Source organism: Microcaecilia unicolor, chromosome 11 (assembly GCF_901765095.1).
Source record: "Microcaecilia unicolor chromosome 11, aMicUni1.1, whole genome shotgun sequence".
Lineage (NCBI taxonomy): Eukaryota > Metazoa > Chordata > Amphibia > Gymnophiona > Siphonopidae > Microcaecilia > Microcaecilia unicolor.
The window spans coordinates 34589770-34792273 of NC_044041.1; the positions used below are offsets into that span (position 1 = coordinate 34589770).

At 45.1% G+C, this 202504-nt stretch overlaps 3 protein-coding genes across 3 annotated transcripts; 2 read left to right on the plus strand and 1 right to left on the minus strand.

Moving 5' to 3' along the window:
- The first annotated feature begins 4254 nt into the window (after nt 1–4254).
- On the plus strand, nt 4255–21608 carry MYL2 (myosin light chain 2). The gene is made up of 7 exons (XM_030219489.1): nt 4255–4325; nt 5531–5620; nt 14207–14282; nt 19230–19334; nt 19424–19502; nt 19604–19652; nt 21235–21608. The coding sequence occupies exons 1-7, from the start codon at nt 4323–4325 to the stop codon at nt 21334–21336; spliced, it is 504 nt and encodes a 167-aa protein (XP_030075349.1). The 5' UTR covers nt 4255–4322; the 3' UTR covers nt 21337–21608.
- A 1545-nt stretch (nt 21609–23153) lies between these two features.
- Nucleotides 23154–79874, minus strand: CCDC63 (coiled-coil domain containing 63). Its single transcript, XM_030219488.1, has 10 exons — nt 79717–79874; nt 66065–66254; nt 61624–61743; nt 59558–59739; nt 56257–56444; nt 51242–51459; nt 47215–47289; nt 37077–37269; nt 30203–30409; nt 23154–23681 (listed from the first exon to the last, which is right to left on the minus strand). The coding sequence occupies exons 1-10, from the start codon at nt 79872–79874 to the stop codon at nt 23545–23547; spliced, it is 1668 nt and encodes a 555-aa protein (XP_030075348.1). The 3' UTR covers nt 23154–23544.
- A 20713-nt stretch (nt 79875–100587) lies between these two features.
- PPP1CC (protein phosphatase 1 catalytic subunit gamma) lies at nt 100588–168543 on the plus strand. The gene is made up of 7 exons (XM_030218587.1): nt 100588–100890; nt 132252–132383; nt 133759–133989; nt 143078–143182; nt 153735–153958; nt 166406–166540; nt 167827–168543. The coding sequence occupies exons 1-7, from the start codon at nt 100836–100838 to the stop codon at nt 167914–167916; spliced, it is 972 nt and encodes a 323-aa protein (XP_030074447.1). The 5' UTR covers nt 100588–100835; the 3' UTR covers nt 167917–168543.
- Nucleotides 168544–202504: the final 33961 nt, after the last annotated feature.

The window sequence follows — 202504 nt, forward strand, 5'->3', positions numbered from 1 at the left end:
AATTCTGGCAGGAGTAATATCAAGGAACCCCCAGAAGCTGAAGCCTAACTATCCAGCGGAGAGGGGCATTAATTATAAAACACATTTAGAATCATTGTTTCCTTTCTATGGTGTAAGGTTTTGAAATAATCTTCCGTTTCAGATCAGAATGTTGCCATCTTACTATCTTTTTCGCAAAGCTTTAAAAAATATTTGTTCTCCCGGAAATAACTTTGGTTGAGTAAAGTTAGTTTCATCATTAAAATTATGAACTATGGTATCTTCTCTCGACTGAAGAGGATGTCTTGGTGTTATCCACTTAGAAGTCTGAAATAAGTGAAATATAAGCCTATATATAGTATAGTATAATATGTTAATAAAAACAATCAAAACAGTTTATAAATAAAAAGAGCAACCCTTTCCACCTTCTAAAACCACAACCCTAAAATACAGATAAAAACAAATATATTAAAAAAAAAACCATTCAACAACCTCAGGGTCTCTCTACAGCGAAACACTACAGGTAAAAAGCGAGGGGGGGGGGGGTCAATATTCAGCTGACAGCGGTGAACATTTTCCTGACTGCTGCTGGTGTTATTCCTGGATATTCAATGCTATGTCCGGGCTTCGGCATTGAATATCCAGTTTGTGCGGCACCAGGTGGGCCTGGGTGAGCACAGGCCCACCCAATCTTGGCTCAGGCTTACCCAGCTGCAGCGCCACACTGCTCTCTTCCCCCCTCTTCTCCGCGGCGTCCCGGCAGCTGCACTCGGGTCTCTGAGCCCCTTCCTTCCCTGGTGTCGGTACAGGCATCCTTGGCACCTGCAGCGATTGATTCTCACTGCTTGTGCCGGCACCGCAGGCTTCCATCTGCCGCACTCTGCCAGACAGGAAACAGGCAATGACGTCAGCAAGAGTGGGACATGGCAGATGAAAGCCTGCAGAGCCGCGCAAGCAGCGAGAATGAATCGCTGCAGGTGCAGAGGATCATTTATCGTTTATTTATTTACTAGACCGTCACTTATTACAAAAGTAAATCAGAACGGTTTACAATATAATAGAACAATAAAATCAATATTAAAATAATATAAAAGCACACTTTTGAAATCCATATCTGATAGAAAAGCACAGCAAAACCAAAGAGTCAATTAGGAACATTCATACAAATTACTCAGATTGTAATAACTATCATAAAACATAATAAAAACAAAGATGCCTGTACCGACGTTGGGGAGGGACAGAGTTCAGAGACAGGAGCGCAGATGCTGAGACGACACAGAGGAGAGGGAGGAGAAGTGGAGTAGGTGAAAAAAATCTCTTATGTTCTTAAAAAATATCTCCGGGAAGATATTTGTGGTGTGTGGTTGGGGGGGGGGGGGCATATGCGCATGGAAGGACCCATCCAATTTACCTGTGGACCCATCCAAAATACCAAGTCTGGCTATGGCTCTGTTCAGAACTTAACCGGCCATGAGTTTTGTGCCATCCCACTTATGCGGTTACCCTAGCCGGTTAAGTGCTAAATATCGGCACTTAACTGGCCAATTGCCAAGTCCTCCTCCAAAATGCCCCCAAAATACTTGGCTTTCAGTTAGGTGCTAACCAGTAGCGTAGCTATGTGGGGCCAGGGGGAGCCTGGGCCCCTGTAGATTTGGCCCTGGACCCCCCTGCCGACGACCCTCTCGACCCCCCCTCCCGCCGCCAACCCTCCCTCGCCATCGCCGTGGGCTACCTTTGCTGGCGGGGAACCCCAATCCCCACTAACCGAGGAGGTCCTCTTCTTCCTGCGAAGGCTTCGTTCTGTTTCTACGTCCTGCACGTTGTAGGTGCAGGACGTCAGACTCACAGAAACAGAACGAAGCCTTGCAGATCATCCAGGCTTCGTTCTGTGCCCCCTCACCTCTGGCTCTGGGCCCCCTTCCCGCCAAAGTCTGGCTACACCCCTGGTGCTAACTGCTCATTTTCAGCACCAATAGTGAAGTGCCGCTGAAAATGAGCAGATAGCCCCAAACAAGCGATTTAACCAGTCAGCAGCTGTTTCTGGCCAGTTAAATCGCTTTGAATATTGACCAGCAGGTTTTTAGGAAAACCTCTGGAATGTTTCATCAATTATAATTTTGAAAGAGGTTTATTCCACATTAGGGCTAAATCTGAAAAAGTCCACCAGGGCTGGCTCAAGGGACCGTGGCATCCTGAGACAACTTTTGGTTTGGCGCCCTTCCAATGGCACAACCTCCCCCAGGCCATCCTCCCCCTCCCTCCCGGCCTACCTTTAAAGGCAGTTCCCCCTCTTGAATACTGACAGCGTTTCACCTAATGCTATCTGCATCAGCACTTCTGCTGCACCCCTGTGGAAACAGGAAGTTATGTCAAAGGAGGGGCCAGGGCACAGCAGAAGGAAGATGCCGAGGAGATGATGCAGGTAGTGTTAGGTGAAACGCTGCCTGTGTTTGGGAGGGGAAAACTGCTTTTAAAGGTAGATGGGAGAAGGTGGCTTGAGACAGAAAGAGGAAGGGGCTTACCGGCTCTTCTTTATTCCCTGCACACAATGCTTCCAGGTAAACTCCGGGCCTGCATAACCTATAGAGCCAGTGACATCACAGACTCAGGTGTTTGGCGCCCTTTATCTCCAGCGCCCTGAGCCAGAGCCTCACGTGGTCCATAGGTTAAACCAGCCTTGCTGTCCACCGAACACATCTAAATATCTTAAGTGTAGGAAAAGCTTGCCTTTTACCGCACCTTAAGGAAAGTCCCTTTTGAGTAAAGGTGAACCAAGAGGTCTTTGCAGGATTAGTATAAGGGAATTAGGTGCCCTCGTTGAATCTTCAACCTTGCAGCCCTCCCCCCCCCCCCCATTAACCTTTGCCCTCACCTCCCACAACAAGCATAATCACCCCGATACCACCCCTCCCAGAATAAACCGAGTAAGTGGACTATTTGAAATCTCTGACTCCTGTCGGTTTCCTGCGTTTGTGTGGTTGCCAGGACCTATCGCTTTGCTTCGACTACAGCTGCTCTTTGATATCCCCCAGATTGAGCTGCTGCTCTAGGCGACTGCCTAGTCTTGTCTAGTGGTCGGGCTGGCCTTGGATCTCTGGGCCTCTATCCTGCTTCACTGTAGGAAGATTACGAGAAAAATTACACTGGCTCCCACTTGAGGAACGCGTCACGTTCAAAATATGCTCACTAGTTCACAAAATTATCCATGGAGACGCACCAGCTTACATGTCTGACCTGATAGACCTGCCACCTAGGAACGCCAAAAGATCATCCCGCACATTCCTTGATCTGCACTTCCCCAGCTGCAAAGGAATGAAATACAAACTAATGCACGCGTCAAACTTCACCTACCTGAGCACACAGTTATGGAACGCACTGCCGCGCAGCTTGAAATCGATCCACGAAAGAACGAACTTCCGCTCATTTCTGAAGACCCATCTCTTTAATAAAGTGTACCACAAAGATCAACCAATGTGAATATGCACAACTCGCCCATCTATATTCAGAATTGTCTCTTAATATCTGCTTGTATACTAATACTTTGTATTATCATCATGCTGACCAAGATCCTGCAATACTAAATGTTTATTTACTAACATTCTTCCACCACTCATGATGTATTGTAAGCCACTTTGAGCCTGCAAAGAGGTGGGATAAGGTGGGATACAAATGCAACAAATAAAATAAAATAAATAAAAAAATGTGAAAATATGGAAAAAATAAGTTTTTCACTAGTGAGGATCCTTGGGCTTCTGTGATTCAAACTGGCAGCCTCCTGACCTAAAGGCAGCGAGAATGCCACTGACCAGACTTTGGGGAAGTGAAACTTATCATCGTTTCTCCTTCAGAAGCCAACAAGTCTTTGAATAATGAAATTTAATCCCTTGCCCCTATAGACATAATGTTGCTAATCTTCACGCGCTCAGTGGTTATATTGTGAAGCTGAAGAAATCCTGTGTTCTCCCGGTATCGGTTGCGTCCCGAACTGACAATGGCAGGTGGCCCGTCGCCTTCTGAGTAGGACCACAGGTTGTGCAAAGAGACTCGCAGGAACATCTTCAATGCAGAAGCTGCTCTGACACATGGCGTGTCTTTAACCTTCCACATTACTTTGTCTCGCATGTCACCACAGAGTGACAAGTTGTTATTCAAGACAAGAGACAAGAGAATAGGGGGATGGTCTAGGTGGTGGTGAACTCACCTAGCACTGCCAAAAGTGGTCATGAGTTTATTTATACACTTGCTTGGTGAAGTATTTATTGTCTGGGTACACAGGGACCCTGAGCACATTGGCTGAGACTCCTCTTGCAGCAACATCTAGATTCTACCAAGTTAGCTCCACAATGGTGAGTAATGTGTGAAAAGGATAAGAAACTAAGATGTCAACTAGTTTTTCTTATATGTGTAGGTTGAATGGTATATTTTACATCATAAATAGCACAAAAAAAACCTCAGCAAACAATGGTGATATGCCAGGAGATAACTGCATTATCACTAAAGATTTCACGAGTGCATTCAGATTTTTGAATGCATTTAACACGAGGAGCAGAGTTCGAAAGTCATTGCATACTAAAAAGATGGCCTGAGATTTGCCATCCCGCAATGCAGCTTTAGGGAAGGCATCCTCAGGAATCAGAAAATAATGCACCTCGATTGCATTTTCAACTCTGTGTGCATTACTTTCCCTGAGAAGTGCTCGTGAAAAAGCAAATGTGAAGTTTAATAGTAAAAGTGGAAATCTGTGCGTAGTGCATGGGTAAAAAAGGACCTGTGGATTATGTCTCAGTGTGAACCGTTTGAAATTATCCCCATAAAACCTTAAGTGGAGCAGAGATGAGAGGAGGGGGCAGAGGTGAGGGGAGATGTTCTCTGTTCATGCAGAGCTATCTGCATGTTGACAGCTGCTACACAAATTGTGAAAGCTGTCTTGTCACAGTGCTGGTGAGATGCTTGGTGAAGAGACAAGGCAGTCGAGCACTTGATTTATTCTGCCTTGTGAAAATATAAGGGGTCCCTTTACTAAAGTGTGCTGAACAATGGCCTGCGGTAGTGCAGACACGTGTTTTGGGCGCGCGCATAATTATTTTTCAGCGCACCTACAAAAAATGCCTTTTTTTTGCCAAAAACGGACGTGGGCAAAATCAAAATTGCCACGCGTCCATTTTGGGTCCAAGACCTTACTGTCAGCTATTGACCTAGCGGTAAAGAATCCAGGTGGTAATGACCTACGCTCGCCAAATGCCACTTGGCACGTGTCCGTTACATGCACCCGAAATTAAAAATAATTTTTCAGATGCGCATATCAGACACACGGCAAAAATGAAATTAGCGCAAGAGCCACGCAGTAGTCGGGCGGCAACTCTATTTTGGCATGCATTGGGTGGCGTAGACGCTTACGCAGCTTAGTAAAAGGGCCCCTAAGACTTGTGTTCTGGTGATAACTCCCTTGAACCTGGGCCAAGATTAGTAACAGGTGTTTGGCAGGTACCATAGTAAAGATTGTTCTCCCTCCTTTAAGAAACTGATAACTTTCTGCTTCGATTATATCAAGGCACCCAAGAAGGCCAAGAAGAGAGTAGAGGGAGCTAACTCCAACGTGTTTTCCATGTTTGAGCAGACGCAAATCCAGGAATTCAAGGAAGTAAGTTGACACAATTACTATAGAGGGTCACAGGGGAAAATAGTGAGACACTTTTGAAAGAACTACTGGATCAGTATCTATGAACTGCTTGTAACATTTGTTTGTTTATTTATTTATTTATCGGATTGTATTAACTGCCTTTATGAAGAGATTCACTGAACTTACCATGAACAAGTTCTGTCCTTGGGTCAGAAACAGGTCAGGTTTCCAATGCATCCCTAATGAATATATGTGAAATAGATTTTTCATGTATATTAGGGATACCCTCAATGGTGGGAAATACAGTGGACGTAGCAGGCATGCAAGTCCCTGCGTATTCATTACAGATATCCTGAAGACCTCATCTGTACCCAGCCCTCAAAGGACTGAACATGTGCAGCAGTGGTGTAGACACAGGTGGGCCTGGGTGGGCTGGGACCCATCCGCTTAGGGCTCAGGCCCACCCAACAGCAGCACATATTTAGTGCTAGCTAGTGGGGATCCCAAGCTTTGCCAGCTGACGACCTCCCCCTGATGGTGCTGAAAACTCTGCTTTCCACTTCAGCAGTCTAAGCTTCCTAAGCTGCTGATACTGGCTTTATCGAATTCGGCGGGGGGGGGGGGGGAGAAGAACACTTGGTGCCCACCCACTTCTTGACAAGGTCCACCCAAAATCTGCTGCCTGGCTACGCCCCTGATGTGCAGATTTCACTGCTTCCAAAGGAAGGGGATTTTTTTTTCCCCTTGAACAATGAGTGATAGTTTACAATGTCTGCCACAGAATATTATGGGCTACAACCCGGTAAATATGGGTGCCGCAGGAAAAAGTACCAGGTCATAAACAGCAACCAATGCACAAAGGGGATCATATGCAAATGAGATGCAAGGATCCCCTTTCATGCATCGATCGCTGTTTGCGACTGGAAGCTGTCAAATCAATTAACAGCTTCCACCAAATCCCTGGTGGTCCAGTGGACTGCCTCCCAAACCCCCTCCCCCCAGCTCCCCCCTAGAACCAAAAAACTCTGGTGATCCAGTAGGCTGCCTCCTGACCCACCCCCGACACCCGATGCCCTCGCAACAAATCTCTAGTGGTCTAGTGACCCCCTCCCCTCCTCCCTCCCCCTTCTGTCTGTGTCTTGAAAATGATGGAGGCAGAAGGACAGGAGCAACACTTCCAACTCTCCTGTCTCTAGGCCCATCCTGCGCAAAATGGCAGCGCCCAGCCCTGTCTGATGCATTCAAGGTATGAATGGGGGGGGAGGGAGGAGGAGAGAGGAGGGGTCATTAGACCACCAGGATGATTCTTGCTTGGGGGGGATCGGGAGGGGGTTTGGGGGGGGTTCATAGTCCACTGGACCACCAGGGATTTGTTGTGAGAGGGTGTAGGCAGGTCAGGTCGAGGAGTTGGGAGGTGATTCACTGGACCACCAGGGTTTTTCGGTTCTGGTGGGAGTGGGGGGGGGGGGGTCAGGGTGCAGTCCACTGGGCCACCAGGGATTTTCTTGTTCTGGTGGGGGGTTGGGAGGCAATCCACTGGACCACCAAGAATTTTGTGGAAACTGTCAAATGCATTTGACAGCTTCCAGTTGCAGACAGTGATCGATGCACAAAAGGGTATCCATGCATGTGATTCCCTTTGTGCATTGGTTGCCGTTTGTGACCCAGTAATTTTTTCAGCAGCACCAATATTTACCAGGTGCCGCTGGGCATTGGCCCCTCAAAATGCTCATTTTAATACTAATGAGCTCCTTGTAATGCATTTGCATAGAGTTTTCAGTAGCTGCTAACGGGCACGTGTTAGAGCCAGGGAAGACCCTTTTGTGCATTACTGGCTAAATAACGTTTGTTTTAGACTGGCTACAACCAGTCTAAAGCAGACATTAAAAGCACGGTAAACTTTGGTGCATCAGGCCCTAAGGGAGGAAGTTATGAATGTGGACAACCGTTAAGATGGGTTATTTCACTGTTAATTCTGGTTATTAGTAACTAGGTCTCATTGTATAACATAGGACTTGTGTTAAAATAGAATGAGCTAGTGGTAAAATAACATGTTTTAACCAGTAGCGTAGCTACGTGGGGCCTGGGCCCCCGTAGATTTGGCCCTGGACCCCCCCTGCTGACGACCCTCTCGACCCCCCTCCAGCCGTCGCCGTCACCTGCCTTTGCTGGCGGGGGACCCCAACCCCTGCCAGCCGAGATCCTCTTCTTTCCGCAAAAGGCTTCCTTCTGTTTCTGACATCCTGCAGCTGATCTGCCAGGCTTTGTTCTGTGAGTCTGACGTCCTGCACGTACAACGTGCAGGACGTCAGAAACAGAAGGAAGCCTTTTGCGGAAAGAAGAGGACCTCGGCTGGCGGGGGTTGGGGTCCCCCGCCAGCAAAGGTAGGCGACAGCGGGTTGGCGGCGGAAGGGGGCGAGAGGGTCGGTGGCAATGGCGGGGGGGGGGGGGGGGGTGGCAATACAGTCACAAAAAAGAGGGAAATCAGCATACAAAAACAACCAGACAAACACAAAAAGCAAACACTGGGCCTTCAGGATTGGGAAAAATGTAATCTTTATTACAATGAAGACCCGACACGGGCCGTGTTTCGGCATACAAATGCCTGCATCAGGGGTGAAAAAACTCCTATAGGTCAGCTTATGGACTAGTAAGCAAGGATGTGAAAAGAACAATCAGGAAATATTCCCCGTTGTTGAAACAACTCGTATATGGTCAGAAAAACACCTTCAAAGTCGTAAATCGCCGACGTCCTCTCCATCCTGCTCCTGCTGTTACATGCATTGCTGAAGTCCTGCATGTACAACGTGCAGGACGTCAGCAATGCATGCAACAGGAGCAGGAGCAGGTTGGAGAGGACATCAGCTGGCGGGGAATGGGGTCCCCCGCCAGCAAAAGTGAAGGTAGGCGGCGGCGGGGGAGGGTTCGCAGCAGGAGGGGGGGCGGCAAAGACGTGGGGGGGGCGGCAATAGCGGCGGGGGGGGGGCGGTGCCGGGGGGAGGGCTAAAATGTGCCCCCTCCCCTCAGGCTCTGGACCCCCCTCCCATGGAAGTCTGGCTACGCCCTTGCTTATAGGTCTGGTGAGCAGTGGTGTAGGGGGTTGCCTACATCGTCACCTTCAAAGACTGTCCCCACTTATGCACATAGAGGCAATTCTATAACTTGTTAGATGAGGAAAGAGAGAGAGAGAACAAGGAGAACAAAGGCAAGTGCAGAAGGAAGAAGGGACGAGGGAAGTGAGTGGGTGAGAAAGCCAGCACGATTAGAGAGAGGGAGCGAACAAACTGCAGGAGGAAGGGATGGGAGATGAAGCAAGGAGAGGAAAAGGGAGAGAAATCAAATACGTTTGAAGACCTTCTGTGATACCTCTGTGCATTTTTGTGTCCTGTTTATTACAAAGGAAGCAAAGAATCCAGGGTTCAAATCCTGCATCTTCTACCGACACTTGTTACCTCCACATGACCCACCATCGTCTTGGGTACAAAGGCTTAGCTTGTAAGTCCGCTCGACTGTTCCAGCCTGTAACTTACTATGGGCTCAGATTTAGAAAGGCAGGTAATCAAATCTAAAATCCAAATGAAAAGATACAACTAGTTCAGAATACAGTGGCACAGCTGACAGTGGGAGCAGCTGAGTGGAATTCCAACTCATTTGCCTGATTTCCAAAGTATTTGGCAAGTCAGCCGCATAGTCATGAATCGGTTCAGCTGTTACACTCTTCCCGATCAGCCATCTTGAATCTGCTCTCAAAATCTGTGATTCATCCTTTCTCTACAAGGGCCAAAGCATTCAGTTATACCAGCCCAAGTCTTTGGATTCAAACAGCGTCAGAGTTATGGAAAGAGCAACTATTTTTTAGAAAGAAGCTTAGAACTTGATATTTTTCCTGTGGTTTTTTTCTTTTGGGGGGGGGAGGGGAAGGTAAAAAGGCCGAGAGAGAATATGGGAGTGCAGACAGTTTCTAAGTCTAGGACTAGGGGGCATGCGATGAAACTACAGTGTAGTAAATTTAAAACAAATAGGAGAAAATTGTTCTTCACTCAACGCATAATTAAACTCTGGAATTCGTTGCCGGAGAACGTAGTGAAGGCGGTTAGCTTGGCAGAGTTTAAAAAGGGGTTGGACGGTTTCCTAAAGGACAAGTCCATAGACCGCTACTAAATGGACTTGGGAAAAATCCACAATTTCGAGAATAACATGTATAAAATGTTTGTAAGTTTGGGTAACTTGCCAGGTGCCCTTGACCTGGATTGGCCGCTGTCAGGGACAGGATGCTGGGCTTGATGGACCCTTGGTCTTTTCCCAGTGTGGCATTACTTATGTAAGTCTCTGGTGGGACCCCACTTAGGGCCTCTTTTATCAATCCAAGCCAGCAGCTCCAGTGCATTAATGTCGACAAAGCCCAGTTATTTTGAACGAGCTCCATCAGCATTGCAGCACGGGAATCACTAGCGCGGCTTGATAAAAAAGGTCCTTAGGGTACTGTGTACAATTCTGGAGATCACACCGTAAAAAGTGTTCTTTGTCATAAAGTGTAGGGGGACAGACTTAAAGACCTTTGGAAGAAAGGTGGGAGAGGGAGATATGATAAACACATTATGGCAAAGGAGGCGAGTTGAGGGGGCATAGGATGAAGATGGAAGGGATGGGACAGGAGTAATCTAAGGCAATATTTCTCGATGGAAAGGGAGAAGGATGCGCGGAATGGCCTCCTAGTGGAGATGGTGGAAATGAAGACTATATCCGAATTTAAGAATGGGACACGTACGTAAGACCTCCAAGGGACAGGAAAGGATAGTAGATGGTATGGATGGGCAGACTAGCTAGGCCATATGGTCTATATCTGGCATCAGTGGGTGGTGACCCTCCTTCTTGCCCAGGGTAGCGATCACTTTGTCCGGGACAGTCCTGGCTCTCACACTGAAGTTTTATTGTCAAAGTGGCAGAATATAAAGTTTAATAAGTCAAATCATAGTAACATACATAGAGGGGCATAACCGAACAGAAACGCCTATCTCCATGGGCGTTTATCTCCGAGAACGGGTCCGTGAAGGGGCGGACCGAATCGTATTTTTGAAAAAACATGGACGTTTATCTTTTTTTGAGCTGGGCGTTTTTGTTTTTCAGCGATAATGGAAACCGAAAACGCCCAGCTCAAAAACGAATAACTCCAAGACATTTATTCGTGGGAGGGGCCAGGATTCGTACTGCACCGGTCCACCTCACATGCCAGGACACCAACCGGGCACCCTAGGGGGCACTTTTACAAAAAAAAAAAAAAGGTAAAACAGCTCCCAGGTGCATAGCACCCTTCCCTTGGGTGTTGAGCCCCCAAAATCCCCCTCAAAACCCACTGCCCACAAGTCTACACCATTACTATAGCCCTAAGGGGTGAAGGGGGGCACCTACACGTGGGTACAGTGGGTTTGGGGGGCGGTTTGGAGGGCTCCCATTTACCAGCACAAGTGTAACAGGTGGGGGGGGGGGGGATGAGCCTGGGTCCACCTGCCTGAAGTCCACTGCTCCAGTGACCTGCATACTGCTGCCAGGGAGGTGGGTTTGACATTTGAGGGTGAAAATAAAAAGTTGTGAAACGGCTTATTTTGTGGTGGGAGGGGGTTCGTGACCACTGGGGGAGTCAGGGGAGGTCATCCCCGATTCCCTCCAGTGGTCATCTGGTCATTTAGGGCACTTTTTGGGGCCTTATTCGTGGAAAAACAGGGTCCAGGAAAAGTGCCCTAAATTCTCGCTAAAAACGCATATTTGTTTTCCATTATCGGCGAAAGGCGCCCATCTCTGATCGGCAGATAACCACGCCCCAGTTCCGCCTTCACCACACCTCCGACACACCCCCATCAACGTTGTCCGCATCCGCGACGGAGTGCAGTTGAAAATGTCCAAATTCGGCTTTTGATTATACCGCTTTATTCGTTTTTGGGAGATAAACGTCTATCTCCCGATTTGGGTCACAATATAGGCGTTTTTCTCGTTCGATTATAAGCAGGATAGTAACATAGTAGATGACGGCAGAAAAAGACCTGCCCGGTCCATCCAGTCTGCTTAACAAGATAACTCATATTTGCTACTTTTTGTGTATACCCTACTTTGATTTGTACCTATGCTCTTCAGGGCACAGACCGTATAAGTCTGCCCAGCACTATCCCCGCCTCCCAACCACCAGCCCCTCCTCCCAACCACCAGCTCTGGCACAGACCGTATAAGTCTGCCCAGCACTATCCTCACCTCCCAACCACCAGCCCTGCCTCCCAACCACCGGCTTCTTGCTTTTCAAAGCTGCTCCTCCTGCCACCAGTGCCTCTCCTTCCCACATGATTCAGACAAGCGGTTATTTGAATTGTGCATGAAGGAGCAGGTTAAAGAATCATTGAGGTACTGGGTCTGCTTTTCTATCTACCAGGCTTGTTCTAGCACGGCTGAGCTGAAATGCAGGGGTTAGAGGCCATGTGACATGCGAGATCAGCAGACAGGATACAGAAGGTGATAGATACCTTTGATACCTGGCATAACATAACTGGCAAAACCAAAACCAGAAGAGAATTGAAATGAGTGGAACAGACACAAAGCACGGTGGGAAGCATGGATGGGGACAATGAGTACAAGAAATAGGGAAGGAGGCTTGGGTGCTCAGCATATAGAAATTTAGAGGGCTGAAGAGGGAAGAATACAAACCAGTGAGAGAAAGTGGTGACATGACTGGACTACAGTACAGGGCCGCCGAGAGACTGGGCCAGGCCCGGGACGAGGCCGCCCCCGGGCCCCCCACCCCCACCCGAGGTCGCCGGGCCCTCTCTGCACTGACCTTAAGCGCCTCACCTTCGAAAGCGCAGCAACAAGCAGCGGCAGACCACCCTCGCGGAAGTTACGTCAGGCAAGGGCGGGACACGGAAGGAAGGAGTGGTCTGCTGCTGCTTGCTGCGCTTTCGAAGGTGAGGCGCTTAAGTTCAATGCCAGGGAGTGACGGAGGGCAGGCGGGCTGGACTGCGGCAGCGGCGCCGGGCCCCCCCTGGAGGCCCGGGGAATTTTGTCCCCCCTGTCCCCCCCTCTCGGCGGCCCTGCTACAGTACACTGTGTGGAGTAGCCACTGGTACAACCTTAATGGAGGTGAAGCTATAGCCCATTGTGTGATTTTCTTTTTGGTAGGCAACATGTGCCAGTCTTTATTTGCATTGGGTTACCAGTATGATTGTGATAACTAAACTTATAGCAGTGGTGAAACTAGATGCCTAATTTCAGGTGGGCCTGAGCTGAAGGTGGGTGGGAACGAAATTCCCCCCCCCCCAGCTCCCGTTCTCTGCCCCTCAAAATATAAATACCTGAGCTGGCAGAGATCCCAAGCCCTGCCAGCTGAAGACCTCTTCTCCCTTCAGCAGCCAGAGCTCTTCCACATGGCAGTCAGTGGCAATATTCCTGGGCCTGCCACCTCAGCAGGCCGCAGATGCTCAGTGTTTATCCATGTGCAGAACTGAGTGTGTGTGGGGGAGCTGTGTTGGTATCAGCATCGCTTTAGGACATGCTGCCGACTGCTGCTTGGAAGAGCTCTGGCTGCCGAAGGGGGAAGAGGTCTTCAACTGGCAGGGCTTGGGGATACCAGCCATCCGAAACAAAAGTGCCACAATTTTGGGTGGGCCCTGAATCCAAATTAGGTGGGCCCTAGCCCACCCAGGCCCACTCTCTTAAAAAAAAATTTTTTTTTACTGATTATCAATTCACTAAAGAATTTATTTTATAATTCTTTTAATTGCCCATAGGGCGTTTTATGAGAGAATCCCCACTTATTTGAGTACTCTTGCAATTCCCTATACTCCTACAAGAAATGTTGAGGTCTCTTCAGGATTTTAGAATGGTCCTTCCTCATGCAACAAGTGCACATTGGGAATCCACCCGTACCAGTGCATTTGCATGGTTAGCCCTTTCATTGTGGAATAACTTACCTAAATCTTTCCGGGCTGAAATGTCTTTTTAAAAAGTTTAAAATTCTATTAAAAACTCATTTTTTCACTCTGGAATTGAAAATCTATTAGTACCTTTGGGAAACACATTGTAGTAATATATTTTTATGTTATATTTCATGTTGTATTTTATTTTATGATTATGATTTGGGTTTTTTCCTCTCTTTTTTGGAATGCATGAGATAGGTCTATCCTTTTTTATGGAGTTCTTTCCTTAATTGATTTTATATTTGTTTGTAAAACGCTCTAATCCACAAAGACTGAGCGGTATATTAAATTTTATTAAACTGTAACTGTATGCTACTGATTTATAGACTCTCTTAGATCTCAGAAAACTGCATTTTTTAAAGTTAAACTGTACCATTTTTCTCAGAAGAAACTCCCCCCAAATTTGTTCTCTCACTGAGTTTATACTATTTTTTTCACAGAAATAGTTTAGAGGATACAAGGGAAGGGGAGAGCAAGAAGACAGAACATAGGACAGAGCTTAAGGGAAACCTGATACGAGAGCGAGTGGGGGAAGAGCATCTTTTTATCAGATTTGCAAAGGGCTCTTATGCCACTGCAGCTCAATTTGAAAAACTACATTGAATCCTTAAATTACATGAGGCTCATTTGTCTTACTCATATCATACAGGCATTCACCATCATGGATCAGAACAGAGATGGGTTTATTGACAAGGAAGATCTGAGGGATACTTTTGCAGCACTTGGTAGGTCTTTCTGCTTAGAAAACAGTTATCGCTTTTAAGCAGAATGTTGTGCTAGAAAATCCAATATTGCTTTTTATTATCTGGAACATCTAATGAGACCTTTTATGGCTCCATTTCATATTGCACACTAGGACTGTCATAAACCCCCTGAATGAGGTGAATCAGGGTTCCTAGAAACAGTGACGATGATGGTAGCTAAGGGACCTGGAGTCTGTCTAATCCACCCATTGTCCTAAGAGGCAGAATAGCTCCTCCTGGCAGGTCTCCTAACCTGAAGGTCATGTTCAAAGCTGGCTGGTGGTTGATAGCCATTACCTCTGGGGAAAAAATGCCTAAAGTTTTATTCTTTTGTTTTGAAATGCTATAGGCCCCATTCGAGCTCTGGTTTTTCTTTCACTTCTTTGTAGCTAAGGATCCTTCATGCTTTCCACAGGCTTTCTTGACAGCTTGGATTGGCAGACTGCCCAATATCAGCAAAAGACCTCTGTATATTTCCTTTGCCTTTTCATATGCTAATCAATGAGCTAAGACTGGAAATTCATCTAAGTGTTTTGCTTTGGATGGGGTGTCTAATGATTATAGCCTTGTTTTGAAATTTGTGGTACTCTGGGAACTTCAAGACCTATATATGGATTGGTTCTTGCAGAAGCAGAGAGATTTGCTTTGATCCCTACTAGCTGAGTCTTGAAATGAATGTTCCATGTTATGGACAAGAACCCTGGGGAACCAGCATGAAAACAGAAGGGCTGCATATGCTTCTCTATTAATTTGCAAGTCTGTGACTGGATTTTCCTAGTCAGGGCTCTGAGTACTCATGACCCATATAGGTGAGTTATACTCACGGGTCTTGTATAACGCCCACTCTAAATTTAGATCCATATTTTTCTGGTGGAAAGTCAGGATCACAGCCCTCAAAATACTTCAGAATGGGAGTTAACCAAAGCAGACAAGACTGGACCAGTCTGTCTCTGGTGACCTCATGGAACCATATTTTCTTCCTCAGCTGCACTGAAGGGTCTACAGTCCATGAAATAAGGTGCAGAGATTCTGCTTTAACGTAGATCTTATTGTCACAGTTTGATAAAATACCATCCTTGGGACAACATCTGTATTATAGCAGGACTAAGGATTGCAATCCTAATTTTAAAAAGCATTTAACCTGTTTTTGCTACATGAAGTTTGGGAGACCTACTCCTTGACTGTTCCTGGAGTGATTCAGCTGCATGTTTACCTGCAGCCCTATAAAGGGTGGAATTCAATTAATGGTGGCCAAAGTTAGACGCTGGAATGATCCACTCTAAACTAGTATTTTATAAAGGGTGCCGTACGTTGAATGCCATATATAGAATTCTAGCTTAGGGGACCTTTTACTAATGCAGCGTGTGCCAAATCGACACTACCGCCGGGGTAAGAAGGGCACCCGGTGGTAATTTCAAAGTGGCAGTCCAAAATAGAAATAAAAAAAGTGAGGAAAAACCAAGTGAGGATACCAAAAAAACACTTTATTGTATTAAAAAACGACCCGACACGGCCGTGTTTCGGCCCTAAGGTCTGCCTCAGGGGTCTTGAACAATCTCGGATGATCTAGTGTATGAACATGTGTATATGAGTCCAAAATAGAAACTGGCATTGTTCCCTCTAACCGAGCAGGTGTCCTCCAATTCAAGGAGGTTAGATTGAGACCAAGAGACAGTGCGAGGCTATCTAGCCCATTATATGGGTTGAGCCAGTAGGCGGAGTCAAAAGTACACCCAAAAGAAATAATGGACTGACTATGCATGGTCCATCTGTTCCAGTTGGATAGGCAGTGCCTTAAAAGGTTGAGGACAAAAGATTTTTTTTGTACTTATTTGACAACTTTTTAATTTATTTGAAAGCGTCCCATATGTAGATATAAATATCATGAAATCAAAACTAAATATCACTAAAACAGTTTCGAAAATTATTGTAGCTGGTGGAAACAGCACTAATAAAGGCTTTATTTTGTGCTCATTTTCCTACACTATTCTATACAATACAGTAATACCTGGCCAAATTTCAGTGAGGATATCCTGTTTACAGATGGCTTCATCTTAACTGTTGTTGTAATCTGCCTTGGGAAGCCTGGTGTTATAAAGATTGGAAGTAAAATTAAACTCTCTTTTCATTGGGGCACATGGAATCACATCTTCACCTAATCTCTTTTGTACAAATTGATTATTCTGTTTTGAGCATGTTTCAGGGACATTTGGTTTTCATAAGTCAAAATAATAAAAATAAATATTTTCTTTCATGCAGATCTCTCATTTGTTTAAATATAACTAAATGGGCTATAAACCCCTAATGCAGTCCATTAGTTTTCTTATATTTTGTCCTTGTGATGACTTATACTGTGCCCAAACTTGAAATACAGTGAGATAGAATAATAGAATTCAGTAGCATCCAAAACTTATGAATTAACATTATAGTTGTGTTCGCATTTGGGTAATAACTGAGAAAACGCTATTGAAAACTAACTTGAAGAAGAAATAAATATATATCACAGATCTGGAAAATGTTGGCATATTTAGACAGACTCTGGACTTCTGCATGAAGGTAGCTCTGCCCTCATTATTTAATATCTTTCTTCTAAATAGTAGTAATAAACAATATTAAGTGCATTTTTATAATATACCACTGCATTCCACAAAACAAAAGGAGCAAGTTCCCATATTCCATCTTTCTCTTTTGGGGCCATGTTTACTAAGCTGCGCTGTAGGCGCACTAACTTTTTAGTTTGCGCTAACAATAGAGACACCCGTTATATTCCCATGGGTGTCTCTAGCATTAGCGCGTGCTAATTTTTAGCACATGCTAAAAAATTTGTGCGCCTATAGCACGGCTTAGTAAACAGGACCTTTGATCTAGGCATAGGAAAAAAAAAGATTTTAAATGCTCCCAGGTTTCAACCTAATTCATGTTTAATGTGGGACATAACTGCCATAAATAAATAAATAGAAACTCTGAATGTTGAGCACCTGATGTCTGTTTTAGTGGCCCTTTACCAGGAGCAAAAAAATCTCTACATGAATATAACACATGCTAGAGAGTTCCTTTTAATCAGCCCCTCCAAATGACACACTGATTAATTATGATTTGTAACAAATTACTATTCTACCTATGAAAAGTTATTCCGTTATTATACTTCCTCTGGGTACATCCGTATGCTGCACAAGCTGACATGTTTGAAAATATAAGTGAGATTAAATAAAAATGCTACCAACAATAAAGAACGACAACGTGGATGCGGCAGCTCATAGGTTTGTACTACTACTACTACTACTTAGCATTTCTATATGCTTTGCTCTGAGTATATGCAAAACGACGGCTGCACGAGGAAGGGGAAACACAGACTAACCTAAGTGGCTTCAACTTTTTGACATCATACCGACTCCGGTTCTCAGTCAAACCTCCTTGCTCCAATTGCACTGCTGTCAGTGTGTGTGTGGGGGGATGCTTCAATATGGTATTTTCAATCCAGTGGCGTAGCTACTGGGGGCCTGGGCCTTCCAAATTGGATCCGGGGCCCCTGGTTTGGCTGGCGGGGGTCCCCAACCCCCACCAGCTGAAGCCTTTCTCCAGCGCTGTTCTCTGCGCATTGCCTGCCCTGCTTCCTGTCACGTCACATGCATGCTCGGTTTCAGTGAAACTGAGCAAAGTCGCGAATGCTCAGTTTCTCTGAAACCGAGCATGCATGTGACGTGAGAGGAAGCAGGGCAGGCAATGCGCAGAGAAGAGCGCTGGAGAAAGACTTCAACTGGTGGGGGTTGGGGACCTCCGCCAGCAGCCAAGGTATGTGGGGTTGCAGCAGGGCAGGGGTTGTGGCAGAGAAGCAGGCCAAACTGTGCCCCCCTCCCCCCACTTTGGACTCCAGACCCCCCCCCAAACGTTGAGGTCTGGCTGTGCCCCTGTTTCAATCATTACGGTCGAGCAGGTTCCCTGAAGTCCTGCAGAGTGAAACAGCACCCTCCACTGGCAGGTCTGTAGGTGGAGGACTCCTGCTCAGCTTAGAGGGAACAGAGGAAACGAGCTGGTCAATATTCAGCAGTGGTAGTCATTGAAGTTTTTGAATTGCTGGCTGTGGCATATAAAAAAATACATATAATCAGCGCTACATATGCCAGTCTTTGGTGCCAAATATTCATATTCAGCACTGATGGTTGGCCACTATCCATATAGCAGTGATATTCCGCCACTATACAGATAGCAGTCAATATTCAGCCAGCAGTGATCAGTGTTTTTAAAAATGCTAATCGGCTAAATTAGCCCAGGATATTCAGTGTCAGGTCATGTTAGGGCACCAGCATTGAATATGTCATGGCTACTGATTCTTATGCGAGTCCAGGCTGAATAGCGACCGAGACCCACACAAGAGGATATGAGGTCCCCACCTTAACATGACCTAATCCCCCACTCAACCCCCCACCACAAGACTCAATCCTCCCTCCTGACCCAACTATAACAGCACCCCCCCTCCCCCATCACAACCTGATCCCCCTCCAACGAGAGATGCTCCGTCTTCACATCCCAGTCAGCCCCTGATCATCCCTGGTGGTCCAATGGAGTGATCAGGGCAGGATCAAATCCCACTCGACCTGTTGCAAAATGGCTACCATAACCTCTAGTGGTAGTCTCATGGTATGTGCTAATTTCTCAGAAGAAAAAGTGCAAAATTTTCAAACAGCAACTACTGTATTAAAACCATCAATATAGCTGATGTTTGAAAATTCCACCCACCCCCCTCCCCTCAAAAAAATTTTAATTTGGACTTTACTCATGACATATTTACTACAAGTTGCTTCCCTGCTTGGCCATTTTACATGCCTGTCCATCGTATCCTCAGCATGTTAAGCAACTGGGAAAGTGCAGGATGACATCGTTGAAGAATCCTGATTTATTCATGATTCTTCTTTTGCTTTTGTGGCTTAGGACGTTTGAATGTGAAGAATGAAGAACTGGACGAAATGCTGAAGGAAGCTCCTGGACCAATTAATTTTACTGTATTCCTTACCATGTTTGGAGAGAAACTCAAGGGTATGAGAGAGAGAAAATAAATAGTTCCCCACAGTATGACCTTAGTAACCTTCACAACTTACCACTAACAGTCTTGTTTCATGTTTCAGGGGCCGATCCCGAGGAGACAATTTTGAATGCATTTAAAGTGTTTGACCCTGAAGGCAAGGGAGTTCTGAAATGTGATTAGTAAGTACAAACCATTTACGGATGACTTGCGTTTTATAGAACTGATCTTTCTTTCCTGCTCTCAAAGTCTTTTATTTTATTCTATTATTATTGCTTTTCAGTGTTCGAGAAGTGCTAATGACCCAGGCTGAAAGGTTTTCAAAGGAAGAGGTATGATGTCTTTTTTTTTTACATTTGGGGTTTCCAGCTCTTGAAATGATAGAGAGGGAATCAAAGAAATCAAATGCCCCTCTGCAATTGGCCAAATTACTGAAAGATCATTCTTCTTTTTCCAAAAAAAACCCCCCAAAAAACTCCAAACAGCTCAAAACACAGCAGCCAGGTTCACATACAAAATCTCTCGCTTTGAAAGTGTCTCCCCTTTATTAATCAAATTACACTGGCTTTCCATCAAAGCGAGAATCTCCTTCAAATTATATACCTTTATCTTTCAAATGCTGAATGTTACGGCTCCAGACTATGTGGTACCATTAATAAACCTCAAAGAAACACTAAATATGAGGCAAGAACTATCTGAGACTACACCTCCCAAATTGCAAAAATTAATCTACAGAACTGTCCACTCTGCAGACTTCACTGACCTAGGAACCAAATGGTGGAAACTCCTTACCACCCAAAATAAGAAATATACTAGATTCTGCAAAATCCTCAAATTCTTCCTATTCAAACAAACCCTCACAAAGCACAACCATATTTTTTATTTGTTTTTATTACGTTTGTACCCTGCGCTTTCCCACTCATGGCAAGCTCAATGCAGCTTACATGGGGCAATGGAGGGTTAAGTGACTTGCCCAGAGTCACAAGGAGCTGCCTGTGCCTGAAGTGGGAATCCAACTCAGCTCCTCAGGACCAAAGTCCACCACCCTAACCACTAGGCCACTCCTCCACTGTTGCTACTATTTGAGATTCTACATGGATCACCAATGTGGCCACGCAGGCTTCTACATGGAATGTTGCTAGTGGAATAGCAACATTCCATGTAGAATCTCCAATAGTATCTATTTTATTTTTGGTTCAGTTGTACCCTGCGCTTTCCCACTCATGGCAGGCTCAATGCGGCTTACATGGGGCAATGGAGGGTTAAGTGACTTGCCCAGAGTCACAAGGAGCTGCCTGGGCCTGAAGTGGGAATCCAACTCAGCTCCTCAGGACCAAAGTTCACCACCCTAACCACTAGGCCACTCCTCCACTCAAACAGTTAATTATTACCTGAATTGGTTATTGCTCTATTTACCATGAACCTTCTCTTTGCTTCATGTACAATTTCTCATTCATAATAGATTTTCTAAATGTTAATCTTCCATAGTTATCCCAGTATGTTTATGATACTGTATTGTAAAATTGGATTCTTACAACAAATTACTTTCTTATGCATTATCCTTTGTTACGTATCCAGTACTGTTTATTGTAAGCCACATTGAACTCAAACTTTGTTTGGGATAATGTGGGATATACATGTCCAAAAATAGCAGCTACATAGCATTTAAATTCCAGTAAGCACTGAAAAGAAAAAAAACAAAACAATGAGGGTGTATCTGAGGCAGCCCAAAATAGAAGTCTTCAGAGAACTGCGGTCTATACACCCTCGCATCTGTCTTTTTTCGGCTAATCCCGTATGGATTATAGGGGTGCCCAGCAGTCCAGAGCATTTCTTTGTCTTTTTTAGATGGCTTGTTCTGAATAATGATTACTCTGCTCTAATGCTTTCTTTCTGATTCTCTGTATGATGCAGGTTGACCAGATGTTTGCAGCTTTCCCCCCAGATGTTACTGGGCATCTGAATTACAAGAACCTTGCCCATATTATCACTCACGGGGAAGAGAAAGAGGAGTAAACGTTGTCATTTTCTCAGCTGCTTTCACCCACATCCTTTTCTTTCACTTCCTGCTCCTTCCCACTTGCTTGTCATTTTAGCTCTGTGGCTGTTTCTCCAGCACTAATGTTCTAATTGCTGGCAGTTCTTTCTGGGAATCCCACACAGTTCTGTTATCTACCAAAGGTACATGTTAGAAAGTACCTCAGATTTTTATGTAAATTGCTGTTCACTTTGCAAGAGGAACGCCCACATTTGTATGTACCATGTATAATATAAATTTTATATCGCTATCTGCTAGGTGTCATTTTTTTTCTCTGTTCCTGGGGCATAAGTCACAAAATAGCAATGATAGACCCCCCCCTCATGCTATCAATCTATGGTTATTCTTTATAATCAAGGTTAAAAACTAATCTATATAAAGAGGACCATTTTAAAATAGCCCACATAATTACACAGCAGTGCCGTAGCGAGGGTGGCTGCCACCCGGGGCAGTTCGCCGCTGTGCACCCTCCCCCCCCCCCGGAGTGCATTCTTACCAGTCGCGTAGGAAAGGGTGGCGGGCGAGAGGACCGGTCCGCCCCGAGTGCACGTCGCTGGGAGCTGCGTCGGCTCCGCTGGTTCCCTGCTCTCTCTGCCCCGGAACAGGAAGTAACCTGTTCCGGGGCAGAGGGAGCAGGGAACCAGCGGAGCCGACACCCCCCTAGCAGCGTGCACCCGGGGCGGACCGCCTCTTCCGCCCCCCCCTTCCTACGCCACTGTTACACAGTACACGGTCGTGTTTAGTGCAAGTCTTTGAAAATTAAAGCCATATACATTATGGGGCCCTTCTTCCAAAATGTGTTTAAAAATGGGCTTAGTGCATTTAGGGGCCCTTTTACAGAATGCGGGCGCCAGCAGTAGTTCCAGCCTTGGCGTATACCATTTGCTGCACTAGAGAAGATAGCTATTTTCCAGCATGGCGCTGACATGGTAGTGTAGGTGTGGGTTTTGGGCAAGCAAAGATCCATTTTTCAGCCCGCCTGCAAAAATGCCTTTTTAAAATTTTTGTCGAAAATGGACGGGCAGCAAAATAAAAATTGCCGTGCGTCCATTTTGGGTCTGAGACCTCACCGCCAGCCATTGACTTAGCAGTAAGGTCTCTCGCGTTAACTGTGCGGTAATCACCTACGCGTGTCAAGTCGGAGTTACTGCATGGGCCATGCGGTAGCCGGGCAGTAACTCCGAATTGGCGCATATTGGTTGTGCGTAGTCGCCTACACGGCTTAGTAAAAGGGCTCCTAACTGAATACGATCTTGGACATTAGACCAATTGTCCATTACACAAACTGTCATTAGCCCAATTATACCTATCCCGTCCAAACTTGGCCGGGTTAGCTATGAGAGTCCTGGCACTGACTATTGCTGGCACCTACGTAACTGCTAGCTCCTCCCCAACGCCACACCCTGTACTGCGCCTGACCTGCCCACATTTTTTGGGCCAGTCAGAGCCAATATTCAGCAGTTAAGTATCGCTGAATATCGGCGGTCCCCAGGCGATTGAAGCGGGAAGGAGCCTCTCACTTTAAATATCAGCCGGCCAATTCCTATGTGCTTAATCCCAGAGAAGCAGAGAACATAAGAATAGCCATACTAGGTCAGACCAATGGTCCATCTAGCCCAGTATCCTGTTGTCCAAACAGTGGCCAAAGCCAGGTCACAAGTACCTGGCCGAAACCCAAATTGTGGCAACACTCCATACTACAAATCCCAGGGCAAGCAGTTGCTTCCTATGTCTGTCTCAATAGCAGACTATGGACTTTTCCTCCAGGAATTTGGCCCAAACTTTTTAAAACCCAGATACACTAACCGCTGTTACCACCTCCTCTGGCAAAGAGTTGCAGAGCCTAACTATTCGTTGAGTGAAGACAGCTGCTGTGGCTATGGAGCACCCAGGTCTGGTACTGTCTGAGGGTAAGTCTCAGAAGATATTTCCCTCCAGTTTTCTTCACTGGCAATTGTACGTGTGTTGCTCAGGCAGAGGAAGGAGGATAAATTGTAGAAATGACAAAGAGGCTACAATTCTGGTGTTACAGTCCCAAGACACACTGCTATTACCCAAAAAGCCATCGATGCAGATGCAGTCCTTTTTACAGTTCTTTTCTAAAGAGATGTTGATCAACCAATCCAAAACCAGAGAACAATGCCAAACTGCAATTATAAATAACCAATTTATTTGTGGCATGCATTCTATGCAGTGATTGCTCTTTTCTTATCTCTCATACTTTTTGGAGAATCTTCAGTCATGGCCCTTGAGAGCATTTCCTTACTGTGGAGGTCATGAAGAACCTTCTGCCTCAATTCACTGAAACCCATAGGGTAAGAATCTGTTGACAACAGAATAAGAAGACAGTGACTTCTAGGCTATTTAAATGATGTTACCTCCAATGAATATTTATTTAGATTTAACTCTCACTAGATCAAGGTAAGATACATTGAGGCACCCAACACACACACACCAAAAAAGGCCTATTGCTGATATGCTAAAGCCATCTGCACACGCTAATCATGCAGTATTTTTTTTTGGTGGGGGGGGAACGTGTCAAGGCCCAGAATGTGTATGGATATCCCATTCAGCTAGTACACACTGACATTAGGAAGTGCTAACTGAATAATGCAGACAGTGCAGGGGCCCTTATAGGAGGTGGTAAGCGTTCCCGCATTATTTTTAATGACCAACCGCTAATGCTAATATTAGTACACGGCCTAAAGAAATATAATAGAAAAAGGTCAGTTTTATGGCCACACTAGAAATGGGCTTAGCGTGCAGGAAAGATCTACTTAAGGGTATGTTAAGGCCATTTCTTAGCGCAACTTAGTAAAAGGCCCTCTAAGTGTGTATCGGAGGCAATGAAGGGTTAAGGGGCCCTTTTACCAAGACACGCAGGCGCCTACGTGTGTACAACACAAGTCAACTTAGAACTACCGCCCGGCTACCAGTAAAAGGGCCCCTAAGTGACTTGCACAAGGAGCAGCAGCAGGATTTAAGCCAGGCTTCCCTGGTTGTCAGCTCAGTTCTCTAACCACTAGGCTACTCCTCCACTCCAATGGATATCCAATGGTCTTGCCTTCTTCTTTAAAATGCCATTGTAATGCAGGTTCTTCAGGCAGGGCCACCAAGAGACTAGGCCGGGCCCGGGGCAAGGGCGCCCCGCCTCCGCCTCCTCGCCGCTGCCACCCCCTGCCGCTGCAGTCCCTGGTCTCACCTGCCTGCCTCCACGGCTCCGGATCCCGTGCATTCGAAGCAGCAGTCGCAGATCTCCTCTCTTCTGGCCTTCCCTCCCTGTGTCCTGCCCTCGCGGAAACCGGAAGTTACATCAGACAAGGGCGGGACACAGGGAGGGAAGGCCAGAAGACAGGAGATCTGCGACTGCTACTTCAAATGCACGAGACCCGGAGCCGTGGAGGCAGGCAGGTGAGACCGGGGACTGCAGCGCTGGCGGCTTGACCCCGGTGCCGGGCCCCCCCCCCCCTCTCAGCGGCCCTGTCTTCAGGTGCAAGGTCTATCTGGACTTACCAGTGTGTGATATGTTCTGGAACTCTGTAGTCAAAGGTGGAGTCTATATGTGCGACCCCCCCCCCTGAAAATGCCCAAAAAGGGCGGGAGGAAGAATTTTCAATGGTCACTGTGAGGAAATCAGAGTACAGCCCAGCCCTAGTGGGCAGGAAAAGAAGTTAATAAAAGACACTGTTTGGAGAAAATTCTGGTCTTTGGCACCCCACCCCCGCCGAGACCCATAGCACCGATGGGTAAGTCTTGAGAACCAAAGCAGGAGAAGCTTGCAGTGTGTGGTGATTGGAAGCCTCTGCTACATGGCAGCGGGGTGCCTGCAGGGCGTTCCCGAACTTGGAACAAGAAGGTGTGCTTGGGGGACTATACACCCCAGGTAGGAGAAGGGGGAGCAGGCATGCCTCAATTCTGGCAGGACTTTCATTGCATATGTGAATGACCCAGGAATGGGACAGAAAGCAATTGAAGAGATTATGCAGAGATTACTGAGGACTGACAGAGGATCAACACAGTAGTTACCATGTGCTGCCTGATACCCAAATTGCAAATAAAAGAGATTGATGAGTATTTTGTTCTGATTGCAAATAGAGGAAATTTAAGATAGAACTGAACTGTGTGTTTGAAAGCCCTTTCATGTGAATATTATGTTTTGAACTGTGCTGACCATCTGAAGGAAAACCACCCTGAATTGTACAAACCAAGTTGACAAATTTATGAACCGTTTTCTCCAGGCTAGGACTCTTTAGCCTGGAGAAAAGGCGGCTGAGGGGTGATATGATAGAGGTTTACAAAATAATGAGTGGGGTAGAGCGGACAGATGTGAAGCGTTTGTTTACACTTTCTAACAATAATAGAACCAGGGGACACAAGATGAAATTAGAATGTGGTAGGTTAGAACAAATCGGAGAAAGTTTTTCTTTACTCAGCGCGTAGTTAGACTCTGGAACTCATTGCCGGAGAAGGAAGTGACGGCAGCTGGCCTTGCTGAGTTCAAAGGGGGTCTGGACAGATTCCTAAAGGAAAAGTCCATTGATCGTTATTAAATTTTGGGGGTTTTTTGCCAATTTCTTGGGGCCTGGATTGGCCGCTGTCGGAGACAAAGTGCTGGGCTTGATGGACCTTTGGTCTTATCCCAGTGTGGCGGTGCTTATGTACTCTTAATAAAGCAAGTTGAAGTTTTTTGCAACTGAGACTGCTGGGGAGGGGGGAGGAGTTAAGTGAAAGTGCCCAGAGAAAGAGTTATCTCAGCCTACTGGATTTATTCTGGCCCCAGCCTTCACCCAGCTCAAGTGATCCAGCAAGTGGGAGCTGTGTGTGAATGCAGAAGTATTCTGTTTTGTGACCCCGGTCCCAGGTGAGGTGGAGCTGAACTGGACGTGTTCCCAGAGGAGTGTCCTAGTGGTTAGAGCACCGTTCTTGAAATCCATGAGGTGGCCGGTTCAAATCCCACTGCTGCTCCTTGTGATCTTGGGCAAGTCACTTAACCCTCCATTGCCTCAGGTACAAACTTAGATTGTGAGCCCTCCCTGGGACAGAGAAATATCCAGTGTACCTGAATGTAACTCACTTTGAGCTACTACTGGAAAAGGTGTGAGCAAAATCTAAATAAATAAATATATGGAATGTTGCTGCTATTGAAGATTCTACATGGAATGTTGCCACTTTTTGAGATTCTGGAATGTTGCTACTATTTGAGATTCTAGATGGAATGTTGCTAGTGGAGTAGTGGCCTAGTTAGAGCATTAGTCTTGCAATCCAGAGGTGGCTGGTTCAAATCCCACTGCTGCTCCTTGTGATCTTGGACAAGTCACTTAACCCTCCATTGCCTCAGGTACAAACTTAGATTGTGAGCCCTCCTGGGACAGAGAAATATCCAGAGTACCTGAATGTAACTCACCTTGAGCTACCGTGTTTCCCCAAAAATAAGACACTGTCTTATATTAATTTTTGCCCCCCAAAATGCACTAGGGGCTGTCATATTTTTCAGGGAAACATCAGGGTTGGATCGGGGTTGGCCCGCCCGCCCTCTGTCGCTCCCGGAAGTAACCTTAAACGCCTCCTTTCTCCTTCGCAGCAAGCAGCAGCAGGGCAGGCCACTCCTTCCTTCCGTGTCCCGCCCTCGCCTGACGTAACATCCGCGAGGGCGTGGCATGGAAAGAAGGAGAGGTCTGCCCTGCTGCTGCTTGCTGCGAAGGTGAAAGGAGGCGTTTAAGGTTAATTCCGGGAGCGACGGAGGGTGGGCCCGGCAACCTCGGGTGGGGGGGGGGGGGCGGCCCGGGGGCGGCCTTGTCTGGCTCTCGGCAGCCCTGCTTTCAAACAAAAATTTGCTAGGTCTTACTTTCGGGGGAGGCCTTATATCTACCAATTCAGGAAAACCTCTACTAGGTCTTATTTTCGGGGGATGTCTTACTTTCGGGGAAACAGGGTACTACTGAAAAAAGGTGTGAGCAAAATCTAAATAAATACATAAGGTTCAATCCCAATGAGAGGAATCTTCCTAAAAATACGTAAGTTCTCACTCAGTCACAGGAGAGGACTGAAACTGAGAGGCAGAATTTTTGGCTGTTCTTCTTTCTAAGGAAAATGGACAGGAAGTCAGAGAACCAGACAAGGGTCCTCTTGTCCTGTGATACAGAAAAAGTGCAAAGCTGGATTTGCTGAAGAAATTGTAAGTACATAAGTATTGCCATACTGGGACAGACCAAAGGTCCATCATGCCCAGCATCCTGTTTCCAACAGTGGCCAATCCAGGTCACAAATTCCTGGCAAGATCCCCCCCAAAAGTATATTCCATAGAGGTTATCCATCCCATCCCAGAGAATTGGAACATTGGTCCAGGAGCCGTAGAGTTGCAGACATTGGAGTCGGCTCCGAGGGTGCCAGTGGGTGCTAGGGACCCCCAGTACTGTCGTTTGTATTGTGTTTGGCACCCTTGATCATTTTGTAATGGTGCTACGATTACAGGAATTACAGGGTGAGTTTTTTTAAAAGAAACTGAGGTTCCCATACAGTATTTGCCCTTAAAGAAGTCTTTGGAAGCAAGGCAGGCTGACAGGGCTGTAGAAGCTCTAAGGGAGGAAGTTACACCATAGGCCAACTTTGTCGGGTTATTTTAATACAAGTCAGGTTATTTTAGCACAGGGTCCCATTTTATGTCAAAAGAGATCCTGTGCTAAAATAACCCTATTTAAGAGCACTGTTCCTTCTGAGCAGAAGTCCTCCATCTACAGTGCTGCCAGTAGAGGGTGCTGTTCCATTATCACATTTTCAATAGTGAAGGACAGGTAAGCTCTTCAGAACTCCAGGGAACCTGCCTGTCCCTAAAGATTAAAAACACAATATTGAAGCACCACCCCCTACTGGTAGCAATGCAGTTGGAGGACCCCCCACTCAACTTAGAGGGAACAGTGCTTTTTTGTTTTTTTTAATGAAACATTTTTCAAAAATAGCATAAAACAGCACTTACAAGAAATCATTAGCCCACATTTTGGGAAGCAGAGAAGATACAGGAAATATCAAAGGAAACATAAGTGGTGCCATACTGGGACATACCAAAGGTCCATCAAGCCCAGTATCCTGTTTCCAACAGTAGTCAATCCAAGTAACAAGTACCTGGCAACATCCCAGAACAGTAAAACAGATTTTATGCTGCTTATCCTGGAAATAAGCAGTGGATTTTCCCAAGTCCATCTTAAGAATGGCTTATGGCCTTTTCATTTAGGAAGATATCCGAACCTTTTTAAAACCCCGTTAAACTAACTGCTTTTACCATATTCTCTGGCAACGAATTCCAGAGTTTAATTACACGTTGAGTGAAGAAATATTTTCTCCAATTTGTTTTAAATTTACTACTTTGTAGCTTCATTGCGTGCCCCCTAGTCCTAGTATTTTTTGGAACAGTGCTTATCAGTAGCCCACATTGATAACTTCCCCCCTAAATGCTGAATTTTTTGAAAGACATTTTGAGAACTTGAAAATCCAGACTTTGACTGTAATTGCTGGGAGAGGATTTTGTCATGTATAACCATTTCCAAGACTGTAAACTTTTCAAGTATCGGAGTGGCACTCTTAAAGTGATTGATCCCTTTGGATCTAGGGGCAGGTTGCCCTTTGCCTCAACTGCAATAACCTCCTAAAACTGCACTAAATTTGCTGACTCCTTAAGTGCTGGAAGGTGTATCCTGTCCTCATAGAGAAGACCCTGAAATGGGGGTTAAACTGGGAAGGCTTTTCCTGGTTCTAGGCTCAGCCTACCTAGGCCTCAGCCTCACATTAGATGCTCTAGTAGTCACATTGAATCACTCATTAATATAATGCAGCACACCTCTTGTTGTCCTAGGGGAAATTCTCCTCTCCACTGCTGCATAAACTGATGGCAGTATAAGGTAAATGTAAGCGTGATAATGTCAGCATTTTATTCCTAAAGATATCCTAAGCTAGTATATTAGAGCATTGCATTCTATTAAGTTAGGGCCAGATATTCAAAGGGAAATATATGGAAAACTGCTGATATCCAGTGAGACTATATGGATAGTGCAGCTGAATATCCTTACAGACCATCTTGGCAATATACAGACAGTGCGGGGTGGTCCATAGGTGGAGTAGTGAACTGTCCAGATATTGGTGATATTCAGCAGTCATGGCTTTATTTTTTTTTTATTTTTTGTTACATTTGTACCCCGCACGTTTTCCCACTCATGGCAGGCTCAATGTGGCAGGCAATTGAGGGTTAAGTGACTTGCCCAGAGTCACAAGGAGCTGCCTGTGCGGGGAATCGAACTCAGTTCCTCAGGACCAAAGTCCACCACCCTAACCACTAGGCCACTCCTCCATACAGCTTATGTGGTTAGCTTATGTGTTAGCTGTATGGTATGGATAGTGGGCTCATTCTCACTGTTATCCAGACAATGCAGGGGGGTCCATAGGTGGGGTAGTGAGCTATTTGGATACTGCTGATATTCAGCAATCATTCCTTTATGCAGTTAACAGTATGGATATTGAACTCACTATTATCCTGATAGCACTGGCTCTGACCTCACTGGATGGATATTCAGTTCCAGCTGCAATCCAGATACCAGTACTGAATATCCATGTTTTATTGATCCAACACAATCGTCATTTTTAATACAGTAGATGACAGCAGATAAGGGCCAAAAGGCCCATCCAGTCTGCCCTTCCTCAGCAACCACGGTGTGGGGCCATTCTCACAGCATGAGCCTTGATATTTATGTGTTCATACCACAGAATTAGCCCCAAGAGAGGGGCACAAAGGCAACAGTTGGCTCTGGACACTACACTCCCTTAAGTGGCTCTGATTCCCACATTACTTCCCTTTACCTGGGTCATCTGTAGCCGGCTCAGAGTCACTTTCCTCTGGCAGGATTGGTGATGTTATTTTGATTGGTGGCACTACAGTAGCAACCTCTGAGCCACCCAAGAAGGGGTTGACTGATATGATGGGAATTGGATCCTGTCCTTTCAGGCTCTTAAGACGCAGGAAGGTTTCAATCTGAAGTAAGTCACTGGTCTTCTGCTCTATGGCACCTAGGTAAAAGAGACTGTAATACTGAATTGTCTGCCTTGAAAGATGAGATTAACAAATGTATTTATTTAGTTTGATTTTATTATCTGTCTTCCCAGAATGAATCCTACTCAAGATGGATTACAATAAGAACATGACTCAGGGAAGACATTGTCCCTGTGGGCTATCATTGTGTTATTTTACCACTAACTTGTGCTGTTTTAACACAGGGCCCATTTTATACAAAGAGACCTAGTTACTAATAACTGGGGTTAACAATAAAATACTGTAACACAGTGGTTCCCAAACCTGGTCCTGGAGGCACCCCAGCCAGTCAGGTTTTCAGGATATCCATCTCCCATCTCCGGAAAAGATTTTTTTGCGGATTAATACGTTCAAATACTTGAAAGGTATTAATCCGCAAAAAAATCTTTTCCGGAGTTGGGAAGGCGGTAGAACGAGAGGACATGAAATGAGATTGAAGGGGGGCAGACTCAAAAAAGATGTCAGGAAGTATTTTTTCACGGAGAGGGTGGTGGATGCTTGGAATGCCCTCCCGCGGGAGGTGGTGGAGATGAAAACGGTAACGGAATTCAAACATGCGTGGGATATGCATAAAGGAATCCTGTGCAGCAGGAATGGATCCTCAGAAGCTTAGCTGAAATTGGGTGGCGGAGCAGGTGGGGGGAAGAGGGGTTGGTGGTTGGGAGGCTAGGATAGGGGAGGGCAGACTTATACGGTCTGTACCAGAGCCGGTGATGGGAGACGGGACTAGTGGTTGGGAGGCAGGAAATACTGCTGGGCAGACTTATACGGTCTGTGCCCTGAAAAAGACAGGTACAAATTCAAGATATGAGTTTATCTTGGGCAGACTAGATGGACTATGCAGGTCTTTTTCTGCCGTCATCTACTATGTTACTATGTTACTATGAGAGAGATTTGCATGCACTGCCTCCACTGCATGCAAATCTCTCTCACAAATATTCATTGTGGATATTCTGAAAACTAGACTGGTTGGGGTGCCATCAGGACCAGGTCTGAGAACCACTGCTATAACACGTCTTAACTGTTACCCATGTTGACTTCTCCTTTCAATTCCTTTCAACATACCAGACCATATAATAGCACAATGAAAGCATAAAACAGTCTAGCAAAACCTTGTCAGTTCATCAAAATACCATACAATCATAGCTGAATATAATCAACTCTCAACCTTCAAAATAGTAAAAAGAATAGGTTACCCCTTTAATACCCACAATCTTATAATGAATGTCCAATGCCCTACAGGGCTCATCAAAGTGTGATTTCAGATGATATCAAAATCCCTTAAGATCATTATGCAATCTACTGTAATTCCATGAGGAAGGTGAATTAGGGAATCTTACAATAAAGAACATTCATGAGTCTGCACCCGTTTCTTTTCCCTTACTAATGAAACACAAAGCAAACCCTCATTTCTTGATCATAATAACTGATTTAGGATATATCATACTAATTTCTTTATTTAATACTAGTAAAAAAGCCCCGTTTCTGATGCAAATGAAACAGGGGCTAGCAAGGTTTTCTTCTGTGTGCATGTGGGAGTGTGTGTGTCCCTGCCCTCTGCCCTCTCTCCCTTCCCCTCTGCTCTCTGTCCCCTCCCCCCTCGGAGTTGAGTCCTTCAGTGTTAAGTTTCCTGCTCTGATGTGTTTGTGTTACAGGGATAGTGAGGGCTTCTGCCCTCTCTCCCCTCCCCCTCTGAGTCCTTCACTGTTACAGAGAGAGCGATTTGATTTTGTGCTTTGCTGTGTTTTTCTTCACTGTTTGTGTTACAGAGAGAGCGAGGGCGGGGGCAGACACTCATGGGGAAACCGGATATCTCTCCCCCTTCACACTTCCGGCTGGAGGCTTCATTTAGAACGTTGGTGGTGCCTTTTATATATAGAGATAGTTATAGTCCATCTATCTATTACCACCCAAGTAAGGATTCATCCACACAATTGAAGTAAATAGATTACACAGCACTGAAATAAATACACAGTTCTCCCTCAAACAGAAGGACCTTGGTCATGAAAGGTTTGATGGGCTCTTACAAAAGACTTAAAATGGATGTAAGCAGGAGTCAGCAACCAATGCAACTGACACTACCGAGCAGTGGCGTAAATTCTACCTAAATAATTAACTCAAATATATTCAACAACCTCCTTGGGAGCTGCAAAAATAAACCAGTACATTAATAAAATTGCAGCATACAACTAAGGCAGAGTTGATGTAGCTTCTCTTTACACAATGAACCTCTCACTTTCATTTTCACAATTCTAGGGAGCAGCCAGTTCTCAAAATGAGAGCTTTTCCTGGAACTAAAGACATATACATCTCCTGTAGACAGGAATTGAATTATCCACCAAAATTATTGCTGACAGCCCGTCTACATTTCCCCAAACAATTTTGGCATAGCTGGAAAAAATCCCAGGTACCAATTTTGGCCTGGCTCTAAATTTCACGGGGGTGCTTATATCTTACTAGTTTTCCTGGCCATCACCAATCCAACAAGATTGAGAGGGAAGATATCAAACTGAGGCCAAGATGCACTAAAGTCATCGTTAGAGCCGTTCCGTACCGAATTCCATAGCGAATCGGTAGGGAACAGCTATGCATCAAGGAAAGGGAATGCAAATGAGCTACTCGTTGTAGCTCACTTGCATTCTCTATTCCTTCTTAAAACAGTCGGAGAATTAGCCGGTGAAGCATGCGCAGAGCAGCAAAGCGTTATGCTAGCTGCTCTGCGCATGCCAAATATGCCTCCCTGTGCCGCCCGAAGACGCCGCGCCGTTCCCCCCCCCCCCCCCCCCCCGGCCGCAATAATAAAAACAAAAGTGCAGTTGAGGCCGGCCATCGAAAAAAGCCGTCCGTTTTCGCCGTCATTCACCTCCTCAATAATAAAAACGTCCTTTTTGTCCGTGCTTCACTCAGCTGAGAGACCTGGAAGTCTCTGAGCCAATCACAGCGCGTTTAGAGCTAAACGCGCTGTGTGATTGGCTCAGAGACTTCCAGGTCTCTCAGCTGAGTGAAGCAAGGACAAAAAGGACGTTTTTATTATTTGGGTGTTGTGAGCACTCTGGAGGGCTGGTGCGAGGGAAAGGGGATAGTGGGTCTTTCAGCCGGCATCATCCCCGTTCATTCAGCCCAGCTAGGAGAACAGGGCGCCTTCTAGGGATCAAACTGCCAGGGAAAGCTGTAATGCAGGAGAAAAACTACACTTCCCAGAAGCCAGTGCAGGGTCAGCTGAACTCTCAGGAGGGGGAGGTTGGAAGGACTGATTGGGAGATGAGGTCTGATCCTGGAGATGGGGAACAGCTGGTGGAGCTTGGGGAGGAGGAGATGGAGTGGAATAAAGAGGAGGTAGAAGGAGAAGGTAAGGAGGAGTGCATGGAGGTTGGAGGGTTTGCTCAAACTTCCTCAGGAAAGGTAAAGGCTTTGGTGGTGGGAGTGTGGCCCAAGCTGTGCATACTTGGAGAGGATAAAATAATCCAGTGGGGAAGCCACTGGTGGAAGAAACTAACCCATAAACTATCTAAGGGTAGAAGATAGTGCTGATGAGGGGAGGCTACAATTGGGAGCAAGACAAAGGTTTGCTGGGTGTGATATTCTGAGTTAAGATTGGACTGTGTTAATAAGATGAATGTGGGAAAAACTGAACTGACTCTTGCATTCTTGATGAAGAAACTGCTTGAAGATTAAAGCTGTATTAAAAGATGCTGAGAGAATAAAGACCTGGGGTTTTCAAGAACTATAAGACTGCTGGAGTTTTGTGTGTCCCAATCGTGAGCTGATCCTGGGCGCAGGTCAGCTGGGCAGCAGTGAAACTAGGACAAGCAGTGCAGCAAGGCGGTGGTTGCAGCTCGTACCGGGGAAAAGCTAGCCGAGCTAAGCAGGGTCGACCCCGGCTCTCACCTGGAAGGGTGACCTGGTTACAGTGTGAATAATGGCCAAAATGGAAGGCTATTTTTGTGATGGACGCTTTCAACAGCACTCTCCAATATCAGCTGATTGAAAAACGGCCAAAATGGAAGGCTTTTTTGAAGCGGAGCAATTTTTTGTTGTTGTTGTTACTTTTATAGCAGTTTTTCAATCCAGCGCAGCCCCAACAAGAGGTAAGACCTCTCGTTAGATTTTCCGGCGTTTTCCACCGTTAAGGCAATCGGAAAAGGATAGTGCATCTCATGACAATAGGGTTTCTGCACAATTTGCTCATCTGCATTCCGTTAGCTGCTACCGTCGTCGGAAAAAAGTAGTGCATGCCAGGGTTTACTACTTGCTCGTTAAGGGCTCGTTAAGGGCTTGTTAAGTTTGGTGCATCTGGCCCTGAGTTAGGGCACTGAGTCAGGTTATTTTTCATTTAACATGTGTTAAAGGGTTCTAATACTGGGTGCAGTGCCCTAACGCAGTGTTAAATAAGTTATCCCATGGTACATAGTAATGAGATGCAAAACATGCATGCGAATAACATGACCCCTAGCAGTAGTAACACAAAATTACTGCTAGGGGCACCATATTGGCAGAAGGCGTCAGCAAGGGCAGGAACAAATGGGTATCACTCCTGGCTGGGGACCTGTTAGATCACCAGGTACATGTTGGGATCTTCTGATCGAGGGGACTTCAGTTCGAGGGGGGGGGGGGGGGTTGATGTGGATTGGTGGGTTGAGGGCTTTTCTGATTGGGGGATTTATTTATCTCCAAATCTAGGTGGCTTACAACAACGCATACAAATTAAAACAATATAACAAACACATAAATTCTAGAGAGGAAATGACGTCACCGCTGCAAGATGGCCGCTTGTGCTAAAGAATAAAAATCGGATAAATCCAGGTAAATGTTTGATTCCTCCCCAAATTACTTCTAAAAGATTCCTGAAAGCATGGCGACATGGAAAGCGCTTGCAAAATTTAAATACAACACTGACAAGCAGAGAACAGGATCAAATGCAGAGCGGAAGGCGGTGACATGAGGCGCGAAAATGGCGGCCGAAAACTCAGATACAGATCCGTACCCCGAGGAGCACTTTGATAGCGAAACTGAACTCACCAGGAAGGACGTCGCTCACTGGTTTAAAGATTTGAAGGCTGATATGGTGCTACCATAACAGGTCTCTGTAAGCCACATTGAGCCTGCAAAGAGGTGGGAAAATGTGGGATACAAATGCAATAAATAATAATAATAATAACTAGTGAACACTAAAAAGGATATCCAGTCGGTGGTGGCGGAACTCCATGAAGAGGTGAGAGAAATAGGAAATAGAGTGGTGGAAACGGAGGAGAAGATGGCAGCCATCGTGGAAGATATACAAGGCATGCAAGAAGCTCTAAAGAGGGAGAAACAGAAAATAGAAGACCTAGAAAATAGATCAAGGAGATGCAACCTGCGTTTTAAGGGCGTGCCAGAAGAAGACCAGTATAAAGATAGCGCCAAAGTGGTACAAGAACTCTGCTAATTTATCCAGAATTCAGGAGAAAGCTCTCAAGAAGAGCAAGGGTCAGGCCACATTGTTCTGGACAGAGCTCATAAAAGCCTGGGCCCCCAGAAAGGGGCAGTGCCCAGGGATATTATCGCATGTGTTCATGACTACACCATAAAGGAGGCAGTGTGGAAAAAGGCCAGGCCCATGGGTGATATTAATTGGAAAAAACTGTAAGATCAGGGTTTTCCAGGATCTGGCCCAGATGACTTTACAAAGGCGGAGAGATTTCAGGGAGGTCACGGCCTACCTGCAAAAAGCGAGCTTGAGATACAGATGGCTTTACCCATTTGGATTACAATTGTCAGTGGGAACCCAGTCGCGGAAGATTTATACTATAACAGGAGCCTGGAAGGTACTCTTAGAACTTAGATGTACAGATTTGCCTGCAGAGAGGGTGGCAACCCAAAGCCGGAACCCAGGTTTCCCCACCAAAGCACAAAAGGGCTGGAAAAAAGGTGCAGAGGGGGAGGAAGCGTGCCCCTCCACCGACTGACCCCCGTCCCGAGCTAGGAGAAACAACTTGACTTTTATGGAGACATTGCATAATCTGACGCATTACTGCCGAACTTTTAAGGGAGAGATGGTAAATGATGGTAAAGTCTGTGAAAAGTGTGGAGAGTGAATGAATGTGGGTTGAAAGGTAAGGGGGGTAAACCGGTTTATGGTGTATGCATGTGGATCTCTGGCACTGGCACACTTCCTCAGGGAGCTAACTGGCTGGAGAAGGTGTAGGTCGGTTGTTGAGAGAATTGTGGGGGAGGGGGGAAGGGAGGGGAGGGAGGGAAGGGTGGGTTCTTGGAATGTAAATGGTCTAAATAACCCGGAAGCATTATATTTCAGGAACTGAGACGCCTGAAATGGGACGTTGTTTTGCTTCATGAAACCCATATTTTGAAGAGAGACACATCATTGCTTAACCACAAAAGTTTTGGGGACTATTACCTATTAGCGGACCCCAGGGGAGGCAAGATGGGGGGGGGGTATTTGACAAGGGGTATCCTTTGACAAAGAAAGCGTATATACAGAAGCACAGGGGAGATGCATTGCGATAAAAGGGAAGCTATAAGGTTAACAAGTTACGATTATCAATTTGTACCCCCAAACTTCCTCTGAGCCCCTGAGTTAATTTGGATATTTAGCCATGTATCTTAGGGCTCCTTATTATATAACAACTGAACTACAATGATACCTACTGAAATAGTGCATCAAATTGTGGTCTGTGATGCCCTCACTTGTTCCGAGCAACAGCTTAATTCTTGAGGCATCACACTGTATGACTGAGAATATGGTGTCGATACCGCTTGATAAGTGGTCCATAATCTTGCTGACCTCCTTGTACGACTTCTCAGAAAGTTCAGTTTCTTCAATGGTCTTCTGCAGTTTCTCCTAGTAACAAATAACATTAGTTCCCACATTAAGGGCCCTGTTTACTAAGCAGCGTTATAGCCGCGTTAATGTTTTTAACGCGCGTTAACCATGTACATGCATTAACCTGGGAATGGTATTTAGGGGGGATGGGAGGTGTTCAAATGAAAGAAAAATAGGGGAAGGGATAAAATAAACAAGCAAACCTTGGCAGAGAAATCATTATTATTATTAAACTAGTACAAAAGGCCCGTTTCTGACACAAATGAAACGGGCGCTAGCAAGGTTTTCCTCGGAGTGTGTATGTTTGAGAGAGTGTGTGTGAGAGTGACTGTGTGAGAGAGAGAGCATGAATGTGCGAGTGTGTGTGTGTGACAGAGAGAGAGTGAGACTGGGTGCGAGTGTGTCTGTGAGAGAGAGAGAGTGTGTGTGTGAGAATGAGAGTGTGTGCCAGGGGCCCCCCTCCCAGTTCCAGGGTCAGGCCCCCCCCCTCCCTCCCTCCGAGTTCCAGGGTCATGCCCTCCCTCCGAGTTTCAGGGTCCCTCCCTCTCTTCCTTTGAGTTTCAGGGCCCCTCTCTCCGAGTTTCAGGGTCCCTCCCTCCCTCCGAGTTTCAGGGTCCCTCCCTCCCAGTTCCAGGATCGTCGTCCCTCCCTTCCTCCATCCCTCCCTCCATCCTACCCCTGTCCAGGCGGTGTCATTGGGGAACATGGAGCCTGGGCTGCTGTAGCCACGCAGTTCGCACCTCCGGCACACGCAGGCTGGGCTGTCTTGCTATTTTCTTTGGTGCTCCGCGTCACAGCTGGCCTCACACTGGCTCGGCCCCGACTTGTCCGGATTCGCCACTCCTGTCATCGCGGCTTCTCCCCTCTTCCCTCTGCTAGCCAATCTGGTGTCTCCTTTCCCTCGTCTCCTCCCTGATGCATCCGAATTTGCCACTCCTGTCTTCGCAGCTCCTCCCCTCTTCCCTCTGCTAGCCAATCCCTCGTCTCCTCCATAATGGCTACAGTGACATCAGCCTGGGCTACGGAGCCTAGCAGACCAACTCCGAAGAAGCCACGGACACAGGCAGCAAGACGCATAGAACGTTGGAGGTGAGGATTACTACATAGGATATGGCACATAACACACAAAGCACAGTTCGGTCTTTGCAGGGAACAACAAATACATAAACAACCTGCAATTAAAAACTGTACAGTATCCCTATAGGTGCCTACATGGTTAGTGCACACACTAAGTGTAGGCGCACTGAAAACACTAACGCACCTTAGTAAATAGGGTCCTAAGAGAGAAAGGCAGAGGAGGAGGGTGCTGTTACTGTAATGACCCCTGACACAGAAGGAGCAATGCTGAGGGTCTTAGTGGAGAATTCCCTCCAGTTCTGCTTACTAGTAACAAGTGTCACCTGGGCATGGTATTGGGGGGGGGGGGGGATGGGAGGTGTTCAAATGAAAGAAAAATAGACCCGTTTACTCAGTGCTCTAGCACAATAAGCTCTGTTCATTATATTGGTTCTGGGACCATCATTTAGCTCTGTATCAGTAGGTCGCTACATCACTAAAAGAATTGTATTACGTTCAATTGGTTTGTAATGCGATGTGGAAGATGTGTTCTGTATCAGGTTTTGTGCATTATTATTCAATAAAGACTTCATAAAAAAATTTTTTTTAAATGAAAGAAAAATAGGGGAAGGGATAAAATAAACAAGCAAACCTTGGTAGAGAAATCATTATTATTATTAAATATGGCACATAACACAAAGCTCAGCTCGGTCCTTGTAGGAACAACAAATACATAAACAAATACATAAAAACTGAACAATAATATAAATGTATAATAAAATAAATAAATAAATATACAATGATGCAACCTGCAAATAAAACAGAAACCAAATCCCAAACTCCAACACATCCCTCCTCTAAAAAAATATCAACCAAAAATGCATTAGACCAAAGCAAACAAGATAACAGGAAAGCCAAACTAAGCAAGCATGTGTTCAACAGAATTACTATCAAAGCCTTCTTTTGACGATCCATCAAGGCATGCACAAAAAAAGACCAATGCTATAAGCAGTAAGCATCCATGTTTGCAATGGTGATTTTTATTGTTAGCAAGATGTATGTTATCCTGCTTAAGTGTGAACAGTCCAGAAGAATCCGCCTAAGCGGAGAACTCAAACGACCCACGGAAAAACACAAAAGTGTGAAAAAAAAAGAGTGGGAGGTTGACCACGGCTACCAAAGACTGCAGAGATAAACACTTGTAATCAAACGTTTATTGATAAAAAGACTCAACACAAACGTTGTGTTTCGGCCGCTAGGCCTGTGTCTTGTATGCAAGGATGCTGAGCCCTTAGGTCCCGTAAGGCCCCGAGGGACCTTAAGGAACAGCTGAGCAACCCCAAATCTTCACCCGCGGCGACCGCCGTTCACCAAGGGTTGAGCCCCCAGCTGCAGGCGGTCAATGGGACTTCAGGAACCGCGGGATGTCAAGCTGACCCGGACAGGGACCAGGAGAGCAGAGGGCAGATGAAGGAAGAGAACATCCAATAACGGGCAAAGTTCAGGGCAGGCAGCAGACAACGAAGTCAAGATCCGGCAAGAGGTCGAGGCAGGCAGCGAGCAGGGAAAACCAGGAACAGGCCAAAGGTCAAAACCAGAAGAACGCAAAAAAACACAGGAACCACAGGAAAACAGGCCTCGGGAACAGAACCGGAAGCAAAGTTCTACCTCAGTCTCTTCCTTTAAGTACTGCACAGCGTCAGCCGCCCCGCCCCCGCAGGTATAGCCAACCAACCCGAGCCTGGCCATTGACAGAGCCCTTCTGATTGGCTCTGTCTGCCCAATCCCGCACCTCAGAGGCGGAGCTCCAAACCCCTGCGCCCGGGAGAGCCGAGGACGCCGGCCAACGTGCCCGGGCACCACCTCCTTCCCCAGCGCAACCACTGCCCCCACCACCGGAGACCGAGAGACCGGCGGCCGCAATCGCCAGCCTCTGGCCTCGGCCCCGGGCCGAGCGGCCATCACCGCGGCGGGCCTTGGCTCCCCGCCGCGGCCCCCGAATCGCCGCCCCTCGCCGCGGTGGACACCGGCTCCCGCCCCCCGCAGCGGAGGCGCCGGAGGGAGCAGCGGACGCGAAAGCCTGCATCAGGAGTCTACTTGCTTTTTTGTCTGCATCCAAGGAACTCCCTGTAATCAGGCAAAGCAGAATGCATGGGGGAATGCTTTGCCTGATTACAGGGAGTTCCTTGGATGTAGACAAAAAAGCAAGCAGATTCCTGATGCAGGCCTAGCGGCCGAAACACAACGTTTGTGTCGAGTCTTTTTATCAATAAACGTTTGATTACAAGTGTTTATCTCTCCAGTCTTTGGTAGCCGTGGTCAACCTCCAACTCTTTTTCTTCACACTGATGTGTGAACAGTAGCAGGTCACGTCCACTGATATAGCTGATTTGAGAATATATTTGTAGGTTGTGCTTTCAGGAAGGTGGTCTATGGACTGGAAAAGTCATCCATCCTACAAAATCTGTCCGGTAACGGGACACTATGTCTGGATTTTTACTTTAACAAATCAAGCTTTACGTGTGTTTTGTTGTTTAAATAAAAAGAAAGCTCAGTAGTAACTTAATACTACCATCATTCTTTGTGAGTCTATCTATTACTTATTTATTTGTAACATTTGTATCCCACATTTTCCCACCCACTAGCAGGCTCAATGTGGCATACATATTATCGTAAAGGCGATCGCCAAGTCTGGTGGGGGTAGACAAATACGATTTGAAGTAAGGGTCAGGTAAGGGGAGGGTATTAAGGTACAATAAGGGTCAAAGATAGTAAGGAACATATAATGTCCAATACAATCTAAGGTTTTGTTCTGTTGCAGAGTTGAGGCATTTAAGTTGGGTCGATTGAGTAGGCCTTGCAGAACAGGTAGGTCTTTAATGATCTCCTGAAGTTTAGATGGTTATAGATCGTTTTCATAGTCTTTGGTAATGCATTCCACATTTGTGTGCCTAAATAAGAGAAATTGGATGCATAAGTTGATTTATATCTGAGTCCTATGCAGCTTGGATAATGGAGGTTCAAATAAGTACGTGATGCTCTGGTCCTGTTACATACCGCCTACATATAAATAAAAACTGAAGCATGCTGGCTATGCTTTTTTTGTTTTTATGAGTAAAGCAAACTGTTTGATTATAAGATTTTACTTAGATAGACAATCTTTTCTGTACGGGATAAATTTTCAGAAGGATCGCCAGCTAACTAGAAAGTTAGCTAACTAAAGTGTCCTTCTGCTGAACGGCATTAAGACCTAATGTATGCTTAACATGGGAAAAACAGGAGGTAAATATGTAGGAGATGAAGTGCATTATTTTTTTGCAGGTGCCGTGTACTAATGGGAACATTAACACATGAGCTGCAAAAAAAAAGCTGACTTGTATGCTGTGGAAAATTTGGGCTTAGTGCAGTCTTCCACTAGGCCCAGATTTCAATGCACCTTAGTAAAAGTGCCCTGAAACCTTGTAGTGAACATATCACTCTGCTCAGTATCTAAAGGGTCCTTTTACTAAGCTGTGGTAAAAGGGGATCTGCGCTAGGATCAGAGCGTGTTTTTGACGCACTCTGAGGCCCCTTTTTACTGCAGCGGGTAAAAGGCTGTCTTTTTCTGAGGACAAGAAATGGCCATGCGGTAAGTGAACCATTTGCAGCTTTGCTGCTTCAGAGAGCATTCTCCGAAAAATAGTTGGTGGAAGGTTTGGGTTCCCAGATCAAGATTAAGGCTCTGTTTATGTTTATTGAGTGTATTGACGGTGTTTTATGTGCTTTGATTATGTTTGTTTTATTGTACTCTGCCCAGATTTTTGGATGGTCGGATTATAAATTTTTGTAAATAAATAAATAACGCTGCCCACAATCAGCTGAGGGGGAGGAATATGTAGAAGCTGGTAAGGATAAAGCTGAACTGCTTAACAGTTATTTCTGCTCTGTGTTCACGGATGAAAGGCCGGGGGTAGAATCGCTGATGGGGGTGGATGTATAGTAGACTGGGACCGATTTTCAGAAGACTGTGTTCGGGAGGAGCTGGCTAAACTAAAAGTAGACAAAGCAATGGGGCCTGGTGAGATACATCCGAGGGTACTCAGGAAACTCAGAGATGATCTGGTGGCACGCTGTCTGACCTCTTCAATGCTTCCTTAGAGTCTAGGGTGGTCCTGGAGGACTAGAAAAGGGCAGATGTGGTCCCTCTGCACAAAAGCAAAAGTAAGGAAGAGGATAGGAATTACAAACCTGTCAGTCTGACCTTGGTGTTGAGTAAACCAATGGAAACGCTTCTAAAGCAGAGGATTGTGAGGTTTCTTGAATCGAATGGACTGCGGGACCCGAGGCACCATGGCTTCAGTAGAGGCAGGTCATGTCAGATGAATCTGATTGATTTCTTTGACTGGGAGACCCAACAGTCGGACATGGGAGGGGTGCTAGATGTGGTGTACTTGGATTTTAGCAAAGCCTTTGACACGGTCCTGCACAGGCAACTGATAAATAAACTGAGTGACCTCAGTATGGGACCTAAAGTTTAAAACTGGTTCAGTGAAAGGAGACGGAGGGTGGTGGTAAATGGAGCTTGCTCTGAGGAAAGGGCTGTTATCAGTGGTGTACCGTAGGGGTTGGTCCTCGGGCTGACTCTTTTTAACATCTTCGTGAGTGATATTGCAGAAGGGCTATCTGGTAAGGTTTGTCTCTTTGCAGATGATACCAAACTCTGTTTGGTGTTAGGGTGGTCACCCCAGAGGGTGTGAATGGTATGAAGACGGATCTAGTGAAGCTTGAAGAATGGTCCGATGATTGGCAACCAAGATTTAATGCTAGGAAATGCAGGGTCATACACGGGGTACAAGAATCCAAGGGAACAGTACATTATAGGGGGTGAAGTGCTTCTGTGTACGAAAGAAGAGCGGGACTTGGGGGTGATTGTGTCTGATGACTTTAAGGCGGCCAGACAGGTAGAAAAGGCGATGGCCAAAGCCAGAAAGATGCTTGGGTGCATAAGGAGAGGGATGACCAGCAGGAAAAAAAGAAGTGATAGTGCCCTTGTATAAGTTTCTGGTAAGGCCCCATTTAGAGTACTGCGTGCAATTCTGGAGACCACACCTATGGAAAGATATAAACAGGATGGAGTCAGTCCAGAGGGCAGCTACAAAATTAGTAAGCAGTCTCTCTCACAAAACATATAGGGACAGGCTTAGGAACCTCAACATGTACATGCTGGAAGCGAGGCGAGAGAGAGAGACATTTAAATACCTCAGTGGCGTCAATATACAGGAGATGAGCCTTTTTCAAATGAAGGAAAACTCTGGAATGAGGGGGCATACGATGAAGTTAAAAGGAAATAGACTTAGGAGGAATCTAAGAAAATACTCTTTCACCGAAAGGGTGGTGGATGCATGGACTGGCCTCCCAGTCCCAATAATACTACCGACTCCACTACTCTTAATCTCTGCCTTAACAATGTCTCTTCCTGGCTCTATGAACATCATCTGTGTCCATTCATTTTCCCAACCCATACTGCTCTATACCTACTTCACCAATCATTAATGGTCTTTCCATCCCATATTCTCACACTACTCAAATATTAGGAGTCATCTTCGACTCTAAACTCACCTTCAAACCACATATTGATAAAGTAATTCAAACCTCTTTCTTTGCTCTCTACCATATTCGCTCAGTTAAACCCTACCTTCCGTTATCATATATCCGTTTTATCTCTTTTGGTCATCCCTCACTTGGACTACTGGAACTCTCTCTTTATTGGTCTTCCCCTCTCCTCTCTCAAGTGGAGGAGTGGCCTAGTGGTTAGGGTGGTGGACTTTGGTCCTGAGGAACTGAGTTTGATTCCCACTTCAGGCACAGGCAGCTCCTTGTGACTCTGGGCAAGTCACTTAACCCTCCATTGCCCCATGTAAGCTGCATTGAGCCTGCCATGAGTGGGAAAGCGCGGGGTACAAATGTAACAAAAATAAAACAGATACTATTGGAGATTTTACATGGAATGTTGCTATTCCACTATGTAGAAAGCTGCGCAGGCTTCCGCTTCTGTGAGTCTGACGTCCTGTACAGGGCCGTGCCGATGCGGTAAGCGAGGTAAGCGCCGCAGGGGGGCGCCCACCTCTGGAGGGCGCCGCCGCGGTGCTTACCCTCGCCCCGCTGAGGACTTTAAATCTTTTGGCACCAGAGAGGGGGGTGCCGCCGCTCCCGCTGCTCTTCATCCTGGCACCCCCCCCTCCCGCACCAGCCCTTTAAATTTATTTGCCGAGCGAGCGCAGCACCTCGTGTGGAAGTAAAAGAAGCAGATCCGATCATCTCATTGGGCCTTCCCTCACTGTCCCGCCCTCCTCTGACGCAACTTCCTATTTCCTCTAGGGCGGGACAGTGAAGGAAGGCCCAATGAGATGATCAGATTCGCTTCTTTTACTTGCACACGAGGTGCTGCGCTCGCTATCACGTCGGCAATTTCTTTTTAAAGACCGGGTGGCAGGGAGAAGACGAGGCAGGGTGAGGGTGGGGGACAGATGGGGTGCCCGTGAAGGTGGGGGAGGACTCGGATAGCAGAAGGGACTGGGTGGGAGACAGATGGGGTGAGGGGGACTCGGATGGGCAGAAGGGACTGGGTGGGAGCCAGATGGGGTGAGGGGGACTCGGATGAGCAGAAGGGACTGGGTGGGAGACAGATGGGGTGAGAGTGGGGGGCACTTGGATAGCAGAAGGGACTGGGTGGGAGCCAGATGGGGTGAGGGGGACTCGGATGGGCAGAAGGGACTGGGTGGGAGACAGATGGGGTGAGGGTGGGGGGTACTTGGATAGCAGAAGGGACTGGGTGGGAGACAGATGGGGTGAGGGGGACTCGGATGGGCAGAAGGGACTGGGTGGGAGACAGATGGGAGAAGGGGCATGGAGCTGGAACTGGGGTCTGAAAAGTGAGCAGGAGGGAGAATGGGGTCATTCCTGGGGCAGGGGTGGATGGGAGAATCAATGGATCTGGAACTAAGGGCAGCCGCAGGTGGGAACTGGGAGCCGAAAAGAGGGGGCAGTGAGAGAGGGGGGATAGATCCTGGATGGAATGGGGAGTGAGAGGGAGGGCAGACCCTGAATGGATGGGAGGGCAGAGAGGCATGGATGGGAGGGCAGGGCCCAGGGAAAGGACAAATTGCTGGAAGGGGAGGGGAGAGAGGATTGCTGGCTATGGATGGAGGAGGGAAGGGCAGAGAGGGACAAGGATGGACATGGGGGCCCAGGGAGAGGACAAATTGCTGGAAATGGAGGGGAGGGGAGAGAGGAGGATTGCTGGCTATGGATGGAGGAGGGAAGGGCAGAGAGGGACAAGGATGGACATGGGGGCCCAGGGAGAGGACAAATTGCTGGAAATGGTGGGGAGGGGAGAGAGGAGGATTGCTGGCTATGGATGGAGGAGGGAAGGGCAGAGAGGGACAAGGATGGACATGGGGGCCCAGGGAGAGGACAAATTGCTGGAAATGGAGGGGAGGGGAGAGAGGAGGATTGCTAGCTATGGATGGAGGAGGGAAGGGCAGAGAGGGACAAGAATGGACATGGATGGGAGGGCAGGACCCAGGGAGAGAGGAGAAATTGCTGGAAATGGATATAGAGTAAGAAATGAAGAAGAAAGGAGAAAAGTAAAGAAATAAATGGAAAGGAAGCCCTGGAAATGGAGTTAAGAGGACAGATAGCAGCAGAATCAGATACTGGACCAGCATGATTGAAAAAAGAAAGTCACCAGACAACAAAGGTAGAAAAAAATTATTTTATTTTCATTTTAGCGTTTGGAATATGTCCACTTTGAGAATTTACATCTGCTATCTTATTTTGCAATGTTAGCAATTTGTTTCTAAGAATATTGCTGATAATTCCTTTCAGTGTGGCAAGTGGTGAGCGATCATTTTTATGGGGGGGGGGGGTGATCATTTTCACGGGGGGGGCGCCAACTGATAGTCTGCAGGGGGGCGCCAGAGACCCTAGGCACGGCCCTGGTCCTGTACGTACGTGCAGGACGTCAGACTCGCAGAAGCCTGCGCGGCCACATTGGTGATCTCCAAGGGCCGACTTCTACATGGAATGTTGCTAGTGGAATAACAACATTCCATGTAGAATCTCAAATAGTAGCAACAGTGGAGGAGTCGCCTAGTGGTTAGGGTGGTGGACTTTGGTCCTGGGGAACTGTGGAACTGAGTTCAATTCCCACTTCAGGCACAGGCAGCTCCTTGTGACTCTGAGCAAGTCACGTAACCCTCCATTGCCCCATGTAAGCCGCATCAAGCCTGCCATGAGTGGGAAAGTGCGGGGTACAAATGTAACAACAAAAAAAAGTGCCTACTGCTAATACAATCAACCGCAGTCAAATTACTCCATAATACTCATACATTCAATCATGTTACACACCATTACTTCAACAAGAACACTGGTTGCCCATTTCAGCCAGAATCCACTGTAAACTGTTCTCCATGGTTATTAAATGTCTCCTACCCCATGCACCTGACTTTATTTATAATCTGATTCCATACACTCCTACTCATTCCCTCCCTGCATCATTTATTGCAACTTCCCTCTCCCTCTAGCATCCGACTTGATATCACTCATGAAACTGTATTCTCATATGCTGCTCTTAAACTGTGGAACACTCTACCGAGTAGTATTAAATCACAACCCACACTCTCCTCCTTCAAAAAGTCACTCAAAACCTGGTTTTTACTCATGCTTTCCCTGCATAAAATTTTTTTCTCTCCTCCTCTCTGAATTTTTATTGTTAACCACTTTGACGCTTCTTTTGCAATTAGCAGCATATCAAATGCCTGTAAATAACTGTGTAAAGGCTAGACATGTTTCAAGCAGCCCTTTTATTCTGAATAAATGGCTTCTCAGCATTGCTCTCCCAAGACTGTTTCCTAAACATTTTCTCACCTCCAGTTCCCGGAGATTTTGATGTCTTTCCCCACTACTGATACGCTGCTGGGATTTCAGGTTAGCAATTTCATCCTGGAAAAGCAAACCAAACGTACAAAAATGAAGATAAGGTGTAATATTCTTTGAAGTAATTCTAATACTGTATATTACAGAACGTTTATATAACACATCAGCTCTTATGAGTATCCTTGTGGTCCCAGGAAGATTAACTCTTTTGGCAGTAAATACTTAACGCTTTCTTTAACATCAGTCACTTCATGCGGATTGACCAACCTATCTCGCTAATCATCTCATTTAGTCCCTTACTCTCCTGCTTGAAGGCTCTGCTGTTCATAGGCCTCTCTGCTGTTTGTCTCTCCTCCCTCTAAGATCCATTTGGATGGTAAATGAAGTTCTACATTTGCCAACTTGGTTCCCTCCCTTCGGAATTTTCTCCTGATATAGTCGTTATTTTAGAAGTGCTATTCGCATTTTGAACATACCTCAACCAGCATTTAGATGTCCACAGCGCATGGATATCCAAATGCTGATTTTGCAATGCCCACCAAACCTGCAGAATGTCCATACGGCAAAGGGACTTGTTCTGGGCATGTTCTGAGCAAGACTAGGGAGTGGCTGATACTTGGACGTTCATGTCCCGGCCATTCCCTAATTCAAAGGAGAAGGAACATCTATGTCCATAAACATAGACGTTTGTAATTAGACCTGCTTTCTGGAACATGCAGGTCATGGAAAGATGATTGGATTGAGCACTGGAGGGAATCAGGGGGTCATTCCCATAATTCCCACCTGATTGTCATCCTCCCCGAAAATGAAACAAGTTAAAAACAATAGAGCCATGTCTCATCTCTGGGAATGATTGGCATTCATAGTAACAAAATGGCTGGTATGAACATTCATATCTTGGCATCATTTTAGAACATGATCATTCAAATGCTGCTGTCCAAGTTCTGATTTAGCTAAATTCATAGCCTGGACGTTCTGTTTATTCTGGACCAACTCAGCATTATTGGCGATGCACTGACTTAGATGTTCCAATCACCTTGCTTATATCTTCATCAAGAGTACTCTTATAAACAATTTTTAAGAGGTTTCAAATTTGTTTGTTTTTTTATATGGCCTTCAAAAAGGCAGACTAGCACTTGCTGGTACACTGGGATTTTTGGTCTTTTGTTAACTCCTGATTGTTATGTTATATTGGCTACCTTGTGCTTTACATTTTTAATTGTATATCACCTTGATGGTTTTTATGCCCGTGGCCAATTAAGCAAATACCTAGAAATAAATAACTGAGTAGTATTCTGATTTCAGCTACAATTTTCCTATTATGAGAACCACGGAGGATTCAAAATTTGGGAGTGATAATAGACTCTTTGAATTTAAAATGGAATGTACAGAAAGTGATTAAAGATGTTTTCTGGAAATTATGTGTACTGAGATTTTAAACTTTTCCTAAACAAGACAATTTTAGAAAAGTATTTCAGAGTATTGTTACCCCCATTTTGACTACTGTAATGGTCTAATGATTGGTTTAAAAAAGCCTTGCCAGTTGCACAAAATGCGGTTGCAAGGTGTTGGTAGGAAAATCTAGATTCAAACACATTACTCCAGTTTTAAGAGAGTTACATTGGTTACCAATTGCACAAAGAATTAAATTTAAAGTTTTATATCTGATGTTCAAGGTTTTGCATAAACAAGTGCTCCTTGTGTATTGACATTGAAATTACATCTGTACCAGCTTAAACGATCATTAAGATCTGGTGAACAGTGCTTGTTTGAAGTAACAGAGTAACATAGTAGCATAGTAGATGACGGCAGAAAAAGACCTGCACGGTCCATCCAGTCTGCCCAAGAAGATAAATTCCTATGTGCTACTTTTTTATTTGTACTGTCCTCTTCAGGGCACAGACCGTATAAGTCTGGCCAGCCCTATCCCCGCCACCAACCCCACCTCCCACCACCAGCTCTGGCACAGACTGTATAAGTCTGCCCAGCACTATCCCTGCCTCCCAACTACCAGTCCCGCCAACTACCAGTCCCGCCGCCCAACCACCAGCCCCGGCACAGACCATATAAGTCTGCCCAGCACTAGTCCCGCCTCCCAACCACCACGATTAAATTGGAGGAATCACACGATTAAATTGGAGGAATATAGATTTAGAATATTCTATATTGTGGGTCCAATATTGTGGAATAAAATCCCACAATGAATTAGAGAAACTAAAGCTTTGACAGATTTTAAGAGAGAACTTAAAACATTACTATTTGTTGAAGCGTATGGGTGATTCTAGCTTGTTTCATATGAGAAATAGCCGCACGAGATGTATTATTTGTAGCAATGTTTGAATAGTAGATATCAGAAAGTTGCTTGTGTCTGTGTATATTTATGTACAGTACATAATTTGTATAATGTGATTTTTTATGCACGTAAAACTGTGATCTGCCTAGAACAGTAGATAGTGTGGAATATAATTTTTTTTATAAATAAATAAAATTATTCTTCAGTTTTTGCATATGATGCCTACTTAGATCTACCTGATGCCTATTTGAAGACTATTCTATAAAGTAGGTGCCTACTTTTCTTTATAGAAAACTAGTAAAAAAAGGCCCGTTTCTGATACAAATGAAACGGGCGCTAGCAAGATTTTCCTCAGAGTGTGTATGTTTGAGAGAGTGTGTGTGAGAGAGAGTGAATGTGCGAGTGTGTGTGTGTGTGTGACAGAGAGAGAGTGAGACTGGGTGCGAGTGTGTCTGTGAGAGAGAGATTGTGTGTGAGCATGAGAGTGTGTGCCAGGGCCCCCCCTTCCTCCCAGTTCCAGGGTCCCCCCTCCCTCCCGTCCTCTGAGTTCCAGGGTCTTCCCCCCCTCCCTCCCTCCCTCCCTCCGAGTTCCAGAGTCATCCCCTCCCTCCCTCCCTCCATGCCTCCGAGTTCCAGGGTCGTCCCCTCCCTGCCGCCCTCCGAGTTTCAGGGTCCCCTCCCTCCCCTGCATTATGCTCTCTCCCCTGCATTCATCCATATGCAGGCAACGTCTTCTGTGCCCTGCCCCCTCCATCCATCCATGTGCAGCATCTCTCCCTTCCACCTCCCTCCGAGTTCCAGGCCCCCCTCCCTCCCCCCTCCGAGTTCCAGTGTCCCCCTCCCTCCCTCCCATTTCCAGGGTCCCCCCTCCCTCTGTCCCTCCCTCCCAGTTCCAGGGTCCCATGGAACTGGGAGGGGGGGGCAGAGAACGTTGGAGGAGTGACGTCAGCATGTGGTTACAATCCCAGTGACACACATTGGAATGTTGGAGGAGCAAATTATTATATTACACTAGAACACATGGCCAAAAACACATGTACATTTAACCACAACCACTTACATCAGTCCTATAGCTGGCGTAAAATGTCTGCCCTAGATGTTAGCCAGAATGGGCTGGATTTGATATAAGGTGCAGTGAGTAGTGCATGTTAACTTATGCGTATGGCCAATTTATGTGTGCGCTACTCAATTGAGTAAAGAGCCAATCAGTGATGATAATTGACCAACAACAACCAATTATTATCACTAATTGGCAATAATTGGAATTTACAAGTGCTTCTTTTCAGGCGTATTCTAAAAAAAGGTACGTGTAAATTCCAACATGCGTAGCTAAAAAGAGGGCACGGCCATGGAAGGAGTGTAGGCGTGTTGGAGGCATCAATCAAATTTGCATGTGTTGTTATAGAATGTACGGGAATGCATGTACATTTAGTCACGGGTATTTACGCCAGGTTTTTTGGTGGTGTAAATGGCCACGCCTAAATATACACGCATTTCCCGGGCCTATAGAATAACGCTCCCCGCATTATGTCGATACACCTACATTTAGATGTCTTATATAGAATCCAGCCAAATGTGCGTAACACCAGCCCTGTCCATAATTTTCACTATTACTCACTGAGGACTTGAGGGATGAGAGGAGAAGGTGGGATTTCAACACAAGCTTCTTGTCTTCCTTCTTGTGTTTTTCTACATATGTGGCTGAACGCCAAACCCAATACCTACCTCGGTTTTATGAATTTCCGCCTGGAGTCTCTCAATTTCACTATTTACTTCATTCACATAGTTGAAACTGGCAAAGTTCTTCTCTTCATTTTCGTTGAACTGATCTATGAGGGATTCAACATCTTCGTGGCCACTCAGTCTGACTAAGCGCTCATAAGCTGCTTGGTAACTCTCAAAGGTTTCTTCTTTAGGCTTTTTTGCCTTTATCTTGGCGCTAGCTGAAAACATGGACATTGAGATGTATTTCATTTAACAGCTGCTTGTGTAACAAAGAAGGCAATCTTCAAAGACACCATCAAACGTAAATCAATATATACACACATATATGCATGTGAATATACATCAATACATGCTTATTTCTGGAGGTAGGGTTATGGCAGACAGTGTATCTAGTACAAAAAAACAGAAGAAACCAGTCTTCGCAAGGAAATCAACAAGAAACAAAGCAGCAAAGATGACCAACAAAAGCAAAAAACAAAAAATATAAAAATAAAAATAAAAAATATATATATATAAAATGTCAAAATTTAAAATTAATCATAAATATGTATTTAAAAGATGAATCCATCAAAATGGAAAAATTACATAAAAAAGACGATACTTTGGATGTAAAAATGAAGAATCAACTTTATTAGCTAAGTTTTTTATATATTTTATTTTTATTTTTATATTTTTTGTTTTTTGCTTTTGTTGGTCATCTTTGCTGGACAGTGTATCTATACTTATGCTTATGGATTTCCAAAAGTACTTTTTACCCAACATACAAATAGCAGTGCAGATCTGCGAGCGTACTTTTCCTGAGGCAATTTTCAAAAGGTAAAAATATCCACACTGTATAGGACACACTTTTTGAAAGTTGCCTCCATAATGAGATTGCATCACCTTTTATGGTTTCTTCTGCGATATATATATATATTTTTAAAGGTGAAACTTAGCATTTACTATGGTAAAAAAGGCAAGTGTATCCCTTTCTTAAGGGATAAAACAGCTTCCTAGTGCTCCATTAAAACAGCAGGGTCTCTTCCTTATGAAAAAAAATGCACATTTCAAAAGCTGTTCAGTGGCATTTAATTAGTGGAGCAGGGATCCGAGGACTCACTAGCCAAAGTCTTGATTCCTAATTAATTTACTGGCAATCACTTTCTTTGTACAATGAGATCTTTCCGGTCGATATCCAAAACGATTTAAGCCGCCTATCTTTATGCGGTGTCACTTAGACTAATATTGCACTTAACCACATAACAGATAATCAGTCGCATAAACCCAAATATTCAATGCCAGTGCCTGGAATTGAATATCCAGGGATAACATCTGTTGTAGCTAAAAAAAAAAAAAACATTCACTGCCGTCAGCTGAATATCTACCCCATATTAGATACCGAAGCACCTGGGCTGTGCATAGCTGGCAAAGGGTCCTTGGTTCAATCCCCCAGTTGGATCTTCCATTCCCTAGATTGGCTAGGGCTGGATAAACAGTGGAGGTAGTGTTCACAGGCTCCAGAAGGAGGGCATTAGGGGCACTGCTTGAGGATGATCCCTAGTGTTTGGCTTGAAGGCCCATGATTGCAGCATTTCAAAGGAAGGCCTGGTGCATGGCCTTGGCCTGATGACTATCTCCATAACAGTGAGAGAAGATCCACCAGCAAGCGGAAAACTCAAGCACCCCACGGTAAAAACAATAATGTATAAAGAGTGGGAGTAGGACCAAGGATACCAGAAACTGGAAGATGTTCTTAAATAAAAACTTTATTAAAGGTTTGAATTACCAATTGTGCGTGCAGCGCTTCTGACGGACTTTTTCAAATAGTCTTTCTAAAGACTACTACGCTATTTCTGAAGAATCAACCTCATTAGCATTTAGTAATTCTCCGTGCAAGAGACTTCTGTAAAATCTTCAGAGGATTTCCATCGTCATTGTCCTGCAGCACTCTGCATAGTAGACTCCTGATGCAGGCCTGACGGCCGAAACACGACGTGTCGAGTCTTCAAACCTTTAATAAAGTTTTTATTTAAGAACATCTTCCAGTTTCTGGTATCCTTGGTCCTATCTCCATAACAGCCCAGTTAGGAAGCCAATGTAATAACTAATGGACTTTCCCATGAGTTAGTGGTCTCTTCACACACAATTTGGCCAATAATGAGTCCACAGCCGTCAGTGATTACAGAGGCGCTGACCATAATGGGCAGAAAATGACTATAAGTACATAAGTATTGCCATACTGGGGCACACCGAAGGTCTGTCAAGCCCAGCACCCTGTTTCCAACGGTGGCCAATCCAGGTTACAAGTACCTGGCAAGATCCCAAAACAGTACAATACATTTTATGCTGCTTATTCTAGAAATAAGAAGTGGATTTTCCCCAAGTCCATTTTAATAATGGTTTATGAACTTTTCTTTTAGGAAGCTATCCAAACCTTTTCCAGACCCAGTTAAGCTAACTGCTTTTACTACATTCTCTGGCAACGAGTTTCAGAGTTTAATTACACGTTGAGTGAAGAAATACTTTCTCTGATTCGTTTTAAATTTACTACTTTGTAGCTTCATTGCGTGCCCCCTAGTCCTAGTTTTTTTGGAAAGAGTAAACAAGTAATTCATATCTACCCATTCCACTCCACTCATTATTTTATAGACCTCTATCATACCTCCCCTCAGCCGTCTTTTCTTCAAGCTAAAGAGTTCTAGCCGCTTTAGCTTTTCCTTATAGGGAAGTTGTCCCATCCCCTTTATCATTTTCGTTGCCCTTCTCTGTACATTTTCTAATTCCACCATACTACTACTACTACTACTACTTAGCATTTCTATAGCGCTGCCAGGGTTACGCAGCGCTGTACAAGTTTAGACAAGGGGAAGGACAGTCCCTGCTCATACCTTTTTTGAGATGCGGTGACCAGAACTGCACACAGTATTCAATGTGCACATATTCAATGCTGTGCCTAATCCATTCACTGGCCTAGAGTTTATCTGGATGCCAGCTGATATCCAGACAGGTGCCCAGATAACAGCCCAAATAAAAGTAAGACAGCATGTAGTAGCATGAGCAAGGGCAGGCCTGGAGCTTTGAATAACACAGCCACAGAAAAGTTTAAAAGTGAAAAAAAAAAACCCAACAATTTATTTGCGTGGGATAAGCATAAAGGAATCCTGTGCCGAAGGAATGGATCCTCAGGAGCTTAGTCAAGATCGGGAGGCGGGGCTGGTGGTTGGGAGGCGGGGATAGTGCTGGGCAGACTTATACGGTCTGTGCCAGAGCCAGTGGTGGGCAGCGGGACTGGTGGTTGGGAGGCAGGGATAGTGCTGGACAGACTTGTACGGTCTGTGCCAGAGCCGGTGGTTGGGAGGCAGGGCTGGTGGTTGGGAGGTGAGGATAGTGCTGGGCAGACTTATACGGTCTGTGCCAGAGCCGGTGGTTGGGAGGAGAGGCTGGTGGTTGGGAGGCGGGGATAGTGCTGGCCAGACTTATACGGTCTGTGCCCTAAAGAGCACAGGTACAAATCAAAGTAGGGTATACACAAAAAGCAGCAAATATGAGTTATCTTGTTGGGCAGACTGGATGGACCGTGCAGGTCTTTTTCTGCCGTCATCTACTATGTTACTATGTTGAGAACAGAAAAATGGGTGTCCTGTTTCTCTCACAGGTCAGGAGGAAATAAACACACCAAAAAGCAGTTCTTTTGTTCAACATGTTCTCTGCAGTGGCCAGCTCCTGCAGGGCCACAGCGTGCGCTGATTTGTCTTTCAAAAGGCAACACAAACAGCTTGCTTCTGGCCTGGAATTCCAGAGTTACAGTTCTGTCTTTCCAAAAGGCAGCACAATTGGCCAGGTTTGGCCTTCAGTTTAGTCACCATTTTGATAGGGTTCCAAGCTAAATTTGGCCTACCTAAGTAGAGCTTCTGCAGGACTTCTCTTCCTTCTCTGGGCCTCCCTGACCGATCTATGCTGAGAGTTTTTATCCTGCCTTGACATGCCCTCCCTTGCTAAGTCATCTCTTCCTTGCTCTGTAGCTCTGGGACTGTGAAGGAGTACTGTTATGGGGGATCTGTACTGTCTTGGTTTGAGTCCTATCTGACTAATAGGACTATGCAGGTGAGGGTGGGACGTGAGTTATGTACTGTGAGGAAAGTGACTTCTGGAGTGCCCCAAGGCTCAGCTCTGTCTGGGATACTATTCAATGTGTATTTGGCACCAGTATGTCGAGTGCTGAAAGAGTTGGGATTGGTGTACTGCATTTATGCGGATGACATGCAATTTTTTCTCCCACTGAGCCGGTGCCTGTGGTGGTTACTCGGCTGCAACAAACAACAGAGAACTTGCAGGGGCGTAGCCACGGGTGGGCCTGAATGGGCCCAGGCCCACTCACTTTTGCTACAGGCCCGCCCCGCCCGCGACAGCCCCCTGCACTGACCTGAAGCGCGTTCTCCCTCCAATCCAGCACCGGCGATCATAGCCAGCCTTCTACCACGTCCAGCAGGAAGTTGCAGAGTAGGCGGGACGCGCCTGAGAAGAAGCTCCGAAGACGCGCGCTGGACGTGGTAGAAGGCTGGCTATGATCGCCGGTGCTGGATTGGAGGGAGAACGCGCTTCAGGTCAGTGCAGGGGGCTGTCGCGGGCGGGGCGGTCGCGGGTGGACACAAAATGTGGTGGCGGCAGCGGCGGGCGGCGGGCGGACGGTGGAGAGGAAAGAGGTCTGTGCCCACCCAGTCCACCTCCAGGCCCACCCAAAAATTCATCGCTGGCTACGCTACTGCGGAGAAGATACATCAATGGATGTTTCAAAATTATTTATCTTTAAATATGTCTAAAACAGATATTTTGTTGGTGACAACTGACTCCACAATTTGGGAATATTGTTTCATACTACGGTGTCGTATTTTCTATGGAACATATAACACTATTGACTATAAACTTGTAAGAGATCAATCACACTACCCTTAAGAAAATAGACAACTCTAATTGCCTTAAAGAAAATTTGTACTTTATGTAGCGTTTTCTATGGAAGACATCTTTGTGTTTTATACCTTCTTGCTTTTTTTTCACTTCCTCTCTCTCAATATCCGATCTGTCAAAGGATTTGGCTTGCATGAAGAGTTTCTGCTTGTTCTCGTGCTCAAAGATGCGGATCAGCTCCCTAATCTCCATGTTGTAATGCAGAAGCTCCTTCGACCGCCTTTCTTTCATGGCGAAAATCCTTGCCTGTATCTCTGCTCTAGACATGGACAGGCAGCGTCAGTGTTCCGAAATCTTTGTCACACCACCACCCAAAGTTCAACTCGTGAGCAAGAAGGCAAACATTTTCACCTCTTATTTATTGATTGATTTGGATTTTGTTCACACCTTTTCAGTAGTAGCTCAAGGTAAGTTACATTCAGGGACACTTGGTAGTTCTCTGTCCCTGGAGGGCTCACACTCTTAATTTTATACCTGAGGCAATGGACTGGTCCAAGATCACAAGCAGCCAACAGTGGGATTTTATCTTCACAAGATAAACGTAAATGCTATTTGATGCATGATTATGCTTAATGCATCACAATGAATGCTAGTAATGAAGAAAAGACTAAGTCAGGGGCAGATTGACCATTCGGGCAACTGGGCAGTGCCTGAGGGCCCAGAGGCTGTGCACGGATGTCCAGCGCACCACTGGTGATCTAGTGGCCTCAGCGAGGGGGAACATGTTCTTTCCTGCCTGGCCCGCTGGGCTGCGGCTATTCCCCCTCACCCGGCACCACCGTATTTTAAAAATGGCAGCCGACCGAGACGCCCTGCAGAACTACCGCAGGAAGTCTCCGCCACCAGCAGGCCGGGCAGGAAAGAACATGCCCCCCTGCAGAGGCCACCAGACTGCCAGGACCCCTCAGATAGGACCAGGGCAGCAAGTGCATTGGCTATGGCAGTAGGGGGGGAGGGTCAGGCAGCAGCCGGACAGGGGACCCAGACCACCCTCGGTCCGCCCCTGGATTAAGTCTTAAGATAACATAATATATAAATAAAAATAAGAAAACAGAAGTTTTTTTGGACTCATGATATACATAAAGTAACCACGCAGTGGATGTGACAGTTTTATCATATAGTGTTGTCTGAGATCCTTTTTTTTTTTTAACCTATAATTAAAACTTTTCCTTTATTAATGTTGGAAACAGGATTAAATTGTAGATTGGAAGTTCTTATATCATTAGAGTTTGACACTATTGCATATAGAAGAACATGAAAAATTAAAGCCATTTAAGTGTGAACATGTATGTGGTAACATGAGCAAAGTTGGGCCTGGAGCCAGGACAAACTGGAGCCACACATGAGGTGCACGTAAAAAGGAAGTACAATGTATTATAAGTATCAGGTAGAGATTGTGTCTAATCACAGGCAGGGGAGAGAAAATAAACAGAAAAATGTTCTTTAGACATATCCAGGTTAGTGGCATAGATACGGGTAGGCTTGGGTGGGCACAGGCTCACCAAATCTTGCCTCAGGCCCACCCAGTCTAGTGGCCCCCAAAGCACCTCATTGGTGGTGCCTCACGCCTCTCTCTCTGCCCTCGTGGCAGCTGCCCGTCTCTCTCTAAATTCCCCACCCCAACCCCATCTACCTTTGAGCTATCACCGGCAGCGATTCCTGTATTCAACCTGCGCCAGCTTTGCAGACTTCCCTCTACCATGTCCCACCCTCAATGACATAATTTCCTATTTCTTCACTGGCATGAACGTGGTAGAGGGAAGCCTGCAGGGCTGGCGCAGGCTGCTTACAGGAGTCGCTGCTGGCGACGGCTTGGAGGTAGATCAGGGAGGGAGAGAGGAGCAGATGCCGGCAGGCGGAGGGGGGAAGGAAAGAGAGGAATTGATGCCAGGGGGGGGAAGAGAGGAATGGAGGCCAGCTGGCGGGGGGGGGGGGGGAAGAGGAGCAGATGCTGAGCAGGGGGGGAGAAGAGAAGCATGACGATCGCAGGGGCAGAGGGAAAGTTTAACAAAAAAACTGTATGTATGGACAGGGGTGGGGATGGGAAGGGCCCATCCGGGTTAACTTGGGGCCTACCCAAAATAACAGGTCTGGCTACGCTCCAGGTTTTCCAGTGCCTGCTCCTGCAGGGACACAGGGTACATTACTGTCTCTCAACATGGCAGTATACTTTGCTCTTCTCTGGGCCTGGTTCTCCAGAGTTACCAATATAGTCTCTAGCAGTTACTTGGGTCAAAAGCCTAAGTGACAAGGTTCCAAACTAAACTTGGACTACCTGACTGTAGCAGCTGCAGTTCACATGTAGGTGGTGGAGGCAAATACAGTTGGGTGTCACTGCTTCTCTCTGGGCCTCCTTAACTTAGTTGTGCCCCGGGGCTTTTATACTTCCTGGACCTTGCTCTCCTGGCTCCTCCCCTCCCATGTCACTCCCCCCTTGGGGGGACTATGGGTTTTAAGGTGGCTCTGACACTGTAAGGGAGTATCCTTAAAGGGAAGTGGCAGCATCCTTTGGAGGGGCATAATCGAACACGAAGGGGCGGGCAAACCCGTATTATCGAAACAAGATGGGCGTCCATCTTTCATTTCAATAATACGGCGTGGACACCCAAGATGGTCGACCTAAATGTTGAAATGGTCGACCTTAGAGATAGTCGTCCCCGGTTTTCGGCCATAATGGAAACCGAGGACGCCCATCTCAAAAACGACCAAATCCAAGCCCTTTGGTCGTGGGAGGAGCCAGCATTCGTAGTGCACTGGCCCAACTGACAGGACACCAACCGGGCACCCTAGGGGGCACTGCAGTGGACTTCACAAATTGCTCCCAGGTGCATAGCTGCTACTACTATAAATCACTTCTATAGCGCTACCAGTCGTACGCAGCGCTTTACAATTGATCATGAAGAAGACAGTCCCTGCCCAAAAGAGCTTACAATCTAAATCAGGACAAACAGACAGGACCAAAAAGGATAAGGGAAGGACAGACAGGACACATAAGGATAAGATAAAAGTTACAAGTCAGGAGTTGAAAGCAGCATCAAACAGGTAGGCCTTTAGCCCGGATTTGAAGGCAGCCAGGGATGGAGCTAGATGTAATGGCTCAGGAAGCCTATTCCAGGCATATACATTTATACAATGGGGGAAGGTTATGATATTGAAGGCTAGGATGGACTGTTCAACTTGAAGGAGGGGGAGGGAGTTGAGGGGTTCTTGGGGCATTGGGGTTATTGTCTTGTTTCCATTATGTGATGGATTGTGATATCAGAATGATGGCTGCATGGTAGAAAACTAATAACAAATAAATTTAAAAAAGACAAACAAAAAAAAAAATCTAACATATGTGCACATTTACTTTGTTATTATGTTAAAACATACCGTTCATCTTGGGCTTCCAGTGACTCGTTGACAACCTTGTTCATTAAAACCTTCTGTTGAGATAGTTCTTTAATAAATTTCTGATAAAAGCTATTAAATATTCCTCTTTCAAAGCGTAGATTACTGATTTCTTCTCTAAGTTTGGCATTCTTGTACATGGTTTTGTCAAAATTTGTTGTTGCCTGTGAAAGTGTTTGACAACACAAAAAGATTCAACCGTGCTACTGACACAGGGTGTGTACGCAACACATGCACCTTGAATTAATATGACACTGACCAGTTCCTAACCCAGTCAGTCACTTTAAGGCCCATACTGAGGGCCCAATACAATCAGTTGTATGCATTGCATGGCACACTTAGGCGTACCCACTTACACCAGCCATTGACATGTCATGACTTGGTGCACCTAACGTTTGACACACCAAAGTGGCTTTGTGCTAGTATTCTCTAATGGCTTAGGTACACCCAAAAGCCGTTACAGAATTGGCACTGTTTGCCCCATTGTGACGCCAACAATTTATAGAATTGCCCCATATGTTTTTGTACTTAAGATAATGGAAGGCTAAGTGACTTGTCCAAAATCACAAGGAGCGGAATTTGAACTGGGCTTCCCTGGTTCTCAGCCCACTGCTTGAACCATTAGGCTACTTCTTCACTCCACCAGGGGTGGACGGACAGGGATCTGGGCCCCTGGGCAATAAGGGTCATAGGTAGGGTTACCATATGTCCGGTTTTACCCGGACATGTCCTCTTTTTGAGAGTCTTGTGAGGCCGCTTCAACTCTCGGCGGCGATACATGACAGGGGCGGGGTGGGTGTGACGGGGTGGGGCGGGTGTGGCCGGGGCAGGGCATGTGACCTCTTTTTAAGGGGACCAAATATGGTAACCCTAGTCATAGGCCCCACCCATTCAGTCCCACATCTCTCCCTCGCTCCCTCCATTCCCCTGGATCCAACATCTATCCTCTTTCCTCTCCAGATACAAAATCTTTCTTCCCCCCCCCAACAATGCAGCATCTCTCCCTCCTGTTCTTTCTCCCTCCCCCATGTGCACCATCTTCCTCCCCCTGGGTGCACCATCTTTGTCCCTTCCCTCTACAGCTCCACTATCTCTGCCCCCTCCCCCACAACTAGGTCCAACATCTCTGCCTCCCTTCCTCCCTTCCATAGGTCCAACATCTCCCTCTCTCCTCATTTGAGGTACAACACAGAGCAAGAGAAAGAAAAGGGGAGTGCCAGACATGGGGACGGAGGGGAGAGAGACGTCAGTCATGTGGGGAGGAGGTACTGGGCCCTCTCAACTCTGGGCCCTCGGGCACTGCCCGGTTGCCCGATGGTCAGTCCGCCACTGCATTCCACTCTTTATATTAAAAATCGGTGGCCAGTGGACATATACATTTGCCAGTCCCTAGTATAGTAATGTACAGCACTTACCGTGAGGCTGTCCCTCATAGATACTTTTACCCATAGTCTTTGCACCAGTTTTCAAATGGGGAAAGATACCTGCAGCCCTCCGTACTTGCTTTTTCTACAGCTACTTTTCCCAGGAAAACAATGCACACAGCTATGAAAATACAAAGCTTTGTGTGTTTTTGCCTCTCCTAACCTATCCCCAGCCCCATTCCCAGGAGGAGCAGCTCCGAACAATGCAGATAAAAATATGAGTACTATGGAACACCATACCTACTTTTAGCAATGTGGAGGGTAGGCAATTTTCAAAAAGCCCTTGTATCAGACAATTTTTTAAATGGCTTTGAAATTTACCCTGCCCATGCCCTGAAACTGTAGTTTATGACCTGGATTTCAGGGTAAGCAGAATTTGTGTGTGTGGTGGGGGAGGGTGTTGTTGCTGTTGTTTTTGTTGTTTGTTTTTTGGTTTCTTTTTGCTCCATATATGCAAATGTTCCTCAGGAATATTCTTGGCAGACATCTTTAAAGTCAGACTTTGCTGGGAGCGTAAGGACTAAGGCCAAGCGCCTCTGTCTCAAAATGAAGAGGGTGCTTACATTTCTACAGGAATCCAGCAGGTTTCATGTTAACTGGAGAATATTGTGACCTGATACTTACCAGATTTAACCGATTCTCCAGCATCTGAATCCACTTTTGAAATTTTTTGTTTTGCTGGAGACTTCTTATCTTTGTTAGTATAGATTTTTCTTGATAAATTTTTTCATTCATCTCTTTGATCTGAAAAAAAAAGTTTTAATTCTACTATTATTTCATGAAACGAGCAAACTAGTCCTGTTTTTAGCAGCTCTGTATCTGAAGACATTTTTTCTTCTGAAAGTTCTACATGTAAGCAAAACCAGATTAAAATTATATTGGGCCCTGGGCAGTTTATATGCATAATTTATTATGCCACGTGGGGGCCCTTTTACTAAGCTGCATAAGCGTCTATGTGCAGCCAACGCATGTCAAAATGGAGTTACCGCCCGGCTACCACGTGGCTCTTGTGGTAATTTCATTTTTGGTGCACATCCGATACGCGCATCCTAAAAATAATTTTTTTTTTTGGACGCGCGTATTGGACACGCGCCAAGTGGCACTTGATGCGCATAGGTCATTACTGCCCAGTTACCGTGTGATACTTTACCACTAGGTCAACGGCTGGCAGTAAGGTCTCAGACCCAAAATGAACGCGCAGCAGTTTTCATTTTGTCACACGTCCATTTTCGGCAAAAATGTTTAAAAAGGCAATTTTTTTACAGGTGCGCTGAAAAATGATTCTAACCACACCGAAAACACTCGTCTACACTACTGCAGGCCATTTTCAGCGTGCCTTTGTAAAGGGCCCCATAGTGGTGACGCTGACAGTGTGACATCATAAATTATGAGTGCATCCTATCCTGCACAAGATGGCAATGCTGGATGCCAGTATCAGGAGCAAGACAATGCATCAATGCCCTGCCCGTCCTCATACCCACGGGTTGCAGATAATCACCAGGGGGATATTCTGACTGGCATTAAGTTCTGGCTACAGGCAGATGGTTGAGGTTTTCTTACACAACAATGGTAAAAACCAGGAGCAGATTAATGAACACCCTATAGAGTCCTCTAAACTTTTGGGGTCCAAGGCATATTCCTAGTTAACTTGTATGCTAGAAACAGGAATGAAGTTATGCAAGTTTCTCCCTGTTACTTTGTATTTATTGTCTTTATTGATTTATTGATCATCTCGAACATACCTAAACCTCCACTATCCGAACTGCAAAAAAATTAAATACAAAACAACCTATGCGTCCAGCTTCTCCTATACAAGCACACAACTATGGAACGCACTGCCTAAAGCTGTGAAGACAACCTACCACCACCTAAACTTTAGGGAATCACTGAAGACTTACCTGTTCAAAAAGGCATACCCCGCCGACCCAACTTAAATGCCTGAACCCTGCAACACATCACAACCAAAGCTTGTACCGAACATTAAATAATCCCTCCTCTCCTTGATTCTGATTGTAACTGAAACATATGTTCTTTACTCAACCATATTATCACCTGTATTTGCTTCTTTACCAAACTGGCAAATGCCTCTACGGTACTATGTAAGCCACATTGAGCCTGCAAATAGGTGGGAAAATGTGGGATACAAATGCAACAAATAAATAAATTATACCAGTTATTTTACACAGAGAGGTCCTAGATAGAAAAATCTTGGCAGCTCATTCATTTATCCATCTTGCCTTTTTTGGTACTTCTAGCTGGAAATAAGAGCTGAAACTCAGTAAATGCATAAATAGTCTTAAATTGCCTTTGTTTGGTATTTGACTAAAAGATTGGATTTGACCATGTTATGTTTAAATCTTTTTATTGAAGTATTATATAAAACATCGATACACAATGTTCAACGATTAACCTTCCTAATACAACAGACAACTATCCATCCGTCCACATATATCAAAACATTTTCTTCTTTTTCTCCCCAAACAACCCCCCCTCCCCCACCCTCTCCTCCTTTTAATTGTAAACCTTTTGTTATCGGAATCCCCAAAACTCACTTTTAACATTATATTTATCAATCCGTTCCAATACACACGTAACTGCCCCTTCCCTCTGAAAACTCCAGTATCTTCCACTGTTATTGAACATGCTGCATACCCTCCATCTACCCCAGAAAGGACATAGAACTCCATCAGTGAATCAAAATACAGTGTTTCCACAAAACTTTTGCTCCCTCCCCCTGTTCCCCCCACTCCTTAACCAACCCTTATCTTGAGATACTGAACAGCAATTCCCCACGCCCCCTCCCCACCCTCCCTTCCCCAGCCATCTTACAAATGTCTCGAGTGTGAGCATCTTAACCTCCTTCACCTCTTATGGACTTTACCCCAGGAGTTTTACAAATTGTTAATAATGAAACTCCTACCTCTTGGGCTCATTATTTGTAAATAAGGGTCCCAAATTGTCAAAAACTGTTTCTTGCGTCTTAAAGTGCCTTTCGCATCTCGAGCTTCCCATGCCATCAATTGGTGTATCTGATTCCTCCAATGCCCCAAAGCTGGAGTCTCCGACCCCACCCAGTATTGTAAAATAGATTTGACCATGTTAAATCAGTTTCTGGAATTAAAACTGTGGCTGATCAGTGCATTCTGTGCAGGTAAACTAGTAAAGTTACAATTACCCGGAAAAGTGTAGCGCATAAATTGGACACATGACGGCCAGAGTATATCAAGGGTGCTCAGCGTACTTTGCCACTGTAAATATTATAATGGGTTTATGCAGAGCCCATTCACTGACCGGCAGATAAAAGACTCAGTCTGTCATGAGGGACTCTTGAACCTATTTTAGCTGAGCTAAATAAAATACCATCCTCAACTGAGTTACCAAATTTTAGAAATCCATTTAAGAAGATGCTGGGGACAGTGGGAGAATTCATGTTTTTTTAATAAATCTACCTAGTCCTATATGTTGTTTTTTTAAATGCTTCTTCCCAGGCTTTCCATGCTCCTGTTCTCCCCTTCAGCCTTCTTTCTCCCTCACCCAAAATCAAAGCTGCTCAAATGCCAGTGTTTATTACATATGCCCAAAACATACTTAAACAATCCAATTAAGTAGACCTTAACTTATAGTGTGGGGAGTGTTTCAAAATCAGTATTATCAGTCTCCCAGACACATAATTATTCAAATAACTTTCTCAACCTTTATCCTCATAACATATCTACTGATGATAGACATATAAGCATTACAATTTCTTGTCCGGGGATCTTCAGATATTTCAAACAGTGGCGTAGCCAAGGGTGGGCTTGGGTGGGCCCAGGCCCACCCACTTTGGGTTCAGGCCCACCCAGTAGCAGCATACCTATGATGTGACTGGCAGGGATCCCCAAGCCCCACCAGCCGAAAACTCCCAACAAGTGTCCCTCCTGCATACCTTGTAAGTACCAGATCTTCGCCTGCAGTGAGCAGTGACATACATGCTGCTCGCACCGGCCCCACACCTTTCCCTCTGATGTATTTCTGCCTAGGTGGAAACAGGAAGTTGCATCAGAGGGAAGGGTGTGGGGCCAACATGAGCAGTGTGCATTAGTTGCTGCTCACTGCTGGTGAAAATATGCTATTTAAAATGTATACAGGAGAGGGGGAGGTTTGAGAGACCATGTGGCATGCAGGCGAGAGAAGGAGAGACCAAATCACCTGTGGGACGGGGCGAGGTTCTACTGCCCACCCATCTTGGGCCCAGGCCCACCCAAAATTGGTTGTCTGGCTACGCCCCTGATTTCAAAAGTTTCCACCATATGGGGACCTCGCCATTTTTCTGAGACACGGAAGTGAACACAGAAATGCAAGCCTCTTCCCTGCCGAAGTATAACGAAACCTGGCCATGTTGGCAGAGGTTTGAGCTGGAAGAAAAATCGCTGCTGCTACATACTTTAAGCTAAGCCAAGCTAAGTAATATCTTTTGAAAAATTAATTGAATACAAATGTCTTTTAAAATTTAAAGAAAAAAGAATAAAAGTGTTTCACGGGTTGATCAATGAGGATGTAAAGAACACCATTTACAGTTTGGGGCGAGGAAACTTTTGAAATATCTGAAGATCCCCGCACAAGAAATTGTAACGCTTATATGTCTATCATCAGTAGATATGTTATGAGGATAAAGTTTGAGAAAGTTATTTGAATAATTATGTGTCTGGGAGACTGATAATACTGATTTCAAAACATACTTAAGTCACAACTCTTCAGAGACCTCAGTCTTGCATATTGTTTGGGGGGTTTTTTTCTCCACAGGAGAATTGCTAAAGCAGCACAAAAGAGAAAAGAGGTAGAACTGCAATTATAGGGTTAAAAGTGGATAATTATTCAGTGCAGTTCCCTTAAGCTGGTCTCACTGCTGCAGTGAATCATGGCAAAGGTTGGTTACCACAGTACCAGCCTCTGCAGTTGTTGCCAAAACTTGAAACATAGGGTTGGCCACTGTGAACAATTACTAATTACGATGACTAAGAGCAGGCCAAGAAACCTGAAGGACTTCAGGAGATAGTATGAAAGGTTCTGCTCAAAATCTGCATACCTCATAATCAAGTTTGCTGATCAAGGCTCTCTCCTGCCTGATGAGAGAATCACACTCATCTTTGGTCTGTAGAAGGATTTTGAGATCTATAACATTGTTCTGGTCTAGATGAACATTTTGAGGGCAATTCAAAATATTGATGTTTAGGGTTATTTCATCATGCTCATGTTGCAAGAGAGACAGCTCCTCCCTGTAAAAAAAAATATATAAAATAAAATAAAAATCATGCTGAAAAACCAGAATAGAAATGGTTTTAGCTTTGACACATACTTTGGGGCAGGATCAGGACTGGGTTTAAGATTTCAGCATCCACAGGTAGGACAGAAAGGTGAGAGCAGAGATCATCTCTTGGAGATTGGATGGCTAGGCCTCCCCCCACCCCCCATGACTGGAAAGCAGACATGGGGGTGTTGAGCCAGAGAGCCATGATGGCAGTACCTCTTTGAAGTGACATCAGTAGACAGCACTAGAGTAAGTGGCAGAAGGCTCCTTTTTGACCTGGGTACTTAGTTTATTTATTTATTTAACGTATTTATTCATTCTTACATCATACAATTATCCAAAAGCAAGTTTTGGTTCAATGTGGCTTACAACTAATAGGACAAGTTACAGTGTTGTATTACACAGTTACAAGTCATTATGGAGCATTATGATAACAGTTACAGGTGTGATTAACCATAAAATGTCTTGAAAAGATCAGTTTCTAATTCTTTTCTGAAGACAGTTTATGATACTTCTTGTAGTCTTGGGTATTGAATTCCACCATTTGGAACCCAGATCCAGCCATAAAGATGGATTTGTAGATTGTGTTTCTGCATTTGGGTAGGTGAAGTAGTAGGTAACCTCTAGTTCCTGGACATGCGTTCCTTGGTGATAGTTCGATCAAGTCTAGTCTAGCATGTAATCAGGGGACATCCCGAACAATATTTTGAATATTAGAGTGCTAGTTTTGAAAAATAGTCTAGCCTTACTTGGTAGCCAGTGTAGCATAGCAAGCAGTGGAGTTACTCTATGTCACGTCTGTGGTCGTGACCCCTCACAGCCTCTACCTGATTTCTGGGGGTCAGCTTCTGAGCTGGCTTCTGCCTATCCTTTCTGGAGTAGTTCTGTCTTTGGGAAGATCTGTTTCGGTTTCCTATCTCTGGCCGCCGTCATCTGGGTTGGATCAATGGCGGCAGCCATCTTGGATGGCTCAAGAGTCGTAGCCATCTTGGATAGCTCAAGGGGTACAGCCATCTTGGAAAGATCATATCATAGGAAGCCATCTTGGAGTAACGAGGACAGGAAGGAAGCCCTTATTTGGTCCTTAGAGATCTCCTGTGGGAACAGCCTCCATTGTTACTCAGAGTTGCTGCAGCTGGCACCTCAGGATGGGCTTTATTAATCACCTAGAGACTGCAGTCAGTTGCCTTTGCATTGCATCTTAGGCCCTGGTATGTGGGTGCTGGTGCACTTCTGCCTGAGAGACTTTGTCTGGACCTGATTCTGCTTTTGCTGGTTTCCTGCCTTTTGAACCTTTGCCTGGACCTGGACTTTGCTTTGCTTGCCGCCTGCCTTTTTGAACCATTGCCTGGACCTGTCTTCTGCTTGCTTGCTGGCTGACTGCCTAGAGACCTTGCCTGGATTTGCCGGTACGTCTGTTCTGCCTTGCTTCTGGTGTGGGGTGGATTTGCCTGCCACTGCTGCTCCTCGGCAGTGGCCCAAGGGCTCACAAACCCAGTTTCCAGCTTTGAGTACGTGTCACTCTAACTGGTGCCTTAGGCAATTGCCTATGTTGCCTAGGTCTAGATCTGGGCCTGGACAGGATATACCAGTGAGTTCAAGGCTTTGGACTTCATTTTACAAACCCTATTTGTGTTTTACATGTGTATAAATGGCACTTAAATATGAAGTGGAGGAGTGGCCAAGTGATTAGAGCCCTGGTCTTACCATCCAGAGGTGGCCAGTTCAAATCCCACTGCTGCTCCTTGTGATCTTGGGAAGTCACTCAACCCTCCATTACCTCAGGTACAAACTTAGATTGTGAGCCCAACAGAGAACTAGCCAGAATACCTGAATGTAACTCACCATGAGTTATTACTGAAAAAGGTGTGAGCAAAATCTAAATAAATTTATCATGCTTAAGCATCTAAGTCCCCATTTTTGCCAAGTGTATGGAAATGGCAAGGGGGACATGATCTGGGCATGTGGTTGGCAGGATAAGGGTATGGAAAGCTCAAAGAAGTTTACTCCCCATTTCAGAAGGGGGACTAAAGTGTGAATTCTATATATGGCACACAAAGAGCGCTAGTCTAGAAACCATGCTTAAAGTTAGGCACTGTTTTTAGGACAGTGCCTACGCCTGGGAATCGCACCTAACTTTAGATGTGGCCACTTGCATCAAATGAAAAGTGGTGCAAATCTTTGCGCCTAATTTAGGTGCATACCCCCAATCATTCTATAACTACCTGCATAAATTTTAGGCACACCCCCGTTCCACCCATGACCCTCCCATTTCTACACCCTCTTTTTGAACTCATGCGTAAATGAAATTTATGTATACATATTTTAATTAAATCTAATTAATGCCAATTGCTTGTTAACAAGCCAATTATTGGTGCTAACTAACTTGTTCATCAATTAAATTACGCACACAATTTTTTGTGACTTTTATAGAGTTTAGGGGTAAATGTCTTTGTCCTAAAAGATCAACATCGGGAGTTACACCTGCTCCCAAGCATGTTTAGGATTCAGGAAACAGCTGCTACTCAGCAGCACTTCACTGCAGGGCTTGGGGGGGGGGGGGTTACTCCCTTAACACCCCAGAGGTTTTTGTCCTCCCCCCACCCCCAATGCCAAAGTGGCAAGGGAAACCAGTCACTGTGATCATTTTAGGATAACACCCAGTTATGTTTCTAAGGTTGCAATGGTAACTGGGTATGTGCCAGCTTTGAACCCATCAATACCATACATGTTTATTTTTCTAAAAATGGATGCTTATGCTGCAGGCACCCAGTGCATAAACCTCCATGTCCCTGGATTTCAGAACAAGCTCTACGTCAGCAGATTCTGTTCTAAAATACTGGTGAAACTTGACATGCGCTGACCTGCATGTCTTAATTCCTACTTCTACAACCTGTCTAAAAACGGGGCCGTTTATGTCTGAGTAAATTACGGAAAACTGAACCAGTAAAGCACCTGGGCAGTGGTGACTCTTTTTTTCGCCTGTAGACTTTGTTTCAAGACAGTCTTTTGGGATTACTAAGATCCCCTTTCAGATATTGCCATGTGTGGTAATGAGGTCAAGGGTGTGGCTTGGATCAGGCACAGACTCAGTCAAGGTTGTAAGCAAAAAAGAAAATACTTTATTATTTGACACCACTATGTGCCCCCCCCCCCCCCCCCCCCCCGGTTACTTCACAGGCTTTCATCCAGCACGTCCATTCTCTAATTAGGGCTAGCTCCCAGCCTAGCCTAACACATTATCTATTCACAGGGGCGTAGCCTGACAACAGATTTGGGTGGGCCTAGGCAAGAAGTGGGTGGGTACCAAGTGTTTTCCCCCCACAAAAAAAATATCAGCTGGTAGGAAAATGCTTCTTTCCACCTTGGCAGTCTGCAGCAGGCATGCACTGAAAACTGAGCATGCGCAGGTGCCAGTATCATGGAAAATAGTGTTTTTGTTATCATCAGGGGGAAGTCTTCAGCTAGCAGAACTTGGGATCCGCACCAGCTACTGCTAAACATGTGCTACTGTTGGGTGGGCCTGAGCCCTAAGGGCCCACCCAGGCCCACCTGTGCCTACGCCACTGATTCACATCAAAACAAGTACTTTCTGAATGTAACTCAAGATGTCTCCTACCTTGCAAGTCTTCCCACACAACTCTGATACCAATGAAGCCTGAGCCACACCACTTCCCTGGTTGTCTCCTCAAGTGCTATAGTTCAGCTTGCAGTGGAATCCTCCTGCCTCGGGGCCTCCCTGATCTACTCAGCCTCAGGGCTTTTAGCTCCAGCCTAATCCGAGCCCCACCTCTCTGATTCAGCGTCAGACAGCCTTCACCTCGGCAGACTAGTGCCACCTGCCGAAAGGTGGCTGAACTGCACCAGTGAGGGAGTGTGTCTAAGGCAGCGGTTCCCAAACTGCGCGCTGCGGCCCCCTGGTGCGCAGCAGCAAACTCTCAGGGGTGCTGCATCGCTTAGCTCCCTACATTCTCCTCTTGCAGGTCTGGCATCTGCCGCTTCCTGCTTCTTCCCCCGCCGCCACTGTAGTGCTTGCAGCTTACATTTTCAAGCCATCTGAGATTCACATAGGCACTGCAGGAACTTCTCTCTGCCATGTCCGGCCCTCGCAACAGGAACTTGCATCAGAGAACGCCAGACATGGCAGACTGGGAAGGCCCCGGAGTGCCTGTGTGAATTGCAGATGGCCCGAAATGTAAGCTGCAAGCATTGCAGCTGCGGCGGGGGAAGGAGAAGGAAGCGGCAGCAATCCTGGACCTGCAGGAAGGAAGGTAGCGGTGTGCTGGTGTGAGAGGAGGGGGCTGCAGGAAGGAAGGTAGCGGTGTGCTGGTGTGAGAGGAGGGGGCTGCAGGGAGGCAGAGGTGTGCTGGTGTGAGAACAAGGGGCTGCAAGGAAAGGGAGACCCATGTGGCCTAGGGGAGGTGCAGAGACTCATGTAACAGGAGGGGTGCCACGGAGACCCATGTGGCCGGAAGTGGGTGCCGTGAACTGAAAAGGTTCGGGAATTCCTGGTCTAAGGAAACCCTGCTTTGTACCACTCACTCCCTCACACCATATGAGGCATTCACTTTTCAAACTGTTCACTTTGGAACAAAGTACATAGGTATTGTTTATTCATGGACATTGCGCTAGTTTGCAAAGAGAAAATACACATACATTCACTTTGAAACCTGGCACAAGGACCAAGTAGCTGCCTACATTTGCACTTCATTTTTCTAGTGATACTTTTTCAATGGAAAATAATATCAAAGAATTGAAAAAACACAGTCTACTTTGTGTTATTATCCTCCCCAAACCTACACCTAAACCAGGAAATGCCTCCTCTAAATGCAGCTTAAAGTGAATGTGTTGTGAAACACCATGTCTGATTTAGCCAAATCGAGGATGGGAAATTTTCAGAGAGCAATCAGTGTTTATGCATGTAAATGGTGTTGAAAATTGCCTTTTCCCAATATACTTCAGTCAAAAGAAAAGAAACCGCCTTATTCTGGTGTCCGCCTCAGCATTTTCAAGTGGAAATCCAGAAATGGTTTCTGGAAATGTCTCTGTCTCTTTCTCTCTCTTTATATATCTATCTATCTATCTATCTATCTAGACAGATAGGTAGATGGCGTGGAGGTGTATTTTCAAAACACTGAAGGCCTGAAGTTCAATAGTCCTCATTAAAAATCATGTGCATTTAGATCCAGTAGAAGTTACTGATTTTGAAATAGCGAGCAATGCTCAAAGAAAACCGCATGCCAATGAGATTCATGTACATTCAGCAAGCAGCTCGGTAAGAAAAGCAACTAGCACATGCGCAGAACAGTCTCTCGGTAAATGTCCGTGTTCTGCACAGTGCGATCCCAGGAATCTCGCTGCTGTACTCTTTCCTTTCCCCTGCAGTACTTGCTGACTTCACTGTCCCCCTGTCTCCTTTCCCCTGCAGTGCTCTGATGCTGGCCCCACCATCCTCCTGCACTTTCCTCCTGCAGCTTTCATGCCTTCCCTCAGGCTGCCCCAATGATTGTGCTTGGGAATCTTCTCCTTTCTGAAAGACACTCCCACCCCCCCACCCCCAGCTGACATCAAAGGGGCTTTCTCCAGCTGATTGGCTGTCTGCTTGTTTCTCCGCCCCTCTAAGCTGTTCTCTGCTCTTAGACAAGTTTTGCAATTAAAAAATGCAAGCTCCACCCAGAAGTCACCCTCACACAATGACAGCTCCATACCTGCTGGAAAGTTTTCCTTCTTAAATGTAGGTGCTCTTTTTTGTGCATTGCATGGAATGCTCATTTTAATACTAATGAGCTCATTGTAATATATTTGCATTGGATTATCGCTAGCAGTTACGGCAAGTGGTTAAAGCCACACAGAACCTCTTTGTGTATTAGACTCTAAATAACGTATGCTTTAGATTGGTTCCAACTGACCTAAAGCAAATATTGCAAGCACAGTAAGCTTTGTGCATCGGGCCCTTAGACTTACAAAGTTACGTGGAGGGGCATTTTCAATATAATATCTAAATCCGACTTTGGGCATTTAGCTCAAAACATCCAGACTCCAAATAGCAAATACAACCAATTTTGAAACAGCAAAATGTCTACTTTTTTTTTTTTCCGAAAATGGCCACTTGCTAGATGCTTTTGTGCTCTGTACGTTTATCTTTTTTGTCCATTTAAAAAAAAACAATGTCCAAGTGAAAAATGCACAAAATCAAGCCATTGAGATATAGGAGGAGCCAACATACTTAGTAGACTGGCCACACAAACATCCCAGCAGAACTGTGGGGCACCTTAGGGGGCAATGAAGTGGACTTCACATAAAAGCTCCCACGTACATACAGTGGTGGAAATAAGTATTTGATCCCTTGCTGATTTTGTAAGTTTGCCCACTGACAAAGACATGAGCAGCCCATAATTGAAGGGTAGGTTATTGGTAACAGTGAGAGATAGCACATCACAAATTAAATCCGGAAAATCACATTGTGGAAAGTATATGAATTTATTTGCATTCTGCAGAGGGAAATAAGTATTTAATCCCTCTGGCAAACAAGACCTAATACTTGGTGGCAAAACCCTTGTTGGCAAGCACAGCGGTCAGACGTCTTCTGTAGTTGATGATGAGGTTTGCACACATGTCAGGAGGAATTTTGGTCCACTCCTCTTTGCAGATCATCTCTAAATCATTAAGAGTTCTGGGCTGTCGCTTGGCAACTCGCAGCTTCAGCTCCCTCCATAAGTTTTCAATGGGATTAAGGTCTGGTGACTGGCTAGGCCACTCCATGACCCTAATGTGCTTCTTCCTGAGCCACTCCTTTGTTGCCTTGGCTGTATGTTTTGGGTCATTGTCGTGCTGGAAGACCCAGCCACGACCCATTTTTAAGGCCCTGGCGGAGGGAAGGAGGTTGTCACTCAGAATTGTACGGTACATGGCCCCATCCATTCTCCCATTGATGCGGTGAAGTAGTCCTGTGCCCTTAGCAGAGAAACACCCCCAAAACATAACATTTCCACCTCCATGCTTGACAGTGGGGACGGTGTTCTTTGGGTCATAGGCAGCATTTCTCTTCCTCCAAACACGGCGAGTTGAGTTCATGCCAAAGAGCTCAATTTTTGTCTCATCTGACCACAGCACCTTCTCCCAATCACTCTCGGCATCATCCAGGTGTTCACTGGCAAACTTCAGACGGGCCGTCACATGTGCCTTCCGGAGCAGGGGGACCTTGCGGGCACTGCAGGATTGCAATCCGTTATGTCGTAATGTGTTACCAATGGTTTTCGTGGTGACAGTGGTCCCAGCTGCCTTGAGATCATTGACAAGTTCCCCCCTTGTAGTTGTAGGCTGATTTCTAACCTTCCTCATGATCAAGGATACCCCACGAGGTGAGATTTTGCGTGGAGCCCCAGATCTTTGTCGATTGACAGTCATTTTGTACTTCTTCCATTTTCTTACTATGGCACCAACAGTTGTCTCCTTCTCGCCCAGCGTCTTACTGATGGTTTTGTAGCCCATTCCAGCCTTGTGCAGGTGTATGATCTTGTCCCTGACATCCTTAGACAGCTCCTTGCTCTTGGCCATTTTGTAGAGGTTAGAGTCTGACTGATTCACTGAGTCTGTGGACAGGTGTCTTTCATACAGGTGACCATTGCCGACAGCTGTCTGTCATGCAGGTAACGAGTTGATTTGGAGCATCTACCTGGTCTGTAGGGGCCAGATCTCTTACTGGTTGGTGGGGGATCAAATACTTATTTCCCTCTGCAGAATGCAAATAAATTCATATACTTTCCACAATGTGATTTTCCGGATTTAATTTGTGATGTGCTATCTCTCACTGTTACCAATAACCTACCCTTCAATTATGGGCTGCTCATGTCTTTGTCAGTGGGCAAACTTACAAAATCAGCAAGGGATCAAATACTTATTTCCACCACTGTATCTCACCGTTGCTTCCTTATATTGTAGAGTGAGCCCTCCAAAACCCACCAAAAATGTACTGTACTCAACTATACACCACTACAGTAGACCTTGAGGGGCATAATCAAATATCGCCGGCCATCTTTTTTTTCGATAATACGGTTTAGGCCGGCCAAATGCCAGAATTTGCTGGGTTTGAGATGGCCGGTTTTGTTTTTCAGCGATAATGGAAAAAAATGCCGGCCATCTCAAACCCGGCGAAATCCAAGGCATTTGGTCATGGGAGGAGCCAGCATTTGTAGTGCACTGGTCCCCCTGACATAGGCGCCCCGTATAAGAGGCTTGGGAAGGCTAAGCCTCCCCAGCCCGCCACTGCCCCGCCCCGCCCCCCGCCGCCTGCCGTACCTTTAAATATTATATTTTTGCTGGAGTCGCGGGCAGCGCCGGCATTGAAGGCATCAGCAGGCTTATCGCGGTTCCAGCAGCCTTCCCTCGCAAGTCGGAAGATGGCTCCGCCCTCGTAGAAACAGGAAATATGTCAGAAGAGGGCGGAGCCATCTTCCGACTTGCGAGGGAAGGCTGCTGGAACCGCGATGAGCCTGCTGATGCCTTCAATGCCGGCGCTGCCCGCGACTCCAGCAAAAATATAATATTTAAAGGTACGGCGGGGGGGCAGAAAGGAAACGAGGGCAGACAGGAGAGGAGAGGAGGGTTGCTGCACGTGGTGGATGAAGGGGAGAGGAGAGGGCAGGGGAGAGGAGGGTTGCTGGACATGGGTGGATGGAGGGGAGGGGAGAGGAGGGTTGCTTCACATGGTGGAAGAAGGGGAGATGAGAGGGCAGGGGAGAGGAGGGTTGCTGGACATGGGTGGATGGAGGGGAGAGGAGAGGGCAGGGGAGAGGAGGGTTGCTGGACATGGAGGGGGAGGGAGGAGTGAGGAAGGAGATGAGATGACGGAAAAGGAAGAGAGTAGAAAAACTGCACATGGATGAAGAAAATAGGCAAAAGCTGGATCCACTGGACAGTCAAGTTTGCGGAGGACCCAGCTTTTACTTACGGATGTAGGACAAGAAATGAAGAAGAAAGGCAGAAAGTAAACAAATAAATGGAAAGGAAGCCCTGGAAACAGAGTTAAGAGGACAGATAGCAGCAGAATCAGATACTGGGCCAGTATGATCAGAAAAACAAAGTCACCAGACAGCAAAGGTAGAAAAAAAATCATTTTATTTTCATTATAGTGTTTGGAATATGTCCACTTTGAGAATCAGGTGCTCAACATTAAATGTTTATATTTATTTACTTATTTATGGCATTTTATCCCACATTAAACATGAATTAGGGTGTTTTGTGGCTCTACATGAGAATTGTGATGATATGATCCCTTGTTTCATATTGTTGACGGTCTGCATTTTCCGTATGGGTGGTATATTGGTGTATTAGGGTCTGCCTAGTGTTATGGTACAGTAAGGTTCTGAGTATGTTTTTGCACAAATTTGTGCATAGTGTTTTGCAGTTGAGCGATTGTGCTTAGAATATGCTTTGAGCAACCACTTTATTCTTTGACATATGATACATATCTAATATCTAAATTTAATACAAGGTATTAATTGTGACTTTTATTTTTATTTTTTCTGTGTGTTATCAGACAATTATGGATTTAAGCTCCACCCCTGGCCCCACCCCCTTTAGCCTCCCCAAACAGTTGGGCCACCAACCGCCTATGCCCCTTGACATGCCAGGACACCAACCGGGCACCCTAGGAGGCACTTCTAAAAATTAAAAAAAATATATACAAATAGCTCCCAGGTCCATAGCTCCCTTAACTTGGGTGCTGAGCCCCCCAAATCCCCCCAAAATCCACTCCCCACAACTCAACACCATTACCATAGCCCTTATGGGGGAAGGGGGGCACCTACATGTGGGTACAGTGGGTTGTGGGGGGGGGGGGGGTTTGTAGGGCTCAACACTTAGCACCACAAGTGTAACAGGTAGGGGGGGGTGGACCTGGGTCCGCCTGCCTGAAGTGCATTGCACCCATTAAAAACTGCTCCAGGGACTTGCATACTGCTGTCAGGGAGCTGGGTATGACATTTGAGGCTGGCATACAGGCTGGCAAAAAAGTGTTCTATTTTTATTTTTTTAGTGTGGGAGGGGGTTGGTGACCACTGGGGAAGTATGGGGAGGTCATCCCCCATTCCCTCCGGTGGTCATCTGGTCAATTGGGGCACCTTTTTGAGGCTTGGTCATGAAAATTAAAGGACCAAGTCTGAGCCGTAGCGAGGGCTAATGACACCCAGGGCGGGCTGCCGCTGCGCACCCCCCCCCCCGGGGTGCAGCACGGCGCAACCCCCCCCCCTGCGGCGCACTCCCCCTCCGGAGCGAACCCCTCCTGGACCGCTTTATTACCTGCGGGAGGGCCAATCCGCCCCGAGTGCACGTCACTCGGAGCTGCGTCGGCCCCGCTGGTTCCCTGCTCTCTCTGCCTCGGAAGAGGAAGTAACCTGTTCCAGGGCAGAGGGAGCAGGGAACCAGCGGGGCCGGCACCCACCAAGTGCTTGCACCCGGGGCGGACTGCCCCTCCTGCCCCCCCCTTCCTATGCCACTGGACCAAGTAAACCCGGCGAAATACTGCTTAACGCCGCTTTTTTTTTCCATTATCCGCGAAAGCCACGCCCATGCCCGCCCATGTCCCGCCTTCGCTTCACTGCCGACATGTCCCCTTGCACTTTCACCGGTGCGGCGACGGGAAAGCGGCGATGGTGTCAAAAACGCGGCTTTCGATTATACCGATTTCGCCGCTTTTGCGAAATCGCCGGCCATCTCTCGATTTATGTCGGAAGATGGCCGGTGATCACTTTCGAAAATAAGTCTGCTTATGACTGCAGGTATCACCTATATGGGAGCACAGCAGATTTTCGGTGGATTTTGGACACGTTCCACCACAAGTGTAACAGTTAAAGTGGATTATGGGCCTGGGTCCATTCTCCACAGTGCACTGCACCAACCACTAGGCTACTCCAAGGGCCTGTTTGCTGCACTAAAAGGACTGGCTATAATATCTAAGGCTGTCATAGAGGCTGGTATGTACTGTTTTGGAGTAACCTAGTGGTTAGTGCAGTGGACTTTGATTCTGGGAAACTGAGTTCGATTCCCACTGCAGCTCCTTGTGACTCTGGGCAAGTCACTTAACCCTCCATTGCCCCTGGTACAAAATAAGTACCTGAATATATGTAAACTGCTTTGAATGTAGTTGCAAAAAAGTCCCCTTTCCTTTTCTTTTACATTTTTGGGAGGGTGGGAGAGAGTCAGTGACCACTGGGGGAGTAAAGGAAGGTCATTCCTTTAGTCCTCTAGAGATTATCTGGTCATTTAGGGCATTTTTCTGTGGCTCAGTCACTATTAAAACAGGTCTACTTCAAAATGTCTCAGTTTCACTCCTGGACGTTTTTGTTTTGTTCCGTTATGGCTGAAAAATGTCCAGGTCTTAGGAATGTCCATATCCCACCCCTGACAAGCCCCCTTGAGGTTTGGACACACTGCAGACAAACAGCGTAGAAACCTTCTGGAAAATGGGTTTCAAAAATACTGATTTGAACGTTTTGGAGAGAAAAACATCCAAATTGCTGCTTTATGCCACTTTTTAGACATTTTTCTCTTTCGCAATGAGCCCCCATAGTAACCTATGGAACTATGTTAAGTCTAAGTGCTTTGAAAATGAGCCCCATAAAGTTTACTGTTTTAAAGTATGATGCATTTTTTCATGATTGTTCTGGGTGGGGTAGTCAGGGCCGGTCCAACCCAGTAAGCGAGGTAAGCATGGCAGGAGGGCGCCGACCTCTGGAGGGCGCCACCATGCCATGTTTACCCTCGCTGCTTACCTCAGCTCCCGTACCCCGACAGCAGCCCTGCCTTTGGTTTCCTGCTCCAGTACCCGCACCGCCCTGGGGCATTTAAATCTTGTATTGAAATTTACCTCTGACGTTGTAGCAGCTGCGCAGCATCAGTGAAAGCGCTGCTGCCCGACGTCTCTAGCTTTCCCTTCTCTCGTTTGTTCCCTCTCAGTGTCCCGCCCTCACAAGGAAATGTCAGAAGAAGGCGGGACACTGAGGGAACAAACGAGTGAAGGGAAGGCTGGGAGACGTCGGCAGCAGCGCTTTCACTGATGCTGCACAGCTGCTGCGACGTCTGAGATAAATTTAAACACAAGATTTAAACCAGAGAAGAGGGCGGGCAGGTGGACATGGGAGCGGGAGGGCAGGGGGAAGAAAGGAGCATTGATCGATGGACATGGATGGGAGGGTAGGGGCCAGGGAGGGAGGAGAAATTGCTGGACATGGAGGGGAGGGGAGGGAGGAGAATTGCTGGATATGGATGGATGGAGGAGTGAAGGGGAGAGAGAAGCATCGATGGACAAGGATGGGAGGGCAGGGCCCAGGGAGAGAGGAGAAATTGCTGGACATGGAGGGGAGAGAGGAGAATTGCTGGATATGGATGGATGGAGGAGGGAAGGGGGGAGAGAGGAGCATCGATGGACAAGGATGGGAGGGCAGGGCCCAGGGAGAGAGGAGAAATTGCTGGAAATGGAGGGGAGGGAGGAGAATTGCTGGATATGGATGGATGGAGGGGGGAAGCCGGGGAGAGGAGAATTGCTGGATATGGATGGATAGATGGATGGAGGGCAGGGGAGTTGCTGGACATGGGTGGATGGAGGGGAGGGCAGGGAGAGAATTGTTGGACATGGATGGATGGATGGAGGGAAGGGAAGACAGGTGTAATATTTTCAATGATACCATGGCTAGTAAAAGGGGCGTGACTACTGTAGGGGCGGAGCCATAGTGATCCCGCCCCTGGATGGGTAGGGGTGCTGACTAATAGGCTGCAGGAGGGCGCCAGAAACCCTAGGACCGGCCCTGGGGGTAGTGTTTATAAAGATCTTGAGGGAGCTAAGGGGTCTAAATATTGAGGGGAAGCAACTCTTAAGGTTTTCATGAGGCTAGTATTTAATACCGTTGGCCTTGTCTAAAAGTATATGGACAGATTTATTTATTTATGTATTTGCTGCATTTATATCCCACATTTTCCCACCTATTTGCAGGCTCAATGTGGCTTACATTATGCCGCAATGGTGATCACCATTAACAGAATGATAAATACAAAGAGCTGTTACAATCAAGGTATATGAAAATATCACATAAATTAAATGTAAAAGTAAAATATCAAGTGAATTAGAAGAAATAGATAAATGATTCATAACAGGTGTATAAGAATAGAACAAGATAAAACGTTCAATAATATTAATGTGAATTAAAGTAACCAGATTGAAGAAATCAGTGTTGGTTTGTTCTGATGCATTTTAGATGTCAAGTCTTTTGTGAAGGATTCTTGTTATAAGTCTCTTTCAACTTTTCATTTGACTTGTTTAATTGTTTCTAAGTTCTCTGACCCATATCTCCTGTATCTACTGGTCTGTGAAGTTTTACATGAGCCCTATATCGACATAGCATTTCACCCTGTAATAATATAGAATAGGTACTTACTGCTGAAACTTAATGGCATTCTGGGTCCTCTTTGTGAATGATTTTCGGGATTCTTCTAGTATCTTAAACTGGGCCTGCACTTTCTTCAGATCTGACTCACCCGCAGATTCTTTCTCTTTGTCGTCAACCTGCGTCTCAGCCTTTGCGTAACATGACATGCTTCCTCTGCTGTTAAGTTACTGCATTTCCCCCAGGAGAAAAAAAGGGCAGCATTTATTTCAAAAAGTAGAAAGTCAAGAGTAGATTGTACTTATTGTAGTCAGGAAAAGACAACCATTTCCCCTGGTATCTCATGGACTTCCTTCTATAATAGCTATGATTTCCAATGTGATATGAAAATATAGTTCCACCTACCTTTCAGTGTTAGCCTCATCTGGTTTCCAATGTGTTTTTGGTTTTCACGGTTAAAAAAAAAGGTGTGCTGTAAATGCACATGACCAGTAGTAGTAGCCATCTTGTATGATATTAGATCTAAATTTCACTTTCAATCCCTTATTCTCTGAGATTATTTAAAAGCATCCTTGCAATTCCCCTAAATCCTTGGAAGAAGCTTTGTTCAATGATGGTTCACAAATTATATTACACAGAATGGATCTCATTGGCTCATGCAGTTGGTATGTGTGATGTCTGTAAAATTTTTTTTTGTTACATTTGTACCCTGCGCTTTCCCACTCATGGCAGGCTCAATGCGGCTTACATGGGGCAATGGAGGGTTAAGTGACTTGCCCAGAGTCACAAGGAGCTGCCTATACCTTTAAGTGGGAATTGAACTCAGTTCCTTAGGACCAAAGTCCACCACCCTAACCACTAGGCCACTCCTCCACTCTGCATTCAGGGGTTCAGGGGGTCTTTTACTAAAGCTTAGCTCAAGTTATCTGCAGGAAGGCCCATTCTATTCTTATGGGCCCTGCTGCAGATAACTCATGTTAAGCTTTAGTAAAAGACCCCCTCATAGTCTAAATTATATTTGTTTATTTATTGGGATTTAGTAACCGCCTTTATGAAAAGATTCAACCAAGGCGGTGTACAGCAGTTACAGTTTAACATAAAACTTACAATTTTGTTAAAAGCATAACAATAGTAAAATAACCAAGAATAAACATAATAAAGAATAAAAGTAAATAAGATAAACTTGAAAACAGTAAAACAGAACTACCGTGAAACAGTAACAAAAATATATACATTTAAAAATACACAAATATTTTACCTGGGGCAATGGAGGGCTAAGTGACTTGCCCAGGGTCACATGGAACTGCAGAGGGAACTGAACCTGATTGCTCAGGATCTCAAGCAACTACTGACTGTCAGGCAGCAGCAGAATCAAACCCAGTTCCCCAGGTCTGCAACCCACTGCACTAACCATTAGGCCTCCTTCATTCCATGTGTTTAATTAATTAATATGTTTAATTTTTCTGACTGTTTAAATTGCATCTGGCAGCTTAAATTAGCCCCAGACATTGAGTGCCGGGTGCCTACACATGGCCTGGCACTGAAAATCTGGGCCTAATTCTGGCACAGTGTTTTTAAAATACTGACGGCCATGGGCTAAATATTACCCCAAAAGTTTCATATATACTGTTACAACAAACGGTTTACAACAGAGTTAAAAACAATCAATTATATGAAGAAGGAAAATTACATCAACATAATAAAAATCCAAAATAGTCAAAATAAGTATTTCTAAAACAACCAAAATTTCAGTAATTTTCAAAATTTCAAAATAATTCTGTTCAAACCTAATTTCTAACGGTAAAAAGAGTTCCACACACAAGGAACCACTTGAGCAAATTTTGTTTATCCACTCCTACCCTAACTGAGACAATATTTAACCATCTCTCTGACCTCAAGTACACCTTTCTTTAAATTAGCCACCTTACTTTCTAACTCCTCTTACTCTCGCACCTTTCTATATGTTCCATTTTTGCTTATACCCTACACCGTCATACTAGTAAAAGAGGCCTGTTTCCAACAGAAAGGAAACGGGTGCTAGCAAGGTTCCAGGGCCCCCTCCCTCTCTCCCTCCGTCCTCAGAGCTCCAGGTGCCCCTCCCCCCTAAACCTCCCTCCCTCCCCCCTCCTCCACACCCCTCCCGCCCCTCCTCCCCCTTCCCCTCACTCCCCTTCCCCCTCTCCCTCACCCCTTTCCCCTCACCCCTCCCCCTATCCGAGTTCCAGGACCCCCTCCCCCAGGGCGGATCAATGGGATCTGTGTTACAAACCCAGGTGTTACGAACCCAGGCATCCAGACGGATGTGCAGAGCTGCAAATTATTATATAGGATTGTGTTGACATTGTAAGTAGTATACTATATTCTACAACAACCTATTCCCAAGGACTATCGTATCTGGTGAATCAGACCTCCAATGCTGAAATGTATTTATATATCAATATGACCTCAATACCTCCACCCCTGGTCTAACACCAATTGGTGAAACAGAACCTTTATATAAAGGATACCAGGGATTCTGTGGGGTTATTTCTTATCATAGGTCTTAATTTTAATTAAAGTTAAAATACTTAATTTATTACTTAATCGAAAAACTTGTTTGTTTGCATTGGCTGACCTGAATCAGCACATACTCCTACATCTTACATAAAAGTATCTTAATCACAATGTATACACGGAGTCTCGTTATCTTTATATCTTCAATTTTTGTTATTCCTATCTATCCACCTTTTCCTTCTGTCTCATGAAAGGTTACACTTAGCTGAATTGTGTTTAATCTTCTCCAGCCGGCTGGTGCCTGTTCATGAGCCCTTGAAGTCTGTGGTAGTGCTTTCTCCGATATGCAGATCCTTCATCGCTCCGTTCTTATTTGTCCTTCATTGTGTCTTTCATCTTAATTTTCCAACTCTGTTGACAAGAACGTCTTGTTTCGCGATAATAATCGCTGCTTCAGGAACTTCTTTACTTGTATTTTTTACTTTCAATTCTGATGTTACCGTGCACAAAATGGCCGCGGTTTTTTATATGACGCCCATTGAGTCCTCCTCCAATCCCTTTGTTTCATTCATTTAAAGGGACCGCTAGTAGAATGCCTTCCACTCTACATTCTTATTTAGTCCTCTGGGCATAGTTGTTTTAAACTGATAAATCAGCCGTTGTTCCCGCTGCCAAAGTTGTTGTTTTATATCCCCCCCTCTCTTACCCTTACTGATCACTTCCAACACAATAAATTGCATTTGCTCAAAAGAATGACCTTTCTCTGCACAATGCTGAGCCATAGGTGCTTCTAATTTCTTGTGCACTATTCCATGTTTATGTTCTATTATACGTGTTTTGAATTTTCTTGAAGTGTGGATAGATAGGAAAAGGTGGATAGATAGGAATAACAAAAATTGAAGATATAAAGATAACGAGACTCCGTGTATACATTGTGATTAAGATACTTTTATGTAAGATGTAGGAGTATGTGCTGATTCAGGTCAGCCAATGCAAACAAACAAGTTTTTCGATTAAGTAATAAATTAAGTATTTTAACTTTAATTAAAATTAAGACCTATGATAAGAAATAACCCCACAGAATCCCTGGTATCCTTTATATAAAGGTTCTGTTTCACCAATTGGTGTTAGACCAGGGGTGGAGGTATTGAGGTCATATTGATATATAAATACATTTCAGCATTGGAGGTCTGATTCACCAGATACGATAGTCCTTGGGAATAGGTTGTTGTAGAATATAGTAAACCAAGGTACCCAATTATAGGAAAAATAGAGAAGTAGTATACTATGCCATACTTTGTATTGTTATTTGAATATTTTTACTGCTGTAATCGTCTATTGCTCATGTTTGATTTATTCTTACTGTACACCTCCTTGAATGAATTATTTCAAAAAGGCGGTAAATAAATCCTAATAAATAAATAACCTTTCACAACACATCCTGGTACTCACACGACACAGCATAAATGCTATCAAGCTCTTATGCTGCTAAACTTTATTTTTTTTTTTTTTGAGACAAAAAAGTTTCCATATCAGCAAATGCTGGATCTGAGCAGGGAATAATTTCCTCCTGTTTGTGGTTGGCACCATGAGTAAAAGATCACAGATGGCTGTTAAACTGCAAAGGCCAGCCACATTTTTTAATGATGTGCATGTGAAATATTTTCCTGTTGCATTTTGGAGCATGAAGCAGAACAGGTGGTGACAGTGTTAACCCTTTCAGTACCTTGCTGGCCCCTCTTGCACGCTGCATGCCCGCACATAGATAGAAAAGAGAATTGTGGGCAGACTTCATAGGATCTGACTGTGAGGTGTTTGTTCACTGTGCTGTCACCTCGTCTTTGCTTTACTGCATCAAAGGAGGACAAGAACCATTAATTACACTAATTGCATATGTAGCATTACCCTGCCCGTGAAGCTAACAGCTAGTCAAAGCTCAAACAAGACTAATGTGAGACTTTAAGTAATCTGTTTATTATATAAGAAACACGCATACATCAAAGTTCTGATTCAGGGAAAGCCAGGGATTAAGATTTAAAAGTAGCTTCAAAAGGGTGGGGATTTGAAACAGGATTTAAATAAGGTCAAATGAGATAAACTAATGGCCATATAAAGGTGTCTCTGGACTTTTACTGGTTGTCGTGAAGTCAAGTTTATTCTTATATACTGTTAATATCCCCATAGCGGGTTCAGTATGGTTTACAGTACTTACCAAGCATGTTTAAAGTAGTATATTATACTCTGAGAAGCAGTTTGTGGTAAGTTTTGAGACTTACTGGTTTGAGTAGACGATATGCAGAGACAGTGCGTTTTTTTTTTCTAGTGAAAAAGGTGCAGGTACTCAAATGCCAGACCACCCTTCAGGAGCGGGGTGATCACTGAGAGACCCACCCCACAATAAACAAGCTCCCTGCAACCAGTCACAGACAGGGCCGCCGAGAGCTAGAGCCGGGCCTGGGACAAAGCCGCCCCCAGTCCCCCCACCACCACCCGAGGTCGTCGCCGGCCCCCCTCCACCCGCTACCGGGCCGGGCCCTGCACTAACCTTAAACGCCTCCTTTCAGCACGTTTGCAGCAAGCAGCAGCAGGGCAGACCTCTCCTTCCTTCCGTGCCCCGCCCTCGCGGACGTTACGTCAGGCGAGGGCGGGACACAGAAGGAAGGAGTGGCCTGCCCTGCTGCTGCTTGCTGCGAACGTGGTGAAAGGAGGCATTTAAGGTTAGTGCTGGGAGCTGGGAGGCCCTGGTCACAGAATCTATGACAAGGCAGAATTGGTGTGCAGAGCCTGAGCTCTTTCATTAAAACTTGGGGACCATGGGTCAATTTTAGCGGACAATGGAAAAGGTGCTGGTACTCAGTACCCCCCCAAGTACCCCCAATTACTATTGTTAATCTGTCTACTGTAAATTTATCTATTGTTAAAATGACCACTGTTAAAACACTACTCTCTGCACAAGGCTTTTTTTGTTTAACGGTAGTTATTTTTACAATAGCTAAACTTACAGTAGACAGATTAACAATAGGAATTGGACGCTGCCCTGGGTGTTAAGGGAATGTTCCTAACAAGGTTTTGGGGAAAAGAAAGTTTTCAGCCCTTCTCTGAAGTGTTGGTAGCTGTGTTCCAATCTTAAGACTGTTGGAAGAGAATTCCATAGGGAGGTTCCTAGCACTGAGAATAGTGAGTTGAATTTTTTTTCTGGAACCTAAATTCTTTGAATGAGGGTGTGGACAAGGTGAGGTGTTGTCAAAGTCGATCTGATTGGATGAGATCATATTGATCAGTAGTTCGGACGTGGTCCCACGGAGGATCTGGAAGAACAGGCAAGCAGCTTTGTATCTGATTCTTTCAGACATTGGGAGCCAGTGCGGCTTTGCTAGGTAAACAGATACCCTGTTGCATTTTGTTTAGTCTGAAAATCAGTCTAGAAGCCGTGTTCTGAATGAGTTGCAGTTTAATTTAGCTGGGTTTTTTTTTTGGTGCACCTAGAAACAGAGCATTGCAATAATCTATATGTGGCATGATTAGTGTTTGAACTAGTAATGCAAAGATGTTTATGTTGAGCTATGATCTCACCGGCCATAGTTGTCTCATTTTGAAGAGGGATTTTTTTTCATATTTGGTTGATGTGAGTTTCAAGAGTAAGTGATGAATCAATAGTGATGCCCAGTACTTTGGATTCGGATTCGTTCATGAATATTTTGTTATCAGGCAGCGTTAGAGTGCATGGAATGTCTATTCCTTGGTTCCTAAATCAAAAGATCTTTGTTTTCTGCGTAATTTAGCTTTGACAGGGTCACTGAAGCCCAATTTTGTATTGCGTTCATTCCAGATGTGACAGAGGTGACTGGATCATTGCATGTTGAAAGAATAGGCAGTAGTACTACTACTACCCTGTTTCCCCGAAAATAAGACATCCCTTGAAAATCAGACCTAGTAGAGGTTTTGCTGAATTGCTAAATATAAGGCCTCCCCCAAAAGTAAGACCTAGCAAAGTTTTTGTTTGGCCCCGATGGGACATGGACACAGAAACCTTAATTTTTTTCGCTGCAACCCAAAGACGAAATAACATTAAAGAAATGCAAGAAACAAGACTGAGGTGGAAAATCTATCGTCCAGCGGACTCCTACCATCCTCCTTCACGCTTTTGTGAAGATCAACTACCAGTAAGTGAGCCCGGAAAGAAAAGAAACATCCCCCTTGCAGAAATAATGAAAGAAAAGAAAATGAGTAACTGAGCCCTTTTGGCACTGCTCCATCGCCCAAGAGCTAAGTCAGACTAGAAGGATGGAAAGTGTTGCGAATGTACAGGAGGAGCGCATAAAGCACCACCAACAGGGAACGGAGTTACCGTAGAATTTTTTTTTAACGTTTGTAATGCGGTAGGGATGATCCTGCGCCCTAAGCCCTCTCACAACCTCCCAAGACCCCCAGCCAGAGCAGCCCGGCCCCACATTCCATTACCTTTCCTAGTGCATACCCCTCCTCCATTCCCAGCCCGGCCAGGGCGGCTCTGCTCCGCTCGAGTCCTGCGGTCACTGTGGGCAGATAGGCGAGCCACGGCCTACTCCTGCAGGATACCGCCCCCCACTTCAATACTGTTCCCGACCGCCACAGTCCCTCTACTACTCTCGAATAAGACAACCCCTGAAAATAAGACCTAACGCATCTTTGGGAGCAAAAATTAATATAAGGCCCTGTCTTATTTTCGGGGAAACACGGTACTACTACTACTACTACTACTACTATTTATCATTTCTATAGCGCTACAAGGCATACGCAGCGCTGTACATCATACACAAAAGACAGTTCCTGCTCAAGAGCTTACAATCTAGATAAAACAGGTAAACAGACGGAATAAATAGATAAGGACAGGGCAAGTGAGTAATGGTTAGGAGTCAAAAGCAGTGGTAAAGAGGTGGGCTTTGACTTGAAAACGGCCAAAGACGGGGCATAGGTTCGGGAAGTCTATTCCAGGCGTGCCGTGCAGCAAGACAAAAGGAACGGAGACTAGAATTAGCAGTAGAGGAGAAGGGGACGGATAAGAGAGATTTATCTACAGAACGGAGTACCCAAGGGGGGGTGTAGGGAGAGACAAGAGTGGAGAGGTAGTAGCAGAATATCGTCTGCGTAGGAGAGTAGAAGTTCACTTAGATTGAGTTGTACAGAACTGATGTAGGACATGAAGAAGTTGAATTGAATTGGGGAAAATGGGGACCCTTGGGGGATTCCGCAATTTGGGATCCAGACGTTTGAGAGTTGATTGTCTCATTTTACTGCGTAGCTCCTTTTGGTTAGGAATTTGTTAAAACATTTGTGGATGGATCCAGATATTCCTATCAGGCTCAGCCGTTCCAGTAATAGATTGTGTGGAGGAGTGGCCTAGTGGTTAGGGTGGTGGACTTTGGTCCTGGGGAACTGAGTTCAATTCCCACTTCAGGCACAGGCAGCTCCTTGTGACTCTGGGCAAGTCACTTAACTCTCCATTGCCCCATGTAAGCCACATTGAGCCTGCCATGAGTGGGAAAGCGTGGGGTACAAATATAACTAAAATAAATAAATACAAAATTGTGGTCCACTGTGTTGAAGGCTGCTGATATATTGAATTGGAGTAGTACCACCTGTTCTCCTTTGCCCAGGTATTGTTTGATGTATGTAGTTAGTGTCAGTAATAAGGTCTCTGTGCTATGGGAGGGTTTGAAGCTGAATTGTGTATAATGTAGAGTTGAATGTTTTTTTCTAAGTAGATGGAGAGGTGACCTGCTTATGTAGGTCTCCAGCATTTTAGTAAAGAGTGGTATGCTAGCCACTGGGCAGTAGTTGTCTGTTGTCGAAGAGTCCAAACCTGCTCCTTTCAGTAGTGGGGTGAGATTGATTCTACCCATGTCTTCAGGGAGGATGCCTGATTCTAGTAGTTTGTTGAGTCTGAGTTTTATCCATTTTAGTATCTCTTGTGGAATGGAAGTTAGTAGGTATTTTGGGTAGTGATCAAGTATACAGTGAGTACTCGAGCACTTCTGAAATAACAATTTTGTCTCGGTGAGTATAAGGGGTTTGAAGTTGTTTCAGATCTGGTCTGTCTTGATGCCTCTGCTTTTGTGAGAGATTGGGTCATCTAGCAAATCGGGATTATAGATCTGTTTAGCTGTGGAGCGGTTCGTGGCTGTCGGTATTTGTTTGGCTATATCTGAGCGGATTGTAGTGACCTTGTTATCGAAGAAGTCTGCGAGTTCTTGTGCAGTAGGACAGTTGCTATGTGAGTTTGTAAGCGCTGCCATGGATGTGAGGTTCTTGACTAATGAGAATAGTTTTTTGGTGTCTGGTACTCCTTGGCCTAGTAAGCTGCTATAGTATTTGTGTTTCAACGTTGATAATTATTTATATTTGTAGTGTTGGAAGGCATGCTTCCAGTTAGTTCTATCATCTGTTTCTTTGCTTCTTCTCCATTGTTTCTCTAGGCGACTGCAGTCTGATTTCAGTTTGGCAAGTTCTTTGGAGAAACAGGGGGATCTCTTTACTGTCTTAGTCGTTTTGATAGTAATAGGAAATATATTGTCCAGGGTAGCAGTCACATTGGTGTCCCAGAAGGATTTGAATGGATCACTGTTTGGTGCCCCTATTTTCCAGGGAGGGTTGCAACTTATTTCAGAACGTGGTAATATCAATTTTGCCCCGGTCGATATTATTTTTGAATGGTTGTATTTTGCAGGTTTTGATAGTTGGAGGTCAATGGTAAAATCTAGTTGGAAGTGACCTGACCATGGTATGGGCTTCCATCGAAATGAGTTAATCATGTTCAAGGGGTACACGGTAAGAAAGTCTAAGGTATGGCCGTGTTCATGGGTACTGCCATCTTGGTAGAGAGTTAGTTCACTGGCTTTTATATATGATTTGAAATTGTGAACACTACTGTCTAAGTGTAGATTTAAGTCTCCTACGATTATAATTCTGGAGAATTGTGATCATTATGATAATTGTGGTTGTGCTGTATAGGGGACACCCAAAGAGCTTTGTTGTGAGTGTCAAATGAATAATAACTGAATGAGATTACAGAGTACTACAGGTATTATGTATATTGGAGGCTGTGTGTTTTAAAGAGTTTCTCAGATAATAAAAATTAGTATATAATTTTGACATCTTGGGCTTTTCTGTTACTCCAAGCTTGCCTCAGGTTCATTTTTGGTTAGAATACTCTTCTTGAATACATTCACTTATTGTTTAGTGACAACAAAATACAACATTTCTCTCTACAGCTGATAAAAAAAGTAGATTAATGCCAGGAACTGCAACCAACAAAACTAAGTAGGGTAATGCAATGAGCCTCCTAAAAAATGCCAGAAGAGAGCCACAGGAAAGTCGTTATTAGGTTCAATTCAAGTCATAGACTCAACATGGACTCATATTTCGGCCAGACCGCCTGCTTCAGGAGTCACATTCTTACTCTTCTATATATTTTTACAACCAGTATCCTAGAAGGGCAATTATCCAATGAGCACTATGCTGCAGTCCAGCAGAGTGTTAGTGTCTGTGTCTGTAAAAATAAAAAACAGCGTGGGAAGACGCTGACACTCTGCTGGACTGCAGCATAGTGCCAGGTGCGCTGAGGGACAAAGCCAGGCCCAGGGCAAACCGCCCCCCCCCCCCCACACACACACACAAACCCACTTACTTGCTTGTGTGTGCCGGGACCACATTTGCTCTGCTCTACAGGTCTTCTTCCTGCCACGTCCCCATGTTTGCAGAAACAGGAAGTACGTCACACAGGAGGCGGGACGAGGGAGGAAGAAGGACCTGTGGCCGGCAGACCAGAGTTAACATGATAACACAATAACCTGGCACTGCGGCACACTAGAACAGGACACCAATCTCAGCCTTGCTGGAGCCGGGCGGCCCCCCCTTGGAGGCCGGGCCCTGGGGAATCTTGCCTTCTGCCCCCTCCCTCTCAGCAGCCCTGCATAGGTCCTGTTGGATAATTGCCCTTCTAGAATACTGATTAAAAAATTATACAGAAGAGTAAGCGTGTGACTCCTGAAGCAGGCGGTCTCGCCGAAACACGGGTCTCTGTCGAGTCTATGACTTGAATTGAACCTAATAATGACTTTCCTATGGATCTCTTCTGGCATTTTTTAGAAGGCTTATTGCATTACCCTACTTTGTTTTGTTGGTTGTGGGTCCTGGCACAGGGTGGTTTGCTTCTTTTGTTTGTGTGTGTCTACAGCTGATATCATGGACAAACAATAGACATAACTAAACAATAACAATATAGATTTGTCCGATGACATCAAAGTCCATGTGAGCATATCTCCTTTCCCCATGCAGGAGCGTTAACAAGGGCTCTGAATCAATGAACTGAAAGGAAAGAAGCTAAGGAGCTAGAAATGTTCTTTCCTCTCTGATCTTCTATCACCAGATGATAAAAACACTAAGGGCCCGATATTCAAAATGATTTAACTGAGCAGGAGAGGCTGCTGCCTGCTTAAACTGTGCTAAGCAAGTCAGGAGAGGATGCTCAGTGGCAGTTAACCTGGCAGTGCCGCTGAATATCCTCATTGACTGCCATGGAACTGAGGTCCAGAATTCTGAAATCAAACAATACAAAGCGAAAATGAGGAAATTCAAATTCAACTACTACAAACAACTAATTGGATGCAACTACAAAAACACTAAAAAGCTCTACAACATAATCAACTCGCTTATTTCCACAAACCAACTGACAAGTGAATCAGAAATTTCACCAGGGGCACAAGAACTAGCCTACTATTTCGAAAATAAAATAAAGTAACATCAATGAGAGCCTCCTTCCAAAAAGATGACCAAAAGGAAGACCAGATTAAGGCTTCACAGGCTACAAGACCAGACCTGTGAGGGGAGGGACAAGGGCTAAATCCTAGCTCCCAAGGTAAAAGTTGTTTAACAGGCTGCAGAAGACAGACCTGTTAAAAGTAGACAATAGTCATACATCTGTATATTTAAATTTACATGGGCTCCTTGAAACTCATTAGGCTTTAAGAAAGGTTGTGTATATAATTCCAGGAGACTAGAAACGTCCTTTTAAGAAAAATAAGACATTACCCTAGCTGAGATATTAACCATCTCTCTGACCTCACGTGCAACTTTCTTCAAATCAATCACCTTACTTTCTTACTCATCTATATGTTACAACTTTGCCTTACCCTTCACTACCAATTATAATGTTACATAGTAAAGCGATTTGTGTCGGAAGATGGCCAGCGATCTCTTTCGAAAATAAGCAGGATAGTAACATAGTAGATGACGGCAGAAAAAGGCCTGCAAGGTCCATCCAGTCTGCCCAACAAGATAAACTCATATGTGCTACTTTTTGTGTATACCTTACCTTGATTTGTATCTGTCATTTTCAGGGCACAAACCGTAGAAGTCTGCCCAGCACTAGCCCCGCCTCCCACCACCGGCTGTGCCACCCAATCTCTGCCACCCAATCTCCGCTAAGCTTCTGAGGATCCATTCCTTCTGAACAGGATTCCTTTATGTTTATCCCACGCATGTTTGAATTCCGTTACCATTTTCATCTCTACCACCTCCCGCAGGAGGGAATTCCAAGTATCCACTACTCTCTCTGTGAAAAAATACTTCCTGACATTTTTCTTGAGTCTGCCCCCCTTCAATCTCATTTCATGTCCTCTAGTTCTACCGCCTTCCCATCTCCGGAAAAGTTTTGTTTGCGGATTAATACCTTTCAAATATTTGAACGTCTGTATCATATCACCCCTGTTTCTCCTTTCCTCCAGGGTATACATGTTCAGGTCAGCAAGTCTCTCCTCATACGTCTTGTAACGCAAATCCCATACCATTCTAGTACATATTGTGTTGTCATTGCAAGTAGTATACCATGCCATACTTTGTATTGTTGTTTGAGTATTTTTACTGCTCTGATTGCCTATTGCTCATGTTTGATCTATTCTTACTGTAGTGAATTCCTTCAAAAGGCGGTGAATAAATCCTAATGAATAAATAAATAAATAAATATATAGCCCCATTTTACATGGGACACTGTGGTAGTGATTGGGATGTCCATGTCAGGACATTCACAGTTGCTACTGTAGTTTACAGAGGGCTCTACAGAACAAGGAGCCTTTTATAAAACAGGTATAAGGATGTGCAGGAGTTCACCTGTATTTGCCGGCGTATACAGCTACAGGAAAAAAAAATGTTAACTACACATGCAGAAAGCAAGCGACATTGCTCAGAGCTTCACAAGTGTACGTGCTGGCATATATCCCTGGTGCCAATTTCTGTCACAGCGCTTACACGTGTATGTGACAGATGTTAAAGAGCTGCATGTACAAGAGGACCCAAATAAGGAGCCACGTGAAATAACTCTTTGTAATGAATTTGTGGGGTGGTGTATTTCACCACAGAAGTTAGCACAATTGCCTCCTGAATCACCACTGGAGACCCCAGATACAAATGAGCAGGTAGCTGGCACTTGTGCGTGCCTCGGAGCATAAAAATTGTAAAAAATATACATGTGCTGCCATTGTACAATGGAAATTACAAGTATAATTTTTAGGCCCATCTAAATCACACCCAAACCATGTGCCCTTGAAACCTCTGTATCCTATAGCATCTACTCATATAAATACCAGCTTTCTGAAATCATTATTTGCATGTGTATGCATGTGTAAAAGTCACTGTTCAGGCGTAACCGGGAGGACCTGGGCCCCCCATTTTGGGCTCGAGCCCCCTACAGAACTGCAGTACCACTTTACCTTTGCTAGTAGGGATGCCGAATCCCAGACAAATACAGTCTCGCGGCTCCCATCCTCCTCGCGCTTCTTCCTTAAAGCAGAAGTCGACGTGAATGAGAAGTCCTGGCAACAGTGGCTGAAGGCACACGCCGACTTCTGCCTTAAGGAAGCAGCATGAGGAGGAGGGGAGCCATAGCACTGTATTTATTTGGCTGGCGGGACCTCAGCATCCCCACCAGCAAAGGTATGTTTGGCAGGCATGCGTGCAACTGGGGGGAGAGAAAGGAGGAGGGAGTAATACATTGCCCCCCCCAGACCATACCGGGCGCCCCCAAAATTGAAGTACTAGCTACGCCCCTGCTGTAGATGCTTCTAAAATGGCCTCCTAAGGGTGCAGATAAAATATTTTAGTGTATTTCAAAGACAAAAATCTTGACAAAACAACACAGATCCACTTAGCCGCATCCCATTGGGATTTAGGATGCATATGCAACCAGGCTCCCAAGGGAGCTGTAGCCCCAATCATGGACTGTAAGAAATAGATTATATAAAAAGTATTTAAGGAGGTTACCTGGTTGTCTCTCAGTTGCTGCTGACGGGTTACTTAGCCGTGCTATTGAGATATCTGACCAGCAAAGTATGGAATATTTACATCACAGTGTGAGTTCTGTGATGTCATCAAGGGCAAGACATGCAGACTCCATCAGCTGTGGTTCATTCTCCTCTAGCACAAAACATTTACATAGCAATGTGCTGCTCAATAGGTCTACTTTTCTCACACTTAGGGGCCCTTTTACTAAGCCGCATAAGCATCTACACGCACCCAACATGCACCAAAATGGAGTTACCACCCGACTACTGCGTGGCTTTTGCAGTAATTTAATTCTTGGCGTACATCTGATCAGGGGCATAGTTGCTATGGGGCCACGGAGGCCTGGGCCCCCGTAGATTTGGGCCAGGACCCCCCCTGCCGGCGACCCTCTCAACTTCCCCCTCCTGCCGCCAACCCGCCGCCTGCTACCTTTGCTGGCGGGGGACCCCAACCCCCGCCAGCCGAAGTCTTCTTCCTTCATTTGGTTTCTTCTGACTGAGTCTGATGTCCTGCACATACGAAGGAAGAAGACTTCGGCTGGCGGGGGTTGGGGTCCCCCGCCAGCAAAGGTAGCAGGCGGCGGGTTGGCGGCGGGAGGGGGGGTTGAGAGGGTCATCGGCGGGGGGGGGGGTCAAAGTTGTTGGAGATGTCAGCAATGGCGGGCGGGGCTGGTGGTGTTGGCAATGGGGGGGGCTAAAATGTTCACCCTCACCTTGGCTCTGGACCCCCCTACCGTTGAAGTCTGGCTACGCCCCTGCATCTGATACTCGCGTCTGAAAAATATTTTTTATTTTCAGTTGCACGTATCGGACGCATGCCAAGTGCTAGGTCAATGGCTGGCGGTAAGGTCTCAAACCCAAAATGGAGGCGCGGCAATTTTGATTTTGCCGTATGTCCATTTTCAGCAAAAAAAAAAAGAGACCCTTTTTACAGGCATGCTAAAAAATGGATCGGGACGTGCCCAAAGCCTGCGCGTACACTACCACAAGCCATTTTTCAGCGCACCTTAGTAAAAGGACTCTTTAGATATTCCAAGTAGCAGGTCTAGATCTTGATGTCCATCATCTGGGACATAGATGCTCCTTTCCCTTCTGTAATGGTGTATGAACATCCACTTTTTAGGCCTGTCTTGGTCCTGCTCACAACACACCCAGACCACACCCCCTTGGCAATATTGACATTTTTCAATTTTACACATTCATCTCCCAGCTTTGTAAAATTAGGATTTGGGCATTCATATTCTATGGATGCCTAAATGCTGGCTTATGAACATCTGAAACAAATAGTGCTTCTAAAATAAGTACCATAGTAAATAAATGATGACAAATAAAGACCTTCACAGTCCATCCAGTCAGCCCAACAAAGCGGCCAAGAGCGGCACCCACCACTCCATGCAGGTTACACTCTTACAAACACTGGTATTACAAACAGGGCAGTCAACAATTCACCACCATACAATCTTGGAAGTTGGAACACAATATCACAACACTATGACAATAGTCCGAACAGTGGTTTTATTGTTATGGCTGAAGCATAGGCACATTCATTATCAATACATGATTATGCCAACAATACTACTAACAACATTTTGCTGAGTAATTTCAGGGATGCAGGGGTTCAAAACTTCCTTCTCCCACTGACAACCTCTTGTGACCTTGGACAAGTCGCTTTATCTTCTGTTCCTTGGAGCAAGGATTTATCTGAAGCTTTATCACCATTGTATAGTGCGGTATAAATCCAGGACTGTTATAAAACTAATAAAGCAATAATAATATTCTGTGGCAGTGAACCGAGTAGCCCAGCTAGGATATATTACTAGTATCCACTACTTCAAAGGTCTTTGATCTAGTAATTTATAAATGTTTTAATGAACTATTTTGCTAATGTTTTCCCTTTCTTTTTCGAACCGGCACTGAGTTTGACAGGACTAGTCATAGCAGCGCGCTGCACAAGATATCTCTGTTAGCAGACATTTGACTGTGAGTCAACTGCTTTACAAGTTATTTTGCATCAAAGATCAATAGACCCTGACGCAGGCCTTTACGGCCGAAACATGTTACGTGTTGGGTTGTTTTTATTGATTTGAATAAAGACCTTTTTTGGGAAGACACCAACTGTGAGAGGACTCTTTTTTAGATCCACTGTTTGTGTGTTTGTTAATCTGGTCCTGCCCATGGCAACAGATGTTACTCAACAATACTCATAGCAACCAATAAGAAAACTGTAATGATTCTTGAAGTAGTTTTCTAAGTAGAATTAATAACAAAGAAAATGAAATTATAGGGATAGGGAAATATTAGCATTCCCTGTGTGTGCATCTGTGGGATGTGTGGGTGCTGGGCATGTGTTGTGTCTGTGGGGAAGATAGGTGGAGTTGAGGGAGGGCACTTGTACGGGCTGCAGGTTTAAACGGGAGGGGTAGCCATGGGGGACTACCTTCACAGGTGTAACAATTTGTAGAGGGGTGGGCATTTGCAGTTTTTGGGTTGGGCCAGTTTGTGGGGTGTTATGTCAGTAGCAGGTAGGGTAATTTTGAGGTGTGGGGTAGTTTGTAGGGGTGTGAGGCAGTTTTCGGGGTAGAGGATAAATTGCAGGGGTAGTTTTGGGGGTGGGGCATTTGGGGTAGTTTTTTGAGATGGAGCAGTTTGCAGAAAGTAGTTGTAGGGGGTAGAGCAATTTAGGGGTGTGGGAGCAGTCGCAGAAGATATTTTTCGGTGTGGGGACAGTATGCAGAGCAGTGTCGCAGTTGCAGGGATAGTTTTTAGAGACGGGGCGGTTTGCAGAGTGGTGTGGCAGATATGGGGGAGGGTATTTTGGGCTGTGGGGGGAAGTTTTAGGAATAAGGCATTTTGGCAGGTGGAGCAGTTTGGGGGTTTGGAAGAGTAGGGGAAAACCATCATGCTAAAAGACAGCACAGTCAGCATGCAAATCAGCTGAATTGGAATTGCTCCCAATGTAAAATATGCTGAATTTTGGTACAGTATTTATTTTTTCGTTTACTTTTACTTTAGCATGGGATCTTTACTTCGGTTTGGGTGTGCGTGTGCTGCCCAGGGCCTCAGTTTGAAAGAAAAGGTTCTTGGCAAGTTTTGTCCTCCTGCTCTAGGTAGGTGGCACTGTTGCCTTATTTCTACAAATGAGCACAGGATACATTTAGTAATTCTATAAATACCTAGCTTCATTCCATAGTGTGCCTGGCATTAAACCTCTCTTCCATAATCACAAAATGACAGCATATGATGAGAACAGTCCACATATAGATTTCATAAAGGGTTTCCTAATGCTGTCTTGTATTTTGTTTAAACTATGCCAGCTGCAACATGATTAATAATTGTGATTCTCATTGACAAGCTTTACTACATATTAAAACATTCTTTCTTTATTATTATTATCATTGCTTCTACTTTTCTCTGCTGCACAGTCATCCATTTTACTGACTAGATTGACTGTATTGGAAGACAAAGTCCTCCAGTTATCTACAAAGCAGGTACCGCACAACTGGCAACAATGCATGCCTCTCTCTCTCTCACTCTCTCACTCACTCTCACTCTCACACACACACACACACACACTGCCCAGTCATGGAACATATACAGCATGGACAGCAGCAATGCTTTCTTGCACACACACATGCTGCACAACCACTGAACAGGTATAGCACCATGGACAGGATCAATACCACCTCCTTCCCCCAGACACACACTCCCTGCCTTTATATGTCTCATGTCTGCTCTGGATTATGAAGGTAACTCAGTCTTCATGGCTGTGTAATCTTTAGTTTCTCCACTGAGACCGAAGCTGCTAACAGCGGTATCAATTAATGTCAAAAAACTAAAGCACGTAATGGTCATAACACAACTCTTCCGTTCTACGATTCCCTAATGTGGCTGTGCCACATGTACTTTATCTTACCACGATATCACCTTGTACTTGTTCACACCGGAGCCTGCAAAGGCCTCTCTGGTACTATGTAAGCCACATTGAGTGTACAAATAGGTGGAAAAATGTGGGATACAAATGTAACAAATAAATAAAAATGTGATGATCACATAGAGGCATATTTTCAAAGCACTTAGCCTTCCAAAGTTCCATAGGTTTCTATGGAACTTTGGAAGGCTAAGTGCTTTGAAAATATGCCTCATAGGCACTTATCCACTAAGAACTGAACCACCAACTCATTTCACATGGGTTGCTTTTTACCATTCATCTCTTTAATATAACGCGAGTCCTCTTATATAAGATTTACAGGATACACGGTATATTAGAGAGAGGCGAATAGCTTTTTTTTTACTACAACTTAATGAAAAAAAGCTATGTTAAAAAATATTCTCTTAGTATGAGTGCCAGCTAAAATTATAATCATATCATTAACTTTATGCATCACAGAATGGCATTCACTAGACTGGAAACAATAATAATTCACTCTCCTTGACCATCTGGAACCAGCTATATTTGAGAACAGCACAGCAAATTAGGAATATATGATTAAAACAGGGCTGAAGTAGGTTATATCCGATGCTTTATTCTCCAAGGCTGTCAGTACATCTGCACATTAACCCCTTAATTCTATCACCTTTATGCTTAGCATACTTAAGTAGAGAGGTGTGGTAGCCGTGTTAGTCCGCTCTTAATCTTCCAATGTGGTATATATCATTCAGTGTAAAAAATGTAACGAAGGATGTTATATTGAGGAAACAGGCCAGATGCTTAAGACAAGATTCAATCTGCATAGACATCACATGAAAATAGCCGATGCCAGTCAAACCCCCACCCCTGTGGGCCAACACTTCACAAGACCAGAACACTGCACCAGTGATTTCACAGTAAGAATACTGAAAGGTAATTTTAAAACAATACAGGAACGTAAGACCTTTGAAATAAGAATGATTGAATATTTTGACACCCAACAAATAGGACTTAATAAGGATCTGGGTTTTCTAACCCATTATAAACCATAAAGCTGTATTTCTCTGTTTATTACCCTCCTCTCACCTACCAACACCCATCCTGTTAGAATATCAATGAAATGCTTTGATGTCCCCATGCATACCCCCACCCTCCCACTCTGTCACTGTCAAAGTAATGCTTTGATGTTTCTCTTATATATACTATCTGCTAACACATTTGCTTATCTCCGATCTGACGAAGAAGGGCAACCTTCGAAAGCTAATCAAGAAATGTATTAAGTTATGTCCAATAAAAAAGGTATCATCTTATTTTCTTTTCCATGCTTTATTTTGTTTGATTTCTATTGATGCTAAGCATACAAAGTTGCACATGCAAGTTATAGAATACCATCACACATGATTAACGAGCCTCTAATTGGCATTAACAACCAATTATTGGCTAATTGGTGTGAAGTGGCACTAATTGGTAGTAATTAGCAGTTACACGCATAACTGTCCTAAGTTGGTATTCTATAAACTGTACGTGCAACATCCAAAGCACGTAAGTGCAAGGGGGCGTGGATCTGGGAGGGGCATGGGAAAGTTAGGGGTGTGCCTGACAGCAGTTAAGCATGAGCATTTACACCAGCCATGGAGCCAGCGTAAGCGCTTCTGCCTACAGTTAGGCATGTAAGTGTGGACTTATGGTAGTATTTTATAACGGAATTGTACACAATTGCTGATATGGAATCTGTGCTCAGCACACATCATCCCACAGTGTAACTTTAGGCAACGTACAACGTGCTGCGACGTCAGACTCTGAACTGGATTCAATTAATCAGCAGCGTTACTTACAGCATGGCCACGGAGGAGTCGGAGGAAGACGAAATATGAAGACTGCGATTCGGACCTCGGCTCGCTACGCCTCTGACACACCCCCTGGAACTTTGGTCATTCCCGCAACGGAAAGCAGTTGGGGACACCCAAAATCGGCTTTTGATTATACTGATTTGGGTGACCCTGTGAGGATGCCCATCTTCCGATTTGTGTCGAAAGATGGGCATCCTTCTCTTTCGAAAATAAGCCTGATTAAGTCCTCACTAATTACTGGCCATATCTGTTCAGCTTCCATGCCAGTGCCAGCTTTTCACATGTGCACTCTGTGCAATTGCATCCTGATATGATGACAAGGAGGAGTCATCATATCAGGACACCCTCTCCACATGCTCTTCCACATCATGTGGATGGGGGAGGACAATTTGCAGAGTGGCGGAGCACTCGTAGGGATAGTTTTGAGGCATGTGGCAGCTTGCAGGGTGGTGGGGCAGTTTGGGTGGGGCTAGGGCTGTACCAAGGCCAGTACAAGTCATGGAATGCACAAGATGCAAAGGAGGCAGGGCACCAAAATTTCTTCCTGTCCATTGTCTCCTCTTTTTGGCCTTAGCGCAGTGGGCAGGGGTGCCAGGAGGCATGTCGTACTGGACATGATTTTGGCTTGGTACGGTCCTGGGTGTGGTAGTTTGGGGGGGCAGCTTTTGGAAATGGGATAGTTTTTGTATGGGGTCACTTTGGGAGAAAGGGAAACTGGGAGAGGCAGTTTGAAAGGACCAGTTCCCTAACTGCTATGTTTCACTGTATGCACATTTCTATGCTACAGAACCTGTGACTACACCCATAGAAATGCACTGGGCTATTGGGGGGAATGCTTATTTTTCTAGAGCCCCCAATTCAATTTGGCTCATTTTCGAATTCGATGTGCCACGTTTCATCTCCAACCAGACAGCAGGACATTTTCAATCATTCTTTATCATTCCTTGCAGCAATAGCCATTGGGTTGGAATTGGAAAGAATACAAAGCCTAAATACCTAAGCATCATTAAAACAGGGCACCAGCACAATTTAAATGATTAGAGAGCTGAGTCCTCAATAAACATCTGCCCCATCAGCAGTTACACGCCTTCATAGTTTTATCAGTCTGTCATAATAAACAACAGTAAACATTCATTTCAAGCGGCTTCAGCCACAACGGGTCAGGTAACCACCGAGGGCACCACCTCTTCGACTTTCTTGGCGTCGTGGAACGATAATCCGCTCGCGTGAAGGAAACACACTTCAACTTGGCTTCAACCATCTGATCTCACTCCTCCCCTCCCCCTCCCGACCCGCTGATAAGTAGTTCCAGTTCGGCAAATTACGTATTCCTGCGCCGCCGCCCGGCCGGCCTGACTGAAGTCCGCCATTTTGTTTTCCCTGTGGCTCGGGTCGCCGAGAGAGCGGAAGGTGAGCGGTAAGGAAACGGAGCCGGGTTAGTGGCCCGCCCGGTCAGCGGAGGAATCGGCGGCATAGTATTAGGTGAAAGAAAAGAACATAGAGAGGAGGCGGGTTTTTTTAAGTTGTAGATCTTTTTTTTTCTTTTAATTTTTTTTAATTAAAAAAACAAAACCATTTTTATCCTCGACGCTCGTTATCTGAGGGATGGCAGATGTGGACAAGTTGAACATCGACAGCATCATCCAACGGCTGTTGGAAGGTAAAAAAAGGCTTCGCTTGAATGAACCGGGGGGGGGCTTAGTTTGAAAGCCGGTGAGTAGAGAGGACGTGGGTAATTTTAAGTACATAAATCCGAGGAGGTTGTTTTTCTTGATTCGGAAGGGTTTCTATGTGGTGGTGGAGGCGGCGGCTACTGGAACGCGGCACGCGCTGAGAGGAGCCGCTGCCGCCGTTTATGATGACCGCGAGCGAGCGAACGTGGAGGGAGAAAGGGGAGGGGCCGGGGGCGAAGTGGCAGCGGTGCGGGAAAGGCTTTGTTTGCTGGTGCTGCTGGTTTCTGATTCTGACCTTCCGTCCCGCGCGCTCTGCTCTTTAATCGTCGCTTCTCGTTTCGTAGTTGGTTCCCCCCCCCCCCCCCCCCCAATTACTTATCCATTTTAGTTGGGGGCGGGGGCGCCTCCGAAATCCAGTTATACGCAAGAATCTCTTGCGGAGTTCTGTTCGTGTAGCGGTTTTCCTGCGAGGTTGTAAAGGTTATTTTTTCCCCCAGGAAGGGGCAAAAGGTAAAAAACGGATACAGCGGGATCCTCCCGGATTCGATTTAAAAACCTTTAAAAGTAAATGTTTTTTTCTTTGCCCAGACGTTTACATGTGGACATTTTACATAGATCTTCCAAAATGTTTTTAGAAGAAGACAGCTGATGTGGTTAAAGCTGAGGATTATTCTCCCGGGATCCTCCGAGTTCCTTAGCAATCTTGTCCTCCTTAAAAGTTGCGATCCTCCGTACGACGGTAACATTACGGTGACTTTTTGTTGTTGTTGTTTACTATAGCTTTTTTAACGGAATATCCCAAGTCTTTTAAAGTTTAGTATGAATGGTGTTCAATTTTTTTTCATAGCATGTTTATGATTTATAGCAATGTTTGTCATCATTACCACTAGGGGAAGAGATAAGGATGAGGCTCTGCAGGAACTGGCTCTGAAATATACTGTCCTTTAACCTTCCTGACAATTTGGTTTTCAATCCTAATCTTAATGAAACGGAATGAGGAAGCAAGACGGGGTATAACCAACTGCTTAGAGCGCAGGATACTGAAAAGGGCTAATTATCTATGCCAGAAAAAGGAGTTCCCCACTTAAACTTAAATACTGCTTAAATATTTTTAATTTAAATGCTTTACTTTTTGTTTATTAGATTGTAAGCTCTTTGAGCAGGGACTGTCTTTCTTCTGTGTTTGTACAGCGCTGCGTACACTTTGTAGCTTTCTAGAAATGTTAAATAGTAGTAGTAGTAGTAGTAAACGTTAGTGCCGTTCACTGATGCTATTTCAGAGGCACCGCCACGGTGCTGTACCCAGTACCCTTCATTCCAACATCCAGGGGGGGTCCGTCTGCGCGGTCTCACTACCAGGAAGGGCCTGTGCTCTCTCTCTCCATTGTCCCTGATAATGGGTGCTGAAATCTTTAAACCGATCCTAATGAAATGTATCATAATCCATTTTAGATTAGGAAGAAATCCAGGCCAACCTGCTGTCGAATCAAAGACAGATCAGGGGAGCTCTAGTTAAGAAATGAAAATGTGTGGGTGTGTAGAATGGATAGCTAACCCCAGCTTTCAAATAATTTGGACTGCTAATAAACCTGAATTTTATTTTGCATCTTAAAGTAAATGGGGGGGGGGGGGCATGCTCATACCACAAAGTTCAGTTATGGATAGTTTTGAATTGCTTTTATTGCAGAAATCTTGAATGCAATGGGTAAGTGTCAACACGCTCACCCACTTTTTCAGTATTTAAAGGGACAATTCCATATTTGCAAGCACTTCTCTGACAATTTTTTCTTGGAGTTGTAAATGGGAACCATTGAGTCTGTTGCAGGCTAATAAAAGTATTTGTAAGACATCTGTGTGACCTTCACATAGATTGCACTGCTACTTGAATTTAAAAGCTAAATTGCAGAAAAAATTAGTATAACCAAGGCATAGTGGTGGCTTAGTGCCCCTTATTTGCAGAATAGTAAACAAAATTGTTTTATCATTTGCTATGAAAGTAAACTGTTTCTTCTTTATTATACTTGGAAGACTATGGAAGTTTATATGGTCGGGGGGGGGGGGGGGGGGGGGGGGTTAGAGAAGTGCATGGAGTCAGCATCCAAGAAAAATATATTGTCGTTGTAGATAATGCACTGAAATTTTCTTCCCAGTGTGCGGTCACAGGTAAAAAAGCAAACAGGATGCTAGGAATTAGGATAGGGGTGGTAAATAAGGCCAAGAATTTTATAATGCCTCTGAATTGTTCCATAGTGCAACCTCACCTCAAATATTATGTTCAATTAGAAAAGGTTCAAAGAAAAGCAACCAAAATAATAAAGGGGATGGAACCCCCTGTCATATGAGGAAGGGCTCTTCAGCAGCTTGGAAAAGAGATGACTGATGGGGGATATGATTGAGGTCTTCAAAATCCTGAGTGGTGGTAATGGGTAAAAGTGAATCAGTTTTCAAAAAGTAAGACTAGAGGACGTGCTCAATGAAGTTACATGGAAACATGTTTTCATTCAACAAATAGTTAAGCTCTGGAACTCGTTGCCAGAGGATGTGGTAACTGCAGTTGGTATATCTGGGTTAAAAAAAAAAAAAAGTTTGGACAAGTGGAGGAAGAGTTCATGGGACCAGTAGCATGGAATCTTGCTTTTCTGATATTCTGTCAGGTACTTATGGCCTGGATTGGCCACTGTTGAAAGGAGGATACTGGGCTAGATGGACTGTTGGTCTGACCCAGTATGGCTATTCTTATGTTTTTAGGCCAGGCATCAACAAATTTTCTTAGGATCTAAGAGTCAGATTTGGACCAACTGCTATTTATTTATGTATATTTACGGGTTGTCCAAGGTGATATACAACATACTACGTATTACAGCAGCAGTTTAACTATAGAAAAAAAAAGTATGAAACAATAGTAAACACAATGATGTGAAAAAGTTTTGTCCCCCCTCCCGATACCCCCTGTTATTGGCATATGTCACACTGAGTGTTTTTTGATATTTAACCAAAATGTAATATTAGACAAAGGGGAACTGGGTAAACAGCATTGAAACAGAAGGAAACTGTTTTGCGAATGCACTACTGTTAAACATATGGTGAGGGCAGAATCTATGGTTTGCTGTGCTTACACTTGACAAGGGAAACGGTTATAAAGCTGGTTTCTCTGTGCCAACAGTCTCAGCCTGCTCGCTCAAGGTCTTTAAAACTCTTTATCAGAAGTTCTCTGCTTTTTCCAACCCAAGAAGGCATATCTTCTCCAGACATCTTAAGTTTTCAATGCATTCACTTGTGTCCGTTTTATCCTGTCCCTCATCTGTGTGCATGTGTTCTCCGAGAACAAGCAGATCAGTGGTATCCTTGCATCTGGACGATGGCATGCTACAGCGTCCAGTGCGGGATGCTACCCAGTGCTCAGCGTGTCAGCAGCGTGCTACTTCTAACTACAAAATAAGTGGCAGTAAGGGCTAACATGCTAATTTTTTGTTTTGCAGATGTTTATGCATTTCATCTGTAGTGCATCCAAATCACAAGGAGGTGTGTTGGGGGGCAATTTGAAGGATGTTTTACAGCCACAATGGAACAAAATAAAAACATCTAGGGCAAAAACTTAAATGTTCTGATTTGGACCTGTTTTTAGAATGAATAAACCCAAAAAGGTGCCCTAAATGACCACTGGAAGGAATCAGGGATGCCCCCCCCCCCTTTTACTTTCCCAGTGGTCACTGATCCCCTCCCACCCCCCAAAAATGTGAATAAAAGCCTTAGATGTTATAGCCAGGTCCATTAGAGCCAGTGTTGCTAGGTGGGCGGTTTTCCCGCCCAATTGGGCGGTTTTCCGCGACCCGCCGCAGGAAATTTTTGCCCGCGGTGGGTTGTGGTTTTTTGGGCTTGTTTTGGGGTCTTTCGGCGGTTTTTTTTTAGCGGTTTTTCGGGCCACAGGGGCGGGGTTAGTGACGTTCTGGGCGGGGCCGATGACGGGGGAGGTGGGCCGTGACGGAAGAGGCGGGGCCGATGATGGCGGGGCGGGGTTGATGACGGTGGGGGTGTTAGAGGCGGGGTTTGACTTTGGGCTGGTTTGGGTGGGGAAAAAATTTTCCACCTGGCAACCCTGATTAGAGCAGCGTGCAGGTCCCCCGGAGTAGCACAGTGGTGGGGTGCAGTGTATTGTAGACAGCTGGACCCAGGCCCATGCTTCTCCCTACCTGATACACTTGTGGTGGAAACTGTGAGCCCTTCAAAACTCACTATAAGCCGACTGTACCCATGTATAGGTGTCCCCTTCACCCATAAGGGCTATGGTTGGGGGTAGTGGATTTTGGATGACTCAGCAGACAAGATAAAGGGAGCAAAGGTTAGATGTGTACCTGGGAGTATTTATGTCCACAACAGTGCCCCCTAGGGTGCCTCATTTCTCTCCTGGTATGTCTGAGGGACCAGTCTGCTAAAAATGCTGGCTCCTCTTACATCCTAATAGCTTGATTTTCTATGTTTTTCACATGTACTTTTTTTTTTTTTTTTTTTTAATAAGGCCTGAAAAGGTAAATATACAGAGCACAATTTAACATTTGATTTGATACTCAAGTTTCCTCAGTTATGAGTAGAGAGGTGTGGTAGCCGTGTTAGTCCACTTTTAAAGGTAATCAATAGAAATAAAACAGATTGGAAATAAGCAAGTGTTGGTAGATGACAGTATATATAAGTGAAACATCAAAGCACTTCAGTGACAGTCCAACATTCTCCATGCGGACGGCTCCTAAAAACATCCACACTGGACCATCAATACTCACCAGAAACTATTACAAAATTAATCAAATTTATTCTAACTCACAACACTACTTCCGCTTTAACAGTGATATCTATCTACAAATGATGGGCACCAGGACAGCACCCAAATATGCCAACCTTTTTATTGCTGAGCTGGAAGAGAGATTTCTGAATACATATCAGACCAAACCCCTAAAATACTACATCGATGGCATTTTTATGATTTGGACTGAGGAGGAAGAAACTCTGAAACAATTTTAGAATTCCTTCAATACATACGATCCTACAATCAGATTCAAAATTGACTACTATCCAGAAAAAGTCAAATTTTTGAACACCACAGTCTCAATCAGCGATGGCTATATACAAACATCTATATACAAGAAACCCACAGACAGATGCAGCTACCTCCACAACTCCAGCTTCCACCCTTCACATACAAAGAGATCCATTATTTACAGCCAAACCACGAGATACCGTATCTGCTCTGACCCAGGGGACAGAGACAGACACCTTGAAATCCTGACTGCATCCTTCGAACAGAAAGGCTATGACCCCAAAATCTCCAAGAATATTGCCTCCTCCCTCAAAACACCCAGAGAAAATCTGCTACAGTACAAAGAAAAAAAAAAGCCACAGACAGAATCCCCCTTATAGTGACATACAACCAACCCAGAGCTGGAAAAATTAAGAAAAAACATAAAAGATCTTCAGCCTCTACTCCAGAAGGATGAATTACTGAAAGAGATATTCCCATCCCCACCAGTGCTGGCTTTCCGACAGCCACCCAACTTAAAACACAATATCAGAAGTAAGCTCCCAACACAGACTCAAAAAGAAGAGAATGGCATACATCCTTGCAATGTATCTAGCTGCAAGCTATGCCAAAACATTTCACAGGACCCCACAGTCATTCACAAAGGAAAAATATCCTATATAATAAAACTCACCCTCAGTGTTCTGAGGACACTGACGTCAGTGTCACTTCCTTCGGGTTCGAAGGGTTCGTGGTAGTGAAGCCACCAAAATCACTGTCTCTGGGCCCCTCCCTCGCGTCAAACGTGATGACGTCAAGGGCGGAGCAATGGCGTCAGCGAGGGCGGAGCAATGGCGTCAGTGGCTTCATGACTCAGGAGATGAAGGTGGCGTGCGTTGACGAGGTGCGGAGAAATGGCGGTCAGTGACTTCACAACGCCGAAGGGGTGGGTAGGGAGGGGGGGTTTGGGAGGAAAACCTTGCTAGCGCCCGTTTCATTTGCTCCAGAAACAGGCATGTTTTACTAGTTCAACATAAAGGAATCCTTTACATGCTCATCTTCCAATGTGGTATACATCATTCAGTGTAAAAAATGTGATGAAGGATGCTATATTGGAGAAACAAGCCAGATGCTAAAGACAAGATTTAATTTACATAGACATGACATGAAAAATGCCAGTGCCAGCCAGGATTCCACTCCTGTAGGGCAGCACTTTGCAAGACCAGAACAATATACCAGTGATTTTTTTTTTGTTACATTTGTACCCCGCGCTTTCCCACTCATGGCAGGCTCAGTGCGGCTTATATGGGGCAATGGAGGGTTAAGTGACTTGCCCAGAGTCAGAAGGAGCTGCCTGTGCCTGAAGTGGGAATATTTCATAGTAAGAATCCTGAAAGGTAACTTTAAAACAATACAGGAATGTAAGACCTTTGAAGTCAGAATGATTGAATATTTTGACACCCACCAGACAGGACTTGACTTAAAGATCTGAGATTTCTAGCCCATTATAAACCATAAAGTTGTATTGCTCTGTTTGTCACCCTCCTCTCACCTATCCACCCCATCCTGTTGGACTGTCACTGAAGTGCTTTGATGTTTCACTTATATATGCTGTCGTCTGCCAACACTTGCTTATTTCCAATCTGACGAAGAAGGGCAACCTTCGAAAGCTAATCAAGAAATGTATTAAGTTATGTCCAATAAAAAAGGTATCATCTTATTTTCTTTTCCATGTTTTATTTTTTTATTTCTGTTGATTACCTCAGTTATCACAAAATCTTTCAGGTCTCTTTGGAAACTAAAAAGGATCACACCCTGTTTTATCCCAGTTCAATTATTGTAATGTTGGCTGTAAGGAGTACCTGTTGGGGAAAAAAAAAACTCCATAGAGCTCAAAACACTGCAGCCAGGTCATATACAAAATCTCTCATTTTGAAAGTGCCTCCCCTTTATTAATCAAATTACACTGGCTTCCCATCAAAGCGAGAATCACCGTCAAATGATGTACCTTTATCTTTCAAATCCTAAATGGCACAGCTCCAAACTATATGGTACCATTAATAACCTAACCTCAAAGAAACACTAAATATGAAGCAAGAAGCTGTCTCAGACTACATCTCCCAAATTGCAAAAAAGTAATCTACAGAACTGTCCACTCTGCAGACTTCACTGACCTAGGAACCAAATGGTGGAACTCCTTACCATCCAAAATAAGAAATATACTAGATTCTGCAAAATCCTCAAATCGTTCCTATTCAAACAAACCCTCACAAAGAACAACTGTGTCTCAAACTACTAATTATTATCTGAATTGGTTATTATTCTGTTTACCATTAACCTTCTCTTTGCTTCATGTACAATTTCTTAGTCATAATAGATTTTCTAAATGTTAAATAGCTATCCCATTATGTTTGATACGGTAATGTAAAATTGGATTCTTAGAACAAATTACTTTTTTATGCATTATTCTTTATCAATTGTAAGCCACATTGAACTTGTTTGGGATAATATGGGATATACATTTACATTTTTATTTGTTTGTTTAGATTTTGCTCACACCTTTTTCAGTGGTAGCTCAAGGTGAGTTTCATTCGGGTACATTGGATATTTCTCTGTCCCAGGAGGGCTCACAATCTAAGTTTGTACCCGAGGCAATGGAGGGTTAAGTGACTTGCCCAAGATTACAAGGAGCAGCAGTGGGATTTGAACCGGCCACCTCTGGATTGCAAGACTAATGCTCTAACCACTAGGCCACTCCTCCACTCGTCACAATGAAAAAATAAAAATGTGCCTCTGTCTCTCCAATAATGTATCATGATTAACCAGATCGAATGCTGCGACAAGTCAAGCTGCATTACTAAGGTCTGGATTCCTTTATGTAAATAACCAACAAAGCAGTGAGAACTGTCTCTGTATTATATAGGGTTCTAAACCCTAATTGCCAGGGGTCTAGTATCATGTTGATTTCAAGTGATCTTGGAATTGGTTTGTAGCTATGGATTCAATAATTTTGGCCATGGTTGGGAGATTTGCAACTGGACAGCAATTTGTAGTAATTTTTTTTTTGATGTGTTTATTTATAATTTTTCAAACAGCACATAGTACTCAAGGCACAATATATCTTGTTATACATGATAGTGTAAGATTTTTAAATTGCCTATACATAGGAAGCAAGTGAACATAGTAAACAAGTGTCCTCAAATAACTGCCTCGCTTCTTTCTCTTACCCCCCCCCCCCCCCCCCCCCCCCCCCCCCCTCCTTGCGTGTCTGGGAAAAGTTATGAATTTGTAGTTTGGTTGGCTTTTTTTCCATTTATCATATACTTCCCACAGTTTGTAATATTGAACAATCTGTCCCCTTCTGAGAGCCGTAAGCTTTGACATCAACTGAATCCTGTCCAGTTTTTCCATAACCGACTGGAGCCCCAGCAGACATGGTTTTTTCCAGGCTGTCGCAATGATCAATTTGCATGCCACAAACAAGTATGTGACAAAATGATGAGTAGATCCCTGGACTCCTTTCGGTTTAAAGTGTAGTAGACATTGATCCATGCTGAGGGGATAGGTCACCTCTGTTATTTTATATAACATATCAAGTACCTCTGGCGTGTATGTGTACAGGTCCACCAAATGTGAGACATGTCACCCTTTAAACCACATTGTCGCCAGCAGAGATCAGACCCTGATTTGAACATTTTCACCAATCTGCTAGGGGTATAGTACCAACAGTATAAAATCTTGTAGCCATTTTCAACCAGTGCACTTGATATTGATACATGCAGCAGTGATCTGAGGGACTGTGACCACCTAGTGGCCGCATAGGTCACTCCCATTGCCAATTCCCATTTGGATGTATAATACTCTAGTGGGTTGTCGGATGCCAGGAGGGCTCTGTACAAACGAGTAATCCCGCCTCTACCACCCCCCTTTTGCATACTCTGCTCCATGAGGGTTTCAGACAGATTTAGTTGTTCTTCTGCCCGTCTCTTAATAAAGTCTCGTACCTGGAAATATTGTAAGGCTTGCAAAGGGGAGAGCCCATGCCCTTGATATAGTTCTGCATAGGAGACCATGTTATCCTGTTCATACATCTGGCCTAGTTCCGTAAGGCCTAATTTTTCCCATTCCAAGTACGCTGCATCCATTTGACCCGGTCTGAAGTGCGGGGCAAATCTGAGAAACATATGTTTAAAATATGTCCTCTCAGGGAAAAATTTCTCTCACACTTTGCACCACGTCAACAAGGGCCAGCGCAAGAGAGGTGGGCTTTCCTTTGTCATTTCCTTGAGTTTAGTACTCGACAGCCAGGGTATCGCCTGCAGGGGGACTGGGTCTAGCCACCATTGATCTAATTTAATTCCTATTTTATCTGACTTTTGTACCCAGGATGCTAGAATTTTTAAATGAGCTGCATGATAATATGCCTGGAAAGATTGGACCCCCATCCCTCCTCTTTCCTTTGTTTGATATAACATTTTGCTGCGTACCCTAGGGGGTTTCTTTTTCCAAATGAAAGCAAATGCCTTCCTTTGCAGGTTCCTCAAAAATCCCTCTGGAATGTCTATAGGGAGCGCCATGAATAGATATAATATTTTGGGGAGTATTATCATTTTTACCGCGCTGATTCTACCCATCCACGAAAGGGTCAACCCCTCCCATCTCTCTAGCTCCTTAAAGAGGTCTCGTGCTTTGTCAGGAAAGTTGTATTTGAATATATCATCCACGTTTCGTGGTATATTAACTCCTAAGTAGCGTATGTATTTAGTGGCCCAACGAAATGGGAACTGTCGCTTTAATTGTTCTATTTTCTCTTCTGGGACCATGACCCCTAATGCCTCAGATTTGTCATAATTGATCTTAAATCCCGATACCTCTCCATAGCCCTGGGTCATCTCTTTGATCTGTGGGAAGGAGACTGTCGGTTCCTTCAAGATGAGCAGAACGTCGTCTGCAAACAGGAGGATCTTAGTTTCCATACCTGCCCATCTCAAGCCCCTGATCTCACTCTGGGCTCTAATTTGTATAGCTAACGGTTCCATTACAAGGGCAAATAGCAATGGTGACAGGGAGGTGACCATTCACCCGCACCCTGGCTTTCGGGGTGTCATAGATCAAATGCAACCAAGTCCTAAATTGTCCGAGGATACCCATCCGCTCTATTACCGCGAATAAAAAGGGCCAGCTCACTCTGTCAAATGCCTTTTTGGCGTCTAGTGACAGTAGGCAGAGTGGGGTTTTGCTAATACAAGCGGTTTGTATCACATGTAGTGCTCTTCTAATATTGTCGAATGTTTGACGGCCCTCCACGAAACCTGCTTGATCCTCATGAACTAACAGTGGAATATATTTCTGCAATCTAGATGCTAATATCTTAGTAAAGATTTTGTAGTCCGCTCCCAATAGGGAGATTGGTCTGTAGGAGCTACATAATTGTGGGTCCTTGCCTGCTTTGGGTATGACTATAATAGTAGCTAGATCCCAGGTCGGTGGGAGTCCCGTTGTTTGATCTAATGAGTTAAATACCCTTACCAGCAATGGGGATAGCAATTTGCCAAATACCTTATAAACTTTATTTGTGAATCCGTCAGGACCCGGGGCTTTATGGCTAAGTCCTTGATTGTTTTTTCAATTTCTTCTATTTTTATAGGGCTAGATAAAGATTGGGCCACCTCATCCGACAACTGTGGGATCTCAATCTTCGCCAAATAACTATTTATAGCCTCTGGATCGGGTATGCTTTCTAGAGTATATAAATTTTGGTAGAAGGATCTAAAGGCTGATTTTATGAACTCCGCCTCTGAGTTCCTAACGCCTTTATCGTCTAAGAGGCCTCCCACTGCGTTTCTGGTAGCTTGGTGTTTCAATTTCTGAGCTAGGATTCTGCTAGATTTATCGCCAAATTCAAAATGTGTTTGACGTGTCTTCAGTAATTTCTCAGATATGTCTGCTAGCTCTAGTTCTTGAAGTTGGGATTGTAACGCTTGGGCCTGGGATATTGGAGTAGGTGACAATGGCAAGCCCCCTTGTTGTAGCTGACTCTCTACTTTGCCTAGTTGCTCTCTCAGTATACGTTCTTCCTCTGTTTTCGTTTTCCAGCAATGGGAGCTCAGGGCTATCAACTGACCCTGTATTACTGCTTTGAGGCCTTCCCACAGAGTAGTTGGGGATATCTCCCCCGTGTCATTGAACTGGATATAATCCATAATATACTGTTCAATCTGACGTAGATTATCTGGGTCTGCTAATAGCTCGTCATCTGGTTGCCACGAGCGCTCCTTTTTCCGTTCCCCCTCTATGGTTAGCTGTAGTAGGACTGGGGAGTGATCGGACCATGTACGGGGCAATATCTGGAGGGCTCCTATTGATCCCCCAATCAAGGCATCCCCCAGCCACATATCAATTCTGGAGAAGGATTGATGAACAGATGAGAAAAAGGTGTATGTTCGTGTCTTGGGGTGGTCCTGACGCCAGTGGTCCACTAATTGCCAGTGCGTGAGGAACTCCTGCACTTGACGTCTATCTTGCTTGGCATAGGATATTTTAGCGGAGGAGTTATCTAGGTGGGTATCTAAGGTAATGTTAAAATCACCGCCTATTAATAAGTGACCCACGACATGTCGTTGGAGTATAAGATCTAGTTCTTTAAAAAATTCTCCCTGTTGCGTGTTAGGGGCATATATATTCACTATCGTATAAACTTTCCCAACTATTTTCAGGATCAGCACTAGGAACCTCCCCCCCTTGTCCCTAACAACTGTCTGTACCTCCCATGGAACAGAGTTTCTGAGTGCTATCGGCACCCCTTTGTTTTTGGTAGTGCACTGGTTGGAAGCAAAATATATAGGTGGATATTGTTTGTGAGAGCATAGCTTTTCATGGCATGATTTAAGGTGTGTTTCTTGGACTAGGGCTACATCAATCTGCAAGCGGCATAGCTCTCTAAATAACAATTGTCGTTTTCTGGGGGTATTTAAGCCCTTAACATTCAGAGTTAGCCATTTAACATCAACCATTACAACTTAATAAATTAGTTACCTTTCCGCACCCTCACACAACAACCAAATTCTACTATTTCTCCCCTTTTGCTTATCCCAAACAACCCCACTTGTTCCCTCTTCACCCCCCTCCTTCTAATATTTTGTGAATCTCCCCTCCCACCCCAACTCTTCCCTCCTGATTTGTGGCGCCACATGGCTTACCCTTGGGCACCAAATAGAGGTGAAGTGACCCACTGATCGCTTACCAAATACCCCAACAACCACTTTCAGCATCTCTGAACCAAACTGTTACCATAGATAGAACCAAGGACTTGTCCCATTATAATGTCTGCAGCAGTCTTTTGCAGCCGGCTGGATCCCTTTATTCCAAGTTGCCCCCTTGATCTCGGCATTCAGGAAACTTTTGAGTCGGACTGTTGGCGTTGTAGCCTTCTTGGGCCTTTGCCAACTCTTCTCCATTTGGGTGGCACATTAAACGTGGCACCTCTTTTGTTCACACCAGCCTCCTCCGGATCTAGTCGTAGTTCTGCTTCAGGGCAGATTTCTCTGGCCTCCTCCAGTGTTTGTATTTGATGCATTTTTCCTTCTTTGTAAAATACAAGGGCAAAGGGATATCTCCATCTATACTGAATATTTAAGTCTCTGAGCCGGCGTGTAAATGGCTTTAGTTCACCTCTCCGCCGTAGCGTTGCTGCTGCAAGGTCCTGGTAGATCTCAATCTTGTAAGAGTCCCATTTGAAGTCTTGGGCTTGTCACGCCGCCTTCAGTATTTGTTCCTTCAACTTGAAGCTGGTAAAACATGCTATAATGTCTTTTGGGATGTTGTTTTTCCCCGGGCCCAGTGCTCTGTGAGCTCTTTCAATCTGGATCGCCTCCACTTCAACATTTATGTTATTTGTTTCCAGCAGTGCACTAACCAATTCCTGCACCACTCTTTCGCTGTTTTGGTATGTGGGGGTTTCAGGCAGGCCACGGAATCTTAAATTGTTGCGGCGACCTCTGTTTTCAAGGTCTTCTACTTTCAAATTCATCTGCTGGTGTTCTTTTTGTAGGTTTGTGATCTGCTGTTCCAGCGATCCTATTGTCTCATTATGAGCTTCTACTTGTAGCTCTGTTTCCTCTAAACGGGACCCTAGCTCGCGTATCTCGCTTCTTAGATCAGTTCCAAGTGTCGCCACCTCCGATCTAAGCGCCTTGATATCAGCGCTAATATTCTGCAGCCAATTCTGGAGCGCCGGTGGGAGTTCCTCCTCATCCCGACTCGAGTTCGAGTGCTCCGTCGAATCGCCTACCGAGACCGCATGGACGGCTTCTGGCGCCGCTTGTGATTTCCGGGCCTCCGCCATTTTGTCTCGGGGCGCCTCCGCTCCACCCGAATAAGCAAAGCGGTAGAGATCTGCCTCAGGAGTTGCTTGGTTTGTCGATTTCGCCGCCCCTGCCACTCGGGAAGCCATCCACGTGCACTATTTCTTACAGCTGGACGTCAGCTTGGTCAGAAACGCTATTTTTCTTTACGGGGTATCGGGAGCTCTTCACTCATGCAACCATGCTGTGTGGTGAAGTCACTTCCTCCCGATTTTGTAGTAATTTAAATCATTTAAAGTATCTCGTTTCAGCAATGGTGTTAGGATAATAATTTTCATTTCCTCCTCTAAGGACCCTTCAGCTAAAAAAGAACTTAGCCATGAAAGCAACTGAAGTGCCAAATGCTTGTAACAACTTTGCTGCACATGTATCTAAATACCAATGACCCTTAGCAAAGTTAGGTGTTGCTGTACCTACAATTTCTTCATTAATTTGTGAGAGAGATCCAACAGCAGTTACTTGGGATCCCTCTTTTTTTTTTTTTTTTTTTAATGAAAATTTATACATTTATAATCAAGCAAATGCTTGTTTGAAAAAGCAATACATTTCAATCAGTTCAAAGAAAATACTTAACAGGAAAGTAATTGTTTGAAATTTCTTGCTCAAGTCCGCATTATTGGGACAAGATTTTAAGAAATGGAATTATTTATAAACATAAATTTCAAAGATAGAGCACTAAATGATAACAGTCATCATTCCACAGTGTTAATTACATATTAAAGGGACAAGATGTTTTAAATACCCCTATTTTGCCTTGAGGTAAGGAATGTTGTCAGCTGAGCTGGATCAAAAAATACATACTTATTTGCCTGGTACCTCACCACACACTTGCAAGGATATCGCAAGTAAAATGTTGCACCCAGCAGAGTTACTGCTGGTATCATTAAAAGAAAAGACTTCCTACGTTTTTGCGTGTCTCTGGAGATGTCGGGAAACATTTGTATTTTCTGACCAAGGAATGTTTTATCTTTATTCTTAAAGTACATGGACATTAACCACTGTTTATCAGGTGCCATTGCCACTGTAACTATTAATGTCGATGGAATTACATTTTCATTATCTGCTAGTTCAAATAGATCAGTGACATTCAATGGTTGTTCTTGGCTTACTATTTTTTGGTCACTCCTTTCTTTAACTGGAAGATAATACACATGGGTGAAAGGAGGAATCAAATCCTCCCTTACACCCAGAATTTCCATTATATATTTTTTTAACATTTCCCTAGGAGATATAACAATTTGTTTAGGAAAATTTAACAAACGTAAATTATTACTTCTAGCATTGTTCTCAAGAGATTCAGTCTTTCTTCTTAGTGAGGTCAAATCTTTAATCATAGCCTCCTGCTGGGTAAGCAATCTTTTCATATCCAAATCTTTTTGTTCTTCTATCTGTTCCAGTTTACCTATTTTTAAGTCCATGTTGTTTATTTTTTCCTCTTGTTTTAACATTTCCTGGTTTAGTCTATTTATCTGTGGGGTAATTGATTTCCCTAGATCTACAATCAGAGTCCAGAAAGAGTCCAGAGTAACTTCTGCTGGCTTGTGCATATCAAAAGAAAGAAGTGGTGGTCCTACCGGATTCATACTTGCAGAATTCCCCACCGAGTTCGTTGTAAAAATCGGTGTAGCCATCAAGGCTTCTTGCTCTCCGACCAATCGATGGTCTGCCTCCCGACTGGAACTGGTCTCACCACTTCTGGGGGACCCATTCAAAGTCGTCTCTGACGGAGTGCTGCAGCCCAACGGCTGAGGGGGTGGTTCCCTTGTGTCGGGGCTGAGCGTAAGCTCTAGCCCAGGAGACGCTGCCGTGCCTCCATTCGCACTGGCGCGTATCAGCGGGCTGCCTCCCGGCACTCCAAACACTGCGGTAGATGTAACTACAGACGTCTGCAAAAAAGACTGAATATCCTGCGAAGTAGGAGCCGATCGCTGCGGAGCACAGGAGGCGGACTTGCCCCTTCGCTTCGGCATCGTGCTAGGAAATCAGAGAGCTGTAGAAATGGTGGCTGTTAGCAGGTACGCTCAGCGGCCATCTTGTCCCAATGAGCCACTTGGGATCCCTCTTGTTTCTTCCATACTCTCTAGCACAGGGAGGTTTGACTCTACTCCCAGTTGTGGCAAAATGTGCAGAGTTTTTGTCATCTTATCTTGAAATGTATTAGCAAATTCCTGAGCTAACATCTGTTGAGAATTTGGACTATTTGGTGGATGCATGAAACTTTCCTTAGCGTCCCAACGGACCACCCAGATTGTGACTGATGAGTTGTGCACGCCTTCCTTCAGGTGGAGACTGAGAAAACTGACTCATCACAGAGAGCCAGTAAGCACCCTTGCTAAGCAGAGAAAGATCCAGTAATCTCAGTCTCCAGCAGGTGGAAGGTGGTGAACCTTTCAGTTTTTCTATCTTTTATATATTTTTCTCTTCTGTGGGGGTTTTCTTCTCTTGGAGTAGTAGGTTGTGTTTCAGGTAGTGCTTCTCTGTTCATCTGGTGGTGTTTTGTACCTGCTTAACTGAGGTTGAGGTCCGCGGGAATCGACTGCAGCCTCGGAGGTGTTACACCCGGGTGGCTGGGTCTCCCCACTCAAATCCTCACTATTTGCAGCATTCCATCTGCTATTTGTATGGGGAAAAGCAGCTAGGCTGGGAGAGGCAGCCATTTCAAATTTAAAAAAAAAAAAGCATTTTGTTGGCTTTACACAGCTGTCTGTTTATTAAAGCCTGTTTCTGCCTTTTGAGAACTGTGGGTATCCTCCCTGTTCTCCCGGAGCGCAGAGCCGAAACACACACAAAAAAGACAATGCCGGTACTGCCTAACGTTTGCTTCTGCTCGGTGGCATGGCTGAAAAGTTAAAATGCTGCTCTGTGTCAGCGCTGTGGCTTGGGTGCTAGCAGCATCTGTAAATATTGTACTGCCATTGACAGCTCCTCTGAGGCAGGGCCCTCTGCTTCAGTCGCTCCAGTTCCTTCAGTGGGGGGGGGGGGGGGGGAGAGTTTCAGCAAAGGAGAGTGCGGCGGTCCTGGCTTTGGTGGGAACCGCTGCCATTTTGTCTGCCTCAGCCGGCTCAGCTGTTCAGCCTGTTGCGCTGCTGGTCCTTCTGAGCAGGGGCATTCGGATGCTTTTTCTCTCGTTCCTGCTGACTCAGCTGGGGGTTTTCCTCCCGAGTTTGTACTTCAAATATACAAAGCCTTTTTACTGCAGAACTGTAATCCTTCCTTGGTTCCTCCTGGCAGAAGGCTCTAGAGAGTCGGCTGGTGTCGGATAAACGGTCCAGGCAGTCTTGGGTTCTGAATGAGGAGCTTGGCTCTGACCTGGACCTGGAGATGTCATCCCTGGAGGAACAGGAATTTTCTCAGGAGGAATCCATGGAAGAAGGCCCTGACCAGGGAGAATCAGGGTGACAACCCTTTGTTCCAGGGGAGGGTCCTTCGTATTTTTCATAAGGATGATCTGCAAGAATTGATTTCTTTGGTTTCCTCCACCCTTCGGTTTGAGGAGAATGACTCTCAGCCCCGAAAAGTGGATCTTCTGATAAAAGGGGTCTTTCCTAATCATCAGGACATTAGGGATGTCATTCAGGCGCAGTGGGACGTCCCAGATTCGGCCTTTCGGCCTGCCAAGTCTATGGTCCGTCTCTATCCGGTTCCAGAGGCTGACAGATCCTTGTTGAAGTCGCCTGTGGTTAATGTGGTGGTCTCAGCAGTCAACTAAGCCTAATATGGTCCCAGTAGATGGTGGCACCGCGCTCAAGGATGTGCAGGACCGTCCGTTTGGAGACACTCTTGAAGAGTACCTTTGATGTATTGGCCTTAGCTGTGCAGGCGGCTATCTGTGGGTCTTTGGTTGCCCGAGCGTGTTTTCGCTGGTCTGAGAGGGTCCTTGATAAGGCTTCAGACGATTTGCCGGCCGTTGATTCGGAGGTAGCCAAGGTGGAAATGGGTTTGGCTTTCCTGACATGCCTTGTATTATTTGCTGAGAGCGTCAGCAAGTCTATGGCTCAGTATGGTGGCTAGGTGGTCAGCGGATGCAGCATTCAAGTCTAAGCTCAGTAAGTTTCCCTTCAGGGGTTCTTTGTTGTTGAGAGAGGACTTGGATAAGCTGGTCCGGAGCTTGGGGGAGTCCCGAGGATTCCAGAGGACAGGCCTAAAGCTGCTAGGTGTGGTTTGTTCGTGGGCTGGGGTTGCAAGTCTAGGCGTTTTAGATCGTGTAAGGTGCCTCTGGCTCAACGCTCCAGATTTTTCCAGAGGAATCGGCCCTTTCGGGGAGCTCGCAGGGACACGGGTGTCTCTTTCCAGTCGTCCGCTCGTCCTTCCCAATGAAGGTGTCCAGGGCCAACCTCTGGTTCCAGTAGGAGCACGGTTGACTCAATTTTAGCAGAGATGTGCCCGGATTACCTCAGATCAGTGGATGCTGGGAGTTATTCGAGAAGGGTACGCCTTAGAATTCATGTGTCCTCTGTCGGACACCTTTCTGGAGTCTCCTTGTTGGTCTTGCATCAAGGCGGGGGACACTAGACTGGCTTCTCTCTTTCCAGGCAATCTGTCCAGTCCCTTCGGCAGAGCTCAGGCAGAGTAGGTACGCCATCTATTTTGTCGTTCCCAAGAAAGAGGGTTCTTTCAGGCCGATTCTAGACCTCAAGATTGTCAACCGGGCTCTCAGGGTCTCATCATTTCATTGTTTCATATGGAGACCCTTCGCTCCGTCATTGTAGCTGTACAGTCCCAAGAATTCTTGAAGGTGTTAGACCTTACAGAGGTCTATCTGCACATCCCAATTCACCCTCTACATCGATGGTATCTACGCTTTGCGATACTTGGCAGGCATTAGCACTTTCGGGCTTTGCCCTTCGGCCTTTCGATGGCTCCTCGTACTTTTACCAAGGTGATGCTGGTGGTGGCAGTGGCTCTCAGGAAGCAAGAGGGTGTTAGTTCATCCTTACCTGGACGACTGGCTGATCAGAGCGAAGACCTACCAGGAGAGTCTGCGGGCCACAGAGCAGGTGGTCCAGTTCCTGCAGTCCCTCAGTTGGGTGGTCAACTTTCAGAAAAGTCTTCAGCCACCTGTCACTGGATTATCTGAGAGTCCGTTTTTGACATTCGGATGGGCCATGTGTTCCTAACTCAAGACCAAATTCTCAAGCTGTAGACCATCAAGACCGAATTCTCAAGCTGTAGACCATCATTTGGCAGTTTCTTTGGACATTATCCCCGTGTGTGCGAAGTATTACCTCCCAAGTGCTGGGGTCCATGGCTGCGACAACAGAGTGGAGGAGCGGCCTAGTGGTTAGAGCATTGGTCTTGAAATCCAAAGGTGGCCGGTTCAAATCCCACTGCTGCTCCTTGTGATCTTGGGCAAGTCACTTAGCCTCAGGTACAAACTTAGATTGTGAGCCCTCCTGGGATAGAGAAATATCCAGAGTACCTGAATGTAACTCACTTTGAGCTACCACTGAAAAAGGTGTGAGCAAAATCTAAATAAATAATAATAAATAATAGAGGCTGTTCCGTGGGCCAGGGCACACATGAGATCTCTGCAGGTCCCTTCTTTCCAGGTAGTCTCCACAGAGGGGACCCCCTTTTACGGACGTTACCACTACCACCACAGGAACGGGGCAGTCTTCGCTGGTGGCTCCAGGCATGCAATCTGTCCAAGGGCATGCCCCTGGATACCCCGCAGTGGACAGTAGTCACAACAGTATTTGGAGAGTAAAACTCTACAGACTTCTACAGTCTGTGCCCTGATTGTGACTGAATAGATTTGGATGGGCTGGAGTGTAAATTTTAAGGGGCTTTGACGTTGGCTTCAGAACTTTTAGTACAGGTAAAGTGCTGGGCAGACTTTTACGGTCTATGCCCTGAGAAAGGCAGGGACAAATCAAACTCAGGTATACATATAAAGTATTACATACGATGTTAAATGAGTTTAACTTGTTTGGTCCATCCAGTCTGCCCTTCAGGTCTTGTATCTGCTTTCATTTACTATGTTAATACGACAGACGCCAGTTTCAAGGGCTGGGGTGCCCATTGTCAAGGACAGTATGCCCAGGGGCTGTGGGCCCCGGAGGAGACCTCTTGTTCGATCAACCTCTTGGAGACCAGGGCAATACGCCTAGCACTCCAAGCGTTTTGTCCTTTGGTGGAAGGCACATCGGTTCGTATCATGTAATACAACGCTGTGCTGGAGTGGGAAACGGCCCTACTCACGAGTTGGGTGGAATTTCATCTGTTAGCCCTCTTGGCGTTTCATGTAGCTGGAGTAGAGAATTCCAGGCGGACTTCCTCAGTCGCACCACTCTAGATCCCGGGAAGTGGGCCCTCGGCAACGGAGCGTTTCAGTCCATAGTGGACCGCTGGGGGCTTCCGGTGCTGGATCTGTTCGCCTCTGCGTCCAGCGCGATGGTCCCGAGGTACTTCTGTCGTCGAAAGGATCCCACATCACGGGGAGTAGATGCAATCCTGCAGCCCTGGCTGACGGGCCTTCTGTATGCCTTTCCTCCGTGGCCACAGATGGGTCGTCTTCTGTAAAGAATAGAGGTGCACCAGGGGCGCATAATTGTAGTAGTGCCGGACTGGTCTTGCAGACCTTGGTATGCGACTTCATGCACCTACTCGGTGACTCTCCTCTCAAGCTTCCGGAGGATCCTGCCTTGTTGGTACAGGGGCTGGTGGCTCATCCAGACCAGGCTCAATTTTTGTCTTATGGCTTGGCTCTTGAGCAGGCATGCTTTAAGTAAGACAGGTTATTTGTCGCAGGTGGTTTCCACCATTCTTCATTCTCAGCGTTGCTCTACCTCTCTTAACTACATCCGGACTTAAGAGTTTTTGAAGCGTGGTGTTTCCCCTCTTTTGAGCCTCGGTAGCGCAGATCTTAGATTTCTTGCAGTGTGGTCTGGAAAAAGGTTTGTCTCTTTGCTTAAGGTTCAGGTAGTGGCTCTTTCCTGCTTTAGGGAACGAGTTGAAGGGAAGTCCTTGACTGCCCATCTGAATGCGGTCCGTTTTTATTTTATTTTTTATGAGGGCGGGTCTCGTTCGTCGCCCGCATGGGCAATCTTTCCCTTGTGGGACCTTAATGTGGTTCTCTCGTCTCTTTCTCAGCCTCCTTTTGAACCCTTGGCTTCCTGTACCTTGAAGGATTTGACGCACAAGGTGGTGTTTCTGGTGGCCATTGCCCTCAGCTAGGAGAGTGTCATAGTTACTAGCTCTGTCATACTGACCTCCTTTTCTCAAGTTTGCTAAAGATTGGGTCATGTTATGCCCTGTTCCCAAAGTCTTGTCACGTTTTCACGTTTCTCAGGTGGTGATCTTGCCTGTCCTGGGCTCGTCTTTCGGCTTGGAGGAACAGCGTCGTCTGAAGTGCCTTGATGTCAAACGGGCGCTCAAGTATTGTTTGAGGGTTGTGGAGGATTTTCACCAGTTGGACTGGTTGTTTGTCTTGCTTGGCAGAGCTCAGAAGGGGTTAGCTGCTTCTAAGCCCACTCATCTAGATGGCTGACGGAGACGATAGCTTCTGCTTACCTTCTGGTGGGTAAGCCAGTTCATTCTACTAGAGGCCAGGTGGCTTGCTGAGCGTTGTCTGGTTCCGCCTTTGGAGATCTGTAGGGCAGCAACTTGGTCCTCTTTGCATTCTTTTATGAGGCATTATAGGTTGGATGTGCAGAGTCGTCAGGATGCAATCTTTGGGGAGCGTTTCATCACAGCAGGGTTCTTAGGGTCACGCCCATGATCTTACTGCTTTGTTACTTCCCATCAGTCACAATCTGGGCCAGTACGGAGGGACGCTAAGGAAGGAGAAATTAGGCCTTACCTGCTAATATGCTTTCCTTTAGTCCCTCCGGACCAGCCCAGAACCCTCCCGCGTGAAATTCAGTCCGTTGGTGGTGGTGGTTGTTGTTTCAGTCGGTATATTGATAGCCCCCCCCCCCCCCCCCCCCCCCCCCCCCCCCCGGTCTTGGAAAGCCATGTTAGCCGGTTATTGTTTATTGTCCAAAAAAATAACCATGAAAGAAACCACGTGTATGTTCAGCCACGTGGTATTGTCGTATTCAGTCAGCCTTGTTAGTGCCCTATTCTGTTGGACACAGAAGGCGAATGGCACAGGCCTGGGGTGGCTCAGATGCTGGTGGCTGCTCAGGTTTTTCCAGATACACAGAATGGGGTGTTTCCTTTCCTGCTTTGGTACAATATACTGGATCTTTCTCTGCATAGCAAGGGTTCTTATTGGCTCTCTTTGAGTCAGTTTTCTCAGTCTCCACCTGCTAGAAGGCGTGCACAACCCATCAGTCACAATCTGGGCCAGTCTGGAGGGACCAAAGGAAAGTAAATTAGCAGGTAAGGCCTAATTTCTCCTTTTACTATATTAAATTCCTTATTTGGAATTTTACTCCTATAAATCTGTTCCATAAAAATCTTTCTTTATGTATTTTAATTTGCTCCTTATAATTCTGAGTATGTGATTTTTCTCATATAATCCCTATTCTGTGATTTCAACCAACATCTTTCCAGTTGTCTACAGCCATACTTAAGGAGAGTCAAGTCTGCCGAATACCAAGGATCCTTTTGTACTCTTTGTATGTGTGATGTGTGTTTTTGTTTGTTTGTTTTTTAATATCCTAACGGGTGAAATCTCATCCACTGCCTTCACAATAGTGGCATTCCAAATATTCAACAGCAAGTCAGGAAATGCCTCGGTCTCTAATTGAGTTGGATGTATCCCTATCTCTTTCAAAAGAACATCGGCATTAACCCTTCCCCTTCCTTAGCATCCCTACGGACTGGCCCAGAATATGACTGATGGGTTGTGCATGCCATCCAGCAGGTATACTGAAAACTCTGACTCTAGAGAGCCAATAAGAGCCCTGGCTAACTGTAAGTAGACACACGCAGTATTATCAGTCTCCAGCAGGTGGAAGGTGGTGAGCTCTTTGATCTCTCTTTGCTTTTAAAATATTAATCATATTTTCTTGTTGCAAAAGTAGCATTGTTAAACAGTGTTCTGGGTCTGTGTGTCTTGTGATTCTATGCACCAGTGTCTCTTGCATAAAGGCTGAGTCCCCGCAGGTCTCTCTCTAAGCCTCGGAGGGGGGGGGGGGACAAATCCTGGTGGCCAGGTCCCTCCCCCCTCCCATTTGCTCCCCTATTCAGTGTGAATTATAGTGCTCTGGCAGGAATAACAGAAAAACTCCAGCTAATCTACCACCTTCTGGCCGCAATACTATCTAGCATATGTCCTGCTGTATTGGTGCTTCCTCTTGTTCATAGTATGTAAGCCTAGTTTTTCTTTAGGAAAAAAAAGCCAGAATTTGAAACATCAGAGTCCTGATCCTTGTTCCAAGTGCAAGTTAAAAACTTCCAGTAACACCATTGATTCAACTTTTAAACTTGCCTGTAGGAGAAAAGGTTGTTTGTTTTTTACTGGAAGTGAGTAGGGACAGGGCTGGAAGTTACCCCTATGTGCACAATGCTTTTTTTGTGGATTAAAAGGAAACTGGTATGTACATATATTTGGAAAATTCATATATTTAATTTTTAAAAACTTTATTAAGGAATATTGCCCACAGTAGTAATTTGCAAGCTGATCAACAAAATCTTGGACTAATCAGTGTTTTCTCAACATTTACACATTTGATACCATAATGTTCTCAGAAATGTTTGGCAGCTGGGTGGCATGAAGGAGTAGTGAAGTAAGTTCTCTAGGTTAATGAGAGAGTGCAGTTTCTCTACATGACCTGTTGTCAGGGCTGTGGCATCCAAAGAGGAAATATGTTGTAATTGATGATGGGCGAAAATGTCTGCTACACTGGTCAGAGACCCTCCCTCCAAAGATTGTAATGATAAAATAGCCCTATCTGGTTTTAACACATGTTCTAAACGAATTATTCCCAAGTCTCTCCATTTCTTAAAGGGAACATTATAGGCCCAGTTGAAATCCTGAATTCTCGATGATATATGAAAGGGCAGACACTGAAGGTGAGAGATGCCAATAGGGGGAGAGAATTTTCCATAAAGCCCGTAAAGGTGATAAAACGCTATGGTGAATTGCCAGGGGACAAAAAGTTCCTCTTCAGCACCTTCTGGAGTATAGTACTCCCTGTCAAGGAACCAGTCCCCTAAATGCCGTGCTAAACAGGCCAGATTGTACTTATATAAATCTGGCAACCCCATGCCCCCTGTTCTCCAATTCCTTAACAATGACAATAATGGGTGGCCAATGTAACGCCGATTTAAAAAAAAAAAAAAAAAGGTTCCAGAGGTGATCCAGGAAATTATAAACCGATGAGCCTGACATCAGTGCTGGACAAATTGTTAGGGACTATTATAAAGAACAAAGTTATTGAGCATATTCAAAAGCAATGGATTAATGAGACAAAGCTAAAATGGATTTAGTGAAAGGAAATCTTGCCTCACCAATCTTATTACATTTCTTTGTACTGGTGAACAAACGTGGATAAAGGTGAGCTGGTTGGTATTGTGTATCTGGATTTTCAAAAGGCGTTTGACAAAGTACCTCATGAAAGACTCCAGAGGAAATTGGAAAGTCATGGGATAGGAGGTAGTGTCCTATTGTGGATTAAAAACTGGTTAAACGATAGAAAACAGAGAGTAGGTTTAAATGGTCAGTATTCTCAATGGAGAAGGGTAGATAGTGGGGTTCCCCAGGGGTCTGTGCTGGGACCGCTGCTTTTTAACATATTTATAAATGATCTAGAGATTGTAGTAACTAGTGTGGTAATTAAATTTGCTGATGACACAGTTATTCAAAGTTTGCACGATTGTGAAAAATTGCAAGAGGGCCTTACGAGACTGGGAGACTGGGCATCTAAATGGCAGATGACGTTTAATGTGAGCAAGTGCAAAGTGATGCATGTGGGAAAGAGGAACCCGAATTATAGTTATGTAATGCAAGGTTCCTCATTAGGAATCACCGACTGGAAAAGGGATTTAGGCGTCATCATTGATGATACGTTGAAACCCTCCGCTCAGTGTGCAGCGACTGCTAAGAAAGCAAATAGAATGTTAGGTATTATTAAGATAAGAATGGAAAACAAAAACGAGGAAGTTATAATGCCTTTGTATCACTCCATGGTGCGACCGCACCTCGAATATTGTGTTCAGTTCTGGTCGCTGCATCTCAAAAAAGATATAGTGGAATTAGAAAAGGTACAGAGGAGGGCTACGAAAATGATAAAGGGGATGGGACGACTTCCCTATGAGGAAAGGCTAAAGCGGCTAGGGCTCTTCAGCTTGGAGAAAAGACAGCTGAGGAGAGATATGATAGAGGTCTTTAAAATAATGAGTGGAGTTGAATGGGTAGATGTGAATTGCTTGTTTACTCTTTCCAAAAATACTAGGACTAGGGGGCATGCAATGAAGCTAGAAAGTAGTAAATTTAAAATGAATCAGAGAAAAATATTTCTTCACTGAATATGTAATAAAACTCTGGAATTCGTTGCCAGAGAATGTAGTAAAAGCTGTTAGCTTAGCAGGGTTTAAAAAAATGTTTGGATGACTTCCTAAAGGAAAATTCCATAGATCATTATTAAAGTGGATTTGGGGAAAATGTGTTGTACTTGTGACCTGGATTGGCCACTTTTGGAAACAGGATGCTGGGCTTGATGGACCTTTGGTCTGTCTGAGTATGGCAATACTTGTGTACTTATGAGTTTGAGTTCCTTATTGTTCCAAATAAATCAGGATATATGGTGGTGTAAAATGTGAAGATATTTTTTTTAGGAGAAGTATTGGGAGCATCTGAAAGTTATAGAGCCACCTGGGGAATTCCACCATTTGAAATAGATGGATTGTACCATGGATTCCCGAAGGGATAAAGCGCCATCCTGTTAGCTTTGTGATAGTTGTATCCATTAAGTGGGAGATATTCAAATGATACAGTTCCAAAGGAATCATAGCCAGAACCCTTTTTAAAAATTGGTGTCACATTGACCACCCTCCAATCTGTTTTAATGACAGGTTACAGATCTCTAGCAGCAGATCAGCAATTTCATGTTTGCTCTTTCAATACCCTGGGGGGTATACTTTCTGGTCCAGGTGACTTATCACTCTAACTTGTCAGTTTGGCTCAGTACATATTCCAGGTTCATCAAGATTTCTTTCAGTTCCTCCACATTGTCACCCCTGAAAATCATTTCCGGTATAGGTAGGTCTCTTGCATCCTTCTTCCAAAAAAAACAGAAGTGGAACATTCATTCAGTTTCTTTGCTATGGTCTTGTCCTCCCTGAGTGATTTTTCTGCTCCTTCCTGATCTAATGGTCCCACAGATTTCCTCGCAGGCTTCCTACTTCTGATATATACTTCTGATATACCTGAATGTTGAGTTTGGTTTTCTGTAGGACATTGAAGACAGACATGTGTAGCCAACCATTTACAGATCTATTTGTGTATTTGCTTTTCTTTAGGACTTCGAAGATGGGCATGTGTAGCCAACCATTTTGTAGTGCATCACATGGCAATTTTTCATGGCTCGTGCTAGAGAAATTCTATTCTGCAGTGAGTCCAAAATCCTTTTTATAATGGCACAGGTTTATGAAGTTCTTAAAATTTTTATACCGGTTTATCACTAAAGTAATGAATTTGGGGGCAATGGCTGTGACATGAAAGCAGTGGAACAGTACTGATTTGGCACTGTAGCATACATTCAATAGCATTGTTAAACATTTATTCTGATAAGCTACAAAGAAGCAGGTAAAACAATTGAGGCATCATATTTAGTGTATGCCACATCAGTGGAGGAGTTGCGTAATGATTAGTGTAGTGGGCTGAGAACCTGGGGAACTGGGTTCAATTTCCACTGCAGCTTCTTGTGACCCTGGGCAAGGCACTTAACCCTCCATTTCCCCAGGTTCTAAAACTTAGATTGTGCACACTAGGAACAGAAAAAGTACCTGCATATAATAACAGTAAACCGCTTTGATTGTACCACAGAAAGGCGGTATAGCAAATCCCATTACCCTTATCCCTTTTAAGAGTGAGCATCTTCAGTGGCCATCATCATCAAACAGCTTGCTTGATTCACATCAACTTCAAGGCACTAGAACTAGCATCCAACTCCATATGGGCTGGCATTATTCAACTGAGTCGATTCATCCCACATGCTTGCAATAGGAATGAAAAATTTGGCATCCCATTTTACTTTTGTTTGGCATTGATTATGTTGCACATCATGAAATGTCGCTTGCAATACCAGACATGGATTTCAGTGATTTTGAGCTACCTAGGAGTTGCTAGTTTTGGGATATAATAGCACCTTGGCCTCAGAGTGAAAACAATCAGATTACGACAGTATGTGTTCCTCTTCAGTGGTACTAAAAATAAAAACAAATCTGGTCCGACACATTTATAGGGCAGAATTTTACGCAAAAATGTTCTTCCCAATTTTCAACCATGTATATCTCAATAAGCCCACAAGAAATATTTCAAAATTACAATGACAACCTTGGAGTCAAGCAGTTGGCTAGTTTATCTACCTGATGCCCTTTACTGCTGAAGAACATTAATTCAGACATTCTTAAATTGTATTATATAAATTTTTCAGCTTACTTTAGATTTATTTTCAGAAACAAATTTTAAGAATGAGAGCTTAAAGATTATAGGTTAAGTGGTATAGTAAGTTCAGTAAATTGTAATTGTATAATCTTATTTAGCACTAGAAAATGCCTGGCTTGCTAAATTACAAGACATTGCATGCTGTTTCTCAAATATAATAAGATAATGAACTTGGGCATTTTCTGAGGCAGTTGTATTCTTGCAGCTGGGTTGGCATCATCTGACAGAGCCTGGTGCAAACGTTGACCAGCAATATCAAGAACTTTCTAGTAGCGTCCCACCACACATGCATGAGTCCTTCGGTCTTTTTTTTTCCGCAGAGCAGGGATGATGCGTCATCGTGTTCACCTCACAATACGTTCCATGTTTTCTGATAAGTGCCTTCCCATGTGGGAATCTTCTGATAATTTTTCCTTTTCCTTCAGTTTCTCTTTAATTTTTTCGGCCCTTAAAGTTTCCTTTATTTTTCACATATTGCTAGGCTTGTTTAAGCCAGAGCCCTGACCTCGGTTTGAACACTGTCTCTTTTTCCTGTTCAAAATTGAGGAGTTTAATTTGGCCGTGATTCTTTTCTTGATGTCCAAGATGACCCCCAGTGGCTTTAAAAGGTGTGCCTAATGTAATTGGGTTATTTTCTGTGACGGTCCCGCACATCGGGTGCCTTGGACCTCACCATGAGCCTAACTCCTCTCTGTTTGCAAATGCAGTTGAGAACACACAGGGCATGGCAGGTTCAACAGGGGAAGCTTTTTGGCGCCTTGCAGGTCGAGACCGGAGGAATCGACCTCCGTGATCTCCAAGACTTCAGCATCCACTGACATTGAGGAGTGCACCGACATTGAGGATGTCTCCACCTCTCTTGACCGGGCGCTAGGAGGAGGCTCCAGGACTAGTTGGCATTGGACCCAGCACTGAGGACAGGTACGGGTTCTGCATCCTCATCGGCATTGAAGGACTGCAATTCTGTACATCAGGGGGAAGCCCAAGAAACAAGCATCAATCCTTCTTGACGCACTATGCTGGGAGTCCCAGGGCATCTGCATTGCCAGTACCAAGAAGTACTGGGAGGAAAACTCCCCCCCCCCCCCCCCCCCCCCCCCCCGGAAGAGGTGCAGGTGCATAAGTCTCCCAGCAGCCAGGTTCCCGCTACCAGTCTGATACAGACACCACTTTAGGCTATCTTCTGGCTCCTCCGCCTTTGATGCCTTCTTTCGTTGAGCAGTTCCGAGTGATACCCTGGGAGGAGCTAGCAAAGATGCTGCAGTTGCAAAGCACTGAGACATCAAGGACACTTGCACCAACTGCAAGGACACTTGCACCAGATTAGCCTCTGCACTTTCCATGCTGGTGCAGAGATCCTCAACGCTGGCACCTTGAAGGGTGTCAACCTCGATGTATACAGTACCGTTCTCAACGTTGGGGGAGGAAACCTCAGAGTTGGAGAGTAGGGCTGTACCTCATGGGGCGCATGGACATGGATCCACGGAGTCGAGGCAGGTACAGACTCAGTATAACCTGAGTACAGTGAAGTCTGAATGGGACTGCTCATGGGATTCAGAGGAGAAATCCACATTCTCTGAGTCATCATCTTATGGGATACCTTCTGATCCCTCTCCACCTCAAGAAAGATGTAAATCTCCACCTGAGGGTCTCTTTCACCGGTTTTATCAGAGATGGCTTCTGCCATCCCATTTAAGATAAAAATAGAGGAGGAGCCCAAGACACAGATGATAGAACATTAGAATAGCCATACTGGGTCAGACCAATGGTCAGTCTAGCCCAGTATCCTGTTTCCAATGGTGGCCAATCCAGGTCATAAGTACCTGGCAGAAACCCAAATAATATTAACATTCCATGCTACCAATCCCAGGGCAAGCAATGGCTTCCCCATGTCTATTTCAATCAGAGAAAATATTTCTTCACTCAGTGTGTAATTAAACTCTGGAATTTGTTGCCAGAGAATGTAGTAAAAGTGGTTAGCTTAACTGGGTTTAAAAAAAGTTTGAATAGCTTTCTAAAAGAAAAGTCCATAAGCTATCGTTAAAATGGGGAAAATCCACTGCGTATTTCTAGGATAAGCAGCATAAAATGTATTGTACTATTTTAGGATCTTGCCAGGTACTTGTAACTTGGATTGGCCACTGTTGGAAGCAGGATGCAGGTTTTGATGAACCTTTTGGTCTGTCCCAGTATGGCAGTATGTACTTACAATCTTCTTTCCTTTAATCATACTAGACCAGTCCAGAGGCCCTCCCTGTATTGTTTCCATATCTGTTCTTGTTTAGTAGTACTACTACTACTTATCATTTGTATAGCGCTACTAGACATATGCAGCGCTGTACACTTGAACATGAAGAGACAGTCCCTGCTCGACAGAGCTTACAATCTAATTAGGACAGACAAACAGGACAAACAAGAGATAAGGGAATATTAAAGTGAGGATGATAAATTAAGGGTTCTGAACAAGTGCAGAAGGATTAGGAGTTAAAAGCAGCATCAAAAAGGTGGGCTTTTAGCTTAGATTTGAAGACGGTCAGAGATGGAGCTTGACGTACCGGCTCAGGAAGTCTATTCCAGGCATATGTTGCAGCAAGATAAAAGGAACGGAGTCTGGAGTTAGCAGTGGAGGACAAGGGTGCAGATAAGAGAGATTTACCCAGTGAACGGAGTTCCCGGGGAGGAATGTAGGGAGAAATGAGAGTGGAGAGGTACTGAGGAGCTGCAGAGTGAATGCACTTTATAGGTCAATAAGAGGAGTTTGAACTGTATGCGCAAACGGATAGGAAGCCAGTGAAGTGACTTGAGGAGAGGGCTAATATGAGCATAATGACCCTGGCGGAATATTAGTTGTGCAGCAGAATTTTGAACAGATTTTAGGTTACCTGGATTCTGCTCTTCAGCGCGGTGTCATCACTGTCCCACATTGCTTGACTCTGGAATATACCTGAGTGTCAGTTGAGTTTTGCCTCATTTTGTTGGGTCTATTCATCTAGTCTCACTCTGCTGTTAGTGTTAAAACTGTGTACCATTGCTTGGCTATTTGGAAATACTGAACATTCCAGGCTTCACGATACCCTTTAAGGATGAAGTACTTGGAACTTTTTTTTTTCTCTGTCTCCTCCCGCTGGTGGATGGTCATAACCCATTAGTCTGAACTAGTCTAGTATGACTAAAGGAAAGAAAATTATCTGGTAAGACCTAACGTAAGGGGGGTCATTTAGTAACAGCACATAACTGTCTGCTTCAGGGCCTATAGGAATAAAATGATTGTATTTGCTAATACTGTTTGTAGCTGACCCCTTAATAGGGAAGTATATTTAGATGAGGAAACATGTTTGTACCTTTTGTTCATTAATGTTAGACCAATGTTTACAGAGCTGGTGTATTTGATAAGCACTGCAGTATGTTTAATCTTTTTGTGATTGTGATCCCATGATCACAGCCAGATAAAATTGTATGACTTCCAGAAATACAAAATAATGATGCACCCATAGAGAGCCCACCCAGGTAGTGAAATCCCCCACACACAACACATGTTTTGTGACCGCATTTGGGGTCTCAGCCCACAATTCGGGAAGCTCTGATATAATATTTATCCACATTATTAATCTCTACTGCTTTAGTTTTTAACCTAAAGCTAGAACTAAAGGTTTAGTCCCAAGATGCAAAACTTAATAGGTTTTATGAGTTGCCTTTTACATTTAGGATTAAAATTACATTCTACTTCCCTGGAATACTAATATAAAGACTATAGATTTTGAGCTATAATCCTTTTGCATTGCTTTTAGGCTTGTTTCACTGGTTTTAATTTATAAAGTGTTCTGAAAGAATTGATTACATACCAAAATGGCTATTGAGAGAGGAAGAGTATGACAGTGAAACAAGGTGTAAGTAAGTGTCATGTACTGCAGTTACCTTTGTGAAGTATATTCACCCCACCCTCCTCCTCTATCAGAAGCTACTATAGATAGAGCAAACCTTGGATCTCTTATGTTAATGCTATCTAGCCAAACAACAATGATATCCACAATAGTATGATTGTGACTAACAATTCTTTTTAAATAGGAGGAAAGAGCCTCAAATATACAGGGAGAATTTAAAAAGAATTGTTAGTCACAATCATACTATTGTGCATATCATTGTTGTTTGGATTGTATTTAATCGTATGATATCCTTAGCAGCTCTGGATATTTGCCTTGCTTTATCTAGCCACATCATTGCTGTCTTCAGACCTTATAATATGAGCATGTTGTTACAAAATTACTGTGCATGTCATTTAGAGGTGACCAGAAGAACTAAGAGATGTGTCCTAAGTACTTGAGCAGAATATGTAAGACTTAACTGCACCAAGAATACAAGTTGTTTTTTTCACTGGCTGAATTGGTGATCGGTTTATGTGGATTTTTCCCCTCTAAATAGTGAGAGGATCAAAACCTGGTAAAAATGTCCAGCTTCAAGAGAACGAGATCAGAGGACTGTGCTTGAAGTCGCGTGAGATTTTTCTGAGTCAACCTATTCTACTAGAGCTTGAAGCTCCACTTAAAATATGTGGTAAGTACTTAAAATGGCACTTGTTTGGGGTGGGTCAGGTCGGAAACTTACTGAATAGGTAACAAAATAAAATGGAAAGATTAGCTTAAGCATAGAGTTCACATTCAGAATGATGTAGTGCAATCCTCAGGAGCATTAGAGGACTTTATATGCATGTTGTCACTAAATTGATAGTTCTTTTGGACTTTACAGATGTAAAGGATGCTGGGTAGATCTTGGTTCTTGTCTCCATTAATATAGGATGTTACCTAATGTAGTCTGCCTGATATCCATGTATTTTTGTCTTTACATTTTATCGGACTCTGAAAGTACTTTGCACAGGATCTTTTTCATGGGGCTTCAGGAGTTTCCATAGTATTATCTGCCACTTTGGCTTCCATCTCAGGCTGACTTTACCTGAACTTATGGTGCCAGAAGTCTTTGTATTCAGCTGTTGTCTCCTTGTCCTATGAAGTTAGAGGTTTCCCTTAAATGCTCAGCACCCATGCATCCTCTGGCCACTAGATGTCACCATTACACTAAGACTCGCTCTTTCTACTAATAATGGTGCTTTCATAGCAACCTTTGCTGGCCCTAGAAGCAGAAGTTGAACTTAGAATCAAACTGGCATCACCCACATGTCAAACATGTAGCATCACCCCTGAGCCATTTGATTAACCCTCTTAGTTTATTGGCTAACTTACTGCCTCTTAAACCAAGCATCTGATATGCATTTATTTGTTCCTCATAGTAAAGTCTGGGGGCCAATGGCAGCTCCCCAAGCCCAAGTGCAGCTCCCAAACTCTTTCCCTAATATATGCTTCCCTCACCTTCTGTGGAGGCTTGTGACTGGTGGTGCCCCTGGAAGAGCTGTTCCTGTTTTCTTCCAGTATAGCTGTCACTAAGTTTAAGCCACACTGTCCCTCCCCAGATTCCCATATTGATCTTGCAAAATTGTGAAAAAATGGTGCAGGAGTTTAGTCACTATTTTTCTGAAGGCAGCATCTGCAGCAAGCCTCTAGAGAAGGAGAGGATGAGCTGAACTGAAAGGAGCGCCATAGGGCAGATGGGGTTAAAGACAAGATGGTGGAGGCTGACTGGTAAGGAAAAAGGCTTGATTGAGTCTGGCTGGAATGGAGTTCAGAGAAAGTATGTATTAAGTGCAGAGGGTTTGTGGGGAAAGTGCTGGAGGGGGAGCTGTCTTCTTAAAAAAAAAACAAAAAAAAAACAATGCAAACAAAATCAAAAAGACTGATCAGAAAGGGGCTCCCTCCAGTTTAGCAGTGTCATTGAACCCTCTTGTCAGTAGCTCTGTCCATTTTGTCCAGCAGTAATCCTACCAAAGATAATGGAGCTCATTGCTTTAACAGGTTACATTTTTATTTTGTTTTTAAAGGGGATATCCATGGACAATACTATGACTTATTGCGACTCTTTGAATACGGAGGTTTCCCGCCTGAGAGCAACTACCTTTTCCTAGGAGACTATGTGGATAGAGGAAAGCAGTCCTTAGAAACAATCTGTTTGCTACTGGCGTATAAAATCAAGTATCCAGAGAATTTCTTCCTTCTCAGGGGCAACCATGAATGTGCCAGCATTAATAGAATTTATGGTTTTTATGATGAATGTAAGTATGCTGTTTTACTGTAGCATTAATTATCCTTTTAGTATTTTACTTTTCTGTCAGATGTGTGTCCACTTTACTTCCTGCTTATGTATTTTACAATTGGTAAATTTAAAATAAACACACATACTATTTTTAAATATATGTGGACCTAATTGAGCAATAGCCAAAGGGAAAATAAAGGCAGCTGCCATATTTAACTAACTGAGACTGAAAAACCAAGAGGAAAAAATATATCTCAAAATAATTACAGAATTGTATTGAAAAAGCAAGAGGATTCTAAGTTCCAAAATAAGCATTTTCTTTAAACATACCATCTGGCTAAATATTTCCATTATAAAGTTTGCCCCAAGGCCCAACACATTGGCCTGTTGACCAAAAAGTTGTCTTTTTGCCCTGAATGTTGTAGGGATATGTCTGGATAGTTTGAGCCATAAAAGTGTGTATGTGTGGATTTTTGAACTGGATTCAGTAATTTTTCCAAAGGTTTCCATCTCCTTTTGAGAGCAATATCGTAAACTAATGTCAAATTTACAAGCTGTAAAATTTCTATTCTCTGGACCCTGAGTAAACTAAACTATAATGTGTTTGTTTAAAAAAAAAATGTTTTCCCACTGATGGCTTTCGTTCTTCAGCATGGGCACCTCTCCACAGCCTTTCTCTCCTCCAGCTGCAGTCTCTTAAATCCTGGAATGGAGGCACCTAACGCTGGTCTAGCACTCTTAAAATGGTCTAGTACCTCTGGATCTTGGCTGTATTAGTAAAGGCAGTTGAAAGTTCCAGGAATTACGTATTCTGTACTGAGAATTCTCTGACTTTGAGGCTATCAAGGTCTACATGGCCCCTCAGTTGGGAGACTCTTACCAATGACACTTGGACACTTGCCCAATCTGCTGCTGGCACACTACTATAAATGTATCCCTATCTTTTTCAAAAGAACATCGGCATTAACCCTTCCCCTTCCTTAGCATCCCTACGGACTGGCCCAGAATATGACTGATGGGTTGTGCATGCCATCCAGCAGGTATACTGAAAACTCTGACTCTAGAGAGCCAATAAGAGCCCTGGCTAACTGTAAGTAGACACATGCAGTATTATCAGTCTCCAGCAGGTGGAAGGTGGTGAGCTCTTTGATCTCTCTCTGCTTTTAAAATATTAATCATATTTTCTTGCTAGCAAGGGTAGCATTGTTAAACAGTGTTCTGGGTCTGTGTGTCTTGTGATTCTATGCACCAGTGTCTCTTGTATGAAGGCTGAGTCCCCGCAGGTCTCTCTCTAAGCCTCGGAGGGGGGGGGGGGGCGGCAAATCCTGGTGGCCAGGTCCCTCCCCCCTCCCATTTGCTCCCCTATTCAGTGTGAATTATAGTGCTCTGGCAGGAATAGCAGAAAAACTCCAGCTAATCTACCACCTTCTGGCCGCAATACTATCTAGCATATGTCCTGCTGTATTGGTGCTTCCTCTTGTTCATAGTATGTAAGCCTAGTTTTTCTTTAGGGAAAAAAAGCCAGAATTTGAAACATCAGAGTCCTGATCCTTGTTCAAGTGCAAGTTAAAAACTTCCAGTAACACCATTGATTCAACTTTTAAACTTGCCTGTAGGAGAAAAGGTTGGTTGTTTTTTACTGGAAGTGAGTAGGGACAGGGCTGGAAGTTACCCCTACGTGCACAATGCTTTTTTTGTGGATTAAAAGGAAACTGGTATGTACATATACTTGGAAAATTCATATATTTAATATTTAAAAACTTTATTAAGGAATATTGCCCACATTAGTAATTTGCAAGCTGATCAACAAAATCTTGGACTAATCAGTGTTTTCTCAACATTTACACATTTGATACCATAATGTTCTCAGAAATGTTTGGCAGCTGGGTGGCATGAAGGAGTAGTGAAGTAAGTTCTCTAGGTTAATGAGAGAGTGCAGTTTCTCTACATGACCTGTTGTCAGGGCTGTGGCATCCAAAGAGCAAATATGTTGTAATTGATGATGGCCGAAAATGTCTGCTACACTGGTCAGAGACCCTCCCTCCAAAGATTGTAATGATAAAATAGCCCTATCTGGTTTTTTTTTTTTTTTTTATATATATATTTATTGATGACCGATAAGAAAAATTGAACAAGTCATAATAACATCCAACATGATGCAGATTACATTGAAATATATAAGTCCACCAATCTTAATACATTAACTCTTCGTTTTCCAGTCATCATCATACATTTTATCACATTTTATTTCCCCTTCCCTTCCCTCCTTTCCCCCCTTCCCTCCCATGTTCAACTTCAATTCAACAATTATTATCCATTAAGTACTCTACTACGTGCCCGTGGAGTTAGTGTGTTTAGAAAGGGCATCCAACATTGAAGATACTGTTCACCTCTTTGTGATGCCAGATCTAATGCTTCCTTTCTTTCCATTGCACTAAGCGAGATCATATTTGCTCTCCAATGTTGAGTGGATGGTGTTTCTTTCTGCAACCACAATTTAAGTATTGTCTTTTTACCCATCATCACTGATCGTCTCTGGAAGTGTCGAAGGCCAACCTTACTGGACCCTTGGTTTGTAAATTGTTCAAATAACAACCTTGGATGGCTCTTCCAATTAATCCCCCACATCTTTGATACATGTAGACATATCTGAGACCAGAATCTCAATACTGGCGGACAATGCCAGAACATATGTCCCATATGTGCTCCCTGCCTCTCACATTTTGGACAATCATCTTGTGGCCTCAAAGTTGCTTTAAATGCTCTGTGTGGCGATATATAAAGTCTCATCAAGAATTTGTATTGCATTTCTCTGATTTCAATAGATCCAAACTGCTTATAACATAACTGCAAACAGGTCTGTATTGTAGTGCTCCCTATGGTGCAACCCAGTTCTTGTTCCCACTTCTGTGTTAATTTTGTGTAGTGTGTCATAGACATAGCCTCTCGTATCTGTAAGTGATAATACTTTAATGGTACTGATTTCTGGGCCTCCAAGTCATAAACCTCTGTTATTTGTTCTCGCACTGTAGTTTGTAACGATGACCCTGGGAGGGACCGAATATAATGTTTTAATTGCTCATATGCCAAGAAATCTCTTATCTCCATCCCCTGGCAGCCCTGTAATTCCTCTTGGGACTTTAACGTTCCATCCCTCCGCAAAACTTGAAACAAAAAGAAAATGCCTGCTGCCCTCCATTTACAAAATGTTAAAGAAGAGCTCCCCACTGGGAAATCTAGATTCCCTCCAATCGGTAGGAAGGGCGTAACTTTCCCATTAAGACCAAGGAGTTTACTTAACCATACCCATGTTTTCTGAAGTGGAAGAAACAATGGTTTAAGATATGTTGGTGTTGTCACCTTACTTGGTCCTGCGTGCAACCAAAAACTAAAATGTACCTCCTGAAGCATCTTACACTCTGCTTCTGGGTATGTGAAATGTGACGTTCCTCTAAACCAATCTGCAATATGCCTCATGCACCCCGCTACTGATATCCATTTAATATTGAGTGCTCCCAATCCTCCTTTTGCTCTCGTCAAATATGTTTGTTGCATACTGACTCGAGCTCGTTTCCCATTCCATAAAAATTGCTTTAACAGTTTATATAGGTCTAGTTCTTCTTTACGGGTCATAAATAACGATAACACTTGCACTATATACGTCCATCTCGGCACTATAATCATATTGTATATTGCAATTCTACCAAAGAGTGAAAGGGTAAGTTTTTGCCACATCATTAAGGTTGTTCTTGTCATCTCCCACAAAGGTTCTAAGTTGATTTTATGTATGTATTCTAAGTGTGGGGAGAGATAGATTCCCAAATATTTGATTTTTTCACCCTATCTGGTTTTAACACATGTTCTAAACGAATTATTCCCAAGTCTCTCCATTTCTTAAAGAGAACATTATAGGCCCAGTTGAAATCCTGAATTCTCGATGATATGTGAAAGGGCAGAGACTGAAGGTGAGAGATGCCAATAGGAGGAGAGAATTTTCCATAAAGCCCGTAAAGGTGATAAAACGCTATGGTGAATTGCCAGGGGACAAAAAGTTCCTCTTCAGCACCTTCTGGAGTATAGTACTCCCTGTCAAGGAACCAATCCCCTAAATGCCGAGCTAAACAGGCCAGATTGTACTTGTATAAATCTGGCAACCCCATGCCCCCTGCTCTCCAATTCCTTAACAATGACAATAATGATAGTTCTTTTGGACTTTACAGATTTAAAGGATGCTGGGTAGATCTGGCACACTACTATAAATGCACTCGACTGCTTCTCCCATTTGAAACATTAGACTGAACTGGGGGGAAATGCCTGCTTTCAGTTCCTGTGTCAACATTTGTAGATCAGAGTTTCATCTTTGCTACCTAACACAGAATATGGTAGTCAAGATCTGACAAGACGGCACTGAACAGGCTGCAGTCATTTTGATCTCCATGCTTTTTTCTTTTGGGGTTTTTTTTTTTTTTTTTTTTACTGTAGCATGCCGTTAAGGCAATGCAAGTGGAATATTTTTATGCATTCTCACCATACTTGAACTGTCTTGATTTGTTTTATTGCAGTGGTAAAAAAATTTTACTTATTTTTTTTTTTTTTATGTCACTTAAGGCTTTTCTATTGATGTCACAGCAGTTCAAAACAGATACATCACCTCCATCAGTTCAGGTGCAAGACCAAGAGCGTTTTAGCTCTACAAGCTTCTGTTGTTTTGGTAGTGGTTGTCATCCTTGTATTTTTTTCACCCCTCTCTAACATTACATCCTCACCAGAACCAATCGACTACCTTTCTGTCTTACAGATTCTTCTTTCTTTGAACATCCAGTTCTGTCAGCCTTGGTTCACTATCCCTTTTCTTTTATGCTTTCATGGTCTCCATCACCCTACCCCATTCCCCCAGAACAGAAGTTCAGTCATTGCAGCAAGTGTCCCTCCTCCAGTGACATACTAAGACTCCCTCCTTAATCTGGTTTAAGTGGTGCTAAATCTGACACTGGTCACTTACTGAAGTGTTATGTTATGCAGGGACTGGGACTGTGAATGATGCCTGTGTGGCACCTCCATCCAGCACATGATCTTTTTGCATAGGACTGTATGTTAGTGCCACCATGGCCACTCTGAAACAAGATTTGACTCTTTCAGTATTAACCTTAGGGTTGTAAACTTCTTAAGGCTATCTATCTGGCCACACTAAAGGCATGGGCCAGATAGATAGCTACTTGGAAGTCTGAATTGATACTTTTTCACCAGAACTAATATGTCAGAGAATAAAGGGGGGGGGGTTGGGGGGGGAGGGGGTGAGTACTCTCCTGAGCAGAATGCTGCAGTTGACAACAGGCCTACTCAGGCATGCCATAGGGATTACCCTGAGCCTGCCTGCTAGGACGGGGACCTTTTTCTGGAGAAAGCCAGGCAGTGGCAGGGATCCTTCTCCCCCACCCCCCTCCATTGTGCAGATGATGCAGGAACTGACTGGTGAGTAGTGCTTCCAGTTTATTCTGACCCACATGTGATTTTGGAGGGGGGGGGGGGGAATTCTCAGGTGGCTTAGGGAGTCCCACAGAGCTACATGCTGATCCTGAGGGAATCCCTGAGGCCTCTGTTCAGCTGCAGCTCTGCTGATTTCAGTGAACTATAGCAATTTTGTCCCCAAACCATGCTATCGGGGGGGGGGGGGGGGGCTAGGTTCCTAGTGAAGAGATGTGGGTTCAGCTGGAGACCCTCTGCCACTCTGAACTTTGGGTCTCCCATAGGCCCTTTTTTTGCCATTGGGGCCCCAATTTTATGTCGGGCCATTACAGGGTGCCTTCATCAGGTACTATTGGGCCACCAGACCCCAGAACCTTGGAAGCACTCTTGGTGTTCATGGCCTAGGAGCCCCTGGAAGCCCTCATTCCAGGGACCCCTGGGGGGGGATTAATTGGCATTTCTTCCCAGATTCCTTCCTTATTCTTCAGGGAATTCTCAGGTTAGGATGCCCCCAACGGGATTGAGTTTGCTAGAGTCGGGGAGCTTTTCCTAATGGTATGGCTGTTTTTCGTAAGAAGAAGAGTAGTTGAGTAGTAGCATCAGTTTGTTGTATTTCTAGATAGTACACCAGCTGATATTGGGTGGGGGTACTTTTCTAGAAAGATTCCAGATGCCTCATAGACCTCCCTACTGCATATAGCTCTTTCCCAGATGGTTTTTGCAGAGCAAAAGGCTCCAGATCTAGTTCTGAGATAATCCATACTGATAAGCAAATTGTATCCCCTCAGGACAGTATAGACCAGAGGTGTCCAACCTCAGCCCTCTCAGATTGGGTTTTCAGGATTTTCCTAGTGGATATACATGAGATCTATTTGCATACTATGGAGGCAGTACAAGCAAATAGATCTCATGCATATTCACTGGGGAAATCCTGAAAATGCAACTGGATTGCAGCCCTTGAGGACCAAGGTTGGACAGCCGTGGTTTAGATAGATCTTTCTTTCTTTCTTTATGTGCCCTAGTACACCAGTTACCGTGAAGACCACTATTCCGGAAGGGGGTGCAGCTCTGAGGAATTCCAATGACAAAAAGGTAGAACTGTTAACTCCAGCAGACCCACCTCCTCAGTGCTTTGGATTTAGGTAGCTCTGTAGCCTAGGCAGTTCTTCACTGGTCGCAGCACTTTTAGCAGAAGTAGTTCTATTGGAGTCAGGTGTGGCCTTTGTAGCAGATGTCCTCTGACCTAATTGTGGCTGCTCTCAATCAGTAGCTTTAGTGGTAGTCGCCTGTTGCTGGCTCTGGTTGGATTCTGCTTCCAAGATTCACTTGGAGCAGTAGTAATGTAGAGGGTCACCGATGAAACAACGAAGTAAGAGCCAGAATGTGAAGGAAGTAATTAAAGACTCGACTTTTGTGTTTTGGCAAGTGCCTGCATCAGGGATCAGGATGTTGTTAAGAGTGCAAATCTTCCAGTGCAAGTTCTGCAACCACAATGGTAAAAGAATCAATGCTTTAAGCTTCATTTAATGATGACTCCCAGGACTTCTGGAAAGTAAGAAGTAATGGTTCTGGTGGCAGCCTTCCTCCACAAAGAGGGAATTGAGGTTCACCCCTACAGGGACAACTGGTTGATCCAAACTGACTCCAAGAAGGATTATTAAGCAATAATGGCCAGATTTGCGTATCTTCTGCAGAGCTTAGGTTGGGTTATGAACTTTGCCAAGAGTCACCTCTTCCCTCGCAAATTCTCAAGTACCTTGGAGCCTTATTTCAACACCTGAGTGAAAGTAGTCCTCCTCACATGAGCAGTTGAGCAAGCTTCTGGCCCAGCAGAGGTCGTTTTACTCGCCAGTTGTTCTGAGGGCTTGAGATTATTTTCTGCTTCTTGCTTCCATGCCTGTTCACCATATATCAACACTGACACATCAGAGAGCATTGAAGTCTGCGTCGGTTGAGACAGTGTTTGTTGTTTGGGAGAAGAAGCTTCCTCGGAGAACAGGAGGACTACTGTCCCTCAGTGCTCCCACACAAATCCTGGCCAGCAGCCTAGTAAACTGAGGCGGGGGGCAGACTGGTCTCTCCAGAAGAGTATTTGTACGAGTCTGATTTCGGACTGCTCTTTGGAGTCTGACCAAAATCAAAGGTCCTTTTGGAGGAAGGGTCCCTTGGTATCCTGTCAGAGCGTGTGTGTGGGCAATTAATGTAAGAAGACTGGGTTAGAAACTTAAGTGGAAGGAGACAAAAGTATAGTGGTCAGTGGAATTCACGCTGAGGGACAGGATGGTACAAGTGGTGTGCTGCAGGGATCAGTCCTTGGACCAGCTCTTTTTAACATCTTAGTGATATTGTATAAGGGCAGCCTGGTAAGGTTTGCCAGTCTGCGTATTATATCAAACTCTGTAATAGGGTAGACGCCCCTGATGGTGTGGATAGCATGAGGAAAGATCTAGCAAAGCTTGAAGAATGGTCCATGAATTGGCAGCTTAAGATTCAACGCTAAAAAAAACCAGGATCATTAAAACCCGAGGGAGCAGTGCAAAATAGGGGGTGAAGTATGTCTCTGCATGTAAGATTTGGGGGGGTGATCATATCTGACCATCTTAAGGTGGCCAAACAGGTAGAAAAGGCAATAGCTTGGGTGCATAGGGAGAGGAACAGCAGGAAAAAGGAAGTGATAGTGCCTTTGTATAAACATTTGGGGAGGCCCCATTTAAAGCATTGTGTACAATTCTGGAGATCGCATCTAAAAGCCCAGAGGGCAGCTACTAAAATGGTCAGTGGGAATAAGGCTTAAATATGTATACTTTGGAAGAAAAGAGGAGTATGCCTTGTAGCGCAATAGAAATGTTAAATAGTAGTAGTAGATATGATGGAGACATAAATGCACAGTGGGTGAGTCACCTTTCAACTGAAATGAAAGTCTGGAATGAGAGGTCATAGGATGAAGTTAAGATGATAAACTCAGGATTAATCTAAAAAAATGTTCCTTTATGGAAAGAGTGGTTTAATGAGTGAAACAGCCTTCCGGTGGAAGTGGTAGAGACAAACTCTATGTAAATTCAAGAAAGCGTGGAATAAGCACATAGGATCTGTTAGGGAGAGGAAGACAAAGATGTGCATGGGCAGACTGGTTAGGCCATATGGCCTTTATATCCTGTTGTTTTCTATATTTGTGTTACCATCTGCTGGTATGGGGGATGTAACAGGAAACAAGGAAAGGAAATTAAGGTAAAATTTGGTCTTACCTGATATTAATTCCACTTTATACATCGCCTTTCTTAGGCAACTTGAGGCAACTTACAGTCCAGCATTCAACTCTCCCCATGATCCAATATAATAATACATCCCATACACACACGCAGGTTCCAGTACGTGTATCCCTGACATACAAAATAGCAACATAACCTCTTCCTGCATTCCAATCCCTTCACTTTTCCTTAGACCCTCTCCTGCAACTTTATAATTCATACATTGCGCTCTAAATTATGTCTTTAGGATATTTTTTCTATGTAAAGCTGCAAATCTTTTCTACATGGAAAAGTACTGTAAAATTTTGTGTAGTGTCTCTTCATTAAGTTAACCTTTTTTTTTCCCTTAAGAACTCGGTTATATAGATTTTAGAAACATAATTTCTTTTTCAGGTAAAAGAAGATACAACATTAAATTGTGGAAAACCTTTACAGATTGCTTTAACTGTTTACCAATAGCAGCCATAGTAGATGAGAAAATATTCTGCTGTCATGGAGGTATGTGGTACGTTTTTTGTAATTTGAAATCATTATTGTATTAATGGACTTCTAAAGTAGGCTTGTCATGGCTTGGAAGATGAAAAAAAAAATTGGATCCTTTACCAGAAATGAAATTTTTAAAAAGCAACATTGGATTACTTTGTGTTAAATGCACGATGTTGCTTAAAGCAGCCCACCTTGAGTGTAGTATTTTGAAGGGTTTTGAATAAATGCATCTTAAGTATATACAAATATATTTTTATTGTACTTCAGAAAGTTACTACTACTTATCATTTCTATAGCGCTACTAGACGTATTCAGCGTTGTACACTTGAATATGAAGAGACAGTCCCTGCTCGACTGAGTTTACAATTTAATTAGGACAGACAACAGGACAATTAAGAGATAGGGACTTACTAAGGTGGGAATGATAAAGTATGGGTACTCGCTCAAGAAGTCTATTCCAAGCATATGGTTTAGCAAGATAAAAGGAAGAGCCTGGAGTTAGTGGTGGAGGAGAAGGGTGCAGATAAGAGATTTACCCAGTGAACGGATTTCCCGAGGAGGAGTGTAGGGAGAGATGAGATTGGAGAGGTACTGAGGAGCTTCAGAGTGAATGCACTTGTAAGGAGTTTGAACTGTATGCGGAAACGGATAGGGAGCCAGTGAAGTGACTTGAGGAGAGGGCTAATATGAGCTTTGCGAGTAATATGCCTTGTGAGTCAGTCTTAAGTGCTATATTTTGTAATGTCTGAAGATGTCATTTGATCTCTCTCTCTCTCTGTGTATATGTGTGTGTGTGTGTATATATATATATATATATATGTATATGTATATATATAATTTTTTGTGGTTTTTTTTTTTTACTAAACATTTAGAATTTCTTTAGGGTTAAATGAAAAGTAATGCCTCACCTCCGTAATTCAACAACAGGTGGAAGTACTGATGCGCTACATGTGTTCACTTGTTCTTTGAAATACTCTTCACCTCAGTTGGTGAGAAGGGTCTTTGTGAAGAGGCTGTCCTACTATTTTCTTGTGAAATGAAGCACTGCAATCTAAGCAGTTTCTTGTGATTGAATTTTTGACTGTTGGCATCCCTTTTAACTTAAATTCACCACCACATGCAGGTTGTTTATGGTGATGATTGTTGATGCAAGTACTGTGCATCACTGAGCCAAAAAAAATATAAAGATTGTGGACCGGGATGGACTGATTTTTGTGTGATCAAATACAAATTGGACGACCTGTGACAGCAACAGATGACTCTCGCACAAGAAAGATTGACAAAGAGAATCACTGAAAGTGTTGCATTGCAATCCTGAAAACTTTGTTCGGAAGCACATAAAGGAAACTTTGTTGCAACATGACACCAGTAAGCCTTACACAACATGAAACACTGCAGAGGTAATTGCAAAGATGGGTCTTGCAGTCTGATCCTAGCCGCCATACAGCCCAGACTTGGTGCCATTCGATTTCCATCTTGTTCCAAAATTGAAAGAATACTTTCAGGGTATCTGTTCAACTTGAATGAAAAGGTGGAAAGGACTCCTCTGAACCACTGGTTGAAGGGATGAGATGTGCGGTTCTTTCACGACAGCTTTCAAAAACATGCCCATCAGCTGAAATATGTGATAGAAGTGTAGAAAAGTAAATACATGAAAGCGGGAAAGTGCGGGGTACAAATGTAATAAATAAAATAAATAAAAGTAAAGAGTAAGTTTCAAGTATTGCTTTTGTTTAAAAATATTTTTTAAACAAAAGTTATGGAGGTGGAGACATTACTTTTCACTTAACTCTTGAAGGAACAGCTTGAGCTCTTGTAGATACAGCTTGAACACATGACAAGAAAAGTGGGATAGGGGAGATATGGACGTATAAATGCACAGGAGGTGGCCTTTTTCAGTTGAAAGGAAGTTATGACATAAGGGTGAAAGGGGGTGACAGGTAATCAAAATAAATATTTCTATATGGAAAGGGTAATGGATGTGTGGAACAGCCTTCCAGTGACAATGAGGACAATATCAGAATTCAGTAAAACATGAGTGTAGTTTGTGTGGATGATCAGACTGGATTGGCTATATAGTCTTGTATTTGTGTGAATAAGCTAATGTGTTTCTAGCAGCCTTCAAATGTTCTTATTTGCTCAGAGGTGTTTGCAACTAAACTCATTTACAATATGAAGTTTGGAAGTCTGAGAGTGCAAAGAGAGCAAGAATATAAAATCAATCTATACCAAGTAACTGAATTTGAGTACTTCTGATTTGTGGAATCTACTACTACTATAAATCATTTCTATAGCGCTACCAGTCGTACGCAGCGCTTCACAATTTCTCATATAGTTTCAAACAAATATTAAAAACACCTTTATTCCTTAGCGTCCCTCCGAGACCAGTCCAGGAACTGATGGTTATGCACTCCTTCCAGCAGGTGGAGACTGAGAACTCTGTCTTTAGAGACCCAATAAGAGCCCTGGCCATCTAGCCCTAGTCAGTATTCTCAGTCCTCCAGCAGGTGGAAGGAGGTGAGCCCTTTAGTCTTCTTTCTCTATCCTTTTTTTTTTTTTTTGGCTTTCCTAGTTAAAAAAAAAAATATATATATATATATATATATATAATATTTTATATACGAGTAAAAAGGGGCCGTTTCTCGAAGAAATGAAACGGGCGCTAGCAAGGTTTTCCTCGGAGTGTGTATGTTTGAGAGAGTGAGTGTGTGTGTGAGAGCGAGTGTGTGTGCCAGGGTTCCCCCCTCCATCTAAGTTCCAGAGTCGTCCCCTCCCTCCCTCCGAGCTTCAAGATCGTCCCCACCCTCACATTCTCCCTCCCACTCAGTTCCAGGGTCCCTCTCTCCCTCCCACCCAGTTCCACAGTCGTCGTCTCTCCCTTCCAGTTCCACGCCCCCTCCGTACGAATTTTAAAATTCAGACAGGTCTCTGCCGAGGTGCGGGGGGGAGGTGCTAATCGCTGTGAACCTAACGACACACTGCTTCCGTCCACCAGCTGACAGACAACGGCAGGGGGCTTACGCAGCCACGGGCACTCACCAGGATAAACTTCACCTCGTGTCTGTCCGTCATGCGTGTGATGTGGTGTTGGCGTACTTCTTCACTCCCACTGCTCCGCCCTCGACGTCATCACGTTTTGACGCGAGGGCGGGGCAGAGAGAGAGATGGTGAGTCGGATGGTTACACACGAACCCTTCAGTGACGCCACGGAGTCAGCTTCAGAACGTTGAGGGTGCTTTTTATTATAGTAGATAGATAGATAGATATAGATATATATATAGATAGATATATAGATATATAAATTTTATTTTTTGTACTAGGAAAGCCAAAACAAAAAAAAAAAAAGGATAGAGAAAGAAGACTAAAGGGCTCACCTCCTTCCACCTGCTGGAGACTGAGAATACTGACTCAAGGCAAGAGCTGTGTTTGCTTTCTCTGTGCTCCCTTGGTTTTGGCTTCTGGTGACTGGGTACGGTGCACACTTCAGTCAGCCTTGGGGTGCTACACCCGGGAGGAAAACGGGTCCTTCCCCCATTAGCCCTCCTGTGGTCCCCTGGCGTTTGTTCTTACAGGTTAGGCTGAGGAGAGCACTGTAGCTTTAGGAGAGGCAGCTGTTTAAAAAAAAAAAATTCTTGAACAGCACAGCAGCTCTGGTGGTGCGAGTTGGGTGCTTTAGGGAGAGATTTTTCTAGCTGTCAGCATCGGGTCGTCCTTGTTTGGGGGGAAAAAAACTGGAGTTGTGGAGCCGCTCAATGACCGAGAAGCTGCGCCGTTGCTTAGTATGTCAGTGTCGGGGGGGGGGGGGGGGGGAAGCCTCCGGCACTTGCAAGTATGGTACCACTTTGGAAACGGTGGAGGTAGCTGTTCCAGCGGTTCCTACTGCTCCAGCAGGGCCGGTCGAGCCTTCTTCTGGTGCAACTTCAGTTCAGTCACCGCATCTAGACGACTGGTTGATTCAGGCAAAGTCATACCAGGAGAGTCTGCAGGTCACAGCTCGAGTAGTTCAGTTCCTGCAGTCCCTCGGTTGGGTGATCAACTCAACCGTCTAATGCCTTCCCAAACCCTGGCGTACTTGGGGGTGTTATTTGACACAGCTCAGGGTCAGATTTTTCTTCCTCAGTCCAGAATTTGCAAGCTTCAGGATCAGATTCAGGCCTTGTTTCGCAGCCACACTTCCTGCGCCCAACACTATCTGCAGGTTTTGGGCTCGATGGCAGCAGCGATAGAGGCGGTACCTTGGGCCAGAGCACACAAGGCCTTTTGTCCCAGTGGTCTCCACAGATGGATTCCTTGCAGATGCAGTTGCTTCTGCGGATGCCGGAGCGCAGCAGTTTATTGTGGCTGAGGACATCCAGTTTGACCCAAGGGCCTGCCACTGGATCCACTCCGGTGGACGATAATAACTGAGTATATCAGTGGCTGGGGTACTTACTGTCTAGGAAGGTTTGCTCAGGGTCTCTGGGCTCCTGCCGTACAGCCCCCCCCCCCTCCCCCCCGGGATCGACCTTCTTCGGACCTAGCCCTGTGGAGGCGTTTGGATTCGACGTCCTCCTCTTCGGTACCGGTACCTGCTTCGTGCGAAGGCAAAGAAGAATCGGCACCCACTAAGCGTCGACGCCGGGAGGACCGCTCGCCCTCCATTCAGGAGGTGTCGATGTGCTCTACTATGGACAGCCCGGTACCGCCTCCACGCCCGGACAGATTCTGAGCTCGTCACCGGTGCCGGACTCCTTGCCTTCCTCGACAGCCGCTCTGAACAAGAGCCTCCGGGCCGTACTTCCAGGGATCCTGGAGGAGCTGTTGTGGCCTTCTCCGGTACCAGGGGTGCTTGCGCCGCCGGTGCTGTTGAGTGAGGCGACGGCTGGCCGCTTGCCCGTGGTGAGATCTCCAGTACTGAGGCACGGTACCGGGAGCTGTGGGGCGTCGAAGGATTTGGCACCCAGAAAGCGTTGACGCCGGGAGGAGCGCTCCTCCTCCATACAAGAGGTGTTGCTGCGTCGATCTCTGGACAGCCCGGTACCACCTCCCAGGCCTTCGCAGATTCTGACTTCGACTCCTGCACCGGCCTCCCAGCCTTCCTCAACAGCGACTTTGGAGGAGAGCATCCGAGCCATTCTTTTAGGACTTCTGGAAGGGCTGCTGCAACGCTCTGTTCCGGTACCGGGGGTGCTTGCGGCTCCAGTACCGACGATGGAAGTGGTGGCTGGCTCAGGGCCTGTGGTGAGGTCTCCAACGCCGGTACCGCTTGCGGCATCGGCCTCGGCTGCCACCCAGGTCGACGTCGATGGAGGGAGCTTCGTCGCCACTGGCATGGGAGTCGACCTCTCAACATCGCCATCGAGGACATCGCTCCTCAGCGTCGAGACGGGCCCGGTTTCGGACTGTAGTTCTTGAACTCTTGTCCGATACCGAGGAGAATGCCTCCTGGAATGAAGGGGAAGACCCCAGATATTTCTCTTCCGAGGAGTCTTGTGGTCTTCCTTCTGATCCCACTCCTTCACCTGAGAGGAAGCTTTTTCCTTTGTCCAGGAAACGTCTGTGGACATTCCCTTCCCTGTGGTAACTGAGGATGAGCCCAGGACTGAGATGCTTGAGGTCCTGGACTATCCTTCACCACCTAAAGTCATCCACTGCCCCTCTGCATAATGTCCTCAAGGAGACATTGCTGAGGAACTGGATGAAACCTTTATCTAATCCCACCATCCCCAAGAAAGCAGAGTTCCAATTTCGGATCCATAGGGAACCTGAGTTGATGAGGTCGCAGTTATCTCATGACTCTGCGGTTGTGGATTCCCCTCTCAGAGCCAGAAGTACTAGAGATTTTGCCTCGGCACCCCTGGGGCAAGAAGCTAGGACTATGGAGTCTTTTGGGAGGAAGGCCTACCAGTCATCTATGCTTGTGTCCAAATTCAGTCCTACCAGCTCTACACGAGCATCCACATGCGGAACAATGTTAAGCAACTGGCGGACTTGGTGGAAAAGGCATGCCAGGCCTTTTCAGGAAGTGGTCAGGCAGCTGAAGGTGTGTCGTAAATTCCTGTCCAGGGGTGCTTATGACTCTTTTGATGTTGCATCCAGATCTGCTGCTCAAGGTATTGTGATGCGCAGACTCTCATGGCTGCGTGCTCTGACCTGGACAATCGGACCCAGCAGCGGCTTGCGGATGTTCCTTGCCGGGGGAGATATTTTTGGTGAGAAGGTCGAGCAGGTAGTAGAGCAGCTCCACCAGCGGGAAACCGCCCTCGACAAACTCCCCCACCAGGCGCCTGCAGCATCTACCTCAACAGGTAGACGTTTTTTCAGGGGAAGGAGAAATGCTCCCTATGCTTAGAATAAGCTTAGGTACAATCCACCTTCCCGACAGCCTTCTCAGGCTCAGCCCCAGCACGCTCATTCACGTCAACAGCGTGCGCCCAGACAGGCCCCTGCAGCTCCCCAGCAAAAGCAAGGGACGGGCTTTTGACTGGCTCCAGCTGAGCATAGCTGCCATAAACGTACCTGTGCTGGTTGGGGTACTCCCTCAATTTGATCTCCAGACCTCCAAATTGTCCACCGGGAGCTCAGTCTTTCAGCTTCCAGCACAGGCAGGTACTTGCAGAGGAAATCTCCGCCCTTCTCAGCATCAATGTGGTCGAGCCCGTTCCACCAGGGCAAGAAGGGCTGGGATTCTATTCCAGGTACTTCCTTGTGCAAAAGAAAATGGGGAGGGGGGGATGCGTCCCATCCTAGACCTAAGGGCCCTGAACAAATATCTGGTCCGAGAAAAGTTCAGGATGGTTTCCCTGGGCACCCTTCTTCCCATGATTCAGAAAAACGATTGGCTATGCTCTCTGGACTTAAAGGATGCTTACACTCGTATTCCGATACTTCCAGCTCACAGGAAGTATCTGCAATTCCGTCTGGGAAAAAAGCACTTTCAGTATTGTGTGCTGCCCTTTGGGCTTGCCTCCGCGCCCAGGGTGTTTACAAAATGCCTGGCGGTGGTTGCAGCGTCACTACGCAGACTGGGAGTGCATGTGTTCCCTTATCTCTCGACGATTGGCTGGTGAAGAACACCTCACAGGCAGGAGCTCTACAGTCCATGCAAATGACTATTCGACTCTTTGAGCTACTAGGGTTTGTCATCAATTACCCATAGTCCCACCTTCTTCCAGTTCAACAACTAGAATTCATAGGAGCTCTGCTGGACTCTGACAGCTCAGGCCTATCTTCCCGAGACCAGAGCAGACAACCTTCTGTCTCTCGTCTCCATGGCCAGGGCATCTCAGCAGATCACGGCTCAACAGATGTTGAGACTTCTAGGCCATATGGCTTCCACAGTTCATGTGATGCCCATGGCACGCCTGCACATGAGATCTGCTCAATTGACTCTAGCTTCCCAGTGGTATCAAGCTGCGGGGAATCTAGAGGATGTGATCCAACTGTCCACCGATTTTCACAATGCCCTTCAGTGGTGGACAGTTCGATCCAATTTGACCCTGGGACGTCCCTTCCAGATTCCTCAGCCTCAAAAGGTGCTGACCACAGATGCATCTCTCCTGGGGTGAGGAGTGCATGTAGATGGGCTCCACACTCAGGGAGCTTGGTCCCTCCAGGAATCAGGTTTTCGGAGATCGGCTGTGAAATCAAATTATTCAATTTCAGACAGACAACCAGATTGCCATGTATTACGTCAACAAGCAGAGGGGTACCGGATCTCGCCCCCTGTGTCGGGAGGCTGTCCAGATGTGGCTTTGGGCTCGCCGTCATGGCATTCTTTTCCAGGCCACATATCTGGCAGGCGTAAACAGTCTGGCCGACAGATTGAGCAGGATCATGCAACCTCACAAGTGGTCGCTCAACTGCAGAGTTGTTCACAAGATCTTCCGAGAGTGGGACACCCCCTCAGTGGATCTTTTTGCCACTCAGCTCAATCACAAGCTCCATCAGTTCTGTTCCAGACTTCAGGCTCGCGACAGGCTAGCGTCAGATACCTTTCTCCTTCATTGGGGGATGGGCCTTCTGCATGCGTATCCTCCCATACCTTTGGTGGGGAAGACTTTGCTGAAACTCAAGCAAGGCCGCGGAACCATGATTCTGATTGCGCCCTTTTGGCCGCATCAGATTTGGTTCCCTCTTCTTCTGGAGTTGTCCTCCGAAGAACCGTGGAGATTGGAGTGTTTTCCAACCCTCATCACTCAGAACAAGGGGGTGCTTCTGCACCCCGACCTCCAGTCCCTGGCTCTCATGGCCTAGATGTTGAGAGTGTAGACTTTGCTTCCTTGGGTCTTTCTGAGGGTGTCTTATGAGTCTTGCTTGCTTCCAGGAAAGATTCCACAAAGAAGTGTTAACTCTTTTAAGTGGAGGAGGTTTGCTGTTTGGTGTGATAGCAAGGCCCTAGATCTCGCTCTTGTCCTACACAGACCCTGCTTGAATACCTTCTGCACTTGTCAGAGTATGGTCTCAAGACCAACCCCGTAAGAGTTCACCTTAGTGCAATTAGTGCTTTCCATTATCGTGTAGAGGGTAAGCCTATCTCTGGACAGCCTTTAGTTGTTCGCTTCATGAGAGGTTTGCTTTTGTCAAAGCCCCCAGTCAAACCTCCACCAGTGTCATGGGATCTCAACGTTGTCCTCACCCAGCTGATGAAAGCTCCTTTTGAGCCACTGGATTCCTGCCATCTGAAGACCTGGAAGGTCATTTTCTTGGTGGCAGTCACTTCAGCTCGTAGAGTCAGTGAGCCCCAAGCCTTGGTAGCCCATGCTCCTTATACTAAATTTCATCATAACAGAGTAGTCCTCCGCACGCACCCTAAGTTCTTGCCGAAGGTGGTGTCGGAGTTCCATCTGAACCAGTCAATTGTCTTGCCAACATTTTTTCCCTGTCATACCCGCCCTGCTGAACGTCAGTTGCATGCATTGGCCTTCTATGTGGAGCAGACAAGCCCCTTCAGACAGTCCGCCCAAATGTTTTTCTTTTGATCCCAACAGGAAGGGATTCGCTGTCTGGAAATGCACCATTTCAAATTGGCTAGCAGATTGCATATCTTTCACTTATGCCCAAGCTGGGCTGACTCTTGAGGGCCATGTCACGGCTCATAGTGTTAGAGCCATGGCAGCGTCAGTGGCTCACTTGAAGTCAGCCACTATTGAAGAAATTTTCAAGGCCGCGACATGGTCATCTGTCCACACATTCACATCTCATTACTGCAGGATACTCGACGTGACAGTCGGTGCTGCAGAATCTGTTTGGGGTCTAGAATCCAACTCCACCCCCCTAGGCCCATTTTTGTTCTGTTCCAAGCTGCACTCTCAGCTGTTTCTTCGTAGGTCAATCTCAGTTATGTCCTCGCCGTTGCGAGGCCCAATTGACCTTTCTTTGTTGTTTTGAGTGAACCTGGTGGCCAGGGATACCCCACATGTGAGAACAAGCAGCCTGCTTGTCCTCGGAGAAAGCGAAGATACTTACCTGTAGCAGGTATTCTCCGAGGACAGCAGGCTGATTGTTCTCAGCAACCCGCCCACCTCCCCTTTGGACTTGGTTTTATTCATTGTTTGCTTTTGATATAACTGAGGCGGGAACGGACGCGCGCGGGCGAGAAGATGGCCGCGCAGTGTGTCCGTCCCGTGCTTTGCTGGCTTTCGCAAAGCTCTTTTAGATTTCACTAGAAAATCTCTGTCCTGGGGCCGCTGTGGACGACGACGACCCACATGTGAGAACAATCAGCCTGCTGTCCTCCGAGAATACCTGCTACAGGTAAGTATCTTCGCTGTTTCTGGACTGGTCCGGAGGGACTAAAGGAAAGCAAATTAGCAGGTAAGATTTAATTTCTCCTTTTTCTTTGCTTGCCCTGATACTTTTAAGTCCCAGAAGAGACTACTGGTTTTTGTTCCAGGGTTTTATGATCTGGGCCTGCTAGTTATGTGCTGATAATGTTTATCAGCATTTGTAGCTCTTTTGTTCCAAGGTAGTCTTTGTTGGGGAATAATATAAAAAATACATTAAAGCATTCAAAAATACCAATTAAAACTAAATCCTAGACAATCCTCATGAAACTGTTTAGTCTCAAACTGCCCTGACTCCAGAAGCTTGGTACAAAAAGTTATGGTTTTTCCAAAAATCTGAAAGGCGATTGTATGAAGTGGGGAAAAAAATAAGGTAAAATTTGGTCTTAACTGATGATTTCCTTTCCTTAATTATTCCAAAAACCTAAATTGACTTCAACGTGGGCTGCCATGTTTTCTTAAGTGTTGACCTTAATGCTGGTAAGTGACTTGAGCAGTAGCTTTAGAAAGTTCAAAATTTGGAAACCTAGAATTAAATAATGGGGACTTTTTAAAGCCCATCCAGTCTTTCTTAGTTTACTTACTGTTACAGTGCTGTACACCTCAGTTGACCTCTGGCTTCCCTTCATTTCTTCTCGGCAAAGGATGTTCAGTGCTTATCTAAGATTGTGTTTGTGTCTGTTTATCCAGAACCCATTAAGCCAGTATGTAGACTTACAAGTGAAAGTGAGCTCGGTGTTAGGTAGGGAAACATGAAAACATTGATAGCTGACAAATCTTACTTTTGAACATGTTAATAGGATTGTCACCAGACCTTCAATCAATGGAACAGATTCGACGAATCATGCGCCCCACTGATGTACCTGACCAGGGTCTTCTTTGTGATCTCCTGTGGTCAGATCCTGACAAAGATGTGTTGGGATGGGGTGAAAATGATCGAGGGGTGTCTTTCACATTTGGAGCAGAAGTGGTTGCAAAATTTCTCCATAAACACGATTTGGACCTTATATGTAGAGCCCATCAGGTAGTGCCTTGCTTTTTAGTAGTATTGTTTCTAATTGATAGTTTTAAAGCCCCAAGTTTGTGGGATGAGTGAGGATGACCATCTGTGGTTTGAGTATTTTGATAAAACGGGGGTCCTTTTACTAAGCTGCCATAAGTGGCCTTAGTGCTTGTGCCCTTATGTGGGTCTTTCCCACACGCTAAGGCCATTTTTACTGCAGTACTAAAATAGCCAATTTTCTCTTTTCTTTTTATTATTAATGGCTATGCACCAGGACATGGCCATTTTTAAAAATTACTGCGTGAGCACTTCCACTAGTTTTGTAGGCAGTAAGGGCTCCTGTGGTATTCCCACAATAACCAATTAGTATGTATTGTTTTAACACCCACTTCCTCCCCCACTGCCATGCTCCCTCAAAAATTATTAAAAAAAAATTTTTAGTGCACGGGTAGCGCATATTTGGCAGTTATCACAGGATGTCTGAACACATCCCATGGTACACCATTTTAAGCTGCATTAGGCACACTGTGCCTTATGCAACTTGGTAAAAGAAACCCATAGTAATTTACAGCACCTAAGGATCAGCGTGGCCCAGGATTGTAACTCCTACTCTGTGTAAGTTACCCGGGTGGTACAGTGGTAAACTGTATTTAAATATCTAAAATGTTGATATGATTAAATAACTCATGAAAGTTCAGAAGTCATTAGTGTCTGCTTAGGAATTCTTTTTCACTATCTGCTGAAATTGCTGCTGCATTATTTTTTGAAGGGAAAAACAAGGCTGTTCTGTCCACTAAACATTTGTTTAGAGCAGCACAATTTCGGTGGTGACACTGACATGGCAGTGATAGTGTCAGTAGAAGATTCACTGTGGCTGGTGCAAGGCCTTGAGCATGCATAGATACTTAAGGCCTACTGGGTCCCACCCACTTCTAAAACAGTAAGTTTGGAGGGGTGGGATCTTGTAGGCCTTGAACAGCTAAGTGTCTCTTTAATCATTGTGTGGATAGTGTACGATGTATACATAAGTGAATATAATTTTATCATTATACAAAAAATTGTTTTGGAGGTTTTTATGACCTGTGATATGAACAGAGTCTGATAAAAGCTGAAAGTGAAGATATTTATACTTGCTTTTGAGCTGGGACTTTTGAGGTCTTCCAAATTATAGTAAAAAAGATAAAACACAAGAGATTTGAAACCTTATTTTCAGCTCATGGAGATGTTATAAACGTATGTGTTCCTGAAATTGAGTCTTATTTTCTCTCTGCTCTTTTTTTTAAGAAAGAGGTTATTTAGTGTGCAAAGTATCTTTATTGCAGACTGAGTTTTATTTGTATGGTTTATTATTTCTGTGCACTGGTGTCTCTTGCTGTATCTGGAGGTCCATGGGGTTCTCTCTAAGCCTTGGGGGGTGTCAGATTCGGGTGGCCAGGTTCTTCCCCTTATAATCCTCACATTGCTTCCCTGCAAGGACTGTGCTCTGCCATCCTCACATTGCTTCCCTGCAAGGACTGTGCTCTGCCATGGGTTGGAAGCTTGCCTCAACCTCTTTGAGGGAAGAATGTTTTGAGGCCTGGGAGAAGCAGCTGCATTTTTGAAAAAAACAAAAAAACGGATTCAGGCATGAATGCGCAGGGCAGCTCTGTTTCCGCCTGTGTTTGCGGTGGTATTGATCTTTTTTTTTTTTTTTTTTTTGTAGCTCTGGGCCTCAGTTGCGTGGGTTCCTGCTTTGGGGGGGGGGGGGGGGAATCCACTCCAGCATAGTAGATAATGGCAGATAAAGACCTGTACGGTCCATCCAGTCAGTCCAACAAGGTAAACTCATTGTATAGGCTACTTTTATATGTATACCTGACCGTGATTTGTCCTTGCCATTTTCAGGGCACAGACTGTAGAAGTCTGCCCAGCACTAGCTGCTTCCCAGCATCCAATCTCCGCTAAGCTTCTGTGGATCCATGCCATCTGAATAGGATTCTTTTGTGTTTATCCCATGCATTTTTGAATTCTGTTACCGTTTATCTCCACCACCTCCCGTGGGAGGGCATTCCAAGTATCCATACCCTCTCCTTGAAAAAATACTTTGACATTTTTCCTGAGTCTGCCCCCCCTTCAACCGCAATTCATGTCCTCTAGTTCTTCCGCGGATTAATGTCTTTCAAATATTTGAACGTATGTATCATATCACCCGTTTCTCCTTTCTTCCAGGGTATATGTGTTCAGGTCAGTAAGTCTCTCCTCATATGTCTTGTAATTCAAATCGCTTTGGTCTTACGGCCTGGCTCTTGAGAGGGCCCAATTGAGGGGTAAGGGCTATTCTAATAAGGTTATTGCCACGCTCTTGCAGGCTCACACGCTGTCTACCTCTGCGACTTATGCTCAGATCTGGCGCACTTTTGAGGCATGGTGTACTCCAAAGTCTATCACGCCGACTCTGGCGACACTCACTTTTGCTGGTATTTTTGCAGGACGGGCTACAAAAGGGCCTGGCCTACAATTCCCTTCGAGTTCAAGTAGCAACGTTGGCCTGCTTCCGGGAGGAAGTCTCCGGCTTGTCCCTTGCTGCTCATCCAGATATTGTCCGTTTTCTCAGAGGAGCGCTTCGTCTCCGTCCTCCTCTGCGGTCGCCCTGTCTGGCTTGAAACCTGGGGCTCATGTTGAAGGCGCTCCAGCGATCTCCGTTTGAGCCTTTTAAATGGGCTTCTGAGAAGGATGTGACTCAAGACAGCTTTTTTTTTTTTTAGTGACAATGACATCGGCAAGAAGGGTGTCTGTCTGCGCTTCAGGCTCTTTCCTGTCGGGATCCTTTTCTACAGTTCTCGGAACCTGGGGTAACTTCGTACGGTGCCTTCCTTTCTGCTTAAGGTGGTTTCAGCTTTTTACCTGAACCAGCCCATTTTTCTTCCTTTTTTTTTTTTTTTTTTTGTTACATTTGTACCCCGCGCTTTCCCACTCATGGCAGGCTCAATGCGACTTACATGGGGCAATGGAGGATTAAGTGACTTGCCCAGAGTCACAAGGAGCTGCCTGTGCCTGAAGTGGGAATCGAACTCAGTTCCTCAGTTCCCCAGGACCAAAGTCCACCACCCTAACCACTAGGCCACTCCTCCTTCTTTCCTTTTGTAAGGAGGAGTTTCCGGACTCCTTTGGGCAATTGTGCCTTTTGGATGTCCGCAGGGCTATGTGGCAGTATCTGCAGATGTGAAATGATGAGTTTAGGAATTCTGATCATTTATTTGTTCTGTTTGCAGGTCCCTGATGGGGGTCTCCGGTGTCTAAGGCCACTATAGCCTGCTGGCTTAAGGAACTCATTTTTTCTGCTTATCTGCTTTCAGGGCAGTTGCTGCCTGAAGCGTTTAAAGCGCACTCTACGAGGGCAAGGTCCTCTTCGTGGGCTGAAACGGGTGTCTTTTCAAGAGATCTGTCATGCGGCTACCTGGGCTTCTCAGCTCTCTTTTGTGCAGCATTACAGGCTGGATGTGGCAGCGCGGCAGGATGCGCATTTTGGAGCGCAAGTGCTTGCTCACGGAGTTGCCTGTTTCCACCCTACTTAGGGAGTGCTTTGGTACATCCCATCAGTTAATGCTGTTGATGACAAGGAAGGGAAAATTAGGTTCTTACCTTGATAATTTTCTTTCCTTTAGTCACAGCAGATGAATCCATGATCCCTTCCTAACTGACTTTAGTGTTTGTACAGATGTTGCGTACAGACATTGTGCCTCATCAGGAGTCCTTGAAAACAAGCTATCAGAGTTCCTACAGGTTGTTTTTATTGCAGGAGGTTGATAATGTCCCTCCTTTGTTTGGTTATTACTCCGGTTCAGGGGCGTTTGTTCTCTGTGAGGAAAGTTTGTTATTTTGCCTTTCTTATTCACTCTGCTTTGGAAATTTCATATACTGAAGGCAGTGGGGGCTGAGCGTCCAGGAACACCATGTGCTTTCAGTGTTCTCTATCTCCACCTGCTGGTAGGCAGATACAACTTAACCTTATAAGCCTATCCACACAACTCTTGCTCTGAAGATGATTATACCTTAAACCATGTCTCCCAAACTCCTTATACTCATCCCCCAGTCTTCTCTTCTCTTCTCCATCTTCCCTACACCATACCCCTCCCAATCTCTTTCCTTTTGCCTATCATACCTTGTTTACCTTTCCATGTTCAATTCACATATTCTTAAAACCTTACTATTACTATGTTTATTGCAATTTGTAATAATCTCCTTACAATACTTTGTTGTTCTATTTACTATGTAAGCCGCATTGATCCTGCTGTGTGTGGGAAAGCGCGGGGTACAAATGTAATAAATAAATACCATTTTTGTAGCTTTTCTTTGTACCATTTCAAGTCTTTTACATCCTTAGTAAGATACGGTCTCCAAAATTGAACATAGTACTCCAGGTGGGGACTTACCAACGACCTGTACAGGGGCATCAACACCTCCTTTCTTCTGCTGGTTACACCTCTCTCTATACAACCTAGCATCCTTCTGGCTATGGCCACCACCTTGTCACGCTGTTTCGTCACCTTCAGATCCTCAGATACTATCACCCCAAGATCCCTCTCCCTGTCTGTGCATATCAGACTACTCTCACCACATATGTCTCCCATGGATTTTTACTCCCTAAGTGTATCACTTTGCACGTGTTTGCATTGAGGTTTAATTTCCAAACGTTAGACCATTCTTCTAGCTTCTGCAGATCCTTTTTCATGTTTTCCACTCCTTCCGGGGTGTATAGTCTGTTACAAATCTTGGTATCATCCGCAAAAAGGCAACCTTTACCTTCTAACCCTTTGGCAATGGTTCTCACAAATATATTGAACAGAATCGGCCCTACTCACCTTTCCTCCTCCAAGTGAATTCCGTTAACCACCACCTTCTGGTGTCTGTCCGTCAACCAGTTCCTAACCCAGTTCACCACTTTGGGTTGTATCTTCAGCCTGTCAAGTTTATTCAAGAGTCTCCTGTGAGAGACCGTGTCAAAAGCTTTGCTGAAATCTAAGAAGATTACATCTATCGCACGTCCTTGATTAAGTTTTCTAGTCACCCAGTCAAAGAATTCAGTGAGATTCATTTGGCACGATTTACCTTTGGTAAAACCATGTTGTCTCGGGCCTTGCAACTTATTGGATTCCAGGAAATTCACTATTCTTTCCTTCAGCATTGCTTCCATTACTTTTCCAATAACCAAAATAAGGCTTACTGGTCTGTAGTTTCCAGCTTCTTCTCTGTTACCACTTTTGTGAAGAGGGACCACATCTGCTCTTCTCCAATCCCACGGAACCTCCCCCGTCTCCAAGGATTTATTAAACAAATCTTTAAGAGGGCCCAACCCGCCGGAATCTCTCTGAGCTCCCACAATATCCTACTACTACTACTATTTAGCATTTGTATAGCGCTACAAGGCGTACGCAGCGCTGCACAAACATAGAAGAAAGACAGTCCACCTTTTAGCTTTTCAAGTGTAAACACTCTTCCATGAATGGTGCTGTATCTGCTCCATTCTCATATGTACTTTTGCCAGTCAATCGTGGTCCTTCTGGATTTTCTTCTGTAAAAACAGAACAGAAGTATTTCTTCAGCACATTTGCTTTTTTTTTTTTTTTTTTTCAATCATTTGCCACATAGCAGTTCGCAGCATCTTTATCTCTCAATTCCATTTTTAGTCTTCCTCCTTTCACTAATATGCCTGAAAATATTTTTGTTGCCCCCACCCTTTACATTTCTAGCCATTTGTTCTTCTGCCAGACGTATCGCTCTCTTGGCTTCTTTCAGTTTCATCCTGTATTCCTCTGTGTTCCTCTTCTTGAGTTTTTCTATATTTCATGAACGTCAACTCTAAGCCTTTATTTTCTCAGCCACTTACTTGGAGAACCATATCTATTTCCCTTTTCTCTTGCTTTTCTTTACATAAAGGTTTGTAGCCATATTTTTAGCTTCTTTCAGCCTGGACCCCACTGCCTTTCCACTTCTCGTATGTCCTCCCAGCCCATCAGCTCTTTCTTCAGGTATTCCCCCAATTTACAAAAGTCAGCATGTTTGAAATCCAGGACTTCACTTCAGCTGTTTTATCAAACCAAACTGCTGGATGGTCACTTCTGCCCAGGTGAGCACCCACTTGGACATGTGACACACTCTCCCCATTTGTGAGCACCAGATCCATCATCACTCCCTTCCTCGTGGGTTCTGTCACCATTTATCTGAGCAGAGCACTTTGAAAATCATTCACGATCTCTCTACTTGTTTCCAGTTCCGCAGATGGAACTTTCCAATCTGCATCTGGCAGGTTGAAATCTCCCAGCAACAGCATCTCTCTCTTTTCTTTCCCAACTTTTGGATATCTGTGAGGTCTGTAGAGAATACCCATGTGGACAGAGGTTCATCTCTTTTTAAGGTAATCCCTATCACTTCTTTCTGTCCCCAGGCCCCTATCATTTCAGTCGTTGCAATATCATATCTCACATACAGAGCAGCTACAACTTTACAACCATCTCTATCCTTCCTAAATAGATTATAGCCTGGTAAGTTTGCATCTCATTCATAGGAGTCATTGAGCCATGTCTCCATGATTGCAACAATGTCTAGGTCTGCCTCTAACATCAAGGCTTTTAGATCATGAACTTTGTTGCTTAGACTTCGAGCATTTGTAGTCATCACTTACCATCAACATTTCAGTGGCATTTTCATCTTCTGTTTAGTTTTTTAGTCTCGTTTCCTTCTGTGTTGGTAATAAGTGATTTGCCAAAGATTGTTTTAATTGCTTTCTTTTCTACTGTCACGTCTTGTCTGTAGCTTTAGCTGGGGGGTGACCACTGGAAGTGACCTGCCTCCATATGCCACCCCCGCCTTTTAGTTTAAATGCCTAGAAACATATTGTCTAAATTTCTCCACAAGGATTCTTTTTCATGCCACAGTGAGATGCAGCCCATCGTTGCAATATGTTTTTTTTTTTGTTTTTACATGTATTGCCCCATCCTCCTATGTACCTAAAACCTACTTGGTGACACCAGGCTTTGAGCCAGCTATTGAAATTTCCTGTATTTCGCAATCTTTTCTCTCCTTTTCCAAAAGTAGATAGTACTTCAGAAAAAGCTACTGTTTGTACCAAAGGTTTTAACCCCTCCCCCAGCTCCTGAAAAGCTCGCTCATTACTGGACAGGTCATTTGTTCCCAGGTGGATAACATCATCAGTGTTTGACTCCTTAGTTTCTTCTTTCAGCGTCTTTAGGAGGGTGTTTAGAGAGGCAGGTGGTCTCAGCAAACCATCCTATGGGGTCCTGGGATCTCGAGGAGGATATAGTTTGAGCCAGATCAGGAGATGCCCTCTCTGGAGGGGGCTGATTTAATTAGGAGAAGGACTTCTCTCTGAAGACTCCGGTCCGGTAGACCAAGGTGCGGAGTCTTTACTCCCGGGTGAGGATCCATCGGTATTCATAATTGTTCACAAAGAAGATTTACAGGAGCTTATTTCTTTGGTAGCTACTACCTTGCATTTTGAGGAAGGAGGGGTCCATGGCTGTGGAGGGCCATATGGTGGACCTTCCGTATGCACCAGGATATCAGAGATATCATTTAGGCTCAGTGGGTTGTACCAGATTCTCCTTTCAGCTTGCTAGGTCTATGGTTCATCTCTATCCAGTTCCCGATTCAGACAAGTCCCTTCTCAAGCCCTCCAGTATTGCATGTGGGTTCTCAGCTGTTACTAAGAGAAACCTGTCCCCTTGGATGGAGGCACGGCTCTTAAGGACATTCAGGATCAAAATATGGAGGTTCTGTTAAAGAGCAGTTTTGATGTCTCCACTTTGGCTGTTTAGGTAGCTATCTGTAGTTCCTTTGTGGCTACGGCTTTTGTCTGCTCATCTGAGAGAGTCTTGGATAGAACTTCGGATGGTTTGGCTTTGAAACATTGAGATGGGTTCCGCCTTTTTGGCAGATGCTTTGTACGGTTTGCTGAGAGCCTCTTCTAAGGCCATGGCCTTAGGTGTAGCCACAAAGCGCTCGCTTTGGCTCGGAGGTTGGTCCGCAGATGCAGCTTCTAAATCTAAGTTAACTAAGTTCCCGTTTCGGGGATCCTTTCTGTTTGGAGAAGAGTTAGACAAGTTAGTCCGTAGTCTGGGTGATACTAAGGTGCCTTGACTTCCTGAAGACAGGCCTAGGGCATCAGGTCAGTCATAAGCACATAAGCACCGCCACGCTGGGAAAAGACCCAAAGTCCATCAAGCCCAGCACTCTGTCTCCGACAGCGCACAATCCAGGCCCCAAGAACCTGGCAAAACCCCAAAATTTAATAACGATCAATGGACTTTTCCTTCAGGAATCTATCCAGACCCCCTTTAAACTCAGCAAGGCCAGCTGCCGTCACTACCTTCTCCAGCAATGAGTTCCAGAGTCTAACTACGCGCTGAGTAAAGAAAAACTTTCTCCGATTCGTTTTAAACCCACATTCTAATTTCATCTTGTGTCCCCTGGTTCTATTATTGTTAGAAAGTGTAAACCGACATTTCACATCTGTCCGCTCTACCCACTCATTATCTTCTATCATATCACCCCTCAGCCGCCTTTTCTCCAGGCTAAAGAGTCCTAGCCGTCTTAACCTCTCCTCATAGGGTAGTCGTCCCATCCCTTTTATCATTGTTGTCGCCCTTCTCTGCACCTTCTCCAATTCATTTATTTTTTTTTTGAGATAGGCAACCAGAACTGAACACTCCCCGCTTGGTGGACGAGGTCGGGGACCAGATTTGTGTCTGTAAAGGGCAGGTAGAGTGGCTCCGATTCAGTGGTCCTGGTTCTTGTAGAGAAAAATCAGTCCTTTCGAGGACCCAGTGAAGGTTTCCAGGTCCAGCCTCTGATTCCTGTGGGATCTCGGTTAACACAGTTCAATTGGAGGTGGGCCCAGATTACCTCCGATCAGTGGGTGCTAGAGGTTATTTAAGACTGATACATCTTAGAGTTTGTGCGGCATCTTCCAGATGCCTCCCTGTCGTTCTCTCCTCAAGGTGGTCCGGGATACTCTGAAATGGCTTACCACTCTACAGGCTATTTGTCCAGTTCCCTCCTCAGAGATCAGACAGGGTTATTATTCCATTTACTTTGTTGTCCCGAAGAAAGAAGGATCTTGCCGACCGGTTCTGAATCTCAAGGCTCTGTCGGGCCCTCAAGGTCATCAGTTTTTCTACGGAGACTTCGGTCATAGTGGCGGTCAGGTCCAGGGAGCTTATGACCATGCTGGACTAAACGGAGGCCTATCCACACATTCCGATTCGGCCCATGCACCAGCATTTTCTTCATTTTGCGGTTTTGGGCAAGCATTGTCAGTTTCAGGCTCTACCTTTTGGACTTGCAGTGGCCCCTCACACATTCACAAACGTTATGGTGGTGGTAGCTGTGGCTCTCAGGAAAGACGGTATTCTAGTTCATCCCTACCTGGATGATTGGATGATCAAGGCAAAGTCGTATCAGAAAAGATTGCAGGTAACGGCTCGAGTGGTTCAGTTCCTTCAGTCCCTCAGTTGGGTGGTCAACTATCTCAAGAGTCGTCCAGTTTCAGTCCCTCGACTACCTAGGGGTCTTATTCGATTCATGTCAGGATCGAGTGTTTCTTCCCCAGACCAGGATTCACAAGTTGCAGGCACAAATTCAAGCATTTCTGCACAGGTCGGTACAGTGTGCAAGGGATTATCAAGTTTTGGGCTCCATGGCAGTGAAGATAAAAGCGGTGCCTTGTTTCAGTGCCCACATGAGATGGTCTCTACAGAGGGATTCCCTAAAGGTGAAATTACCACTACAAGCTCGGAAGCACAGCGGCCTCCACTGGTGGCTTTTCGACAACCAGCCTCACCAAGGGGATGCCTCTGGATCTGCCACGGTGGATTGTAGTTGCAACGGATGCCAGCCTCAGGGGCTGGGAAAGATCACTGTCAAAGATGGTATGCCAGGGTCTGTGGTCTCAGCCAGAGACTCCCTGCTCAATCATCCTCTTGGAAACCAGAGCAGTTTGGTTGGTACTTGGAAGTGTTTTGTCCTCTGCTAGTAGGCGAATCCGTACGCATCCTTTTAGACTGTGCCACAGCAGTGGCTTATGTCAATCGGCAAGGGGGGGCGAGGAGTTGCCTTTTGGAGCAGGAAGTGGGGCAGCTCATGAGTTTGGCCAGAGCATCTGGCCGCCCTCTTGGAATCTCACGTAGCGGGGATGGCAAATGTTCAAGTGGACTTCCTCAGTCGCCACGCTCTAGACCTGGGAGAATGGACTCTGTGCATTTTGAGCAGTCGTAGATCACTGGGGGCTTCCAGTCTTGGATCTATTAGCCTCAAATCTCAATGCAAAAGTGCCTCAATACTTCAGTCAAAGGAGAGGGATCTCAAAATGAAGGGCATAGATGCTCTTCTCCAGCCATCGGAGTTTCTTTGTTTTTCTTCCATGACCCCTTCTGAGGCACCTAATTCAAAGGATCAAAGAGCACAGGGGTCTTGTGTTCTTGGTAGTGCCGGATTGGCCCTTACTATGCCAGAGTCTCCTAGTCTAGGGCCTGGTGGTTCACACAGACCTGGCTCAATTTTGTCTTAAGGCTTGACTCTTGAGCGGGCTCAGTTGACAAAGAGGGGTTACTCCGCCAATGTAATTGCCATAATGCTTCAGTCGCATCGTCATTCCACTTCTGAATTATATCAAGACTTGGTAGGTTTTTGAGGCATGGTGTACAGATCGGGACATTTCTCCATTTCGCGCTTTGGTGTCTGAGGTCTTGGACTTTTTTACAATGGAATTTTGATAAAGGCCTGGCACTAGCTTCTCTTAAAGTGCAAATCGCAGCCCTTTCTTGTTTTCGGGGGTGCATTCAAGGAAAGGCCTTAACTAGTCATCCGGATATATTGCGGTTCTATCGCGAAGTGGGTCTCATTCATCCTCCTCCTAGGGCTATCGTTCCAGCTTGGGGACCTAGTCTGGTTCTCTGTTCTTAGTAGGTCTCCCTTTGAGCCCTTGGTGTCCTGTTCTCTGAAAGATTTGATACTCAAGACAGTATTTTTGATAGCCATTGCCTCGGCTAGAAGAGATCTGAGTTGTAGGCATTTTCTTGTCAGTCTCCATTTTTGGAATTCTCTAAGGAATGGGTAGTTTTATGCCCCGTCCCTTCTTTTTTCCCTAAGGTTTTGTTGCGGTTTCATTTGTCCCAATCAGTAGTTTTGCCTGTGTTAGGTTCTTCTTCTGGATTGGAGGATCAAGCGGCGTTTATGGTATCTAGATGTCAGGAGAGTTCTTGAGCATTATTTGAAGACTGGAGGAATTTAGATGGACAGATCATCTATTCCTGCTGATTAGAGGTTCCCGTAAAGGGTTGGTGGCATCTAAACCTAAACCCACGATTTCTAGGTGGCTTAAAGAGATGATTGCTTCCACTTACCTTCTTTCTGGGAAACTATACCAGAAGGAGTGAAAACCCATTCTACCAGAGGCTAAGCTGCGTTATGGACTCCACGCTTTTTTGTGCCACCTTGTAAATCAGCAACATTGTCTTCTTTGCATTTATTTTCTAAACATTACAGATTGGATGTTCATTGTCATCAGGAGGCAGTTGTTGGTGTGGATTTACTAGGGTCTCTCCCATAAAGATATACTGCTTTACTTGTCACATTCTGGACTGGTCCGGAGGGATGCTAAGGAAGGAGAAATTGGTTCTTACCTGCTAATTTGCTTTCCTTTAGTCCCTCCAGACTGACCCAGGTCCCTCCCTCTAATTATTTGAAGTGATGACGTTTGATTTTGGTTTATGGGTATTGGATAGATCTGCTTTATGCGTTTGCAGTTTCGTTGTTTTAAAAAAATAAAATAAAACAGCAAGTCTATTTACTCTCGCAAGAGGGTACATGTTCGTTGATAATATGTCTTGGTTGCTGCTTAAGTTTCCCGGTTGCACAGAATGTAATTCTCTTTTCTTCTGCTTTGTTACGGTAATACTGAATCTTTCTAGTTAGCCAGGGCTCATATTGGATTTCTCTAGAGTCAGTCTCCACTTGCTGGAAGTCGTGCACAACCCATCAGTCACATCTGGGTCGGTCCGGAGGGACTAAAGGAAAGCATATTAGCAGCTAAGACTTAATTTCTCCTTAGTTGCAAACACCAATATAAGTGTTTGAAGATGAAATAATGGGGTTGAGGAATGTTTTACACTTACTGCCTGACAAAAATTATGTAAAAAAAATTATGGGCAATTTCTCAGTAGTAGCAGTAATCATTTCTGAAAACGTAGGTAACCCACAATCTAAGCTGACGGGCAATAAAAGTCATAACAAAAAGTACTTTCTAAACATTTGTTAAGATACTGGCATGCTGTATTAAGGAATGCTTTCCTAACATCTATTCTAATACTGCAAATTTGGTCTTTCTTTTCTTTTCTTTTTTTTTTTTGCATTTGTTTAAATTTGTGGGAAACCAGAACCAGTCTTTAACGTGTCCCTTTTTCTTTTTTGAAGGTGGTTGAGGATGGATATGAGTTCTTCGCTAAGAGACAGTTGGTAACTTTATTCTCTGCTCCAAATTACTGTGGAGAATTTGACAATGCTGGTGCCATGATGAGTGTGGATGAAACTCTAATGTGCTCTTTTCAGGTATGGTATCTTAATAGCTTCAGCAATATTTCTCATGATGATATCACAGAATGATAGAAACCTCATAATTCTGGCATGGTGGTTTTTCTTTTTTTAGTTGTATTGTGCAGTTGGGTTAAATTGTTGCATTGAGTGTCTGAAGACATAGAAATAGAGTAGGGGTGGGATGGTTACATCTTATTCAAAATGACATACTTGTGTCCTTGCCCATTCTTGCTATGGTTTGTGGTTTATTTGTATAAAGCTATACTGCACAATACCGACAGGCGGAACAAGGTGGTGTACAATTCCAAACTAAAAGAAACAAAGTTACTGAAAAGAGAAAATAACTACAATTGATAGGACAGTAGAAACCATTCAAACAAGGTACAGTACAAACAGACAAGGAAGTGATGGACAGATAAGAGAAAAGGCAAGAGACACTAGTGTCAAGTAACATCTGAGGAGACACCAAAAGCTTGTGAAAATAACCACGTTTTTAATAGACTTAAATCTTGATAGGGAGCGTTCTGTTCAGATAGACAAAGGAAGGGGGGGGGGGGGGCAGTTGAAAGGGGCTAAATTAAAAAAAAAAACTTGGTGCCTTGTCTGTTCCTGCTGGGCTAGATTTAGGTATCAGTAATCATGAAAATGTACATGCCAGAACTCTCTCTTTAAAATGTATTCTAAGAATACCCAGAAAATGTATGTCTTAAAAAGAACTTGAAGTTGCTTAACATGGAAGGACTTCTATTTTATCAGCTACAAAACTTTTAGCCTTATTCAGAACTGCATATATTCTACATCGATACCTTTACAATTTTTTAAGTTATTGACTAGGACTTGAATTCGTGGAGGACACAACCAGTAAAAAGAATGAGATAGCCTTTCAAACTTTTGATCTATACGTAGCTATTTATCTGTAGTAGAGCAGGTTGGTTTCTGTTGCCAGATCAAGAAGTGAGAGTACTCATGTGGATTCTATTACATTGAGTTCTACAAGGCAGTTTCTGGTAGTGTGGAAGAGCATTCATCAGCATCATGTAGGCCCCAGTAGCCTCTTGTTGTGGCATGAAGGAGGTCAGTGTGATAGTGGTTAGCATAGCAGTGGCATGATACTTTGACAGGCCTTGCCAGCTAACAAAAATAGCAATATAATGCAGGAGTCTATAATCGAAAGTTTCACAACTTTAAGCATAAGGGAAAAGTAACTTGTGGCACAAAAATAATAAACATGCAGCATTCTTTTAACACCATAATATATGTTTGTTTATTTATTTATTTTTGTGTGTGCGTGTGTATTTTAGATTTTGAAACCTGCAGAAAAAAAGAAGCCTAATGCCAGCAGACCTGTAACACCACCAAGGGGCGTGATCACAAAGCAAGCAAAAAAATAAGATCATTTGACATTGCCTGGTTGGACTTGTAATATAGTATATTATCTTCATTTTTTTAAACCTTCCTTTGTGTAATGTGTACTGGTCAGCTTGCCCAAAATAGATTGTGTTTGTGGTTTTATAGTTTGATTTAATAAATGGCATTTGCTGTTTGTAACAGCAAATTGAGATGGTTTCTCTCCTGCCCATTTTGCCTTTCTCCTTAGAAGGGGTTGTGTTTTTTTTTTTTTTTTTTTTAATATTCATTAGTTCCTTTGAATCTATTTACCTGATGTCAGTGTTACAATTCTACACTCCAGAACAGCTTATCTGCCATCCTTCTGAGCTGTGGTATAATTGTTTTATTTTTCTTTAGGACCTAAAAAGGGCACTGGTGTGCTGGTGAAAGATTACAAGTTTCACTGCTATGATTTTGCATTCTGTTTATAAAAACCACTGTGAACAATTTTAATTTTACTTTTAAAACATAAAGGGATTACTTTCTTTTTTAGTGTTGAATGTACATGCCTGTTATATATCACCATAAACTCCCTCTGTTTCGCCAGCATCACTGATCTGATGTATATTTAATTAAAGCACATTTTCCCATACTATACTTTAATGACAATTTAAAGCGATTATTTTAAATGTTGTGTGCTATTTCTTAAGTTACTGTGACTTTAGGGGGCCTTCCACTTCATCATAGTTACTACTACTACTATTTAGCATTTCTATAGTGCTACAAGGCATACGCAGCGCTGCACAAACATAGAAGAAAGACAGTCCCTGCTCAAAGAGCTTACAATCTAATAGACAAAAAATAAATAAAGTAAGCAAATCAAATCAATTAATGTGAACGGGAAGGAAGAGAGGAGGGTAGGTGGAGGCGAGTGGTTACGAGTCAAAAGCAATGTTAAAGAGGTGGGCTTTCAGTCTAGATTTAAAGGTGGCCAAGGATGGGGCAAGACGTAGGAGCTCAGGAAGTTTATTCCAGGAGTAGGGTGCAGCGAGACAGAAGGCGCGAAGTCTGGAGTTGGCAGTAGTGGAGAAGGGAACAGATAAGAAGGATTTATCCATGGAGTGGAGTGCACGGGAACGGGTGTAGGGAAGGACGAGTGTGGAGAGATACTGGGGAGCAGCAGAGTGAGTACATTTATAGGTTAGTAGAAGAAGTTTGAACAGGATGCGAAACGGATAGGGAGCCAGTGAAGGGTCTTGAGGAGAGGGGTAGTATGAGTAAAGCGACCCTGGTGGAAGATGAGACGGGCAGCAGAGTTTTGAACCGACTGGAGAGGGGAGAGGTGACTAAGTGGGAGGCCAGCAAGAAGCAGATTGCAGTAGTCTAAACGAGAGGTGACAAGGGTGTGGATGAGGGTTTTGGTAGAGTGCTCGGAAAGAAAGAGGCGGATTTTACGGATGTTGTAAAGAAAGAAACGACAGGTCTTGGCAATCTGCTGGATATGAGCAGAGAAGGAGAGAGAAGAGTCAAAGATGACCCCAAGGTTTCGAGCTGAGGAGACAGGGAGAATGAGAGAGCCATCAACAGAAATAGAAAGGGGGGGAGGTGGGTTTGGGGGGGGGGAAATGAGAAGCTCGGTTTTGGTCATATTTAATTTCAGGTGGCGTTGAGACATCCAGACAGCAATGTCAGACAAGCACGCTGAAACTTTGGTTTGGATGCAAGGTGAGATATCAGGGTAGATTTGGGAGTCATCAGCATAGAGATGGTAGGAAAAGCCATGGGATGAGATTAATGAACCAAGGGAAGAAGTGTAGATAGAAAAGAGGAGGGGACCAAGAACAGAACCCTGAGGTACGCCGACAGGCAGAGGGATAGAAGTAGAAGAGGATCCACCAGAGTGAACACTAAAGGTGCGGAGGGAGAGGTAGGAAGAGAACCAGGAAAGGACAGAGCCCTGGAATCCAAGTGAGGACAGGGTATCGAGAAGTATGCTGTGATCGACAGTGTCAAAAGCAGCGGAAAGATCAAGAAGAATGAGGATGGAATATTGACCTCTGGATTTAGCCAGTAATAGGTCATTGGAGACTTTAGAAAGCGCAGTTTCGGTTGAGTGGAGAGGGCGAAAACCAGATTGTAGTGGGTCAAGAATAGCATGTGAGGAGAGAAAATCAAGGCAGCGGCGGTGAACAGCACGCTCAAGTAATTTGGAGAGAAAAGGAAGGAGGGAGATGGGTTGGTAATTAGAGGGACAAGTAGGGTCAAGTGGAGGCTTCTTAAGGAGAGTTCTTGCAAATAAGAACAGAAGAGTAGTTTCAGAGTACAAAACTTGGGAATTAAAGAACACTTTTATCAAGTGGATGCTAAAAATGATTCTGACACAAGGTCCTAAGTGTCGCACCAGATTTATAGATGGGTTGTATTAATGAGAGTATCAAATAACATCCAAAAACCAGAACTGTGCTAGTAGTCACCCTCATCCAACAGTCTCTATGATTAGTAAGAGCTAGATTTATAGCACTTATGGAAATGGGTGATTTAAATTGCAATTTTGGCATTCGGCTTTGAGTGCTAAAAAGGAAAATGGTTGAAGTCTTGGATAAAAATACACATGCCACATAATGGCATATTATTATTGGGATGTAGCTTGCATTTATGCCACTGGAGGTACTGCTCAGATCATCAAACTACTGTTGTGAACATATTTTCTCCGAGGACAAGAAGGCTGCTTGTTCTCACATGTGGGTCGACGTCCACGTCAGCCCAGGAATCGGCATTTTGCAAGAAAAATAAAAACAGTTTTGCCAGAGTCTTCTGGCGCGCGTACATGGACTGATTTCCCGCCCATCGCGTGAGCATGTCTCGTCAGTTTTTCTTTTTCCACATTGAGGTGCGGTAGTTTTTTCTACACTCCTCTCAGGCCCAGGAAGAGTCTTCGAGTTTCTTATTTTTCTTCTCATTTTTCTTTATTTTGAATCATCGTGTTCAAAAAAAAAAAGGAGGTGGGGTCCCGTAGTTCCTTTTAGATTTAGCCCCCTTTTAAAGTTTTCTTTCACTCGGATTATTCCCTTCTTTTTCTGCCTTTTTTTCTTTTATCGGGCACAATCGCGTCCTTTAATGTCGCTGAAGCCGTTTTTCCTTCCATGTCATCGAAGACACCCAGCGGCTTCAAACGTTGTACTCTGTGCAACCGGACCATCTCAGGTACCGATACCCACACCTGGTGTATCCAGTGTCTTGGGCCCGACCATAGTCCAGCCGCTTGTAGTCTGTGTCTTCGTATGAAGAAACGGACCCATCACCTCGAGAAGCCCAACGAGAGAAGCTTTTTGGGGCTCGATCCGGTCCTTCAACATTAGTACCGAGGTTGGGAAGCATCGACGTCAGGAGCAGAGGTAATGGCTGCTGAGAGACCAACTCGTGCTGGGAGCAGTGAGGCGTCAAGTGGGTCTTCACCTGTCTCAAGGCCTCCTGTTATGCAGGCCCCCCCCAGGACCGACCTTCGTCGGACCCAGCCCCAAGGAGACATGAGGATTCCACGTCTTCCTCATCAGTACCGAGGAGCCTCGATGACGGGCGCCGAGCGAAGGCAAAGAAGCACCGTCATCGTTCTCCTTCGAAGCACAGTACCAGGAGCTCCGGGGCGTCGAGAGAGTTGGCATCCGAGAAGTGTCAGCACAGAGAGGATAGCTTCTCCTCGATACAGGAGGTACTGATGTGTCTGTCTTCTAGCAGCCTGATGCCTGCTCCCGAGCCTCCACAGATTCTGGCACCGCCTGTTCCACCGACCCCGCAGTCTTCTCCGATGGCAGCTCTCAACGAGTACATCCAGGCCTTGTTTACAGAACTTCTGGAGGGACTGCTATGTCAGTCAGTTTTGGTGTCGGGGGTGCTTGCGCCTTCTGTATCATCTGCTGGTGAGGTGTCCGACTGTGGTGCCACCTGCGGCATCTGCGTCAGCTACCACCGAGGTCGACTCCCCTTCGACGTCGGTGGAGGGAGCTTCGCAGCAGTCGGACTGGGTGTCTGCCTCTCAACATTGCCATAGAGGAGGACATCGTTCCTCAGCGTTGAGACAGGTTCAGTGTCAAAGTACCTTGACACAGGTTTTATCCGACACTGAGCAGGAGTGTTCATGGGAGTCAGAGGAAGATCCCAGGTACTTTTCTTCTGATGAGTCCTTTGGGATTCCCTCTGGTCCTTCCCCTCTGCCAGAGAGGAGACTATCTCCACTGGAGAGTCTGTCTTTTTTTTTCTCTTTTGTCCGGGAAATGGCTACAGCTATTCCCTTCTCTGTGGAGGTTGAGGATGAGCCCAGGGCTGAGATGCTCGAGGTCCTGGATTATTCTTCTCCACCTAAAGAGGCTGTGACAGTTCCTTTGCATAAGGTACTGAAGGAAGTCCTTATGCGAAAATGGTCGGCCCCTGTGGTCCCGAAGAAAGCTGAGTCCCAGTATTGGATCCACGGTGAACCTGGATTGATGAGGTCCCAGTTACCCCACAATCCCATGGTGGTGGACTCCGCCCTCAAGAGAGCCAGGAGTGCATATGAGTTTATCTTGTTGGGCAGACTGGATGGACTGTACAGGTCTTTTTCTGCCATCACCTACTATGTTACTATGTATGTTACTAGAAACTATGCTTCGGTGCCCCCAGGCAGAGAGGCTAGAACTCTTGATTCTTTTGGGAGGAAGATGTATCAGGCCGCTATGCTCGCCGCCAAGATTCAGTCATACCAGCTCTTCACGAGCGTGCACTTGCGGGACTTGATACGGCAACTGTCGAGCTTAGTTGATGCATTCCCTACAGAGCTGGGCGAGCCTATTTGCCAGGTGGTCAGGCAGCAGAAGGCGTGTCAACAGTTCCTGGCTATGCTCTCTGAAAGGATGCTTACACACATATCTTGATACTTCCAGCTCACAGGAAGTGGCTTTGGCTGTGAACTCGGCACTTTCAGTACCGTGTATTGCCTTTTTGGTCTGGCGTCTGCGCCCAAAGTGTTTACAAAGTGTCTGGCGGTAGTAGCAGTGTCTCTACGCAGACTGGGAGTGCATGTGTTCCCTTATCTTGACGATTGGTTGGTGAAGAGCACCTCGGAGGCAGGCGCTCGACAGTCCATGCGAATGACTATTCATAGGTGTTAGAGCTACTGGGTTTCGTGATCAATTACTCCAAGTCCCATCTCACCCCAGTACAGAAGTTAGAATTCATTGGGGCTCGACGCAGACAGCTCGAGCTTATCTTCCCGACGCAAGGACAGACAACCTCCTGTTCCTGGTGTCCATGGTTCAAGCGTCTCAACAGATCACAGCTTGGCAGATGTTGAGACTTCTGGGGCACATGGCCTCCACAGTTCATGTAACTCTCATGGCACATATACATATGAGATCAGCTCAGTGGACCCTAGTTTCCCAGTGGTATCAAGCTGCAGGGGATCTAGAGGATGTAATCCAACTGCCCACCGACTTTCGGAATTCCCTTCAGTGGTGGATGATTCGATCCAGTTTGACCTTGGGATGCCCGTTCCAAATTCCTCAGCCACAAAAAGTGCTGACGACGGATGCGTCCCTCTTGGGGTGGGGAGCTCATGTAGATGGGCTTCACACTCAAGGAGCTTGGTCCTTTCAGGAAACAGATCTTCAGATCAACCTCCTGGAGCTTCGAACGATCTGGAATGCTCTAAAGGCTTTCAGAGATCGGCTGTCTAACCAAATCATTTTAATTCAGGCAGACAATCAGGTTGCCATGTATTACACCAACAAGCAGGGGGGCACCGGATCTCGCCCTCTGTGTCAGGAAGCCGTTCAGATGTAGCTTTGGGCACACAGTCATGGCATGTTTCTCCAAGCCACTTATCTGGCAGGCATAAACAGTCTGGCTGACAGATTGAGCAGGATAATGCAACCTCACGAGTGATCACTGAACATGGGCGTAGTCTGCAAGATCTTCCCCCTCGGTGGATCTTTTTGCCACTCAGATCAATCACAAATTCCCTCAGTTCTGTTCCCGGCTTCAGGCCCACGACAGACTAGCGTCAGATGCCTTTCTCCTACATTGGGGAACAGGCCTTCTGTATACGTATCCTCCCATACCTCTAGTAGGGAAGACTTTGCTGATATTCAAGCAAGATCGTGGAACCATGATTCTGATTGCGCCCTTTTGGCCCCATCAGATTTGGTTCCCTCTTCTTCTGGAGTTGTCCTCCGAAAAACCGTGGAGATTGGACTGTTTTCCGACCCTCATCACCCAGAACGAGGGGTCATTTCTCCATCCCAACGTCCAGTCTCTGACTCTCACGGCCTGGATGTTGAGAGCTTAGAAATTGCCTCTTTAGGTCTTTCAGAGGGTGTCTCCCGAGTCTTGCTTGCTTCCAGGAAAGATTCCACGAAAAAGTGTTACTCTTTCAAATGGAGGAGGTTTGCCGTCTGGTGTGACAGCAAGGCCCTAGATCCTTTTTTTTGTCCTACAAGGACCCTGCTTGAATACCTTCTCAAGACCAACTCTGTAAGAGTTCACCTTAGTGCGATTAGTGCTTATCGCCGTGTAGAGGGTAAGCCTATCTCTGGACAGCCTTTAGTAGTTTGCTTCATGAGAGGTTTGCTTTTGTTAAAGCCCCCCGTCAGACCTCCACCAGTGTCATGGGATCTCAACGTTGTTCTCACCCAGCTGATGAAAGCTCCTTTTGAGCCACTGAATTCCTGCCATCTGAAGTACTTGACCTGGAAGGTCATTTTCTTGGTGGCTGTTACTTCAGCTCGTAGGGTCAGTGAGCTTCAGGCCCTGGTAGTGCATGCACCTTGTATCAAGTTTCATCACAACAGAGTAGTCCTTATTTATTTTTTTATTTTTATTACATTTGTACCCCGCACTTTCCTACTTATGGCAGGCTCAATGCGGCTTACATGGGACAATGGAGGGTTAAGTGACTTGCCCAGAGTCACAAGGAGCTGCCTGTGCCTGAAGTGGGAATTGAACTCAGTTCCTCAGGACCAAAGTCCACCACCCTAACCACTAGGCCACTCCTCCACTCTCCGCACGCACCCTAAGTTTCTGCCAAAGGTGGTGTCTGAGTTCCATCTGAACCAGTCTATTGTCTTGCCAACATTCTTTCCCCGTCCTCATACCTGCACTGGCGAAAGCAGTTTGCATACCTTGGACTGCAAGAGAGCATTGGCCTTCAGACAGTCCGCCCAGTTGTTTTTCTTTTCAATCCCAACAGGAGGGGAGTCGCCATCGGAAAATGCACAGTCTCCAATTGGCTAGCAGATTGCATTTCCTTCATTTATGCCCAAGCTAGGCTGACTCCGGAGGGCCATGTTACAGCTCATAATGTTAGAGCCATGGCTGCGTCAGTGGCTCATTTGAAAGCTTCCATTGAAGAGATTTGCAAGGCTGCAATGTGGTCATCAGTCCACACATTCACATCTCACTACTGCCTTCAGCAGGATACCTGACGCGGCAGTCGGTGCTGCAGAATCTGTTCGGGGTTTAGAATCCATCTCCACCCCCCTAGACTCATTTTTGTTCCAGTCTGCACTCTGTTAGTTGTTTGTTTCAGGTCAATCTATGTTGTGTCCTCGCCATTGCAAGGGCCAGTTGACCAATGTTCATTGTTTTGAGTGAGCCTGGTTGCTAGGGATACCCCACATGTGAGAACAAGCAGCCTGCTTGTCCTTGGAGAAAGCGAAGATACTTACCTGTAGCAGGTATTCTCCGAGGACAGCAGGCTGATTGTTCTTACAAACCCAGCCTCCTCCCCTTTGGAGTTATTTATTCCTTTATATGCTTTTTGATTTAACTGACGAGATGTGCTCACACGACGGGCTTGAAATCAGTCTGCGCATGCGCGCTGCACGTGCACCAGAAGACTCTGGCAAAACTTTGTTTTTATTTTGCTTGCAAAATGTTGATTCCTGGGGCGACGCGGACGTTGACCCACATGTGAAAACAATCAGACTGCTGTCTTCTGAGAATACCTGCTACAGGTATCTTCGCTTTATAGGAGGTAAGAGCACTGCATGGCAACATCTCTGTTCCACTCTACTAAAAATATAATGGATATTTTGCAGAGCCTCTTTGCTTCCAGATAAGTTAAAAGGGAGCCAAATATTTTTTTTGTTGTTATTTTAGATAAGAACCGATCAAGTACTGACAGTCCATAGGGGTGAGGTTCAAAATTGATCCTTCATGTCCAGGAAGGTCCTAGTCGCAATACAGCCCTGTAATATTCTGGGGCTGGGGTAGTCCTTAGGACTACAGGGATATCTATAATATCAAATGTTTTCATTTCTGTGATCTGACCAAGTCTAGTTTGTGTACCCTGAAAACAACTTGTTGCCCTTTGGAATTGATATTGAAAAGCACTACCCTAAAATCAGATTTTTGGTAGAATGATTTCAGTTTTACTCAGCATTTACCTTGTTAACTAGCTGCAGCTGTAAAGTGAACACGTTTCATTTTACTGGAATATCTGCTAGAGATGCCGCAGCTTTCAGGACTGCCTTGATGGGATGATAACAGGAAGAAGGGTTTTCTTGCACTGTATTTGACGCTTTATGGAATTAGAGTTGGGAATCAAGATTATGAGAAAAGTAGAAAAACTGCTCTTGGATATACCAGGTGCCTTTAGGGGCTGTAAAAAGAATGAAGTGCTGCTCCTTCGCAAGTTGTGTTTGCTTGCTGATAAGTGCATCTTGCAATATTGGGCGTCGCAGGACCCCTTGGCTTATTGGCACTGGAGGAACCAAGTGCATATATTGGCGACCTGGGAGGCACGGGAATCTCAGTCCTCATGACTTGATACGGGCCTGTGTTTTGGCCTTTTAGCCTGCAACAGGAGTCTATAAGGCATAAAACATATAAATCCATGTAATTTAACAATCATAAAAACTTATGTCAAAAAATGTAAAGGTAGAAATAAAATAAACATAGATAGTGGCGTACACATATAGAAAAAACATCATCCTCTAGTCAATAAATTCTTCTTTCAGACCATGATGTAAAACAGGGTACTCAAACATGAAAAAAATATATATAAATGCAATTCATGTTGACTCTAATTAGAAAACAAACATCCTGTACCAAAAATTCAACTATAAAAGAAAAAGCATAGGGTATTCAAATGGAATGTAAATGCCTAAACAGTGCATAAAGATGCTTGAAGCTTAATGCTCACTTTTTGAACCATTTCAAAATCACCATAATGAACACACTAATAAAACCACCCAACAATCTCATCATTAAAAACTTGTATGTGATGGGTTGTATATCATGTTTTTCATTAATTTAATAGTAAAGAAGTGTTAAATGTACAAAATTTGCAATAGGAAGTATCTTCTGGTAAGGAAGCACCCACAGAGCTGATGCCTATGAGTCACCACCATTGTGTCTGTATTTCCCTTGTATCATTATTAGCAACAATTAAATGATATATAAGGTTTTTTTTTCCTTTTGTTCAGCTGAAAACTAGTGTTTAGTGTGTCACACAGGTGAATATTGTCTGTCAACTATGTCACAACAGAAGAAAGATTGAGAACCACTGCTGTAAAGTCAAGTCACTTCCTGGTCAAGCATATACATCACAACTCCCACTGTTTAGCCACCAAACCCTGCCCCCTGTGTATAATTATTGTTTCCACAATAAGTTTATTGGTTTATTGTAGTTATCTGTACTCACCTCCTGTTTCTTATGTACCGTTTTACTTTGTTGTTTTTGGAGTTGTGAAAGACTTTTGGCTGAGAAAGGGTGAGTGGAATGCCCTATCTGTTGTTGGTTTTGAACCTGATTTACTAACACTTAGGCAACAAACGTATACATACATTTTTTTTTTTTTTTTGTGAAGGTTTTGATGTTGATAATTCAGTGCCTTGTTTAGGGATACCTTTATTATTCTAATAATAATATGTAAACTGTTCTTTCCTTTTGCCTTTGCAATATTGCTAAAAAGACAATACTTGTATTTTTTTTAATATTTAAAAATATGTGTAGATTTGCAACAATAAGTTCCAATGTGGTTTACAGTAGAGGAGTAACCTAATGGTTAGAGCTGCAGCCTGAGAACCAGGGAAGCCAGGGTTCGTATCCCACTGCTGCTCCTTGTGATTTTGGGCAAGTCACTCAGGGGCTGTTCTACTATGGGGCTTGCTAAATACTACAAAGCCCATAGGTATAATAATGGGCTTCATAGCATTTAACACGTCCTAAGCTTTAGTAAAAGGGCCTCTCTACCTGCTATTACTTCAGGTACAAACTTAGAGGCTGATTCAGAAACCTTGCATAAAAGCTGTGTGTTGCTGTTTAGCATAAGGCTTCCTAACACAAGATAAGCACCAAACCTTTACTTTCCAATGCAGTAATCAGATAGGAGCTGATGCAGGAAACTTCCAGCATGGTTACCACAGGTTTAACACACCATGGGATAGCAATGTAGAAAAGGTTTCAGCATGTGTATTAACTCATGCAGAAACCATTACTACAAACCACATGAAAATGCATGTTAATGCTGTCATCCCACAACCATGCAGAAAAAATAAAATCCGTCCATTTTATGGGGGAAACTTGCATAGAAAGGTTGATTGAGAGGCGTGAGTGTCCAGTGGCACCCTCTCTCACTTCAAGCCCACCACCTTACCCCAGATTGCTTTCTGCACTGGCCACGGCCTCCTTCTCTCTCCCTGACCTGAATTTCTCCCATATATGGTACACTGGCCCCACCTGGTGCATCCCAGAATGCACCAATGGGAAAGGGCACTGCCATTTTTAAGATGATGGCCTTGTACAAGTCATTGCTGAAGCCCCACGTGCAGTATTGTGTTCAGTTTTGGAGGCTGTATCTTTCTAAGGATGTAAAAAGACTTGAAGCGGTTCAGAGAAAAGCAAAAATGGTATGGGGTTTGTACAGCAAGACTTGATGATCTGCACATGTATACCCTGGAGCAAAGGAAAAACTGGGGTGATATGATAGATGTTCAAATATTTGAAAGGTATTAATCTACAAACAAACCTTTTCCTGAAACGGGAAGGTGATGGATCTAGAGGACATGAAGTGAGGTTGAAAGGGGGCCGCCTCAGTAATAATGTTAGGAAGTATTTTTTCACTGAGAGGATGGTAGGTACCTGGAATGCCCTTCTGTGGGAGGTGGTGGAGATGCAAACGGTAACAGAATTAAAAAATGTGTGGAATAAACACAGGAATCCTGTTCAGAAGGAATGGATCCAAAGAAACTTGGTGGATATAAGATAGCAACACCACTAATTGGGAAGTAAAGCCATTGCTGGGTAAAACTTTGGTCTGTTCCCTGATCATGGCTGAATAGATTTGGATGGGCTGAAGTGGTGCTTTTCAGGGGCTTCAACGACTTCAGAAATTTAGAACTAGGACGGGGCCGGGCAGACTTCTACGGTCTGTGCCCTGAAAATGGCAAGGACAAATCAAGATCTGGTATACATATGAAGTATCACATAGGTAATGAGTTTATCTTGTTCGGCAGATTTGAATGGGTTGTACCATCATCTACTATGTTACTATGAAGGCAAGCAAGCAGTGGCATTCCTAGGGTGGCTGACACCTGGGGTGGATTGCCGATGCCCCCCCCCCCCCCGGGTGCATTTTTACCTGCTGGGGGGAGGGGGTGCCGCGCGCCTGTCAGCTTCGCTCGTTCCATGCTCCCTCTGCCCTGGAACAGGAAGTAACCTGGGGCAGAGGGAGCATAGAACAAGCAGAGCTGACAGGCGCGGGGCACCCCCCCAGTGGCGTGCACCCGGGGCAGACCGCACCCACTGCCCCCCCTTGGTACGCCACTGCAAGAGAGTAGGCATTACTCCTGCCTTCAGGTCCAGAAGGGGGTCTGAAGGCATGAAAAAGGGGTGGGGGTGCCACTAGACACCAGGGAGGTTTCTGTTACAATTGGGGTGGGCAACTCTACCAGGGATTTTGGTGTGTTGCTCTTAGAGGGGGCCCATTAGACTGCCAGGATTAGGCCCTGCTCAGGGATAGGGAGGAAGGCCACTAGACAACTTAGGGGCCATGCAGGAAGCTGTCAAGTGTGCTGGCAGTTTAAATTTTTTTTAAAAGTCATCCTGTCAGTGCCTGAGCCAACTACCAGCTCAGGCACAGACAGAAAAGGTGACATTTAGCGATGAGCTGCGATTTTAATGTGGCAATAATTTGTATATTTGTGTTAATTAAAAATGTAGTATAGCGGTCACTTGATACCATGCTCAGGAGCGGTTGCTGAAAACCCCGCACCTGCCATCCCACTATGCCCTCGGCTTACAGTGTTTTCAACATCTCGTTTACTACCTGGAGAGATATTGGTCGATCCGACACAGTTTTTCTTCATCGCCATTGCAGCGAAAGGACCCCTTAAAGAGGAGAAATCCCAGCCGCATGAGGACAAAATGGCGGCGTGGGTGGCAGAGGTGGCGGCCAAGGTTACAGGGGCCATGGAACTTTTGTTTGACAAGCGATTGAGCCCTATTGATAGTAAATTGGAGCAAGTACAAGATCATATGGGGCACCTCAGCAAGGACTTTGCAGCATACCCAGCAGAGACACGGGATCCTGGAGGACCGAGTAACCAAGGTGGAGGAGGAACAAGCTGGTTTGCAAAACCTGGTGGCAACGTATGAAGAGAAACTTGAGGATCTGGAAAACAGATCCCGAAGGAATAACCTGTGTTTTGTTGGCTTACCGGAGGCGCTGGAAGACAGTGACTTGCGGGGATTACTAGAGTCTTGGCTGCCGCAGCATTTAAAACTGCCGTCTTCCCTGGGGGGTGCTGCATGTAGAGCGGGCTCACCAAGTGGGTCCTCACCAACAGTCTAACGTGAGATCAAGAGTGATGATCTGCCGCCAACTTCATGCATAAAACAGCCATTTTGCAAGCCCTGAAAGGAGATCAAGAACTTCATTATGACAACCACAACATTTTATGTTTTCAGGATTACTCCACAGCAGTTGCAGCACAACGGCAGTTTTTGTCGGTGTGTTCAAGAATCTTTGCTTTAAAATTTTGTTTCGCCCTTCAATACCAGACCAAATTAAGAGTGACATATCAAGCTGAAACCATGGTTTATAACATGGTGAAAGAGGCGCAGGAATTTTTGCACTCTGGAATCATGTCATGCCAGGGGTGAGAGCCCAGATCATTAACCAGGGTTGATGCTCTTTACTGCTGAGAGAGGACAGTTTCAAGTCATTGATACTCATTCACTTGGGAGGACGTTTGCCTACTGCAAAACCTAGGACCCAGTGATTTTCTGGGACATAATGTACTACTACTACTAATCATTTCTATAGTGCTACTAGACGTATGCAGCGCTGTACACTTGAACATGAAGAGACAGTCCCTGCTCAACAGAGCTTACTATCTAATTAGGACAGACAAACGAGATAAGGGAATATTAAAGTGAGGATGATAAAATAATGTAATCTACGGAGCCTGGCACCTGTGCTCAAGATGGTTTATAATGTGAGACTCTTGAGCTTTACTGTGTTTTATATTGTTTCTGTCTGCTGACATGTAATTCTGATTTTTTTTTTTTTTTTTTTGGGGGGGGGGGTCGACTGATCTGCAAATTGTGCTTTGGTTTGGAGGGATATGTGGTGGGTAGTGTTATAAGTGACTTTTTCATGAGGGGAACCTCAGAAAGGTTTAGAAGGGGGTGGGGGTAGAGGGAACGTAGGGGGAATTGGGGGGGAAGGTGAGGGGTGGGGTACAGGGCTTGGGGCCAGGAACTAGTGAAGTATACATGGTTAGTACTTGGGAGAACAATTGTTCACTCTTTGAACTGGCTGTGATAGCTCTTTGTGAGAGATATCTTTGGGGGGTGTGGACTGGGGCACCCCCTCTTACACGCATGTAATACTGGGGAGGTACGGGTCTTGGTGGTGGGGGCAGCCCTGAAGGTGGTAACTTGGAATGTAGGGGGAATTCCCCTATTAAACGTTCAAAAATTTTACAGCATCTCTAATGCCATCAAATTGATATTGCCTTATTGCAGGACCCATTTGTCTGCCTTAGCATAGGAGCCAACTTTTCAAAATTATTGGGGGTGCTAAGCCCAATGGAAATAACCCCTCCCTGGACAGATACAAGGAAGTTTCTTAATATTGGGGGTGCTCGAGCACCCACAGAGTTGGCTCCTATGTGCCTTAGAGCATGCCAAACTTAAAACATGGTGGGTGGGAGAGTGTGTTGCACCAGCAGCCCATGGGAAGAAGGGAGGGGTAGCCATCTTGTTTCGGAAGGGGGTAGCAGATAAGGTTAGCCCTCTTTACAGACCCTGGGGGTAGATTTCTACTTTGTGAAGCGATAGTGGAGCACCAGAAACTAATAGGGAATGTGTATGCCCCCAACCAATATGATCGCCAATTCTATAAGGTGGTTACTTCTAAGCTTTTGGCTTGCTCACCGAGAGCTATGCTGGTGGGGGGAGATTTTAACTCTGTATTGGATCCCATGTTAGATAAGTCTCACCCCACGAAGACTGTAGCCTATCACGATAGTATAGGGCTGCCCAATCTGTGCCATCAGTTAGACCTATTCAATGTTTTGTGGGTGCTTCACCCAAAGGAGAGAGATTTTACACACTTAACCCGAGCTCACTCTGCCCAATCCCGTCTTGATTACTTGCTAGTCTCAAGGCAGTTTTTAAAATCGGTGGTCAAAGCAGATATTGGGCCTTACATTTTCTCGGATCACACATGGGGTTTGGATGGATTATGTTTTGTCCAAGGCCCTCGTGCAAGGGCGGCGTTGGGTTTTTGTGGCAGAATTATATAGAGATCGAGCCTTCCAGGACACGCTACTCAAATGTTGGAAGGACTATAAGTCCCACTGTGCAGAATACGAGACAAATCCGGTCCTCTACTGGGAGGCGGCGAAGGACGTTTTGAGAGGCAAAACTATAGTTACACCTGCCACCAGAGGAGGACCAGAGACCGAGAGATCCTTCATTTAAGTCGGCAACTCTGTGTAGCTTGTTGAAGGTTTGGTCAGTCACATTCCTCGGAGCATAAACAGAGGGTACTGGAGCTACGGGTGGCATTAAACAAGCTTGTGCATCAAAGGGCCCTTAAATAGCAGATTTATTATAAGTATATGTTATATAGAAACTAGTAAAAAAGGCCCGTTTCTGACACAAATGAAACGGGCGCTAGCAAGGTTTTCCTCGGAGTGTGTATGTTTGGGAGAGTGTATGTGAGAGTGACTGTTTGAGAGTCAGAGTGAAAGTGTGATTGTGTGAGAGAGTGAGTCTGGGTGTCAGTGTGTTTGTGAGAGAGTGTGTGTGTGAGAATGAGAGTGTGTGCAAGTGTGTATGTGAGAGACAGTGTGAGTGAGAGTGTGTGTGTGTGGGCGAGAGAGAGTCAGAAAGACATTGTATATGAGAGAGAGAGTGTGACCCGTGCCCTCCCAATCCATGGCCATCCATGTTACTCTGTAACCTGCCCCCTCCATTCATCCCTATCCAGCATTTCCCCTCTGTGCCTGAGGCCTGCCCTGCAATCCATATCCATCCATGCCCATCTGTCCCCTCCATTCATCCCTATCCAGCAATTCCCCTGTCCCTGAGTCCTGCCCTTCCAATCCATGGCCATCCATGCTCCTCTGTCACCTGGCCCCTCCATTTTTCCCTATCCAGCATTTCCCCTCTGTGCCTGAGGCCTGCCCTGCAATCCATATCCATCCATGCCCATCTGTCCCCTCCATTCATCCCTATCCAGCAATTCCCCTGTCCCTGAGTCCTGCCCTTCCAATCCATGCCCATCCATGCTCCTCTGTCACCTGGCCCCTCCATTTTTCCCTATCCAGCATTTCCCCTCTCTGCCTGAGGCCTGCCCTGCAATCCATATCCATCCATGCCCATCTGTCCCCTCCATTCATCCCTATCCAGCAATTCCCCTCTCCCTGAGTCCTGCCCTTCCAATCCATGCCCATCCATGGTCCTCTGTCACCTGGCTCCTCCTTTTTTCCCTATCCAGCATTTCCCCTCTCTGCCTGAGGCCTGTCCTGCAATCCATATCCATCCATGCCCATCTGTGCCCTGTATTCATCCCTATCCAGCAATTTCCCTGTGTCCCTGAGTCCTGCCCTCCCAATCCATGGCCATCCATGCTCCTCTGTCCCTTGCCCCCTCCATTCATCCCTTTGCAGCAATTCCCCTCTCTCCCTGAGCCCTGCCCTTCCAATCCATGGCCATCCATGCTCCTCTGTCCCCTGCCCCCTCCATTCATCCTTTTCCAGCAATTTCCCTCTCTCCCTGAGGCCTGCCCTCCCAATCCATGGCCATCCATGCTCCTGTGTCCCCTGCCGCCTCCATTCATCCTTTTCCAGCAAGTCCCCTCTCTCCCTTCCATGCCCCCCCCTCGCATCCATGCCCCCCCCCTTCGCATCCGTTTTTTTTTGTTTTTCTTCTTTTAAAATGTACCTCCGTGGCGGTTCCGGCAGCGAAGCGTCAGGGAAGTAGGCGGCGCTCCCGACGTGTAGCCGTCCCTTCGCTGTGTTCCGCCTTCTTTTGACGTCATCCTTGACGTCAGAAGAAGGCGGAACACAGCGAAGGGAAGGCTAGACGTCGAGAGCGCCGCCTCCTTCCCTGACGCTTCGCTGCCGAGCGATGCGATTGGTTGAGTGTCATTGCTCCGCCCTCGACGTCATCACGTTTGACGCGTGGGCGGGGCAGACACAATGGGATCTCACCCCCTTCACTTAGAATGTTGGCTAACAGGCTTCATTAGAACGTTGGAGGTGCGTTTTATATAGAGAGATGAGAACAAAGGGGACGCCTTTTGTCACGCCTCATAGCAGTAAAGAGGGGACACTCCAGAATTCTGTCTTATGAAGACGAAACAGGATGCTCCAGCTCATACTGATCTTTACTTGGCCAATTTACCCTTGCCTTCTCTGCGACAGGCAGATAATGAATTGCTTAATAAACCAATACTGGCTGAGGAAGTTTACTTGGTGATTCAGCAGAGTCCACTAATGAAAGCTCCAAGTATAGATGGTTTTTGGGCAGAGTTTTATAAACTTCTGGGAGAGGAGATTGTGTTCCCCTTAATGCGTATGTTTAATGTTTTGGTGGAGGCTGAGAATTTACCCTTGCAGCTAAATGCAGCACAGATTATACTTAGATTGTAAGCTCTTTTGAGCAGGGACTGTCTCTGTGTCAGGTGTTCAGCGCTGCATGCGTCTGGTAGCGCTATACAAATGCTAATAATAATAATAATAAGATTATAGTAATTAATACCAAAAATGGGGAGAGACCAAGCATTGGCGGAATCTTATCGTCCCATATCACTCAACTATGAGGTTAAGCTCCTCGCTAAAATAATGGCAAACCGTTTAGCACGTGTCCTTCTGAAGCTTGTGCATGACTCTCAAGTGGGATTCGTATGCGGATGAACGGTGGCTAAAAACCTTTGGAACATTTTAGCCTTTTTAGAATATCGACATAGGAAGAACTTGCAGTCGCTCCTCGTCAGCTTTGATGCTGAAAAAGCCTTCAACCGCGTACATTAGAGCTTTCTTTTTGCCACATTGACTAAGTATGGGTTTTCGGGGTGTTTTTTTATCGGCGGTGAAAGCTTTATATTCAACACCTAGGGCGCGAGTGTCCACTAATGGGGTGGAGTCTTGCGATTTTCGGCTTCTTCTGGGTACTCAGGGCTGCCCCCTTCCCCCCCTTTTTGTCTTGACACTGGACCCCCTGCTGAGAGATAGTGGACACCCCAGCAGTGCGGGGTGTCTCAGTGGGTCCTTTGACCTTTAAAGTCGTGGCCTAAGTCTGAGGCTTTGGCCTCATCGGCTCAGTTAATGGTGGAATGGGGTACAGAGTTTCCCTTGCGCTGGGTGGAGCAGTCTTTCCATTATCTGGGCATCCTATTACCTATGAATGTGACACGGCTATATCAGTTGAATGTCTCTGTAGTGCTGGAGGACACAAGCAGGTTATTAGAGGGTTGGCGGGATCTTCCCTTGTCCCTGATGGGCAGAGTAAATTTGGTGAAAATGGTAGTGTTTCCGAAGTGGCTTTACTTCTTGCAGACACTGCCTCTTTAGTTGCTTCAGAGAGATCTTAAAGCCCTTTATGGGTTAATCGCCCAGTTTTGTTGGGCTCATAAGAAACCTAAGGTTTAGTTTTCTTATTTGATTGGTGGATGGGGACAGGGAGGCTTAGGCTTGCCTGATATGAAACTTTACAATCAGGCCTGTCAATTGAGCCATTTAGGAGATTGGTGCCTCCAAACTCAGACTTATACCCCAATAGATTTTGAAGCTGCATTTTATGCTCCATATCAGCTGTTTTCACTTCTACATCACAAGCAGTCTCAGCTTCCCTCGAACCTCCGAGAGTGTTTTATTGAACCCCGTAAGGGCTATGTGAAGCTTGCTTGTGCGGTACCTGTGAGGGGACACCCTTATACCACTGATCAGCTCACCTTACAGGGTAACTATACTTTCCAGCCAGGCTTTACTAACAAAGTCTTTGCTAAATGGGTGGCCAAGGGTATTACACGCTTGGAACACCTGCTAACTGATGAGAGGATGCCCATCTCAGCTGAGGATCTACTAAACCAGGTGGGAGTCTCATGGGGAAATAGGTTTGCATTCTGGCAGGTCACTATATGTCAACGTTAACCTGAGCTCTGTTAAGTAGCCATATAGGGGACAAAGGGAATGTTTTCAGTCCTTGAGGGGGGGGAGAGATGTCTGTCTCGCTTTTACATAAAGCCCTTATTAAGTGGAAACCACACAAAGACTACACTGGGCTTAAACTTAAATGGAAACGGGAAGTGGGGGCCCCTCTGACACATTGGGACCTGTTAGTCTCAATAGCATCTATACCTGCCCTTACCACCGACGCTTGATTAAGGGAATGCGCTTATCATGTTATTTATAGAGCGTATATTTCTTCCCAGCTGCTCTACATGGGGGGGGGGGGTTGATGGAGCCTACCTGTCTTAAGTGTGGGGGAGCCCAGGGTTCATTTTATCATGCGTTTTAGAACTGCCCTGCAGTGCAAGCCTTCTTGCACTGTATTTGACGCTTTATGGAATTAGAGTTGGGAATCAAGATTATGGGAAAAGTAGAAAAACTGCTCTTGGATATACCAGGTGCCTTTAGGGGCCGTAAAAAGAATGAAGTGCTGCTCCTTCGCAAGTTGTGTTTGCTTGCTGATAAGTGCATCTTGCAATATTGGGCGTCACAGGACCCCTTGGCTTATTGGCACTGGAGGAACCAAGTGCATATATTGGTGACCTGGGAGGCACGGGAATCTCAGTCTTCACCAAAGAGAAGGAAAAGTTTCCTGGCCATCTGGGGGTTATACCTCCAGATTTTACATCCTCGAGGTCGCAGTCTGCTTATCAATGTGGCATGAGGGGTGCTCATATGTTTAATTCTTTTTTGGGGTAATATGTTCCTAGATGGGAGGTAGTGGGAGGAATTTTAGGGACTAAAAAAGTTGAATTAGATTCGGGGGCTGGGGGTTTGGGGGGAGGTAGGAGGGTGGAAGTTTCCTTTTTCATATTTGATAGTGGGACTACTCTACTTAACATAGTTTCATCTGTTATGAGATCTGCTGATATATCTTCTCTATTTCATAGTGTATGTAAGAGAAGTGTCTGGCGGCCATTGTTCAGCTATCATCAAATAGCTATAGTTACCATTTAATAGTTCCATGGGTAGGGGAGATCACTGCTAAATGTTTGATGACTGTGGAGATATATATATATATATATATATATATATATATATATATATATATATATATATATATATATATATCATGTTTGCTTGGATATTCATTTGGCTATGTCATCAATAAAAATTATTGAAGCATAAAAATGTAGTATACCGCTTAACATGAGTAGACCAAAGTGTGTCACAATTTTCTACAATAAAAACATACAAAGAAAAACAAACATCATCATAATAAATAAAAAGAACTCCATAATAGTAATAGGAAAGACCACTACTCATTCACACCCAGAGCAGTCACATTATTCATCAAAATGCATGGGCCTTATCCTTCATCCAGACATCAGTAAACCTGTTTGCTATCCCCACAATCAGTATTAAAAGCCTCCTTGAACAACACTTTTCGCTAGAATTTTAAACTTTTTAAAACTTTCCTCTCAATGGCCATTACTAGGAAGCTGATTCCATAAAAAAGGAGCTAAATAGGAAAAAAAAAAGCTTGTCCTAGTTCAATGTAATGAGCTCTTCATAGAGAAGGAACTATTAATCTGTAGTCCTGTAAAGACCTCAAACCCTCACAGGAGTATAAGGAACGGTTAATTACTACTACTTATTTCTATAACGCTACTAGACGTACACAGCGCTGTACACTTTTGAACATGAAGAGACAGTCCCTGCTCAACAGAGCTTACAATCTAATTAGGACAGACAGGACAAATAAGAGATAAGGGTCTTAGGCGGGAATGATAAAATATGGGTACTGAACAAGTGAGTGTTAGGAGTTAAAAGCAGCATCAAAAAGGTAGGCTTTTAGCTTAGACTTGAAGACGGCCAGAGATGGAGCTTGCTGTACTGGTTCAGGAAATCTATTCCAGGCATATGGTGCAGCAACATAAAAGGAACGGAGTCTGGAGTTAGCGGTGGAGGAGAAGGGTGCAGGTAAGAGAGGTTAACCCAGTGAACAGAGTTCCCGGGGAGGACTGTAGGGAGAAATGAGAGTGGAGAGGTACTGAAGAGCTGCAGAGTGAATGCACTTGTAAGTCAATAAGAGGAGTTTGAACTGTATACAGAAATGGATAGGGAGCCAGTGAAGTGACTTGAGGAGAGGGCTAATATGAGCTTTGCGAGTAATATGTCTTGTGAGTCAAGGTCAGTACTTAAATTCTGTAAAAGACTGGTAGCCAGTGATATTTCAAATAAAGAAGTGTAAGATGATCAAATTTCCTACCATTGCCTGACAGTCTAAGTGCTATATTTTGTAATGTCTGAAGATGTCTAAGATTAGTATTTGATGTCCCTACATAAATAGTATATAGATCATCTTTTCATCAAACAAATGTTTTATGGATCTCAATAATCACAGAGTGCAGAAGCCCTTCTTAATAAGTTCAGAAACGTGCTTATCAAATGACAATTGAGAGTTCACTATGATCCCCCAAAATCTAAAGAAATCAACTGTGAGAATTGATAGTCACCAAAATATTGGGTAATATTAAGTACCTCCCCCTTTCTTGTGATCCAACAAGTTCGGGTCTTACTACTATTTAAAACTAAATAATGCTCTTTCAGCCAAATTGATACAGCTGATAATTCTGAATGGTTATTAAATTAGGATCCAACGGATTTATCTTTGCACTATCATCAGCATAACAAACATTGACACCAAATTCTTGTATAACAGTCAATAGTAGAGCAATGAAAATATTAAAGAGTATAGGTGATAATGAGGAGCCCTGGGGACTCCACTCTTTAACTGAAATGACAGAGACCATGATCAACCTGCTACTACAGAATCAGTTCTATTTGTAAGGAATGATGTAAACCATGATAGGGCAGTTGATGAAATGCCAATTGATTTAAACCTTTGTAGCAAGAAATCATGATCTAGGGAAACTGTCAGCACAAAAAATTCCTGATCCAAAATTTCATGAGTTTCACTTTAAAAACAACTGATAATTGATTATGTACTATCTGCTGGATTCTATGTATGGCACCTAGAGATCCACACCGAAATCAAGGCATATTCTATAACAATGCATGTAACTTAATTGGTTTAACAAGCTAATCAGCATTGATAACAGCACTTAAGCAATAATGAGCACTAATTGGCAATAATAATTTACAAGCACAACGTGCTAAGTGTATTCTGTAATGAACTGATCCTAAATTCTAATGTGTGTTCAAAAGGGGGCATGGCTATGGGTAGGCAAATGGGCATTCCATGGGTGTTCCAAGATTTACATGCATAGTTATAGAATATGGCCCAGTGCGTGTAAATCTATGCACAGGGATTTAAGCCACATTTTCACTGGTGTAAATGGATGTGTGTAGTTTTAGGTGCTGGGATATCAACTAAGCATATTCTATATACCACACCTAAATCTAGGCACTGCTTATAGATTACGCTTAGGCGGAAATGTTTACTGCAGATTTTTAGGTGCCATATAAAGAATCTGGCCCTATGTGCTTTCCTAAATACCTACAATCTGCAACACAGCAAAACCAAAACTCGTAATGGACACTATGAGGCATATTTTCAAAGCACTTAGCCTTCCAAAGTTCCATAGGTTTCTATGGAACTTTGGAAGGCTAAGTGCTTTGAAAATATGCCTCCTTATAACCTTTCCTCTCCTTGACCCTCACTGTACCTGAAACAAGCTCCACTGCCTCTTCAGTAACAACATCATCTTGTATTTTTTTCTCTACCGGACTTGGCGAATGCCTTTACGGTACTATGTAAGCCACATTGAGCCTGCAAATAGGTGGGAAAATGTGGGATACAAACGTAACAAATAAATCAACTTGTCTCGGATGAAGGACATTAGTAGATTCAAAAAAATTAATCAATTGCTTGAGAACTACCCATTCTAAAACCTTAGCTACAAAACATAAATTAGAAATCGGTGTATTCTGTACATCAGTAGGATCTGCCTTGGTAACTTTCAACACTGGGGTTAAATAGGAATGTTTCCACATTGGAGGTACTATTTCTAAAGACAGACTTTGATTAACCATTTGAAAAGTGGTGGGAGTAATCCATATCTCAGCATTTTTAATGATTTTATAAGAACTGGATCATGCAAACCATTAATTTTCTTGATTTTACTACTGTCGGCATGAGTTGAAGCTACAGTGTGGTAAATTTAAAACGAATCGGAGAAAATTTTTCTTCACCCAACGTGTAATTAGACTCTGGAATTCATTGCCGGAGAACGTGGTACGGGCGGTTAGCTTGACGGAGTTTAAAAAGGGGTTAGATAGATTCCTAAAGGACAAGTCCATAGACCGCTATTAAATGGACTGGAAAAATTCCTCATTTTTAGGTATAACTTGTCTGGAATGTTTTTACGTTTGGGGAGCGTGCCAGGTGCCCTTGACCTGGATTGGCCACTGTCGGTGACAGGATGCTGGGCTAGATGGACCTTTGGTCTTTCCCAGTATGGCACTACTTATGTACTTATGTACTTATGTACTAATTGATATCTGAGTTAACGTACACAATTTCAGGATATCTAAATGTAGTTGTCTGTAAAACAGAGTTAAGATCATTATCATTCGCATCCAATTCTCAGGTAGCCTGAGCTAGATTACCTACTGTCCTACTCACATCAAATCCTGCTCTTAATTTATTAATTTTTGCTTCAAAAAAGTCTCCTAGGACTCCTGGAGCAATAACTGAAACATTTCCTCTACTATGGGCCCTGTTTACTAAGGTGCACAAGTGTTCTTAGCACGCACTAAACGCTAGAGTCACCCATATGTTCCTATGGGTGACTTAGCATTTAGCATATGCTAATCATTAGCGTGTGCTAAAAATGCTAGTGCGCTCTTAGTACAGCTTAGTAAACACGGCCCTTACGTTTATCCCTGATAGAATATTTGCTATGTAAAATGATTGTCTAGCTGAACTCTCACTATTATTGATTAATCTACTAAAATAATCCTTTTTAGCCAATTTTATTTGTAAGTTATAATATTTCTTTGCTTTACAAATTTGTAGATACAAAGCTGTAGTCTGCTGCTTCTGCCACAACCATTCCAAAGGATGGATCTGATGTTTCAGCAATTTTAAATCATCATGATACCATTGATTATAGCATGCTGTGGTATTTTTAGCAGCAATTTCACAGTGTGAGCTGTACCACAGTTTCTCCGAGGACAAGCAGGCTGCTTGTTCTCACGACTGGGTTGACGTCCACGGCAGCCCCCACCAACCAGAAAAACTTTGCAGGCAGTCCCGCACGCAGGGCACGCCCACCGCGCATACGTGGCCATCTTCCCGCCCTTGCGCGACCGTTCCCGCTCAGTTTTTTTCTATTCCGCGCTGGAGAGAGACGTGTTATCGTCTCTTTGTCAGCCCCGGAAACCGGATTGCGGCCTAGCCACGGCTCTTTTCTGTTTCGCGTACGCGCTCATGTATTTTTTCTATCGAATTTTTAAAAAAAGTTTCCTCGTCGTTCTTAGCCGCGAGGGCGCTTCGTTGCGGCTTTGTGGCCGCATGGTCATTTTCTTTTTCGGGTGTGCTTTTCACCGCCACCATCGACGACTTTGACTTCGTCGACGCGATTTTTCCGTCGATGTCCTCGAAGGTCCCGAGCGGATTCAAAAAGTGTGGTCGGTGCGGCCGGCAGATCTCGCAGACCGATACTCCCGCTTGGTGCCTCCAGTGCCTCGGGCCGGAGCATAATTCCAAGACGTGCACCTTGTGTCTCGGCTTGAGGAAGCGGACACAGGTGGCGAGGCAAGTTCTTCGGGACCTTCTTTTCGGAACTTGCGCTAGCCCTTCGACGGCATTGGTGTCGACGGCCGGGTCTTTGGTACCGATGTCGACGAAATCAGTGCCGACCCTGGCACCGACCCCAGGAGTACAGGTACCGTTGGCCCATCGGTGACGGCGGGGGTGAGCGGCCGCGCGGGCAGTCGGCTCCGGCCACTCCCTCTACCCAGGGCCATCGGGACCGAACCCTGTCGGATCCGATTCATCGAGGCCGGGGGAGTTCTACCTCCTCTTCGTCTCTTCCGCCGAGTGCCAATGACGGGCATCGAAAGAAAGCAAAGAAACACCGTCAGCGGTCGCGCACGGGACTGCCAGCTCCGGTACCTCGAGGGATGACTCGACGCCCAGGAAGCAGCAGTGCCGGGAGGAGCGTTCCCCCTTGGTTGAAGAGGTGTCGCTGCGTCAGTCCGCGGGTACTTCGGTACCATCTCCTGGACCCGAGAAGCTTCCGGCACCAACACCCACACCGGCCCCCCTGCCTTTCCCGACAGTGGGCCTCGACGAGTGCCTCCGAGCCATCCTTCCCGGGATCCTGGAAGGGCTGATGCGCCAGGCTCTGCCGGCACCGGGGGTGCTTGCGTCCCCAGCGCCGTTGATGGAGGTGCCGGTGTGCTCTGGCCCGATGCCGAGGCCGCCGACGCCGCTTGCAGCACCGGTGTTGACCGCCACGCAGGTGAAGTCCCCGTCGACGTCGATGAAGGGAGCTTCGTCCCCGCTGGCGCGGGAGTCCACCGCTCGACGCCATCATCGAGGACGTGGTTCCTCGCAGTCGAGACAGGCCCACTTGAGGTCTGAGCTGAAAGAGCTCATGTCCGACACCGAGGAAGAGGAGGCCTCGTGGGGGGAGGAGGAGGACCCCAGATATTTCTCCTCAGAGGAGTCTGTGAGCCTTCCCTTCGACCCCACTCCTTCACCGGAGAGGAAGCTCTCGCCCCCTGAGAGCCTCTCCTTTGCCTCCTTTGTCAGGGATATGTCTATTTGCATTCCCTTTCCCGTAGTCACTGTGGATGAGCCGAGGGCGGAGATGCTCGAAGTCCTCGACTATCCATCACCACCTAGAGAGTCTTCCACGGTGCCATTGCACAATGTCCTTAAGGAGACACTGCTTTGGAACTGGCTGAAGCCAGTATCTAATCCCACCATTCCCAAGAAAGCAGAGTCCCAATACAGGATCCACTCAGACCCAGAGTTGATGCGGCCTCAATTGCCTCATGACTCGGCTGACGTGGACTCTGCTGTCAAGAGAGCACGGAGTTCGAGGTATACCGCCTCGGCGCCCCCTTGGCGGGAGTCTCGCACTCTGGACTCGTTTGGGAGGAAGGCCTACCAATCGTCCATGCTCGTGACCCGCATCCAGTCATACCAGGTCTACACGAGCATTCACATGCGGAACAATGTGAGGCAACTGGCGGACCTGGTCGACAAGCTCCCCCCAGAGCAGTCCAGGCCTTTTCAGGAGGTGGTCAGGCAGCTGAAGGCGTGCAGAAAGTTCCTGTCCAGGGGTATCTATGACACCTGTGATGTGGCATCTCGAGCTGCGGCCCAAGGTATAGTGATGCGCATACTCTCCTGGCTGCGTGCCTCTGACCTGGACAACCACACCCAGCAGCAACTGGCGGATGTCCCTTGCCGGGGGGATAACATTTTCGGCGAGAAGGTCGAGCAGTTGGTGGACCAACTACACCAGCGGGAAACCGCTCTCGACAAGCTCTCCCACCGGGCGCCTTCAGCATCCACCTCTGCAGGTGAACGATTTTCCTGTGCCCGGCAGGCTGCACCCTACGCCTACAGCAAGCATAGGTACACCCAGCTGGCCCGAAGGCCTCCGCAGGCACAGGGACAGTCCCAGCGCGCTCATTCCCGTCAACAGCGTGTGCCTAAGCAGCCCCCTGCGCCTCCACAGCAAAAGCAGGGGATGGGCTTTTGACTGGATCCATGGGAACATAGCCGCCATCAAAGTGTCCATGCCGGACGACCTGCCGGTCGGGGGGAGGTTGAAAGCTTTTCACCAAAGGTGGCCTCTTATAACCTCCGACCAGTGGGTTCTCCAAATAGTGCGGTGCGAATACACCCTGAATTTGGTCTCCACTCCACCAAATTGCCCACCGGGAGCCCAATCCTTCAGCTCCCATCACAAGCAGGTACTTGCAGAGGAACTCTCTGCCCTTCTCAGCGCCAATGTGGTCGAGCCCGTGCCACCCGGGCAGGAAGGGCAGGGATTCTATTCCAGGTACTTCCTTGTGGAAAAGAAAACAGGGGGGATGCGCCCCATCCTAGACCTGAGAGGCCTGAACAAATATCTGGTCAAAGAGAAGTTCAGGATGCTTTCCTTGGGCACCCTTCTACCAATGATTCAGAAAGACGATTGGCTATGTTCCCTGGATTTAAAGGACGCTTACACTCACATCCCAATACTGCCAGCTCACAGACAGTATCTCAGATTCCGTCTGGGGACACGGCACGTTCAGTATTGTGTGCTGCCCTTTGGGCTCGCCTCTGCACCACGGGTGTTCATGAAGTGTCTCGTGGTGGTTGCGGCGTATCTACGTAAGCTGGGGGTGCACGTGTTCCCGTATCTCAATGATTGGCTGGTCAAGAGCACCTCAGAGGCAGGAGCTCTTCGGTCCATGCAGTGCACTATTCACCTTCTGGAGCTGCTGGGGTTTGTGATAAAATACCCGAAAAGTCCCATCGCCAGCCAGTCCAATCTCTGGAATTCATAGGAGCTCTGCTGAATTCTCAGACGGCTCAGGCCTTTCTTCCCGAAGCAAGGGCGCAGAATCTTCTGTCCCTCGCTTCCCAGACCAGAGCGTCTCAGCAGGACACAGCTCGGCAGATGTTGAGACTCCTGGGTCATATGGCCTCCACGGTTCATGTGACTCCCATGGCTCGCCTTCACATGAGATCTGCTCAATGGACCCTAGCTTCCCAGTGGTGCCAAGCCACCGGGAATCTAGAAGATGTCATCTGCCTGTCTGCCAGTTGCCGCAATTCGCTGCACTGGTGGACCATTCGGACCAATTTGACCCTGGGACGTCCATTCCAAATTCCGCAGCCCACGAAGGTGCTGACGACGGATGCATCTCGCCTGGGGTGGGGAGCTCATGTCGATGGGCTCCACACCCAGGGACTGTGGTCCCTCCAGGAACAAGATCTTCAGATCAACCTCCTGGAGCTCCGAGCAGTCTGGAATGCACTGAAGGCCTTCAGAGATCGGCTGTCCTACCAAATTATCCAAATTCGGACAGACAATCAGGTTGCAATGTATTATATCAACAAGCAGGGGGGCACCGGATCTCGCCCCCTGTGTCAGGAAGCCGTCAGGATGTGGCGTTGGGCTTGCCAGTTCGGCATGCTTCTCCAAGCCACATACCTGGCAGGCGTAAACAACTGTCGGCCTAGCAGAGTCATGCAACCGCACGAGTAGTCGCTCCATTCCAGAGTGGTACGCAAGATCTTCCGAGAGTGGGGCACCCCCTCGGTGGACCTTTTCGCCTCTCAGACCAACCATAAGCTGCCTCTGTTCTGTTCCAGACTACAGGCACACGGCAGACTGGCGTCGGATGCCTTTCTCCTCCATTGGGGGAACGGCCTCCTGTATGCTTATCCTCCCATACCTTTGGTGGGGAAGACCTTGCTGAAGCTCAAGCAAGACCACGGCACCATGATTCTGATAGCGCCTTTTTGGCCCCGTCAGATCTGGTTCCCTCTACTTCTGGAGTTGTCCTCCGAAGAACCATGGAGATTGGAGTGTTTTCTGACTCTCATTTCGCAGAACGGCGAAGCGCTTCTGCACCCCAACCTTCAGTCTCTGGCTCTCACGGCCTGGATGTTGAGGGCGTAGATTTTGCTTCGTTGGGTTTGTCTGAGGGTGTCTCCCGCATCTTGCTTGCCTCTAGAAAGGATTCCACTAAAAAGAGTTACTTTTTCAAGTGGAGGAGGTTTGTCGTTTGGTGTGAGAGCAAGGCCCTAGAACCTCGTTCTTGTCCTGCACAGAACCTGCTTGAATACCTTCTGCACTTATCAGAGTCTGGTCTCAAGACCAACTAAGTAAGGAATCACCTTAGTGCGATTAGTGCTTACCATCATCGTGTAGAGGGTAAAGCCATCTCTGGAGAGCCTTTAGTCGTTCGATTTATGAGAGGCTTGCTGTTGTCAAGGCCTCCTGTCAAGCCTCCTGCAGTGTCATGGGATCTCAACGTCGTCCTCACCCAGCTGATGAAACCTCCTTTTGAGCCTCTGAATTCTTGCCATCTGAAGTACCTGACCTGGAAGGTCATTTTCTTGGTGGCAGTTACTTCAGCTCGTAGAGTCAGTGAGCTTCAAGCCCTGGTAGCTCATGCTCCTTATACTAAATTTCATCATAACAGAGTAGTACTCCGCACTCACCCTAAGTTCTTGCCAAAGGTGGTGTCGGAGTTCCATCTTAACCAGTCAATTGTCTTGCCAACATTCTTTCCCAGACCGCATACCCGCCCTGCTGAACATCAGTTGCATACATTGGACTGCAAGCGAGCGTTGGCCTTCTATCTGGAGTGGACACAGCCCCATAGACAGTCCGCCCAATTGTTTATTTCTTTTGACCCCAATAGGAAGGGGGTCGCTGTTGGGAAACGCACCATCTCCAATTGGCTAGCAGATTGCATTTCCTTCACTTACGCACAGGCTGGGCAGGCTCTTGAGGGTCATGTCACGGCTCATAGTGTTAGAGCCATGGCAGCGTCAGTGGCCCACTTGAAGTCAGCCACTGTTGAAGAGATTTGCAAGACTGCGACGTGGTCATCTGTCCACTCATTCACATCACATTACTGCCCCCAGCAGGATACCCGACGCGACAGTCGGTTCGGGCAGTCGGTGCTGCAGAATCTGTTTGGGGTTTGAATCCAACTCCACCCTCCAGGACCCGATTTTATTCTGTTCAGGCTGCACTCTCAGTTAGTTGTTCTTCGTAGGTCAATTTCTGTTATGCCCTCGCCGTTGCGAGGTTCAATTGACCTGGGTTCTTGTTTTGAGTGAGCCTGAGAGCTAGGGATACCCCAGTCGTGAGAACAAGCAGCCTGCTTGTCCTCGGAGAAAGCAAATGATACATACCTGTAGCAGGTGTTCTCCGAGGACAGCAGGCTGATTGTTCTCACCTACCCTCCCTCCTCCCCTTTGGAGTTGTGTTTTGCTCATTCCTTTGCTTGTCATTCAACTGAGCGGGAACGGTCGCGCACGGGCGGGAAGACGGCCGCGCATGCGCGGTGGGCGTGCCCTGCGTGCGGGACCGCCCGCAAAGTTTTTTCCAGTTGGTGGGGGCTGCCGTGGACGTCAACCCAGTCGTGAGAACAATCAGCCTGCTGTCCTCGGAGAACACCTGCTACAGGTATGTATCATTCACTTTCCTGCATGGGCTCCATAGCGTGCAAATACTGCACATTTTTGTGCCAGACCTAATCTGGGAGGATGCAGTGGACATATGTGCATACGAGTCTGAACTAGCAGGAGCTAGGTCATGCATACAAATCACAGTTACATGTGCACACATTGGTGGAGGTGCTGGAATGCTATTTTGTGGTATTTGCATGCATTCAGACACATCCACAGATGTATATGCCTGTACTTCCGGCTGCCAATACAACTTTTGTGCTGAAACTTCTGGATGCATTCAGTTCTTAACAATCCAGCACTTTGCTGTTCGTTCCAGTTTTTTTCTCGCCCCACCCCTCCCCCAATATTGTCTCTTGCTCTTTATGGAGCTCAGAAAAAAAAAGTTATATGTCTATATGCTCACCATAAAGAAAAGAAACAGACTTGAAATCCTCATTAATGCTGACCCCAGAAGAATGAATTAATTTTTAATGCCTTCATAGCCCCTGAGCCGATGCAGAAAATCTACCATGAGCCAAACCACGGGGTTACCGTGGAGTTTTATGTGAATGGCTAAGCAATGCAAAAAGAGGTTGAGCATGGGTGTTAACTTGTGCTAAATATGACTGCACCTTCATTAAAATGAATGCAAATGTGGCCATTACCAATTCCACAGCAACACAGATGAAATGGGTTTTGTTGCACCCACAAGAAAAGTTTTGTGTGAGGTCAGGGGTTGGTTGAGAGAAGTAGGTGTCTACCAGCACCCACTGCATATAGCTTTCTACACTGGTCCTTCAGGTGTACTGGCCCTCCCTCCCCCCTCCCCTAACTGACATAATCTGACATCAGCAGACCCTCTGCCTCAAAATTAAAAATAAAATTCCTGGCAGTCTAGGTGCCCCTCTCCTGACCCCCAACTTCAAAAAATTCCCTGGTGTCTAGTGGCACCCTCCCTTCTTCCCCATCCCAATCCCCTTTCCCACAATTAAAAAATTAAAATCATTGGTGTCTAGGTCCGCTCCCCACCACCACCACCACCAGCATACCTTAAAAGAAAGACAGGAGCAATTCTGATGGTGCTTGACCCCACATGGTTGATCTGCCAAACAAGGGGGGCTGGGAGTGGAAAGATAACCTAGACACAGGGGAGGGGGAGGGGCCATTATATGCTAAAGAATTATTTTTTAAGTTAGGGAAGGGGTAGTTGGGTCAGGAGGGGAGAAACTAGGACTATCAGCAATGTCTATTTTTTAAGGGCAGGAAGGAGAGTCGGGGACAGGGCAACTAGACTAGCAGGGATTTCAGATTTGGAGAGAAGCTACGTCGGAGGCAACATAGAAAGCAGCGTAGGATCCATGGATGTGCATTTTGTTGGCAGCTTTTTTTTTTTATGTCCCTGTACCTTGTCAGTGCATAAGCCATTTTGAAATGAGCTGTGAATTTTATCAATTTTATCGCAGCAGTAATTTGCACATTCATTGCTTACAGCATGCCATGGTATTTTTTGATCACTAATTTCACCGTAGAAGCCATGTGGCTTTGTGCATTGATAACATCCCACCCCCACCCTGTGTTAAAGCCCTGGGGTTGAGCTCAGTCTTTTGGTCTTCTGCTTACTTTCCTGCATGTGGTCTGAATAACTAATAGCTTCATTAGCATGGATTTAAATGTGTTGTGAGCTGGTGTCTATCTAAAACTTTGCATACAGTTAGTTTTTGCACAAAATTTTATTTGTGTATTGTGCTGCTATAACACTATGTAATAAAGTCAAGCTAACTGGTACACAAAGCCTAGTGTACTTTTCTGCATCAGCCCCTTAGGAGTAGATTCTATATATCATGCCTACAAAATTGGCACTGAAACGAAATACGGCTAGGCATATTCTATAAAGTACACCTAAATTTAGTCGTACTTTATAGAATAAGTCTAAATTTCCACACAGTTTGGAGAATGCGCCAAACGCTCATCTATGCAACTAAATTTAGTAACGGGCAGTTAAGCCAACAAGGTGTAAACGCCAACACCTATATTAGGCATGGACCGGGTGTATTCTATAACTACATGCATAGATTTTAGAAACACCCTTGACCCACCCATTCCATGTCTATGGGCACGCCCCCTTTTTAAATATATGACTTACAATTTATGTACATCACGTTATAGAATACACTTAGACAGTTCTGCGTGTATATTCTAATTAATGCCAATTAGTGTAAATAATTGCTTAAGTGGCAATTATCAGCGCTAATTAGCTTGCTTATTTATTTATTCATTGTTGTATCCCACTGTTATCCAAAAACAAATTTCAGTTCAAATTGGCTTACTAAACACAAACAAGCAAGGTAGAATGTGCTAAACGATATACTAATGGAGGAAAAAAGACTTCAGAAATTCTGTAATCGCTTATACCCAACTTTGTGATCACAGACTGCCATCGATCTCAAAAGAAACAGAAGCTATCTGTCAAGCACTTCCTCTGGATAACGCCATTGCCCAGATAGGTGTATTCCTGTGAATGTTTTGTGACAATAGAGCTTGAAAATACTAAGAAATAGCTCTGAGATGTTACTATGGAGGTTTTTTTTAGACTAATGAGGAATCTGTATCAGACTATCTTTTGAGATCGATGGCAGTCTGTGATCACAAAGTTGGGTATAAGCGATTACAGAATTTCTGAAGTCTTTTTTCCTCCATTAGTATATCGTTTAGCCCATTCTATCTTGCTTGTTTGTGTTTAGTATTTTACTGAGGAGCAAGAATCAGCAGTCTGTTTAAATATTGTAGTTATTAAGTTATGTCCAATAAAAAAGGTATCTTATTTTCTTTTCCATGTTTTATTTTGTTTGATTTCTATTGATAATAATGTAGTTCAAATTGACTTACAATTTACATTTTGGTGGAGTTACAATAGTGTTGTGCAATGCTGCAGAATTTTTTGAAGAGGTAGGTTTTCATTTCTTTTCTGAATTGGAGGAGATTTGTGATGCTGCTGTGTAGATAGTTTTGTAGATGCTGTTTTTGCAGTTGGGTAGATGTATAATGTTAGCTAATTAAATTGTGTGTGCAAATCCAGAATACAACTGGATTTGTGCGCTCAAGTCATGCTATATAAAATCTAGGGGTTAGCACGCAAGCCCTTTGGGGACCTGAATGTAACTTGCCTTGAATTTCTGAGAAAAGTGCGAGCTAAATCCAAATGTTTTTCTTGTGAAAAAAAAGCACAATATCATTTTTCAAAACATTATGAAACGGACCAGAAGTTAAAAATGGATTTACAGAGACATCAGATCCATTGGTACAGTAATGATGATGGCGGCAGCACGTAGAAGGTGAGCACTTTCCGGAAACCGTGATCAAGGCAACACCTAAATGGCAAGTACTCTCCAAGAGGAGAAATGATCACGGTGACACCTAGAAGGTGAACACTTTCCAAGAGGAAACCACTGCACCAATGACATTATGATGAGAATACGAGAAGGGACACACAACGGTCCAAGAATGGAAGCATTTTTTTTAATTTTAATTTTATAGTTATCAAACTCAAACACAATTTACAAGCACTACACTTCCTAAGAGAAAAGAGGAGATCCAGAATCACACTTCAATCCACAAAACCAAGAAAAGAAAAAAAAATGAATATAAGAAAATTGAAGTTAGAATAATTATCAGGCACATGGGAGCTGGCAAACGGATCAAATAGACCTGGGTTTCTTAACTCACTAGGATCCAGAAATTTCTACAGCAGCAAGGCCCAGGGGTGGCAATGTATTCCTCCCCCCCCCCCCCCCCCCCCACCACACTAACCATACCTTTGCTGGCAGGGATGCTGAGGCCCTGTCAGCCAAATAAATACAGACGTTGGTGCCAGGACTTCTCAAGCATGCTCTGAGCATGCGGGAGAAGTGGCAGCTAAAGGTGCACCACTGACATCTGCAGGAAGGAAGCGACCGCAAAGGAGGGGAGCAGCGGCACTGTATTGATTTGGCTGCTGGGAGCTCCAGCATCCCTGCCAGCAAAGGTAAAGGGGTGCTGCAGTTCTGGAGGGGGCCTGATCCCAAAGTGGGGGGGGGGGGCAAGCTCCCCCTCGACTATGCCACTACCACATTCTGTTACTTTATGATCATTCTAGAAATCAAAGCCTGTTTCCCTTTATATAGGGCGCCTACCAAATTGGTAAATGGTCTTTGTCATAAAACATGTAAGGACAGGCTTACGGACCTCAACGTGGATATGCTGGAAGAGAGGCAGGAGAGAAGGGATATAATAGAGACATTTAAATACCTCAGTGGAGGAGTGGCCTAGTGGTTAGAGCACCAGTCTTGCAATCCAGAGGTGGCCAGTTCAAATCCCACTGCTGCTCCTTGTGATCTTGGGCAAGTCACTTAACCCTCCATTGCCTCAGGTACAAACTTAGATTGTGAGCCCTCCTGGGACAGAGAAATATCCATACCTGGCAATGTGGCTGCGCAGGCTTCTGTTTCTGTGAGTCTGACGTCCTGCACGTACCAGAAGCCTGCGCTTGCAGATCAGCAACGATTCTGGAATCCTAAAGAGTGACAAGATTCCATGCAGAATCTCAAAGAATAGCAACATTCCATGTAGAACCCTAAAGAATAACAAGTGGAGGAGTGGCCTAGTGGTTAGAGCACCAGTCTTGCAATCCAGAGGTGGCCAGTTCAAATCCCACTGCTACTCCTTGTGATCTTGGGCAAGTCACTTAACCCTCCATTGCCTCAGGTACAAACTTTGATTGTGAGCCCTCCTGGGATCTAGTGTACCTGAATGTAACTCACCTTGAGCTACTACTGAAAAAGGTG

Excerpts from the sequence above, each read along its gene's own strand:
- MYL2 (XM_030219489.1), top strand. Across the intron at positions 5,621-14,206 it reads AAATCCAGGAATTCAAGGAA|GCATTCACCATCATGGATCA; the intron begins GTAAGTTGACAC and ends CATATCATACAG. Across the intron at positions 14,283-19,229 it reads GGATACTTTTGCAGCACTTG|GACGTTTGAATGTGAAGAAT; the intron begins GTAGGTCTTTCT and ends TTTGTGGCTTAG.
- CCDC63 (XM_030219488.1), bottom strand. The coding sequence starts at position 79,874 with ATGTCATGTTACGCAAAGGCTGAGACGCAGGTTGACGACAAAGAGAAA. Across the intron at positions 51,460-56,256 it reads AGTGAAAAAAAAGCAAGAAG|CTAGCGCCAAGATAAAGGCA; the intron begins GTATAAAACACA and ends CCATGTTTTCAG. Across the intron at positions 47,290-51,241 it reads CGGAAATTCATAAAACCGAG|GATGAAATTGCTAACCTGAA; the intron begins GTAGGTATTGGG and ends TTGCTTTTCCAG.
- PPP1CC (XM_030218587.1), top strand. The coding sequence starts at position 100,836 with ATGGCAGATGTGGACAAGTTGAACATCGACAGCATCATCCAACGGCTG. Across the intron at positions 132,384-133,758 it reads AGCTCCACTTAAAATATGTG|GGGATATCCATGGACAATAC; the intron begins GTAAGTACTTAA and ends TTGTTTTTAAAG. Across the intron at positions 133,990-143,077 it reads TTATGGTTTTTATGATGAAT|GTAAAAGAAGATACAACATT; the intron begins GTAAGTATGCTG and ends TTTCTTTTTCAG.